General features: G+C 41.5%; 1 protein-coding gene across 1 annotated transcript; it reads left to right on the forward strand.

Moving 5' to 3' along the window:
- Positions 1–38,763: 38,763 nt before the first annotated feature.
- NPAS2 (neuronal PAS domain protein 2) lies at positions 38,764–211,236 on the forward strand. Its single transcript, XM_045204750.2, is given in 24 exon segments — positions 38,764–39,268; positions 93,315–93,517; positions 97,069–97,122; positions 127,019–127,054; positions 129,045–129,193; positions 146,426–146,517; positions 149,852–149,941; positions 164,637–164,757; positions 169,478–169,591; positions 180,080–180,198; positions 180,874–180,956; positions 181,660–181,766; positions 183,969–184,116; positions 186,177–186,261; positions 189,969–190,104; positions 190,638–190,753; positions 193,368–193,454; positions 196,325–196,471; positions 201,837–202,034; positions 203,412–203,602; positions 203,901–203,993; positions 208,988–209,165; positions 210,854–210,898; positions 210,901–211,236. Coding segments are annotated over 22 exon segments (2,499 nt in total). The 5' UTR covers positions 38,764–39,268; positions 93,315–93,517; positions 97,069–97,090; the 3' UTR covers positions 211,033–211,236.
- The last annotated feature ends 6,177 nt before the right edge of the window (positions 211,237–217,413 follow it).

Below are 217,413 nucleotides of genomic sequence, written 5' to 3' on the forward strand. Positions count from 1 at the left end.
AAAATATGGTATGATTAGGGTTAGGGTTAGAGTTAGGGTTAAAGTCAGGGTTAGTGTGAAAGTTAAGATAAGGCTTAAGGTGAGAATGAGTGTAAGGATGAGATTTAGTGTTAATTAGTGTTGGTATGAGGGTGAGTGATTGTGTTAGGATTAATGTTAAGATTAGGTAAGAGTTTATAGTTAGTTTTATAACTATAAATGTTTTATAGTTTTATAACTACATAAAGTTTTTTTTATAAAGTTTTATAACTATAGTTTTATAAGATGAGGTAAATGTTTATAGTTAGTTTTAAGGTCAGTGCTAGAGTTAAAGTTAGGTTTATTGTTAGAATTAAGGTTAGTCTTAGGATTTAGGAATGGGAAGGATGTTAGAATTAACGTCAGAATTAGAGATATGGTTTGATTAGGGTTAGGGATATATTTAGCTCAAGTTTAAGTTTAGGATAAAAATTAGATATATACTTAGAGTTAGGAATAGTTTTAGGGTTAAAGTTAAGATTTTGGTTAGGTTCAGGTTTCAGATAGGTTAAGTTTAGAGTTAGGACAAAGGCAAGATTTAAGGTTAGTGTTAGGGATAAAGTTAGTGTGAGACTTAGGAAGATGATAAGAGTAATGGTATTGGTGAGGGTTAGTGTTTGGATTAGGATTAACTTGTGGGTGAAGGCAAAAAACAGATTAAGCGTGATGTTTAGTGTTAGAGGTAGAATTAGGGTAAGGGGAAAAGTGAGGGTAAGGGTTAGAGTTAGGGTTAGAATTTGAGTTAGGGTTAGTGTTAGGTTTAGGTTTATGGTTAGGGTTTGAGTTTAACCTAAAGTTAGCATTAGGTTTTAATTTAAGATTAGGTTTAAAGTTACTGTTAGGGTTAGATATAGTGTAAATCTTAGGGTCAGGTTAAGTGTGAGTGTAATGATTAGGGTTAGATTTAGTGTTTGGGTTAGAGTAAGGGTTAGGGATAAGTTTAAGGATAGTGTGAGGGCTGGGTTAAGACTGAAGATGAAGGTGAAGGTTGTATTAGATGTAGGTTAGTGTAGTGTAAGTGTGAATGTGGAAGTGAAAGTTAAGTTTAGTGTTAGGATTAAAGATGGAATTAGAGGTATTAGAGGTAACACTATTAGGGATGGTGTTAAGGATTAGGGTTTAAATTGGGGTTAGTATGGTTAAGATGAGGTTGGGATTTTAATAGATTTTGAGTTATATTTCCAGTTGGTGTTGCTGTAGATTTAGGGTTTAAGTTAGGAAAAATACCTGTGCAAGGAGTAGAGTTAATTTTAGGTTTTAGAGTTAGGGTTAGGTTTATAGTTAGATTTGATTTAATGTTACTATTGGAGTTAGGGTTAGAGTTTTGGTTAAGTATTAGGGTTAGAGTTATGGTTAGTATTTGGGTGAGTGTGAGGATAAGGTTGTAAATAAAGTTTTATGTTCAGGTTAGGGTTGAGACTGTGTTAGATTTTAGGATAAGAATTTATGTAAGGCTTATAGTGAATTAATAAGTCAATGAGGGTGAGGTTGAGGGTTAGGGATTTGGTTAGAATTAGCCTGGGAGTTAGGGTTGGTTTTGGGATAATAGTTGGGGCTAGAATTTAGGTTAGGGTTTGGTTTACATTTTAGGTTAAGTTTAGGGTTGGATTTAGTGTGAGGTTTAAGATGATACTTTGGTTAATGGGGAGTGTTAGAATTTGGGTTAGGAAGAGTGTAGGTTAGCCTCAGAATTTAGGTTTGGTTTAGTGTTAGATTTAGGATTCACAGTGTTTAGAAAAAGTGAGAGTTAAACTTAGAATTTGGGTTAGGATTAAAGTTAGTGTTTATATCATGGGTAGGATAGTTAGGTTTTATGGTTAGATTTGGGTTTAGATTTAAAGTTAGTTTTAAAATTTAGATTATGATTTAAATTAAGGAAAGGTTTAGATTTAAGATTAGATTTAGGGTAATGTTAAGTGTCAATGTGATTTTTAGGTTTTGATTTAGAATTAGTGTTTGAGTTAACACAAGAGTTTGAGTTTGGGATTGTGTGAGGCTTAATTGTGTGAGAATAAAGTTGAGGGTTAGTATTAGGGTTTGGTTCATGTTGGTTAAGTATGAGGGTAAGGGTAAAAGTGGAGGGTTAAGTTTAAGATTAAAATTAAAATATAGTTTTGGGTAAGTTTAGGGTTAGGGTTCAGGTTGGAATTAGGGTTAGAGTTTTGGCTTGTGATTATGGTGAGTGTAAGAGTGCATGTGAGGTTTTGGTTGAAGTTTAGCATTATGGTTAGGGTTACAGTTAGGGTTGTGTAGGGTTAGCTTTAGGGTGAAGTTAAGGTGTGGGTGAGGTTGAGTTTTGAGGTGATTTACACTTTGGGTGTTAAAGTGAAGGTGTGGGTCAGGTTTAAACTTGGGTATAGGGTTAGAGGTTAGTTTAAAGTTAAAATTAGGGTTAAGGTTAGTATTAGATTTATGTTTAGGTGGAAGGCGAGTTTAAAAATAAATGTTAGGTAAAAGGTGAATGCTAAAGTTAAGGTTAATGTCAGACTTAAAGTTAGGATTAAGATGAAGATGAAAGCAAGTGTGAGAAAAAGTTGCATAAGTCAATGAATTTTCACATTGTGAACAGATGTGTATAATCAACATTCATATCAGTAAACAGAATATTAGCAGGATCCTAGAACCCACTTTGCAATATCTCTTTTCAATGACCAATATTCTGACTAGGGATTAAATTTGCCTGGTTTTGAAATGTGTATAATAATACAGTATATATTTTTTGTGTCTGGTTTCCATCATTATACATGATAAGATGTATCAATATTTGCTGTGTAGAAATGTAGTTCAAAATTCTCATTACTATATAGTATTCCATTTTATTAATATACTATAACTTCTTTTTTTGTCTTTCTGAAATGTTATTGTTACTATGTAGGAAAAATGTTTTTGTTTTAATTTTCTTCATTTTTTTTTCAAGTCAAGTCTCCATTTTCCCCTCACTACTCCTCTACACCACAGGTATCCCCATCTCCCACCTTCTATCTTACTCTCTTTGGCTTTGTCCATGTGTCCACGTGTCCTTTATACACGCGTACCTAGATGACCCTTCCCCTTTCTCCCTCCATTATCCTCTCCCACATCCCTTCTGGTTACTGTCAGTTTGTTCTTAACCTTAATGTTTCTGGTTATATTTTGCTTGCTTTTTTGTTTTGTTGATTAGTTTCCACTTATAGGTAATATTGTATGGCATTTGTCTTTCACTGCCTGGCTTATTTCACTTAGCATAATGCTCTCCAGATCCTTCTATGCTGTCACAAAGGGTAGGAGCTCCCTCTTTCTCTTGTGTAATATTCCATTGTGTAAATGTACCATATTTTTTTTGATTCATTCATTTACTGAAGGGCACTTTGGTTGCTTCCAGTATTTGGCTATTATAAATTGTGCTGCTATGAACATAGGCTCTTTTAAATTGGTGTTTCAGGATTCTTAGGGTATAATCTCAGCAGTGCTATTGCTGGATCAAAAGGGAGTTCCATTCTTAGTTTTCTAAGAAAATTCCATATTGTTTTGCACAGTGGCTACACCAGTCTGCATTCCCACCAACAGTCCAGTAGGGTTCCCTTTTCTCCACAAACTTGCCAGCATCTGTTGTTTGTTGATTTGATTATGATGACCATTCTGACTGGTATGAAGTGTTATTTCATTGTGGTTTTAATTTGAACCTCTCTGATGGCAAGAGGATTTAAAAAAAATATATATTCAGGTTCTCTTATATTGGGGGATTATATGTTTACCAAGATTATATCCTCTTGTTGTATTGATCCCTTTATCACTATGAAGAGAACTTCTTTGTCTCTCATTATGGCCTTTTTAAATCAATTTTGTCTGATTTAAGTATTGTTATTCCAGCTACCTTTTTGTTTTCATTTGCATAGAACACTTTTTTCACCCCTTCTCTTTCAGCCTGTGCATATCTTTTCTTCTAAGGTGGGTCTCTTATAGACATAATATATATGGATCATGTTTTCTTTTTTAATTGTTATCCAGTTACTGTTGTCCCAATTTTTCCTTCATTGCTCTCCCCTGTCCAGTCCACAGTCCACTCAAACAGTCAATCCCCACTCTGTTGTCCATGCCCATGGATCTTTTATACATGTCTCTTGACTAGACCCTTCCCTATGTCTTTTGACTGGAACATTTAGTATATTTACATTTTAAGGCTATTATTAATAGTTCCTTATTTTTTTCATTTTCTTAAACATTTTGTATTGTTGTTCAAGTACAGTCTTCTGCCCCCACCACCTGTCCCACCACCCCAGCCCTCCCCAACTTCCTCCCTTGTTTCCACACTCCCTTATTATTGTACAGGTGTCCTTTATAATTTTTCCTGCAAACCATTCACCCTTTTCCCCTGTAATCCCCTCCACTCTCCCTTTTGGTCACTGTGAGCCATTATCAATTTCAGTGTCTTTGGTTATACTTTGCCTGCTTGTTCATTTTGTTAATTAAGTTCGTGTTAATGGTGATATCATATGGTATTTGTCCCTCACCGCCTGGCTTATTTCACTTAGCATATGCTCTCCAGTTCCATCCATGCTCTTGCAAAGGATAGGAGCTCTTCTTTCTTTCTGCTGCATAGAATTCCATTGTGTAAATGTACCATAGTTTTTTGATCCACTCATTTACTGATGGGCACTTGGGTTGCTTCCAACACTTGGCTATTGTAAATCATGCCGCTATGAACATTGGGGTGCATAGGTTTTTTTGGACTGGTGCTTCTGTGTTCTTACGACATAATTCTAGCAGTAGAATTGTGGGGTCAAAAGGTAGTTCCAATTTAGTTTTGTGAAGAAATTCCATAGTATTTTCCATAGTGGTTGTACCAATCTACAATCCCACCAACAGTGGACTAGGGTTCCCTTTACTCCACAACCTCTCCAACACTTGTTGTTTGTTGTTTTATGTTGGCCATTCTCAATGGTGTGAGGTGGTATCTCATTGTGGTATTAATTTGCATCTCTTTGATAGCTAGAGATACTGAGCATCTTTTCATATGTCTCTAGATCCCCTGTATGTCCTCCTTGGAGAAGTGTCTATCTAGGTCCTTTGTCCATTTTTTAGTTGGGTTGCTTGTCCTCTAAGAAGGGAGTTGTGTGAATTCTTTATATATTTTGGAGATTAAACCCTTATCTGAGATATGATTGGCAAATATATTTTCCCATACACTTGGTTCTTTTTTCATTTTAATGCTGTTCTTTTAGTGGAGCAGAAGATTTTTATTTAATTTAATTTTATTTTTTATTTTTATTGTTATTCAATTACAGTTGTATGCCATTTCTCCCCATGCCTCCACCCCACCCCAGGTGAACCCACCTCCCTCTCCCACCTCCACCCTCCCCCTTGGTTTTGTCCATGTGTCCTTCATAGTAGTTCCTGTAATCCCCTCTTCCCACTGTCCCCGCCCACCCCGCTATTGTTAGATTGTTCTTAACTTCAATGTCTCTGCTTATATTTTGTTTCCTTTTTTCTTCTATTGATTATGTTCCAGTTAAAGGTGAGATCATATGGTATTTGTCCCTCACCACCTGGCTTATTTCACTTAGCATAATGCTCTCCAGTTTCATCCATGCTGTTGCAAAGGGTATAAGCTCCTTCTTTCTCTCTGCTGCATAGAATTCCATTGTGTAAATATACCATGGTTTTTGGATCCACTCGTTTGCTGATGGGCACTTCGGTTGCTTCCAGTACTTGGCTATTGTAAATTGTGCTGCTATGAACATTGGGGTGCACAGGTTCTTTAGGATTGGTGTTTCAGGGTTCTTAGGGTATAATCCCAGCAGCGGAATTGCTGGGTCAAAGGGCACTCACATTTTTAGTTTTCTGAGGAAATTCCATATTGTTTTCCACAGTGGCCGCACCAGTCTGCATTCCCACCAACAGTGCACTAGGGTTCCCTTTTCTCCGCATCCTCTCCAACATTTGTTTGTGGATTTGTTTATGTTGGCCACTCTGACTGGTGTGAGATGGTACCTCATTGTGGTTTTAATTTGCATCGCTCTGATGGCTAGTGATGCTGAGCATCTTTTCATATGTCTCTGGGCCCTCTGTATGTCTTCCTTGGAGAAGTGTCTGTTCAAGTCCTTTGCCCATTTTTTAATTGGGTTGTTTGTCTTCCTGGAGTGGAGTTGTGTGAGTTCTTTATATATTTTGGAGATCAGGCCCTTGTCTGAGGTATCATTGGCAAATATGTTTTCCCATACTGTTGGTTCTCTTTGTAATTTGGTGCTGTTTTCTTCAGCCATGCAGAAGCTTTTCATTTTGACGAGGTCCCATTTGTTTATTTTTTCCTTTATGTCCCTTGCTTTAGGGGATGTGTCTGTGAGGATGTTGCTGCGTGGAATGTCTGAGATTTTCCTGCCAATGTTTTCCTCAAGGACTTTTATGGTGTTACGACTCATATTTAACTCTTTTATCCACCTTGAGTTTATTTTCGTGTATGGCGTAAGTTGGTGATCGAGTTTCATTTTTTTGCACGTAGCTGTCCAGATCTCCCAACACCATCTGTTGAAGAGGCTGTTTGTGCTCCATTTTATTCTCCTGCCTCCTTTGTCAAATATTAATTGACTGTATACACTTGAGTTTATTTCTGGGCTCTCTGTTCTGTTCCATTGGTCTATGTGCCTGTTTTTATGCCAGTACCAGGCTGTTTTGATTACCGTGGCCTTGTAATACAGTTTGATATCAGGTATTGTGATCCCTCCTGCTTTGTTCTTCTTTCTCAAAATTGCTGCAGCTGTTCGGGGTCGTTTATGGTTCCATATGAATTTCTGAAATGTTTGTTCTATACCTGTGAATTATGTCATGGGTACTCTAATAGGGATTGCATTGAATCTACAAATCACTTTGGGTAGTATGGCGATTTTGATGATGTTAATTCTTCCAATCCATGAGCATGGTACATGCTTCCATTTGTTTGTGTCTTCCTTAATTTCTCTCTTCAGTGTTGTGTAGTTTTCTGAGTACAAGTCTTTTACCCCCTTGGTTAGGTTTATTCCTAGGTACTTTATTTTTCTTGTTGCTATATCAAATGGGATTTTTTTCCTGATTTCTGTTTCTGCAGTTTAGTTGTTGGTGTACAGGAATGCCTTTGATTTCTGAGTATTGACTTTGTATCCAGCTGTTTTGCCAAATTCATTTATTAGGTCGAGTAGTTTTTTGGTGGAGTCTATAGGGTTTTCCATGTACACTATCATGTCATCTGCAAACAGTGACAGTTTCATTTCCTCCTTTCCAATTTGGATGCCTTTTATTGCTTTTTCTTGTCTGATTGCTGTGGCTAGGACTTCCAATACTATATTGAATAGGAGTGGTGAGAGAGGGCATCCTTGTCTTGTTCCTGATCTTAGTGGGAAAGCTCTAAGTTTTTGTCCATTGAGTGTGATGTTGGCTGTAGGTCTCTCATATATGGCCTTTATTATGTTGAGGAATGCTCCCTCTATTCCCACTTTGCTGAGTGTTTTTATCAGAAATGGGTGCTGTATCTTATCGAATGCTTTTTCCGCATCTATTGATATGATCATGTGATTTTTGTCTTTGCTGTTGTTGATGTGATGTATTATGTTTATTGATTTGCGAATATTGTACCATCCTTGCATCCCTGGGATGAATCCCACTTGGTCGTGGTGTATGATATTTTAATGTATTGCTGGATGCGGTTTGCCAATATTTTGTTGAGAATTTTAGCGTCTATTTTCATCAGCGATATTGACCTGAAGTTTTCTTTCTTCGTTGTCTCTTTATCTGGTTTTGGGATTAGGATGATACTGGCTTCATGAAAACTGTTTGGGAGTCTTCCATCTTCTTGGTTTTTTTCGAATAATCTGTGAAGGATAGGGGTTAGCTCTTCCTTAAATGCTTTGTAGAAATCTCCTGTGAAACCTTCTGGTCCAGGGCTATGTGTGATGGGAGTTTTTTGATGACTGCTTCAATTTCATCTGCTGTTATTGGTCTGTTCAGGTTTTCTGCTTCTTTTTCATTCAGTTTTGGAAGATTATATTTTTTTACATATGTGTCCATTTCACCTAGGTTTTCAAATTTCTTAGCATACAGTTCTTCGTAGTAATTTCTTACAATCCTTTGTATTTCTGTGGTATCAGTTGTAATCTCTCCTCTTTCATTTCTAATTCTGTTTATTTGGATCCTCTCTCTTTTCTTCTTGATGAGCCTACTTAAAGGCTTGTTGATTTTGTTCATCTTTTCAAAGAACCAGCTCCTGGATTCATTGATCCTTACAATTGTGCTTTTAGTCTCTATGTCATTTAGTTCTGCTCTGATCTTGGTTATTTCCTTCCTTCTACTTGCTCTGGGCTGTCTTTGTTGTTGTTCCTCCAGTTCTTGTAGGCGTAGGGTTAGGTTGTTTGTTTGAAATGTTTCTATCTTCTTAAGGTAGGCCTGTATTGCTATGAACTTCCCTCTCAGGACTGCCTTTGCTGTGTCTCATAGGTTTTGGGTGGTTGTGAGTTCATTTTCATTTGTTTCCAGGAAGTTTTTGATTTCTTCCCTAATCTCATTCTTGACCTATTCATTGTTTAATAGCATGCTATTCAGTCTCCATGATTTTGAGTGTTTTGGGTTTTTTCCTTTCGGGTTGGTTTCTAGTTTCAGTCCCTTGTGGTCAGAGAAAATGCTTGATATGATTTCAATTTTCTTGAATTTGTTGAGGCTTGCTTTGTGTCCTATCATGTGGTCTATCTTTGAAAAAGTTCCATGGACACTTGAAAAGAATGTGTATTTTGCTTCTTTGGGATGAAAAGCTCCATATATATCAGTTAAGTCCATTTCCTCTAGGGTATTGTTAAGTGACACAACATCCTTGTTGATATTTTGTTCGGAAGACCTGTCCATTTTTGATAGTGGGGTGTTAAAGTCCCCTACTATAATTGTGTTGCTGTCAATATCTTTCTTGAAATCCTCCAAGATTTTCTTTATGTATTTGGGTGCTCCTATGTTGGGTGCATATATATTTACAATGTTTATGTCTTTTGGTGGATTCTGCCTTTGAGTATTATGAAGTGACCTTCTGGGTCTCTCTTTATGGCCCTTCTTTGGAAGTCTATCTTGTCTGATATGAGTATTGCTACCCCTGCTTTTTTTTTTCCTGTCCGTTTGCTTGGAAAATTTGTTTCCAGCCCTTCACTTTCAGTCTGTGTAAGTCTTTTGTCCTGAGATGGGTCTCTTGTAGGCAGCATATGTGTGGGTCATGCTTTCTTATCCATTCAGCTATTCTATGTCTTTTGATTGGAGCATTTAATCCATTTACGTTTAAGGTTATTATCGATAGGTAGTTATTCATTGCCATTTTTTCCTACCTGTGGTCCTCTCTCTTTCTCTTTTCCTTCCTTTCCTTAAAGCAGTCCCTTTAGCATCTCTTGCAGAGCTGCTTTGGTGGAGCTGTATTCTTTTAGACTTCTTTTGTCTGGGAAACTCTTTATTTGGCCTTCTATCTTGATGGAGAGCCTTGCTGGGTAAAGTAGTCTTGGTTGCAGGCCTCTGGTTCTCATTACTTGGAATATTTTTTGCCATTCTCTTCTGGCTTGGAGCGTTTCCATTGAGAAGTCAGTTGCTAACCTTATTGGGGCTCCCTTGTACGTTACTTCCTGTTTCTCCCTTGCTGCCTTTCAGATCCTCTCTTTGTCTTCGAAATTTGCCATTTTAATTATGATGTGTCTTGCAGTGGGTCTCTTTGGGTTCCTCTTGCTTGGGACTCTTTGTGATTCCTGGATTTGGGTGACTTTTTCTCTCCTCAGATTAGGGAAATTTTCCATCATTACTTTTTCAAACAGGTTTTCTATCCCTTGCTCTTCTTCTTCTCCTTGTGGTATTCCTATTATACGGATATTGTTACGTTTCATGTTGTCCTGCATTTCCCTTATTGCCTCTTCATTCTTTCTGAGCCTCTTTTCCTTTTCTTGCTCTTTCTGGGTGTTTTTTTCTACTTTGTCCTCCAGCTCGCTGATCCAATCCTCTGCTTCATCAAGTCTGCTTTTCATTCCTTCTACTGTGTTCTTCAATTCAGAAATTGTATTCTTCATTTCCTCTTGGCCCTTGTTGATAGTTTCTATTTCCTTTTTCATGTTGATATAGTTTGCAGTGAGTTCATTGTAGTTTCCCTGTAGTTTCTGGTAGTTCTCTTTGAGCTCAGAGAGCTCAGTGAGCTTCCTCATAACCATTGCTTTGAACTCAGCATCTGATAGTTGACTTGCCTCTTTTCAGTTAGCATTCTTTCTGAGACTTCCTCCTTTCCTTTCATTTGGGAATTGTTTCTTTGTCTTCCCATTGTTTGTGAGACTCTTCTTGTTAGCCTCTGCTTCTTAAATTGATCTATTCTGACTCCCTGGGTTTATGGTATGAACTTCTATGGTAGAATGCCAATGGGATTCAGTGGTGCTGTCTCCTTAATCTCCTGTGCTAACTGGTCTTGAGCTGACGTTTATGGGTGTAACACAGTCTTACTCTGGTCTTTTTAGCACTCCAGGTTTTCTTGTCTCACCGTCTGATCTTTTGATGTCCTCTATCTTTGCTCTCTGATCTTCATATATGCTGGAATACTGTTGGCTGTTTGCTCTGCTCCTGAGATCAGCTAGGTATTTCACTGGTGTTGAGGGGAAGTGGACTCTGCTCCCACCTATCTCGCCGCCATTTTCTCCTCTTCAGTATCTTGATTTTTCAAATACAGGCCTTTTACATCCTTGGTTACGTTTATTCCTAAGTTTGTTTTTTTTTTGAAGCAATTGTGAATGAGATTGTTTTCTTAATTCCCCTTTCTCTTAATTTGTTATTGTCATATATAAATACAGCTGATCTTGATATTAATTTTGTATCCTGCTATTTTTCTTAATTCACTTAGGAGTTCTAGTAGTTTCCTGTGGAATCTTTGGTGTTCTATATGTACAGTATCATGTCATGTGCAAATAAACAGAGTTTTAGTTCTTCTACCAACTTGGATGCCTTTTATTTCTTCTTGTCAGACTTTTAGGGCTAAATCTTGCAGTACTGTGCTGAATAGAAGGGGTGAATGTGGACATCCCTTTCTTGTTCCCAATCTTAAGGGGAATGCTTGTAGTTCTTCCTATTGTGTATGATATTGCCAGTGGATTTATCATATATATGGCCTTTATTAGGTTTACGTATATTCCCTCTATGCTGAAATTTTCTATCATAAATGGGTGTGGGATTTTATCAAAAGATTTTTCTACATCTATTGATATAATCATGTGATTGTTCTCCTCTATTCTTTTGTTACAGAAGAAACCCAGGGGGTTGTGAATGATCTACTATTACTGAATGGACCCACCGTTGTGCTCCAGGGGGTCCCCCCCCATACTAAGTTTGCCTTGCCTGCCACCAGGGAAAGACATCTCTCAATGCCAGAGATTGGTGAAAGGAATTATTTATTTAAAAGATATGACAGACTTAGAGTGATGACTTAATGTCTTCATTAAAAATGCTAAAGTCCTTTAGAATACCCACAGATGCACAGTCCTTCCTTCTTCTCTTTGCCCAGTCCAGGGTACTGTATCTCAGGAAAAGAAGTAGAAATCCATGGTTCAGGCAGCCCCTCGGTTCCAGCACCATCAGCTGTGTCGCCACCATGATCTCCAGTTAATCCAAAACCATGTGGCACCATCTCATGGCCCACCAGCAAGAATCCTTTCACACCTTTCCTTCCAGGCAAGGTCTCTCCTGCTTCCTAAGCTACGTGGCATAAAGGAAACCCTAAAGCTGCATGGTCCCAACTTTCACCAAAGCTGCGTAGTCCCAAAAGGCCTCAGCATGGCTGCTGCACCTGGGTTTAAATCCCAGAGCCAATCTTTCTCTGCAGCACTATTTCTGACTCCTCCTACAATCTGTTACACCTGCCAGCATTTCCATATTCTTTCAGCTTTACTGGGCTGCCATATTAAGTCTGGGCAGGCATGGCCCCATGGCGTGAAGCCAATCATCTGCAAGCTTTTACGCAGGTGCTGTTACCAGGGGGAGTTGCCTACCAGTTACATCATGGGTTGGAGTCACTCCCATCCCCCTGGCTCAAAGCATGGCCACAGCTATTTAACATATCTATGTAACCAGTTAAAGGTTATAGGTATGTTAAATGACCGTTTTAGAGGATATCTGCAAAACTGTTGTTATCCAAATCAACTTTCAATGGTCCTACTATATGCATGCCATCCCCAGCTCAAACTTGTGGGGCTGAGGACATCACATATATATTTCTAATACTTCCTGGACACTCTGAGTTCTGGGCCCCATTACAAATCCCCATTTGAGAGGCCTTCCTTGGCTACACCCTGTTACACTTTGATATGTAAAATATTTTATTATAGAACAATCACAACACAGAAAGATTTTTTCTATTGTTCAAATATAGTTGTTTTCATTTTCAGCCCACCACAGCTCCATGCCACACCTATACCCACCTCCCACCCTTGAACAGATGCCCTTTAGCTTTGTCCGTGTGTCCTTTACCAATGTTCCTTGATGGACCTTCCCCTATTTCCCCCCATTATCCCTTGCCCATCTCACTTTAGACAGAGTCAGTTTGTTCTTTATTCAATGTCTCTGGTTACATTTTGTTGCTTGTTTGTTTTGTTGATTAGATTCCACTTATATGTGAGATCATATGGTATTTGTTTTTTTACCACCTAGCTTATTTCACTTAACATAATGTTCTCCAGATCCATGTATGCTGTTGCAAAGGGTAGGATCTCCTTTCATTCTGCTGTGTAGTATTCCATGTGTAAATGTACCATAGAACTTTGATCCACTTATTTACTGATGGGCACTTAGGTTGCTTCCAGCACATGGCTATTGTAAATTATGCTGCTATGAACACTGGGGTGCAGAAGTTCTTTTAAATTGGTGTTTCAGGGTCCTTAGGGTATAATCCCAGCAGTGGTATTGCCAGGCAAAAGGTAGTTCCATTTTTAGTTTTCTGAGGAAGTTCCATACTATTTTCCACAGTGGCTTCAGTAGTCTGTATTTCCACCAACAATACACTAGGGTTCTCTTTTCTCCACAACGTAGTCAACACCTGTTGTTTGTTGATTTCTTTATGATGGCCATTCCAACCTCCTTAGTAGTGTTTATTCCTAGGTACTTCATATTTCTTGTTGCTATAGCAAATGTGATTATTTTCCTGATTTCTGATTGTAATATTTTGGTTTTGGTGTATAAAAGTGCCTTCAACATCTCAATACTGACTTTGAATCCTGCTATTTGGTAAAATTCATTTATTAGGTCAAATAGTTTTCTGGTGGAGTCTACAGGGTTTTCAATGTACATTATCATATCATCTGCAAACAATGACAGTTTTACTTCCTCCTTTCCAATTTGGATGCCTTTTATTTCTTTTTCTTGTCTGGTTGCTGTGGCTAGGGCTTCCAATATTTTGTTGAATAGAAGTTATGAAAGTGGACATTCTTGTATTGTCCCTGATCTTAGTGGGAAAACTTTTAGTTTTTGTCTATTGAGTATGATGTTGGCTGTAGGTCTCTTGTATATGGCCTTTATTATGTTGAGGTATACTCCCTTTTCTCCACTTGGCTGAGTTTTCTTATCATAAATACGTGCTATGCCTCATCAAGTGCTTTGTAGCATCTATTTATGTGATTATCTAATTTTGTCTTTCCTTTTGTTTATGTGATGTATTATGTTTATTGATTTGTGAATATAATACCATCGTTGCATCCCTGGGATGAATCCCACTTGATCATGTTGTATGATCTTTTCAATATACTGCTTTTTAAAAAATTTTTATTGTTATTCAATTACAGTTGTATGCCTTTTCTCCCCATGCCTCCACCCCACCCCAGGTGAACCCACCTCCCTCCCCCACCTCCACCCTCCCCCTTGGTTTTGTCCATGTGTCCTTCATAGTAGTTCCTGTAATCCCCTCTTCCCACTGTCCACGCCCCCCCCCCCCGGCTATTGTTAGATTGTTCTTAACTTCAATGTCTCTGCTTATATTTTGTTTCCTTTTTTCTTCTATTGATTATGTTCCAGTTAAAGGTGAGATCATATGGTATTTGTCCCTCACCACCTGGCTTATTTCACTTAGCATAATGCTCTCCAGTTTCATCCATGCTGTTGCAAAGGGTATAAGCTCCTTCTTTCTCTCTGCTGCATAGAATTCCATTGTGTAAATATACCATGGTTTTTGGATCCACTCGTTTGCTGATGGGCACTTCGGTTGCTTCCAGTACTTGGCTATTGTAAATTGTGCTGCTATGAACATTGGGGTGCACAGGTTCTTTTGGATTGGTGTTTCAGGGTTCTTAGGGTATAATCCCAGCAGCGGAATTGCTGGGTCAAAGGGCACTCACATTTTTAGTTTTCTGAGGAAATTCCATATTGTTTTCCACAGTGGCCGCACCAGTCTGCATTCCCACCAACAGTGCACTAGGGTTCCCTTTTCTCCGCATCCTCTCCAACATTTGTTTGTGGATTTGTTTATGTTGGCCACTCTGACTGGTGTGAGATGGTACCTCATTGTGGTTTTAATTTGCATCGCTCTGATGGCTAGTGATGCTGAGCATCTTTTCATATGTCTCTGGGCCCTCTGTATGTCTTCCTTGGAGAAGTGTCTGTTCAAGATCTTTGCCCATTTTTTAATTGGGTTGTTTGTCTTCCTGGAGTGGAGTCGTGTGAGTTCTTTATATATTTTGGAGATCAGGCCCTAGTCTGAGGTATCATTGGCAAATATGTTTTCCCATACTGTTGGTTCTCTTTGTAATTTGGTGCTGTTTTCTTTAGCCATGCAGAAGCTTTTTATTTTGACGAGGTCCCATTTGTTTATTCTTTCCTTTATGTCCCTTGCTTTAGGGGATGTGTCTGTGAGGATGTTGCTGCGTGGAATGTCTGAGATTTTCCTGCCAATGTTTTCCCCAAGGACTTTTATGGTGTTATGACTCATATTTAACTCTTTTATCCACCTTGAGTTTATTTTCGTGCATGGCGTAAGTTGGTGATCGAGTTTCATTTTTTTGCACGTAGCTGTCCAGATCTCCCAACACCATGTGTTGAAGAGGCTGTTTGTGCTCCATTTTATGCTTCTGCCTCCTTTGTCAAATATTAATTGACCGTATACACTTGAGTTCATTTCTGGGCTCTCTGTTCTGTTCCATTGGTCTATGTGCCTGTTTTTATGCCAGTACCAGGCTGTTTTGATTACAGTGGCCTTGTAATACAGTTTGATATCAGGTATTGTGATCCCTCCTGCTTTGTTCTTCTTTCTCAAATTGCTGCAGCTGTTCGGGGTCGTTTATGGTTCCATATGAATTTCTGAAATGTTTGTTCTATACCTGTGAATTATGTCATGGGTACTCTAATAGGGATTGCATTGAATCTATAAATTGCTTTGGGTAGTATGGCCATTTTGATGATGTTAATTCTTCCAATCCATGAGCATGGTACATGCTTCCATTTGTTTGTGTCTTCCTTAATTTCTCTCTTCAGTGTTGTGTAGTTTTCTGAGTACAAGTCTTTTACCCCCTTGGTTAGGTTTATTCCTAGGTACTTTATTTTTCATGTTGCTATATCAAATGGGATTTTTTTCCTGATTTCTGTTTCTGCAGTTTAGTTGTTGGTGTACCGGAATGCCTTTGATTTCTGAGTATTGACTTTGTATCCAGCTGTTTTGCCAAATTCATTTATTAGGTCGAGTAGTTTTTTGGTGGAGTCTATAGGGTTTTCCATGTACACTATCATGTCATCTGCAAACAGTGACAGTTTCATTTCCTCCTTTCCAATTTGGATGCCTTTTATTGCTTTTTCTTGTCTGATTGCTGTGGCTAGGACTTCCAATACTATATTGAATAGGAGTGGTGAGAGAGGGCATCCTTGTCTTGTTCCTGATCTTAGTGGGAAAGCTCTAAGTTTTTGTCCATTGAGTGTGATGTTGGCTGTAGGTCTCTCATATATGGCCTTTATTATGTTGAGGACTGCTCCCTCTATTCCCACTTTGCTGAGTGTTTTTATCAGAAATGGGTGCTGTATCTTATCGAATGCTTTTTCCGCATCTATTGATATGATCATGTGATTTTTGTCTTTGCTGTTGTTGATGTGATGTATTATGTTTATTGATTTGCGAATATTGTACCATCCTTGCATCCCTGGGATGAATCCCACTTGGTCGTGGTGTATGATATTTTAATGTATTGCTGGATGCGGTTTGCCAATATTTTGTTGAGAATTTTAGCGTCTATTTTCATCAGCGATATTGACCTGAAGTTTTCTTTCTTCGTTGTCTCTTTATCTGGTTTTGGGATTAGGATGATACTGGCTTCATGAAAACTGTTTGGGAGTCTTCCATCTTCTTGGGTTTTTTCGAATAATCTGTGAAGGATAGGGGTTAGCTCTTCCTTAAATGCTTTGTAGAAATCTCCTGTGAAACCTTCTGGTCCAGGGCTATGTGTGATGGGAGTTTTTTGATGACTGCTTCAATTTCATCTGCTGTTATTGGTCTGTTCAGGTTTTCTGCTTCTTTTTCATTCAGTTTTGGAAGATTATATTTTTTTACATATGTGTCCATTTCACCTAGGTTTTCAAATTTCTTAGCATACAGTTCTTCGTAGTAATTTCTTACAATCCTTTGTATTTCTGTGGTATCAGTTGTAATCTCTCCTCTTTCATTTCTAATTCTGTTTATTTGGATCCTCTCTCTTTTCTTCTTGATGAGCCTACTTAAAGGCTTGTTGATTTTGTTCATCTTTTCAAAGAACCAGCTCCTGGATTCATTGATCCTTACAATTGTGCTTTTAGTCTCTATGTCATTTAGTTCTGCTCTGATCTTGGTTATTTCCTTCCTTCTGCTTGCTCTGGGCTGTCTTTGTTGTTGTTCCTCCAGTTCTTGTAGGCGTAGGGTTAGGTTGTTTGTTTGAAATGTTTCTATCTTCTTAAGGTAGGCCTGTATTGCTATGAACTTCCCTCTCAGGACTGCCTTTGCTGTGTCCCATAGGTTTTGGGTGGTTGTGAGTTCATTTTCATTTGTTTCCAGGAAGTTTTTGATTTCTTCCCTAATCTCATTCTTGACCTATTCATTGTTTAATAGCATGCTATTCAGTCTCCATGATTTTGAGTGTTTTGGGTTTTTTCCTTTCGGGTTGGTTTCTAGTTTCAGTCCCTTGTGGTCAGAGAAAATGCTTGATATGATTTCAATTTTCTTGAATTTGTTGAGGCTTGCTTTGTGTCCTATCATGTGGTCTATCTTTGAAAAAGTTCCATGGACACTTGAAAAGAATGTGTATTTTGCTTCTTTGGGATGAAAAGCTCCATATATATCAGTTAAGTCCATTTCCTCTAGGGTATTGTTAAGTGACACAACATCCTTGTTGATATTTTGTTCGGAAGACCTGTCCATTTTTGATAGTGGGGTGTTAAAGTCCCCTACTATAATTGTGTTGCTGTCAATATCTTTCTTGAAATCCTCCAAGATTTTCTTTATGTATTTGGGTGCTCCTATGTTGGGTGCATATATATTTACAATGTTTATGTCTTTTGGTGGATTCTGCCTTTGAGTATTATGAAGTGACCTTCTGGGTCTCTCTTTATGGCCCTTCTTTGGAAGTCTATCTTGTCTGATATGAGTATTGCTACCCCTGCTTTTTTTTTTCCTGTCCGTTTGCTTGGAAAATTTGTTTCCAGCCCTTCACTTTCAGTCTGTGTAAGTCTTTTGTCCTGAGATGGGTCTCTTGTAGGCAGCATATGTGTGGGTCATGCTTTCTTATCCATTCAGCTATTCTATGTCTTTTGATTGGAGCATTTAATCCATTTACGTTTAAGGTTATTATCGATAGGTAGTTATTCACTGCCATTTTTTCCTACCTGTGGTCCTCTCTCTTTCTCTTTTCCTCCCTTTCCTTAAAGCAGTCCCTTTAGCATCTCTTGCAGAGCTGCTTTGGTGGAGCTGTATTCTTTTAGACTTCTTTTGTCTGGGAAACTCTTTATTTGGCCTTCTATCTTGATGGAGAGCCTTGCTGGGTAAAGTAGTCTTGGTTGCAGGCCTCTGGTTCTCATTACTTGGAATATTTTTTGCCATTCTCTTCTGGCTTGGAGCGTTTCCATTGAGAAGTCAGTTGCTAACCTTATTGGGGCTCCCTTGTACGTTACTTCCTGTTTCTCCCTTGCTGCCTTTCAGATCCTCTCTTTGTCTTCGAAATTTGCCATTTTAATTATGATGTGTCTTGCAGTGGGTCTCTTTGGGTTCCTCTTGCTTGGGACTCTTTGTGATTCCTGGATTTGGGTGACTTTTTCTCTCCTCAGATTAGGGAAATTTTCCATCATTACTTTTTCAAACAGGTTTTCTATCCCTTGCTCTTCTTCTTCTCCTTGTGGTATTCCTATTATACGGATATTGTTACGTTTCATGTTGTCCTGCATTTCCCTTATTGCCTCTTCATTCTTTCTGAGCCTCTTTTCCTTTTCTTGCTTTTTCTGGGTGTTTTTTTCTACTTTGTCCTCCAGCTCGCTGATCCAATCCTCTGCTTCATCAAGTCTGCTTTTCATTCCTTCTACTGTGTTCTTCAATTCAGAAATTGTATTCTTCATTTCCTCTTGGCCCTTGTTGATAGTTTCTATTTCCTTTTTCATGTTGATATAGTTTGCAGTGAGTTCATTGTAGTTTCCCTGTAGTTTCTGGTAGTTCTCTTTGAGCTCAGAGAGCTCAGTGAGCTTCCTCATAACCATTGCTTTGAACTCAGCATCTGATAGTTGACTTGCCTCTTTTTCAGTTAGCATTCTTTCTGAGACTTCCTCCTTTCCTTTCATTTGGGAATTGTTTCTTTGTCTTCCCATTGTTTGTGAGACTCTTCTTGTTAGCCTCTGCTTCTTAAATTGATCTATTCTTACTCCCTGGGTTTATGGTATGAACTTCTATGGTAGAATGCCAATGGGATTCAGTGGTGCTGTCTCCTTAATCTCCTGTGCTCACTGGTCTTGAGCTGACGTTCATGGGTTTAACACGGTCTAACTCTAGTCTTTTCAGCACTCCAGGTTTTGTTGTCTCACCTGTGGGAAAAAGAGAAAGGGGGGATGAAAGAAAAAAAAAAGAAAGAAAAAAAAAGAAATGACGGGAAGGAGGGAAAAAGGAAATAGAAAAGGAGGAAAGGAAGGAAGGAGGGAAGAAGGAATAAAGAAAGATCGGAGGCAAGATAAGAAGGAATTTTAACAAAAATTAAAACATAGAAATAGATAAAAGAAGGCAGGAAGAAGACATAAAAATGGTAAAGGATGGGAGGAAGAAGGAATGAAAAAAAAAGAGAGATGAAGAAGGAATTCAGGGCGAAAGGAGGAAAGGAAAAAAAAAAATCTTCTGCTGGCTTTAAACTGGTCAGGTTAGTTCTGCTGGTCGTCCTGTCTGTTCAACGGGAGGGGGTGGTTGGAAGGATTGGTTTCACTTTTCTCCCTTCCTGGGCCACACTCTTCGCTGTTGTTCAGCCTGCAGTCTCCCCTAGCCCTGCAGCTCCCCTCTGCTGGGTGTTCTGCCTTTGTCCTAGAGAGCTAGTAGGCCCTGCAGGGCTCCGTGCGCAGGTGTTAGATAGGCATTGTAGGTGTGGTCCCTGGCAGGCAATCAGGCCGTTGATCAGCCAATCCAGCAGCTTTGTTCTTGGGACGTGCAAGTGGCGGATCCAGCCGCTTTGGGTTTGGGAAGCTAGCAAGCGGCTTTGTGCTTGGAGCGAGCACAGAGGGCCGATCCAGCCGCGCTTGGCTTGAGTCTCTCAGGCTGGCGGGGCTGCCCTGGGACTGAATCACGTGGCACTCGGGTCCGAGGTTTTGGGCCTGTGGGTGGAGCAGTTAGCCTCTGCTCCAGATGCTCTCGGAGGTTTCAGGTGTGGGCGCCCCTCTGGGGTTTCATGTGTGTGCCCCCAGTTCGCTAATCTGCGTGTGTGCAACCGGTCCTCAGGTGAGCGCCGGGGCTCCGGGGCTGCTTATCCTGCGCTTGCAGTCCAGGGGCGGAGGGGGGAGGGGTGCCAGGGGCCGCAGCTGCTGCCGAGAGTTCTCTAACTAGCCCCTGAGTGTCTCTATTTTCTTTTTCTTTTTGAGAAATTCCTCCTATTCAAGCCCCCCTGGTCCAATCAAGCACCTGGCTGCTCACAGCTCAGCCTTGCCCTCTCCCAAGACTCCTGCAGCAGCCCCTGCCCCTGGGCTGGTGCTTCTGCCACCCTTGTACCACGCGGTCCAGGGTCCCGGGGACCTTATTGTCCTTAAGCACTCTTCTTACCATCAGACCTTTCAGTGTCCTCTATCTTTGGTCTCTGATCTTCATATATGCTGGAATACTGTTGGCTGTTCGCTCTGCTCCTCAGATCAGCTAGGTATTTCCCTGGCATTGAGGGGAAGTGGACTCCGCTCCCACCTATGTTGCCGCCATCTTGCGTCAGCCCATTTTATTTTGGCAGTGAAGACAAGTGATTCTCTGCAGGCCCATGATCTTTTCAATATATTGCTTGATGCATTTGGCAATATTTTGTGGGGGGTTTTAGCAACTATGTCAATCAGCAATAACAGCCTGTAGTTTTCTTTCTTTGTTGTGTCTTTATCTGGTTTTGTGATTAGGATGGTGCTGGCTCCATAAAATGAGTTTGGGAGCCTTCCCTCTTTGGGTGTTTTGGAATAGTCTGAAAAGGATAGGGGTTAGCTTTCCCTTAAATGTTTATTTTATTTTATTTTATTTTTTTATTTTAATTCTCTTGCTATAACATCTGCTCTAGGGCTTTTGTGTGCCAGGAGTTTTGTATTACTTGTTTAATTTCACTAGCTCTTATTGGACTATTCAGGCTTTCTTCTTCATTCGGTTTTGGGAGATTATGGCTTTCTAGAAATTTGTCTGTTTGACTCTGGTTTCCAAATTTCTTCACATATTGTTGTAGTAATTTCTTACAATCTTTTTTATCTCTGTGATGTCAGTGGTAATCTCTCCTCTTTCATTTCTGATTTTATTTACTTTGGTCCCCTCTCTTTTCTTGATGAGTCTTCTTAAAGGTTTGTCAATTTTATTTATCTTTTCAAAGAACCAGCTCTTGGATTTATTGCTTCTTTAGATTGTTGTTTTAGTCTCTATGTCTTTTAATTCTACTCTGATCTTGGTTATTTCCTTCCTTCTACTTGCTCTGGGCTTTGTTTGTTGTTGTTCCTCCTGTTCTTGTAGATTTAGGGTTCCATTGGTTATTTGAAATATTTCTCTCTTTTTTAGGTGGGCCTGTATCGCCATAAACTTCCATCTCAGGAAGTTTATTTCTTTTGCTGTGTCCTATAAGTTTTGGACTCTTGTGTGTTCATTTTCATTTGTTTCCAGGAACTTTTTTAAATTTCTTGTTTAATCTCATTATTAACCCATTCATTGTTTAATAACATGCTATTCAATTTCCATGAATTTGAGTGTTTTTGATTTTTTGTCCTTGAGTTTGATTTCTAATTTCTCAAACCTTGTGGTTTGAGAAAATGCTTGGTATGATTTCAATTTTCTTGAATTTGTTGAGACTGGTTTTGTGTCTTATTATGTGTTCTATATTTGAAAATGTTCCATGTCCATTTGAAAATAATGTATACTTTGAGCCATTGGAATGAATGTGTGTATGTGTGTGCATATACACACACATACACACATACATACATATATATGTTAAGTCAATTTGATCTAGGGCATTGTTCAATGCTACAATATCCTTGTTGCTATTTTGTTTGGAAGATCTTTACGTTTTCACAGTGGGATGTTAAAATCCTTTAGTATAACTGTGTTACAGTCTATAACCTTCTTGAAGTTCTCCAAGGTTTTCTTTATATATTTGGGTGCTCCTATGTTGGGTGCATATACATTTTCAATGTTTAAGTCTTCTTGATGGATTCTTCCCTTGAGTATTATGAACTGTCCTTCAGTGTCTCTTTTTATGGCTTTCATTTTGAAGTCTATTTTGTCTCATATAAGTATTGCTACACCAGCTTTTTTCCCCCTGTCCACATGCTTTCAATATTTTTTCCAACCATTTACTTTCAGGTTTTGTAGGTCTTTTTTTCTGAGGTGGGTCTCTTGTAGGCAGTGTATGTGTGGATCACGTTTTCTTATCCACTCAGCTACTATATATCTTTTGACTGGAGCATTTAATCTATTAACATTTAAGATTATTATTGATAGGTATTTGCTCATCCCCCTGCCTTTGTACCTGTGTTCCTCTCTCTCTCACTTTTTATCTTCCTCTTCTTATAGCAGCCCCTTTAGCATATATTTCAGCTCTGGTTGGTGGAGGTGTATTCTTTCAGCCTTCTTTTGTCTGGGAAACTCCTTTTTTGCCTCCCATTTTAACTGAGAGCCTCGCTGGGTAGAGTAGTCTTAGTTGTAGTCTTTTGCTTTTCATTGCTTGGAATATTTTTTGCCATTCTCTCCTGGCCTGTAGTGTTTATGTTGAGAAATCAGCTGGTACCCTTATTGTAGCTTCCATGATTGTTACTTCTTGTTTCTCCCTTGCTTCTTTTAAGATTCTCTCTTTGTCTTTGAAACATGGCATTTTGATTATGATATTGAAGCAGGGTGTAGCCAAGAGGAGGGCCCCAAGAAGGGATTTGTGATGGGGTCCAGGACTCGGGGTCTCCAGGAAATATTAGAAAAATGTATGTAGGATGTCCTCACCCCCACAGGCCTGAGCCAGGGGGGATGGGACACATGGAACAGGGCCATTCAGAGCTGTTTTGGGTAGCAAGAGCTTTGCAGCTAACCTCTGGCAGTCATTTAACATATCTATAACCTTTAACTGGTTTCATACATATGTTAAATAGCTGTGGCCATGCTTTGAGCCAGGGGGATGGGACCGAATTCCACCCAAGATGGGACTGGGAAGCAACTCCCCCTGGTTACAGGGCCTGTGGGAGAGCTTGGAGATGATTGGCTCCATGCCAGGGGGCCACACCTGCCCAGACTTACTGTGGCAGCCCAGTAAAGCTGGAAGAATACGGGGATGCTGGCAGGTGTAACTGACTGTAGGAGGAGTCGGAAATGGGGCTGCAAAAGAAGATGGGTGCTGGGATTTAAACCTAGGTGTGGCAGCAAGTAGAGAGGGAGGACCACAAGGTTTTGGGGGAGAAAGGAGAGGATCATGCAGCTTTGGCAAAGTAAATAGGGAGAACCACGAGGTTCTGAAGCAAGTAGATAGATAGAGATCCACGCAGTTCTGATGAATGGAAAGAGAGGACCACAAGGTTTTGGAGGAGAAGGGAGAGGATCAGGCAGCTTTGGTGAAGTGAAGAGAGGACCATTTGGTTCTGAAGGGAAAGGAAGAGGACCATGAGGTTTTGGAGTGCTTCTTTTTGCCACGTGGCTTAGGCAGCAGGAGAGACTTTGTGGGAAGGAAAGGGGAGGAAGGACTCTTGCTGGTGGGCCATGAGAAGGTGCTGCATGGCTTTGGATTAACTGGAGATCGCAGCAGCCACACAGCTGATGGTGCCAGGAGCCTGAATCACAGACTTCTACTTCTTTTCCTGAGACACAGTACCCCGGACTGGGCACAGGGAGAGGGAAGGACTGTGCATCTGTGGGTATTCTAAAGGACTTTAGTATCTTATTGAAGACATTAAGTCATTACTCTAAGTTTGTGTAAATTTTAAATAAACAATTCCTTTCCTTTTCACCCATCTCTGGCATTGAGAGACGTCTTTCCTCTGGCGGTGGGCATTGCAAACCTAGCAGGTGGGCGTGGGGGGGAGGAACCTCCAGAGACAGAAAGGGGGGATCCTTTCTGTAATAATTTATTGTGAACCACCACCCCCTCCTTGCTCTGTAACAATATGTCTTGCAGTAGGCCTCTTTGGGTTCGTCTTGATTGGGACCCTCTGTTCTTCTTGAACTTGTGTGGCTTTTCCCCTCTTCGTGAAAAACTTCAGGAAGTTTTCTGTCATTATTTTTTCAAACAGGGTTTCTATCCATTGCTCCTGCTCTTTTTGTTATGTATTCCTACCATTTGGATGTGTTTTATGTTATCTTCCAGTACCCTTAAGGTATCTTTATATTTTTTAGTGTTTTTTTGTGTGGCTGATCTACCTTGGTATTTCTTTCTACTTTGCCTTCCTGCTCACTAATCTGGTCCTCTGCTTCATCCAGCCTACTTGTAATTCCTTCTAGTATATATTTTTTTCAGGTACTGTATTTATTTTTTCCTGGTTCTTGTTTATAGTTTCTATTTCCTCTTTCATATTGTTGTCATTATCACTCAGTTCTTTGCATTTGTCTGTGAGTTCCTTGATCCTCCTTATAACCATTCTTTTGAATTCTACATCTGATAGTTCACATGCATGCACTTCATTTAGGTCTTTTACTGGGGAATCTTCCATTCTTTTTGATTGCAGGTTCTTTGTGTACCCATTTTAGGTGACTCTTTTTATTTGTTTCTGCTTTTCCAATTTTTCTGCTTTGCTAGCTGTTTTTGTAGGGTAAACTTCTATGGTAGAAGTTCTGAGACTCAGTAGTGTGGTGTTTTTGATCTTCTTGTCTGAATGTTCTATAATTGCCCTTTTTTTCCAATTGAGTGGGCTCTCTTGTTGTACTTTGGTTTTACCCATTTGTGTCTCCTTTGTTGGTGGGTTTTCTCCCCTAGTGGATTTACTGGTGTTCAGAACTCCCACTTTATCTTGTATTTGATCTGGGGCAGGGCAATGTGGAGTGAATTTTGACAGCAGGAGAGTATTCCATGGTATTTAAAGTATCAACAAGTATAGGATAGATAGTAGATCCTTTGGAGAAGTACAGCAATAACTATATATTTATCCTACCTAGCCACTTTTCTTAAAAGGTAAAAAAGAGATAAGACTTTTTTTTAGAGGGGAAAAAGAATGTGAGCTGACTCCCAAAAGAAGGGTGCTTATACTAGGTTAGAAAGTGAGATATATGAGAGTAAGAAATAGAAACAACAGAGTGTGTGTGAGAATGAAGTTAACCATAACAGTAATAAAGCTCAGGAAGATACTAAGATGTACCAAGACCAGGGAAGTGTGCTGTAGGGGAATGGGAACAATATGAAAAGAAGTATATGATCTAAATAAAAAGAATAAAAAGTAAAAGACCAAGCATAGCGTGTTATAGGAATACAAGTGAAGTGAAAGAAGAGAAATTAAAATACAATGTTAAGGGGAGAACAAAGAAAACCAGTCAAAAAATGAAATCAAACAAACAAAACAATGAAAACCACATGGGAGAAAAAGAAATAAAAAATATAATAATAATAAACAATTATAATAGTAACAACATAGAAATAAAAATAAAAAGTAAATAATAAAATACAAGTCCTGTAGGATAGTGACATGAAATTTGTCTCAGTTGTTGGCATTAGCCTTGTGATCTCTCTCTGGATTTGTCTTTGATCCTTTCACAGTTTCACATCTTATTTTCTTACACTTGGAAGAAAAAAAATTGAAAAAGATAAAGCAGCCTCCTTCTGACTTAAAACCCAACAAGCAGGTTCTGCTGAAAGCTCCAGGAAGAGGGAGATTGGATTCCATTTTTTGGTTTTGATTTTGTTTTTGGTTTTGTTTTATTCCATTCTGTGGTTCTGCAGTGGGGCCTCTGCTTGGGCTACAATATTCATAGCTGTCCAGCCTCCAGCCCAGCCCCTCAGAGTACGGCACTCTCCCCACTGTCCACATGTGCCAGGCTGGCTCTTTTAATCCACCTCATTGTGCCATTTGATTAGTCCATGAGGTGTACCAAGTGGGAATAACTGGTAGCCCTCCTCCATCTTTGCTGGTCTGGGCACTGTGCACATGCAAAGTCCCTTCAGGGCAATTTTGTTTCCCTCTTAAATTAAGTCTCTCTGGGGACTGCTACCTCTTTGAGCCCCTGTTGCCCTACTTTGATCAGTCTGTGAGGTGCCCTAATTTGCAGTTAATTGTGTCCTTCCTCCTCCCTCTTTGCTTGCCCAGCACATGAGACTTCCTTGAACAGTGATTGAGAGAGTTTTTTGTTTTTTTTTTTTAAATCTCCCTTGCTTGTGCCAGCTGTTCTTAACAAGTGCCTGGATTTTCACACAGCCCAACTTTCTGACTAGCCTGGAGACTATCTGGGTCAGAGCCTGTCATGGCCCAAATCTTCTCACAACTCCAAGTGTCACATGGCTCCCCAATTTCTCTGGTACTGTCCCAGCCTGTGACCTCCGTCCCAGCAGGGAAACACTGCCTCAGTGTGTCTCTCACTGAATCTTTATCCACCCAGCAACTTCAAGCACCCATGTCTCTCCTGGTGAGGGACTGGCTTCCTTGCTCTGGGAGGGGAGGGAGCTGTGAAGTTACAATTACTGATCCTGCTGTTCTCCTAAGCTCCTGTGACAGCCACCTTTCCTGGTGCCACGCTGGGAACCACAGCATCCAGGATCCTGTCACAGGTCCCAGGGACCTTACTGTCCCTACACAATCTCCTGTCTGTTTTTCAACATCCTGCACAATCTTTGGATTCCAAACTTCATATAAGCTTAGAGTCCATTGGCTGTTCACTGCATTCTTCAGAAGATTGGTTAGGTGTCCCTGTTGGGTGCAGGAGCAAGTGGATTCAGCTCCCACCTACTTCACCACCATCTTTCCTTCATTTTGTTTTTGTGATTAATCACATTTATTGACTTGCAAATGCTGTACCATCCTTGCATTCTGTGAATAAATTTCACTTTATTATGGTCTATGATCTGTTTGATGCATTGCTGTATTTGCTTTGTTAATATTTTGTTGAGGATTTTAGCATCTATGTTCATCAAGGATATTGGCCTATAATTTTCTTTCTTTGAATTATTTTTATCTGGTTATGGGATGTGGATAATGCTGGCCTCATAAAATGAGTTTGACAGCCTTTCCTTATCTTGAGTTTTATGAAATATTTTGTGAAGGAGAGGTATTATTTTTTTCTCAGACTGTTTGGTAAAATTCAACTGTGAAGCCATGTGGTCTTGGCCTTTTGTTTGTTGGAAGTTTTTTGATTACTGCTGCAATTTCACTAAGTGTAATCAGTCTATTCAGATTCTCTGATTTTTCCTGATTTATTTTTGGATGATTGTATGTTTCCAGCAATTTATCAATTTCTTCTATGTTTTTCAGGTCTTTTGGCATTAATTGTCCATAATACTCTTAAAATCCTTTGTATTTCTTTTGTGTCAGTTGTCATTTCTCCTCTTCCATTTCTGGTTTTATTGATTTGAGTCCATTTCTGGTTTTATTGATTTGAGTCCATTTCTTACTTTCTTGATCAGTCTGGTTAAGGTTTGTCAATTTTGTGTATCTTTTCAAAGAACAAGGTCTTTGACTCATTGATATTTTGTATCATTTTTTAGACTCTATTTCATTTATTCTTGCTCTCATTTATTTCCTTCCTTCACTCACTTTAGGGTTTGCTTTTGTTTCTTTTTCAAGTTCTTTTTAAGTGTGAAGTTACATTATTTATTTGAGCTTATTCATTTTTTTTTTTTGGTTGGTTGGTTTTTTTGAGATAGGCCTGTAATGCTATGAATTTCCCTCTTAGGATTGCTTTCCCAGTGTCCCACAGAGTTTGGATTGTTGAGTCCTCACTTTCATTTGTTTCAAGGTGTCTTTGATTTTTTTCTTGACCACATTGTTGACCCATTCATTGTTTAACAACATGTTATTTAGCTTCCATGTCTTTGTATGTTTTTCTGTGTTATTCTTGTAATTGATTTCTAGTCTCACAATATTTTGGTCAGAGAAGATCCTTGATATGATTTCAATCTTCTTAAATTCATTGAGACTTGGTTTGTGTCTTAACATGTGGTCTATTCTTGAAAACGTTCCATGTGCACTTTAAAAGTATGTATATTCTGCTTCTTTGTGGTGAAATGCTCTGAAGATATCAATTAAATCTATTTCATCTATTGTGCCATTTAAGGCTGCAGTATCCTTGTTGATTTTTCTGCCTGGAATATCTATCCATTTAAGTCAATGGGGTATTAAAATTCCCAACTATGATTGTATTTTTGTTGATCTCTTTTATGTCCATCAAGATTTGCTTTGCATATTTCGGTGCTCCTATGTTTGATATACAAATGTTTACTAGGGTTATATCATCTTTTTGGATTGTTCCCTTTATCATTATGTAGTGTCCTTCTTTGTCTCTTACGATAACCTTGGTTTTAAAGTGTATTTGCCAAATATAAGTACTATTACCCCAGCTTTTTTCCTTCACCTGATTAAGGACGTTTTTGGTTATTATTTCTTTCAGTTTTTGGTTATTATTTCTTCAGATAGGTTCTCAATCCCTTGCTCATTCTATTCTCCTTGAGTATTCCCATGATGCAGATGTTGTTATGCTTCATGTTGTCCAAGATGTTTCTTAAGCTCTCCTCATTTTTTAAATTCTTTTTTCTTTTTGCTGCTCTGCCTGATTATTTTTTCTACCTTGTCTTCCAAATCACAGATTTGATCCTGTGCATCATCTACCTACTGTTTATTCCTTCTAGTGTATTATTTATTTCAGATATTGCATTCTTATATTTCTGACTGATCCTTTTTTATGGTTTCTATATCATTTTTCATGTTGTTGAGTATCCTTATAATCATTACTCTAAACCCTCTATCTGAAAAATTGCTTACTTCAATTTCATCTAGCTCTTCTGGAAAATTCACTTATTCTTTAATTTTGGTTCTATTTCTTTGTCTTCCCATTTGTACTGATTTGCATTTCCCACCTTAGATGTTAAAATAATCAGCCATTAAACTGATCAATTGTTAATCTAATCAATCTAAAATCATAAATGAAAGAGCAGAGATTACACCTATACCACAGATATAAAAAGGATTGTAAGAAATTACTATGAACAGCTATATGCCAAGAAATTTGAAAACCTGGATGAAATGGACACATTTCTAGAAAAATATAATCTTCCAAAACTGAATCAAGAAGAAGCAGAAAGCCTGAACAGACCTATATCGACTAGTGAAATCAAAGCAGTAATCAAAAAACTCTTGGCACACAAAAGCCCTCAGCTGGATGGTTTCACAAAGGACTGTACAAAACATTTAAAGAGAGCTAACCAATATCTTTTTCAGAATATTACAAAAAAATCCAAGAAGAGGGAAGACTCCCAAACTCTTTTTATGAAGCCGGCATCATCCTAAACCCAAAACCAGATAAAAGCAAACAAGCTAGCAAAATACAACAAAGAAGCATTAAATAAAGAACAAACTGACAGTAACCAGAGAGGATGGGGGGAGAAGGATAGTAGGGGTTAACAGGGGAAAGCCATCAAGGAAAATGTATGAATGACATATGGACAAAGCCAGGGTAGGTGGGTTCGAGGGTGGGAGGCTGGGGTACAAGAGGTGGGGGGCAATGGTGGGGTGAAAATGGAGACAACTATACTTGAACAAAAACAAAATAAAATAAATTTAAATAATTATGAAAACATAACAAAGAAAACTATAGGTAATATTGCTGATTAACATATATGTGGAAATCCTCAACAAAATATTAGCAAACTACCTCTAGTAATATATTAAAAAGATCGTACATCATGATCAAGTGGGATTTATCCCAGGGATGCAAGAATATTCACAAATCAATACATGTAATACATCACATAAACAAAAGGAAAGACAAAAACCAGGCGATCATATCAATACATGCAGAAAAAATATTCATAAAGTACAGCACTCATTTGTGAAAAGAAGACACTCAGCAAAGTGGGATCAGAGAGAGCATACCTCAACATAATAGAGACCATTTATGAGAAAACTATAGCCAACATCATACTCAATGGGCAAAAACTACAACTTTCCCACTAAGATCAAGACCAAGACAAGGGTGTCCACTTTCACCATTTCTATTTAACATAGTAATGGAAGTACTAGCCACAGTGATCAGACAAGGAAAAGAAATAAAAAGAGTCCAAATTGAAAGGAGGAACTAAAACTCACTTTGTAGATGATCTGATAGTGTACATAGAAAATCCTATAGACTCCACATACAAAAAAATACTACAACTAATAAGTGACTTTGGCAAAACACCAGGATACAAAGTCAATATTCAGAAATCAAAGGCATTTTCATGCACCATCAATAAAATATTAGAAATGGAAATAAGAAAAAAAATCCCATTTGATATAGGAAGAAGAAAAATAAAATGCCTAGGAATAAACCTTACCACAGAGGAGAAAGACCTGTACTCAGAAAACTACACAACACTGAAGAAAGAAATTAAGGAAGACACAAACAAATGGAAGCATATACCTTGTGTATTGATTGGAAGAATTAACATAATCAAAATGTCTATACTACTTAAAGCAATTTATAGATTCAACACATCACTATCAAAATACCAATGACATATTTCACAGATATAGAACAAATGTTTCAAAATTTATATGGATCCATAAATGACCCTGACTAGCTGCAGCAATTTTGAGAAAGAACAAAGTAGGAGGGGTTACAATACCTGATACCAAATTATATTACAAGGTCATGGTATTCAGAACAGTCTGGTACTGGCATAGGAACAAACACATAGATCAATGAAACAGAATAGAGAGCCCAGAAATGAACCTAAGTCCCTATGGTCCATTAATATTTGACAAAGGGAGCAGAAGTACAAAAATGGAGTAAAAATAGCCCTTTCAACAAATGATGTTGGAAGATCTGGACAGCTACATTCAAAACAATGAAATTCAACCACCAACATTCACCATACACAAAAAAACCCTCAAGGTGTATAAAAGACTTAAATATAAGTCATGACACTATAAAAGTCCTAGAGGAGAACATAGGCAGGAAAATCTCAGATATTGCATGTAGCAATATTTTCACTGATACTTCCCCTAGAGCAAGGGACATAATGGAAGGAATGAACAACTGGCACTTCATCTAAATAAAAAGCTTGTACTCCACTAAAGAAAACACTAGCAAAATGAAAAAGGAACCAATCATATGGGAAAATGTATTTGCCAATGATATCTCAGACAAGGGTCTGATCTCCAAATATATAAAGAACTCACACAACTACACTCCAGAACAAAAACAACCCAATTAAAAAAATGGGCTGTGGGGGGCTCTGCCCACAGGGACCCCCCAGCCACCACTGATGAGAATAAGTCTACCAAGACATGATAAGCTTGGGGAGGAGAGGTGGCCAATCTCTCAAAGGAGAAGGTCCAAGGGCCTTTTCCTCAATGGGCTTTTATTGGGTTCATTTTGCACAGGAATATAGGTAAAGCTCATCAATCATTGTCAGGCAGTAAGGATCAAACAATAGATAATGTACAAAGAACTCTGAGGGCTTATTCTGAGTTAGGGTCAGTTAGCTAAAGGGCTGTGAGATTTTGGGAAACAATCTCATTTCAGGCTTGGACCCTTATCATTTAAACTGAGGGTATAAACAAAGCAGGTTTCACAGGGTTTTGTGCATTCTTTCTCAGGCCTGATCTCCCCGGGGAATCCACCCTTTCCAGCACAGGACTGCACCACCCTCTGTCATTGTTTCAGGCTTAAGTCAGGCAAGGGAAGTAAGGCAGCCAAGAGATTAGGAGACTTCTTGCAGACAGAATGAAGACTCAGGCTATGTCAAAGCCGAGGGGCGAGGGTCCATCACCCCCTTTTCCTATAGCCCCCCGAGTCCTTCCCTGTGGGCCTTTTTCATGACCATGACTGTCTTAGGTCATCCCTCCCTTGAGGAATCTTACCCATCATTGGCTAACTGGTTAAGCTCAGGGCCAAGCAGGGTAAAGTGGAGTTGGCAGAGATGGAACCCCTGGCAGGGAGATAAGCTTTGTCTCCTTAGTGGCTTATGGTCCCAAGGTCTCTGACTCAGCCTTAACCATGGGGGTTACAGCTTCTGAAACCAGGCAGGACAGTTCCCAACAGTGGGCAAAGGACAGGAGCAGATCTTCTCCAAGGAGGACATATAGAGGGTCCAGAGAGAGACATATGAAAGGATGCTCAGCATCACTAGGTATCAGAGAAGTGCAAATTAAAACTACAAGGAAATACCACTTCACACCAGTCAGAATGGCCATCATAAACAAATCAACAAGCAACAAGTGCTGGTAAGGTTGTGGAGAAAATGGAACCCTTGTACACTATTGGTGGTGATGCAGTCCAGGGCAGCCACTGTGGAAAACAGTATGGAATTTCCTCAGAAAACTAAAAATGGAACTGCCTTTTGACCCAGCAATTCCACTGCTGGTATTATACCCTGAGAATCCTGAAACACTAATTCAAAAGAACCTATGAACCCCAACGTTCACAGCAGCACAATTTACAATAGCCAGGTGGTTGAAGCAACCCAAGTGCCCATTAGTAAATTAATGGATAAAAAATTATAGTACATTTACACAATGGAATACTACGCAGAAGAAAGAAACAAGGAGCTCCTACCCTTCATGACAGCATGGATGGATCTGGAGAGCAGTTTGTTAAGTGTAATAAGACGGGTGGTGAAAGACAAATACCATATGATCTCTCTTATAAGTGGCACTTAATCAACAAACAAGCAAGCAAAATATAACCAGAGACACTGAAATAAATAACAAACTGACAGCAACCAGAGGATAAGGGGGAGAGGGACATTGGAGGAAAATAGGGGAAGGATCATCAAGGAAGATTTATAAGAGACACATGGACAAAGCCAGTGGGGGTAGGATCAAGGGTGGGAGGTGTGATGGGTGGGGTGGGGGGAGTGGAGAGAGCGAAATAGAGACAACTGTACTTGAACAAGAACAACAAAATGTATATATTTTAGGAAGAGAAAAATAAATCTGCCTTTGTTCACACATAAGAGAATATGATCATCTACATAAAAATGTCCACTTGTTTGCTGATGGGCACTTAGGTTGCTTCCAGTACTTGGCTATTTTAAATTGTGCTGCTATGAACATTGGGGTACACAGGTTCTTTTGGATTGGTGTTTCAGGGTTCTTAGGGTATAACCCCAGCAGCGGAGTGGATCCAAAAACTATGGTATATTTACACAATGGAATTCTACTCAGCAGAGAGAAAGAAGGAGCTTATACCCTTTGCAACAGCATGGATGGAACTAAAGAGCATTTTGGAAAGTGAAATAAGCCAGACGGTGAGGGACAAATACCATATGATCTCACCTTTAACTGGAACATAATCAATAGAAGAAAAAAGCAAACAAAATATAACCAGAGACATTGAAGTTAAGAACAATCTAACAATGGTCGGGGGGGGAGTGGGGAGGGGACAGTGAGGAGAGGGGATTACAGGAACTACTATAAAGGACACATGGACAAAATCAAGGGGGAGGATGCAGGTGGGGGAGGGAGGGGGGTTCAGCTGGGGTGGGGTAGAGGGATGGGGAGAAAAGGCACACAACTATAATTGAATAACAATAAATTTTTTTTTTTTAATGTCAAAGACTCTACAAAAACTCCTAAAGCTACTAAGAAAATATAGCAAGGTGTTATTATACAAGATTATTATGCTAAAGTTAACTGCTTTCTTCAATATAAGGAATGAGCAACTGGAATTTGAAATTAAAGGCACAACTCCATTTGCATTAATCAAAAATTAAATACCTAGGTATACTCATAAGTATTAGAAAATATGGATATCTATCTAAGAAACTTATGAAATACTCATGAAATAAACCAAAGAAGATATAAATGGATAAAGATATTTAATATTAGTTGATAAGAGAATTCAGTATTGTTAAGATATCAATTTTTCCTAACTTGGTGTGCCAGGCTGGCACCCAAAGCCTGCTTTTAAGTGTGGGCACCATGATACTATAAATCTAAGGGTCTGGGTGACCATCTCCCTCATGGTGGGCCACCAAGTCTACTCCTTCCATGGCTTCCTCAGTAACATGGGAGATGCTCATCAAATGGATGAGGTTGGCCCTGTAATTTAAGGGGGCTCCTTGTAAGAATTTTCTGGGTTTGAGGTCCACTGGAGCTTTCTCAGGATTGAAGATGAAATCCAGTAGTCTAGGATTGTATATTCAAAGAAGTGATAAATCCATTGGACAACACCAATCACAAAAAGAAGAAATTGGGTTTCATCTAATGTTTTCCATTGACTATGAGCCTTGGTGGTAACAACAATGATAGAAGTGTATAGGCTTGATGCCAAGCCATAAAAATCCAATGAAGCAGGTTAAACATTCTTCCTCTATATAGTTAGGTCTGTTGCATTCAGGTTTTGGACTTCCCTCATCACTAGAAATTTCAATTCTAGAATTAAGATTTATTCATGGCAGCAGTCTTTGTTTTAGTTCTCTGGCTGAATTAGTAGTCCTAGGGCAACCCCTCTTGGATAGGAGGGTCAGATTATCTCTGTCTGTTAAGAATTTGGCCTTCATCCCTGACCAGTGTGGATTAGTTAGTTGGGCACTGTCTTGGTCAGGGCACAAGCCTCAGTTATGAGTTCAGTCCCTGGTCAGGGAACAAATGAGAGGCAACTGTTTGATATTTTTCTCTTACAATGATGTTTCTCTCCCTCTCTTTCTCTCTTGCTACCCCTCTCTCTAAAAATAAATAAAATACTTAGAGTTATTTGGCCTTCAGTCTCTGGGTTATTTTTTTGTTTTTGTTTTTGTTTTTTAAAGAACAGGTAATACATCTGGAAGTTCTTGAAAATACAAACTAGTTGCCTCATCTTTGTGGCAGTGAATAATAGCTCAGAGCCAGTATTAAGCACTCTCAACAGCCAGTTCCAATTCGTTCAAAATTTTTTAATCTAAATACAAATAAGGTTTGGAATTTTAGTTTTTAATTTGCTATTAGCACTCACTAATTTGACCTTTTGAATTGCCACTGGAAAGATCTGTGGTAGCCATCCCCAGTGGTAAGACTTGCAGTTGGCCATTTCCCACTTCAGGGTGTCCCATACATTTTCATTGGAATTGGGTCAACTTTATTTTCAATATGGTGGTAAGACTCAAAGAGCACAGAACCAGGTATGTTTCATGTTGGTGTGCCACAGTGTTGAGAAATGCCCAGGCCACCTCTATTGGTAAATTACACTTAGTGAGGATATTCCTGGCTTCCTTTGAACATTTTAGGTTGCACAGGCACCAGAGGCATCAGGTGTTCAAGTCATTTGTATCAGGCCATTAGATTTTGTGTCAACATGCACCAGGGGTTGAACCACAACATCTCCCATAATGTTAGGAGACAGGATGTGACAGCATCAAAACATGCAATGACAAAAAGACTGCAGGCCTCAGACACTCCTGCTTTTGTCAGGAACCATGACTTCTCCAGCAAGGGTGTCTATACCACACCAGTTAGAACTTGGAGTCTTGGTGCTCTCCATAACACAGTAGTCATGAAAGAGGAATCTCCTCCTCAGTATAGGGTCACTGTTTGGCACCTTTATCCAGTGGCTACCACTTCAGAGAGGTTGCCACTCACATGTCCTGGATGTTAGGTAAAGCAATGAGACCTTGTGAAAATCTTAGCAAATACTCCTAAGGGTCAGTAGCTGGTTCTGTGTTGAGAGTAAGTAACACACTCAAAGTCTAACACTCACTGGGGGAATGTATACCCTGTGAAGAGGTAATAGGTAGAAATTGCATCTGTGGCACCTCAAACCACTCCCATGAGCAATGTCCCTGAATTTTTTATCACTGGTGATAAGAATGTGTCTTTACCAACTGGTGCTGGGAGGGTATCTTTCATATAAGAGATTTATTTACTGCTTTGAGAACAACAGAGAGGAGGATCAAAGTGTCCTTTTTTCATCAGCTTGTTCTTAGGTAACTTTTACTCAAAATAACCAATATGCAAAATGTCATATTTTGGAGCAACCTGCCCTTGAGCTAGGTTATGTGGTGAAATGGCTGTAACTGATAAGGGCTATAGAGATTACCAGTGAACTATAGTAAGACCAACTTCCAATGGATTTAAGGCTTCAAACTGGCAGAAGACCAGCTTGATCCAACATGGCAACTAATTTCACCTTATGGTAACCCCTAGCTTCATTATACTCTTACTGCAATACATTAGTATTTAAACAGCACTCCTGGCTACTATGATCTGAGTGGAAAGCCCATATAACGACATGAAATGGTACTCTTTCAATGGTAGGGCTCTTTCAAAAATCCCCACCCCTTTCACGGAGAATTATTTCTCTTACTTGTGGAATATCTCACTGTGGTAGGCAGTTAGACAGACATGAGCACAGCAAGGACAATAGGCAAGGTACAGAAGGTCATCAGGGTGGAAAGCCTCAGGTGACTAGCAATCAGAAAAACTGGGAAAACAAGGACATTGTCCCCAGAGTAATCTTCCCTTCCCTCACATATCACAGGTCATGTGCTTCAGACACTCTGCTGACCTTTCCTCCTCTGGCATGTTGCTAGTCATATAGGTTAGGCCCCCTTAGAAGGAAAACAAAAATGGGGGCCCAGAATAGCCCTTAAGCACTAAGCCTCCAGGACAATGACGTTCTGACCTGCATCACATACATCTAGGCCTCAATTGTGTTTTAGCTCCAGGCCCAGAAAAGCAGCAAAACCAGACTGAGCCTCAATTGTGTTTTAGCTCCAGGCCCAGTAAAGCAGCAAAGCCAGACTGAGTGATGCCATGGCTGACGTCAGGGCCAGCTGCATTAACTAATGACCCCTTGCCCTGGTGCTGACCAATCAGTGGAGACAATGACCCTGAAAGGACACACGTGTAAAGCTGATGAATATTCCATTGAATACTCCCCCTCATATCTCCCCTAAAACTCCTTCCCTTAAAAGCTCTTAGGACCTTAAGACAGAACACCCAGTATTCTCTCCTTCCCAGGAGCATGCCTGTGCCTTTCCCCTCCCTCTCTTCCTTCCTCCAAGTGTGTTACCTTTAACTTCCTCTCTTCTAAGCTCCAAGGACCCTTCTTTTGCCTCTGTAACTTGTTTCCTGAGTCCACTTTTTTTCTACCACTCACTTCTTCTACCTCTTTGACTTTCTAAATAAACTTTCTTTTAAAGTTTGAGTCTTGGCTCTGAATTATTTGCTAGCCAGAGCTCAAGTACCAAGGTTGCTGAACCAAGGTCCAGTCTGACCCCACTGGTCTATGAACTGGTGCTGTTCTCACTGCCACCAATATTATCCCTCAAATAAATGAGCCTCAAAAAAAGAGAAAAAGTAAACCCCACTAGGGATGAGATGCTCTGCATGTAGAGTAGCCTTTTCTCTGGCTCACTGCTTCACTAATACATTCTCTTTCACTTTAAACTCTATGTTGGCTGGCATTTGAATTCTTTCCTCAATAAAGCCAAGAACCCAAAGTGAGTTGGGTTCTGAAACCCCTGAAGTGCCTGCACCATCCTGAACCCCATCAGAGGGGAAGTGCAGGCAGCACCCTATATAGGAAATAGTCAGTAGCCCAAAGCAGTACAAAAAACAAGCAGGCTATAGATACATCCCAGATAGAATTATTCACTTGGGAGTCAGTCAGTCAGCCATCTGCAGCTGAAATGCATTCCCCATAGTCAATTGCAAGTGACTCTATCCATATGGTTTGTGAAGCCAGTTGCTGTGACTGTTAAATTAACATTTGTAAAATTGAGTCCTACAATTTTGGATGGTGATGTTCAGTTCAAAAACACCACAGGAAATTGAAATAGAAAATTTTAAAAGTAGAGGCATGCCTGAAGGGGCTACATGGGGAGGTCAAGGGAGAATGCACACAGAAAGTGCAGAAAGAACCTGAAGCACATGTCTTTATGGCATCCCTGGGGGAAATGCTTTAAAATCTCCAGCTACGGTCAGATTTCTCGATTCAAACCAAAGAGAGCCAGTTTTGGGTAAGACTTGAGTAGATCTTTTCATGGGGGTGTTAAAGGGCAAGGCCTTGGGAGATAAGAGAGATTGTTTATCACAAGGGCCCTTGGGGAGTCATATCAGAAGCTTACATTTGCTTATAACCTTGTGGGCTACTACCAAGGGCTGTGTGCTATAGGGAGGGCTAGTGTCAGTTTAAGGTCCCTGAAAGCTGCTTGGTTCCACAGAATGGATGATGTGGCAGCAATATTATGGAGTAATTCACTTAAATTTTCAACAGATAAAAATTCAACTATTTTTTTCCCAAAATGTTTCAGGTTATAGGTTTAACTATTAGTTCTCTCAGTGTAAGAACACTCAAGCCTGTAGAAAGTCATTTATGAGTTTATACGAGCCAAACTGATGGCAATTGTAGGGAAGCAAAATCTCAACAGACTGAGAAAATTCTTGGGAGAATGGCAGTTTTTCACTTTATTTTATAAATAGAATAAAAGAAAACGTAAGAAGGATTACATAAAATCAATGATAATAGATTAGAAAAGTGGAAGAAAGCAAAGCAGGGGAGCACATAGCCGGGTCCTTTCCATCCTTGACCCATTTTCTAGATCGGCTGTGTTCGCCTTGGAAGAAACACCGATCATGCCTCCCCAGTAGCTGTTGTGATCCTCCCAGAACAGTTATCACCAGCGTCACTGACTCCGACACCCCACCTGCCCCCTTTCCTTCCCGCCCCTGCTTAAGAGATCAGTGATCCTCGAGGCGACTCGCCCCGTGACCTACCTCAGGCCTCGTTCACAGACCTGCACGTGTGGAGGGGAGGACAGTCGTGTAATCTCCCCCAACGCACAAAACAGCAGATTGGCAGCGGGCCAGGCGAGGGTTTGCACTAGGCGGGGGAGGAAGATTCCTTGCTACTCCTAGCGCCAACGCGAACAGGACTTCGGCTGGCAGCCCCCCATCCCCTTGGCTCCCCCCTCAGCCAAGTTCATCTATAAGCACGGCCCCCCAACACCACCCCTCTGTCCCGCTCTCCAGGCCGGACCCTGCCGCGCATCCCGGCCAGCTGGAGGGCGGGGTCCGTCTACTCATTGGAGTGCAGGGAGTGTGTCCCCAGCTGGAGGGCGGACGCAGGAGCGGAGGGAAGGGGGAGGAGGAGCAGGAGGAGGAGAGGGAGGAGGCTACAGGGGAGGAGGAGGAGGGGGCAAGGGAGGAGGGAGAGGGAGGAGGCAGGGGAGAGGAGAGAGGGAGGGCGAGGTGGAAGAGGCCCTCCTGGCTCTCTGAGGGCTGTACTTGCGGAAGAGTTTGCTGCGACTGTCGCCTGCATCCCTCAGGAGCGGAGGGACCACCGCCGAGGGTGCGGGGTTCGCGGCTGCCTAGCTGGAGGCCTCTGCAGCGCGGTGGCGGCGGCGAGAGCCGGGCCTCCCAACGCAGCCGGAGAGTAGCTAGCCGCGCCTGCTCCCGCTCTGGCTCCCAGCAGCAGCGGTGGCAGCGGGAGGTGCCTCTCTGCCGCTTGGTAAGCGCCCGGCCTCACGGGGCCACCCCAGCCCGCTCCGAGGTAAGGGGCCGCGCCCAAGGCCTCGAGGGACCCCGGGCGGGAGGACGTGTGCGCGGGCTTGCGGACTCGGTCACCTGCTCGCCAGTGCAGTGGAGGCCTGGGTCCGAGAGGGACGCTGAGAAGTGGGCCCCTACCCCCGGGTCCCGCCGCCCGGACATTTAGTTATGCAGCAGCGGCGGGACTGGTAGGCTGCGTGTGCGAGTCACCGAAGGAGGCAGGGGACCAGGCACCCCGATCCTCAGGATTTGGAGGTGCTCAAAGGAGTGCTATCCGAATGGATGGAGGCCGTGCGCAGGGCGCAGCCTTAAGGGTGACTCACTGGCTTCCTGGGCCGCAACGTGCGCCCTTCCGGAGCGTGGGTAGCCGGGTACCCCCAGAGAGTGGAGGGTGCGCTTCCCGGGGCCCGCAGTTTCTCTAGGGCCCTCAGTCGGAATTGGTTCCGGGCCGGGCTGGATGCCGAGGCTCCTCCCTGGTCGCTTAGAAGGAGCGTAGCCTGGCTCCAGGCGTGGCCTTGCCACCCGGAGCTCCTGAGGTTCGATACCAGCGTGAGGTTTTGTTGGGAGGTGTGCTCCCTTCGGGAGCAAGTAAGGAGGCTCACCTATGACCTTTCCAAAGAGCAGAGCAGGTTGGGTAACCAGGCGTTAGGGACCGTACCAAGGGGCTAAGTGAAAAACTAACCCCGGTCCTCTACCACTCTTTAAAATGCTCAAGGTAAGAAAGTTTGTTTTCAGCTCTTTGATTTATAAATAATTAGTAACCAGTGTTGTTGATTAAGCAAGATGGAAAACTTAAAAATACACATGCTCTTCCAGAAAGTCTAAAAATTCCCAAAGTTGTATCCATGAGGCTTTTATTTCTCAAGTTGGAAGCCCTGGATTTCAACAGGTGTTAGAAGCGGGTCCCAGAGGCTAGAGTTCTGCGCATTTGGTCTTTAGTATAGGCGGCTTTGTTACCCGGCCGCAAATTCATTAAATTGGTTGGCCTGTATCTTTGCAGGTGACATGCTGTGTAGTTCTTAAATTAACTTAGAGAAGAACTGGTCATTCGTGATCATTTAGAACCCCAATCTTCTTTTTCTTAATAGGCGGTTTTGTTTGGGGGTTTGTTTGTTTGTTTTCCTGTTTGGACTTCCCAGACAATTAGCTCCAAAGAAGCTCCTGGCAAAGTTCACCATCCATCTCTGTCTGTCTCACTCTTAGTCCCTGAACAGCGAATTGACCTACTAATCCTGGCTTGCATTAAAATAGACTCCCTTCCTTGGGAGGCTCTATCTTTCTACCACTAAGATTTCCTTGCAGAAAAAGTTTGCCCCAAATAACCCCAAAGTGTATTTTAAAGTAACCTCAAAATAAATATAACGTTTAAAAGGCCATTCTGACTTGGCCTGCTGTTTTGCAAAAGAATACATACATACATACATACATACATAAATCACTGCTTCATTTTTCATAGATAAACCAAGACCCATAGAAGTATTGGCATGTCCCAGCAGTCTGCTTAAAGATTTAGTTAAAAATAAAGTGCACAACATAAAGACATTCAATAATTGTCTTCCATCTCACAGACAGATGTGGAGTGTGGCTTAGAAGAATTGTAAATGTGCTACTTTTAGCCATTTTATTCTTGGATATGGATACCTATATTTATTTGCTGATCTGTCCCTGTGTGCAGGGAATCAGTGTTATTCTCATTACTCCCCAGAGTGACTCCTGTGGAAGTGAAACAAGGGAACACATTCTGGAGGAAATATGTTATTGATACAATGTTAACCCCCAAAGAGTTAGAGAAGCCATGAAAAGAACCAAGTGAGGCTTTACTAATTAGTGTGATGAAAAAATTTCCTGATAGGAGAGTGTTCAGATGGTGACTAAAATTAATTCACCTTTTACAGAAAATAGCAATTGTTTTTAAGCTTATTTGTTTTTTGTAAGAGTTTGGGCTTTTTTTCCCCATTCCCAGCTGTTTTATAATGAAAATGATAAAAAAAATAATAAAATGGTCAAAAAAATGACCCACATCACCTAACAAGTAATTGTTATGAAGTTGAATTCGTCTTTTTTATTTTTATTTTTTGAACAATCTTTCATTTTTTTTCACAATTCAAGAATTCTGATTTTATTTCTCCGCTCCCACATAGCTGAAGTGTAGCCTTCAAATAAAACAAGATGCAGTTATATTGCACTAACATGACTTTCATTGATACAGATTATTTGCATTTTTTTGCTCAATGTTATCTTTTTTTAATTAATTAATTTATTTTTATTCAGTTACAATTGTCTGCATTTTCTCCCCTTCCCTCCACCCCACCCCAGCCAGTCCCACTTCCCTCCCCCACTTCTACCCTCCCCCTTGATTTTGTCCTTGTGTCCTTTATAGTAGCTCCTATAGACCCCTCTCCCCACTATCCCCTCCCCACTCCCATGTGGCTATTGTTACAATGTTCTTAATTTCAATGTCTCTGGTTATATTTTGTTTGCTTTTTCTTTTGTTGATTATGTTCCAGTTAAAGGTGAGATCATATGGTATTTGTCCCTCACCACCTGGCTTATTTCACTTAGCATAATGCTCTCCAGTTCCATCCATGCTCTTGCAAAGGGTATAAGCTCCTTCTTTCTCTCTGCTGAGTAGAATTCCATTGTGTAAATGTACCATAATTTTTTGATCCACTCATTTGCTGATGGGCACTTAGGTTGCTTCCAGTACTTGGCTATTGTAAATTGTGCTGCTATGAACATTGGGGTGCACAGGTTCCTTTGGAATGGTGTTTCAGGGTTCTTAGGGTATAATCCCAGCAGCGGAATTGCTGGGTCAAAGGGCACTTACATTTTTAGTTTTCTGAGGAAATTCCATATTGTTTTCCACAGTGGCCTCACCAGTCTGCATTCCCACCAACAGTGCACTAGGGTTCCCTTTTCTCCACATCCTCTCCAACATTTGTTTGTGGATTTGTTTATGTTGGCCACTCTGACTGGTGTGAGATGGTACCTCATTGTGGTTTTAATTTGCATCTCTCTGATGGCTAGTGATGCTGAGCATCTTTTCATATGTCTCTGGGCCCTCTGTATATCTTCCTTGGAGAAGTGTCTGTTCAAGTCCTTTGCCCATTTTTTAATTGGGTTGTTTGTCTTCCTGGAGTGGAGTCGTGTGAGTTCTTTATATATTTTGGAGATCAGGCCCTAGTCTGAGGTATCATTGGCAAATATGTTTTCCCATACTGTTGGGTCTCTTTTCATTTTAATGTTGTTTTCTTTAGCCCTGCAGAAGCTTTTTGTTTTGATGAGGTCCCATTTGTTTATTCTTTCCTTTATGTCCCTTGCTTTAGGGGATGTGTCTGTGAGGATGTTGCTGCGTGGAATATCTGAGATCTTCCTGCCAATATTTTCCCCTAGGACTTTTATGATGTTATGACTTATATTTCAGTCTTTTACCCACCTTGAATTTATTTTTGTGTATGGTGTAAGTTGGTGATCGAGTTTCATTTTTTTGCATGTAGCTGTCCAGATCTCCCAACACCATTTGTTGAAGAGACTATTTTTGCTCCATTTTATGCTCCTGCCTCCTTTGTCAAATATTAATTGACCATAAAGACTTGGGTTTATTTCTGGGCTCTCTGTTCTGTTCCATTGGTCTATGTGCCTGTTTTTATGCCACTAACAGCCTGTTTTGATTACAGTGGCCTTGTAGTACAGTTTGATATCAGGTATTGTGATCCCTCCTGCTTTGTTCTTTTTCCTCAAAATTGCTGCAGCTATTCAGGGTCGTTTATGGTTCCATATAAATTTCTGAAATGTTTTGAACAATCCTTCTTAATTCTTGGCAATCTTTGTGGCTCGCTCTTAATGCTGCCACTTGTTTATTGGTTTCAAATTCAAAATTAATATTTTTTTCAGATTAAAATAATGCATGTTTATACATTTTTATGTTGCCATATCTATGTTAATTTTTTCAAAAAGTCTTGGTTTTGCCTCTTAAGAGCTCAAAGAGCTAAGCCCTTTTTCTTAATTTTAAAATGAGTCTGTATTTTATTCTTTACATGAAGTCAGTTTTCCATTGTGATCCAGACACAAATTGTCCCATGCTGATCCCATGCACAGCTACATATTTCCCCAGGAGAGGTCAGATTGGGAGGTGTTGAAAATAGCCCAGTGACTCAGCATTGGCTGCTTTATGCCAATGGTTTAATTGGCTGCATCATAGAAGCATCTAATTGAGTTTTACATTTAAATAATAGAAATGATACTCGATGCATTATTTACTTACAGAAACATTCAATTAACATGTTTTCAACCTTTATTCTATTGTAGCAAAGATGGGAGGTCAAAGATTTCCACCTTCATACTCCCATAGCATCTCTCCCTGGGAGGCCTTGTTCATAATAGATGCTCAATAAATAGATGTAGGAAATGAGCTGAATTGTCACTAACAGTTATCCAAATGTTAATAGGGTACTTAACTATGAGCAATTCTAGTTTGACGATGATTAATAGTACCTGAGAGCACTAAATAAACTTATTAAATGTGAACATATGTTTAAAGGGGGGATTTTTCTAATGTAGTTTTTAGCTAAAGCACTACTTAGTGTTTCTTACCTGAGTTCTTTGAGATTAGGGATCTTAGAGAACGTTCTCCCCAGAGACACTTTGAACTTCTTTGAGTCCTAAAGCAGTGTGTGGTTTCCATTTTATGATTCAGAATAGAAACAAGAGAGTTTCTGTTCTACACTGAAAAAAAGTGTATTAAAGAAGCTGGAGGGTACCAACCACCATGTCTCTCACTGTACAGTACATATTGTTGCCTAGGGACCTGGTTAAATGCAAATGCTGACTCAGCAGGTCTGGGTTGGGACCCCAGATTCTGCATTTCTGACAAGATCTCAGGTGACTCTCATGTTTCAATGAAGTAGCAAGGTTCTGGAATACACTTAATTTAATCCACCATATGTTTCCTGAGCATTTATCTATGCAGTAGGCCTAGTTAATAGAATAATAAAGAGCAAAGGACCTCCCTGCCTTCAAGGAGCTGACAGATGAAGAAGGGAGGGAGAGATTCTTCCTAGACTGAAAATGACGTCCTGGGATGCCACCCTATAGGGCAGTGGCCAGGAAGGGGCCCAGGAAAGGGGACTTTATGGTCAGACTCCCACATTGCTGACTAAGACCTCTAGTTTTTTTTTTGAAAGGAAATCTTTGTGACTCAGCTACTGCGTGACTGCAGCAACTTATGTAACCTCTCTGAGCCTCAGTGTCCTCCTAAGAAAAATAGTGTGAATAATGCTTACCTTGCTGGTAGGCAAATAGGAAGAAAAGGTTCCTAAGATATTTTTCTGTGTAGTTCACCAGTTTATAGATTCGATATGGTTAACCAACAAAACTAAAGCCAGCGAGAGAGAACAGAGCTAGGGCTGGAGGGCCGGCAGCTGTGGAAGTTAATCAGATGCAAATTAGAATTATTCTCAAGAGCATACACATCCTCCACTCTTCTGCAGTGCCATGACTTCTGGTTAGCTTTGGTGAGACCCCTGCTGGCTGTATGTTTACCTTAGTCTGTTCCTGATACATACTCTGTAGGTTCTGTTGATCAAGACCAACTGGTGGTTGTGGCAATCAGGCACTCCTTAAAAGTATGATGCAGAGGGCAGAGTAGGCACCTCTCCTTTCTGAGGAGCATTGGTACATTCCCTGGAAGGGCACTTATAAGGATAAAGGCCACCAATTAGTCCTTTTCAGTTTAGCGTCAGTTACCTGAAATTAGTGTCAAGTGTGTTGGAACTCACCAGGGACATTTTGTACTTCATGCTCTGAGATGATTGTTTCCTTCTGACATCTGGGAAAGATGGATGTTGTAGGCAGTGGTCTTCCTCACCCTGATGTTAAGAAGGCTAATCTGAGTGGCCCTTAAAATAATTCAGTCGGACTGCGAAGATGGCGGCGAGATAGGTGGGAGCGGAGTCCACTTCCCCTCAACGCCAGGGAAATACCTAGCTGATCTGAGGAGCAGAGTGAACAGCCAACAGTATTCCAGCACATATGAAGATCGGAGACCAAAGATAGAGGACATCGAAAGATCAGACGGTAAGAAGAGTGCTTAAGGACAATAAGATCCCTGGGACCCGCGCGGGGCTCGGGCGCAGACTCTGCTGCAGGATTCTTGGGAGAGAGCCAGGCTGGGTTGTGTGAGCAGCCAGGTGCTTGTTTGGACCAGAGGGGCTTGAATAGGAAGAATTTCTCAAAAAGGAAAATAGAGGCGCGTAGTAGCTAGTTAGAGAACTCTCCTCAGCAGCCGAGGCCTCTGGCGCCCCTCCCCCCTCAGCCCCTGGACTGTGAACTCGGAAAAGCAGCCCCTGCACTCACCTGAAGCCCAGCTGGCGCGGACCCAGATTAGCGGACTAGGGGCCCACACCTGAAACCCCGGGTGGGCGGGCGCCCTGATAAGCGCCTGGCAGCCTGGGAGCACAGACAAAAAGCTCCTGGGTGAGCGTGCAACCAGATTAGTGGCTGGCTGGCTCCCAGCCCCTGCACAGACCTAAAGCAGGGGATCGGCAACCAACCGAAGTCCAAAGCAGAGATCAGCCACACACCCGATCAACGGCCTGGCTGCCTGCAGGCGACCACAACCAAAAAAAGCACTGGTTCTGAAAACTCCTACGTAGCCCCTGCGCACAGAACTCTGCAGGGCCTACTGGCTCTCTAGGAGGAAGACAGAACGTCCAGCAGAGGGAAGCTGCAGAGATAGGAGGGACTGCATTCCCCAGAAAGACTCGACCCACTAGGGGGCTGAACTACCCCATAGCAGTGCCAAGAGCCCCTAGCATCTAAGACAGCAAAGAGCAAGAAGGTGGAATGTGAGTTGCCCCTAATTGGTGCAACTCAAGGACAGCACAGCTGGTGAACTAAGGCCTAGTGGGGAGCAGAAGGACCCGGAGGAACTAGACTGAAGGCTGAACAACAGCGAAGAGTGTGGCTCAGGAAGGGAGAAAAGTAAAACTAATTCTTCCAACCTCCCCCTCCCGTTCCACAGACAGGACGACCAGCAGAACTAACCTGACCAGTTTAAAGCCAGCAGAAGACCTTTTTTTTTTTTCTTTTTCTTTTCTTTTTTCTTTTTTTTTCCTTTCCTTCTTTCCCCCTGAATTCCTTCTTCCTTTCTGTCCTTCTTTCTTTTTTTATTCCTTCTTCCTTCCATCCTTTACCATTTTTATTCCTTCTTCCTGCCTTCTTTTATTTATTCTGTTGTTTTAATTTCTGTTAAAAAATTCCTACTTATCTTGCCTCTGATCTTTCTTTATTCCTACTCCCTTCCTTCTTTTCCTTTTCTATTCACTTTTTCCCTCCTCCCATTCTTTTTTTTTTTTTTTTTGGCCCCCATTCCTCTGTTTCCCACAGGTGAGACAAGAAAACCTGGAGTGCTGAAAAGACCAGAGTAAGACCTTATTACACCCATAAACGTCAGCTCAAGACCAGTTAGCACAGGAGATTAAGGAGACAGCACCACTGAATCCCATTGGCATTCTACCATAGAAGTTCATACCATAACCCAGGGAGTCAGAATAGATCAATTTAAGAAGCAGAGGCTAACAAGAAGAGTCTCACAAACAATGGGAAGACAAAGAAACAATTCCCAAATGAAAGGAAAGGAGGAAGCCTCAGAAAGAATGCTAACTGAAAACAGTCAAGTCAACTACCAGATACTGAGTTCAAAGCAATGGTTATGAGGAAGCTCACTGAGCTCTCTGAGCTCAAAGAGAACTACCAGAAACTACAGGGAAACTACAATGAACTCACTGCAAACTATATCAACATGAAAAAGGAAATAGAAACTATCAACAAGGGCCGAGAGGAAATGAAGAATACAATTTCTGAATTGAACACAGTAGAAGGAATGAAAAGCAGACTTGATGAAGCAGAGGATTGGATCAGCGAGCTGGAGGACAAAGTAGAAAAAAACACCCAGAAAGAGCAAGAAAAGGAAAAGAGGCTCAGAAAGAATGAAGAGGCAATAAAGGGAAATGCAGGACAACATGAAACGTAACAATATCCGTATAATAGGAATACCACAAGGAGAAGAAGAAGAGCAAGGGATAGAAAACCTGTTTGAAAAAGTAATGATGGAAAATTTCCCTAATCTGAGGAGAGAAAAAGTCACCCAAATCCAGGAATCACAAAGAGTCCCAAGCAAGAGGAACCCAAAGAGACCCACTGCAAGACACATCATAATTAAAATGGCAAATTTCCAAGACAAAGAGAGGATCTTAAAGGCAGCAAGGGAGAAACAGGAAGTAACGTACAAGGGAGCCCCAATAAGGTTAGCAACTGACTTCTCAATGGAAACGCTCCAAGCCAGAAGAGAATGGCAAAAAATATTCCAAGTAATGAGAACCAGAGGCCTGCAACCAAGACTACTTTACCCAGCAAGGCTCTCCATCAAGATAGAAGGCCAAATAAAGTTTCCCAGACAAAAGAAGTCTAAAAGAATACAGCTCCACCAAAGCAGCTCTGCAAGAGATGCTAAAGGGACTGCTTTAAGGAAAGGGAGGAAAAGAGAAAGAGAGAGGACCACAGGTAGGAAAAAATGGCAGTGAATAACTACCTATCGATAATAACCTTAAACGTAAATGGATTAAATGCTCCAATCAAAAGACATAGAATAGCTGAATGGATAAGAAAACATGACCCACACATATGCTGCCTACAAGAGACCCATCTCAGGACAAAAGACTTACACAGACTGAAAGTGAAGGGCTGGAAACAAATTTTCCAAGCAAACGGACAGGAAAAAAAAAAGCAGGGGTAGCAATACTCATATCAGACAAAATAGACTTCCAAAGAAGGGCCATAAAGAGAGACCCAGAAGGTCACTTCATAATACTCAAAGGCAGAATCCACCAAAAGACATAAACATTGTAAATATATATGCACCCAACATAGGAGCACCCAAATACATAAAGAAAATCTTGGAGGATTTCAAGAAAGATATTGACAGCAACACAATTATAGTAGGGGACTTTAACACCCCACTATCAAAAATGGACAGGTCTTCCGAACAAAATATCAACAAGGATGTTGTGTCACTTAACAATACCCTAGAGGAAATGGACTTAACTGATATATATGGAGCTTTTCATCCCAAAGAAGCAAAATACACATTCTTTTCAAGTGTCCATGGAACTTTTTCAAAGATAGACCACATGATAGGACACAAAGCAAGCCTCAACAAATTCAAGAAAATTGAAATCACATCAAGCATTTTCTCTGACCACAAGGGACTGAAACTAGAAACCAACCCGAAAGGAAAAAACCCAAAACACTCAAAATCATGGAGACTGAATAGCATGCTATTAAACAATGAATAGGTCAAGAATGAGATTAGGGAAGAAATCAAAAACTTCCTGGAAACAAATGAAAATGAACTCACAACCACCCAAAACCTATGGGACACAGCAAAGGCAGTCCTGAGAGGGAAGTTCATAGCAATACAGGCCTACCTTAAGAAGATAGAAACAGTTCAAACAAACAACCTAACCCTACGCCTACAAGAACTGGAGGAACAACAACAAAGACAGCCCAGAGCAAGCAGAAGGAAGGAAATAACCAAGATCAGAGCAGAACTAAATGACATAGAGACTAAAAGCACAATTGTAAGGATCAATGAATCCAGGAGCTGGTTCTTTGAAAAGATGAACAAAATCGACAAGTCTTTAAGTAGGCTCATCAAGAAGAAAAGAGAGAGGATCCAAATAAACAGAATTAGAAATGAAAGAGGAGAGATTACAACTGATACCACAGAAATACAAAGGATTGTAAGAAATTACTACGAAGAACTGTATGCTAAGAAATTTGAAAACCTAGGTGAAATGGACACATATGTAAAAAAATATAATCTTCCAAAACTGAATGAAGAAGAAGCAGAAAACCTGAACAGACCAATAACAGCAGATGAAATTGAAGCAGTCATCAAAAAACTCCCAACACACAAAAGCCCTGGACCAGATGGTTTCACAGGAGAATTCTACAAAGCATTTAAGGAAGAGCTAACCCCTATCCTTCACAGACTATTCGAAAAAAACCCAAGAAGATGGAAGACTCCCAAACTCTTTTTTTTTTTAATATATTTATTGATTATGCTATTACAGTTGTCCTATTTCCCCCCCCCCACTCCACTCCATCCTGCCCACCCCCCTCCCTCCCACATTACCCACCCATAGTTCATGTCCATGGGTTATAAGTTTTTTGGCTTCTACATTTCCTACACTATTTTTACCCTCCCCCTGTCTATTTTCCACCTATCATCTATGCTACTTATTCTCTGTACCTTTACCCCCCTCTCCCCCTCCCACTCCCTTATTGACAACCCTCATGTTCTAGTTTTTTGCCTAGTTTGCTTTTGTTTTGTTTTATGTGTGGTCGTTAATAACTGTGAATTTGCTGTCATTTTTCTGTTCCTATTTTTGATCTTCTTTTTCTTAGGTAATTCCCTTTAACATTTCATATAATAAGGGCTTGGTGATGATGAGCTTCTTTAACTTGACCTTATCTGAGAAGCACTTTATCTTCCCTTCCATTCTAAATGATAGCTTTGCTGGATACAGTAATCTTGGATGTAGGTCCTTGTATTTAATCTTGGGTAATGTAATTATGATGTGTCTTGTTTTGTTCCTCCTTGGGTCCAGCTTCTTTGGGACTCTCTGAGCTTCCTGGACTTCCCGGAAGTCTATTTCCTTTGCCAGATTGGGAAAGTTCTCCATTACTTGTTCAAATAAGTTTTCAATTTTTTGTTCTTCCTCTTCTCCTTCTGGCACCCCTATAATTCGGATGTTGGAATGTTTCAAGGTGTCCTGGAGGTTCCTAAGCCTCTCCTCATTTTTCCAAGTTCTTGTTTCTTCATTCTTTTCTGGTTGGATGTTTGTTTCTTCCTTCTGGTCCATACCATTGATTTGAGTCCCAGTTTCCTTCTCATTACTATTGGTTCCCCGTACATTTTCCTTTGTATCTCTTAGCATAGGCTTCATTTTTTCATCTGTTTTTCGAACAGATTCAACCAAGTCTGTGAGCATATTGATAACCAGTGCTTTCAACTGTGCATCCGATAGGTTGGCTATCTCTTCGTTGCTTAGTTGTATTTTTTCTGGAGCTTTGAAGTGTTCTGTCATTTGGGCCATTTTTTTTTTGTTTTTTTTGTTTGTCTTGGTGCATCTGTTACTTTAAGGGGCGGAGCCTTAGGTGTTCACAGGGGCGGGGTAATGCTGGTCGCTATGCTGTGACGCTGTACATGGGGGAGGGGCCGAGTGGGAGCAATGGCTCCCGCCTCACTCTCCTCCGGATTTCAATCTTTCACTAGGATACCCACAATCAAACTGGGTCTCTCTGGTGCTGGTTCCCGAGTAAGTGGGCCTATGCACACTCTAGGCCCCTGTGGGTCTCTCCAACAACCTCTCCTGTGAGGCTGGGAGTCTCTCCTGCTGCCACCCCAACCCCCAGGGGTGCTTTCAAGCAGAGGTTTGAGGCTTTATTTTCCCGAGCTGGAGCCCTGGGTTGCACGGTCTGCTTCGCTGCCCGCCGTTCGTCAAGTTTATCTGTGGGCGAATGTGGTGCTGCAGGGTGCTACCCGCCACTCTGCCTGCCCCGTTCTCAGCCACTCTGAGTCCGGCCCTCTGGGTTTATCTGTGCAAATGTGGGGCCACAGTGTCTGCTAGTGCTCGGACTGCCTGCGCCATTTGTCCCACACTCCGCCAGTCTCAGTCCCGCCACAGCCACGAGAGTCCTCTCCACCCCGGTGCCCGTCTAAGCCCCACCTACCAGTCTGGATGTGTTTATTTTCTATTTCCTTGGTGTCGGTCCCCCTTGCTGTTCGATTCTCTGTCAGTTCTGGTTGTGCGAGGAGGCGCAGTGTGTCTACCTACGCCGCCATCTTGGTTCCCTCCCAAACTCTTTTTATGAAGCCAGCATCATCCTAATCCCAAAACCAGATAAAGACACAACGAAGAAAGAAAACTTCAGGCCAATATCGCTGATGAACATAGACGCAAAAATTCTCAACAAAATATTAGCAAACCGCATGCAGCAATACATTAAAAAGATCATCCACCATGACCAAGTGGGATTCATCCCAGGGATGCAAGGATGGTACAATATTCGCAAATCAATAATCATAATACATCACATCAATAACTGCAAAGACAAAAATCACATGATCATATCAATAGATGCGGAAAAAGCATTTGATAAGATACAGCACCCATTTCTGATAAAAACACTCAGAAAAGTGGGAATAGAGGGAGCATTCCTCACATTAATAAAGGCCATATATGAGAGACCTACAGCCAACATCACACTCAATGGACAAAACTTAGAGCTTTCCCACTAAGATCAGGAACGAGACAAGGATGTCCTCTCTCACCACTCCTATTCAACATAGTATTGGAAGTCCTAGCCACAGCAATCAGACAAGAAAAAGCAATAAAAGGCATCCAAATTGGAAAGGAGGAAATGAAATTGTCACTGTTTGCAGACGACATGATACTGTACATGGAAAACCCTATAGACTCCACCAAAAAACTACTCGACCTAATAAATGAATTTGGCAAAACAGCTGGATACAAAGTCAATACTCAGAAATCAAAGGCATTCCTGTACACCAACAACGAAACTGGAGAAACAGAAAACGGGAAAAAAAATCCCATTTGATATAGCAACAAGAAAAATAAAGTACCTAGGAATAAACCTAACCAAGGAGGTAAAAGACCTGTACTCAGAAAACTACACAACACTGAAGAAAGAAATTAAGGAAGATAGAAACAAATGGAAGCATGTACCATGTTCATGGATTGGAAGAATTAACATCATCAAAATGGCCATACTACCCAAAGCAATTTGTAGATTCAATGCAATCCCTATTAGAGTACCCATGACATATTTCACAGATATAGAACAAACATTTCAGAAATTCATATGGAACCATAAACGACCCCGAATAGCTGCAGCAATTTTGAGAAAGAAGAACAAAGCAGAAGGGATCACAATACCTGATATCAAACTGTATTACAAGGCCACTGTAATCAAAACAGCCTGGTACTGGCATAAAAACAGGCACATAGACCAATGGAACAGAACAGAGAGCCCAGAAATAAACTCAAGTGTATACGGTCAATTAATATTTGACAAAGGAGGCAGGAGCATAAAATGGAGCAAAAATAGCCTCTTCAACAGATGGTGTTGGGAGATCTGGACAGCTACATGCAAAAAAATGAAACTCGATCACCAACTTACGCCATAAATGAAAATAAACTCAAGATGGATAAAAGACTTAAATATAAGTCGTAACACCATAAAAGTCCTTGAGGAAAACATTGGCAGGAAAATCTCAGACATTCCACGCAGCAACATCCTCACAGACACATCCCCTAAAGCAAGGGACATAAAAGAAAGAATAAACAAATGGGACCTCGTCAAAATAAAAAGCTTCTGCATGGCTGAAGAAAACAGCATCAAATTACAAAGAGAACCAACAGTATGGGAAAACATATTTGCCAATGATACCTCAGACAAGGGCCTGATCTCCAAAATATATAAAGAACTCACACGACTCCACTCCAGGAAGACAAACAACCCAATTAAAAAATGGGCAAAGGACTTGAACAGACACTTCTCCAAGGAAGACATACAGAGGGTCCAGAGACATATGAAAAGATGCTCAGCATCACTAGCCATCAGAGAGATGCAAATTAAAACCACAATGAGGTACCATCTCACACCAGTCAGAGTGGCCAACATAAACAAATCCACAAACAAATGTTGGAGAGGATGTGGAGAAAAGGGAACCCTAGTGCACTGTTGGTGGGAATGCAGACTGGTGAGGCCACTGTGGAAAACATTATGAAATTTCCTCAGAAAACTGAAAATGGAACTACCCTTTGACCCAGCAATTCCGCTGCTGGGATTATACCCTAAGAACCCTGAAACACCAATCCAAAAGAACCTGTGCACCCCAATGTTCATAGCAGCACAATTTACAATAGCCAAGTACTGGAAGCAACCTAAGTGCCCATCAGCAAACGAGTGGATCCAAAAACCATGGTATATTTACACAATGGAATTCTACACAGCAGAGAGAAAGAAGGAGCTTATACCCTTTGCAACAGCATGGATGAAACTGGAGAGCATTATGCTAAGTGAAATAAGCCAGGCGGTGAAGGACAAATACCATATGATCTCACCTTTAACTGGAACATAATCAATAGAAGAAAAAAGGAAACAAAATATAAGCAGAGACATTGAAGTTAAGAACAATCTAACAATAGCCGTGGAGGGGGGGACAGTGGGAAGAGGGGATTACAGGAACTACTATGAAGGACACATGGACAAAACCAGGGGGTAGGGTGGAGGTGGGGGAGGGAGGTGGGTTCAGCCTGGGTGGGGTGGAGGGATGGGGAGAAAAGGCGTGCAACTGTAATTGAATAATAATAAAAATTAAAAAAATAATTCAGTCAACATTTCTCATATTAGACTTCCATTATATATATGTATGTATATACACACCCTGTATATATGTGTATATATATATACATATGTGTGTACATATATATGTATATATACATATGTGTGTGTGTATACATATATATGTATATATACATATATATGGAGTGAGAGAGAGAGTTTGTTTATTATTTGTAAAGTATATTTCCCTACTGCCACTTCTGCTACATGCATCCCAACCCCAAATAAACCTTGAAAGCCATGGCAATTGGGTGTGTTGCGAAAGGAAAAACAGAGGAAAGACTGGTGACAATGCACGCCTGGGAATGTGGTAACAAGGGACGGAAAACGGGCATGGAGCCTTGAGTCCCCAGTATGGATCTCAGACAGTAGCATGGCAAGAGGGTGGGAGCTGGGACCAGGGACACAACTGTGTGGCCTTTGCTGCATTGCTGAAGGCCTTTGGAGGATTATGTATGTTCCCAGGTCACTGAAAATCATTGTACTCTGGTAGACGCAAGCCAATAGAAACAAAGGCAGGTGACACAGCTGAGCAGTATGGTCCTTCCAGCCTCTTCTGAACCAAAAATGGCACTGAACAATTTCAGGAGGGTTATTTTTGCCTCTTGAAGGTCAAAATATTGAGAACTGGAGAACATTTTTTAAAAGATTTTATTTAATTTTAGACAGAAGGGAAGGGAGGGAGAAAGAGAGGTAGAGAAACATCAATGTGTGGTTCCCTCTTGCACAACCCCTACTGGGGAACTGGCCCACAATCAAGGCATGTGCCCCAACTGGGAATCAAACCAGTGATCTTTTGCTTCACAGGCCAGTGCTCAGTCCACTGAGCCACACCAGCCAGGGCTGAACAGGAGAACATTTTAAAAATTATTACTTTTCTGTTATAAAAGTAAAGTTATTTTTTGGAAAATATAGAAAAGAATGAGAAAAATGAAAATTTCACACAATCTCAAGGTTTAGTTCCCTTAAGTCCTTTTTCTATACATTCAAATGTTTTTTATGCCAGACTTTAAAAAATGAATATAATCTTGTAAAAATTTTAAATAATGCAGAACCATTTCTAATAAAAGGAAAAAGATCCCCTTTACCCTTTGTGGCCTCCCCAGTAGTCATCCTGCTGTTTCTGCCTGGTGGAAGCCTGATTTTGCTCAGGAATCCATTCTCCTCTACACGTGTCAAAGTAAATTCTGATTGGCCAAGCAACCCTTGTGGGCCTGCTGTCTCTGCCGTTGGACCTTGCCCTCTCCAATAAAACATGAGGGTAGATAATTGGGCCGATTCCCAGGCCCTTAAAAGGAGGCAAGGGCCCCAGGTTTTTTCTTCTCCTGGACACATCATGCCAGTAAGTGAGGAACCAGAGCAAGCTAGACCAGATCCCAGCTAAGCCGCCAAAATATGCAGAGGTGAAAACTGGAACCTCCACTGTACCCTTGACCATCTGAATTACCCAATGAAAAGTCTCTGCTTTGGCACATTGGTAACATCCCGAAAACTTCCTGGCTAGTTAAAGCAGATCAAGTTAGGTTTTCTGTTAATTTTAGCCAAAAGCATCCTGATGAACCCCATAGCTCTGCACCCTCGCCAGGAGGTAAATAACTGTTAACCATGGGGGTGCCTTCAGCTACTCATTTTTTGGTGCATTTGCATATAGACCCATATGTGTACATTTTCTTTTTAAACAAACTGAACTCATTCTATGCATGTTAGTTAGTGACTCTTTTTAAGGGCATGAGATTTGGGGGGAGGGGTCATTTCTTATATTTACTTCATCCTTGAGGTAATTTCACAGGCTTGAGGTAACATTGTTTGTAGTTTTTATTCTGGTGGTTTGCCTTAAACTGAACATAAGCATTTTTCCATGTCATTAAGTATTCCATGTAAACATAATTTTAATGACTATGTAATAGTTCATGATGATTGTTTTGGGGATATTTCTGTGGTTGTGAGGATGCAAGCAAGAATATTTGAAATGGAGGCTCTCTGAAAACTGAATAGCCTTGATCGGTCTTGCATAATCTCAAAAGAGCCCTGCAAATGGTGATAGGAGACACACACCCACATTGGTCTCTGTCCAAGAAAACTCTGAGGTTACAACCTTTCAGACCCTTCTCCATCCAGTCAGATGGCAGGTTGCTCCCAGCATTTCAGAGAAGCTTTGTTGCTCCTAGTGTCCATAGAGTTTATACTCTGACAGACATTTGTTCTCTGAAGATACAGAAGTCACTTAAGCAAATACTTTGTGCGTTGCATGTTATATAGCTGAAATGTGAAATGTTCCAGTTCTGCTAGTGAAGACAGGAAAGCAAACGGGATAGATGAAACTCACAAGAAATGTTAATTGCCATTTGGGAATGTGCACACTTGAAAATCACTGCTTACATGTCTGGATCTCCAGGTTATCCTTATGTTTCCCCACTCCTAAATATTAGTGCATGGCACAGAGACACTGGTCACAAGATGACCTCCCATATGAAAGGAAAAGGCCAAAGGACAAAAGAAAACAATCTTCTTAGAGAAAATGGAGACCACTCAAGGAAAAATACCTTAAAAACAAAATACTATCAGTATGCTTCTTGGAGACATTATGAGGGATATGATGAAACATAGCTTCTTGTTCTTTGTATGTGCACATAGCATCCTAGCATCCTAAATATTCTGACATGAGTAGAATTATTAATCACTAAATATACACAATAACATGACGTGTCACAGAGGACACTTTGAAATTACCAAGAAATAAGGAAGACCTCCATTTTTATAAACTTTTATGAATGCCTATATTATGGCATATAAACAGGAATATTTTTCTGTCCTTAATTGAGAGAAGAAAATCTTAAGTTTCAAAGAAGTTCTCAGGGATCAGTAATACCACTTCAAGGCTGGTACCTAACCATTGGTCCTCTTCAGGGGCCTACAGTCCTTTTGGGGAAGTTTTACTAATAGTCCAGAAGGATTCAGTGTTATATAGAAAGAGTTTAGTAGTATGTAGAAAAGTCCAGTATTTTCTCAGTTTCAGAAGTAAATGATTTTGATTTTCCACTGTTCTGTTTTGCCACAGCATGACAGGTGCACACATCACAGTATGAGCCACTAGCTGCCTGTTCACAGGGTGAGGGAGGGGTAGGCAGTGCCTTGTAGCCAGAGGAGATTTTTCAGGAGGTGGCTGGGTGAAGAGGTGGGTTAGGAAGGAACCCCTCATGCTGCTGCTACCTTGATCCAATATTTTTGCTTGAACAACATTTTCATTTGTGCTATCTGCGAAAGACATGGCCTACAGTGTTGTTCTCAGTTACTGCACAAGATGCTTGTTTCCCTGGTGATCTTGATCTAATAAATCTAAGAGGAAAACTTAAAAACCCAGTTTTGGTGTGTGTTTGTGGTGGGATGGAGGTAGATGGTTTTTATGGAGTGTGACCAACAATAGTTTCTCTGTAGGTCTGGAATATCAGTTCATCTAAAGACCCAAAGGAGATTACTCTTGACATTTGCAAGGCTTCCTTCATAGTCGGGGGTGGGGGGAGGGGGAGGGTTGTGTTTATGGTCTCTCTTCCCTTCCCCTTCATAGTGACTGTGAGAGAAATCTACTCATAGCAAATTTGTGTGGCAATGGTATAGAGGTTTTCTCTCTCAAAAGTAAGAGAATGTGTTTATATTTCTAATTATATGGAACCCTTGGCTGATGATAGCCTCCTAGATGGAGGCTCAGGACAGACTGATTTCATTGAGATAAGAGAGCTTTTTATTTTTGAGCTGCTTCTGGAACTTTACCCCAGCATTTCCACTTTTGGCCTCTGTTTCTCAGCTCCCTATTCAGAGAGAGGCAATGAGCCCTGTCCCACCTGGTCCCATGATCACAGAAACTCTTGTCACACTGTCATTTGCAGTCTTCAACTCACTCCCACACACCAGGTTTACCAACAAGGAGTGGCATCTCATTAAAAAAATCTCCACCCTTTGACTGTCTTCTTTACTTTCACTTGATACAGAAAAGGCTCCACTTTGGAGATTGTGTCCAGGGGAAATAAAGGACCCCTTGATTTAAAGTTAAAGGTGGCTTTGATGAAAACAGACACCTCCCCTGCATTACACATTTCATTCCTGACTTTTCCACCATCTCAGGTTTGTAATCTAACTCATTTTCACCTTCTTTGTCATCACTCATCTCCAGCAAGCTGACTCTTTACTCCCAGTGCCCCTACCCCTTGGCTTGCTCTCTAGGGAGAAATAGGGTGTTTCTGGCAGGGCTTCACTCTGACATTTTAGTCTGGGACTCAGATGCCAGAATCCTCACCCTGGTTAACACATGTGGGTGTTCCTTTCATGATGGAGTCTAGGCTCAGGATGGGAATGTGAGCCCAAGTACCCCTAGCACTTCATGCTGGGCAGGCACGTAGGTGCTCCAGGTGTTCTGTGGAAGGAATTAGAGAGGAACCTGTACTAGTTCCTGGCTGCCAAACAGCAGATAGGATCTACTCAACTGTGTCTAAGGAAACACAACAGCACCCTGCTTCTTCCACAGAGGCTCCTGAACAACTTGTGTCTGCTCCCACCTGGGCTCAGTGCCTCAGTCCTCCTTATCCCCTGATTTCTTTAAAAACCTGCTCCAAGCACTAACCTGGGAGGTTTTCATGACTATGTCCACCTTCCTCAGCCAGGGCCAGCTGCAGGGCATCACAACTCTGGGGTGCCACTCCCCCGTGCCCATGAAAACAACCATGTGTTGGCAATGAGGTGGTGGACGCCAGTTTATGCCAATTTATTGGGACTTGTCCTATTTGGTATATATAGATTTACACAGTGGAAGTATCTGTAACTCTTCTGACTCTACAGTGGGTTTCTCCTCTCTTCTATTTCTCGTGCTTGGACTAGTGGTATTCTCTAAACATACAGCAAGAAAGTCTCAGCTAATCAGCTTCAGAGACCTTTATTAACCCCTTTCTGGCAAAGACCTGGGGAATAGCAGGGGGTGCCTAATGAAGGAGATACCATGTTTAAGTTTAAAAAAAAAAAAGTTCATTTTGAGTTCCCAGTTTCTGTGAAGTGCTGAGTTTGCATGAGTTAACCGTTCACAGTGGTCAGCTGTCCAACCTCTACTTTAGTACAAAATCTCATTTCCATCTTACCATGTGTCAGTGGATCTCTGTTCAGTAGCTGAGTCTCATCCTCAGTTTACGCTGCTTAGGATGGTATTGTGAGGATGAACTTCTACAAAGCTGTGCTAGTGTTTCTAATAGCTTGCGTCTGGCAGCTCTTGTATATATTGTAACTTGTTGATGTGGGCTACCCATAAAAAATTCAGCCTTTTCCTTGAGTGTAGCAGCATTGACCTATGATCTGATTTTAAATCACAGCATTTGAGTGGCCATCACTATATGGGTCGGCAGCATTTTTAAATGGTTTTCTGAAAACAGCTTGTGACCTGTAACAGAAAGTGTTGGCACCCTAACACGGTCACTGTGACCAAGTGACTTTGGCAAGTTACATACACCCACCACTCAGTTTTTTCATCTATAAAAGAGATGTACTAATACTGAAGGGTGAAAATCAAGAAGAGAGAATATTGAAGAGTTTTATAAAAATGAAAAGTTGTAGTATTGTTTTTTATTACTCATTGCTATGACCAGCTCATCACTCAGACTCCTCCCCATTGCAGTAAATGCCAGCCTCAAGGTGATTTCTTTTTTTAATAAGTGTTCGTTTTTTGTTTTTTGTTTTTTTACAGACCAGGCACATGCTAGCAATTAAAATCAGTATATTCTAGTGCTCTTCTGAAAGCTAACATTATGGGAAAAGTGAAATACCAAAACTGTAGAAGCCAAACACTTAAAAGGTCCTGGCAGTGGCTTGGGGTTGCATAGTCTACTTTTGCCATTTATAAAACAAAGTAGCCTTTTTTGTCTGAAAATTCAATTCAGATCAAATGGAGTCCTTGTATTCCCATAGATTATAAAGTTTTATGGGATATATGGGGCATTTTGCCGTGATAAATGTGACTTGTGCTATTTCTTGTGACCTTTTGTTTTTTCTGAAGAGGGTTGGTCTGCAGGATGGTATCCCAGCTCTGACCACCCTGGGAGGATCTTGTTACTTTCCTCCTGTGTCAGAACAATGATTACCTGGTTTTCAGTAGAACTCAGGATTTAGTCTTTGGATTATACACACACACACACGTGCTCACACACAATCCATTCTGGTTAATAAGTGGATCTTGAGATGGAAGGAAAGGACCTGCAATGGACCAAATGTGTACCTCCCCATGGCAAATTCATATGTTGAAATCCTAATCCCAATGTGATGGCATTGGGAGGTGGAGCCTTTGGGTAGTTTTTAGGTTATGAGGGTAGAGTTCTCATGGATGGGATTAGCGCCCTTATAAGAAGAGGCCAGAGAGCTAGATTGCCTTCTTTCTGCCATGTGAGGGGACAGTGAGAAAGCCCCATCTACAACCAGGAAGAGGGCCCTCACTAAAACTGGGCCATGCTGGCACCCTGGGCAGCCTCCAGAACTGTGAGATGTAAAAGCTACTCAGTCTATGGTAATTTGTTATAGCAGCCTGAATGGACTAAGACAAGACCTTAGTGATCACCTGACATGGTACACCATGGCTCACATTTTCCAGATGAAAATTAGAGATTCAGGAAGTAAAGGGGCCTTTGTCTGCTCGCAGGTCCCTTTGACTCCTTCTAGGAGGGTCAGTGCTTTCCGTTCTCTGCTGGCACCTGAGGATGTTGCTTCTCAGGCTGAAATCCAGCCAGAACATAAAAATGAGGCTCTCCCAGGCGTCTGCCAGGCACTCACCACCCAGAAGTCCTGGGAGGGAATGCTGAAGCCTGAACATCCAGCTTTGCCCTGTATTGTCTTATCTGTGCTACTTGCTCTCCAACAGGAGTACAATAAGGACATCAGAACCCTGGGGTATCGAGAACAGGGAGAAATAAGCACAAGGCCGGACATAGGCTGTCCACTTTCACTTCTGAGAACCTACTCTCTCCAGTAGGCTCTGACATCTGACTTCCTTCCAGATAAACCTAATAAATGCACAGAGCTCACTGATGTCTGTGATGAAGAATATAATGCCTATTTATTTAAACAACTTCTAATATAATAGTGCTTCTTGGGAGGTAAGGTCAATGGTAGGGTTTTTCCACTGCCACTCCTTGAACTTCTCTTTATCATTTTTCTATAATACATTAGACAAGTGTCAGGTCTAGAGGTCAGAGCAGGGGCTGTTTCTGACTGTCACTGTCACACACATTAGCTTGTTTGAATGACAGCAATCTCTGGAAAGAAGCATTGTTTTATTCCCATTTTAAGTGCAAGGCACCAAGGCTCAGAGAAGTGAAGTGACTTGCATGATGACATTTAGAGCAGGAATTTGCCTGTAGCCCTTTATAAAAGGACCAAAAATGGAACAGCTGGTTTTTATTTACTTTTTCTTGAAATGCCACTTCCAAGAAGATAGGAGGTATATAAAACAAATTTAACATCTGAAACATAACTTCTTTAGCTTAAGCAATTTTCTTGAGTGTGAGGTTATTTTGCAGCTGCTGGGTTCATGCCTGGGTCAAAAACAACTCCAATTTGGTGTCCCCATACAAGCCAACCTCTATGAGGAAGAGGCTATGTGTGAAAGGACTTGTATTTAGGGTGGAAACATTATTTTGTTCCTTGCCATCTTTTACCAGCTAACCTGCTTTTCAAAATGGTTTCTTTTGCTGTAATAGGACTGTTAAATCAGGATACTCCTTCTGTCTCCCTTCATTTTCCCTGTAGTCAGGTATATCTTACTTCAGCTGAGCACAACAGAGAAGGCACACCAAAGGTGGCGCCACCTAGGACCACATTTTTGAGACACTATTTCCCCAAGTCTCATCATGCCTTGGGGCCTGGAAAACCAGCAGAGAATTCTTATGAGAAGCCTCCTAGAAGTCACCCAGGGTTCACCTGATTGTCACCTTCCATCTTTTTCCCTCCACACATAAGCACACCTCAGTGCTCAGTGTATGCAAAGGAGGTAAGGTATTTTAAGACTTTTGGCTGATGGGCTTCTCTAAGCTGTTGCTCCTTGATTTGACTCCTGAGGAGGTATCTACCAAGTGTTTCACTGGACTTAGGAGGGGCCATCCAGAAAACCCCAAACTCGCCTCCCCTCCCAGCTTTAGGCAACTGTGGGCAAAGGTGCTGGGCTTGTCTTGTGGGTAGAGCACTGAGGAACTGTCAGGTCAGTTTTGTCTTTGTCCATCTTCCTGCTCCCATTATTTATGAAAACAGAAGCAAAACCCCAAATAAACATCAGTAAGATAACTTGGTCTGTCCTGTGACTGACATACATAGGCACACACAAAGCCAAATGAGTTCTAGCCATTTGCTCATATGCACATCTAAGAGATAAGCTGAGTTACCCAGTGCCGGCTCAGAATGAGTGTGTTACACTGAACTAAGAAATTTCTATTTTTTTTTCCAGAATCCTTTAATGGTATCTATTTGAATTATTCTGATAACATTTTTCTGGATTGTTCTTGGCCATATATTGTCTCAGAGAATTTCTAAAACCTGAATTAGGAAAGTTTTCTTGGCAATGGCAAGTTCAACTCATGCAATGTTATGCCTGGACAATGATGACAGGGGATGGTGGGGCTGGGAATACCAACCATGAATTAATATGGCCTGGAGTTAATTAAAGGGCTATTGCATTCCAGTTGTCAAAGGAACAGGCTAGACCAAGTAAATTCTCTCTTTGTCATGTCCATACATACAAAATTTTTAAAAGATTTTATTTATTTATTTTTAGAGAGAGGGGAGGGAGGGAGAAAGAGGGGGAAGGAAACATCAATGTGTGGTTGCCTTTCCCACGCCCCCTACTGGGGACCTGGCTTGCAACCCAGGCATATACCCTGACTGGGAATCCAACCAGCAACACTTTGGTTCACAGGCCGGCACTCAGTCCACTGAGCCACACCAACCAGGGCCATAAAAAATTTTTAGCATCTTGGTTTCAACATTCCCCTGGTTCTTTGCTGTTGCATTTTACTCCTCCTATGAAGATAAGTCCCAGGCCACAGAGTAGTGTCAGGAGGAAGAGGTATACAGGGTTAGGAAGAATGGTTCTCCCCAATTTTTCCAGATAGGGAAAAGTTTGGTGGGAAATATGAAGACTTTGGAAAGAACATGAGATGAGGTCTGTAAATTGTGAAATGTGGTGCTTTTGTCAGTTCTGGGGCAGACTTTTCAGAATCCAGAATTAAAACCAAGAATACTGTTGAGCACTTTGGAGTGGCTTAACTGATGGTAGCACTTGCCTCACCATTTCCAGTAAATTATGATGCTTCCAGACCCTTGAGTCATTCAACATTGAGTCCCCATCCTTCCAGACTTTATTAATATTCTGAGAAAACCTAATATACCAAGGAGATTTTTCCAGCATGAGTAGAAGCCTGAATTTACTTGAATTCAGGCAGAGTAGGTAATTTATTCAGACAACTTGAGGCCTGATAGTGGAGATATAAAATGCTGTATTTATCCTAATGTCCTATTCTCTTTATTATACCTCACTACAGATTGCCATTTCTTAAGACATTTTACATTTTACTGTTGCATTTCCTCTTTCATTAACTATCAAGAAACTTATGGGAAATTTTTGGATTAGCTTCCAGTGATTAAAGTGAAACCAAATTTTCTTCAAAATTGTCTTTTTATCCTCTTCAAGCTGAAGTGGAGAAACATTGTTCGTGTAGAGGAGAGACAATTTGGAAGAAAGACACTTATCCTCAGCTTTGATCCCACAACTGAATTTCCTCCAAGAGTGTGTTCTCTAAAGAGAAGAATCAGGGGGCAGCAGAGACAAACATCAGGCCACCAAAACTGTCATTTTATAGAAGAAAAAAAAAAACTGAGACAGGGGCGTGGCAGTGGCAGAGCCCAGCATGGACACAGGTCTTCAGTCCCCCATCATGAGGTCATCATTTGACCCTTCTTCACCTCATCTCTACCCCCACTTTCTTGCCCTTTCTGTCTTTCAGTATAAGTGCTAATCATTTTATAAACAGAAATAGGACCTGTGAAATAAGACAAATACCGCCTATTTTAAGTCCCCAGATTGCCTCCATTGATTTAACTTATTTTTATGATCCCTATAAGTTGGATGAGAAACATTTTTAATTTGCTTTTCGTAATTGTATGTACTGTTTAATTTTTTTTCCTGGAAGATTACTGTGCATAATCAGTGAGTTGAGATGGAGACAGCAGTAGCACCAGGGCCAGGAGATCCCTGAGGGGAAGGACTTTACTTCTCTACATCCTCGGAGAATTTGAGATTCCAAGGCCCACCTTCCAAAAGGGATATTTATGATGATCAACTTGAGTGTCATATTTTGAAAATTGTTCATGTTTAAGAAGTATAAGGGGTACCTCCTTCCATTGCTTTGAGCAATTATTCTCTAATATGCAAAAACATCAAGATTAAATTTAGGGTTTTTTATGGACTAATACAGATGATTTTTGTGGTTCTACTGATGTTTTCTCTTCCATTTCATTTTCATTGAAAATTGACATGAGGCATGTCCAGCACTTTTGTTTCATATCAGTTGAGAATATTTGTGCTTGGTTTTTGAAGTTCATCTTCTACAGAAAGCCTTTGAACATAAGTTAAAACAGCTATTATATGTTTATTTAAATATATTTTATTGATTATGCTATTACAGTTGTCCCATTTCCCCCTCTGCCCTGCAGACCTCCTCCCACCCTCATTCCCCCCACCTTAGTTCATGTCCATGGGTCATACATGTAAGTTCTTTGGCTTCTACATTTCTTATACTATTCTTAACCTCTCCCTGTCTATTTTGTACCTACCATTTACGCTACTTATTCCCTGTACTTTTCCCCCCATTCTCTCCCCTACCCCTCCCCACTGATAACCTCCATGTGATCTCCATTTCTGTAATTCTGTTCTTGTTCTACTTGTTTGCTTAGTTTGTCCTTGTTCTTGTTTCTTTAGGTTTCGTTGTTGATAGTTGTGAATTTGCTGCCATTTTCCCATTCATAGTTTTGATCTTTTTCTTCGATAAGTCTCTTTAACATTTCATATAATAAGGGCTTGGTGATGATGAACTCCTTCAACTTGACCTTATCTGGGAAGCACTTTATCTGCCCTTCCATTCTAAATGATAGCTTTGCCAGATACAGTAATCTAAGTTGTAGCTCCTTGTCTTTCATGACTTTGAATACTTCTTTCCAGCCCCTTGTTGCCTGCGAGGTTTCTCTTGAGCAATCAGCTGATAGACGTTTGGGAACTGCTTTGTAGTTAACTCTCTCCTTTTCTCTTGCTGCTTTTAAGATTCTCTCCTTATCTTTAATCTTGGCTACTGTAATTATGATGTGCCTTGGTGTGTTCCTCCTTGGGTCCAAGTTCTTTGGGACTCTCTGAGGTACCTGGACTTCCTGGAAGTCTAATTCCTTTCCCAGACTAGGGAAGTTCTCCATTGTTTTTTCAAGTAAGTTTTCAATTTCTTTCTCTTCCTCTTCTCCTTCTGGTACCCCTATGATTTGGATGCTGGAACGTTTAAAGTTGTCTCAGAAGTTCCTAAGCCTCTCCTCATTTTTTTGAATTCTTGTTTCTTCATTCTGTTCTGGATGAATGTTTATTTCATCCTTCTGCTCCAAACCGTTGATTTGAGTCCCCATTTCCTTCCCATCACTCTTGGTTCCCTGTACATTTTCCTTTATTTCACTTTTCATAGCCTTTACCTTATCCTCTATTTTGCGACCATACCCAATCATTTCTGCGAGCATCCTAATTACCAATGTTTTAAAGTCTGCACCTGATAGGTTGACTATCTCTTCCTTTCTCATATAGTGGAATTTCTTCTGGAGCTTTTATCTGTTCTTTCATTCAGCCCTTTTTTTTTTTTTTGGTCTCAGTGTACCTATTATGTAGTAAGGGTCATAGCCTTAGGTATTTGCCAGGGTGGGGCAACTCATGTAGATGCTTTGTGGTGCAGTATGTGGGGGAGGGGTCCAAGTGGGAACAATGCCACTTGCTCGGATCTGGGCTGGCTTTCAGTCACTTCCCCCACTACCCACAAGCAAACTAAGGCCCTCTTGGTGCTTATTCCCAGGTAGGTGGGTTTGTATACATTCTAGGACCCTGTGTGTCTCTCCAATGAACTCTCTTGTGAGGGTGGGAGTTTCTCCCACCACCACAACACCTACAGGTTTTTCAGTCAGAAGTTTTGAGGCTTTATTTTCCCATGCTGTAACCCTGGGTTGCACGGTCTGCCTCGCTGCCCAGTTTTTCCTCCCATTTTATCTGAATGTAAATGTGGGACTGTCTGCTTCACCAGCTACTACCTCGCCCAGTTCGCCAGCCGCCTCACCTGCCCTGGTCCTCTAGCCACCACCTAGCTGAGTATCCTCACCACCCCAACTACCTGTCTCTGCCCCTGGTCTGGATGAATGTTCTTCTTTAACTCCTTGATTGTTGGACTTCCAAACAGTTCAATTTTCTGGCAGTTCTGATTGGTTTTTGTTTTTAAATTTGTTGTACTTCTTTTGGTTGTGTGAGGAGTCACAGTGTGTCTACCGCTGCCTCCATCTTGACTGGACGTCTATATGTTTAAATACCTTTTTTTTTTTTTTTTTGCTTTTTGACAGAATTTAGAATTGATTAAAAACAGTTCATGTTTAGTAGATGCAAACTGTATTTAACCAAACTCTTCTCATTATATCCAGGGAGCTTATATTTTGATATTTTACATGAAACACAAATGTTAATTAATTATTTCATTTGCCTCTCCAATCTTCGGACCTTTGTCCATGCTATTACATCTTCCTGGAACATCCTTCCCACCTTCATTACCTGCCAACTCCTATTCATTCTTTTTGGCTCAGCTCTGGCTTCTGAGAGTCTTCTGTGAGGAGACACGTGTGTCCTCAGGGGTCCTACAGAACCTCTTACATGTCTTTTTCATGGCAGTGCTTGGATTTTATAGTTTTGAAGTTACCAGCATCTGTGGCTCTCCCCAATAGACTAGAGGATCCCTGGAGTAGATAGAGATCAGATCTTTTTTCCCTTTGTCTTTTAGGAGTTGTAATGTGGTGTACATGCTCCATCAGTGTTTACTGAATTGAACCAAAGGACAAGAAGCCTCTGTTCACTTGAACTGGTACCCACTTTTAAAAGTTACATCATTCAGTGATTTTTGAGTCCTTGAGGGGTTCCACTATATTAGGTGCAATTCTCAGCCAAGGGCCCATCCCCTTGTGTTCATAGGCCCTGGTTCTTCAAACCCTGTAATGCTCCTTCCTGGTGGCCAGAAAACCCCAGACAACTTTCTCTCTTCTCTTCTTGTCTTAATCCTTTATAGCATGATATTCCTGAGGCTTTAGGGTTTTGAATCTGATATCTCAGAGAACATCATGTACCTGTGAAATCACATGTCCCATGATGGTGGGTCAGGAACATTGTGAACCACAGCCATCAAAAAACCTTATGTATACTAAGTAAAACATGATAATCTGATTCCCTTTTAGTTTAAAAATGGGGGAAAAAATGAAATAAATGACCTTTTTGTGAAACGTAAGCATGGGTAGGTGCTAGAACATAGTACTTATAAGTCGGGGCAGGAGTTGCTGCTTGGATCTAAATGCAGCTGCATTTCCCCCTCTGTAAAACAGAGATAATGGTAGTGCCCACATCACACTGTTGTTCTGAAGATTAACTGAGATACTATATGCAAAGCCCCTGGGATGGTGCTGGCATGCAGGAAGTAAACCATACCTGTTAGTTATCACTCTTCAGTTTTCTACAGTGAGTATACAAGTATATGCTCATGCCACTTACACCTGTGAAGATGTTGGAGAAACTATTAAAAATTGAAAGAAAGAAAGCAAAATTATGCCTGACTGTGTGGTTGGGACCTTGCTTAAGGCTGTGTAGGGACAAGGCCAGGACCAGTGATGGTTGCTATGGTTGGTGACTAAGGGCTGGAACATTCAGTAGCCACACTGATTCTGCAGAATTCCATCTACACACACACACCCCACTTTCACCTCCACACACGGTTCACCCCCCGGCGCCAGATAGACCACAGTGCTATCTCCCTAGGTGTTTATGTGTCTAAAGGGATGAAGCCCAGACCTTGGACACATCTTTAGGGCATAAAAGCCCAGACACATGGGACTCTCTCACCCCTGGAGATATTTGATTTATATTCCCAAGGGTCAAGGTAAGAACCCAGGGTGCTTTCCATTCTTTCTCCAAGGAACAAGGGTTTCTCCCTCTCCTTGCTAAACAGGGAGGGAGGCATCTACTTCTCTCCTGTCCGTAAACAGAGGTAACCCTTTGTTGTTTGTTCCTTATTTCTGAGCTGTCACCGCACCCACATAGAACATCTCCCCCTGCTCCCATCACCTTGCCTGTGGGTCAGAGGTGAGGAGCAGTGATGCTGCAGTGTCTCTCTAGCTGTTGGTCTGGTGTATCATTAGAGAGAACCACTAGGCTCACAGTAGCCTCACCACCATCCCTTCTTTTATCAAAGACACTGTGTACACAAACAAACAGCTACTTCTTACAAATTGTAGCTGGATTCTTTTACAGAAAAGTACAGTTTTAATGAAATGAATCTGTCCCAAGCTGTTACAGAAAGGAGTGGAAAATGCTGGTGTTTCCTAGTGTTTCCACTTTTGATCAGCCTTATCTGGGAATTTAATACATTTTATGATCAAAGTCCAAAGTCTCTGCTTTGCTTAAGCTTTAATCTTTGGCTATAAAGCCTCCTATGGTTGCACAAACACATTAAAATCAGGTTATAGCCAAAGAATGATTTAGTTTGGGGGGTTGGAGGGTTGGGTAGGAAATACATATCTAGATACAGAGATAATCAGTGCCTTCACTATAGGAAAGCATTTTGACAGTCACAGGTAAAAGGTAACAATGTTTTCAGTACATTTGAGATATTTAATTCTATAAAATGAATTTTGCTAATGGTTCAACTGTCCCATACCATGGTTTCAGTTATTTTGTAATACACTCACGTTGAAAAAAAGAAGAAAATAATTTAAATTTAAATGCTTGCCAAAACTCCATTATGAACTTTAACTTCTTTTTGATTAAAAAAAGTTTCCATTTCTTTTAAGGAAGTAGATGACATTCACAAAGATGACCAAAGGATCTCTTTATAAAGGGAAGTGGGTGAGGCTTATGAATGACTCCTGCATATAGCAACACCCTTTCAAACTTCCTTTTTCTCACCTATCAATGAATTGTTTAGCAAGTTTGAGAAATGGAAAGGTGGCCTGGCTAGTGTGGCTTGGTTGGTTGGAGTGTCATTCCAGTGTTCAGAAAAGTCCTTGGTTTGGTCCCCAGTAGAGACATATACAGGAGGCAACCAGTTGATGTTTCTCTCTCATATCGATGTCTCTGTCTCTTTCTCTGTCTCTTTCTTTCTCTTTCCCTCTCCTTCCCTCTCTTCCTCCCTCACTTCCTCTGTCTCTAAAAATCATTAAATGTAATCTTGGGTGAGGATTTTTAAAAAAAGAAAATGGGAAAAATGTTGTCCTGCTACAAGAACTAAGGAATTTCAGCCCCAACATCCTACCTTCCACAGAGGGAGACAGAAGAGAAAGGTTCAGGTGATGAGATACTCCAGCGCAAAAAAGTGCCTGGTCTGAATGGGCCTAATACAGGAAACAATACTCAGCTAAACAGGTCATGTCAGCTTTCACTTTCTGCAGGCTCAGGGCTTTGCCCACTGATTTTGTCTTCACTACTGACCTGATCAACGTATGGTTTGTGTCATTAGGTCCATATACAGTAATGTCCTTTTAACTACTCCACATTTGCCCAATGGGTTCTCAATACACTTTGCTGGTGTTGGGATGTCATTGAGGGGTGGACAGGAAGATAAAGGAGCTTAATGCTTAATGCCTAGGGCCCTTTTATGTAGAATATTTGGAGACTCAAGGGCTTAGCTCAGCAGGTATTTTGATAATTCTCCCTAACCATGTATTTCATATTTGAAACAACAATTTTCAGAGAATTAGAAGAAATAAGTATATATAAAATCTAGTGAAAAGTCACCTTTCTTTGCTCATTTGATCTCCAGTGGTACTAAGGAGCCAACAATTATGAACAGTTTTCTACATGCTTCTCCTCTGGCTCTGCAGGGTTAGAAGCTATAGGTACGACACTGATGTGCCAGGATCCAAGGGTGCATTGTGAAATAAACCCTTAGTATTCATCTATAATATTTCCTTGTCCTTTAGCTCTTCTATTAGATAAGTATGGAGAAGCTTTCAGTTGTTCCAATTCTAGATCAGTGAGTGTTCACTATTGATAGTGTCCAGACCAGTCATCTTTATCACCTGAAAGTAAGAAGAGTGGGTTTTGTGGCTGTACATATTGGTCCTGGGTAGGTTTATCTTTGTCCAGAGCAGTGGTTGACCCTTTCGTTAAAATTAATTAATTTTTCTTATACCACTTTGGTTAAGGAAGGAGATAGAGGCAGAGATGAGGAGGCACAAGAGACACTGGACTGTGAAAATAAATGAAGAACATCCAGATGAGTACCAGCACTGGTTATTTTATTCAGCAAGGCAGTCAGCTACCATCACTTGGTTTGGGCAGAGATTCAAAGGCAGGCAGAAATGTGGGAAAGACTTATAATTTTAAAAAGGGAAAATTCCCTGTGCCCTGATGGAAGGCTGTTGGCCTGGGAAAGCTGGAGTGGGGCTGAATAAGAAGCCAGGCATCCTGTGTGATTGGTTAGGGTGGCATATTTGATTTTTCTCTAGTAGTTCCTAAGTTGGAAGTAGGGGGCCAGAAATCAGGGAAGCTTTCAGTTGTTAATCAATTCATAGCTATTTGGAGCTGATTGTTACAGGGGTTATTGTATTAATCCCTGGACTGACACTAGAGATGGTGGTCTGACTGCCTGCAAGTCTGACTTAGATACAGGCTGGCTTCTCAGACTGGTTACTGTAGATAGCAGTTTGGTCTTGTGGGGAGGTTGCTGCAGGTGGTGGGTCAGAGTTGTGTTTTCACATATTTTTTGGCCATTATTTATTTGTACACTTAGTATCTCAGAGCCAACATAGAGCTGGTAAGAGTAAATAGCAGGCCTAGCACACCTGTTGGAACTGGGGGCTACTCAGGCTGTTTAGCTCCTGGTCAGGTAGCATGCATCTAGATTCCCTGGTGGTTGCGAGGCAGGGCCCACCTGTGATCCTGTGATGTCAGACCTGGTGGGCAGCTCAGTGCTTGGTCATGAGACTATAGACACTGAAGCATTTGCATGCTATGAACTCCTAACTGCCTTCCTTGAACTTGGAAGTCACATTAGCGAACTGCTTTTCTGAGGGGGCATGCTGTTTTATTGTGCAGGGATAGCACCATCCAGGTTTTTATCTATTTGTGGTAGTGACTGGCTGGGTTCATCACCTAAGGACTCCTCTGACAATACAAGATTCTTTTTTTTTTTTTTTTAATATATTTATTGATTATGCTATTACAGTTGTCCCATTTCCCCCCCCACTCCACTCCATCCTGCCCACCCCCCTCCCTCCCACATTCCCCCCGCATAGTTCATGTCCATGGGTCATACTTATAAGTTCTTTGGCTTCTACATTTCCCACACTATTTTTACCCTCCCCCTGTCTATTTTCCACCTATCATCTATGCTACTTATTCTCTGAACCTTTCCCCCCCTCTCCCCCTCCCACTCCCCTATTGACAACCCTCCATGTGATCTCCATCTCTATGGTTCTGTTCCTGTTCTAGTTGTTTGCCTAGTTTGCTCTTGTTTTTGTTTTAGTCATTAATAACTGTGAGTTTGCTGTCATTTTTACTGTTCCTATTTTTGATCTTCTTTTTCTCAGGTAACTCCCTTTAACATTTCATATAATAAGGGCTTGGTGATGATGAGCTTCTTTAACTTGACCTTATCTGAGAAGCACTTTATCTTCCCTTCCATTCTAAATGATAGCTTTGCTGGATACAGTAATCTTGGATGTAGGTCCTTGCGTTTAATCTTGGGTATGGACCAGAAGGAAGAAACAAACATCCAACCAGAAAAGAATGAAGAAACAAGAACTTGGAAAAATGAAGAGAGGCTTAGAAACCTCCAGGACACCTTGAAAGGTTCCAACATCCGAATTATAGGGGTGCCAGAAGGAGAAGAGGAAGAACAAAAAATTGAAAACTTATTTGAACAAATAATGGAGAACTTCCCCGATCTGGCAAAGGAAATAGACTTCCAGAAAGTCCAGGAAGCTCAGAGAGTCCCAAAGAAGCTGGATCCAAGGAGGAACACAACAAGGCACATCATCATTACATTACCCAAGAATACAAGATTCTTTTTATGGTCATTTTATCTGTGCTGTCAGCCTTGACATAGCACAGGGTTTTCTGAATAAGAATGGGGTATTCCAAGCAGCTCTGCAATTTCTGTAGTAATCTGCCCCTTCTTCACTCAATTTTTTAACCACCCTGAGAAGTTGACTGCATGGCTTCAACTGCCCTGGGCACTGCATATGGCCTGATGGGGTGGGTGGCTTGGCAGTGTCTGTGCCAACCCTCAGTGCTCCTTACCTCAGTCCTGGCAGGCCCACATGAGTCATCTGAAGGTGGTTCCCCTGCACCCTCAGTTTCTTGTTTGTATGTTTGTTGTATGTTTTGGTCTAACTTTTAGGGAAAACTCCTAGGTAGTAACAATGTCATTGATAGTCAAAGTAGACAATGGAATCCTTTACTTTTTTAGAATTTAAGACAAAACGTTTTCAGTTTCAGACATTACATTTTATATAAAATGTGTATAGAGTATTTAAATTTAAAAATAAACTCTAAAAATATTATGTAGGGTTTTGAAAGACATCTGCAAGTTTTGAAGAGGCGCTGGTTTTGAAAAGGCGTTTCTTTTCATGCCTTTGCATGTATTTGCACTTTTAAATTAAATGACTTCCTCTGAATGTAGCAGTTAATTCAAAGCTGTCAAGATTTTTCTCTCTCCTAATAACAACTCTTGTGCCATTGACTGCCAAGAATAACAATGTCTTTTTTTAAAGTTAAAAATTAGTATTTATTTTTGTGATCAAAAGAACAATTACTTATGTCCTTGAGTTATTTAAAGCATTTTAATGAATTCTAAGAATAAGTCATTTTGAAGTTCAGCCACACAAAATAAAAATGCTTTATTAGGAAGTCCTCCACCTGAAATATTTTGGTTGGTGTGTCTTGGACTTTTAATAATAGTAGCTAACATTTAGTGAGGACTTTAAGGGCCATACACTGTTGGAAATGCTTTAAGTACATTAACTCATTTACTTCTTACATTATCCTTACTTTATACCTTGTAAACTGAGGCCCAGAAAGGTTTGACCACTTGTGCAAGATTATAATTTGGACCTCCTCCATCAGACACCCACCTTAAGATTGCATTAAACCTAGAAGTTTCTTTTTTCTTGTTCTTTTTTTTTTTGTAGTTCAAGTACAGATTTCTGCCTTTCCCCCCTCAGCCCTACCAACCACCCCAACCCTCCCCACCTCCCTCCCCTGTTTCCACCCCCACATAGTTACTGTCCTTCTGTCCATTATAATTGTTTCTGCAAACCATTCACCCTTTTCCCCTCATTATCCCCTCCCCTTTCCCCTCTGGTCACTGTCAGCCTGTTCTCAACTTCAAAGTCTTTGGTTATATTTTGCTTGCTTGTTCATTTTGTTGATTAGGTTTCAGTTAAAGGTGAGATCATATGGTATTTCTCTTTCACCACAAGGCTTACTTCACTTAGCATAATGCTCTCCAGTTCCATCCATGCTGTCGCAAAGCGTAGGAGCTCCATCTTTCTTCCTGCCATGTAGTATTCCATTGTGTAAATGTACCATAGTTTTTGGATCCACTCATTTACTGATGGGCACTTAGGTTGCTTCCAGCACTTGGCTATTGTAAATTGTGCTGCTATGAACATTGGGGTACACAGGTTCTTTTGGATTGGTGTTTCAGGGTTCTTAGGATATAATCCTAGCAGTGGAATTGCTGGGTCAAAAGGCAGTTCCATTTTTACTTTTCTAAGGAAATTCCATTCTGTTTTCCATAGTGGTTGCACCAGTCTGCATCCCACCAATAGTGCACTAGGGTTCCCTTTTCTCCACAACCTCCCCAACACTTGTTTGTTGCTTTGTTTATGGTGGCCATTCTGACTGGCATGAGGTGGTATCTCACTGTGGTTTTAATTTGCATCTCTCTGATTGCTAGCGATATTGAGCATCTTTTCATATGTCTCTGGAACCTCTGTATGCCCTCCTTAGAGAAGTGCTTGTTCAAGTCCTTTGCCCATTTTTTAATTGGGTTGCTAGTCTTCTCAGAGTGGAGTTGTGTGAGTTCTTTCTATATTTTGGAGATCAAACCCTTGTCTGAGGTATCATTGGCAAATATGTTTTCCCATACTGTTGGTTGTCTTTTCATTTTAATACTTTTTTTTCTATAGCTGTGCAGAAGCTTTTTATTTTGATGAGATCCCATTTGTTTATTCTTTACTTTATGTCCCTTGCTCTACGGGACATATCAGTGAAAATATTGCTACATGGAGTGTCTGAGGTTTTCCTGTCTATGTTCTCCTCTAGGACTTTAGTGATGTCACCAGTTATATTTAAATCTTTTATTCACCTTGAATTTATTTTTGTGTATGGCGTAAGTTGGTGATCGAGTTCCATTTATTTGGATGTAGCTGTCCAGATCTCCTAACACCATTTGTAGAAGAGGCTATTTTTACTCCATTTTATGCTGCTGCTTCACCTTTGTCGAATATTAATTGACTGTAGAGCCTTGGGTTTATTTCTGTTCTCTATTTTGTTCCATTGGTCTATGTGTTTGTTATGCCAGTATGAGGCTGTTTTAATTACAGTGGCCTTGTAAAACAGTTTGATATCAGGTATTGTGATCCCACCTACTTTGTTCTTTCTCAAAATTGCTGCATCTGTTTGGGGTCATTTATGGTTTCGTATAAATTTCTGAAATGTTTGTACCCCAATGTTCATAGCAGCACAATTTTCAATAGCCAAGTACTGGAAGCAACCTAAGTGCCCAACAGCAAATGAGTGGATCCAAAAACTATGGTACATTTACACAATGGAATTCTATGCAGCAGAGAGAAAGAAGGAGCTTATACCCTTTGCAACAGCATGGATGGAACTGGAGAGCATTATGCTAAGTGAAATAAGCCAGGTGGTGAGGGACAAATACGGTATGATCTCACCTTTAACTGGAACATAATCAACAAAAGAAAAAAGCAAACAAAATATAACCAGAGACATTGAAGTTAAGAACAATCTACCAATAGCCAGAGGGGAGAGTGGATGGAATAGTGGGAAGAGGGGTTTTCAGGAACTACTATAAAGGACACATGGACAAAACCAAGGGGGAGGGTGGAGGTGGGGAAGGGAGGTGGTTTTGGCTTGGGTGGGGTGGAACAGTGGGGAGAAAATGCAGACAACTCTAATTGAACAACAGTAAGAGAAAAAACTAAACAAAAAATGGCTCTTTTCAGCCTGAAGATGCTACCAGAAGGTAATTAAGGCCCCCTGCAGCTTGCCTGGTAGAGTTAAGACTTGACTGGCATTTGTGCCTTTTAGATCATGTGGTTGGCAAACTAAAGAATGAAATAAGATTTCCTTACAAAGCTGATGAGGCAGGTCCCAGGGAGAAAATCTGGGGTGGAGGATCCTGGAAGTGACAAAGCCCCAAAGCCTCAGCTAATCCCCACTAGTAATTGCATTGCTTCTGAGGACCACAGTAGGAAATGGTACATACATGTACACATGCTTGCAAATACACAGTACACATACACACATCGGAAAAATAGGTGGTAAGACTATTGACAACATGGACCCTTGAGAATCTTTCCTTATAGTTAAGCCCCTTGTGGAGGGCCATTTATATACATTTTCTGAAATAATAAAGTTTGATTTTAGGTCCCATTTATTATTTAAACAAATAGTCTTTATTTTTTGGTGGAGTTTTTTGGTGGAGTCTGTGGGATTTTCTATGTACACTATCATGTCATCTGAAAACAATGACAGTTTTGTTTTCTCCTTTCCACTTTGGATTCCTTTTATTTCCCTTTCTTGTCTGATTGCTGTGTCTAGGACTTCCAATACTACATTGAATAGAAGTGGTGAAAGTGGACAACCTTGTCTTGTTCCTGATCTTAGTGGGAAAGCTTTTACTTTTTCCCCATTGAGTATGATATTGTCTGTCAGTCTTTCATATATGGCCTTTATTATGTTGAGGAATGCTCCCTCTATTCCCACTTTGCTGAGTGTTTTTATCATCAATGGGTGCTGTACCTTATCAAATCCATTTACTGCATCTATTGATATGATCATATAATATTTGTCTTTGCTTTGTTTATGTGATGTATTCCATTTATTGATTTGTGAATATTGTATCATCCTTGCATTCCTGGGATGAATCCCACTTGGTCATGGTGGATGATCTCTTTACTATATTGGTGGATGCCATTTGCCCATATTTTGTTGAGGATTTAAGTACCTATGTTCATCAGCAATATTGTCCTGAAGTTTTCTTTCATTGTTGTATCTTTATCTGTTTTTGGGATTCAGATGATGCTGGCTTCATAAACGGAGTTTGGGAGTCTTCCATCTGCTGGGATTTTTTGGAATAGTCTGTGAAAGATAGGGGTTAGCTCTTCCTAAAATGTTTTGTAAAATTCTCCTGTGAAACCATTTGGTCCAGGGCTTTTGTGTTGGGAGTTTTTGATTCCTGCTCAATTTCATCAGGTGTTATTGGTCTGTTCAGGCTTTTTGCTTCTTCTTCATTCAGTTTTGGAAGATTACATTTTTCTAGAAATGTGTCCATTTCATCTAGGTTTTCAAATTTCTTGGTATATAGTTTTTTTGTAGTAATTTCTTACAATCCTTTGTATTTCTGTGGTATCAGTTGTAGTCTCCCCTCTTTCATTTCTGATTGTGTTTATTTGGGTCCTCTCTCTTTTTTTCTTGATGAGCCTGCTTCAGGCCTGTCGATTTTATCTTTTCAAAGTAGCAGCTCCTGGATTCGTTGTTCCTTACAATTGTGCTTTTATTCTCTATGTCATTTAATTCTGCTCCTGTTGGTTATTTCTTTCCTTGTACTTGCTCTGGACTTTGTTTGTTGTTCCTCGTGTTCTTGTTGGCAAAGGGTTAGGTTGTTTATTAGAAATGTTTCTATCTTTTTTAAGTAGGCCTGTATTGCTATGAACTTCCCTCTCAGGACTGCCTTTGTTGTGTCCCATAAGTTTTGGATTGTTGGAGATCATTTTCATTTGTTTCCAGATGTTTTTGATTTCTTCCCTAATCTCGTTCTTGACCCATTCATTGTTTAATAGCATGCTATTCAATCTCCATGAGTCTGAGTGTTTTGGAGCATTTTCCTTTGGGGTTGGTTTCTAGTTTCAGTCCCTTGTGGTCAGAGATTTTGCTTGATATGATTTCAATTTTCTTGAACTTGTTGAGGCTTGTTTTGTGTCTTATCATGTGGTCCATCTTTGAAAATCTTCCATGTACATTTGAAAAGAATGCGTATTTAGCTTCTTTGGGATGAAAGCTGTATCAGTTAAGTTCATTTGTTCTAGGACATTGTTCAATGCCTCAATATTTTTGTTGATATTTTGTTTGAAAGACATATCCATCTTTGACAGTGCAGTGTTGAAATCGCCTAGTATAACTGCGTTGCTGTCAATGTCTTTCTTGAACTCCTCCAAGATTTTCTTTATGTGTTTTGTTGCTCCGATTTTGGATGCATGTATGTTTACAATGTTTATGTCTTCTTGGTGGATTCTTCCTTTGAGTATTATGGAGTGACCATCTGGGTCTCTCTTTATGGCCCTTCTTTTGAAGTCTATTTTGTCTGATATGAGTATTGCTACCCTGGCTTTTTTTCCCTGTCTGTTTGCTTGAAATATTTGTTTCCATCCCTTCACTTTCATTCTGTGTAGGTCTTTTTTTCTGAGGTGGGTCTCTTGTAGGCAGCATATGTTGGGTCATGCTTTCTTATCCATTCAGCTATTCTGTGTATTTTGATTGGGGCATTGAATACATTTACGTTTAAGGTTATTATTGATAGGTACTTACTCATTGCCCTTTTTTTGTACCTGTGTTCCTCTCTCTCTCACTCTTTTCCTTCGTTTCCTTACAGTAGCCCCTTTAGCATTTCTTGCAGATTTGGTTTGGAGGAGGTATATTCTTTGAGTCTTCTTTTGTTCAGGAAGCTCCTTATTTGGCCTTCCATCTTAGTTGAGAGCCTTGTTGGGTAAAGTAGCCTTTGTTGCAGGCCTCTGGTTCTCATTACTGGAATATTTCTTGCCATTCTCATCTGGCTTGGGGCTTTTCCATTGAGAAGTCAGCTGCTAGTCTTATCGGGGCTCCCTTGTATGTTACTTTCTGTTTCTCTCTTGCTGCCTTTAAGATTCTCTCTTTGTCTTGGAATTTTTCCATTTTAATTATGATGTTTCTTGAAGTGGACCTCTTTGGGGTCCTTTTGGGACTCTGTGTTTCCTGGATTTGTGTGAGTTTTTCTCTCATCAAATTAGGGAAGTTTTCCATCATTATTTTTTCAAACAGGTTTTCTATCCCTTGCTCTTCTTCTTTTCCTTCTGTTATTCCTACTATATGGATCTTACTACATTTCCCTTAGTCCCTCCTCATTCTTTCTGAGCCTCTTTTTCTTTTCTTGTTCTTCATGGGTATTTTTTTCTACCTTGTCTTCCAGCCTTCTGATTTGATCCTTTGCTTCATCTAGCCTGCTTTTGATTCCTTCTACTGTGTTCTTCAGTTCAGAAATTGTATTTTTCATTTTCTCTTGGCCCTTGTTGATAGTTTCTATTTCCTTTCTCGTGTTCATATAGTTTACAGTGAGATCATTGTAGTTTCCCTGTAGTTTTTTTGGTAATTCTCTGTGAGCTCATTGAGCTTCCTGATAACCACTGCTTTGAACTCAATATCTGATAGTTTACTTGACTGTATTTCATTTAGCATTCTTTCTGAGGCTTCCTTCTTTGCTCTCATTTGAAGATTGTTTCTGTCTTCCCATTTTCTCTGAGACTGTTCTTGTTAGCTTCTGCTTCTTAAATTGATCTGTTCTGACTCCCTGGGTTTCTTGTGTGAACATCTATGGTAGCAGACCTGTGAGATTCAGTGGTGTAATCTCCTTGATCTCCTGAGATTGCTGATCTTGGGCTGTCATTTATGTTGGCTCTCTGTATGTGTTTGGGTTTTGATTGTTGTTGGGTCTTTCTTTGGTGGGTCCATCCCTCTAGCTTTTTAACTGAGGGTCACTCTGTCCACCATGTCTTATATTCTGTTGTGCAGGTGTGGACAGGTTGTGTTGAAGCTGATTCTTCTGTGTGTACAAGGTTTTGAGGCTTCTCTCTTGCTTTTGTTTAGTTGTTGGTTCTGGGTACTTTCTCCACCATTTAGTTGTATTTCCAGATGAGTCCTGGATTGAGGTTAGTGTGGCTTCCACTCCCTCCTTCACCTTCTTCCATTGTTTTCTGTTGGCAGTTCCTTTGTTGGTGGGTTTCCTCTTCCAGCAGGTGTACTGGTGTTCACAGCTCCCACCTACTCTTCTGATTTTTCAATGCCTTCTATAATTTTTGGTCTCTAGTATTCATATATGCTAGGATACTGCTGGCTGTTCACTCTGTTTCTCAGAAGATTAGCTAGTTGTTTCACTCATGTGTGGGGGGATGTGGACTCTGCTACCACCTATCTCGCCACCATCTTCTCCAATCCCAACCCTAGAAGTTTCCATTTGCCTGTTGTTGAGACATTTAGTTTCCCTCATCTTCCCCACCCCATCCCCAATATAAACTTGGAAAGGAAAATAATCATTTACTATACATGATTGTAGCTCAGAATGCTCAAAGCTTTTAGAGTGTAAGCAATAATAATCATCAGACTTTCCCGGAATATGACTTGAACATTTGCCAATATGATTGCTGTTGCTGATTCGCTAACTTAGAGCTAAACTTGAGGGGGAAAAACAAGTCAAAAATCAAGGAGATTGATTGTAGCAAATCATTATGGTTATCTTCCTATCTTATAATTCCTTTTCTTAAAAAATAGGTTTGGGGTAGTCTTAATTTTTTATCATGGTAAAATACTTAATGCCATTGAACTATGCACTCTAAATGGTTAAAATGGCCTACATTATGTTGTATATATTTTGCCACAATAAATAAATAAATATTTTAAAAGTAGAAAAGTTCTTTTTAATCCAAGGAGCTCATGGATGACTCTTTAGTGGGTGTGATGTCTGTAGGACTTGCAGGTTGTGCTGGCAGAAGTCAGATTTTTCCCCAACATGTTAGCATTCTACATTGATCTTACAGGAAATCAGAAAGCCTTAGTAGAATATGAAGACTTTTAGAAAAAAACCAAGAATAGTGTAAAAGTGCCTTTTGTTGCAAGAAGTGACTGGTTTAGTGGCTTCAGTTTCTACCATGTTTGGGGCACTATATGTAATGATGAAGATACATGTCCTCTTAAGCTTAGAAGAAAACAGACAAAAGAAATGACAAAGAGGGGCACCCCTGGGTCATATTTCTCATTTTGATAGATCTAATCTCTTCAGAAGAAAACGTCTTCAAGGACTTTCCTCTACAAGGAAGAGCTGAGCTCAGGGAAGAGACTGCTTTGAGGTGGACCACAGTGACTCCGGAGCATCTGGACCTGGGAAGATTCAGTTGAGCTCATACTTTAGGAGGATTGGTAGCGACTTTGCAAGATCCTGGCTACAAAGTCTGATGGGTATTCAGTCTGCCTCAACCCTATTTTTTTCATAAGCCCTGTTTTTTGTATGGGTTTTTTTTACGGTGAAAATTTTCAGGATCAGGTACATAATGTTCTAGAAAAAACACTTGCATCGTGCTTGGGAGGATAATGCCATGAAAATAGCCATCACAGAAACAGAGAAAGTATAAGATCTAAGTCAGAACTTGAGCGTTTGCCTTTCTGGTTTCAAAGGGAACTCAGTGGATGGTGAAAAGTGAATTGGCAGAGCCTCAAATCCCCCACAGTTTGGTAAACAGCTAACCCAGGCCACCATAAGATAGTCATTTCACATTAGAGCATACACTTTTTCTCAAAGACATCATACTGAATGACAAGAATACACACACATGCCATTTTAGGTTGAAAAAGTGATTGTTTGCTTAATTAAATAGGTGGCTGTTTGAAAGAGTTACTTGCATAATGTGAAAACTGTAGAACTGAAGATACCTAAGGAAGACATTTCCCTCTAATTAGTAAATACATAGATGTAGAGGTATAAATTATTTTAGTTTAATATTCATGTAGTCAAGAAATGTCCTCATGTCCAAGACTTAAGACTTTCTCTACTTAAGTTTAAATGTATCTTGGCAAAAAGTAATTCTATTTGGGGAAAAGCTTTTTTGTCCTATTGTTGTCTCTGCCTTGAGTTGCTTTGCCACAAGTTCCCTTTCTGTGGTTGTAGCCCATGCAGTGCCAGGAACTTTGGCGGGTCATCTCACAGCATTTTCCAGGCCTTTGTCTCAGGAATATGGTTTCCTATATATGTTAACCTAGGTGTAACCTGAGTTTTGAGACTTGCCAGGAATAAGATAGTCAGTTTCCCCCCCGCCCCTGGCAATGGTTGTTCCATGAGCAAAATCCATTTCTGTACGGATTCTTCTAGAAGCATTTATTCTAGGCCAATGGGGTGCATCAGTGTAAAGCCAGCTCTCTTTCCTCTGGTTTGGATGGTAATTGGGTGTCTTGATATTTGGTGGCTAAGAGTGTGAATAGTTGTCACCTAGCTGCTTGATTGTGACCACTAGTAACCCTGGAAAGGAGAGGAAGAGGGCAGCAGGTCACAGTGACAAGGACACAGCTGTGAGCTGACTGGCTGTGACTTCCAGCCCTGTCACCCATTAGCTGCAGGAATTTGGGCAGTTGGTTTCATGTCTCTAGGCTTTAGTTTCCTCACACAGAGATGTTTCCTAGGATCCCTTCAGCTTTAAAATCTCTTCCTTAACAATATTCAAATCACAAACATTATTATAAAGTGATGGGCATATTTACAAAAAGCTATAATACATCTTCTAATCATTTGTAGGAAGAAATTAAAATTGTTTCATTCTGAACTTTGCTCTGAGCAAGGTTCCAGAAAGTTTCAATTACCAGGAATTTTCTCAAGTCTAAAGTTTGTGACAAAGAGATTTTGAAAAACTAGAGAGTGGTAGGAGAGAAAACAGTAAACTGGCATGGTTCTGCTCCTTCACAGGCCCCATTGCCTATAAGAATTTGATGTAAATAGCAACACATATTACAATAGCCAAGTGTTGGGAGCAACCTAAGTGCCCATCAGTAAATGGGCAAATGATCAAAAAACTATGGTACATTTACACAATGGAATACTACCCAGAAGAAAGAAAGAAGGAGCTCCTACCCTTTGTGACAGCATGGACGGATCTGGAGAGCATTATACTAAGTGAAATAAGCCAGGCGGTGAAATACAAATACCATATGATCTCCCAAATAAGTGGAACCTAATCAACAAAACAAACAAGCAAGCAAAATATAACCAGAGACATTGAAATTAAGAACAAACTGACAGTAACCGGGGGGGGGGGGGAGATGGGAGGGGTTATGGGGGGGAAGGAGAAGGGTTTTCAGGAACATGTATGATGGACACATGGACAAAACCAAAGTGGGGTAGGATCAAGCGTGGGAAGTGGGGATGGCTGGGGTGGGGGGGGAGTGGTGGGAGGAAAATGAAGACAACTATACTTGAACAATAAAGTAATGTGAATAAAAAAGAATTTTATGTAGGATAATTGAGGCATCAGACTCATTGAGGGAGGGAGAAATTATTCTGTAAGGATCGGGGAAAGTGGGCAGACTTTTTAAAAAGGAAAAAAAGAAATTTTATATCTTCACTTTACCCTGAGTAGCCAACTTAAATTCCAGATAAACAATGATTTTTTTTTTTTGTAAAGCAAGAGAAAATAGGAAAAGGAACAGTTGCAAAACTCTGAGAGTAAAGATCAAAGAAAATCACCAAAGAAGATATGAACAGATTTGACTTAAACTCTTGTGCTTTATGAAAAAGTAATTAAAATGTTAATGCAGTTAACCTAGAAAGGATATTTGAAGGAAAGAAAAGAGTGACATATTTAGTATAAGGAAAGTTCTAAAAACATATTTGAAAGCAAAGAGCCTAATCCAGAATTTCTCCAATTCTGGCCTAAGTATCACTTGCATCAGAATCAGTTAAAGAGCTAAAGGCAAAGATAGATACACCATACTTCCTCACACAACCAAAATGACAACAACAAATTTAAAAACAAAAATCAAGCAGAACTGACAGAATATCGAACTGTATGGAAGTCCAACAACCAAGGACTTAAGAAACATTCATCCAGACAAGTAGGAGGGGCAGAGACAGGCAGCCATGTGGAAAGGACTCCCAGCAAGGCAGCAGCTGGAAGACTGCTGTGGGCAAGATGGACCAGATGAGGCAGTAGCTTGCAGACTGGGCAGTCCCATATTCTCATGCAGATAAACCAGAGGAACATCTAGGGAGCAAGATAGACCACGCAACCCAGGGTTCCAGTATAAGGAAATAAAGCTTCAAAGCTTCTAACTGAAAACATCTGTGGGTATTGAGGCAGCAGTGGAAGAAACTCCCAGCCTCACAGGAGAGTTCATTGGAGAGACAAGGTCCTAGAATGTACACAAACCCACCCACCTGGGAATCAGCACCAGAGGGCCCAATTTGATTGTGGGTAGCGGGATAAGTGACTGAAAAACAGGAAAGAGCAGAGCAAGTGGCACTGTTCCCTCTTGGACCCCTCCCCCACATACAGTGCCACAACACAGTGACCTGGGTTGCTCTGCCCTGGTGGACACCTAAGGCTCCACCCCTTTTATGGAACAGGTGCACCAAGACAATAAAACACGGCCCAAATGAAAGAACAGATCAAAGCTCCAGAAAAAACACAGCTAAGCAACAAAGAGATAGCCTACCTATGAGATGCACAGTTCAAAACACTGGTAATCAGGATGCTCACAGAATTGGTTGAATATGGTTGCAAATTAGGGAAAAAAAAAAATGAAGGCTATGAAAAATGAAATAAAGGAAAATGTTCAGGGAACCAAGAGTGAAGGGAAGGAATCCAGGGCTCAAATCAATGGTTTGGAGGACAAGGAAGAAACAAACATTCTTTCAACCAAAACAAAATGAAGAAACAAGGATTCAAAAAAATAAGAAGAGGCTTAGGAACCTCCTAGGAACCTCCAGGACATCTCTAAACATTCCAACATCTGAATCATAGGGGTGCCAGAAGGAGAAGAGGAAGAGAAAGAAATTGAAAACTTATTTGAAAAAACAATGGAAAACTTCCCCAATCTGGCAAAGGAAATAGACTTCCAGGAAGTCCAGGAACCTCAGAGAGTCCCAAAGAACTTGGACCCAAGGAGGAACACACCAAGGTACATCATTATTACATTAGCCAAGATTAAAGAAAAGGAATCTTAAAAGCAGCAAGAGAAAAGGAGAGAGTTAACTACAAAGGAGTTCCCATTAGACTATCAGCTGATTTCTCAAAAGAAGCCTTGCAGGCAACAAGGGGTGGAAAGAAGTATTTGAAGCCATGAAAGACAAGGACCTACATCCAAGATTACTGTATCCACCAAAGCTATCATTTAGAATGGAAGGGCAGATAAGGTGCTTCCCAGATAAGGTCAAGTTGAAGGAGTTCATCATCACCAAGTCCTTATTATATGAAATGTTAAAGGGACTTATCTAAGAAAAAGAAATTGATCAAAAATATGAACAGTAAAATGACAACAAACTCACAGCTATTAACAACCAAACCTTAAAAAAAAAAAAATTAACTAAGCAAACAAGTAGAACAGGAACAGAATTACAGAAATGGAGATCACATGGAGGGATGTCAGTGGGGGAGTGGAAGAGGGAGAGAGGGGGAAAAGGTACAGAGAATAAGTAGCATAAATGGTAGGTAGAAAATAGACAGGGAGAGGTTAAGAATAGTGTAGGAAATGCAGAAGCCAAAGAACTTATATGTATGACCCATAGACACCTTAGTGGGGGGGAATTAGGGGGAGAGGAGGTGTGCAGGGCAGAGGGGAAGAAAGGGGAGGAAATTGGAAAACTGTAATAGCATAATCAATGAAATGCATTTAAAAAGTTTGTTGAACCAGAAAAAAAGTAAATAAAAATATTGCTTTTTGATAGCAAAAAAGAATCAGTTTAAAATATAGATTTCCAGCAAATCTTCATACATGAAAGGTTGGGACCCATTGCTCTCCTCTGGCAGAGGGCATTCCTTCATTTGAGGGTACAAAAGAGGAATGACCTGTGGGTATCAGGAAATGGTCCTTCTCTTGAGAAGTCAAGGAAGTGCAAATAAAAACAATAAGATCATTTTTCATCAATCAAGTTATCTACAAAATATTAAAAGGCAATTCCTAGGAAAGTGGAAAGGGTTGTCCATAACACTGCATATCAGGAAAGTCATCTGCAGTAGGTGTCAGGAGACCTTGACATTGTCATACCCTGAGCCCCACAATTCTTCTGGGACCTGTCCTAAGGGGATAAGCCTAACTGTAGAAAAAGACATGCTAACCGCAGTGCCATTTATGTTAGCAAAAAGTTGGAAATCAAGATGTCTGGCAAGCTTGGTGTTGTTGAGTAAACATTGAGCAACTACTAGATGGAATGATATGCAGCTATTGAAAGTATTTCTGAGGATTACAGAGTAACATGGGAAAACGCATATATGTTCAGTAATAAAAAGGATTGTGCAAGATTCTATCTACATTAGGATCTCAACTATATAAAATGCATACATGCCTAGGAAATAAACACAAAATGTTAATAGTAGTTTTCATGGGTCTTAAGTCCATGGAAGAGTTTAAATTTTTATATTTTTACTCTTCTGAGTCCCCAAGTGTTTGAATGAGTTGTTATTCTTATTTATTGGGGCGGGGGGGAAACACACTTAAAAATGATCTTTAGGGAAGAGAAAGAAAATTCACCTGCTGCAGATCAACTTCAGTGGAAAAGGTGATTCAGGGAGTCTCAGGGTAGTTCTTGTGGTAACTGAACCAGGCAGGTATGGTTGTACACCCATTTTGAAGACCAGAAAGTGAGGCTCAGTCCAGGCAGATAACTTACGTTGGGTCTCTTAGCCAAGTAAGAGTTTTTGGAACTCCTGGGAATAGGTGCCCTGGCCATGCTGAGGCACAAATTTTCCCCTGGGGACTCTACCCACCAGTATGAGAACTGACACTAACTTGACAGATATTTGAATCTTCAGAGCTCTCAGGGTAATGAAAGGAGACACCTTCAGATCTGCAAACCTGCTCTACACTAAAGTAGGGAAGAAGGGAACTTGTAATGGGACCATGTGAGGAGAGCATTTATGTCCCCAAACTAGAGTTGCTATAGAAAGCTGGGGGAGTGGTCCCTGCCTGTGTTCACCCACCCTTTGCATCTGAAGGAGGACACTGAGCAAGCCAGAAAAAGAGAACCTCCTGGAGAAGCCTCGGACCAAGCAAATTGACACTAGCTCCTGGCAAAAGACTTCATTGGTGAAATAAATCACTAATGGCTTGATATGAATTTCACTCATTATTTTTTCCATGACACTTAAAACATTAAGCACACTTTGTTGTGCATGTAGCTGTGCAAAAAACCAAAGGGGGATAAGATCAAGGGTGGGAAATGGGGATGACTAGGGTGGGCAGATAGTGGGGGTGGGGAAATGGAGACAACCGTACTTGAACAAAAATAAAATAATGTGAAAAAAACATTAAGCACACTGAAGTATTAATTAATATACTACACTCCTGAGAGGAGCAAGAACAACTTGCACTGTGAATTTTAATTACCTATCGCATAAACTCTTTCTGTTGTGTGACATAGAGTGAAGAGGCCCTCTCTGCTTCCGTGTGGACTTTCAACTTTCAAGGGGGCTCAGTCAGATTTAGAAGACTATCCAGTGTAACTGAGAGTGAACTGTTGTTGTGGAAATACATTGATCAGGCCCCCTGAGGGGGATACTCTCAGAATCTGTCCAAACCTTGCTCAGAAGAGGACAAGACCAAAACTGGAGGGAGAGTTAATAATTGTTGACCTTAATAATGAATCTTCAATTTGTTTCTTAAAAAGTAGCATCATATGTAATTTTAAATTTACATTTATTAGAATTCTATCAGCAAATGATCCTCCTTTACCAATGAGGTAAAGGTCAGAATTGGACTTTATCTCCTGGGTGCACATATTTGCTGTCATGCTGGGAATATCTTTGCATATCTCATGCATATGTGGAGGGTTATAATAGTCTCCTTTTGTGCTCAGTTGGTTCTAAAAGGTCAATGCTTCAAAATAAGCCTTTCATACAGTTCACAAGGAGGCCAGTGAAATCCTGCAGTGGAAAAGCAAATGTGTGGTCCCATCTGCTCCACAGGGCAAGATGCACGGGGAAGAAATAAAATAGATATGTAGAGGAGAACAAAGGGGATCCCCAGGCTTCAGTAGTAAGGTGAAACATTTCAGGATCCTGGCACTCAATGGAGTTGTGTTGTGAAAATGAAAATCAGAAAACCAAGTGGTAACTTGGGGAGGGAATAAGAGCTACAAAGCATTGATGAAACTTAAGAGATGGAATTCCTGCCTTTTGAGTCTGGCCAGCAGGCCCTCTGTGCCCCAGTATGCTGTCTCAGAGGCAGGCCCCAAGATATGTAGTGGGAAAATGTAACAATAGGCCAGGTATCTGGTTTGGGGCGTGAATCATGACTGTCTAATGAGAGTGGCTGAAACCCAACTCAAATTAGCCTAAGAAAAGGAGAGAAAGTACTGGGAGGATCTGTGTAAGAGAGGCCTAAACCAGGGCCTCCAGGTTTGGAACTAGGGTTTTCCTTTGACTCTTCATGGCCTCATTGTGCAATAGGCTTTCCCTGGGTCAGGGTAAGCAACAAAATCATACCCTAGGGGAAAAAAAAATACATTTTCTTCTGGCTTCTATATATCAGTTCTAGGGAAGGATTCTGATTGACCTTGCTTTGTCACTGTACCTCCTCTTGGACTACTATAGTAATTGTGATTGGAAGGCCAGGGTCACATTTTTACCCTAGGAGTCAGGTCACAGGTACTATGAGTGACAGAAATCCAAAAGAAGTAAGAATAAATGTAGCCCCATAAAGGGGTACACTCAGACCCTCTCTTTCCTTTGATGATGCTCATTGTAGGTATGTTCCTTCATCTATCTTTCTCGACCTGTGCTGACAGTGTGTGGCCACTGAGCACGTGCAGTGTGGTGAGTCCAAACAGATGTGTTATAAGTGTGTAATACTGGATTTCAAAGATTTAGTAGGAAAAAAAAGAAGGTATGATATTTCTATGAATAATTTTTAAAAATTTACTACAATTTGAAATCATAATATTTTGTATATGTTGGGTAAACAAAATATATTATCAAAATTAACTCAATCACTTTACCTTTTTAATTGGCTACTGTACATTTTAAATTACAGATGTGACTCACATTATATTTCTCTTGACAGCACTCTTCTAAGCTATTCATATTTCTATCTTGGGGGTATTTATATAGCAAGATACACATTAATCCTTATATTTGATACCCACTGTGTTACGTACTTTTACTTTTCTCAAAATTACCTCCTGAAAATTTAGTGCATAATCCCTGTTTGGATGCCTGGGGGTCTTAGTGAATAAGTCATTATTTGCTCTTTATGATTCATCTCAGCTAACCAGATGTCTCCTAATTGTTTAGTCCATCCCACCAAAGACTGTGGGTGAAGCTGGAACCACAATGGATTCAAGGGGGCAACAGTGACTGACAGATGTCACAACTTAATTGCAGAAATCATTCTTGGATACTCTCAGTGAAGGTTTGCATATCTCCATTAAAAGAACTAGCATTCTGAGTGGTTTTGTTTTAGCTCCTATGGATTATGTTTGTTTACTTGTTTGCTTTTACCTCCTTTGTTGACTCATCATACATTTAGTCTGCAATCCAGATGTGACAGAATGTTTCAGCATTTAGTCAAAATGGGAGCTGTCTGCCACTTGTAGCTCTCACCCTTGCCTCCCCCCATCCTTCCGTGCATCCATTCTTTCATTCACCAGTGCTTCCATCCTCTGGTATATGCAAGGCACTGACTGGGTGTGGAGATCCGGCAGCAAGCCAAGCCTTCCCTGAATGTTGTGCCTGGAAGCTTGGAGCACTGGCAGCTGCTCTCCTCCACAGCTTTTGGATCAATGTCTCTAAACCAATTTTTCCCAAAACTCTTGTAGGTAAAGTATAATGCCCAGTATGGAGGTTCTCAGAATAGCTCAGCTTGAATGAAAAAGGTTGAGGACAGGGACAGGTGTCCATGTTGTCCCCTCCTAAAGGGCTCATCTGAAAACCTCTCTCCTAACATGTTTGAGTTATTATGTCTTCCACTAATATATTTTAATTAGAAGGATTAGTTCTAAGACTCCTACTTAATCAAGCAAAATTAAGGAGATTTTCATGAAATTGAAATATTGAGAAAAACACATTCCAAAACACAAAACAAAACAATGAATCCAGGTCTATCAATCTGAATGTTTCTGTAGGACACAATAGCTTTCAGGTAATTCTCTCTATGATATGTATCTGGTAAAAATCAAGTGAGACTATAAATTAGGATTTCTTTTAGATGTCACATATTTATTTTGCTTGGTAATTACTAATCTTCCTTCTCTTGAGTTAAACACATAAATCATTCAGTTGGGGGATGAGAACTGTTTCGTTAAGCAATTATCCACTTTCCTAAGCACAGACATTAAGTGCTGTCTGCTTTTAGTCTCTTGCTCATGAGCCTCTGTCAGCCATGCAGAGCCAGTTAGAGGGCACCCATTTCAGTTGCTGGTTGGATCTTGCAAGTAGCATTCTTTGATGAGCATTTAAATTCATCTCATTTAGACCTTAATGGAACTAAATTAGTGAAGACTTGGGGTGAAGTAAAAAAATAAAAAAGAAAACATTTTCCCCTTCTCCTTCAAGACTATCAGAAATTGGTTTTTAAAAATTTGATGTTTTTATTCCTCAAGTGTTGATTCAATACTCTCAACACCTTCACTGCACAAACCATTCTGTCCCCACTTGTGCTTTCTAAAGTTAAAAAGTAATTCAGTTGCTTAAAAATCTGCCTTGTGTTCTATAAAAACATGCTGATCTAAATATTTAAGAATCTTTCTATGACTGGAGTAAAAATGCAAGCTTTGTGTCAAAAAAAATTGATGTTTTTAAAGAAAAATTAGAATTATAATGTTAAGCAGAATTAAAACCACTTAGCATGCTCTGAGCACAACTCAGGTTGTTACTCCTGTTTAATGACTAGGAAGTGAGAAGCAACAGAGAAGGAGTGCAGTTGTAATTAACGTGGATGGGAAGTAAGCCTCCATGTGGTCAGTGGAGGACTGAAAAATAAGCAGAGAAAAACATGTTTATTCTGCTTGACTGTTGGACTATTGCACCCTACCCTTTTTGGCTTAGTTATGAATTATTAAAAATTTTCAGAGTGGGTAGTAAGGAGATGCCTGAGTGACTAGGCAGAGAGATGAATGGAGAGTGGTGAAGTACACTTTTGCTGGAATTAGAAGGGCATAGGGTAGAAAGAACAGGATGTCCAAGCACAAGCTTAAGGAACTGTCATTCCCTGAGATCCCCATGTACTTCCATTCACTGAGATTTGCTAAGCCCTTCTATGTACTAAGTGGTAGAGACAGAAAAATAAAAAGCTCAGCCCCTCTTCTCAAGGAACTGGCCAATGGGAGCAGCAGCCAGTGGACCATCAGTGTAACAGCTACCCTTGGATATGGCCACAGGCTTCCTGGGGTCTGTGCTCATCAAGGGGAGACAGCCCAAGCAGGCCACTGTCGTGCCTTGGTAACCCGCAGGTGGGTATCAGTAGGCTTTAGTTTCAGGAAGCATTCTAATATTGAAAGACCACTGCCTCCAGGGGTGGAAGCTGGCCACATGGGCATAAGCATGTGCTTTTGTATGCCTGGTTTGGAGGTCACATGATGTCCCTGTGCCCCCAGTGTCTGCTACAGGCAGGCCATACTGCACTGTGATTTGACTTTCTATCTTTGTCTCATCAGGGGACTCTGCTTTGGATCACTGAAACAACCACTCATGCATATTTTATTATCTATAATACATGGTCTCCTTTACATGTTTTTTGAGAACTCAAGCTTCCTCCTTCCCTGTGTCAAAGAACAAACATGCTTCCCTAACATAGTATATTTAGCCATTGTCTGTTACAGGTGAATTGGAAAGCTGGTTCTGAAATGTCCTTTACTTTAGAAATCTGAAAGAAAAAGTTGGTACTCAAGAGGAAGAAATGATGCAGCTTTTCAAAACACATGATTTGTTCACCATTAACCAGTCTGTTTATATGATGGGCCTAGATGAAGAGGCAGCGGCTGTCATGGGGGAAGGGAACTTGCTTGGTTTTTTGTTTTTTGTTTTTTGTTTTTCCTTTGCTTCCTATCAAGGCTATTGCTACAACTGACAGAACTTCTTACCATAAAAGCCAGAGGTCATCTGACTTGGCCACTGCTTCCAGGGCTCAGGGTGATTTCCATCTTTAAAAACTGACCTAGGGAGAGTGAGACCTAGAGAAAGAACATGATTTGTGGGACTACTAGGTATCAGTAGTGGTTAGACTTGAACTTGGATTTCTTGCCCTTCTCTTTATTGAACATTGTCTCTGTCCCTTTTGTCCTCTGCTTTATACTTTTAAAAACTTCAGAGAAACACACATTACTTTCAAAATCCACTCTTACTTGTATTTCCTCTGTGAGCAAAGAAGGCATGATCACACCAGAGTTTTGTGGCGTGGGTATCTATTTCCAGTTCTCTCTGTTTTCCCTTTCTTTATAGGAAGTCTGGTCTGACTGATATAGGTGGGGCCAGAGAGTCAAGTGTGCTGATCAAGGAGCAATTAGAAGAAATGGGGATTCCCAGTACTGCATATAAAATCAATTGCAGAAAAATACACCATTAACATCAGATATTAGAGTGTGACTGTTTTGTGAAATTAATTAGTCCTTACTTAGCTTTTTAAAATAACCTTCTTGGTGCTATAAAAATAGTCCTAATTACCAATATGAATTAAGTCATTAAGGGTCATTACTTTGCATGTGAGTGTTCTTATTCAGTCCTGTTTATCTGGATTTTAATACAACAGCCCTTTCACCTCCATGGTCTGTTTTCCTGTGTGGTAACGTATTAGGTCAAACTAAGTAAAGTTAGCAAAATCAAGGTCTCAAGAGGATAAGATGTAAAATAATAAAAATCCATTCATTTGTTATTAAGTAGATACTTTTTTCCAGGAACTTTGCTAGTAGAACTCAGAACTTATAGAGAAGTGGGGGAGATTGGCATTGAATGGATGATCACCTAAATGATCATAAAATATCACATCATGACAACAAATTTGATCCAATATAAGGGACTGGGATGGCCTCTCTGAGGAAGTGGCATCTAAACCAAGACCTGGAGTTACTGAGGGAGTTCAGGATGGTGGTGGACTAGGTGGAAGTTATATTCATCTCCTCCCAGAGTAACAGCTAAAGTACAGAACAATCAACCTGAATAACCATCTGAAGACTAGCTGAATGGAAGTCTTAATAACTACAGATTTACAGAGGAACCAGGATAGAGACCAATAAGAAGGGCAGAGATGTAAACGGGGCTGGCCCTGCATCCTTGTGTGGCAGGAGAGAATTGAGAGGGATATCTTAGCTGAGGTGGTTCTCCCTGGAGAAGTGAGGAGCCTCAGCCCCAAGCCAGGCTACCTAGACCAGAGCACTGAGCCAGGAAGTAGAGCCCACACAATATCTGGCTGGGAAAATCAGCAGGGATTCCACCTGCCCTGGTGAGAAGGAGATGGCTCTCTTGAAGGGCCAGCACACAGAATCTCAGTCACAGCATTCACCCTGGGCTCTAGCAGAGGGACAGCAACTTGAAGTGGACCAGAGTCATAAAGGTAGAAATTGAGTGGCATTGCTGCAGCAAGAGGACTAGAGTTACAGCAGCAAGTGTCCATGTGCTGGGTACCTCTCCCATACCTTCTATGGACTTCATCTTCCCTGGGTCATTCATCCCCCTCCATACAACATCAGCCTAGGGAGTGGCAATAGCCCCTTCCTGCTGACTCCTAAAGGTCCCACCCTACAGAGATTGCTTCCAGTGGACAGATTTCTGGCAAACTCCAGCCGCCCTGAGGTGCAGCCCATATTAAAGAGCCCTAAGGGAGGTTCTGGCAGGCTCGAATAGTGCCAGAATCACAGGGGAAGGGACTGACTTGTGGAGTTGGAGGGGAGGGCCATTTTCTACCATAAACCTCAGTGTCTCTGTGTTTGTGGAGGTCTCCCTTCACATAGCCAAGTATTGGTCTGTTTTAGTCAGGTGAACTCTGCTGGTCTCATCCTAACAACTTTCTGAAACTCTGCCCCACCTAATAGGCCTGCAGATACCGGGCAGGTGATGACTGGCCTTAGTGTATCCTGGGACTTTTGCTGAATGGACTCAGACCCAGCATTGCCAGCAAGTTTGAATCTGTATCAACCTGGTGAACACCACTTGCCCCTACCTGGTGATTAACTGAGAACCTAACTCATGCAACCAGTCAACTACCAGAGGCTCTTCTAGTGACTGAGATTAACAGGTCAGTAGCAGGTGGAGGCAGATCCTGGGGAAGCTTGGGCCTTTTTCTAACCTTCCCTGTGGACTCAGAGCTGGTGAAAGTTGGCATTGGTATACAGCCTGGTCTCTCCCACATGCACTCAGGTGCAGCAGAAGCAACCACAAACTTCAGATTGCTTGGTAGCTCCAAACAGGTAGCCCAAGGCAAGTTAGAGGCAGATTCTGACATTGATCTGCCCCAGAGTTCCTCCCAAGAGGCCCCAGAACCAACACATCAAGTGGCACTCTTCAGACCACACCAGTGCATGACCCAGTTAGCTCCACAGTGGCACACCCAAAGGGAGATTGCAGCAGGCACTAGAGCCTGCTGAGGCCAATTTTGCTTTGTGGGGTCAGCCTTCACTCAGAAGCTCATACACTATAGTTGGGATTGACCCTCATAGTCAGCATGAGGGTCAACCCCAGAGATAGATAGGCCAAAAGCCACCAAGACCCAACTACAACAGAAGGGCTCACATAACCCACAAAAGGGACATTCTTCATGCACATAGCTCAGATGATCAGGGAGATTGCACCACTGAGCCTCATAGGACACCTACTACATAAGGCCACCATACAAAGACTGGGAGGCATAGAAGATGCATCTAATACACAAAAAACAAATACAGAGAGGCAGCCAAAATGAGGAGACAAAGAAACACACTGCAAAAGAAAGGACAGGAGAAATCCCAGGAAAAGAATGAAATGAAATGGAGGAAACCAAGCCACCAGACACAGAGTTCAAAACAATGATTGTAAGGATGGTCAAGGAATAGGGACAAAATGGATGAACTCAATGAGAACTTAAAGAGCTAGTCAGTTAAAAGGACATAGAAACAATAAAAAAGAGTCAGAAATGAAGGTTGCGATATCTATAATAAAAAATACACTAGATGGAATGAACAGATTGGATGAAGCAGAGGAATGAATCAGCAATTTGGAGGACAAAATAGCAGAAAACACACAAGCAGAGCAGCAAAAAGAAAAATTAATAAAAAAAAAAAACAGAGGAAAGTGTAAGGGACCTCTGGGACAGCATGATATGTAACAACATCTGCATTATAGAACTACCAGGAGAAGAGAGAGAGAAAGGAATTGAGAATCTATTTGAAGAAATAATGACTAAAAACTTCCCCTAACCTGGGGGAGGAAAAAGACATGACACACAGTCCAGGAAGGACAGAGATTCCCAAACAAGATAAACCCCAACAGACCCACACCAAGACACATCACAATTAAAATGGCAAAGGTTAAAGACAAAGACAGTCTTAAAAGCAGCAAGTGAAAGACAACTAGTTACCTACAAGGGTACTTCCCTAAGATGGTCTGCTAATTTCTCAATAGAAACATTTCTACATCTGTGAAATATGCAGCAGAGAGAAAGAAGGAGCTTATACCCTTTGCAATGGCATGGATGAAACTGGAGAGCATTATGCTAAGTGAAATAAGCCAGACGGTGAGGGACAAATACCATATGATCTCACCTTTAACTGAAACATAGTCAACAGAAGAAAAAAACAAACAAAATATAACCAGAGACATTGAAGTTAAGAACAATCTAACAATAGCCAGGGGGGAGTGGGGAGGGGACAGTGGGAAGAGGGGATTACAGGAACTACTATAAAGCACACATGGACAAAACCAAGGGGGAGGGTGGAGGTGGGGGAGGGAGGTGGGTTCAGCTGGGGTGGGGTGGAGGGATGGGGAGAAAAGGCATACAACTGTAATTGAATAACAATAAAAATTTTTTAAAAAAAGAAAATCCAAAAAAAATTATTGTTATTTAATTACAGTTGTGTGCCTTTTCTCCCCATCCCTCCACCCCACCCCAGCTGAACCCACCTCCCTCCCCCACCTCCACCCTCCCCCTTGATTTTGTCCATGTGTCCTTTATAGTAGTTCCTGTAATCCTCTCTCCTCACTGTCCCCTCCCCACTCCCCCCTGCCCATTGTTAGATTGTTCTTGACTTCAATGTCTCTGGTTATATTTTGTTTCCTTTTTTCTTGTTTATTATATTTGAGTTAAAGGTGAGATCATATGGTATTCTTTATATAATTGAGAAGAGCAGTTTTCACCCCTTAACCTTCTGTATTATTTCTTTACCCTGGCTTCCTAGGACTGACTTTTTTCCCTCTCACCCTCTTCCTTGTGTACCATTGGGCCCCTCCAGCTTCTCCACATTATGAGGTACAAGAGTGACTCAAAAATATAAGGGGGAGGTACACCCATGTTCATAGGAGCAACACTCACAGTAGTCAAAGGTGGAAGCATCTCAGTGTCCATTGATGTACAACTGGATAAACAAAAGGTGATATACATTATTTAGCCTTTAAAAGGAAGGAAACTCTGACAGATGCTATAACATAATGAACCTTGAAGGTATTATGCTAAATGAAAGTAGGCCTGTCACAGAAGGACAATTACTGTGTGGTTCCACTTAAAGAGGTCCCTGGAGCAGTCAAATTCATAGACGGAAAGTAGAATGGTGGTTGCCAGGGGCTAGGGGGTGGGGTGGGAATGGAGAGCTAGCCTCTAGTGGGCAGAGCTTCATTTTTCTAAGATGGAGAGTTCTGGCTATGGGTGGTGGTGATGCTTGTACAACAATATGAATGTACTTAATGCCAGTGAACTGTAGATTTAAAAATAATAAACTTTATGTTATGTGTACTTCACCACAATTTTTATGTTAAAAAAAAACAAAAAACAAAAAACATAGTAAAGGCATGGGCTACAGTAGATATGTCAAAACAGTACATACATGGAGCTTCTGTTGCAGGTGCTACTGGGAAACTTGGCTTACGTGCCTTCTCTCCACACAGATCAGTTGAGCACCATGCCCTGTGAGACTAAAGTTGCAGGTGGTAGGGTAGCCTTTGATGACTTTGGGCTTCAAGAAAAGGCATAAAACTGTAATTGAATAACAATAAATTTTTTTTAAAAAGAACATTCCTTGGTTGTTGCTTAATTTTCATAACTATGTGCCTTGACTATCTAGGGAACTATGAGTGCCTTAAAAGAAGAACTGTGGACTATACTCCTCTGGGGCTCCCATTCCTCCAGGCTGCACTATAAGAGAAGTTTGTTTATTTAAAAGAAGAGATAAACAAATCAGTGCTCACCTATAGAATGTCATGGGAAATCTGCAGATTTAAGGCTGAGGTAACAAGTACTTCATTCAGCTGAGTCAAGATAGCAGATCTCAAAGTGTGATCTGGGGTCCCCTGGGAGGCCCGCAATGTCAAAACAGTTTTCCTAATATTAACACATTACCTGTCTGACATCTGACGAATTCATCACTCTGATAGCTAATGGAATAAGTGCTGTATATTTGAGATCTCAGTTTTTACCCACATAAACAAAAGCTCTTTCAATTCCTCAATAATTTGTGAGTATGCAAAGGGTTGCTCGGACCAAAAGGTTTGAGAACCTCTGGACTAAGGCACATGGCTTAGATAAGACCAAAATGTGGTCAACCAGAAAGACCTGTAAGAAAGTGCTAGAAGCAGATAGTAATCATTTGTTCTCTTTTGCAGGAAAAACTGCATAGAAAATCTAATGGATGAAGATGAGAAAGACAAGGCAAAGAGGTAAGAGGAACCATTGTCTTGCCTCAACAGTGTTGGTGTGGCTGGCCAGTCTGAACCTGGCTTGTCTGCACTCAGCAGACTAGATGGAAGCACCAGCAAGAAGAGCGACAGGGACAGGCCTTCGGCACCCATTCTCCTTGAGACATTGCAATGCTTTGTTAAAAAATTCAGACATGCTCTCTCATTTTTGCTCCTTACCCTGAAATTACTCCTTGTCTGGGACTTGCCAAGTGGTTTACATTTATTTTTAATGTGTTCTTTTTTTTAAAATTTTTATTGTTATTCAATTACAGTTGTATGCCTTTTCTCCCCATCCCTCCACCCCACCCCAGCTGAACCCACCTCCCTCCCCCACCTCCACCCTCCCCCTTGGTTTTGTCCATGTGTCCTTTATAGTAGTTCCTGTAATCCCCTCTTCCCACTGTCCCCATCCCCACCTCCCGCCCTGGTTATTGTTAGATTGTTCTTAACTTCAATGTCTCTGGTTATATTTTGTTTGCTTTTTTCTTCTATTGATTATGTTCCAGTTACAGGTGAGATCATATGGTATTTGTCCCTCACCGCCTGGCTTATTTCACTTAGCATAATGCTCTCCAGTTTCATCCATGCTGTTGCAAAGGGTATAAGCTCCTTCTTTCTCTCTGCTGCGTAGAATTCCATTGTGTAAATATACCATAGTTTTTGGATCCACTCATTTGCTGATGGGCACTTCGGTTGCTTCCAGTACTTGGCTATTGTAAATTGACACTTCTCCAAGGAAGACATACAGAGGGCCCAGAAACATATGAAAAGATGCTCAGCATCACTAGCCATCAGAGAGATGCAAATTAAAACCACAATGAGGTATCATCTCACACCAGTCAGAGTGGCCAACATAAACAAATCCACAAAGAAATGTTGGAGAGGATGCGGAGAAAAGGGAACCCTAGTGCACTGCTGGTGTGAATGCAGACTGGCGAGGCCACTGTGGAAAACAGTATGGAATTTCCTCAGAAAACTAAAAATGGAACTGCCCTTTGACCCAGCAATTCCGCTGCTGGGATTATACCCTAAGAACCCTGAAACACCAATCCAAAAGAACCTGTGCACCCCAATGTTCATAGCAGCACAATTTAATGTGTTCTTGTACAAACCCATTATATATAATGTGGTCTTGTTGACTTGGGTCTAATTTGAAAGGCCTCTGGTTACTGCTTTTCCAAGACAGACACTGCCTGGCAAGGCAGCCAGATTGGAGGCAGGCAAGCCTGGGTTCAAATCATGACCCTGGTGTCAGGAATCAGTCTGGCTTTGAGCAATAACAATAATAATTCCCACACACTGAACATGCAGTAATCACCATCACTGTGTTAAACATGCCCAGATACATTATGTCAGTTTCCTCATCTGTAAATGGGGATATAGCAACCTTGTGCTGTTGTTGGGTTAACCAGAAATACTAGCTTGGTAGCTGATATATCAGAGCTGTTCTAACCCTGTCCATACTTATTGCTTCACTAGACATTTATTGAATAACCACTGTATATGAGGTGGAGCCACAAAGTTGATATTTTGAATGTAAAGTGTCCAGGTAACATCCAATTTAATGTTACCAATTTCACATGATTCACCTGAGTTGGCAGTTACTGTGCTAGGCTCTGAGGAATAAAGATGAGTCAGAGGCCTCCTGCCCATGAGGAGGGCACAGGTGAATGGAGGCAATTGGTAGGTAATGCAAATCATTTGGCTTCAGGGTGACAGACCTAGAATAGAGTGTTGTGGCAGCCCCCAAGGACTAGCCTTGTTCCTTCAATCTCATTCCTTTCTGCTCCTGCTACTGTATGTGTAGAGGGCCTTCTGTCCTGTGGCAGTCTCGCGTGTACCTACATACCTGAAGGGTTTGCCCCTTCCCTTCACATAACCCACAGCCTCAATCTCACCGAATCCTACACTTGCAGATGGTGGGCGGGCCCTCAAGGGGGCCCACCCAGTTCTTTGGCACCAGGGGTATCTGTCCTTCCCCATAACCTGGGATGTGGGGATAAGAACAAAACATCCAGCCATATTAGACCTGCTAGACTTGAGTCTTGGGAGTCTGTATTGATTATTAATTTCCCAAGTATTTTCATTATACAAAATAATACAGCAGGGAAAATGGCCAGAAGTGTAGATGAAATGGAGTTGTAGAAGCTGGGAGGTCAGCGCTGATAAATCATCACACTCCTATCACTCCTTATGCATTTTTTGAAATTTTTCTATAACAAAAAATTTTTTCAATATATTTTTTAATTATTTTTTTATTTTTAATTTTTATTGATATTCAATTACACTTGTCTGCATTTTCTCCCCAACCCTTGACCCCACTCCAGCAAATCCCACCTCCCACCCCAACTCTACCCTCCCCCTTGAATTTGTCCATGGGTCCTTTATAGTAGCTCCTCTAAACCCCTCTCCCCATGGTCCCCTCCCCACTCCCCTCTGGCTATTGTTACATTGTTCTTAACTTCAATGTCTCTGGTTATATTTTGTTTGCTTTTTTCTTTTGTTGATTATCTTCCAGTTAAAGGTGAGATCATATGGTATTTGTCCCTCACCTCCTTATCCCTGGCTTATTTCACTTAGCATAATGCTCTCCAGTTCCATCCATGCTCTTGCAAAGGGTATAAGCTCCTTCTTTCTCTCTGCTGCATAGAATTCCACTGTGTAAATGTACCATGGTTTTTGGATCCACTCATTTGCTGATGGGCACTTAGGTTGATTCCAGTACTTGGCTATTGTCAATTATGCTGCTATGAACATTGGGGTCATAGGTTCTTTTGGATTGGTGTTTCAGGGGTCTTAGGGTGTAATCCCAGCAGCAGAATTGCTGGGTCAAAGGGCAGTTCATTTCTTAGTTTTCTGAGGAAATTCCACACTGTTTTCCACAGTGGCCTCTACAGTCTGCATTCCCACCAAAAATGTACTATGGTTCCCTTTTCTCCACAACCTCTCCAACATTTGTTTGTGGATTTGTTTATGTTGGCCACTCTGACTGGTGTGAGATGGTACCTCCTTGTGGTTTTAATTTGCATCTCTCTGATGGCTAGTGATGCTGAGCATCTTTTCATACGCCTCTGAGCCCTCTGTATGTCTTCCTTAGAGAAGTGTCTGTTCAAGTCCTTTGCCCATTTTTTACTTCGGTTGTTTGTCTACCTGGAGTGCAGTCGTGTGAGTTCTTTATATATTTTGGAGATCAGGCTCTTGTCGGAGGTATCATTGGCAAATATGTTTTCCGTAACTGTTGGTTGTCTTTTCATTTTAATGCTGTTTTCTTTAGCCATGCAGAAGCTTTTTATTTTGATGAGGTCCCATTTGTTTATTCTTTCCTTTAAGTCCCTTGCTTTAGGGGATGTGTCTGTGAGGACGTTGCTGCGTGGAATGTCTGAGATTTCCCTGCCAATGCTTTCCTCTAGGACTTTTATGGTGTTACGACTTATATTTAAGTCTTTTACCCACCTCGAATTTATTTTTCTGTATGGTGTAAGTTGGTGATCGAGTTTCATGTTTTTGCACGTAGCTGTCCAGATCTCCCAACACCATTTGTTGAAGAGGCTATTTTTGCTCCATTTTATGCTCCTGCCTCCTTTGTCAAATATTAATTGACCGTAAAGACTTGGGTTTATTCCTGGGCTCTCTGCTCTGCTCCATTGGTCTATGTGCCTGTTTTTATGCCAGTACCAGGCTGTTTTGATTACAGTGGCCTTGTAATACAGTTTGATATCAGGTATTGTGATCCCTCCTGCTTTCTTCTTCTTTCTCAAAACTGCTGCAGCTATTTGGGGTCGTTTATGGTTCCATATGAATTTCTGAAATGTTTGTTCTATATCTGTGAAATATGCCATGGGTACTCTAATAGGGATTGCATTGAATCTATAAATTGCTTTGGGTAATATGGCCATTTTGATGACGTCAATTCTTCCAATCCATGAGCATGGTACATGCTTCCATTTGTTTGTGTCTTCCTTCTTTTCTTTATTCAGTGTTGTGTAGTTTTCTGAGTACAGGTCTTTTACCTCCTTGGTTAGGTTTATTCCTAGGTACTTTATTTTTCTTGTTGCTATATCAAATGGGATTTTTTTCCCTGATTTCTGTTTCTGATGTTTCATTGTTGGTATACAGGAATGCCTTTGACTTCTGAGTATTGACTTTGGATCCAGCTGTTTTGGCAAATTCACTTATTAGGTCGAGTCGTTTTTTGGTGGAGTCTATAGGATTTTTTATGTGCACTATCATATCATCTGCAAACAACGACAGTATCTTTTCCTCCTTTCCCATTTGGATGCCTTTTATTTCTTTTGCTTGTCTGATTGTTGTGGCTAGGACTTCCAATACTATGTTGAATAGAAGTGGTGAGAGAGGGCATCCTTGTCTTGTTCCTGATCTCAGTGGGAAAGCTCTAAGGTTCTGTCCATTGAGAATGATGTTGGCTGCAGGTCTCTCATATATGACCTTTATTATGTTGAGGTATGCTCCCTCTATTCCCACTTTGCTGAGTGTTTTTCTCAGAAATGGGTGCTGTATCTTATCAAATGCTTTTTCTACATCTGTTGATATGATCATGTAATTTCTTTCTTTGCTGTTATTTATGTGATATATTGTGTTTATTGATTTGGGAATATTGTACCATCCTTGCATCCCTGGGATGAATCCCACTTGGTCATGGTGGATGATCTTCTCAATGTATTGCTGGATGTGGTTTGCCAATATTTTGTTGAGAATTTTAGCATCTATTTTCATCAGCGATATTACCTTGAAGTTTTCTTTCTTCATTGTGTCTTTATCTGGTTTGGGGATTACGATGATGTTGGCTTCATGAAAAGAGTTTAGGAGTCTTCCATCATTTTGGATTTTTTCGAATAGTCTGTGAAGGATAGGAGTTAGCTCTTCCTTAAAGGCTTTGTAGAATTCTCCTGTAAAACCATCTGGTCCAGGGCTCTTGTGTGTTGGGAGTTTTTGATGACTGCTTCAATTTCATCTGCTGTTATTGGTCTGTTCAGGTTTTCTGCTTCTTCATTCAGTTTCCGGAAGAATATATTTTTCTAGAAATGTGTCCATTTCACTTAGGTTTTCAAATTTCTTGGCATACAGTTCTTCATAGTAATTTCTTACAATCCTTTGTATTTCTGTGGTATCAGTTGTAACCTCTCCTCTTTCATTTGTAATTGTGTTTATTTGGATCCTCTCTCTTTTTCTTGATGAGACGACTTAAGGGATTGTCCATTTTGTTTATCTTTTCAAAGAACCAGCTCCTGGATTCATTGATCCTTACAATTGTGCTTTTAGTCTCTTTGTCATTTAACTCTGCTCTGATCATGGTTATTTCCTTCCTTCTACTTGCTCTGCGCTGTCTTTGTTGTTGTTCCTCGAGTTCTTGTAGGCGTAGGGTTACGTTGTTTGTTTGAAATGTTTCTATCTTTTTAAGGTAGGCCTGTATTGCTATGAACTTCCCTCTCAGGACTGCCTTTGCTGTATCCCATAGGTTTTGGGTTGTTGTGAGTTTATTTTCATTTTTTTCCAGAAAGTTTTTGATTTCTTCCCTAATCTCACTTTCAACTAATTTATTGTTTAATAGCATGCTATTCAGTGTGACTGATTTTGAGTGTTTTGGGTTTGTTCCTTTGGGGTTGGTTTCTAGTTTCAGCTCCTTGTGGTCAGAGAAAATTCTTGATATGATTACAATTTTCTTGAATTTGTTGAGGCTTGTTTTGTGTCCTATCATGTGGTCTATCTTTGAAAATGTTCCATGAGCATTTAAAAATAATGTGTATTTTGCTTCTTCAGGATTAAAATCTCTACATATATCAGTTAATTCCATTTCATCTAGGGTATTGTTAAGTAATACAATATCTTTGTTGATATTTTGTTTGGAAGATCTGTCCATTTTTGACAGTGGGGTGTTAAAGTCTCCTACTATAATTGTGTTGCTGTCAATATCTTTCTTGAAGTCCTCCAAGATTTTCTTAATGTATTTGGGTGCTCCTATGTTGGGTGCATATATATTTACAATGTTTATGTCTTCTTGGTGGATTCTTCCTTTGAGTATTATGAAGCGACCTTCTGGGTCTCTCTTTATGGCCCTTCTTTGGAAGTCTATTTTGTCTGATATGAGTATTGCTACACCTGGGTTTGTTTTTTTTTTTTTTCCCTGTCCATTTGCTTGGAATATTTGTTTCCAGCCCTTCACTTTCAGTCTGTGTAGGTCTTTTGTCCTGACGTGGGTCTCTTGTAGGCAGCATGTGTGTGGGTCATGCTTTCTTATCCATTCAGCTATTCTTTGTCTTTTGATTGGAGCATTTAATCCATTTACATTTAAGGTTATTGTTGATAGGTAATTATTCAGTAGTATTTTTTTCATACCTGTAGTCCTATCTTTTCCTTAAAGCGGTCCATTTAGCATCTCTTGCAGACCTGGTTTGGTGGAAGTGTATTCTTTTAGAATTCTTTTGTCTGGGAAACTCTTTATTTGGCCTTCTGTCTGATGGAGACCCATGCTGGGTAAAGTAGTCTTGGTTGCAGGCCTCTGGTTCTCATTACTTGGAATATTTTTTGCCGTTCTCTTCTGGCTTGGAGTGTTTCCATTTCGAAGTCAGTTGCTAGCTTTATCGGGGCTCTCTTTTATGGTACTTCCTGTTTCTCCCTTGCTGCCTTTAAGACCCTCTCTTTGTCTTGGAATTTTCCCATTTTAATTATGATGTGTCTTGCAGTGGTCCTTTTTGGGTTCTTCTTGCTTGGTACTCTCTGTGTTTCCTGGATTTGTGTGACTTTTTCTCTCATCAAATTAGGGAAATTTTCCATCACTACTTTTTCAAACAGGTTTTCTATCCCTTTCTCCTCTTCTTCTCCTTCTGGTATCCCTATTATACGGATATTATTACATTACATGTTGTCCTGCATTTCCCTTATTACCTCTTCATGCTTTCTGAGCCTGTTTTCCTTTTCTTGCTCATTCTGGGTGTTTTTTTCTACTTTGTCCTCTTGCTCGCTGAGCTGATCCTCTGCTTCATCAAGTGTGTTTTTTATTCCTTTTACTGTGTTCTTCAGTTCAGAAATTGTATTCTTCATTTCCTCTTGACCCATGTTGATAGTTTCTATTTCCTTTTTCATGTTGATGTAGTTTGCAGTGAGTTCTTTGTAGTTTCCCTGTACTTTCTGGTAGCTCTCTGTGAGCTCAGTGAGCTTCCTGATAACCATTGCTTTGAACTCAGTATCTGATATTGACTTGTCTTTTTTTCATTTAGCATTCTTTCTGAGGCTTCCTCCTTTCCTTTCACTTGGGGATTGTTTCTTTGTCTTCCCATTGTTTGTTAGACTCTTCTTGTTAGCCCCTGTTTCTTGAATTGATCTGTTCTGACTCCCTAGGTTTATGGTATGTACTTCTATGGCAGAATGCTAGTGGCATTCAGTCGTGCCGTCTCCTTAATCTCCTGAGCTCACTGGTCTTGAGCTGATGTTTATTGGTCTAACTGGGTCTAACTCTGGTGTTTTCAGAGCTCTAGGTTTTATTGTCTCACCTGTGGGAATAGGAGAAAGAAGAAAAAATAGAAAAGGAGAAGGGAAGGAAGGAAAAAGGAGTAGAAAAGGAAAGGATGGAAGGATGGGAGGAAGGAGCAATAAAAAACGATCAGAGGAAAGATAAGAAGAAGGAATTTTAATGAAAATTAAAATAAAGAAAATAAAGGAAGGCAGGAAGAAGGAATAAAAAAGTAAAGGAAGGAAGGAAGAAGGAATAAAAAAAGAAACAAGGTCAGAAAGGAATAGGAATTTAGGGGGAAAGAAAAAAAAAATGTGTTCTGCTGGTTTCCAACCGGTCAGGTCATTTCTGCTGGTCTTCCTGTCTGTGAAATGGGTGTGGGTGGGTGGAGGGATTGGTTTCATTTTTCTCCCTTCCTGAGCCACACTCTTCGCTGTTGTACAGCCTCCAGTCCAGTTCCTCAGGGTCCTTCTGCTCCCCACTAGGCCTTTAGTTCACCAGTTGTGCTGTCCTTGAGGTGCACCAATTAGGGGCAACTCATACTCCACCTTCTTGCTCTTTGCTGTCCTAGATGCTAGGTGCTATCGGTGCTCCTTTGGGGTATTTTAGCCCCCTACTGGGTCAAGTCTTTCCGGGCAGTGCAGTCTCCCCTAGCCCTGCAGCTCCCCTCTGCTGGTAGTTCTGCCTTCTTCCCAGAGAGCCAGTAGGCCCTGCAGAACTCTGTGCGCAGAGGCTGGGTGGGAGACATTCAGTCCTGGTGCTTCATGTGTGGTCGCACAGGGGCAGCCAAGCTGTTGATTGGGTTGGGCACCGATCCCAGGCTTTGCAGACAGGCCGCTGATCAGGGTGCATACCCACCCAAGGTTTCAGGTGTGGGCACCCAGTCCACTGGTCTGGATGCATGCCAACCTGGCTCAGGTGTGTGCTGGCGCTGCTTATCAGGCACTCACAGTCCAGGGGCTGAGGGGATAGGGATGCAAGAGTCCACAGCTGCTGCGAGAGTTCTCTAAACAGCCGCTGAGTGCCTCTATTTCCTCTTTTTGTTTTTGAGAAATTCCTCGTATTCAAGCCCCCCTGGTCGAAACAAGCACCTGGTCTCTCACACAGCCCAGCCTCTCTCTTTCCCAAGAATCCTGCAGCAGACCCTGCACCCCGGGAGGGGGCTTCAGCTGCCCTGGTCCCTGTGCTGGTCCCAGTGACCTTATTGTCCTTAAGCACTCTTATTACCGTCTGATCTTTCAATGTCCTCTATTTTGGTCTCCTATCTTCATATATGCTGGAATACCATTGTCTGTTCACTCTGTTCCTCAGACCAGCTAGGCGTCTCACTGGTGCTGAGGGGAAGTGGACTCTGCTCCCACCTATCTCGCTGCCATCTTAATTCTTCCTAAAGTAATTCTTTATTATTATTTTTTAATTATTTTTCCTTTATTCTAAGACCTTCTTCCTCTCGTTCCTACTTTCTTGTTCTACTTCTTTCTCTCCCTTTATATCTCTTCTTCCTTCTGTCTTTTGTTTTAACCCCCACGACTGAGACAATAAAACCTGGAACTGTGAAAAGACCAAAGTTGGATCCAAAGAGGGGGCATCCCAACAGCTGAGACAGTGAAACAAATTTCACTTTGCTATTCCAGAGAACTTGCAAGTTATTGTATATTTGTATTATATTTTTCATTATTCTTACATCACTCATTTTTTTAGTATTTTTGTATTTCTCTTCTTTCTGTTTAGTCTTCTTCGCTTCACTGGTTAATTTGCATTGTTTGACTGGTTTCCCCTTGTTCTCTCTTTCATAGGGTATTGTTAATGAACTGTCTTTCACTTCACTTGTGTTCCATTAGAACACTACTTTAGGACCTATACTCCCTATTCTAGTTATGCATATCACATAGATTCTACATATGACTGTTGCTCCATTACTATTGTAAATAATAGCTGTTCCATACATTTGTAAATACTACACAGAACCCCTCCCAGATCTCAGACCACTTCACTGTTTCCTGAACTTTATTACTGGTGTGGATAACTCTATTCTCTCACATATTACACCTATTTTCTACCCTTTACTCTCACTTTACCTAATAATCTGACCTCCCACAAGCTCACACCTTTCTAGATCCAAATCAAACTCCTCCCCCCCCATATACAACAAGAGTCTTATCTTGTCTCCACCCTTTCTAAAAACTGGCTAGACGGATGAATTATCACAGTTAACACTATACATATCCAAAGGATCTCCTATCTCTTCTCTAAGGGCTGTTACTTTAAATATCATAAAATACACTCCTGCTTTCTTAGACTATTTCGCCTTCCACCTACAACCAATGACAAAAAAGAGTAGGTAGAAGCCGTGAACACCTGGATACCTCCTGGAAGAGGAAACCCACCAACAAAGGTAACACCAACAACTAAGAACAGGAGAAGGTGAAGGACAGAGTGAAAGTCACACTAACTCAACCCAGGACCTATCTGGAAATGAACTAAATAGTGAAGAAATTACTCAGAACAAACAACTGAACAAGAACAAGAGAAAATCCTCAAAACATTGTACACACGGAAGAACCAGCTCCGACACACCTGCCCACACGTGCACAACAGAAAACAAGAGGTGGGGGACAGACTGACCCTCAGATAAACAGCTAGTGGGAATGACCAACCAAAGAAAGACCCAACAACAACGAAAAACAAAAGATAGAACCAACACAAACTGTAGCCCAAGACCAGTAAGATTGGGAGATCAAGGAGACTGTACCACGGAATCTCACAGGTATTCTACCACAGAATACACAGAAGTTTACACCATAAACGCAGGGGGTCACAACAGAGCAACATAAGAAGCAAAGGCTAACAGAACGAGTCTCAGAAACAACGGGAAGACAAAGAAACAATCCCCAAATGAAAGGAAAGGTGGAAGTTTCAGAAACAATGCTAAATGAAAGAGAGACAAGTCAACTATCAGATAATGAGTTCAAAGAATTGGTTATAAGGAAACGTAATCAGCTCACAAAGAACTACCAAAAACTGCAGGGAAACTATAATGAACTCGCTGCAAACTATATCAACATGAAAAAGGAAATAGAAACTATCAACAAGGGCCAAGAGAGAATGAAGAATACAATTTCTAAACTGAAGAACACAGTAGAAGGAATGAAAAGCAGACTTGATGAAGCAGGGGATCGGATCAGCGAGCTGGAGGACAAAGTAGAAAAAAACACCCAAAATGAGCAAGAAAAGGAAAACAGGCTCAGGAAGAATGAAGAGGGGTTAAGGGAAATGCAGGACAACATGAAACGTAATAATATCCACATAATAGGGATACCAGAAGGAGAAGAGGAAGAAAGAGCAAGGGATAGAAAACCTGCTTGAAAAAGTAGTGATGGAAAATTTCCCTAATTTGATGAGAGAAAAAGTCACACAAATCCAGGAATCACCGAGAGTCCCAAACAAGAGGAACCCAAAGAGACCCACTTCAAGACACATCATAATTAAAATGGCAAAATTCCAAGACAAAGAGAGGATCTTAAAGGCAACAAGGGAGAAAGAGGAAGTACTATACAAGGGAGCCCGGATAAGACTAGCAGCTGACTTCTCAATGGAAACGCTCCAAGCCAGAAGAGAACAGCAAAAAATATTCCAAGTAATGAGAACCAGAGGCCTGCAACCAAGACTCCTTTTCCCAGCAAAGCTCACAATCAAGACAGAAGGCCAAAAAAGGAGTTTCCCAGACAAAGAAATCTAAAAGAATATACCTCCACCAAATCAGCTCTGCAAGAGATGCTAAATGGACCGCTTTAAGGAAAGGAAGGAAAAGAGAGAGAGGGGAACACAAGTACAACAAAGCGGTAATGAATAAGTACCTATCAACAATAACCTTAAATGTAAATGGATTAAATACTCCAATCGAAAGACAAAGAATAGCTGAATGGATAAGAAAGCATGACCCACACCTATGCTGCCCACAAGAGACCCACGTCAGGACAAAAGACCTACACAGACTGAAAGTGAAGGGCTGGAAACAAATATTCCAAGCAAATGGACAGGGGAAAAAAAAAACCCAGGTGTAGCAATACTCATATCAGACAAAATAGACTTCAAAAGAAGGGCCATAAAGAGAGACCCAGAAGGTCACTTCATAATACTCAAAGGAAGAATCCACCAAGAAGACATAAACATTGAAAATATATATGCACCTAACATAGGAGCACCCATATAAATACAAACAGAAAATCTTGGAGGACTTCAAGAAAGATATTGACAGCAACACAATTATACTCGGGGATTTCCACTCCCCACTGTCAAAGATGGACAACAAAGATCTTCCAAACAAAATATCAACAAGGATATTGTGTTACTTAACAATACCCTAGATGAAATGGACTTAACTGATATATGTAGACATTTTCATCCCAAAGAAGCAAAATACACATTCTTTTTAAATGCACATGGAACATTTTCAAAAATAGACAACATGATAGGACACAAAACAAGCCTCAACAAATTCAAGAAAATTGAAATCATATCAGGCATTTTCTCTGACCACGAGAGACTGAAACTAGAAACCAACCTCAAGAAAAAAAAACCCAAACACTCAAATACATGGAGACTGAATAGCATGCTATTAAACAATAAATGGGTCAAGAATGAGATTAGGGAAGAAATCAAAAAGTTTCTGGAAACAAACGAAAATGAACTCACAATAACCCAAAACTTATGAGACACAGCAAAGGCAGTCCTGAGAGGGAAGTTCATAGCAATACAGGCCTACCTTAAAAAGATAGAAACAATTCAAACAAACAACCTAACCCTACACCTACAAGAACTCGAGGAACAACAACAGAGACAACCCAGAGCAACTACAAGGAAGGAAATAGCCAAGTTCAGAACAGAATTAAAGGACATAGTGTAAAAGCACAATTCTAAGGATCAATGAATCCAGGAGCTGGTTCTTTGAAACGATAAACAAAATTGACAAGCCCTTACGGCAGGCTCATCAAGAAAAAGAGAGGGAACCCAAATAAACACCATCAGAAATGAAAGACAAGAGACCACAAATGATACCACCAAAGAATTGTAAGAAATTACTACAAAGAACTATATCCCGAGAAATGTGAAAACCTAGATGAAATGGGCAAATTTCTAGAAAAATATAACCTTCCAAAATTCAATGAAGAAGAAGCAGAAAGCCTGAACAGACCAATAACACCTGATGAAATTGAAACAGTAATCAAAAAGCTTCCAACACAAAAAAGCCCTGGACCAGATAGTTTCACAGGAGAATTCTACAGAGCATTTAGGGGAGAGCTAATCACCACCCTCCAAATATTATTTCAAAAAATTCAAGAAGATGGAAGACTCCCAACTCGTTTTATGAAGCCAACTTCATCCTAATCCCCAAACCAGACAAAGACACAATGAAGAAAGAACACTTCAGGGCAATATCGCTGATGAACATAGATGCTAAATCCTCAACAAAATATTGACAATCCACATCCAGCAATACCTTAAAGAGGTCATACACCATGATCAAGTGGGATTCATCCCAGGGATGCAAGGATGGTACAATATTCCCAAATCAATAAACACAATATATCACATAAATAACAGCAAAGAAAGACAAATATCACATGATCATATCAATAGATGCAGAAAAAGCATTTGATAAGATACATCACCCATTTCTGAGAAAAACACTCAGCAAAGTGGGAATAGAGGGAGCATACCTCAACATAATAAAGGTCATATATGAGAGACCTGCAGCCAACATCATACTCAATGGACAGAACCTTAGAGCTTTCCCACTGAGATCAGGAACAAGACAAGGATGCCCTCTCTCACCACTTCTATTCAACATAGTATTGGAAGTCCTAGCCACAACAATCAGACAAGCAAAAGAAATAAAAGGCATCCAAATGGGAAAGGAGGAAAAGATACTGTCGTTGTTTGCAGATGATATGATAGTGCACATAAAAAATCCTATAGACTCCACCAAAAAACGACTCGACCTAATAAGTGAATTTGCCAAAACAGCTGGATCCAAAGTCAATACTCAGAAGTCAAAGGCATTCCTGTATACCAACAATGAAACATCAGAAACAGAAATCAGGGAAAAAAATCCCATTTGATATAGCAACAAGAAAAATAAAGTACCTAGGAATAAACCTAACCAAGGAGGTAAAAGACCTGTACTCAGAAAACTACACAACACTGAATAAAGAAAAGAAGGAAGACACAAACAAATGGAAGCATGTACCATGCTCATGGATTGGAAGAATTGACGTCATCAAAATGGCCATATTACCCAAAGCAATTTATAGATTCAATGCAATCCCTATTAGAGTACCCATGGCATATTTCACAGATATAGAACAAACATTTCAGAAATTCATATGGAACCATAAACGACCCCAAATAGCTGCAGCAGTTTTGAGAAAGAAGAAGAAAGCAGGAGGGATCACAATACCTGATATCAAACTGTATTACAAGGCCACTGTAATCAAAACAGCCTGGTACTGGCATAAAAACAGGCACATAGACCAATGGAGCAGAGCAGAGAGCCCAGGAATAAACCCAAGTCTTTACGGTCAATTAATATTTGACAAAGGAGGCAGGAGCATAAAATGGAGCAAAAATAGCCTCTTCAACAAATGGTGTTGGGAGATCTGGACAGCTACGTGCAAAAACATGAAACTCGATCACCAACTTACACCATACAGAAAAATAAATTCGAGGTGGGTAAAAGACTTAAATATAAGTCGTAACACCATAAAAGTCCTAGAGGAAAGCATTGGCAGGGAAATCTCAGACATTCCACGCAGCAACGTCCTCACAGACACATCCCCTAAAGCAAGGGACTTAAAGGAAAGAATAAACAAATGGGACCTCATCAAAATAAAAAGCTTCTGCATGGCTAAAGAAAACAAAGAATTGTAAGCCTTTAAAGCATTGAAATGAAAGGACAACCAACAGTATGGGAAAACATATTTGCCAATGATACCTCAGACAAGGGCCTGATCTCCAAAATATATAAAGAACTCACACAACTCACACAACCCAATTAAAAAATGGGCAAAGGACTTGAACAGACACTTCCCCAAGGAAGACATACAGAGGGCCCAGAAACATATGAAAAGATGCTCAGCATCACTAGCCATCAGAGAGATGCAAATTAAAACCACAAGGAGGTACCATCTCACACCAGTCAGAGTGGCCAACATAAACAAATCCACAAACAAATGTTGGAGAGGTTGTGGAGAAAAGGGAACCATAGTACATTGTTGGTGGGAATGTAGATTGGTGAGGCCACTGTGGAAAACAATATGGAATTTCCTCAGAAAACTAAAAATGGAACTGCCCTTTGACCCAGCAATTCCGCTGCTGGGATTATACCCTAAGAAACCTGAAACACCAATCCAAAGGAACCTATGCACCCCAAGTTCACAGCAGCACAATTGACAATAGCCAAGTACTGGAAGCAACCTAAGTGCCCATCAGCAAATGAGTGGATCCAAAAACCATGGTACATTTACACAATGGAACTCTACACAGCTGAGAGAAAGAAGGAGCTTATACCCTTTGCAAGAGCATGGATGGAATTGGAGAGCATTATGCTATATGAAATAAGCCAAGCAGTGAGGGACAAATACCATATGATCTCACCTTTAACTGGAACATAGTCAACAGAAGAAAAAAACGAAACAAAATATAACCAGAGACATTGAAGTTAAGGACAATCTAACTATAGCCAGGGTGGAAGTGGGGCCGGTCGGTGGGATTGGCTGGGATGGGGTGGAGGGAGAGGGAGAAAAGGCATACAACTGTAATTGAATAACAATAAAAATGAAAAAAAAAAAACCATGCCTGCTAGCTAGAAACTCCCCAAGCCAGTTTTGCTGGTCTTTTTGGCTGCAGCCAACTCGGGGGCCTAGCCCAGCTCTTCTCCATTCTCCACCAGTATTTGCACAGCCTCTGGCCCAGCTCTCCAGTGGCCCCAGGACCCACAGGTTCAGGCACTCACCCTCCTCTAGTCTATGGGTGTGCTCGCGGGGCCTTCCATGATTCTCACTCTCCTTGGTGCCTGTGGTCTCAGGTCCCTCTGAGTTGCACCTTCCCCATGCTTCGGAAGTGGGCTGATGCCTGCCATGCCCCTATGGGACCGCCAGACACTGGATGGAGAGGTGACTGGAGCTTCTACGTCTGTTTTCAGTGTCCTCTATACTTTTTGGTCTCTTATCTTCATAAATGCTGGGGTACTGTTGGCTGTTCACTTTGTTCCCCAGTATATCGTCTAGGTGTTTCACCCATGTGCAGGGAGAAGTGGACCCTGCTCCCACCAATCTCACCGCCATCTTAAGTCTCTGACCTGTTATAAAAATTTAAACAAACAACTAATCAAATGAATGTTCCCAGCTGGTTCTGAAGTAACAGGCCTTTGACTTGGCCTTGGAGAGCATGATTCCTGCTCAGTGCTTTAGAAACCTCAGACCACAACCGAGGAGGTTGCAAAATCTGCATGGTCCCAAGCAATACACGAATGAACAGACTAGACCAGACCAGACAAGAACAGAACCGTCCTGATCTCTCTCATGTGCAGGTGTCACCCACTTCTTTCCCCTGGGGTACTTCACCTTTTAGTTCTTCCCAAGGAGCTATAGCCAGAGGGCTAGAGGAAGAGACCTGAGCCATACTCCCCACCTGCCCTGTCCTAGATGATAAATTCTAGCAAACCCCTTTTTCTTTCTAAGCCTGTACTTTCTTAACTGAAACACCAGGGTAATCATTCTGTCCTGCCTTCCTCTTGTATTATTTTGGGAATCAACAACAAAATATACCAAGAGGCTCTATTTTGGAAGTATTAATTGCTACATATGTGTGGAAATGAAGGACATTTTACAATAACACACTTACAAGGTATTCTCATTAGCAATAATGGAAAGATCAGCATTTGGTGGTCTGCATTCATTGAGTGCTTCCTGGGTGCCTAACCCATTAGGGCATAGAGTAATGGGCTAAGTACTTTTATTTTCATGATCTCATAATCTCTTCAACATGTCTTTGAAGTGTGTATCATTGTTATTCTCATTTTATAGATGAGGAAACTAAGCCTCAACAAGCTTGAGTAAATCCTCAAACATCCTAAAACTCTAAGTGGCACAAGGGGAAGTTACACACAGGCTTCCTAAACCTTAGAATCTATTCTTCTTTCCCCGACCACAAGCAAATCTGCTCACCTCAGAATTGGTTCAGTCTATCTGACATGCCGAAACTGAATGTTGTGGCCTGAGGTGACTTTGGAGTTCACAGGAGTTTTGCTTTTGACATCATCTTTATTTTTTTAATTATATTTTATTGATTATGCTATTACACCTGTTCCAATTTTTTCCCCTTTGCTCCACTCAGCTCGGTATGCCCCTTCCCTCCAGCAATACTCCCCTCCTTGGTTCATTTCCATGGGTCATGCCTGTAAGTTCTTTGGCTACTCCATTTCTTATACTATTCTTAATATCCCCTTGTCTATTACGTACCTAGCAAGTATGGTTCTTAATCCCTGTACCTTTTCCCCCATTCTCCCCTCCCCCTCCCTAATGATAACCCTCCATGTGACCTCAATTTCTATGATTCTGTTCCTATTTTAGGTGTTTGCCTAGTTTGTTTTTGTTTTTTTAGATTCAGTTGTTGAGTTTTGAGTTTGTTGTCATTTTACTGTTCATAGCTTTGATCTTCTTTTTCTTAAATAAGTCCCTTTAACACTTTATATAATAAAGGTTGTTAGGGAGCTTTGTCCAGCAGAGCATTCCTGGTCATCGCAGATGAGAATAAGTCTACAAAGACATGATCTGCTTGGGGAGGAAAGGTGGCCAATCTCTCAAAGAAGAAGGGCCTTGAGCCTGTTCCTCCATGAGCTTTTATTGGGTTCAGTTTGCACATGAACACAGGTAAAGCCCATCAGTCATTGTCAGGCAGTAATGATCAAACAATAAATAATATTCAAAGAACTATCAGGGCCTATTTTGAGTCAGGGTCAGATAGATAAAGGGCCAGAATGTTTGGGAAATAAACTCATTTTATGCTTGGGCCCTAATCAGAAAATGGAGGGCATTCTTAGCAAATCAGGTTTCAGGGTTTTATGTATTCTTTCTTAGGCCTGACCACCTTGGGGAATCCGCCCTTTCCAGCACAGGGCTGCACCCTCCTCTGTCATTGTTTCAGGCTTACGTCAGGCAGGGGAAGTAAGGCAGCCAAGAGATTAGGAGACTTCTTGCAGACAGAATGAGGACTCAGGCTACATCAAAGCCAAGGGGTGAGAGTCCATCACCGCCTTTTTCTATAGTCCCCCAAGTCTTTCCCTGATGGCCCCATCATGACCGTGCCTGTCTTAGGTCATCCATCCCTTGAGGAATCTTACCCACTATTGGCTAACCAGTCATCTGCCCAGGGCCAAGCAGGGTGAAGTAAAGGGAGCAAAGGTGGCACCCCAAGTGAGAAGATAAGCTTTGTCTCCTTAGTAGCTTATGGTCCCAAGATCTTTTACTCAATCTTAGCCATGGGAGGTTACAGCTTCTGAAACCAGGCAGGGAGGTTCCCAACAAAGGGCTTTGTGATGATGAACTCCTTTAACTTGACCTTATCTGAGAAGCACTTTATCAGCCCTTCCATTCTAAACGAAAGCTTTGCTGAGTAGAATAATCTTGGTTGTAGGTCCTTGCTTTTCAGCACTTTGAATACTTTTTGCCAGTCCTTTCTTGCCTGAAAGTTTCTTTTGAGAAATCAGTTGATAGTCTTATGGGAACTCCTTTGTAAGTAACTCTCTTCTTTTCTCTTGTTACTTTTTAGATTCTCTTTATCTTTAACCTTTGGCACTTTAATTGTGATGTGTCTTGGTGTGGCCCTCTTTGGGTCCAACTTGTTTGGGGCTCTCTGTGATTCCTTGACTTGTATGTCTATTTCCTTTGCCAAACTGGGGAAGATTTCCTTCATTATTTTTCCAAATAAGTTTTCAATTTCTTGCTATTCCTCCTCTCCTTCTGGCATCCCTATGATTTGGATTTTGGCATGCTTGGAGATGTCCCAGAGTCTTCCTATTCTCTCCTCATTTTCTTGAATTTTTGTTTCTTCATTCTATTCTGGTTAGTAGCTTATTTCTTCCTTATGTTCCAAATCATTGATTTGAACCCTGACTTTCTTCTCTTCACTGTTGGCTACCTGTGGATTTTTCTTTATTTCCCTTAGTGTAGCCTTCATTTCTTCCCGTATGCATTTGCTGTACTTAGTGAGATCCCTAAGCATCCTATCACCAGTATTTTGAACTCTGCATCTGATAGGCTGGCTATCTCCATTTCACTTCGTTCTTTTTCGGAGTTTTGATCTGTTCTTTCATTTGTGCCATATCTTTGTCTCCTCAATTTGGCAGCCTCCTTTTGTTTGTTTCTGTGGAAATTCTTTGACTCTGTCTAGGTGCATCTGTTGCATTGTAAGAGGTGGTGCCTCAGGTATTTGCCAGGGTGGGGCAATCCACTTTACCACTTTGTGGTACTGTGTGAGGGGAGGGGTTGGAGTGGCAACAATGCCTCTTGGTCAGCTCTTACCCCATTTCCAGGCACTTCCCCCACTTCTGTATGCAACTGTGCCCTTCTAGCTGCTGCCCTGGTGCTGAATCCCAGAATGGGTGGCTTTATGTATAATCAAAGGCTGTGCAGGTCCTGTCGATGGACTCTCCTGAGAGACCAGCAGTTTCAGCTACTGCCCCAACTCACACTGGTCATTATAGCCAGAAGTTATGAGGCTTTATTTTCAGTGGTGGAACCCTAGACTGTATGGTCTGGCCTGGGGCCAGGATGGCTCATTTCCCAGGTGTCCCTCTCAGTTTTTATCCACCACACGTGAATGTGGGAACTCCCATTCTACCAGCTGCCCCCACTGATGCATCACCACCACCACACTGCATCCTCTTATCCCTGGCTCCCCATCTGCACCCCTCCTACTGGTCTGGATGAATATTTCTTCTTTAAATTCTTGGTTGTCAAGACTTCCATACAGTTCTATTTTCTGGAAGTTCTTGTATTTTGTTTTGAGGTTAGTTGTGAACCTTCTTATGGTTGTGTAAAGAGACAAAGCATGTCTACCTAAGCCTCCATCTTGGCTGGAAATCTGACATTATCTTTAATTTCACCCTCAACCCCTGGCCTCAGCCTTCCTCTCTACTGCACTGCTTACCTGTAAATCAAGCAGATTGAATGCAATTTCTTTCCATTCATTACCATTCCTATTTGCTTTGAGTCCAGGGAATCCACACTGCTGATCTGGAAGCCTCCTTCACAGATAATGGGGTAGTGAGGACACTGGTCTTCTCTCCCCCTCTCTTCCTCAGATGAGGAAACAGGTTTAGAATGTTTGGTAATACCCAACTCTCCACCAGAATAACAACAATAATGAAGTATCCTTCATAACTCTTCAGAAACACAAGAGAAAAAACAGACATGATTATAATACTATTTCAGTTTCAAAGCCTCTCGTTTTGCAGGAGTTTGTAGGGGGAACATGGGAGGCCCTTCAGCTGATTCCACCTGGAGGCCTGATAGGAATTGTTTTCATTCACAGGATATTTTTGATGCAATCAGAAATGTTTAACTGCAGATGAAAATGCTCGTTTTTTTGCAGGAAACATACTGTGTTAGGCAAAGTTTTCAAAGATTTAGGGAATTTATAGTTTACTTAGATTTATGATCAAATTTTCTGAACCAGGACACAGTTGTACTTTCTTCTGCAAACTTCCATGTAAACCCAATAGTGATTGAATGCCTATTGTGTATTCAGATCTATGGGCGGTTTTCTTCAGTGAAGAGACAAAAACATGGTCCTTGAACTCAAAAAGGAAACAGTTTGAGATACTGAAGTTCACATTTTTCCATTCTGTATTTAAGTCCCATGCATGTCTTTCTGGTCTGGATGTCACATAGTTCTCCATGTGCATGTGGTCACCCAGTAAGTGGTGTGGTTTAGCAGGAAGTGCACAGCTTAGGATCAAACAGGCCTGGCTTTCATTCTTGCAACTTTTATGTTCTTATCCCTAGACAAGTCACTAAACTCTCTTAGCCTCAGTTTCTTCTTCTGTGAGAAAGGGGTGGGAATAGTAGCAACTTCTTCCTAGAGTTACTGCAGGAACTAAATGTAGCTGTGTATAAGACCCTGGCATGGTGCACTGGACACTGCTAATGAGAAAAGATAAACTGTAAGGAGCACTGCAGCAGGGAGTCATTAACTCCCTAATCCTCACCACACACGCTAGACGTAGGTTCTTACTAGCTCCATTTAACAGTTGAGAAAACTGAGGCTTAGGGCTCATGCATTCAGTCAGTGGCAGGCAAGGACTCAACTTAGACATCATTTACTGAAGTCTGGACCATAACAGCTTCTCATGACAGCCCTAAAAGCTGCTTCTTTGAATCTGCCACATACCCAAAGGGCAGGGACAGAAAGTGCTGATAGGAGTCCCCTGTTCTCAAAGACATCAAGTTTTTCTAACTTTGTAGTATTATAAAACACAGCTTTCTCCATCTTTAAATAGAACTGAACTCCAAGAAGAAACTGTTTCATGTGAACCTATTTATTTGATCCAATATTAAATGAGTAGCTCATCAGCATTAATCAAAATTGCATTATCGCCTATCATCTGGGAAATGCTGTTTCTATAATGCCACGTATTTTGCTGAGGGAGGGAGGATGGGTGGTGAGTTTAGAGCTACACTGCTTTTTGTTCCTATGAAACAAAAAGAGTACCTGATCTGGGGTTCTCAACAGAGTGAATACTGGTTCTGATACACAAGCTAAGCAAGTTCATTATTCTTTGACCCTAATTCTTAGTCCCAACACTGATAAAATGGTTCAGGGAAGAGGGAGGAGTTTACAACACAACAATTACGAAGCCCATATAGGCACTTTGCAGAAGCAGCTGTTGCAGAAGGAAAAGCTTTAGCCTTTGGGAGGCAAGCTATTTCTTGTGGTTCCCCCAGGGGTAGTTTGTTGATGTGAACCAATGACTGAGGCCATTCTGTCACTCTCCCATCAGTATTTGTTAACTAAGTAATGTGGTGAGCAAGTGGAAGATAAAGAAGTGATACACGGCATCACCCTGCCATCAGAGATCTTTTAGGCAAACTAGAGAGACATTCTTGAAACAAGCATGAAGAGGGAACAGCGTGTTCTGCGGGATCTGTGCTGGGCAAAGCCAGGATGGTGATCAGAATTGGTAAGCTCTACTTTCTCAGTGCTTTTTTGTGGAGAGTAATATGGTTAAGAGGAGAGACTGATCTCGTTTTACCGTTTCATTTCTCTAAATGTATATTCTGCAGTCTTAAAGGAAAGGCTAGCCCAGTGTGGGGGAGCTTTACACAGAGCCCCTCGTCCGCCACGGGTGAGAATAAGTCTACAAAGACATGATCTGCTTGGGGAGGAGAGGTGGCCGATCTCTCAAAGGAGAAGGGCCAAGAGCCTTTTCCTCCATGGGCTTTTATTAGGTTCATTTGCACAGGAATACAGATAAAGCTCATCAATCATTGTCAGGCAGTAAGGGTCAAACAATACATAACATATAAAAAACTTTGAGGGCTTATTCTGAGTTAGGGTCAGTTAGTTAAAGGGCTATAAAACTTTGGGAAACAAACTCATTTCAAGCCTGGACCCTTATCATTTAAGCTGAGGGTATAAACAAAGCAGGTTTCAAAGGATTGTATGCATTCTTTCTTAGGCCTGATTCCCCTGGGAATCTGCCCTTTCCTGCACAGGACTGCACCGCCCTCTGTCATTGTTTCAGGCTTAAGTTAGGCAGGGCAAGTAAGGCAGCCAAGAGATTAGGAGACTTCTTGCATACAGAATGAGGACTCAGGCTATGTCAAAGCCGAGGGGCGAGGGTCCATCACCCCCTTTTTCTATAGCCCCCTGAGTCCTTCCTTGTGGGCCTTTTTCATGACCATGCCTGTCTTAGGTTGTTCCTCTCTTGAGGAATCTTACCCTTCATTGGCTAACTGGTCAAACATAGGGCCAAGCAGGGTAAAAGTAAAGTGGGCGGAGATGGCACCCCTGCCAGGGAGATAAGCTTTGTCTCCTTAATGGCTTATGGTCCCAACTCTGACTCAGACTTAACCATGGGGGGTTACAACTTCTGAAACCAGGCAGGGAGGTTCCCAACAGCCCAGTCCATTGAGGTTTTAGCCAACTTGTACACACTTGATGCCCCTGTGTGCTGACTTGCTGCAGAGTGGAAACACCTGGCCCTGTGAGATGTATGTTGATGTTCCCAACCAGAGCCTACGCTGCTGATTTTGCTGTGATTTTCTTTCATAGGCTCTTGACTGGGTGTTATGTACATCATCCTAGACCCAACACATGAAAAAAAAATGGCAGTAAAAAATTATAGAGGCTTCCTTTCTCTTTATTTCATTTGGTGATTAAGGCAACAGTAGGCATTGCAAGAATATGAGTGTATCAGGACACACAGTTCATGTACATTACTCTGAAATTTCCAGATGAGTGATTCTGGATTCAAAGCAAAGGGAAAAGTAGAGCCTTCCTTCCAAGTAGAATGCTAATTCTGACTGTAGCCCAGTAAATAGCAGAATGGAAAATAGACCTCCCTCTATTGGGGACTTTTGTTTCTCACACTGGTGGGGTCCTTTGGTTGGCTACAAAGAATTGTCAGAAGGAGAAATGTGTGCCTGGTAGCCTTAAAAACTTGAGAATGTCTTAGCTCAGGGACACCCAGAACCAATCAGTGGGCATCTGAGGCAATGGGCAATACATCAAAAGCCTCTTCAATAATTCCAATTAATTTTCAACTGAAAGAAGATAGTCAGAAGTCCCCCATATTAAAAAGGCTGCCTTTCTTCAGAAGAGGCTAAGCATTCCTTATAGAATTTCAGCAGCAGGTTCCTAAGAATTGTGCTCTGGTGAAATCCTTACTGTGTAACTGTCAAGAAAGAATCACTAGGAACTTAAGCCAGCTTCCCATTTGGGTCCTGACACTTTCTCATAACTCTGGTTAAGAGTGAAAATGTTTCTGTTACATCTCAGGAGGAAAGAATATCCTCAGCTGAGCTCAGTCATCCCTACACACTTCACCAAGTCTCTGCAATAGAAAACATACTGAGTTTCTACAGCTCCCTATGAGATGAGGGTGGCACTAGCCTGTCCCATCTTGCTCCACATGGGGTTACTTTTCTCCCCCCCACACACACAGATGAACCCAGCTGCTGAAGGCTCCTGAGCATGGTGATACCCCCAAACCTCAGTACCTTGGTGTGCAAGGAAATGAGGAGGTGTGCATTTGTCACAAAGACCCAGGCTTGGATATGGAGGGGACTGCAGTGACATTAGAAACCTTGCTTTATGCCAAAGTTTCCCAAAATGTATTCTGGGAAACACTATCCCAGGAAATGCTCCTAAAAAAAGTTTGAACCAGGCTGTTTACTGTTTCTTCCTTTTGGAGAGCTTCTGGGCTCTTTAGCACATTAAAGGTGCTAAAACTCATAGCAAATAAACAAAACCTGTTCCATTTTATGTCATCATACATACTTTTTAATTATCTGCAAAAAATAGTAACAACAAAATAACTTTCTCTGGTCATGGTCCTTACTCTTTCTTCAAGTAATTCTTCATGATTTTTAATGGAAGACCCTTTGCTCAAAACTGTTTTATGAAATAGGTATCTCAACTTTATTTTCATAGTTCTTATATATTTTCTTATATATAAAAAATAATAATAAATAAATATTTAAAATAAACAAGGGATAGCCACTGTTAGTATTTTGTCCTATTTCTTACCACATTTTTCTACATTCCTATCAAATTTGAACAGGAATACTTATAAGCACTTTGTTTATGTGATTGATCAAACTCTAATTTATTGTTCTTGAAAGTTCCCATTTCATGGACAGGATTGTCTTAACGTAGAGGTTACTTATAATGTGTATTATGCCTATGAGCACTGCACATTCACAGGTGCCTCTTGGGACACTGATAGTGAGTGTGTATTTGGTACATGTCAATTCTACAAGAAAATGTGAGTTCCTTCTACAACCTTTCACTCTGTCTCAGGTATTTCAAAAGACATTAGTGGAGAGGGCAAAAGAAGCATGAGATCTTCTCCTTATAAGCCTTCTCAGACAGGTTCATGTTGGACAGTTTATAATACTCATATTTGGGAGGCCAAGTTGCAAGACCAGTGTCTTTATCATCCTGTAATGTGGAACTAGTCAGCCCAGTTAAGATATTCCAGAATTCCCAATCTGGAAGGAACCTTGGATATCAGTCTTTATTCTAGTCATTAACAATCCTGGGTGTCTGTGTAACAAACTACTCCAAAATTTATAAGACTAACACAAAAGCATTTACTTTGCTCAAGGATCTTCAACTTGGGAAGGGCTTGGCAGGGAATGCTTGTCTATGTGGTCTCAGTGAAAGTGATTCAAAGATGGTGGACATCCTCATTCTCGTGGCTAGTAAGTAGTTCATGTTGACTCTCAGCTGGGATGTCTGCTGGGACCACGACTCTCCCCATAGAAGTGTGGCTTCCACACAACATGTGACTGAGTTCAAGGACAAGCACCAGGGGAGAGAGACCCAGTGGGGGAGACATGTGTCTTCTTACTACCTGGCCTTGGAATCAAGCAGTGTCACTTCTGCTGCATTCTGCTTACTAGAACGAAGTCCCTGAGGCCAGCCAACTCATACTCATAGGGAGGGGAATTAAAACTCATGTTTCCATAAGTGGGGAGAGGAAAGTTTTAGATAATTTTAAATGCTCTGGTTTATAATCCCCATACCAATGGTGTCACTATTTTATAAGAGGAAACTGAGACCTGTGGAGGTGCGAGTGCCTTGGCCACTCTCTCCCGGAGTAGGTGGCAGAACCAGAATGAGATGATTCTCCTGGTATCTAACTACTCTTTCACTTCCAGTGGAGATTGTAAATGTGAATATAATGCGCCTCATAAAATACCTTTAGCTCCTCACCATGGAGAACCTTTATGGATAAAAACTGTCTCTCCATGGGACTAAATATTTCAGAATTGCATCTCTAATATTAAAAAACCTAGCTGTTCTTGGCAGCCAGGGGAGCCCACTAGTGATTACATCACTAGTGCTGGCCATTGCTTTCCAACTTTATTTGATTTTCTCAACATTTGATTTTATCAACTTTTACTCCATTTGACCAACTATATGTGATTCAGAGAACATCTTTCATTTCCCCAATCTCCCTGTTCTATTTACTTAGTTAACCGAATAAGACTCTTTAGGGCCAATTTAAAAGATGGTAGCCTTAGGTTAAACATCATGGAAAGATTCTAGTACAGAATTTCTTAGGTGTTCCTGGTAGTTTCCCCTGCATGCTGGAGAGGCTCGAGCTAAAAACTTTGCCAGCCTCACTGGTCTGCACATGAAATAGAGCCCACTCGTGATGATAGTTATTTTTTCCTCTTTTTACTGATTTTATCCTCATTCCTGATCTGGCTCAGAGATCAGGAATTCTTATACAATGGTTTCTAATTTCTGCCCCTTATGGAAACACAGGATTTTTGGTGATATATAAAATGTATTTGCACCACTGTCATGTGTCCTTGTGAATTACATAAAGAGAGGGCCAAGGACACAAATCTGCAGGCACATGTTTACATTCATGTAAATACTCAGATTCCCCATTCTTGCCACGGTGTGTCTCCTAGGAAACATAGATCCATAGGTTAATGGGATAGAATAGGGAATACAGAACCTAGAAATCAACCCACATAAATATGACCAATTGGCTTTTTACAAAGGTGCAAAGATAATTCAATACAGAAATGTTTTCTTAAAAATGGAGTTGGAACAACTGGACAGCCATATGCAAACAAACTTAAACCTAAACTGATGGGGATCCTGGCCAGCAGGATCCTGTGTTGTGGTGGCAATAGACAAATTCACACAGACTACAGAAATCCTGTGGAGAAAAAGGGACAGCATGACCACTCTCTAAGTGAGAGAAGGTGAGAGGGCTAGAGAGAGCCGAAGAGAGAGAGCCGACCCCTGCTTTTATTGCTTTTCTGGGCACATTACATCGAGGATGGTCCTCATTTACTATGCACAGGTTCACTGTAGGTGATTACCTTTTACAGACAACCAAGGACAGAATGCTGCTAATTACTTCAAAGAGAAGGATGTTTCAGCTCAAGGGGGAAAGTGGTGGAACTGGATAAACTCCATACTTGGGTGGTTTAGCAGACTTTAGGAAGTTAAAGATACTCAGTAAACATTTCCAGCCTCAGTTCAGGGTGAGGGAGTTTTAATGAAAACAAGTCTCATGGCAGCCTAGGTACAATGCAGGCCCGATTCCCCACAGGAGAACCTGTCCTTGGGTGTGGGTCCTGCCTGCCAAACCTCACACCCACTGGCTTTTCCAAGTGGGAGCTGGGCTACATTTCCCACGTGTGGAACAGTTCCCTATACTAAACATTACACATTATAAAAATAACTAACTCAAAATAGATCATAAATATAAATATAAAATATGTAAAACTATTAGAAGAAAACACAGGATAAAATCTTTGTGGCCGGGGGTAAGAAAATGGTCCCCAGACCTGACACCAGAATTGCAAGTCATAAAAGAAAAAATTAACTTGGACTTCTTCAAAATTAAAAACTTTTCATTTGTGAAAGACACTTAAGAGAATGAAAAGGCAAGCTGGGAGAAAATAATGACAAATCACATGTCTGACAAAGGATTTGTGTCAGAAAACATAAACTCTCAAAACTCAACAGCAAGAAAATGCAAGTTAAAAGTGAGCAACAAGGCACAAACAGATGCTTCACCAACAAGGATATAGAGATGGAAAAATAAGAGCATGAAAATATATTCAACATCATTAGCCATTACAAAAATGCAAATTAGAAGATGGCGGCGAGATAGGTGGGAGCAGAGTCCACTTCACCTTGGCACCAGTGAAACACCTAGCTGATCTGAGGAACAAAGTGAACAGCCAAAGGTATTCCAGAATATATGAAGATCAGAGACCAAAGATAGAGGACATTGAAAGATCTGACGGTAAGAAGAGTGCTTAAGAACAGTAAGGATCCTGGGACCAGCACAGGGACCAGGGCGGCTGAAGCCCCGGGCCCAGAGCAGGGTCTGCTGCAGGATTCTTAGGAGAGAGCCAGGCTGGGCTGTGTGAGCAGCCAGGTGCTTGTTTGGACCAGGGAGGCTTGAATAGGAAGACTTTCTCAAAAAGAAAAAGAAAATAGAGGCACTCAGCGGCTAGTTAGAGAACTCTCCGCAGCAGCCTCGGCCTCTGGCGCCCCTCCCTCCTCAGCCCCTGGACAGTGAACACGGGATAACCATCCCCAGCGCTCACCTGAAGCCCGGTTGCATGCACCCCGATTAGCGGACTAGGGGTCCACAACTGAAACCCCAGCTGGCCACCCACACCTGAGACCCCGGCAGGGCACCCACACCTGAAACCTCCGGTGAGTGCGCACCTGGAGCAGAGGCTAGCTGCCCCAAGCACAGGCCCAAGGCAGCAGGCCAGCCAGCCGCGGGACTCAGTCCCAAAGCTGCAGATTGGCTGATCAAGGGCCTGGCTGCTGCCAGGGACCACACCTAAAAGCACCAGTTCTGAACAACTCCTACCTAGCCCCTGCGCATAGATCCCTGCAGGCTCTACTGGCTCTCTAGGACTAAGGCAGAACACCCAGCAGAGGGGAGCTACAGGATTAGGGAAGACTGCATTCCCCAGAAAGACTCCACCCAGTAGGGGGCTGAACTACCCCATAGCAGCACCCAGAGCCCCTAGCATCTAAGACAGCAAAGAAGGGGGAGTGTGAGTTGCCCATAATTGGTGCAACTCAAGGACAGCACAACTGGTGAACTAAAGGCCTAGTGGGGAGCAGAAGGACCCAGAGGAACTGGACTGGAGGCTGAACAACAGCGAAGAGTGTGGCTCAGGAAGGGAGAAAAGTGAAACCAGTCCTTCCAATCCTTCCCACAGGTTCCCGGTTTCCTGTCAAACTCAACCACTCAGCATTCTTAGGGCTGTCCTCCCTGCTCAGTGCTGGCCACCTGTCAAGGCCAGCTTGAATGCAGCCCCTCCCTGCAGGCATCCCTGACCACCTTACATTGTTGATCTTTATGAAATCCTTTGGCAATTTGTTTAAGATTCTTGCCTAACTTGTGTTAGCACCTTATGTAATAGTTCTTGAGGTAGTGGGTGTTTTTGTTGATTTTCTGCAGTATTCTTCCCTGAGCACAAATATTATTGTCTTGTTAACATGCCTGCCATTTTTCTGCAGTGTACTTAACTTCTGTGCTATAAACTTAAGCAGCCAGAATTCATCACTCTTAGTTCAATAGTCACATAACAGTGGTTTTAAAGGGAGCTGCAAAAGGAGGGGAGAGAAAGCAATGCTTCACAGCATGAGCACTCTAGCCGGCCTGCTCCATCACTTCCTAGTCATGTGATGTCAGCAAACTGCACACCCCTCAGTGCCTCAGCTTTATCTGTGAAATGGGAATGACAACATACGTACTTAAATGGTACATAACATACCCCAAACTGGAAACATCCCAGTGGGATCTAGTTGGCATTTAAAAATAATGGAATATTAGTATATATAACAACATGGATAAATCTCAAAAGCTTTATGCTAAATGAAAGTCAATGGACTTTCTGCTTCCATTTATATGAAATTCTAAAAAAAGGCAAAACTGAAGTGACAGCAGATCAGTGGTTTTCCGTGGCTGTCATCAAAGAGAGGTCACCAACAAGAAGTAGGAGAAAACATTTTAAGGGTAAAGGAACTGCTTTATATGTGGGTTTTGGTCGTGGTTTCACAGTTACCAAAATTCATCAACCTCTACTCTTAAAATGGATAAATTTTATTGAATATAAATAATGCCTTAAAGGAATAAACAAACACAAAGGCTGATTGCTTAAGTGTCTTTCAACTTGTCATCCCAGTGTTGGGGCCTACTCAGCAGACTTCACTAGAAATAAGGTCCCTCGAGGTTTGTTTTCTTTTTCCTGCCTCAGAGCTGTGGATCCAGCTGATAGTAACCAGTTTCCAGTGGCACCATCATGTGTCCTAGGCAGAAGCTGATGGAAGCAAGCTTGTGTTCCTGTCATTATGACATGAGCCATGTTCATTGTCATTACAGCCATTGAAGAAGAATACAGAATAATAATGAACTGGATGTTGTCAGCTCACAAATAATTTATAATGGACAAAGTAGGACAGGAACAGTGCTTTTTTTGGCTAAGGAGTTGCATGACATTCTTTAAAATCTAGGCCAAAAATTATTTATAATGCATAGACAACCACTCAGAAAGTTAAAAGGTTTCTTTCTTCTCTCCCATGTGCTTGAACACTATGCTTTTTACCCTGGACCAGTGAAAGGATGAACAGCATCTTACTTCTGCATCTCCAGTAAGTGTGTTACTGAGAAGGCATACATGAAGACAGTACTCAGGTAGTAATGAGGCCTTTGTACAAACCCCTTAAGAATTTCAGGTCCTCCCCAAAACACAAGGACAATAATGAGAGGAAAGTAAGGAAAAGGAAGAAACCTGTAGGTATGGGTGGCCACTTCAGGTGAGCTTTGAAGAATTGCCTCAAATATCAGAAAACAGCACAAACTGAACTATAAGCATAAGATGGCTTATAAGTGAGTGTGTCGACATAAAGACAGGCTGTGTGTTATTAGTCACAGGCAAACAGAGTCGTTATGGCCACCATGCCATCAAGGAAAGGGCATTTGTGATGTGTCCCTATATTTCCAAGGGTTGTTTGGGGAAGCAGAATCTTCACCTGATACTGACACCTGTTGATGTTGACACCTACCCCAAGCAAGGTGAATCCCTCTGATGAGAACAAAAAGTGATCAGCTCCCCCAGACACCTTGATCCCAGGCCCCAGGGAGTCAGAGCAGCAGGTTGACCATGTTTGATAGGACTTGCAGCATGGTCCCTGCTCTCCCAGTGAGTTGACTTTCAAAACATTCAGTCTTGGGTGAATTTGGGAGAGGTAGGTCAGCTTTCCCAGACCTATGTCACCTTTGAAGGTAAACCTTGATGAAGGACCTGTCCTGTGGAGCTGAGAGCCAGCCCCTGGCCTGTGATGTATAATTAAGTGTTGAGGCCTCTAGAGTGGCCCTGCTTCCCAGACTTCTCCGGTGAGGGCAGGCTTCCTGCATTGTGTGTCCCTTTAGCCATGACTTCTTCCATAAGTTTCCAGGAATCCTACTATTTCTTAGAGAGTTCCCCTCCCCTCACCTGAACAGCTGCAGGATCTCTGTGTAGGTGTGCAGTGTTATCTGTTAATTTTTTAATAAACCTTATTTTTAGAGCAATTTTAGGCTCACAGAAATATCTCAGAGATTTCCAATATACCCCCTGTCCCTACAGACTCCCCATTATCAACACCGACCACCAAAGTGGTACATTTGCTATAATTGATAAACCTACAGTGGATGACACATCATAATCAGCCAAAGTCCATGGTTTATATGAAAGTTCGCTTTGGTGTTTTACATTCTATGGGCTTGGACATATGTGTAATGACAGTTTGCCATCATTATAGTGACACAGCATGTAGTTTCACTACCCTAAAGAATCCTCTGTGCTCTGCCTATTCATCCATCACTACCTCAACTCCTGACAGCCACTGATCTTTTTACTGTCTCAACAGTTCTTTTCCAGAATGTCATACAGTTGGAATCATGCACTATGTAGCCTTACCCAATTGGCTTCTTCCACTTGGTAATATGCATTTAAGGTTCTTCTGTGTCATTGTTTAAGCCACTCTTTATCAGCATGACAGCCATGAGCAGCACCTGTCATACATACATTGGCCCTGGGTTGGGCATGACTTGCAGATGGTTTCATGTGGGGTATGCTTCATCTCCTGGACAGGATAACGAATTCTGGGACAGTGACCAGGATATATGCCCTGGGTGGCACTGGTTCTCTGCTGAACACTCAGGACCCTGGCTAACCTCCATAACTTGGTGCCAAAGGCTAGGTGCTCTGAGTTGGGGAACATTGTTTGAGGCTAAGGAAGGACTATCTGAGAGAAAGCCTCTGGACAGCAGCTTTTAAATAGCATGTTGCTTGTTCTCTGAAGGTCAAAGCTCTGTGAAGTCAGAGTGAGCAACACCTGGCAACAACTAATCTATACGATTTTTGCATCTGAGTCAGAACTTACTTATTAAGCCTGTCTCTCTTTATAGCTAAGAGTTTAGCAAAACATTTTTCTGTCTCCTTTTTCAGCTCTGAATTATGGCAAATGTTACTTTCCCTGAAAGAGTCTTGATCAGATGATCACAACAAAACATGCACTGATAGAAAGTACCTCTATTTCATAAGAGAATCTTTATGAAGCAGAATTTTCCAGTAATATGTGTGTTTTGTGTTTGCAGAGCTTCTCGGAACAAGTCTGAGAAGAAGCGTCGAGACCAGTTCAATGTTCTCATCAAAGAGCTTAGCTCCATGCTCCCTGGAAACACACGGAAAATGGACAAAACCACCGTGCTGGGAAAGGTCATCAGTTTTCTGCAGAAACACAATGGTAAAAGCTATGCCTCTCTTTGTTTTTTTCTCATTCCTGCCCTTTCATTTGTGGTGACTTCATCATGCTGGGCTTTCTGCTCAGTTCTCTCTGCCCAGCAAAGCCCAATCTCATCAGTCATAGGCTCCCTCTGTCCAAAGCACAATGCCCTCTATAAGAGCCCATCTCCAGCAGGTTTGGGAGAAGACACTCACCTCCCAATTACTTTATTAGCTGGAGGAGAGAATCCAGAACAACCTCACAGGTTGTACCTAGCCCAGTGGAATGGTATTCACAGTGGAAGCATCTTGATTAACAAACATTTTTGAGCTAGCCCTACAGAAATGCAGTACCTATATTCATTACCCACTGGATCATACTGTGCCAATTCTCCGACCACCTCTGTCACCCTTCCTAAACAATCTGACCTTCAATGCTCAACTATGAAAAAATTGAAAATCATTAATTCACTTATCAAATTCATTTTGATTGACATAACTCACATACCATAAAATTTACCATGTTGAAGTTTATAATTGAGTGATTTTTAGTATATTCACAGGATTGTACAACCATCAATACTATCCAATTTTATTATCCCAAAAAGAAACCCCATGCTTATTAATATATACTTCCCATGTTCCCTCCCTCCAAATCCTGAAAATAATTGATCTACTTTCTGTCTCTATAGGTTTGCCTATTCTGGGCACTTCATAAATAATGGAATCATACAGTATGCAGTGTTTTGTTTCTGGCTTATTTTACTTAGCATCCATATTTTGGCAAATTTCTGTATTTCATTCTATTTTATAGCCAAAAATATCTGTTGTATTGATATACTAAATTTCTCTTATCCACTTATCAGTTGATGGATATTTGGGTTGTTTCCACTTTCTGGCTGTTATTAATAATGTTGCAATGAACATGCACATATAAGTTTTTGTTTGGATATATGTTTTCAGTTCTTTTGGATATATACTTAGGAGTGCAATTGCTGGGTAAAATTGCAACTCAATGTTTAACTTTTTGAGAACTAAGAAGCTGTTTTTCCACCCACATCCCCCCCCCTTTAGTTCATGTCCATGGGTCATACAGATAAATTCTTTGGCTTCTACATTTCCTATACTATTCTTAACCTCCCCCTGTCTATTTTCTACCTACCATTTATGCTACTTATTCTCTGTACCTTTCCCCCCTCTCTCCCCCTCCCACTCCCCTGCTGATAACCCTCCATGTGATCTCCATTTCTGTGCTTCTTTCCTGTTCTAGTTGTTTCCTTAGTTTGCTTTTGTTTTTGTTTTAGGTGTGGGTGGGAGGGGGTGTGCAGGGTGGAGGGGAATAGAGGGGGGAAAATGGGACAACTAATAGCATAATAAAATATATTATTAAAAAAAAAAGAAGCTGTTTTTCAAAGTGGCTGCCCAGTTTTACATTCCCAGTGGTAATGTATGAGTGTTATAATTTGTTCATATCCTCACCAACACTGGTTATTGTCTGGTCATCCGTGGATATGCATGTGTGTGTTTATTGTAATCTTCCTAGTTGATATGAAGTGATATCTCATTGTGGCTTTGATTTGCATCTCCCTAATGATTAATAATGTGGAGCTTTTCCTGTGATCATTGGCTATTTATATATCTTGTTTACAGAAATGCCTGTTGAAATTTGTTGCCATTTTTAAATTGAATTGTTTATCTTTCTGTTGTTGGGTTGTAAGAGTTTTTCTCTTATTTTTTTTGTATTTTTTAAATTTTGTATTGTTATTCAATAACACTTGTATGCCCTTTCTCCCCATCCCTCCACCCCACCCCAGCTGAACCCACCTCCCTCCCCCACCTCCACCCTCCCCCTTGATTTTGTCCATGTGTCCTTTATAGTAGTTCCTGTAATCGCCTCTCCTCAATGTCCCCTCCCCACTCCCCTCTGGCTATTGTTAGATTGTTCTTAACTTCAATGTCTCTGGTTATATTTTGTTTGCTTTTTCTATTGTTGATTATGTTCCAGTTAAAGGTGAGATCATAGGGTATTTATCCCTCACCGTCTAGCTTATTTCACTTAGCATAATGCTCTCCATATATTCTAAATACTAGATGCTTATTAGATATGTGATTTACAAATATTTTCCCCCATTCTGTGGGTTGTATTCTTACTTTCTTACTTGTGTCCTCAGACATACGAACTTTTCTCTCTGTTTTTTTTAATTTTTATTGTTATTCAATTACAGTTGTATGCCTTTTCTCCCCATCCCTCCACCCCTCCCCAGCTGAACCCACCTCCCTCCCCCACCTCCACCCTCCCCCTTGGTTTTGTCCATGTGTCCTTCATAGTAGTTCCTGTAATCCCCTCTTCCCACTGCCCCCCCCCGCTATTGTTTGATTGTTCTTAACTTCAATGTCTCTGGTTATATTTTGCTTGCTTTTTTCTTTTGTTGATTATGTTCCAGTTAAAGGTGAGATCATATGGTATTTGTCCCTCACCATCTGGCTTATTTCACTTAACATAATGCTCTCCAGTTCCATCCATGCTGTTGCAAAGGGCATAAGCTCCTTCTTTCTCTCTGCTGTGTAGAATTCCATTGTGTAAATGTACCATAGTTTTTGGATCCACTCATTTGCTGATGGGCACTTAAGTTGCTTCCAGTACTTGGCTATTGTCAATTGTGCTGCTAGGAACATTGGGGTGCACAGGTTCTTTTGGATTGGTGTTTCAGGGTTCTTAGGGTATAATCCCAGCAGCGGAATTGCTGGGTCAAAGGGCAGTTCCATTTTTAGTTTTCTGAGGAAATTCCATATTGCTTTCCACAGTGGCCTCACCAGTCTGCATTCCCACCAACAGGGAACTAGGGTTCCCTTTTCTCCGCATCCTCTCCAACATTTGTTTGTGGATTTGTTTATGTTGGCCACTCTGACTGGTGTGAGATGGTACCTCCTTGTGGTTTTAATTTGCATCTCTCTGATGGCTAGTGATGCTGAGCATCTTTTCATATGTCTCTGGGCCCTCTGGACATACGAACTTTTCAAATCTGGTTAGTCCACTTTATCTTTTTGCTGTTGGTTGTTACCTGTGCCTTAGAAATCACAGCTAATTTAAGGTCATGGAGATTTACATTTATGTTCCCTTCTAAGAGTTTTACAGTTTTAAGCTAAAGATTAAGTGTTTCGATACAAGCTATAGGTTGAGAATTTAGATATTTGATCCATTTTGAGTTAATTTTTATATATGGAATGAGATAGGGTATCAAAATTCAGTTTTTTGCATGGGGCTATTCAGTTTTCCCAGAGAGCTATTTTTTAAAAAAAAACTTCTTAACACTTTATTTATGTACAGAGAGTACACATATCATAACTGTACAGTTGAATGAGTTATCACAAAGAGAACACAACTGGGAAGCCAACACGCAGGTCAAGAAAAAGAAGCTTTCCCAATAGATACCCCTTTTTACCTTCTATCTCTGTTTTCCCTTAAAGGTCATATCTATTTTGATTTCTAATACCAGAGATTGGCTTTGCCTGTTGGGATTTCATTCAGGTGGAATTATATGTATAAACTTGATGTTTGTGAGATTAATATGTGTTCTTCTGGTGCTATAGGTAGTTCATTTCCATTGGTAAGTATATAATAGAGTATTCCATTAAATAAATTTACTGCTTGAATCCACCCTTGAATTTATGACATTCCCAACTCATCCTCTCTCCCTTTTACTCTACTTTAAACTCTTCTCCCTGGTAGCACTGATGGCCCATGCATTTACCTATATACAGTACAAAATATTTGAGAATAGTTAAGAGGGTTCAGTAGATATTAAATATCAAGAGCAGAATTATTTTTTCTTTAACCATGAAGCCATACATAATCAAATCAGAAATGGAAGATTATTGAGGAGATAACTACAATTCTTCTGTGCTTATGATGATGTTTCTCTTCCAGTGAGCATATTCCTAGACAAGATGATATCGTGAAGGAGGGCATACCTGGGACATTATAAAGTTTCATTACATGGGTCTTTGGGCCAAGATGGAGGCATAGGTAAATACATTTTGCCTCCTCACACAACCTAAAGAAGGACAGCAGCAAATTTAAAAACAAAATATAACCAGAACTGCCAGAAAATCAAACTGTATGGAAGTCCAACAACCAAGAAGTTAAAGAAGAAACATTCATCCAGACTGGAAGGAGGGGGGAGATGGGCAGCCGGGGTGGAGGGGCATAGGCAAAGGCAGTGCCTGCTGGAGTGGGTGGTCCCACACCTGCCTGCAGAAAAACCAGGAGGAACAACTGGGGAGCAAGACAGACCACACAACCCAGGCTTCCAGTGTGGGGAAACAAAGCCTAAAAATCTCTGACTGAAAATATCTGTGGGGGTTGAGGAGGCAGGAGAAACTCCCAGCCTCACAGGAGAGTTCATTGGAGAGACCCACAGGGTCCTAGAATGTACACAAAACCACTCACCCAGGGATGAGCACCAGAAGGGCCCAATTTGCTTATGGGCAGAGGAGGAAGTGACTGAAAGCTGGCAGAGAGCTGAGCAAGAGGCATTGTTCCCTCTCAGACCCCTGCCCCACATACAGTGCCACAACACAGTGACCTGGGTTGCCCTTCCCTGGCGAATACCTAAGGCTCTGCTCCTTACTACATAACAGGCATGCCAAGAAAAAAAAAAAAATACAGCCCAAATGAAAGAACAGATGAAAGCTCCAGAAAAAAAATTCAACTAAGGGACGAAGAGATAGCCAACCTATCAGATGCAGAGTTCAAAACACTGGTAATCAGGATGCTCACAGAAATGGTTGACTATGGTCACAAAATAGAGGAAAAAGTGAAGGCTATGAAAAGTGAAATAGAGGAAAATATACAGGGAACCAACAGTGAAGGGACGGAAACTGGGACTCAAAATCAACAGTTTGGAGCAGAAGGAAGAAATAAACATTCAACCAGAACAGAATGAAGAAACAAGAATTCAAAAAAATGAGGTGAGGTTTAGGGACCCCCCAGACAACTTTAAACGTTCCAACATCTGAATCATAGGGGTGCCAGAAGGAGAGGAGGAAGACCAAGAAATCGAAATCCTATTTGAAAACATAATGAAGGAGAACTTCCCTAGCCTGGGAAAGGAAATGGACTTCCAGAAAGTCCAGGAAGCTCAGAGAGTCCCCAAAAAAGGTCGACCCAAGGAAGCACACAACAAGGCACATCATAATTACATTAGCTAAGATTAAAGATAAGGAGAGAATCTTTAAAGCAGCAAGAGTTTTCTCTTGGACACAGTTACCTACAAAGGAGTTCCCATAAGACTATCAGCTGATTTCTCAAAAGAACAATACAGGCAAGAAGGGGCTAGAAAGAAGTATTTGAAGCCGGTGAAAGGCAAGGACCTACATCCAAGATTACTCTATCCTGCAAAGCTATCATTTAGAATGGAAGGGAAGATAAAGTGCTTCCCAGATAAGGTCAAGTTAAAGGAGTTCATCATCACCAAGCCCTTATTCTATGAAATGTTAAAGGGACTTATCTAAGGAAAAGAAGATAAAAAATTCAAACAGTAAAATGACAACAAACTCACAACTATCAACAACGGAACCTAAAAAAACAAACTGAGCAAACAACTGGAACAGGAACAGATTCACACAAGTAGAGATCACATGAAGGGTTATCAGTGGGGAGAGTGAGTGGGGAGAATGGGGGACAAAGTACAGGGAATAAGAAGGATAAATGGTAGGTACAAAATAGACAGGGGAAGGTTAAGAATAGTATGGGAAATGGAGAAGCCAAATAACTTATATGTATGATCCATGGACATGAACTAAGTTGCGGGAATGATGGTGGGAGGGGGAGAACAGGGCAAAGAGGGATAAAGGGGAGAAAAAATGGAACAACTGTAATACAATAATCAATAAAATATATTTCTAAAAAGTTTCATTATATTTGTTATTCTTATTATTTCTTTAATAATTGTATATACCTATTATGACAATAATGATGTGTGTGTGTGTGAGTGTGTATCCCTCCTCCTTATATTTTCCAAAACCTCCCAGGGAAAGTAAAGAATATGTTCACTGCTTTTTGTTAAAAGTCAAGGAAGAGCAGTCAGGCAGTATTGGAACATGGTGTCACAGCAGTATTAGATGGCCCCAATAATTTAATCAGAATGGTTATATTTCCAAATTAATGATTTAGCCAAGTGAAATATCAGGTGAGTTTGATTACCAAGATATTTTCTACAAATTACTCAAACTAGGTCAGTGCCACTGAAAAGCAGAACAGCTATTAAATAGGACAGCTAAGATCAAGTTCATTAGTGTGACATTTATTCTGGGCTCTGTTGGATGTGGAATTACAGAATTGTTACATCTAGGACCTAGAAAGGATCAGTCAGCAGAAATGCAGCCTCCTAACACCAGGAGTTCCTGTCTCTGTCTTGCCTTTTTGCTAAGACTGAGGCCTACTCTGTACAGTCCTGTGCACCCCAGCATCTCACTCATCCTCTGTGATTTCATATTCAAAAGAAATCAGAAACCCTATGGCAGATTTTATGGAGAAATACAGTGATTGGACCAAAATTTAGATTAAAGCAAAAAACAAAACAGACTGTAACTTTACTGATGACCCAAATGGACATGAACTCCACAGGCCTATGCAACAAGGTATAGAATCCTAGGGTCAGCTCTCATGAGCCAGGCAGACATCATACTAAGGTACATCCATCTGAGATTCACACTCTCTTTGAGTTAGTGTCATTTCACAGATGAGGCAACAAAGGCACGGAGATGGTGCAGACAACTGGAAAAGGACCAGGCAGTCTATACCAGAGCCCATGTTTTGAACACTATACCATACTACTTCTCCTCATGAGGTGATTTATGGGGATCTTACAGATATTTGTATCATAGCTACTCTATAGCTGTTCATTCGGGTGGCCATTTAGATTACTGGTTCTCAAGCTTGCTGCCCAGCAGACTTACATGAGGATCTTTTTAAAGTATAGCTGGGTAAAAAATCACAGGTCAATAATCAGACTTTTTAGGGGTGTAACCACAGTGGTGGGAGCCAACTCAAACCAGCTTGTAAAAGATGATCATTAAATTTCCAGGAGTTTTGAAAGCCAGTTGACAGCATGAAATCAGCCACTGTGGGATTATTTACACTACAAAATGGGCAAACACTTCGAATCAGGGCTTTCTGTTCCAGACATGGGAAGCCTTTACCAGTGCACCCCTGGATAAGGCCCAAGCATTTATATTTTTAAAGATCCCTGGGTGATTCAAGGATGGAGCAAGGGTTAAGAACTGTGGATTTAGATATGCTTTCTGCCCTCATGCTGAAGGGAAGCTACATGATAAGTAAGGAAAGATGATTGGGTCCAGGCATTTGTTATAATTATTTAACCCCTTTCTTACTAATTTTTTAAGCATCCCAATTTTCTCAGCTCAGGAGATAAATCTTGATCCTGTAATGCATGCTCATTCCCTTTGAAGTAATTCAAATCAAAATGAGAATTTGACCATGTTTGTCTGTAGAAAAATGTTGTGTCATCATTATCTATATGAGAGAAATCCCTAAATTATGTAAATAGGAATATTGGACATCCTTATCCATGTCCATCTAATGTTACTTCTTACAAGGCCAGGCTGACCTGCACATTCCCCTTTTTCTGTGTGAATCACAAGCTGATTTAATGTCATTTTCTCCCAGCATCATCTACCAATCCTCATTTATGCCACTTCAGTATGTTCACCTCAGTGGATGGCAGTGTGGTGGAGAAAGCTACAAAGGGGTAATATCTCTGTTGGCAGGGTAATATTCACCCAGAACAGAAGATTGTTTTTGCACCATTTCCCAGACTTTTCTTTGACCACATACAGCCCAAAGATACTGCTCCTTGTTGGTGCATACCAGGATCAGTCAGGAGGTGAGTACACTAGGGCACAGCTATAACTTAACACTTTATAGAATTTTGGGGTTCAACTGTTAATTGCATTGTTTTCCTGAATAATAGCTCCCAGGTGGTTTTTTTTCCCTTGTTAGAACCCAGTGTGACCACACCTCTTTGGTAAACCTGCCCTGTCACCTACAGCCTATGATATTGGTCACACCAAATGCCAGTGGAGACATGATGGTACTGAATTTTATTTCCTATTTAATATTTTTCTTCCCTTTAAAACACTTTACATGCTTGCTTTGAGACATATTATGCTATGTACTGAGCCTTAACTTGTAAGGATTATAATCAAATTGTTCAAATAAAAAGTGAATGAAATATCTGCTTTTACATTGTGATGCTGTTGTTTAGAAAGTATCCGACCACACTGAATGATCTAAAAGTTACCTGTGTAAAAGAAATAGTCTTTCATTTTCCTTTTCCATTAAGTTGAATGAACCTCCACCTAAATCAAATTTACACTTCCAGAAAGATTCCTCTCTTTGACAGTTAATCTACAGTTTGATCTTAATGGTCAAAACAATTTTACAAGGGGATGAGAGAGGTGAGGTAGGTGGGAGCTGAACCCACTTGCTCATGAACCCAACTGGGACATGTAGCTGATCTTCCAAAGAACAGTGTGAACAGTCAACAGAATCCAAGCTGATATGAAGTTCAGAAGCCAAAGGTGGCTGGCAGAGAATGCATAAAAACAGATGCATATAAGACAAGGTGGGAGTTGTGAATACCAGTAATCCTGCGGGAGGGGAAATCCCACAGACAAAGGAGCCACCAACAGGTAAAGCCCAAGTACAACAAGAGAGCCCACACAACCAGAAGAAAGAGTAACCCTAGAGCATCCAGACAAGGAGATGAAAGAGACCGCACCACTGAGTCCCACAGAAGTTCACCCTACAAAGACAGCTGGCAAAGCAGAGCATCAGGAATCACAGAAACAAACAAAAAGAGTCACCTAAAATGGGGAGACAAAAAAAGAACTGACAATCAAAAGGAATGGAAGACTCCCCAGTAAAAGGACTAAATGAAATGGAGGCAAGCAAACTATCCAATACAGAATTCAAAGGAATAGTTATAAAGATGCTCAGGGAACTCTGTGACAACCACTAGGAACTGAGTGGGAACTACAACGGTAAGAAAAAGGAAATAGAAAGTACAAACAAAAATGAGGAGGAAATGGAGAATACAATATCTGAAATAAAAAATACACTAGAAGGAATTACAACCAGGCTGAATGAAAGAGAGGACTGAATCAGTGAGCTGGAAGACAAAGTAGAAAGAAATACCCAGGTAGAGCAGCTACACAAAAAAGGACTCAAAAAATATGAAAATAGCTTCAGGGAACTGCAAGACAACATGAAACAAAAATAACATTCGAATCATAGGAACACCAGGAGGAGAAAAAAAGGAGCAAGGGATAGAAACCATGTTTGAAAAAAATAATGACAGAAAACTTCCCAAATCTGGAGATGGGGAAAGCCATGCAAGACGGAAAAGCACAGAGGGTCCCACTCAAGATGAACCCAAAGAGGCCTACTCCAAGACACATCATAATTAAAATGCCAAGTTCTAAAGACAAAGAGAGAATCCTTTTTTTTTAAATTGTTGGTGTCTTTATTTTTAATTTTTATTGCTATTCAATTACAGTTGTCTGCATTTTCTCCACACCCCTCCACCCCACCCCAACCAAACCCACCTCCGCCCCCACCTCCACCCTGCCCCTTGATTTTGTCCATGTGTCCTTTATAGTAGCTCCTCTAAACCCCTCTCCCCACTGTCCCCTCCCCACTCCACTCTGGCTATTATTACATTGTTCTTAATTTCAATGTCTCTGGTTATATTTTGTTTGCTTTTTTCTTTTGTTGATTAGGTTCCAGTTAAAGGTGAGATCATATGGTATTTGTCCCTCACCGTCTGGCTTATTTCACTTAGCATAATGCTCTCCAGTTCCATCCATGCTATCTCAAAGAGTATAAGCTCCTTCTTTCTCAAAGAGAGAATCTTAAAAGCAGCAAGGGAGAAACAGGAAGTAACATATCAGGGAATGCTGATGGGGCTAGCAGCTGATCTCTCAACAGAAACACTACAAGCCAGAAGGGAATGGCAAGAAATATTCCAAGTAATGAAGAGTGAAGGCCTGCAACCAAGACTACTCTACCCAACAAGGCTCTCAATTAAAATGACAGTTGATATAAGGCCTTTCTCAGACGAATGTAGGCTGAAAGAATACACCTCCACAAAATCAGCACTACAAGAAATGCTAAAGGGACTGCTTTAAGAAGAGGAACAAAAAGAGCAAGAGAGAGAGGAATACAGGAACAAAGGAGAGGAAATTAATAATTACCTATTAATAATAACCTAAAATGTAAATGGATTAAGTGTTCCAATCAAAAGACATAGGGTACCTGAGTAGATATCAAAACATGACCCACATATATGCTGCCTACAAGAAACCCACCTCAAAACAAAAGACCTACACAGGCTGAAAGTGAAGAATTGGAAGAAAATATTCCAAGTAAAGGGAAAGGAAAACAAACAGGGGTGGCAATATTTATATCAGACAAAATAGACTTCAAAAACAGTCCATAAAAACAGACACAGAAGGATACTTCATAATACTCAAGGAAAGATTCCATCAAGAAGACATAAACATTATAAACATATGTGCACCCAACATAGGAGCACACAAATACATAAGGAAAATCTTGCATGACTTCAAGGGAGATATAGACAATAATACACTTACTAAGGGATTTTAACACACCACTGTCAAAAATGGATAGATCTTAAAGACCTCTACTCAGAAAACTACACAACACTGAAGAAAAAAATTAATGAAGACACAAACAAATGGAAGCATGTACCATGCTCATGGATTCGAAGAATTAACATCATCAAAATGGCCATACTACCCAAAGCAATTTATAGATTCAAAGCAATCCCTATTAAAGTACCCATGACATATTTCACAGATATAGAACAAACATTTCAGAAATTCATATGGAACCATAAACGACCCCAAATAGCTGCAGCAGTTTTGAGAAAGAAGAAGAAAGCAGGAGGGATCACAATACCTGATATCAAACTGTATTACAAGGCCACTGTAATCAAAACAGCCTGGTACTGGCATAAAAACAGGCACATAGACCAATGGAACAGAACAAAGAGCCCAGAAATAAACCCAAGTCTTTATGGTCAATTAATATTTGACAAAGGGGGCAGGAGCATAAAATGGAGCAAAAACAGCCTCTTCAACAGATGGGGTTGGGAGATCTGGACACCAATGTGCAAAAAAATGAAACTTATCACCAACTTACACCATACACAAAAATAAACTCAAGATGGGTAAGAGACTTAAATATAAGTTGTAACACCATAAAAGCCCTAGAGGAAAACATTGGCAGGAAAATCTCATACATTCCACGCAGCAACATCCTCACAGACACATGCCCTAAAGCAAGGGACATAAAGGAAAGAAAAAACAAATGGGACCTCATCAAAATAAAAAGCTTCTGCATGGCTAAAGAAAATAGCATTAAAATGAAAGGACAACCAACAGTATGGGAAAACATATTTGCCAATGATACCTCAGACAAGGGCCTGATCTCCAAAATATATAAAGAACTCACATGGAACTTCCTGCACACCAGGAAGACAAACAACCCAATTAAAAAATGGGCAAAGGACTTGAACAGACACTTCTCCAAGGAAGACATACAGAGCTCCCAGAGACACATGAAAAGATCCTCAGCATCACTAGCCATCAGAGAGATGCAAATTAAAACCACAAGGAGGCACCATCTCACACCAGTCAGAGTGGACAACATAAACAAATCCACAAACAAATGTTGGAGAGGATGTGGAGAAAAGGGAACCATAGTACATTGTTGGTGGGAATGTAGACTGGAGAGGCCACTGTGGAAAACAGTATGGAATTTCCTTAGAAAACTAAAAATGGAACTGCCCTTTGACCCAGCAATTCCGCTGCTGGGATTATACCCTAAGAACCCTGAAACACCAATCCAAAAGAACCTGTGCACCCCAATGTTCATAGCAGCACAATTTACAATAGCCAAGTACTGGAAGCAACCTAAGTGCCCATCAGCAAATGAGTGGATCAAAAAACTATGGTATATTTACACAATGGAATTCTATGCAGCAGTGAGAAAGAAGGAGCTTATACCCTTTGCAACAGCATGGATGGAACTGGAGACCATTATGCTAAGTGAAATAAGCCAGACAGTGAGGGACAAATACCATATGATCTCACCTTTAACTGGAACATAATAAATAGAAGAAAAAAGGAAACAAAATATAACCAGAGACATTGAAGTTAAGAACAATCTAACAGTGGTCAGGGTGGAATGGGGAGGGGATAGTGAGGAGAGGCGTTTAGAGGAGCTACTATAAAGGACACATGGACAAAATCAAGGGGGAGGGTAGAGATGGGGGAGGGAGGTGGGTTCAGCTGGGGTGGGGTGGAGGGATGGGGAGAAAAGGCACACAACTGGAAATGAATAACAATAAAACATTAAAATTGAAAAAAATGGACAGATCGTGCAAAAAATATCATCAAGGATATCAAATGGATTTAACTGATATATAAACTTTCATCCCAAAGAAGAAAAATACACATTCTTTTCAAATGCACATGGCACATTTTCAAAGATAGACCACATGGTGGGACATAAAACAAGACTCAACAAATTCAAGAAAATTGAAATAATATCAAGCATTTTCTCTGACCACAAGGGACTGAAACTAGAAAATAACCTCAAGGAAAAAAATAAAAAACATTCAAAGTCACGGAGATTGAATAGCATGCTATTAAACAATGATTGGGTTAAGAATGAGATCAAGGAAGAATCACAAAGTTTCTGGAAACAAATAAAAATGCACACACAACAGTCCAAAATATATGGGACAAAGCAAAGGCACTCGTGAGAGGGAAGTTCATAGTGATACAGACCTAACTAAAATGATAGGAACATTTCAAAGAAACAACCTAGCCCTACATCTACAAGAATGTAGGAACAACAACAAACAAAGCCCAGAGAAAGTAGAAGGAAGCAAATAACCAAGATCAGGGCAGAATTAAATGACATAGAGACTAAAAGAACAATATGAAGGATCAATAAATCCAGGAGCTGATGCTTTGAAAAGATAAACAAAATCAATAAGCCTTTAAGCAGACTCATCAAGACAAAAAGAGAAGACCCAAATAAATAAAATCAGAAATGAAAGAGGAGAGATTACAACTGATACCACAGATATACACAGGATTGTAAGAAATCACTATGAACAACTACATGTGAAAATTTGAAAATCTGGGTAAAATGAGCAAATTTCTAGAAAAATATAATCTTCCAAAACTGAATGAAGAAGCAGAAAACCTGAACAGACAAATGACAGATGACAAAATCAAAGCAGTAAAATAAACTCTTGGCACACAAAAGACCTGGACTGGGTGGTTTCACAGGAGAATTTTACAAAACATTTAAGGAGGAGCTAACCCATATTTTTCAGAGATTATTCAAAAAAATCCAAGAAAAGGGAAGACTCCCAAACTCTTTTTATGAAGCCAGCATCATCCTAATTCCAAAACCAGATAAAGACACAACAAAAAAAAGAAAACTACAGGCCAATATCACTGAAGAACATGCATGCTAAAATACTCAACAAAATATTGGAAAACCACATACAGCAGTACATTAAAAAGATCATACACCATGATCAAGTGGGATTCATTCCAGGGATGCAAGGATGATACAATATTTGCAAATCAATAAATGTAATATATCACATAAACAAAAGGAAAAACAAAAATCACATGACCATATCAATAGATGCAAAAAAAAGCATATGATAAGGTACAGCACCCATTTATGATAAAACACTCAGCAAAGTGGGAGTAGAGGGAGTATATCTCAACATCATAAAGGCCATATTCAAGAAACCTACAGCCAACATCATAATGAACAGGAAAACTTAAAAGCTTTCCTACTAAGATCAGGAACAAGACAAGTGGGTCTGCTCTCACCACTTCTATTCATTGTAGTATTGGAAGTCCTATCCACAGTGATTAGGCAAGAAAAAGAAATAAAGGGCATCCAAATTGGAAAGGAGGAAGCAAAATTGTTATTGTTTGCAGATGACATTATAGTGCACATAGAAAACCCTACAGACTCCACCAAAAAAAGACTTAACCTAATAAATGAATCTGGCAAAATGGTGGGATACAAAGTCAACATTCAGAAATTAAAGACTTTTTTGTACCCCAACAATGAAATATCAGAAATAGAAATCAGGGGGGAAATCCCATTACCTATACCAACAAGAAAAATAAAGTACTTAGGAATAAACCTAACTAAAGAGGTAAAAGACCTATGCTCAGAAAACTACACAACACTGAAGAAAGAAATTAAGGAAGACAAAATAAATGGAAGCATATACCATGTTCATGAATTGGAAGAATTAACATCATCAAAATGTCCACACTACCCAAAGCAATTTAAAGATTCAACTCAATCTCTATTAAAGTACCAATGACATATTTCACAGATATAGAACAAACATTTCAATAATTTTATGAAACCATAAATGACCCCAAATAGCTGCAGCAATTTTGAGAAAGAAGAACAAAGCAGGAGGGATCACAATACCTGATATCAAACTGTATTACAATGCCACTGTCATCAAAACACCCTGGTACTGGCATAAAAAAAGGCACATAGACCAATGGAACAGAACAGAGAGCCCAGAAATAAACTCAAGTCTTTATTGTCAATTAATATTTGACAAAGGACGCAGAAGCATAAAATGGAGCAAAAACAGCCTCTTCAACAGAGGCTTGGGAGATCTGGACAGCTACGTGCAAAAAAATGAAACTTGATCACCAACTTACACCATACACAAAAATAAATTCAAGATGGATAAAAGACTTAAATATAAATCATGACACCATAAAAGTCCTAGAGGAAAACATTGGCAGGAAAATCTCAGACATTCCACGCAGCAACAGCCTCACAGACACGTCCCCTAAAGCAAGGGACATAAAGGAAAGAATAAACAAATGGGACCTCATCAAAATAAAAAGCTTCTGCATGGCTAAAGAAAACAGCATTAAAATGAAAAGACAACCAACAGTATGGGAAAACATATTTGCCAATGATACCTCAGACAAGGGCCTGATCTCCAAAATATATAAAGAACTCACATGGAACTTCCTGCACACCAGGAAGACAAACAACCCAATTAAAAAATGGGCAAAGGACTTAAACAGACACTTCTCCAAGGAAGACATACAGAGGGCCCAGAGACATATGAAAAGATGCTCAGCATCACTAGCCATCAGAGAGATGCAAATTAAAACCACAATGAGGTACCATCTCACACCAGGCAAAGAGTGGCCAACATAAACAAATCAACAAATAAATGTTGGAGAGGATACGGAGAAAAGGGAACTGCCTTTTGACCTATCAATTCCACTGCTGGGAATATATCCTAAGAACCCTGAAGCACCACCAAAAGAACCTATGCACCCCACAGCTCATAGCAGCACAATTTACAATAGCCAAATTCTGGAAGCAATCTAAGTGCCCATCACTAAATGAATGGATCAAAAAAATTATGGTACATTTACACAATGGAATACTATGCAGCAGAAAGAAAGATGGATCTCCTACTGTTTTCGACAGCATGGATGGAACCTGAGAGCATTATGCTAAGTGAAGTAAGCCAGGCAGTGATTGACAAATACCCTATGATCTCATCTATAAGTGGAACCTAATCCACAAAACAAACAAGCAAGCAAAAAATATCCAGAGGCACTGAAATTAAGAACAAACTAACAGTAACCAGAGGGAAGGTGGGAGGGGGTAATGGGGGGGAAATGGGGAAGGGTTTTAAGGAACATGTATAAAGGACACATGGACAAAACCAAAGGAGAGGTAGGATCAAGGGTGGGAAGTGGGAATGGTTGGTGTGTGGGGAATTGGAGACAACTGTACTTGAACAGCAACTTAAAAAATGTGAGAAAGGACACATGGACAAAATCAAGGGGGAGGGTGGAGGTGGGGGAGGGAGGGGGATTTGGTTGGGGTGGGGTGGAGGGATGGGAAGAAAAGGCACACAACTATAATTGAATAACAATAAAAAATTAAAATTTAAAAAAAAGAAAATATAGGTAGTAGTGGGGAGGAAAGACAGACAACTGTACTTGAACAACAATAAAATAAAAAATAAAAATAAAATACAAGAAGGAATATTTTAAAATTTTAGTTAAATTTTAGTTAAATATATTAGCAATTTTTAGTAAAATTATGGATAATTTTGTTTTGCTTCTTGTTGTATATTACAAACTTATTGTGGTAATCTTATTATTTCTTATCAAAAAAATGTTAACTCAAAAACCTCAAAAAAATAAAATAAATAAAAAATGTGAGAAAAAAATTTTAAAAATGTACAATAAACCGAGGGAAAAGCAAGTATATCTGATATAGCATATGAGTTATCTCTAATAATCTTATCAGAGATATTTCAGTAATAAAACTAAACACTTTCAAAAATGCTACAAAAATAGAGTATTTAAAGGAGGCCTGTGTAGACAAATGACTATTGAATTTACTAACAGGAATCATATCATCAGTACACGGTAGTTACAGAAACACCCTAGAGTAACCAAGTAAAGTTTTGAGAAGAGTAAATCCTGGCTTTAAAAGCAATTAAGTAACATATATTTGTAGAGCACATTATACTTCAGTACCAGGAAATGCTAAACAAACCAAAAAATTACATTCTGCATAGACACTGTACATAATATACCACAAGCCTAAAATATTTCTAAAATTTTGAAACAAAGTGCTTTGCTTTACTTTGACAACAAAAAGCGGCTTAAGAATGTACCCCTATGCCAGTCTTTGTTCCTGGTGCCTTGATAATTCCAACTACTAACTTCAACTGCTGGTGATGTGCTTTGTCATATAGAAATCCAAGGATACTGTGCCTTCTGCTAGCTGCAGGCACTACACCCATGAAGAGGGTGTGGTACTTTCCTCCCAGAAAGCTCGTTAAAGGGGTGTGAAAACATTAAGAGGTGTTTTTAAGCCCATTACATTCAAAGTTTCCAGTCCTTGGAAATCAGGGTAACTTATTTCCTTATATTGGCTTCTTTACTTAAACTAAACAGAGGTTTATACAGAATTATATAGATAGATCATTTGCTTCATTCGTTAATTCCATTGCCTAGGTGCCTTTGAATATAAAAACTTATATTTGTGTGTTGTGTGTATGTGTGTGTGTTGCTGTTGTTGTTTTCCCAGAAGTCTCAGCACAAATGAAAATCTCTGATATTCAGCAGGACTGGAAACCTTCCTTCCTCACTAATGAAGAATTCACCCAGCTGATGTTAGAGGTAAAGTGCACTTTCAAATTAACTTAACTTGTTGCAAATTAAAAATGTATCTGCTTATTCCAGATAAGATCCTGTGCCCAAACAAACAACTGTTCTTGACCCTGGAAGGAGGTCTTGAAACAGATGCTCTCCTGAAGCTCTCATGCTACTGCTTATATTTTGGGTACAGAGTTGGAGCTATAAGCAAGAGTCCCAAAACTGAAGGTGCAAATGTACTGTTGCCATAGTGACCACAGAGCAGCCCCTCTCATGGTCTCCCAACCAGAGGACACCTAGTGTGGGGGGAGGGGCTAGAGCTGGAGATAGGTTAGAGAGAAGGGAATGAGAGAGGAAAGTTCCATCTTTGCACTGTCTTCAGCTCAGAGAGTCTCCACTGGAGAATGCAATAATTCATTTTTCCCTAAGTAGAACACATTTTGAAAACAAATGTCTTCTTTTAAAGTTATACTTTTAACTTGAGTTCATATTACATCAACATGGTATGTAGGTGTCAACCATTAGTGACCCTGTGCCTCCCCACCCAGCACATGCCCTTTCTGTGCCAAAAAAGACACTCACACTTCTTCCTCTAGAAAATGAAGTGCCCATGCCCATCTGCAGGTCTGCATTATGGAAATCTGGCTAACCTGAACTAGTGGATTCCTTAATGTCATATATTTGTATATGGGTGAAACCCCTCCATAACAGATGACAATAACTCTACAAAAACATCTGGCTGGGTGCTCTGACATCTAAACTGGGAATAAGACTGGGAGTTTATGAACATGACAGTGGAGGGAGAGAGAGCCCCAGATGTAGCATGTCTGGGCCTTTAAGTGAGAAGAAAAGTGGGACAGATGAGTTCAGCAAAAGGATGTAAGACTCCATTTCAGTAAGACATCAAGTTACAGATGTGTCTTATGACAGCATCATGAGCATCCAATCAGGAATCTAAGTTTGGCTGGGGTTGGGGGGATTGGTAGGGGGGAAATGCAGACAAGTGTAATTGAACAACAATAAAGTAATTAAAAATGTGTGAATATATAGTAATGGGAAAAATGTAATAATTGGATTCTATGATATTTCAGTCTGAAGAGGAAAAAGTAAGGGTTCAATCAAAACATATACATGAAACCATTATGTTATACTTCAAAAATATTCATTAAAGATCCAACACATGTCTAACACTAAAAAAATAAAATAAAAACAAAAAACAGCAAGTGTCTGTGAGAAAACACTGCTGCCTAAATCTTTTCTATCATAAGCACCTAGAGCAGTGGGCCTGACATACAGTTGGTGCTCAGTAAAAACACTGTAAATGAATAAATTTTCAGTCTTTCTAAAATACTTTTGGACCTAGGTGAGTTATACACCGCTCCCCCCTCAGCCCTTGTTTACTTCTGTGGAATAACGTAAATGTTCTTTACAAACAGTTCCTTTGGAGGAACGTGATCTACAGGCAAACTATCTCTTTTAATACCTCTATAAGTACTGGAAGCAACCTAAGTGCCCATCAGCAAACGAGTGGATCCAAAAACTATGGTATATTTATACAATGGAATTCTACACAGCAGAGAGAAGGAGCTTATACCCTTTGCAACAGCATGGATGAAACTGGAGAGCATTATGCTAAGTGAAATAAGCCAGGCGGTGAGGGACAAATACCATATGATCTCACCTTTAACTGGAACATAATCAACAAAAGAAAAAAGCAAACAAAATACCACCAGAGACATTGAGGGGGGGAACTGTCTAGCAGTGGCCAGGGGGGAGTGAGGTGGGGACAGTGAGAAGAGGGGATTGCAGGAACTATTATAAAGGACACATGGACAAAATCGCGGGGGATGGTGGGGGTGGGGGAGGGAGGTGGGTTCATCTGGGGTGGGGGGAGGGAAGGGGAAAAAAGGCATACAACTGTAATTGAATAACAATAAAAAATAAATTAAAAAAATACCTCTATTAGGTCTGATGTCTTTCAGTAAATGTTTACTACTAAACTCAAAGTGATATTGAGGGTGGGGGAGCAGGAACCATAAAATATCACTGACATCTTTTAATGATAATGGTGATGTTTCTAATTCAGCCCAATAGTATGCTTATCATTAAAACTCCTTGGGTAATTTTCATACTAAATTTTGATGCATGATACCAGGAGGTCAGATGTTTCACTAAGCCTTTTAGTGCTTTCACAAGCACTTTAAGAACCTACCCTGTGTGATAGGCAGAGGAGTTCTGTGAGGTTATTTGTAGAAATATTCTGAGGCTTACAAAACAAAGTCAGCATCATATTGTTGCCAGTAGAAGTAGAGTTCTTGTGGTGTCACAAGGAAAGCATTCCAGGGATCCACAAGGGAGGATGAGGTGTGGCAAGATTTATTCGGGTAGAAATAGAAGGCTGCCTTTGGGTTCCCAATGTTCTGTCTCCATCCATTCTACCAGGGGAAAAATTCAACTGTGTCTTTAGCAAAGCCAAAGCAAAAGCCAGTGTCCAGAGCTTCTATTTTATATTAAATCTTCGTCCTTTGGAACCCTCAGGCAGTTGCTAAGTGTTCTCAGTCCCCATGCAAGTAGCTTAGCACTGTTCCCAGCTGCACTGTTGTACACAGGCTCTCACCTGGAGCTTGCCTTTGGAGTCCCCACTGCTGCTGGACCTGCGTGGTCACCATGGAGAGAATGTGCAAGTGAATGGGGTGAGTGCATGTCCCAGAGAGAAAGGCAGAAAGAAAAAGAGGGAGGGAGGGAGAGAGAGGGAAAGAGAGAGAGGGAAAGAGACAGAGAGGGAGGGGGGGCAGGAAGAAAGAGAGGGACAGGAGGAGAGAGAGAGCAAGAGCTGCTTTGTTAAACTGGATTATATTATCTCAGTCTTGGAAAGGACCAGGTGCTTTTTCAAAATAACCAATCAACTTCCAAAGCTTTCACAGGCTTTTGATGAGTCTACTCCCTGACCAATTTATCCCCCTCCCAGACTAGACTGATAGGCCTCTGTGGTCACTATTTTGGCTTTGATTGCACACGTGCCTACCTCCCCTTTTATTGTTTTATTCCTTTCCTCCATAGTCTGGGCAAGTGGACCAGGGAAATTGAAAAGCCAGTCCTTCCTCCCTGCTTGGTAATGAAGGGTTGTTTATCCCCTTTGCAGACAATGCTGAGATCCCCTGGAGTGTGTGAAGCTGTAGCTTCCTGGCTAAGCAAGCAGGCTATGTTCCCTCAACAATGTCTGATTCCCTTTGCTTCCTTTCTTTATTAATAACTAGCTAATTACCTGTGGTAATAATAATCTGGGGTTTTATACTTCAGTAGCATCCTCCCCCATAAAAGCATGTCTAAGGGGTCTTCACTGTTGTGTTTTCTGTAGGCATTAGATGGCTTTATCATCACTGTGACAACAGATGGCAGCATCCTCTATGTTTCTGACAGTATCACACCTCTCCTCGGGCACTTGCCGGTGAGTTTCCACTTCTCTGGGGGCCTTTCCAGCACACATTTTCATTTTTCCTTGGGAACCATCCAGAACTACAGTCAGAGTGGTACAGGTATGTGGTGGTCTGTGTGTGAGAAGGATTCAGGAGTGTCCTTGACAAGATCCAGGCCAAGGTCCCAGGGGCCTTCCTCTGGGACCTTGGCAGGTCCCAGATGTGTCATCCTGGAACAAGAAAGGCACTGTGGTCTTGGCATGGGCTGACCTGGAATGGTGGACATGGTATAGATCCTTACCCTCTGTGCCCAAGAATCCACCAAGGAGCTGTGGCCTGAGGAGAGTGTCACAGCACAGTTAGCAGATCTCAGAGCCCCTGCAGAGGCTAACAGATGTCCTCCTGCAAAGGGAAACTCCAACACCTTGGTCTAGGAATGTGAACCAGAGAGCTTCAGATGGGACATGGCTTGGAGATCACTAGGGACATAACAGATTGCAAGTAGGTAGTGACACTAGTGGTGAGGGTCCAGCAACAGAGCTGATCCTGGGGGGATTGAAATACTCTGGAAAGATGATGTTGGCCCCGGAAGGTTTTGGGGAACAAGGAGGGTTTGGGTAGCCAAGAGGACAAGGCAAGCTCTGCTCTCCCCATAGGAGCTAGGCTGAAACTAGGAGGCAGATGTGTGCAACATATTCAAAGGCCCTCAGAGATGTTCCTCCCTCCCCTTTTTCCTAGCTCCTCTCCCTGTCTGTGTTTCTCCATTTCTTCTTTCCTCCCTTCTTCCCTAATGCTTCCTCCTCTCAAATGAGCCTTGCGTTAGGTAACCCCCCATCACCCACCCTCCATCAGGATGAGAATCTGGTTCATTAGGCTCCACTTTGAGGGTCCCTCATAGGCACCTGGCTAGCCTTCCATTTCCTTCCATACCATTATTTATTCCTACAGAGTCTGACCTTGAACACAGCTCTACCAGGAGTATTCTGTGGGACTTAGGATAAACTTTCCTCTCTTCTCTCTCCTCCCAACAAGCCCTGATAAACTGATTACCCTCCACCACTCCCCATCCCCAACATACCTGAAGGAAGGCTGCTAGTGTATGTGATGGGGAGGGTGAAGCTTTGCCCTGGGTTCCTGTACCTAGGGACTCCCAGCAAGCAAAGTGCTATAGGACTGTGGTTGTCTCTCCTTAGCCACAGAACTCAGGGCCTTACCTGTGAGCAGCTTGCCTCCCCTGGGGTCATGACTCAGTGTGCTGATTGTCCAGTGCTCCACATTATCCTGGGTCATATTCTTCCTCAGAAGGCACCCCCCCCATAATTTTCACACATGATGCTGTGTGGAGAGCAAAACCACCATCCACACTTTCCTTTGCCAGTCACTGTATTGTAGCCCAGCAAAGCATTTGTTATTCTGCTAGGCACATGCCTTTACATTTAGCCATAATCTATCTGACCTCTGTGTTTCAGCTCACTGCCTGCACCATTTTCAGGGTGCATTAGGCTGGGGCGGAGGGGGCCTCTCTCCTTTGTCAGAGAAGCTGGTTCTCACTTTGCCCTAAGGAGTTAAGAGCACAGTTTCATCTTGATTCTAATGTCAGGATAGAAGAACAATGTTGAGACCAATCGAGGTGAGGAATACAGAAGTGACCCATTCAATCCACCAGCTTCTTTGGGCCGATCTGACAGTGGCTGAAGAAGAAGAGGAAATGGGTGCTCCTGTGAAGATGGTTTGCGTTTTGTGGGTGGTGGACAGGATTAGATGATGATGGTCACAGATTGAAAGTAATGACATGTCACCTCCTCAGTGAGCAGGGAGTGGGTACAGGAGCACAGAGCCATTAGGTGAACAGGATTTGCACTGTTCTGCTTTCTGCTCTTGTAATTATCTGATGACACAATTGCTGTACGTGGCAGAGGGGACTTATAAAAAAATAAGTAAGGAATTCTTCTGATTTGAGCCAAATTATGGAGCGATTTAGGACCACCTTTGTACATTATTTTCTCTAACTCTGGAAGGGCCAGAAATGACCCTGAATCTAATTTGTTAATGCTTAGTAAATGTCTATGCATAGACCCACACCCGGAAACACACTGAATCAGCCCTCAAGCTCCCCAGTGGAGGTGAGCCTAGGCTGGACAATCCCAAATTTAACTTTTTGTTTACTTGTAGCTTACCCAGTTTTCACAAAGATTGGATTTTCTTTCTCCTTTTTGCTTAGGATTCACTTGCATCCTTTGCTAGTGGGTGGACTAGGGTGATTAAGGATGGAAACATCCCTGGTGCCAATCAGCCTATAGCCAGTTGAGCAAGGGAGCTGGCCTGGAATACCTCTATTACCTCCACTTTACAGGGAGAAAACCCAATGTGGCCCTGTTGGTGAGGATCATAGATGGGCCTAAAATAAGCTCCTCATCATCTGCTCTGGTGTCTTTCTGATGCGAAGGACTTGGGTTGCCATTTAGAAATTCTGCTTTTGGTTTAGGTCACTTTTATTGACACTTATTTATTACTCAGCATGAGCTCAGAACACCCAGGACATATCCACAGATGACTAGTGATTCAAAAGACCCATATGAAAAAAAAAATAAATAAGACACATATGAGATTATTCTTTCTTAAGAGTTTGCAATTTTGTGGTGAGATTTCACCTTAAGATTTCACCTTAAGCCATTAGAGGCTAATAGAAAAATAGCTAACATCTATTGAGCACTTACTATGTACCAGGCACCATTAAGTGTCCCTTGCATGTGTTAGGATGAGTAAAGCACTTGAAACAGTGGCTGGCACAGAGCTAGAGCTATGTCACAATTGCTTTCCTTAATCTATTGATCTTTACAATGACCCTATGAAGCAGATACTTACCCCACTACACAGATGAGGAAATTGAGGCACAGAGAGGTTAAGGTCCCACAGCCAGAAAGTGATGGGCCTGGGATTTGAACTCAAGCACTTTGACTCTAGAACTTGGTGCTTAACCACTACTCACAATTCTGTATAAAACAGAGGAAAATTGAATGTTTTTGGGTGAGGTCGGTGGTTAGGAATGGAGAGAATGAGGACTTGAAAGGCAGTGGTCAGTCTTCATGGGAGAGCTGGCTGTAGAGGGGAGGCAGAGACACAGGGTGATCAGGAAGACAGGAAGCTGTAGGCCCCACAGCAGTGCACCCTGTTAGTATCATAGGCTGGCATGCCACAGGTTGGGACCCACTGTCCCTTTTGTGGCCTGGGATTGGAGAGACATCGGTGATTGGGGTGGGGAGGGTGGTAAAGAGAAGGAAGAATTCCTTCCTCTTTTTTTCAGATGGCCAGGCTTAAAGTCTGTTTCCTTCCTACTATTAGAAACTCAGACATAGCAAAAGGTCACATGATAGATTTTTTAAATATATTTATTGATTATGCTATTACAGTTGTCCCACTTCCACCCCTTCACTCAACTCCATCCTTCCCACCCCCTCCCTCCCACATTCCCCCACTATAGTTTATGTCCATGGGTCATACTTATAAGTTCTTTGGCTTCTACATTTCCTATACTATTCTAACCCTCTCCCTGTCTATTTTCCACCTATCATTTATGCTATTTATTCTCTGTACCTTTCCCCCCTCTCTTCCCCTCCCAATCCCCTATAGATAACCCTCCATGTGATCTCCATTTCTGTGGTTCTGTTTCTGTTCTAGTTGTTTCCTTAGTTTTCTTTTGTTTTGGTTTTAGGTGTGTTTGTTAAAAACTGTGAGTTTGCTGTCATTTTTACTGTTCATATTTTTTATCTTCTTTTTCTTAGATAAGTCCCTTTAACATTTCATAGAATAAGGGCTTGGTGGTGATGAACTCCTTTAACTTGACCTTATCTGAGAAGCACTTTATCTGCCCTTTCATTCTAAAAGACAGCTTTGCTGGATAGAGCAATCTTGGATGTAGGCCCTTGCCTTTCATGACTTGGAATACTTCTTGCCAGCCCCTTCTTGCCTGTAAGGTCTCTTTGGAGAAATCAGCTGACAGTCTTATGGGAACCCCTTTGTAGGTAACTGTGTCCTTTCCTCTTGCTGCTTCTAAGATTCTCTCCTTCTGTGTAATCTTGGGTAATGTAATTATGATGTGCCTTGGTGTGTTCCTCCTTGGGTCCAGCTTCTTTGGGACTCTCTGAGCTTCCTGGACTTCCTGGAAGTCTATTTCCTTTGCCAGACTGGGGAAGTTCTCCTTCATTATTTGTTCAAATAAGTTTTCAATTTTTTGTTCTTCCTCTTCTCCTTCTGGCACCCCTATAATTTGGATGTTGGAACATTTCAAGATGCCCTGGAGGGGTTCCTAAGCCTCTCCTCATTTTTCCGAATTCTTGTTTCTTCATTCTTTTCTGGTTGGATGTTTCTTTCTTCCTTCTGGTCCACACCATTGATTTGAGTCCCAGTTTCTTTCGCATCAGTATTGGTTCCCTGTACATTTTCCTTTGTTTCTCTTAGCATAGCCTTCATTTTTGCATCTAGTTTTTGAACAAATTCAACCAATTCTGTGAGCGTCTTAATAACCAGTGTTTTGAACTGTGCATCCGATAGGTTGGCTATCTCTTCCTCGCTTAGTTGTATTTTTTCTGGAGCTTTGAGGTGTTCTGTTATTTGGGCCTTTTTTTTTTTTTTTTTTTTGTCTTGGCGCCTTTGTTACTTAAAGGGGCGGAGCCTTAGGTGTTCCCCGGGGCAGGGTAATGCTGGTTGCTGCTCTGTGATGCTGTATGGGGGCGATGGGCCAAGAGGGAGCAATGGCACCCGCTCCACTCTCCAAGGGACCTCAGTCACTCCCTCTGCTACCCACAATCAAACCGGGCCCCTCTGGTGCTGGCTCCCGAGCGGGCAGGCCTGCGCACACTCTAGGCCCCCATGGGTCTCTCCAACGACCTCTCCTGTGAGGCTGGGAGTCTCTCCTGCTGCCACCCCATCCCCCACAGCTGTTTTCAATCAGAGGTTTGAGGCTTTATTTCCCCCGCGCTGGAGCCCTGGGTTGCGTGGTCTGCTTCACTCCCTGCCGTTCCTCCCGGTTTATCTGTGCACAAGTGTGGGGCCTCGGGGTACGCTACCCGTGCTCTGCCTGCACCGTTCTCTGCCACTCTGAGTCCGGCCCTCTCGGTTTATCTGTGCGCGAATGTGGGGCCGCAGGGTCTGCTAGTGGTCAGACTGCCTGCCCCTTTCGTCCCACACTCCGGCAGTCTGGGTCCCGCCACGGCCATGCGAGTCCTCTCCGCCCCGGTGCCCGTCTCCGCCCCTCCTACCAGTCTGGATGTGTGTTTCTTTTTTATCTACTTGGTGTCGGACTTCCTTGCCATTCGATTTTCTGTCAGTTCTGGTTGTTCGAGGAGGCACAGTGTGTCTACCTACGCCACCATCTTGATTCTCCCACATGATAGACTTTTGTAGAGCAATTTCCTGATGAAATATCCTAGACCTTTCTTTTCCATTTTGACAGAAAAAACAAAACAGCTCAAAGCAGAAAATGATTTTAAGATAAGCTCAAAATTTTTCCCTGGTATAACACCAGTCCTTTTTGGCATCTAGAATTAACATCAGGCAGTCAGAGGAGAAACTCAGGCATGGCAAGGAGCATGCTGGTGGGATACCAAGGGCTAAAGGGAACTTTGGGTGTGATAACTGTCAGGAAAGACCAAGGGTGTGAGTCAGGGCCTTGGACAGAACTGGGAAAGAATAGGGCTGAAGCAGAACAAAATGAGTCCCAGGGTAGTCATCATCTGCATTTCCTGTTGGACTTTTGTTGTTGTTTTTTTTTTACTTAATTTCTCTGGTTGCTTTTCTGTTAATGAAAATGATGCTTGCTTAATGAACTGGACCGTGATAAGCTCATAGGGCTGAGCTCATCCTGTCCTCAGCTCTGAGCACAGTACCCATGTACCTAAATGGTCATTGAACAAGGGACTGAGTTCACTATTGGGACTTCTAGAACAAGAACAATATTGGCTTGTTTGAATAATTTTGTGAGCTGGCATAGGACTAAACCTGCCACTCAAGGATAAGCTGGAACCATGCTTGGTCCCTTTGAAAAGAGGGTTGTTAAGCTGGGGACTATCCCCAGGTATGGAATGCAGAAAGGAGCTTCCTTTTAGGACAGTCAAGGCCCTCCCTATTTGCCAGATGATAAGGAAGCATACAACATTGAACATTAGTTTCAGACCTTACACTACAGGTATATCCATCCTAAATATCTTTACTCATTTTGTGGCTTTCTGTTGACCTTCTTTTTAGGTTCTTTTAATGAACAAAGATTCTTGATAGTTGGTATTTTTCATATCTTAATTAATTCAACACTATTTCACAATCAAAGCTATTCTCTATACAGTCATCTGAAAGGTTTACTGTTTGGCCATCAGTTTTATTCTGAATCTAAATGGAAAGAGAGCATATCAAATACACCTTCCTGGTCCCTGAGGGAGACCAAGGCACTGCTTGATTCCCTGAGCCCATTCCTGCCTCTTCTCACTAGGAGGCTTCTGCAGGACTTCTCCATCATCACCCCCTCTGACGGTAGCCAGCACACATCTCCAGACAGAACTGCTGGAGCCTTTAGGGTCATTCCTGAACTAAATGTTTGCCCAGGCCACTCCCACCTCAGCCATCCAGCTTCCTATGCTGCCTACACAGGCTCACTTAATCCTACTGGATGCAATGGAACTGATGCTGCTGGGTTACAGGGAGAAAGGAATCTGCTTCCTGTCTCCCAGCACTTTCTTATGGGCCCCAAACTCTCGAGGAGCCTCAAGAAAAAACATAGAAGATGTGCGATTTGCAATTTAGGACAGGAATTTTAGCCACGGACATATCAGTAAGTTGGGTTAGAGACCCTCCCTTCTCCAACAGGTAAATGACATTTCTGACAATGTAATCCAGCTATGAAGATGGCCACAGATGGTTCATTCCCTCCCTTGTCTTCAAAATTGCTATTATTTTAATAAATAGAGCTCAGCTTATTCAAGGGAGAATTCAGTTGCAGGTATAATATACTCTTCTGTAAAAACTAGGGTTTAAATTTTCAAATTATCATAATGTGTTGGTTTTCAGCACATGGAAATGGCATAATAGTAACATAATAACAAATACACATAGAGCTTGCTGTGAGCCCTTTCCATGTATTAACACAAGCCCCTAAAGCCCCCACCCCTATAGCCCAACTTCCCCCACCTCCATTTAGTGTCTTTTCATTCTGTGCAGAACGTGTAGCCTGAGGTCCCCCACAGTCCTCTGACCTTCCCAGGAGCCCACAACTCTGCTCTCTGCCACAGCCACTACCAGGAGACTCTAACTAACTGGCCATTGAAGAAAAGACTGTGGGGTGACTTACTTACTATGTTCAAGTATCTGAATTGTCTTTAAAAAGAAAGACTACTGTTATCTCTGAGCATTAGTCATCTTCTTAAAAACTAAATGAAATGGGCTTAACAAAATCCAGAACATCAGTACTTCTAGCCAAGATGGAGGTGTAGGTAGATACACTCTTCCTCCTCACACAACCAAACAAAGAACAACAAATTTAAAAAGAAAACACAACCAGAACTGCAAGAAAATCAAACTGTATGGAAGTCCAATAACCAAGGAGCTAAAGGAGAAATATTCATCCAGACTGGTAGGAGGAGTGGAGATGGGCAGCTGGGACAAAAAGGACAATGACAAAGGAGCAGCTGTTGAATGGGTGGTCCCACATTTGCATGAGGATAAACCAGGAGAAACAACTGGGGAGCAAGACAGATTGCACAACCCAGGGTTCCAGTGTGGGGAAATAAAGCCTCAAACCTCTGATTGAAAAAACCTGTGGGGTTGAGGCAGCAGGAGAAACTCCCAGCCTCACAGGAGAGTTCCTTGGAGAAACCCGCAGTGTCCTAGAACATTCACAAAACCACCCACCAGGGAATCAGCACCAGAACAGCCCAATTTGTTTGTGGGTAGTTGGAAGTGACTGAAAGCCAGCCAAGAGCTGAGCAAGAGGCATTGTTACCTCTCGGGCCCCTGCCCCACGTACAGTGCCACAACACAGTGACCTGGGTTGCCCTTCCCTGGTGAATACCTAAGGCTCTGCTCCTTACTACATGACAGGTGCGCTGAGACAATATATATATGGCCCAAGTGAAAGAACAGATGAAAGCTCCAGAAAAAAAAAAAATACAACTAAGCGATGAAGAGATAGCCAACCTATCAGATGCAGAGTTCAAAACACTGGTAATCAGGATGCTCACAGAAATGGTTGACTATGGTCACAAAATAGTGGAAAAAGTGAAGGCTATGACCAGTGAAATAAAGGAAAACGTACAGGGAACCAACAGTGAAGGGATGGAAACTGGGACTCACAATCAACAGTTTGGAGCAGAAGGAAGAAATATACATTCAACCAGAACAGAATGAAGAAACAAGAGTTCAAAAAAATGGAGAGGCTAAGGAGCCTCCTGGACAACTTTAAACGTTCCAACATCTGAATCATAGGGGTGCCAGAAGGAGAGGAGGAAGACCAAGAAATCGAAATCCTATTTGAAAACATAATGGAGAACTTCCCTAATCTGGCAAGGGAAATAGACTTTCAGGAAGTCCAGGAAGCTCAGAGAGTCCCCAAAAGAGATCAATTCAAGGAAGCACACACCAAGGCACATCATAATTACATTAGCCAAGATTAAAGATAAGGAGAGAATCTTTAAAGCAGCAAGAGTTTTCTCTTGGACACAGTTACCTACAAGGGAATTCCCATAAGACCATCAGCTGATTTCTCAAAAGAAACAATACAGGCAAGAAGGGGCTAGAAAGAACTATTTGAAGCCATGAAAGGCAAGGATCTACATCCAAGATTACTCTATTCTGCAAAGCTATCATTTAGAATGGAAGGGCAGATAAAGTGCTTCCCAGATAAGGTCAACTTAAAGGAGTTCATCATCATCAAGCCCTTATTCTATGAAATGTTAAAGGGACTTTCTAAGTAAAAGAAGATAAAAAATATGAACAGTAAAATGACAACAAACTCACAACTATCAGCAACTGAACCTAAAAAAAAAAAAAAGAAAACAAAAACAAACTAAGCAAACTAGAATGGGAACAGATTCACACAAATAGAGATCACATGGAGGGTTATCAGCAAGGAGGGAGAGATGGGAGAATGGGGGACAGGGTACAGGGAATAAGAAGCATAAATGGTAGGTACAAAATAGACAGGGGAAGGTAGAGACTAGTACGGGAAATAGAGAAGCCAAATAACTTGTATGTATGACCCATGGACATGAACTAAGTTGGGGGAATGATGGTGGGAGGGAGGGTACAGGGTGAAGGAGAATAAAGGGGAGAAAAAATGGGACAATTGTAATAGCATAATCATTAAAACATTTTAAAATGCTTTTAAATTTTATTGTTCTTCAAGTACAGTTATCTGCCTTTTACCCAACCTTCCCCCTCTATCCCAGCCATCCCCACCTCCCTCCCTTGATTCCACCCGCCCTTTGTTTTGTCTATGTGTTCTTTATAGTTGTTCCTGCAAACCCTTCACTTTTTTTCCCCATTATCCCCTCCCTCTCCCCTGTGATCACTCTCAACCTATTCTCAATTTCAATGTCTTTGGCTATACTTTGCTTGCTTGTTCATTTTGTTGATTAAGTTCCTGTTAATGGTGAGATCCTGTGTTATTTGTCTTTCACCTCCTGGCTTATTTCACTTAGCATAATGCTCTCCAGTTCCATCCATGCTGTTGCAAAGGGTAGGATCTCCTTCTTTCTTTCTGCTGCGTAGAATACCATTATGTAAATGTACCATAGTTTTTTTATCCATTCATTTACTGATGGGCACTTCTGTTGCTTCCAGCACTTGGCTATTGTAAATTGTGCTGCTATGAGCAGTGGGGTGCATAGGTTCTTTTGGTGGTGCTTCAGGGTTCTTAGGATATAATCCCAGCAGTGGAATTGATGGGTCAAAAGGCAGTTCCATTTTTAGTTTTCTGAGGAAATTCCATACTGTTTTCCATGGTGGCTTCACCAGTCAGCAATCCCACCAACAGTGAATTAGGGTTCTCTTTTCTCCTTAACCTCTCCAATACTTGTTGTTTGTTGCTTTGTTTATGATGCTCATTCTCAACGGTGTGAAGTGGTATCTCATTGCGGTTTTAATTTGCATCTTTCTGAGGGCTAGTGATGATGAGCATCTTTTCATATGTCTCTGGACCCTCTGTATGTCCTCCTTGGAGAAGTGTCTGCCCAAGTCCTTTGCCCATTGTATAATTGTGTTGTTTGTCTTCCTGGAGTGGAGTTGTGTGAGTTCTTTATATATTTTGGAAATCAAACCCTTGTCTGAGATATCATTGGCCCATATGTTTTCCCAGATGGTTGGTTCTCTTTTCATTTTAATGCTGTTTTCTTTAGCCAAGCAGAAGCTTTTAATTTTGATGAGATCCTATTTGTTTATTCTTCCCTTTATTTCCCTCGTTGTAGGGGACATATCAGTGAGAATATTGCTGCATGGGATATCTGAGATTTTCCTGCCTAAGTTCTCCTGAAGGACTTTAGTGGTGTCACGACTTATATTTAAGTCTTTTATCCACCTTGAATTTATTTTGGGTATGGTGTAAGTTGGTGATGAAGTTTCATTTCTTCTGCATGTAGCTGTCCAGATCTCCTAACACCATTTGTAAGATTGCTATTTTTATTCCATTTTATGCTTCTGTCCCCGTTGTCAAATATTAACTGACCATAGAGACTTGGGTTTGTTTCTGATCTCTCTGTTCTGTTCCATTTATCTATGTGTCTATTCTTATGCCAGTACAAGACTGTTTTGGTTACCGTGCCATTGTAATGTAGTTTAAAATCAGGCATTGTGATTCCCTCCTACTTTTTGTTCTTTCTCAGAATAGCTGCAGGTATTTAGGGTCATTTATGGTTCCATATAAGTTTCTGAAATGTTTGCTCTATATCTGTGAAATATGCCATGGGTACTTTAATAGGGATTGCATTGGATCTATAAATTGCTTTGTGTAGTATTGACATTTTGATGATGTTAATTCTTACTATCCATGAACACATTATATGCTTCCATTTATTTGTGTCTTCCTTATTTTCTTTCTTCAGTGTTGTGTAGTTTTCTGAGTACAGGTCTTTTACCTCCTTGGTTAGGTTTACTCCTAGGTACTTTATTTTTCTTGTGGCTGTAGCAAATGGGTTTTTTTTCCTAATTTATGTTTTTGATATTTCATTGTTGGTGCACAAAAATGCCTTTGATTTCTGAATGTTGACTGTGTATCCCATCATTTTGCCAGATTCATTTATTAGGTGGAGCCTTTTTTTGATGGAGTCCATAGGGTTTTCTATGTGCACTATCATGTCATCTGCAAACGATAACAGTTTTGCTTTCTCCTTTCCAATTTGGTTGCCTTTTCTTTCTTTTTCTCATCTGATCACTGTGGCTAGGAATTCTATTACTATGTTGAATAGAAGTGGTAAAAGCAGACACCCTTGTCTTGTTCCTGATCTTAGTGGGAAACCTTTTAAGTTTTCCTGTTCATTTTGATGTTGGCTGTAGGTTTCTTGTCTACAGCCCTTATTATGTTGAGATATACTCCCTCTACTCCCACTTTGCTGAGTGTTTTATCATAAATGGATGCTGTACCTTATCAAATGTTTTTTTCTGAATCTATTGATATGACCATGTGATTTTTCTCTTTCTTTTTTTTATGTGATGTATTATATTTATTGATTTGTGAATATTGTACCATCCTTGCATCCCTGGGATGAATCCCACTTGATCATGGTGTCTGATCTTTTCAATGTATTGCTGTATGTGGTTTTCCAATATTTTTTTTGAGGATTTTAGCATCTATGTTCATCAGTGATATTGGCCTGTAGTTTTCTTTCTTTGTTGTGTCATGATCTGGTTTTGGGATTTTGGTGAACTGGCCTCAGAAAAAGAGTTTGGGAGTCTCCCATCTTCTTGGATTTTTTGGAATAGTCTGTGAAGGATATGGGCTAACTGTTCCTTAAATGTTTTGTAAAATTCTCTCGTGAATCGTCCAGTCCAGGGCTTTTGTGTGCTGGGAGCTTTTTGATTACTGCTTCAGTTTCACTGGCTGTTATTGGTCTGTTCAACCTTTCTGCTTCTTCTTCATTCAGTTTTGGAAAATTATATTTTCTAGATATTTGTCCATTTCACCTAGGTTTTCCAACTTCTTGGCATATTGTTGTTTATCGTAATTCTTTACAATCCTTTGTATTTCTGTGGTATCAGTTGTAATTTCTTGTCTTTCTTTTCTGGTTTTATTTATCTGGGTTCTCTCTCTCTCTCTCTCTCTCTCTTTCTCTCTCTCTCTTTTGATGAGTCTGGTTAAAGGTTTGTCAATTTTGTTTCTTCTTTCAAAGAACCAACTCTTGTATATAATGATCCTTAGGATTGTTCTTTTATCTCTATATCATTGAATTCTTCTCTGATTTTTATTATTTGCTTCCTCTTACTCACTCTGGGCTTTGTTTGTTGTTGTTCCTCCAGTTCTTAAAGATCAGTGATGTCAAACTCATTTTCACCAGGGCCATATCAGCCTCGCAGTTGCCTTGAAAGGGCCCATGTAATTTTAGGACTATATAAATGTAAGTACTGTGTTTTCAGACTATAAGATGCAATTTTTCCCCAAAATTTGGGAGGAAAATGGGGATGCATCTTATAGTCCGAATGTAGCTTACCTGGCTCACTGGAGGGGGGGAGGGGCGGTGGAGCAGAGGGAGGTTCCTATTTTGCTCCCCTAAACCCTAGGTATGTCTTATGGTCTAGTGCATCTTATAGTCTGAAAAATAGGGTACTCATTAACTATAGGCAAAGAGCTCTACATTTGGCCCTTTGAAGGCAACCTTGAGGCTGATATGGCCCCTGGTGAAAATGAGTTTTACACCCCTGTTATAGATGTTCAAGTCAACCCATTTCACTTCAGCTTCCTCATCTTCTAGTTGAGCAAAGTGTAGCTTGGAGGGGGCAGAGCCATTCTTCAAACCCAACCTCTCAGCTGTCACCTTCATTGCCACAATGAGGGCCAGTCCCTCACAGGCCTTCCCCTTTAGATGAAGACATGCTGGCAATTGCAGAATGACCTAGCAAGTGTAGCAGAAGGTGCAAAGCTCAGGAAGCCAGGGTGAGGGCACCATTCCGGATGAGGAGCTGTCATGAGTAGCTTCTCAGGGAACATGACTTCAAAGCAGGTGCCTGAAGAGTTAGCTAAACAAGAGGAGAGGGTGCAGAATATTCCAGCCAGAGGGCAGAGCCTGGAGGAAGGCCCTGACAGAAAAACAAACCTGAGAAACTGCAGAAAAGGAAGATGTGGCAGGCAGAAGTGCCAGAGTAGAGCAGGTAGATGGCAGGTGTGGGAGCCCTACAGTGAATTGAGATGGTTAGGCTTCATACCAGGAACAATTGGAAGCCCATAGATGGTTTTAAGCAAGTTGGTAACTTGGTCTGCTACAGGCTCCTTTTGGAAAACAAATTGGACAAAGACAGAAGTTGGAATAGGAAGACCAGCTTGGCCAGTTCTTTCCCCAGACAAAAGATGCTGGTGGTCTGGATTAGCATAGAGGCCATATGTATGGAAAAGTGAGTAGATCTGAGAAAATTGGTGTGAAGAAAATCTCACAGGACTTGAACACTGTTTGGATGTGAAGATGAGGTTGGGAGAGAAGCAAAGGGTGCCACCTGGGTGTGTGGTATGACTGAGTGACTGGATGGAAATACCTCATATAAGACCAGACTAGACAAGGAAAGGAGAAATATGGGTGCAAAAGGATGTTGGCGTTAGGGATCTATGTGAATCTTTAGTCACTAGGGGGCATCTAAGGGGAAGTTGGGAGATTAAGACAAGGCACACGAGAGAGTTGCCTAAATACACACATTTACGAATGTATATAGGTAGTGTTTCAAGCTGCAAGAGGGGGTAAGTTTACTGAGAGAGTCCAAGGAAGTGATATAGACATACCTATCCTCTGTCTCCACTGGGAGTTTCCACCTACACTATCCAATCTGGGAGCCATAGCCATGTGTGGCTATTAATATTCCCATTCAAATAATTAAAATTAAAAACAATTAAATATTCAGCCTTCGGTCATACCAGCCACATTTCAAGAGCTCAGTAGCCATGTGGCTAGTGGCTTCCATAATGGGCTCACAGATTATGGACCATTTCCTTCATCACAAACAGTTCTGTTGGTCAGTGCTATCTAGACTTGATGTTGTATTTATTTTGTACCTACAATGCTCAGGTACTTAGAAGAAAAAGTGCAATTATTTCAACTATAGATATTTAAGAAGTAAACAGGCAGCCACCTGCAGGCATAAAGGTCAGAAAAGGAACTCAACTTAGCTCCTCAGAACACTTCAAATGAGTGACTGGCCTTGCACTGGGTCTCCACCCTACCCACACTGCCCATGCTCCACTGACCAGAAGGGAGAACATGAGCGGATGGGGCTCCTCAAGCATGAAGAGGACTCTCATGTTTGTCTGCTTAACTCTTACTTCTTGCTGGGCCCACAGGCAATAGCACATGTGCATTTGAGCAAGTAAAACCTTTAGGTTACAATTCAAAATTACAGAGTGAGAGATTAAAGGTCTTCACCAAAAATCAGATATTGAATTTTTCATTTCTGAAAATACTTCTGAATTATCATGAATGTTTAGTTTTTGTTTTTGCTCTTGTTTTCCATATTCATTGTGTGTATACCTTTGTTCTTTATTTTATTTTTCAGTCAGATGTCATGGATCAGAATTTATTAAATTTCATTCCAGAACAAGAACATTCAGAAGTTTATAAGATGCTCTCTTCCCATGTGCTTGTGACAGATTCCCCCTCCCCAGGATACTTAAAATGTAAGTTTAACCTCACCAGTTTTACCATATATAAAGATAAAAATTTTAGTTTTGAAAGATTAGATAAATTAAGAAGGGATGACTAATTTTAAGAATGATCTTCCTTGTGACTCAAAACATAGCCAAGATCCTCAGAGGTATATTTTAAGATTAGAGCTACAACTGGAGTTTGCAATATGTAAGACATTTAACTTTTATATAGAAAATTGACACTTCCGGCCAAGATGGAGGCATAGGTAGATATACTTTGCAGCAGCTGGCAGAATGGGCCATCCCACATTTGCATGAGGATAAACCAGGAGAAACAACTGGGGAGCAAGACAGATTGCACAACCCAGGGTTCCAGTGTGGGGAAATAAAGCCTCAAACCTCTGATTGAAAAAACCTGTGGGGTTGAGGCAGCAGGAGAAACTCCCAGCCTCACAGGAGAGTTCCTTGGAGAAACCCGCAGTGTCCTAGAACATTCACAAAACCACCCACCAGGGAATCAGCACCAGAACAGCCCAATTTGTTTGTGGGTAGTTGGAAGTGACTGAAAGCCAGCCAAGAGCTGAGCAAGAGGCATTGTTACCTCTCGGGCCCCTGCCCCACGTACAGTGCCACAACACAGTGACCTGGGTTGCCCTTCCCTGGTGAATACCTAAGGCTCTGCTCCTTACTACATGACAGGTGCGCTGAGACAATATATATATGGCCCAAGTGAAAGAACAGATGAAAGCTCCAGAAAAAAAAAAAATACAACTAAGCGATGAAGAGATAGCCAACCTATCAGATGCAGAGTTCAAAACACTGGTAATCAGGATGCTCACAGAAATGGTTGACTATGGTCACAAAATAGTGGAAAAAGTGAAGGCTATGACCAGTGAAATAAAGGAAAACGTACAGGGAACCAACAGTGAAGGGATGGAAACTGGGACTCACAATCAACAGTTTGGAGCAGAAGGAAGAAATATACATTCAACCAGAACAGAATGAAGAAACAAGAGTTCAAAAAAATGGAGAGGCTAAGGAGCCTCCTGGACAACTTTAAACGTTCCAACATCTGAATCATAGGGGTGCCAGAAGGAGAGGAGGAAGACCAAGAAATCGAAATCCTATTTGAAAACATAATGGACGAGAACCAAGATGGCGGCGTCGGTAGACACACTGCGCCTCCTCGCACAACCAGAAGTGACAGAAAATCGAACAGCAAGGAAGTCTGACACCAAGGCGATAAAATTATAAACATTCATCCAGACCAGTAGAAGGGGCGGAGAGGACTCGCATTGCCGTGGCGGGACCAAGACTGGTGGAGTGTGGGATGAACGGAGCAGGCAGTCTGACCACTAGCAGACCCTGTGGCCCACATTCTCGCACAGATAAACCTAGAGGGTCGGACTCAGAGTGGCAGAGAACGGGGCAGGCAGAGAGGCATGTAGCACCCCGCGGCCCCACATTCACTCATAGATAAAATTGGACGAAAGGCGGGGAGCGAAGCAGACCTCGTAACCCAGAGCTCCAGCACGGCGAAATAAAGCCTCAAATCTCTGATTGAAAACACCCGTGGGAGTTGGGGCGGCAGCAGGAGAAACTCCCAGTCTCACAGGAGAGGTCGTTGGAGAGACCCATGGGGGCCTAGAGTGTGCGCAGGCCCACCCACTTGGGAACTAGCACCAGAGGGGCCCAATTTGATTGTGGGTAGCAGAGAGAGTGACTGAAATCCGGCAGACAGTGGAGCAGGTGCCATTACTCCCTCTCGGCTCCTCCCCCACATACAGCGTCACAGCACAGCGACCAGCGTTACCTTGCCCTGGGGAACACCTAAAGCTCCGCCCCTTTAAGTAACAGGCGCACCAAGACAAAAAAAAAATGGCCCAAATGACAGAACACTTCAAAGCTCCAGAAATAATTCAACTAAGCAGCGAACAGATAGCCAGCCTATCAGATGCACAGTTCAAAACACTGGTAATCAAGAAGCTCACAGAATTGGTTGAATTTGGTCGAAAACTAGATGAGGAAATGAAGGCTATGCTAAGAGAGACAATGGAAAATGTACAGGGAACCAATACTGATGCGAAGGAAACTGGGACTCAAATTAACGGTGTGGTCCAGAAGGAAGAAAGAAATATCCAACCACAAAAGAATGAAGAAACAAGAATTTGGAAAAATGAGGAGAGGATTAGGAACCTCCAGGACATCTTGAAACGTTCCAACATCCAAATTATAGGGAGGAGAAGAGGAAGAACAAAAAATTGAAAACTTATTTGAACAAACAATGAAGGAGAACTTCCCTAATCTGGCAAAGATAATAGAGTTCCAGGAAGTCCAGGAAGCTCAGAGAGTCCCAGAGAAGCTGGACCCAAGGAGGAACACTCCAAGGCACATCATAATTACATTAGCCAAGATTACACGGAAGGAGAGAATCTTGGAAGCAGCAAGAGAAAAGGAAACAGTTACCTACAAAGGAGTTCCCATAGGACCATCAGCTGGTTTCTCCAAAGAGACCTTACAGGCAAGAAGGGGCTGAAAAGAAGTATTCCAAGTCATGAAAGGCAAGGGCCTACATCCAAGATTGCTCTATCCAGCAAAGCTATCATTTAGAATGGAAGGGAAGATAAAGTGCTTCTCAGATAAGGTCAAGTTAAAGGAGTTCATCATCACCAAGCCCTTATTCTATGAAATGTTAAAGGGACTTATCTAAGAAAAAGAAGATCAAAAATAGGGACAGTAAGAATGACAGCACTCTCACAGTTATTAACAACCACACCTAAAACCAAAACAAAAATGAACTAAGCAAACAACTAGAACAGGAACGGAACCACAGAAATGGAGCTCACATGGAGGGTTATCAACAGGGGAGTGGGAGGGGGAGAGAGGGGGGAAAGGTACAGAGAATAAGTAGCATAAATGATAGGTGGAAAATAGACAGGGGGAGGGTAAGAATAGTGTAGGAAATGTAGAAGCCAAAGAACTTATAAGTATGACCCATGGACATGAACTATAAGGGGGGAATGTGGGAGGGAGGGAGTGGGCAGGATGGAGTGGAGTGAGGGGTTTGGAATTGGGACAACTGTAATAGCATAATCAATAAATATATTTTTTTTAAAGAAAACATAATGGAGAACTTCCCTAATCTGACAAGGGAAATAGACTTCCAGGAAGTCCAGGAAGCTCAGAGAGTCCCCAAAAGAGATCAATTCAAGGAAGCACACACCAAGGCACATCATAATTACATTAGCCAAGATTAAAGATAAGGAGAGAATCTTTAAAGCAGCAAGAGTTTTCTCTTGGACACAGTTACCTACAAGGGAATTCCCATAAGACCATCAGCTGATTTCTCAAAAGAAACAATACAGGCAAGAAGGGGCTAGAAAGAACTATTTGAAGCCATGAAAGGCAAGGATCTACATCCAAGATTACTCTATTCTGCAAAGCTATCATTTAGAATGGAAGGGCAGATAAAGTGCTTCCCAGATAAGGTCAACTTAAAGGAGTTCATCATCATCAAGCCCTTATTCTATGAAATGTTAAAGGGACTTTCTAAGTAAAAGAAGATAAAAAATATGAACAGTAAAATGACAACAAACTCACAACTATCAGCAACTGAACCTAAAAAAAAAAAAAAGAAAACAAAAACAAACTAAGCAAACTAGAATGGGAACAGATTCACACAAATAGAGATCACATGGAGGGTTATCAGCAAGGAGGGAGAGATGGGAGAATGGGGGACAGGGTACAGGGAATAAGAAGCATAAATGGTAGGTACAAAATAGACAGGGGAAGGTAGAGACTAGTACGGGAAATAGAGAAGCCAAATAACTTGTATGTATGACCCATGGACATGAACTAAGTTGGGGGAATGATGGTGGGAGGGAGGGTACAGGGTGAAGGAGAATAAAGGGGAGAAAAAATGGGACAACTGTAATAGCATAATCTATAAAATATATTAAAAATAAAAAAGAAATAATAAAGAAATTTGAAAGCATAGAGCTTTAGAACAATAATTTGTTTTACATATAATGGAAGAGATTTCTTTTTTCAGATGAGGGTCTTTTAGTAATGAACAATGCAAAATCAGCAATCTGCTTATTTTGGATGACAGTATAATGCTAGATTTGTATGATACCAAATAACCAACCTAAAACTGAATAATAGGTCAAAAATCCAAATTTTCTTCTCCCTAGACTGTAATTGGATAATTTATACACATTTGCAGTTTTTATGGCGTTTCTAAGTTTTTTAACTGGCACCTGTCTAAAAGTCTGTCCTTGGTGCCTGCTGAACCATTTGTCACTTAATGAAGCAGATACATTGATGGAGGTACCAAAGCCACCTTGAGCTTGTTCAAGCCTTGGTCCATTTTCCATGAAGAATTTATCCTATTGTTCATCTGACTTTATTTCAAAGAAAAGCAAAAAATTAAATTTAATGCAACAGTTCTATATGAGCTGCATTATCTTAATATACCCCATGAAAACAACTGGCACTAATCAATGCCAGCATAACCAACCACAGACACCTGTGAGCAAATGAAGATTAATTGGGTCCAAGTATGTAATGCAATATATCTGTAAATTATCGGGGGGAACCTATGGTGCAAATGTTACAAAACCACATCCAAAAGTCAATCACAATGAAAGAAATATTCTCACCATGTGAGTTTCACAAGGATGTGACTTGTTTAGTCTGCAGTAGATAATGCTCTTGTTCTCTTTCTCTCCCTGTTCCCTTAATGACACAGCTGACAATGATTTAGAGTTTTATTGCCATCTTCTCAGAGGCTGCTTGAATCCAAAGGGATTTCCAACTTATGAATACATAAAATTTGTAGGAAATTTTCACTCCTACAACAATGGTAAGCTTTACTTGTCATGTAATCACGCCAATGTCTTTTATCATGCAAACATGCACATGAGGACATAAGAATTCCACAGAGGAAGGAAGCAGGAGAATCTGTCCTTTACTTGTTTGCATTTGGATTTTTTGTTCCCAAGTCGCATTTTTTGTGCTTGTAAATGTTAGCTCCCATTTGAGAGGAACACACTTCCACACCTGTTTATGTCAGTGTGCAAAGTCCCACTGAAATATACATTATTCATTTATTTACTTGTGGGCTGATGGAATAGTTCTACTATAAGAAATAATTTACAGTTAATATAGAAGAGGCTTGGCTGACACACAGCCAAACAGGGCTTCATCGTGCCATGATGATCCATAACCTTGCTTTCTTCAATTTTATCACCCTTCCTACAGTATTGCTGTGAGCATATTTTAATAACTCTGGTCCATAGGCCTTGTGCTCATCTACATTGGGTGAATTGCCAAGCAGGATAGGTTAAGTGGTAAAGCTGTCCTTTCTGAAAGTACCCAAGCAAATGATTGTGTAAACTCTAGGTGCATCTCTAAACCAGACTTAAACATTCAGTTTTACTTTTGACCCCTGCAAAATGGGAATGCAGCCCTGATGCCAGAAAGCCAGAGACACATGTCCTGCTGTGGAGCCTAGCACAGGCTGACCTGCCTTTTGTTTGTCTCATACCCTGAAACTCAAAACAAATAACTGAAAGATCTATCATTTCATAAAACAGCAGAGATGGGAAAAACCAGAAGGAAGTGTTGATAGAGAATGGTAGAAAGATAGAAGAAAGGAGGAAAAATATCAAATGAATACATACAGAAAGATGAGCCTCAGAAATGAGAGGGTGGGTGGGCAGGTGGAAGGCATGAGGGAGTTGATGGCAGTGCTCACTTGTGCTCCTTGATTACTGTTGTTTAACTCTGGGTCCACTGTCAAGTTCCATTATCCCAGTCAAATTAGTTCCAAAGTTTCCATGAAAACCCTCCAAAGTAATGGCACCAAGTCCTAATGCTGAGGCAATCTGAGGTTTTTCCTCCAGCTTTGGAGGCTCCTTTGTTATATATTATTTGCATAAAATATACTTGCTTTGTTTAAAAAGCTCTAACTAGATGCTAAGCAGCACTATCCTGCCAAAGTGATTTCCAGGCCCAGTGTTCAGCGTTTATGCCTGGATGATAGGCTCCATGGTCGACTTGGGGCCCTTTTATATGAGTGGTTGGAAGTGTTGGAAGGTCATCTTCCCAAAGCGGGTCCCTAAATCTGAGCAAAACAGATGAAGCCAAGGCCTGACCATGCTAAACTGACTCATCTAAAGGCTCTTCCAAACCTTCTTAGATGATTGTTCAGTGAACCACACCAGTAAAGTAAATGGTAGCTCATTTGGCTACCAGATAAAGAAGGTGACCTCATAGAAAACCCAACATGATGCCAGCCCTGGTATAGTAGGTAATGGGGTGAGGCAGCTGTGAAAATGCATGTTGTTAGGTGATGTCAAATGACTCCAGTTCAGAAGACCTGAGGGTGAGACTGGGATTTCATGGTTGGAAAAGAACCATGGGGTCATGGACTTGGAGAAATACTGCTCTATTGTAATACTAAATGCCACTCCATAGGAATTTCTGTGACACTCCTCTTGCTTATGGTACCCTTTCCAGACAACTTTGTCCTTGAGTTAAAATAAGCAGTGATTTGGAATTTGCTTGAAGCATGTGCTGTGGCCACAAATAATGTCAGCTGCTGGGAGAGCAGTGTATCCCAAGTAGCCTAATGCACAGAAGGGAGAGAATGCTGCTCCCACATGTCCCCATGACAACTGTGCACACTCTTAATTAAAGGAACCAAACCATGATTTGCTGGTGAGCAGCAGTTGCGTCCTTTGTAAATTTCCATTCCCACAACTCTCTCTAAGATGCTGCTGAATATCACTTTGAACCTTCCTGTCATTGATCACATTTCAGAGGTTTCAAGGAAATAGGCAGGCTTCATTGTGAATACCTGGTTGTTTTTTTTTTATTATTATTAACTAACAAGGCTTTATTTCCACTTTAAGTTAAGATGATGTTTGTTTGCCTGAAAGAATGTGTGGAAATTATGTGTGATTTTATTTTTGGAGACCGTTACTGCTATAAACACACAACATTGGACGTGGAAAATTTAAAATCAAGAGTGGAAAGTAACTTTCCAGAGCCTATTGAACAAACAAAAGTTAGCAGGGGTTTTGTTGAGACAAGAATCTCCCAATGTAATTCTGGAAAACATGAAATTTAATTCTGACTTGGATTACAACAGATAGGAAAAAGCATCAGAGAAATGAATGAATTGCTAACATGGAGCCCTATAAATCACCAAAAATCAACCATTTTTAACATATAAAATATGGTTTACTATAATAGAAAAAATAATTCAAATTTAATTGTGTAGGCTTACTTCTCAATAAACATTGAACGATTGGTTTAAAAAATAGCTCATCAGGGGGATTTCTTTAGTACCAGGCCCTGGGCTCAGTCTTTGCCTTGATCCTCTCATTGAATCCTCACAAGAACCTTATGAGATGATACTATTGGCATTGTCTCATCTTAACAGTAGAGGAAATTGATGCATAAGAAAGTGAAGTCAAGAGGTGCATAGGTGGGAAGGGGGACCCACATTTATACCGATTCTAACCTTGAACTCATGCTTATGCCCAGTGCTTTGCTGCCTTCCACAAATCTATGTTGAAATTAAGTATCCAGATGCACAGCACAGGCCTGTCCCTTCCCTGGAATTGGTATATAATGTCTATACCTGTGTACAACAGATACCCTGTACCCACATATCAAGCTGCTTTGAGGATATCAAATATAATAAGGCATGCAGACATGGCAATGGTTGTCATGAAGGAAGAGGTTTATGTGCACAGATCCGGCAGGAATAGCATATCATGCAGGGTCACATAGGGAAGCAACAGCATAGGTTAGAGGGAGGGGGAGCAGGATCAGGAGAAATACAAAGAGCCTCTATTGTAGTTTCTGCTGGAAAACACAGGCAAGGCTGGTCAGCAGGTTTAGAACCGTCTCATGTGCCTAATTTCAGGGCTTTGTGCTGTAGAGGCTGCCCCTAGTTGTCTGGTCCTGGCCCTGGAGTAATCACTTTAGGGCAGGGGGATAGTATGACAGGGGATGGCAGGGAGGTTAGGATCTGCATTGGTTGGTTTCCATATGAAAGGTACACTGGAAGGTGAGTTATTTACTATCCCTAGGAATTGACCGACTCTGAGAGGAGCAGTCTCTCCAGGGTCAGCAAGGCCCCAAATGTCAAAGCACCAAATACAGAACTAAAAATTGTAGTCATTACACAAGCAACCCCATGTAACTTCCCTGAATTCCCAGGCATGGCACAAGTTTAAAAACAATATGCAAAGTGTGGAAGAAAAATGACCATGAACACTAGTTTTATTTAAATAGAATACCTGCTCACATATCAAATAACTATGTAGGAATCCCTAATTTGGCCCATTACCATGAAAAATCTTTCATTTCTGTAGAAGTGTTTAGTTTATGCATTATTACCTGGTGTATTCTTACTTGGTGCCTGTCAAGATATTAGGCTCTTATTTTTATTAAAAATGGCATGGCAATGACAGCAGACTTTAATCTGTTCATTGCACCCCTTCCTGGGGCCATGCAGTCCTTGCCTGGCACACAAATAAGCACTCAACACAATAGGTTGACCTAGACAGAGACTTGGAGAACTTGGCCCTGACACACAGGTGGTGGGGGCAGAGCCACAATTCAGACCAAGAACTTTCAACTCAGGGAAATCATTGTCTTCCTTGGGAGGTGATAACAGAGCCATCCTTGACTGACCCCAAAGCACACTCCAGGAACTTAGTGGTGGCTTCCAGGAGTGCTCCTGCTACTTCTTTGGCCTTAAATGCGAAGTAAAGATTAAATTCACATTGGTAAGTGCTAGGTAAACTGAAGCCTGTCTAAACTAAATTCCTGTGCCTTGTGAATAGTCTACACTGGAAGACCTCCTGATCACCAGTGTGTGGTCAGGAAAGTTTCACCCTTAGCCTCCATTCACTCCCTATTCTATGCCCCCACCCTCCTCTGGGTGCTCCCTAATATCCTTACCCAGGTCCTTCACCCAGGCCCCTGTAGAACAGTTCCTGACACTCTCTTCCCAGCCTAGAAGTTCCTCTGATCAAACAATTTGGCCCAAGGCCAATAGAGGCCCTTGCTGCTACTAAAATTCATTTATAGGAATTCTCAGGCCTTAAAACAAAGGGGCCAAAGTGGAATGTAGAGGTTTTGGGGTAGGGAAGAGAGGACAAGACTGAGCCAGAGAAGGTGTTTGGTGACACGTAAATCACATAGATGAAGACCCCAAGTGCTTGCCTGCTGACCCAGGTAACTAACTGCTCAGGTCTCAGCTGGCTCTGTGACCAATGTGAGTAGGCCAACTCTGGAGTCTAGGGGGAGGGGAAGGACACAAGCCCCTTTGCCCTCATTAACATTATTAGACTCTCTAATTGGACATTTCCTGATTCACTGCCACTTATACCACCTACCTCTTTACCTTCCCTCATGTCCCCTCACCCCACCCCGTCCATTCTTGTTGTGCAGACACAGAAACCATTGTCCAAATACTTGAGCAAAATGGAATTTTCCCTGAGGTCATGGCCACTTCTTAGGACTTCGTCATTTGCCACAGATGTTTGGCAGGGGGTGGTAGGGAGGGAGTGCGGGGATAACAAGACTTCACATCTTTCACCTACACTTGTAATAAATGCGAAAAAATGTGTATCAGCAAACGGGACAAGAATGTAGCTTTTTTAAAAGTGTTTCACTTTAGGACAATCTCTAAGGCAGCCTATGAGAAGATTCCTGAAGATATCAGCTGGGATAAAGACATGCACATCTCCTCCTCTTCTCATAAAAAGCCCACTCTGACCCTAGCCGATTGGTGAGGGCCCCTGCCAGAGCAGCCCTGGTGCACCTGTGCTCTGCATGGTGTTTCCAGAATACAGTTAAAATGAAATTACTTTATCCGGGGCTATGTTTGTCACATGACACATTTTTAATGCTTTTGAATAAATACCATTTCATCTTTTTACTTCTCCAGTTAAACAGACAGGGAGTCTATGGACATTTCCCCAGCCCCACACTCCCAAGTCCTGAAGCCCCACCCCCACCACTCTTGCCAGGAAGAAGGCCACCCTCTATTTGAGCTCCTGCCCCTCCCCCTGCCTTGGATTTAAACATGCGTCTGACTGAAATCCAGAGAGCAGTGATTCACAGGTTGCTGGTGTGGTTCCAAATGGGTAACCCTCAGCAAACATTCCACTCTGGGCTTTCCAGAAACCACACAGCAGAACATAAAAGTTTCCCTGCCCTCATTTTACCTGCCCACCTCTAACCACACACCCAGATTGAAGTTCTTGCAGAGGGGAAGCCTTTCAGCTCAGTTCACAGCACTTGACTCTGTATGTTCCATGGGATTGCTGTTTGTTGCCTCATTTTCTGGCTTTGGAGGTCTTGTTTTGGTGGGGGTTTTTCCTAAGCTCAGTTCATTGATGTGTCTCGGTTAAGAAACAAATTGCAGGCTGGCCAGGCCTCACTGGAAATGGGCCTGGGAGTCTAGTGTAGGAAGGCCAGGTTCATCTAGTCTCTCTGTCACAGGCCCCAAGGATCAGGATCAGAGTGTTCCTGCCACCCTGACAATGAAACTCATATCCTTCCCCAGCAGTGCGCATTGCTGCAGAGTGGATCGCAGAGGAATTAAGATCAGAAAAAAAAACAAATTTTTACCTAAGACTATCATCCTGTCTGAGCATATCCAGTCTGTATTAAAATGGAACAGTAAGGAATGGTCATACATTTATTAACCATCTTTATGCTTGTTTCAGCCTGGTATGAGGAACTTTGGTATAGGTTGTCCAATAATTGTGATTAAAATGGGCACAAGATATCCAACTGTGGCTCAGGGCCCAGTAGCCTACAGAAAGTTCACTTTCCTGAGCACACAATAACTTGGCTCTGTCCACACCCACCATCTGGTGAGTATTTTGTCAATGCCATTACATCTCCTGGTCCCCAAAATGACTAATTTTCATTAATGAATGCCAGGGGAAAGAAGAAATTTAAAGTATATTTTTCCCATTAGAGTATGATTTTCAATCTAACAATTTGCTACCCTCCAGCTTTCTGGTGTGGTTTCTGTCCAACATTGTTCTTCCCTGTGCCAAGTAGAAGTGGCAGAAAGGAAAGAATATTACACATTAGCCCCACAAGTTAGGCGGGACCCCAGGACAAACACTGGTCAGGATTATGGTGCTGCTGCTCTCCTAAGAACCCAATAACCTGGTTTTTCAAAACACCTTGAGGAACGCACACTGGGAAGAGAAAAAATCTGAGTCTGGGAATCATGTTTAATACGAGGGAGATGATTCTCATGAATGTGCAGGACATTATTTCCCCTCAACATTCCAACAATCTTGCCCAAATCTTTCAGACACAACACAAATGAGATTTACGAACTTCATTGTTCCTTTAGCAAACCTCCTTATAATGGTTTCATGTCTCCCCACACACCGGCCTGCTTTGTTTTTCATTTATTCCAAGAAGTACTGAGAAAGCTATTCGTCATCTTGTGGACTGTTAGTGTATCTTCCTACAGCTGTTGCAAGTCATTTTTCATAGCAGACCATCTCTGATCAGAATGCTTAATTGTTTAGGCCTAATGACTGAACCAATACTGAGCAGAAGAGTATTGGTACATCTTTCTCCATTTCCTTCTACTCCTTGCTGTCAAAGGTTCACTGTCACCATCCCTGCTCCTTCCTTTCTCTCCCATTCCCCTTTGGGAACAAGTTCTCACACCATCTGCACTCTCCTTGCCCCTACAGTCATCCATATTTCCTTGTTATGACTTATTTGGAGCTCACCTTTGTCATCAGGCAGACTTAGAAGTCAATGAATGCAGGGCACGAGTGAGTCATTTTGATTCTCTGGACAACCTTGGACTATCTTATTTCTGGAATCCTAAGAATGCCAGCCCAAGGCAAATTTCCTTCAGGGTCTCTGAATTTTGAGACTGTGCTAAAAGATTCAGGAACAAAGAGGGGTCCTTGTGGTTCCATGGGCCCTTTTATTAGGAAGACCAAAAACAGAGCCCCATCCTGCATATCTCCAAGCATGAGATTCATGATGGGCATTCACACATTTTCCATGGACTGATTGAAAAAAGGCTGATTTGCAGCAGATGTTGCCCAGGCATTCTTTTGACCAGTGTCAGTGCATGAGTAGGGCAGTGAGCTAACCTGAGCACCAGGGGAATTCTCCCATGGTAAGCCTGCCACCACCAGCACCAGGCTGGGCTATAGAGGGAAAAATCACCCTGGGATCTCAAAGTCTATGCATTAGTTGTTGACAAGGATCAGAAGGTGTCTTCCCAAACTGGGCTTTGATCTGTGGCCTGGATGTGAGATGGAGAGTCATCTTGTTTAAAAGTCTTTCCATAAACACTTGTTGACACCTGCTGTTTGCAAGATGCCTGCTCAGAGCTGGAGAGAGAGAATTAGATCCAGTATGATCAATTTTAAGGAAGATGACTTCAGGGGGGGATGCAGCAAGAAATAATCACTTTTATCTCTATCATGTGTGTGTGTGTGTGTGTGTGTATGAGAGAGAGAGAGAGAGAGGCTGAGAAAGTCAGAGATCCGATAAAACAGGTAAAACGGGGCTGGGCCTGCATTGAGTGGTTTATCCTTCTGAAAGGCTCAGGAAGCCAGTTGTAATTAGATATAATTTTCTATTGCTTAAACTGAAACAGCTAATTAAATTTTTAATTATTGTTTCTAAACTACCTGGGAATAAGATAGCTAAATATTACTGTGAAGTCCCAGGGAGCAGTTTGCCCACATGGTGACTACCCAGAAAATGCAGGAAGGCTCACGCTGAGTGTGAAAGTCATTTCAAACACCATTGGCAAAATGTTTAAAGTAACTTCTTCCCCTTGTTTCTCCTCAAGGTTTTCCCCTTGGCCTGTGTTATAATTTTGATCCTTGACTTACTATCACATTTGATCAAGCTCTCAACTGCTTCAGGTTTGGGGGGAAAGGTTTGTTTAGAAGATGCATTTACTGGTTCTGGGCTCCTCTCTAAAATATCTAGCTTATCACCGCAGGGTACAAGCAATTATAGGATGTCCTTTGAGAGATGCATTTTCATCTTCAAAGCTTTAGACGTTATAAAAGAGTTGATAAAACTATATTGGGAGGCAGCCAGGCTAACAGGAAGCTCTATAGAACATCCGTTTAATTGCCATGAACCACATCCTTGCCCCTTGAAGTCCTTAGGGGCTGGTGTTGCCTATTTCACACTCCATCTGTCCCTGTCTTTCTCACAGTAAATCACCAAGGAAGGCACTTACTGAAAGGACACATGAATTTAGTAGCAGAAAGGATCCCTCAAACAAGGCACATGGTTCAAGTCAGATTAAAAACTTTCTCTTAAATTCCTGGGAAATCCTTAGAAGTTTGCTTGGAAGGTCTTGATATTCTGAAAGAGTAGGGATTATTTTATTATGTGTTTATCTGGCTGGTGATGTCTCTTAGATTCCAATAGAGAGGATATTTCACATCTGGGAAATTTTTCAATGTCTTTCTTTTTTTCATCACACAGATGTTCACATCTGGCAACCCTTCCCTTACGTGGAATTGTTTTCTTTTCCCTTGATAAGTTCCTTGGCCTACCCTACACATTAATCTGCAATGATCAAAGCCAACTAATGACAGATGCAAACTCTCTTGGGACCAGTGTTTATTTTACCCACTTTATAGTTATGTTTGGAAACATTTTTTCAGTTATAGGATACATTCAGAGAATATGTTTGGTAAAATGAATTTATTCATGTCTGTAGATAAAACACCACATTATTGAATCACTTAGAAACCCATAAACATATAAAGTAAGAAATTATTGGAAAGCTAAAATCCAAAGTCTTGTAGACATCATTTTAGAATGCATTTTGTTTTCTGATGTTTATATGTTCTCAAATTGGAAAACATACCTTTTTAAAAGATTTTATTTATTTATTTATTTATTTTTAGAGAGGGGAAGGGAGGGAGAAAGAGACGGAGACATCAATGTGTGGCTCCCTCTCATACACCCCCTATTGGGGACCTGGCCTGCAACCCGGGCATGTACCCTGACTGGGAATCCAACCAGTGACCCTTTGATTTGCAGGCCAGCAGCCAATCCACTGAGCCACACCAGCCAGGGCTAGAAAACATAACTTTTAATTTATAAGTTCAGAATTGTACAGGATATAATCAACTACATTTTAAAAGGAAAGAGGTCATATAGATTATCTATGACAGTGGTCCTCAATCCTGGGGACACATTAGTAAATCTGGGAGGTTTTAAAATGCTGATGCCTGGGCTTCACCCCAAGTTTCTGAATTAACTGCTCTGGGTAGGGCCTGGGCAGCCATGTGAAAGATCCCAGGAAACTGGTGAGAATTTGTGTACATGGTAAGATGACTTTTCTCATATTTAACAGGATCCTTTCACCCACCCAGCAAACTCCAGCTAAACTGGCAGAATTGTTCTCTGGCATGGAAGGTAGAGAGAGCAGTTGTGCACAGTCAACCTGAGTAACCAGTTGAAAATCTGTAGTAACCAGGGAAAACTGCTGCTAGTGCCAAGGGCACCTCCTCAGGAGGCCTGTGGGGCCTTATCTCAGCATCATGGTGGGATGAACCTAGAACCATCCTTGTTAGAGCCCTGGACTTGGAGTCCCTAAGACCTGGGTACAGTTCCTTCTCCATTATTTCTACTCTGAGTGACCTTGGTTAATATGAGGAAAGTCATACCTTCCCAAACTTGTGAGAAAAAATAAGGCAGTAAACAGATTTTCTTACCTATGTACTATATCTTTGGAGATCACCCTAAGTCCTGAGGCTATCTCTTTAGTAGTCCTGACTGAGCCCCTGCCTCATACAGGGCCCTAAAGAGGTTTTTCTGGGCAGAAGCCCTTGACTTCCAGCTGCGCCACACCAGGGGCAGGGGTTCATGTACCAAGACAAAGTTATTTTCCTGGGTCCATCAGTATCAGAAACACTGACAGACTATGGAATTGACCCTTAAAACACTGCATGGAGTGAGTATTTGGACCCTAACTGCAGAATGAGGCTGTCTTCTCATCTTGCAGAATATTTTTACCAGCACAGTCATCTAAGTGGCTATAGGATAATGCCAGTGAGAGGCAAGTAGTATACTAGTGACTCAAATTCTGGTTCTGTGTGGCCTTGTGCAGTTGCTTCACCCATCTGTGCCTCAGTTTCTATGCAATGGGGTAACAACAGCACCTACTCCCCAAGTTGTTATAAGAATGAGTTGAGTTAATGTTCACAAAGCCCCGAGTGCAGTGCTGGTTCACAGGAATATAGGCAGGCTGGCTGCTGCACAGATGAGCTAACCTATGTCCCTCCCTCCCCAGTGCCTAGCCTCTCCTGTCGTGGCTTTAACAGCGCCCTTGTAAGGCCTTGCCAGGTACCTCTAGGAAAGAAGGTCTGCTTCATCGCTACTGTTCGCCTAGCAACACCACAATTCTTAAAGGTAAGTACCTGGAAGAGAATTTATCCTGTGGAAATATTACAGTTGAGTCCCACTTACTTATATTTGATTGTCTTTATGGGAAAAATAAAATTACAAGGATATTGTCACTAAGAATGTGAAATGTCTGGTTTCCTTACCTCTGACCGCCCCACGTGCTGTCTCTCATAACTGCATTTCCTAGGAGATATTTTGTTTGAAGGCATCAATCACTCTTGAGCCTGTGGAGATGCTTCTTTAGAGCTCTGTAAACCTTCCTACATTTCATACTAACATTAATACTACTCAGGGCAGGCAGAGGTGAGAACCAAATGTCAAATTGAGGGTTTGTCTGAAATATCTTGTCTATGATTGCTTTAGTGTCTGTGGCAGGAATGTTGAGTTAAATTAGTAATTCAAATGCGGGTGAAAAGCCATTTTCCACATGTTTACCACACTTTGAGATAATGGGAAGGAAGGGGTATGACATTTTAGCTCCTTAGTTATTTTTCCCTGGCTTGTGAAATAAATTTTGTATCAGCTAATAACCAGATTAGCTACAGATGACAAGCTTCAATCCAACACAACTTGAAGACTTGCTCTGAAGAGTTGTAACTTCTGTTGCCCACCAGGCATCCTGAGCAGCTCTAGCATGAGCATCTGTCACCTCAGGCAACACTTTCTTCCCTTCTAATATAGGAAATCTGTGTAGTTGACGAACCTCTAGAGGAATTCACTTCAAGGCACAGCTTGGAATGGAAGTTTTTATTTCTGGATCACAGGTGTGTGAAAAGAAAAGCATATCTGGGTTGGGGTGAAAAAGGTCGGGTCTGGCAGAAGGAAAAGTGGTTCCCAGCCAAGGATTAGGCAGTTTGCCTTCTATTGTATCTATCCACATCTGTGGATGCATTCTGTGTTTGGGTCAGACCATTTCAGAAGAGCCAGACACTGCAGCCCCGGGGACATCTTTGGGATACAACCCCATCCCCCACCTCCACCAATGGGAACCTTCTCCAGCTCCCAGAAAGGCAGGAGCAGAATTGAGATAAAATTCTCATCTTATTTCTTTCAACTCCTTTTTCTCTTTAGCCTAATCTTCTTTCTTTTTGCCATTTTTCACAGTTTAAGAACTAGCAATCTCCCCTCCCCATCCTCTAATTTCTTATTACACTTTGGAGTTAGGCAGACCCAATCTATAGCTGTTTTTAATTATTCAGTTGTGATAAATTTTGTTATTATTTAGGCCAGGTTATGCCAAGCAAACTGAGTACCTACATGCAAAAAAAACCCCCAAAAAACAAAAAAACGAGTACTTCGGAATACACAGCCTCTTGGGCTTTAACCAATGCAAACTTATTCTTCTCCTCCTGTTCTTGAGAAACAAAGCCTCCATGTATCATTAAATATGCAAACTATACCCTCAGTATTGAGGTGCAGCCACCATAGTGAGTCCTCTCTGATGAATTATCCCATCGTTCTTGGCAGAGCCCCTCCAATAATAGGATACCTTCCTTTTGAAGTTTTGGGAACCTCAGGTTATGACTACTACCACATTGATGATCTGGAGCTCCTCACTAGGTGTCACCAGCACCGTGAGTACTGCTTTCTCACCCTGGCACCCAGGACTTCTAGCTCTGTCCACAGAGCCCTGACAGTGGGATTCCTAGCCTGGAAGTCTACTTGTTACTTGGGTTCTTTCTGAGGTGGAAGATTTTGTCTTCTCTGAGATGACCCAGTCATATGATGGAGGTTGTTATCTGGATGACTTTGTGTGTGTTTTCACCTAGAATTGACTTTGTTCTGTCAAACCACACCCCAGCATCTTCCCAGTGTCCCTCACATACACAAGCTGTTTAATCTTAAAGAGATGGAAAGGATACTGGCCATTTTTAAAAGTTATGTAATATAGTATTCCAAACACAAAATACTGAATTTACATAACTTTCTTCAGCCAGCAGACAAGTATTAGTCTAAGCCACAGGCCAGATGATCAGAGAGGCCCAGGACATAAAGAGGATTACTCTTCTTGCTGCCCTGTAGGAACAAAGGCTGATAAAAAATTCAGAAATAGGTGACTTTATAGGATGTTGCTGGTGCAGCAAAGGAGAGGTACACAGGATATTTGGGGATTCAGAGGACCCCCCCTCATGAAGCTAAGTCAGGAGCATCAGGAAGGCTTTCTGCACAGAGAAGAACACTTGGCAAAGGTATGGGAGGCAGGACTCCTGGTGTGGGGTAAGGGAAAACTACAACCATGTCTGCATTCTCACTTAACAAGAGAATTTAAGAATTAAACATTTAAAGTCATATTTTTGGTTCCAAGTCCTTATTTTGCACAGGAAGATTTGTAGTAACATTGACCTATGGATCCTGATCTATGGATTGACCACCAACACTGCATTTCTTTTACTCCTCACCCAAGGATATTTTTATTGATATTAGAGAGAGAGGAAGGGGGAGAGAGACTAACAGAGAAACATCGATTGGTTGCCTCCTGTACACGCCTGACCAGGGATCAAACTGGCAATCTAGGTATGTGCCCTGACAAGGAATCAAACCTGCAACCTTTTGGTGCATGGGACAATGCTCCAACTAGCTGAGCCACTCGGCCAGGGCCCAACACTACATTTTCATAGATGCCTTGTCTGTAGTGCCCATTATAATAACTTTCTCTTCCCTGCTGTCTTTGATCAAGGAAGAACAGACTTGAGTTTCATCAGGACCCACTGTTAGAATTTTAGGCTGATCTTCAAAACTTTAACTCCTTGGTCCTCAGAAGTGGTCCTTGAGCAGCCACGTTGCATCACAAGGAGTTTGCTAGACTTGCTAACTCTCAGGTTCTCCCCACCAGCTGATGGAATCAGAATCTCCATTTTAACAAGACCCCCAAGTGACTGGTGGACACCTGAAAAGTTGAGAAGCATGACTCCTTCAAGCCTCTGGCTACTTCTACCTCTCTCACGGAGAAAGGACACATGAAAGGCTGTGGCTATAGAATCCCCTTCAGTGTCTGGGGCTCAGGCAAGGCATGCTTGCACCATCCATCCCACTCCCCTAATAGGCTGGGCCTCCCTTCTCTTCAGATATCACATTCTCCAAGTCAGAAGCTCCTTTTATAGCTTTAGCTTCCTAGTTAGGGTTTCTCTTAACCATAAAAAGGTGCTAAAGTCCAGGCACTGAAGCCATAAAATCCAAATGGTTCTTCTTCCTGGGACCCACAGTTCAACTCTCTGCCCTCCAAGGCTAATAATTCAACAGCCTTTATTCTGCCCCAGGGAACCTCCAGAGAAGCCCCCAACAACCTCACAGTGCCACACAGCCCTGCAGCAGTGGACTTGGGATAGATGGCATCTGTAGCGACTGTCTTAGAACCATGTAGACTAAGGTTGAACTACTGATTGATGGTGGCCAACTCTGACCAGAGGACCCTGGCCAGTAGGTCTGCTCTGGGCCCCATTCTCCCAGTGCCTGGCCCCTCTATCCTGCAGCTCCAAAGACAGCACTACCTGCAGCAGGAAGGTGTGCACCAGGAAAACCTGGGTCTCTTTCTAATTAAAAACCCAGTTTGAAACTGTCTACATCTACCAATATTTGGGTATTTGGGAAAGCATATGGATCAGTCCTCCATTGTTTAAGAATTCATTATCATTTACCATTATCCTGATAGTCACTTAAATAAAGCACTAATTGGGGAAGTAAACAATGTCTGATACTGTCTTTTGGAAAGCTTATTTTCAAAAAGATTATTTTTGTATTAACGTTCATTATATTCAGACTCCATTTTCTACCAACAGTGATGCAGTTTGGTAAAGGGAAGTCATGTTGCTACCGGTTTCTAACCAAAGGCCAGCAATGGATTTGGCTGCAGACCCACTACTACATCACCTACCATCAGTGGAACTCCAAGCCTGAGTTCATCGTCTGCACACATTCAGTGGTCAGGTGAGTGGGGATGTGGCCCCTAACAGCTCCGTCAGAGCCCTGGCCACCTCAGGTAGTCCCAGCTTCTGAGGGCCAAGCTCCAGGCTGGACTTCTTCCACCGGCCAGGGCTACACTCTGAAGCTGACAGAGTGATCACCAGAGCTCAACCCTTCCAAGCATAGACCCCATTCTGACCCCCAGCTCAGGCTTCATTCAAGTGTTTAGTCAGGTTTCTCTGAAGCCTCATGAGCTCTTTCCAGCAGCCCAGAACATCACTTAGTAAGTTACTGCTTCACTGACCTACTTACATATTTTCCCCTCATCTCTGTCCATCCCCCATCCTTCCCTCATCACTGCTTTGAGAAGAAAATTAAAATTTTGCCTCTAAATAGCTCAAACACATAGTCCCTTTATTTTCAATGTTTAAAAAACCCCTGCTGGCAACTGAGGCTGTGTTGGGAAAAGAACCAGGAGGCCAGTGGACACAGGTTCTTGGCAGTTCTTAGGAGCTGTGGGGAACCCCAGCCCAGTGTGGGAGACTAGGACTTCCAATGGAGGCAGCACATCTAGCACTTCATAGTTGCTGCCTATGTCAGGTCACAATTCCCAAAGGTACAGGACAAATGTCATTTTTCCCCCCTGACTACAAAAATTATAAGAATATCAATTAGTTTTAAACTGATCTAGAGAAGAGCACTTGAAGAGAGCAAAAAAAGAATAAATGGTTAGCTTGATAGGCATATACATGCATGCTGCATTTTATACATATATGTATTGGGTGATACATATAGATAGATAAATACATACACAGACAAGTAATTGCACATGCATGCTGCATTTTATACATATATATAATAAATAGGTAATAGACAATAATGATAAATACATACACACAATAGATACTACACATATGTGCTATATTTTATATATATATACATAATATATGATAGGTAGACAGATGATAGATACATATATGCAGATGCTATTCATACATACTACATTATATATATATAACATACTTGATAAGTATATATTGATACTTATAGTGATAGTTGATAAGTATTTATGTTCATGTGTAATAGTCAGATGGCTGCATACTATACATACACATGGATATAAATAAACAAGTAAATACTCTTCTTTAGTAAGTTGGGGAGAGAACAGAGAGGAGAAGTGCTGGTTTTCTTCACCAGTGTGCCTGTTCATCATATCACTTGCCCACTCTCAGACACTTGATCTTGGCTTTCCTAGCCCACCCTTGGGTACTTCAGCAGCCAGTCCCACCCACTGCTACCAGCCTGTACCTTTGCCAGAGGGTCCTTGTGCCCCAGAGAAGGTTGGTCATCATTAACACCTTGTTCTTCAGACCCTTTCCTTGACCCTGCTCTTCCTCTCCATCCTCCACCTTGCAAATCTTAAAAAGAAACTCTCGGAGAAAGTAAAGTGTGAAGTGAGTGAATAAATAAGGTAAGAAGCATACTGAAGACTCTAGAGCTACTGTCTCATTCCAAGGTCCTTTCCCAGCCTGCCTCTCCACACAAGCCATAACTGGGTCACCACACTGAATTGATTTACCCACAGTATTTAAAAAGTGGGTACATACACGAATCAGCAGTCTGGGTCTGGCTAGAGTTCTGGGTTTGTTTGAGAGAAACTTTCTGAAGGTTGTAATTACTAAAAAAGTTACATCACTTCTTCATAGGCACACTCTCAGAGACTTGAACTTGGCTTTCTTAAAATCTAGACTCAGTAGATTTTAAGAAAGTTTTCTAATTATTTGAAGACTGAGATTTACCCTGTAAATGAAAATATGTTTGGACAATTATGGTCCAAAGAAGAGAATAAAATATTCTGAAAAGGAAGATATTCTGGCCATCAAATCAGAAGTCACTGCACTGGAATTTAGGCACAAATTGAAACTTTCTTCTCAGACAAGGAAGGGGACACCAGAGCTAGTCCCTTTGTGGTGATAATTCTGGGAAGGTATCATGTAGAGACCTCCATACATCACGCAGCCCTCTTTGCCGTGTCATCCTGGACTGTCCCATGTCCAGCTGTGGTCTCTTGATTTCTTGATTAGTTACTCGGATGTCCAGGTAGAAAGGAGGCAGGAGCTGGCTTTGGAAGACCCACCATCTGAGGCCATCCACCCTTCAGCACTAAAGGTATGCTGATCCCTGTCAGATGGGTTATCATAAAAATAAAATAATAAAAACAGCAGGTCTTGCCTTATGAGCTCTTGCTGTGTTCCAGTACTCTTCAATGTGGTTTCAAGGTATTCATTTATCCACCCCCCCCATGGTGTTCCTGTGAGGTGGGCACTGTTACTGTCGTCAGTCCTCGCTCTTCAGATGAGGCACAGAGCACACAAGGACCAGCTAACATCCTGAAGACACCAAGGGTTACAACTCACAGAGCTAAAAACAGCCTCTAGGCTGAAAACATGGCTTAGCAACTTTCTGGCCTTCCAAGAATGGTTATAAGAATTCCACTTTGTATGTCTCCCACAGGAAAAAAAAAAAAAAAAAAAAAAAACCTGGGAGCTATTCCATCATCCCATTGAGCATGAAATAATTCAGGGACCCTTGTGCCTCCTCTAGACTCAGTGTTGCTACACTGCCTCCAGGGCTCACCCACCTCTCCTGGGCACTTTCCACATCTGTGTCTGGATCTAGTTAACAGCCAGAGCTGAAGTATTTTCCTTAATGAAACTGGACCTCCTTCCTGCCCCAGGCTAAGTTCTCAGGTTCCCTCTGGCCAGGCTTCCCCCATCTCTGCAACTTGCAAGTACACAAGAGCCCTGTTCCTCAAAGGCCATTCTTCAAGTAGACACAAATGTTGGGAGAAAAAAGAGAAAGCAAGAAAGGGAGGGAGTGTTGTGTTTCATCAAAACTAAGAAGCTATCAACTATAAGTTCTACCATTATTTTATCCTCCACTAAGAAAAAAATTCTGCCAGTCAATCTGTGAAATAAGGATTTCTTTCATGAGTTGAAGAATATATCTCAATTTCAGATATGTCAACATATCTTAGAATTGTTGAAATATGGTTCAAGTTCCAGGCTGCCCATTGACTTAGAATCCAGAGGTTTTGGCCAAGTCTAACACAGTAATAGTCCATACAAAGGCATCTGTAGTCCATACAAAGGCATCTGTAGTCCATCCAGGACCAAGTTGGGAGGAAGGAAAAATCTCCTTTAAAGGACAAACAGCAGCCAGCATCTTTGCAGAGTGTCCCTTGCTGGCTGCTATATTATAGGGTGATTCATCACCAGCATCCTCATATAACCACCTGTCATTGTTTATAGGAATGTTTATTAGCCAGCTATGTCACATAATGCATCATGTACCATGTCCAAGAATGGAATTAAGCTGTTCATAGGCAGATGTTAGACACACCATACATCACAGCTGAAGAACAGGATTAATGTATGTCATCCAGCCAGAGATTCATTATTGAATTTCTGAGCCTTTAGGAATCTCAGAGTCCAGTGGAACTTCTTCCTATAAAAATGCACATATGTATAAATACACAAACACAATCTCAGATACCAGGTTATGAGGTACTTTTGAAGTAAAAGCTCCAGGACAATGTTTTTCAAACTATCAGTGGTAATGAACTAGTTGGGTTTTTTTATGTCAAATATGTCACTGACTGCTGCTTGTGTAAATGGCAGATTCCTGTGAAGTGTGGTGATATCAAATGGCTATAAAAGTTTCTCAGTATTGAATCTCACTTCCTGTACTTATTTCTCTTTGGACCAGGAACACACAATTTGTAAATGGTCATGGGCCAGGGAGGGCCCAAGGCCACCCCCCTAAAAGTCTCATCTAAGGGAGACTCTGTGACTAACCAGCAGAGTCTCAAAACTGGCATGTAGCACAGCCAAGCACATCCTGTAATTATTCTGTTTTATACAAAGGGCTATAGGTCACACATTAATCATTTCAGACCTACATGAGCACATACACAGCATTGACCCTCACTGGAGCCATGACTAAGAGACAGAATGGCCATGTGGATCCACAGAGATTAAGAGACCAAATTTTCAGGTCTTTTAATCCCTGAGACCATTGGGTATGACCAACCTGCCTGCATAGACCATTGGAAGCCAAGAGTTTCAGCATCCTTCTAAGACTAAGTAAGAACATGGTTCAGGAGAGTCATTATCATATTTATTCTTTAGCTCAAAAATTATTATACCTACTTTCTTATACCTAAGACACTTAATGCCTCGCAGGATGGAAAGTCACAGCTGCTTTCTCATCACACTGTATTTGAAACAGAGAAATGCAAGGAAGCAGCATCAGTTACAATCCAGGGGTCCAAGGATAGGGCACAATTGGCCCTTTGCCCCTTCTGCTCTTGGGAGCCCAAAGGCTGCAGAGGAGGAGAGAGTACTGGGGGAGAGCATAGGAAGTGTCCAAGAGTCCAGAGGTACTTATTTCATTCAGAGTGTTCACAATATAGTACCACCAGCAACCTTATATCTAGAACCTGCTTCTTTCCTCATTCTGGGGAAGTCAAAATTCTGGGCATTAAGATGACAACTTTAAGGAAAAAATAAAATGCAAAGTCACAAAAATCTAAGAAATTAAGATACAAGGTGAGAAAGTGTAATAACTGCTGCTCATAAGCTGCAATTCTCTTAAAGATTATATATAGAGAGGTGTATAAATATTCCACCCAAGTGGGTTTGCTATTATCACCAAACAGCTACAGGAGTTCTCTCAGCAACCTTTACATTTTCCTACATATTTAGTGGAGAACTAAAGTTACGTGATTCATTACAGTGGCCTTCTAATACAGTTTGATATCAGGTATTGTGATCCCTCCTACTTTGCTCTTCTTTCTTAAAATTGCTGCAGCTATTCAGGGTTGTTTATGGTCCCATATAAATTTTTGAAGTGTTTGTTCTCTGTCTGTGAAATATGCCATTGGTACTTTAATAAGTATTGCATGGAATTTATAAACTTCTTTGGGTAATATGGACATTTTGATGATGTTAATTCTTCCAATTCATGAACACAGTATATGTTTCCATTTGTTTGTATCTTCCTTAATTTCTTTCTTCAGTGTAGTGTAGTTTTGTGAGTATAGGTCTTTTACCTCCTTGGCTAGGTTTCTTCCTAGGTACTTTATGTTTCTTGTTGCTATATTAAATGGGATATTTTTCATGATTTCTGTTTCTGATGTTTCATTGTTGGTGTACAAAATGCCTTTGATTTCTGAATATTGACTTTGTATCCCACTGTTTTGCCAAATTCATTTATTAAGTCAAGCAGTTTTTTGGTGGAGTCTATAGGATTTTCTATGTACACTATCATGTCTGCAAACAATGACAGTTTTGCTGCCTCTTTTCCAATCTGGATGTCTTTTTTTTTTTTCGTGTCTGATTGCTGTGACTAGGACTTCTAATACTATGTTGAATAGCATGGATGGAACTGGAGAGCATTGTGCTAAGTGAAATAAGCCACCCAGTGAAAGACAAATACCATATGATCTCACCTTTAACAGGATCCTAATCAATAAAATGAACAAGCAAGCAAAATATAACCAAAGACATTGAAATTGAGAACAGGCTGACAGTGACCAGAGGGGAGAGGGGAGGGGATTATAGGGGAAAAGTGTGAAGGGTTTACAGGAACAATTATAAAGGACACATGGACAATAACAAACGGGGGGTGGAAACAGGGGAGGGAGGTGGGAAGGGCTGGGGTGGTAGGGAGGGATGAGGGAAAAGGCAGAAAACTGTACTTAAACAACATAAATAAATAAATAAATAAATAAGGTTATGTGATTCACTTTCATCATCTTGATGCTGAAATATGGATTGTGTGTGTGTGTGTGTGTGTGTTTGTTTCTGGACTAGGGCTCAAGCCTGGAGCCTCAGCAGCACTTTAAGGCACTTGACATAGACACTTCAGGCCTTAACACAAGTCACTCGCCATCAGCGTCCTCAAGAAGTTCCCATAAATCCTCGCACACAACCATGTCAGAATCCATCTGTGAGTACAATGCTGTGGATGGGGAGAGGGGTGGGCGCCCTGTTGGGGTTGAGGGAAACAGAGCTCCAGGAAGGGCCTCAGGCCTGAGCAGAATCAGGCCTGTGTGTTCCTATGGAGCAGAAGTGCACACTCTATTCACACTCCTGCTTCCTTTCCCATGGGCTTCCTGCCTTCTACCTCTCCAGGACCTGGTTACTTCACTGTGCGAAGCAGACATAACACAGGTGATACACAGATTCGATAAACTGGCTAGGTTTTAGTAGCTCTGGTAAGATGAATGGTCAGGCAGGTGGCTGAAGCAAGCAGTGAAGATGAAGTATGGAGATGGTCTGCTGTCATGTGTTGGCTGCGGGGCCAGGGTGGAAGCTAGAAGAACGTTGTGGCTCTGAACCCACTTCTGTTTCTGCTGGACTTCCTTTATCAGAGATTGCAGTGAAGCCCTTTTTTCATATATGCAGGGTCATTGTCCCTTCTTGATAAGAAAGCAGTTAAGTATGTGTAAGTCAGGAAGGTGATCTGTTGCTTTCTTCCAGCCATTCCAAGCAAGCTGATAACGGAGGCCAGCACCACGGCTGTGCCAAGATTGGTTGTCCAGCCCCGAGAGTTCCCTGTGCAAGGGCTCAGCCAGGCAGCCACCATACCGGTATGTGTGTGACCCCAGACTTCTTAACCAAGGGATGCAATACTGTACCAGGCCTGCAGAGCCACAGATGCTGTGCCACATCTGCCCAGAGAGCCAGTTCTACTTAGAGACTGAGAGTGTTGGGTGGCAGGTGGGGGTGGGAATCTAGATGATTTTACTGGCAACTAATTTTAAATTTTCATACCAAAATTAACATGGATGTATATTCCTAAAATGCAAAATCCATGTGAGTTTTAAAGATAAAGCTCAAAACTTCAAACCTGGGGTCATACCCCCAGATGCAATGGGAGGCATGATTAGGATCCTCCCATTTTGGATCTAATTTTCCTCCAGTGAAAATGTGGTAGAAGTTTAGTTGTCAACCAAAATGTACTTCTACATATATCAGGCAGTGTCCTTGATACACGCCAGACCTCTCCAAAAGTCAGGCCATGAGCAGCCTCTTAGAAAGTGCACTGCTGTCTGCAGAATCACTGATGTGTGGCACTCCAACGATCTACTGCCATGTACAAACATGTCATACTTAGAGACACAAAGGAACAGCCACTTTTCACATTCATGGACTCTGGGTCAAGAATACAGAAAGTGCCTGCTGCATGGTGTCAGAGGCCTCCCTGGCCAGGACTGGGAACCTCATCCCAGGTGTGTCTGCACTCATGTGTACAGCATTTGGGCTGGGCTGGGCTGTGGGAAGGCTGGGCCCAGTTGAGACTGTCCACAATTGATTTGCACAGGCCTCTCTATGTTCCAGGATTCTTCTGGCTCAGTGCCTGGGTTCCAAAAGGCAATGTCTAGAGAGGAAGCTGCATGCCCTTCGCTGACCTAGCCTTGAAAGGTCCACAGCATCATAACCTCTACCATTCCTCTTGACATCTGGGCTCAAAGCAGCCACACACTCACTCAAAGAGAGAGACATAGATCTCCACCTCTAGAAAGAAGTGTCAAGAATTTTAAGGGCCACATCTAGACAGTTGCCAAATACCTCATACCCATCTCTCATTGACATTTTGAAAGTGGGAGTAAATTTGCCACCTTTCTGCTTGCCATCACCACAAAGATTATGTACACATTTCTTGAAAAATATGGGCGACACATTTTCTTTTCAAATAGAGTTTAACAAAAACAACTTTCTCTCCCATCTCGCTTAGACAAGCTTGTAAGCTGTGATTGTTCTTTCACTTACACGTGGCTTCCCAGGAGAACTCTTCCTGCCACTGGTGTCCATACAGTTGGGAGAATCAAAACCACTCTTTGGTTTAGCCACATGCCTGGGACTTCTCACTCAAAACAAAGTCTCCTGTTGTCATTTCCTCCCATGTCTTTTTTTAAAATTATTTTATTGTTGTTCAATTACAGTTGTCTGCATTTACCCTCCACCACTCCCAGCCATCCCCACCTCCCTCCCCTGATTCCACCCGCCCTCGGTTTTGTCCATGTGTCCTTTATAGTTGTTCCTGAAATCCCTTCTCCACTTTCCCCCCATTATCCCCTCCCACCTCCCCTCTGGTTACTGTCAGATTGTTCTTAATTTCAGTGTCTCTGGTTATATTTTGCTTGCTTATTTGTTTTGTTGACTAGGTTACAGTTAAAGGTGAGATCATATGGTATTTGTCCCTCACTGCCTGGCTTATTTCACTTAGTATAATGCTCTCTAGTTCCATCCATGCTACTGCAAAGGGTAGGAGCTCCTTCTTTCTTTCTGCTGCATAGTAAAGAACCCTGAAACACCAATCCAAAAGAACCTATGCACCCCATTGTTCATAGCAGCACAATTTACAATAGCCAAGTGCTGGAAGCAACCTAATTGCCCATCAGTAAATGAGTGGATCAAAAAACTATGGTACGTTTACTCAATGGAATCCTCCCATGTTGTCTTGATGGCACTTTCCATTTGGGCTGCTTTTCACAGTTCCTAGGGAATAGTTTGGAATAACTTCAGAAGAACCCTTTTACTTTTCTTTTAAAACTCAGCCTGTGATGCTGAAGGTTTCATTTGTTTTTTTATGCATTGTTTCTACACCCACCCAAGTGATCAGAAAACAAGGTCTGTCACTCACCTGACTTCCCATGAGTCTCTAACAGATTCCAGGCAGATTCTGGCAAATTGCACCACTATTCACTGCCTGGATGAGTTCATGGACATAGATATACATGGCATGTCTGTCTACCTGCATTAGTATTGAGCAAAAAGGGTAAGGCTTGCACACAAAGCCACCACTGCTTATCAGTACAACCTCATTCACACTGCTCAGTGACACTGCTAAGAATTATTAGTTAGGGAGAACAATAAAATCCACCAAGAACAAAGTCTGAAGAGGAAGCAAAGGAGGGGAATTGGCACAAAACTGTAAAGGTCCAGCAGGTAGCAGCAGCTTTGCAAAGCACACTCTGGTGGGAGGCACCACCCACCTTGAGTGACCTCGGGAGCTTGCTGAAGTACCACCTGATCCCTGCACCAGCCTGCTATCCCACCATTTAACAGGAAACGCACACCTACACATTTCAGAAGTGAGTTCTCTCTAGTACAGAAGGGCCTCCTTTAAGCTAGGAAATCCAGCTGGCTGAGAGACAGCATCCCTGTACCTCTGTAATGACCCAGAAGCAGTGTCTGTTAACAAAGCCTCTCTTTTCCTCATCGTCCTGTGACCTCACACAGCAGCTCCTGCCTCAGACCATCTTTCAGAACTCACCTGCTGCCCTGGCACAGGTGCGTCTGGGATTGGGCAAAAGGGAATCTGGCAGTGGAATTTCCCCAAGACAGGACATATGGCGTTCTCTTGAGTATATGGATGCATTGGTGTCAATGAGTAGCATGTGCTTAGGTACCAAAATAGGGAATATTTATCCCAACATGCAGGAGGGGCATGTTGAGCTACGAACTTTGTTTCTACACCTGTCTTGTTCACCATTCTCATCTTCTCCAGAGACACTCTGTTCTTTTCCCCAGTGTCTGTTTCTCAGTCTTTTAAATAATCTTATTCATCTCTCTGTCACCTTTCCATGTTCCTCTCATTTTTTACCACTCTACATTGGCCCTGATATTTTAGGAAAGGTCTGAATTAGGCCAAAAGTCACAGAAAAGACTCTAAAAGGCTTTAAAAGCTGTGAGTTCGATACTATAGATATCACATTTGTTTAAAAAAGGAGGGGCGGTGGTCATGACTTTGCTGAGTAACTCCTTCCTTGTTTCAACAACATTCACGTGTTCCTGTTTGGGTCTGTCTCTGAGCTAGAGTGATTGCTGCAGAGATGCTGTAACACAGCCCTTGTTTGTGTTTTAAGTGAAGTTGGGCATATAAAGAGAGCAACCACCATGGCAGGGCATGTAATTTTATAGAACCAGTAAGAAAATATTCTGCCTAGGAAAATCCTATGTGGCTTCTCAGAGGAGGTGACACCTGAGCTGGGCCTGGAAGGATGAGTGGGAGGTTGCCTGATGAAGAGGGAGAGGGTCAGGGACAGCAGGGAAGAGGGACCCAGGTATGTGCTTCAACAGGGAAGTTTGGAAATGTCTGACATGCCTGAGGCCTAGGCCCCATCAGTAGTGGTCTGGAATGTTCCTAAAAGAAGAAAAACACAAGCTAGCACATGCCTCTTCCCAGAGTCAGGTTTGAATAAAGATGTAAAAGCTATTCATTCAGCGTCAACTAATTAAATTAGTCTGTATTCATCCTCATTAGGGAAAAAAATAAAGAATTTTTTTATGTTCAAATTTCCAGGCCCAATCTGGTAATGAAATTAGTAACTTTTTCAATCCAAAGACACAGGAAATGAGAATTAATTTCACTCTGGGTCTTGCATAGTCAAGAATTTCTTTGTTTTATAATAAATATATAATGAGTGGTTAAGGCCCTTTCTTACATTTAACAAACTTCATTTTGTAAAAGATTTTATTTATTTAAATATTCATTTATTTGAGAGAGAGGGGAAGGGAAGGAGAAAGAGAGGGAGAGAAACATCAATATGTGGTTGCCTCACCGGGGCCCACTAGGGACCTGGCCCACAACCCAGGCATGTGTCCTGACTGGGAATCGAACTGGCACCCTTTTGGTTCGCAGCCTGCACTCAATCTACTGAGCTTACACCAGCCAGGGAAACAAACCTCATTTTAATTAATAAAACAGTTCTTAATCTATTAGGCATATTATGTTCAATAACTATATTCCTTAAGATATTTTTGCATAATGCTGACCTTTCAAGTCAAACAGTCAGTTTTTCTCATACCTACCCCACATGCAACAATGAATTCTACAGTTTTCCCTCTTGCCCTCACTGAGGTTATTACTGTAGCAGTTTGTCAGGAAAGGGGGAAAAAACAAAATCCAAAATCTGGGAAACTAGTGGTTTTGCTTCATACTATGTTTCTAAAAGTCTCTAAATTAGAGTAGATCTCTTTATGATAAAGGCCAAGATCATGACCATAATGCTTGAGTGTCCTGAACGCCTTGAGAAAATATGAATCATACTAGAAGTACCTCTTATGAAACCCAGTACTGTCCCTAGAGGACTGCCCAGTCCCTCAACCCAGGGAGTCTGCACTGCATGCAGCAGAAGCACCCCTGAGTATGTCCTGGCTTTCAAGCACTTACCACAGAAGCTTTCTGTTTTGTTTTTTAAATTATCTGACCTAGCTTGCATTCTTTCTCAGTTGAATTGTTTCAAAACCCCAGCTGAGTGCTTTGATTACTTACATTCTGATGAAGATTTTTGTAATAATAGCATAGGTACTTTTAAACGCACCTTCCATCCCAGAATCCCCCCTCTCCATTGGCCTTGTGTCTGGGTAAATAGGTGGTGACAGGGAGCAGAGATCACCTGCAAGACTTTCCTATATCCAACCTCTGTCCCAGAAAAGGATTGAGAGGTGTAAGCAAGGGGAGACAGTGCTCTTGGAAAAACAGGTATCAGTGTTCCTCCTACAAGGTCACCTCAGGACAAATGTTATGTGATTGTACTATTCTTCTCCTTAGTTCTTTTATGCACAGATTTCTAAGAAATCCCCACCCACAAGTAAGCCTGGGTAAGGGGAGGGAGGGTAACAAGTCCTCCCTGGCCCCAGACTGGCTGGTTGGACAGCAGGACTCTGGTGAAAGTTAACATCAAATTCAAGCTCACTGGGGAGTGGTTACAGAAGAGCCCTGCTCTCCAGGATCAGATTTAGGATGACGAATGATAGGACCCAAAAGTGCCTGTGAAGCCATCACATGCAAATCTTCTTGCCCTAGATGAGAGAAAAAAAGAGTGGGAGGAGCTGTCTTATGCTTTTGGAATTCATCTCCAAAACCATTTGTCTATCTGACAAGATTGGAAATATCAGTCTGTACACATTGCTTACAAAAACATGTCGCAATCCAGTGGCCCTTCCAGACTACAGTGTAATAAAGTAAGCCTGCAGATTCTGTGGGTCTGGAAAAAGCTCACCCTTACTCTGGCCATGGGTCACTCAGTTGGGACTCTGAAAAGAGTGGAGAAGGGACAGAAATGAAAGTGGACAGGGCCACTAAGAACAGCAGCAACATCTGTCTGTGAGGCAGAAATAACTCTTTTATCTGGTGTGTTTCTGACTCTACCTTGAAGTTTCCAGCACCGTTCAGCATGTTCCAGACCATCAAAGATCAGCTAGAGCAGCGCACACGGGCCCTGCAAACCAACATCCAGTGGCAGCAGGAGGAGCTCCACAGGATCCAGGAGCAGCTGTGCCTGGTCCAGCACTCCAGCATCCAGGTGATGCCCCTGCTGGGCCAGTGGTCCAGTGGTTCAGTGTGGCCTGTCTTCCCTGCTCCCTGATGTATCCTGATCCACCTTCGCAGGAAAGGCAGAGCATCCTCCCCAATCCCCCTGTATGGCCTGTACGCACCCTGCTTACAAGCCATGTTGAAACCTCCATGGAAGGAGTGCAGGAATAAACACCACCTCCTCTGCCCCAGTTCCAGGCCAAACATAAAGTTTTCACTCATCCTTTTCACTCTCCCCTATCTCTGTTGGGTACATATTTGCTGCCTCACCTGCATTTCCACTCACGGGTTGGGAGGTGGATCACCCTGGGCTTATGCCAGTCCATCCTATGAGTTATAAACTCCAGCTCCTCTATAACCCTGCATCCCCAGCACCTAGTCCAGGCTGCTGACAGAGACATGGGGGCAGCTCTGCTTCTGCTTCCCCTCAGTTAAAGCAGAGGTAGGAGGTGTGGGAAGTGATGACATCTGCACCCTGATGGGGACAGCAAAGGGGCTGGGAACTGAAGGTCAGCACCCTGCCAAATTGGAGTGCTCTGCAGGCGCTGATGGCAGCAGCTTCTGTGACCCCAGTTGTCACTTCTTGAATCCTTTTGAGAGTTTCATCTCAGAGGAAAACTATACAGGGTCTGGCAGAAGTAACACCATTGAGTGTGGTTGGAAGAGTACATAAAGGTCTCAAATGAGATGGACAGTAATTTTAACATTTCACCTAAAATGTCATATGGTATGTTTGAGTGTGATATTGTTATGTTACAGAATCACGTGCTTATGATTTTATAATAAAAGATTTGGTATAGATTACTAGCTCATAAGAAGAGGGGGTTATTTGTGCTGGACCCTGATATTGGGCCTGTTTCAAGGATAAATTATTTTTACCAAGTGTCCAGGACTGTTTTTCTTCCAAAGTGCATTTTTTGACCCAACCCTTAATTGTAAATGTAATTTAGCTATTTGGGAGTTTTTCCTGAGAGCTCTAAACCTTTGCACCTCATTAGGAGAGACATAAAGTAGAAGAGACCCCTAGGGAAAATGGCTGGAGCATGGTCCCTGCCCCACCCCCTCACTGTCCACACAGCTCCTAAAGTGCAGTGAAATCCCAATGAATAGGCCATGTGCAGGCATCATCCAATGGTGTGGAGTTACTAGGCAACGGGAGATACCTGGACTCCCCAAAGATGCCCTGCGCAGCACTCTGAGCCCAACGCTGGCTCCTCAAAGAGATCAGAGCTCAGCAAGACTGACAGCTTCTGCCCACTGTCACCCAGGCCCGCTTGTATATGTGTGCCCGAGCTTTTCTGAGAAAGCCACAGCCACCCTCAGAGCCCTGCTGCTTTGCCCCAGCCAACCCTCTCCAGGGACACCCCTGACATTGATGAGGGTAAAGACCAAACCATTTACATGAAAAGAAATGGAATCACTGAGGCGTCGAAGACCCTTTTCACTCATTCTTCCCCAGCTGTACTCTTTTCTCACTGATCAGGGTCCAACTGGTAAAACTTGCCTGACTCCAGTTAATTGAATGGCATTTTTACACTAACACAGGAGGGGGGAAACTGAGCCAGAAATTGCTGAAAGCAAGGTAGGTAGACATATGAACATCCTCCTTGAAGCCCAGACTTTTCTATTTTCCACCTTTTCAACATAAAGTCTAGACTCTAAAATATCAGGCAACACAAGTTATATCTTTCCCAGCACCCAGCTCAGGCTTATTACAAAGACTTATTACAAAGAATTATTCTATTTGTTCCTCATGACCAGTGCATTTTTTAAGCCCCAAATCCAATATGCCAGTGAGCACCTGGGTCTGTGGGGAATAATGTGAAAACAAAGCCTTCAGCTCCATCCTGATGTGTCCCTTCTCGCTTCATTCCTATGACATTATTTTTGCTGTGGGCTTTGTTGTGGGATTACACAGAGAACATGAAAATCCACAGATAATCAACCAGAGAATATTTCCTCCAACAATAGGCCTTCCTGTATTTTTTTCAAGTTTAGAGATTTAAAGAAATACCTTCCAAAATATTTAACCAAACTGTGATATTTGTCTAGAAAAAAATAAACTATATGATTCAATCATAAGAAAAACAAGTAAAAATTACTCCTCCCCCCAACAAATGGGAGTAGATTAAATAACAATGGCAAAACGTTTATAATTGTAGAAGCCTGATGAATGATACATGGAGTTTCACTGTACACTATCTCCATTTTGTGTATGTCTGAAATATTCTGGAATCATTAATATTCATAGATGTACGCAGATAAAAATAATGAAAAACCACATATGAGTGTAGGATTGGTTTGTTCTTGAAAATTAGAAGTATATTTTTTCTCTGATAACTTGTCCTTGAATTAGGGAGCTGTTTTTCTCTTTCTGCCTGTACAGTTGACCATGGAGCCCTTTCACAAGTCATGGCTGGCTGTGCGCAGCCATACATCAGGGCTGCCCCTGCTCATCCTTTGTCCTCCTGCAGTAGGCTTTCCTACTCTGCTCATGGGCTTGGAGCTCCCACTGAGACTCTGTGTGCTGGTGTTGTTTGCTAAGTATAATTTTTAACAAGACTGGGTTGTGAGGGAGTGGTCATCTTGTGTGTTACTGTTTGCACCTAAATGTAGTCCCAGGGAAGAGGCCACCTGAGGGGAGCCGCTGAACAGAGGTGCTCCATCACCCCCTGCAGTCCTGGGAAGGCAGCCTCGCTCCTTCCTTTTGAGAGCATGTGCGCCCTCTGCTGGCTATTAAAAGAAATGCCTGGAAGGACACATAACAAGGGCTATTGATTTTCTCCCTCCACCCTTTTTTTCTTTTTAAAGATTTTATTTATTTATTTTTAGACAGAGGGGAAGGGAGGGAGAAAGAGAGGGAGAGAAACATCAATGTGTGGTTGCCTCTCGCATACCCCCTACTGGGGACCTGGCCCACAACCCAGGCATGTGCCCTGACTGGGAATTAAACTGGCAATCCTTTGGTTCGCAGTCAGGCACTGAGCCACACCAGCTAGGGCTCCTTTCTTTCTTCCATTCATCTCTCTTTCCATTCATTCCTCCCCTGCATCCATCCACCCACCCAGCCAGCCAGCAGATGCCCAGGCACTTGGTTAGGCACTTTGGGGATACAGACATAAATAGAAAAAAACATACATTAATAGGACACAGTAGCAAACCAAGTATATGTGCTGTTATGAGATGTTTGCTGTTAGTGTCACTGTTTTATTAATGAGAAAACTAAGGCTTTGAAAAGTAGCCCTGGCTGGTGTGGCTCAGTGGATTGAGCGCTGGCCTGCACTCTGTCATTTTTCCCCTCTGTCATTTTTCTTTAAAAAAGAAAAGTTATGAAAATCACCCAAGATTGGTGGGGTTGGAATTTGAGCTAAGGTGTGTTTGACTTAAGCTAGAGTATAGCCTGTCATAAATGAAATTGCATTTATCTGAGCTGTAATCAGAAGGTAAATTGTATCCTACCAGAAAAAAAGTATGTTATTTGGTTTGGTTTGAGTATGAAGTGAAGTCTAAGTCACCCTATGTGCTATAAAGAAGCCATGTTATAATGGGTAACAGAAATTACAAAAGCACTAATCTAATCCTCAGACTGAATCTGTACTGAATGGGTAATAAATCTGAAATGAGGTAGTAAATCTGAAATGATGGATACCCCCCAAAATATTTTTAACCTCTAAAGTAAGAAGGAGCCCTCATTTCACACTGCAAACTCCTCTGTTGGGGCTGGATCTGTGCCAGGAAAGTGGGGAACAGGTGGCGTGGTGGAAAGCACACTACTTGGGAAAACTAGTAGAGCTAGGTGACCTTGGGCCCCTGGAAGATGCTGACCCCAGCTCTGAACTAGACACTTGAACTGCCTGACCTTCAAGTGCTCCTCCAAGCATCTGCCTGGCATGGTTCTATATCCACCATCCCAAAACCACTCAGCAAATGTTGCTTGTTGGTTCTGTACTGGATATGAGGCTACCTCCCTGATTACAGGAATTGGGGTTCAAACTCCAGATGCTGGGAGAAAGAGAGCCTTCTCTGAAGAATTCAAAGGTAAAGTCCTAAAATGGAGCGGAACAGTTTGTCAAGAATCAGAATATATAAGTAATATTACTCTTTGCGCTGCCTAAGTAATCACTAGTTGTTTTGAATGCCCAAGAGAAGCTGTTGTAAAAGAACTAGTTACAGGTCTTAAGTTTGAATTATTATTAAAACTATTAAAGTTGTTTTTCCTAAGCCTCTAGAGTCAACTTACAGATTATCTTGTATTTACAAATCTACTGATTTGGTCTAGAAGAAGCAATGTTTTTACTTTTTTTATTTACATTTAACTAGTTTATAAATTTAAGATTGTAAAAATCAACATTACCGACGAAGGCCATTACTTTCCAAATTTAATATACCTAAATCTTTCAAACATTTCACATAACTAACAAGACAGACTTGTAAGTCTAAGAAGTAAAATCTTTGTAAGCACCTAAGCAATTCTTTTTAATCAAATACACCAAACTTGTAAATGAGGTAGATCAAAGTTCTCACAAACACTTCAACACTCTTCACAAACTTGATCAAAATCTCCTAAACCTTTCAAATTAAAATCACCAGGCTAATGTATCACAACCTCTTAAATTATTTCGGAGACATCTTAGATAATATAGTGTATTGAGAGTATCACAGAGACTATAAAGCTTATTCTTACATGATTTTAAAGTACATGAACTTGATATGACATCATCATCTCCATACCCCTTTGCCTTCCTGGAGTACAGTCACCTTATCAATGAGAGCAAATTTGCCATCCTGGCTGGGAGCACTGGGTTGAAGGTGCCCATCTACAATATGGGTACAAACCCTGGTCATTGATCAGTGATTCAAGGCTGGGCACAGGGCCTGATCCATGCCACAAGTTAGCCAACTCTCTGCCCCCATTATCAGGTTATTCATCCATTGACAAGATAATCCTCCCTTCTAACAGTAAACTAATAAGCCAGCCTAGACTCTATGCAAGTACATCAATTTATTTTTAAATTTTATTTTTCAATTACAGTTTGCATTCAATATTATTTTGTATTAGTTTCAGGTTTACATATGTCAATTTATTGATAGACCATCTGGGTGTAAGCATCTTGAACTGTTAGACTCCCATCACTAGTCTATAACCTTCTTGAAGTCAGGGTCAGTGTCTCTATCTTGTCCAGTGCTTTGTTTCAGGGACCTTGCCCTGTGCTGTGGTATCTGGGCACTTCATGCCTCCATGTTCAGTGAGAGAGAGTGAAAAAGCAAACTTCTTCCCATGGACAGAAGATACAAGTGCAGAACTGTAGAGGCCCTGTGACTCCACCTTAAAGACATTCCTGTTGTGCTTCCAGATGTTTCTGCAGCAACCAGCTGTATCCCTGAGCTTTAGCAGTGCCCAGCGGTGTGATGCTCAACAGCAGCTCCCTCAGAGGTCAGCCCCAGGGGCCCAGTCCCCACTCACCACAAACCTTCAGCTTCCAGGGCAGATGACCTCCACCCAGGTCACAGACCAGCACCTGCTCAGAGAATCAAGTGTGACATCAACCCAGGTAAACATCCTCACACATGTGTCCCACAAGTCTTTATCATCCACTCCTGGTTTTAGCCACTATCAGTGTGAGAACACATGTCATCCACTTCTGTTTGTTGTTCTTTTCCCCAGGACCACCATGCTCCTCATCCCCCAGATTCCCTTCCAAGCCTTTCCCTCATGCCATTACCACTAACTAAAAGCCACCAGTGGCCTTGTTACCTGACAGTGAATAGCACTAGAATTCAATGGAATTGAGAGGTCCTGAGCACCTACTTCTGGAGGATCAACAGGACTTAGCTTCCCCTCAAGTCTCCTGTATTCACACATACAGCCATGGATCTAGTGAGCCTCTGCAGAGCTCCTGCTATTCATAGTCCCTAGAGGAATAAGAGTTGTCCTTGACCTGAAAGAGCTTGTAGTCTAGTGGAACCTCTAGGAATGTAAACAGATACTGTACAATAAAATGTGGAGAAGTATATGTAGCAGAGAGTTTAGTCCATCTTCACCCAAACTTAAGAGTTCTACTTCAAAATACAGCCTTTTTGTTCTAAAGGTCAACAGAAAAATCAATGGCTGAGTATAGCCAGGAAATTTTTGGAAAAGAAAAACTGAGGCAGGATTGACACTATTGATATTGAAATATTTTGGAGACACTCTGAGAATTAAAACACTGTGGTACCATCATGTGAGTAGACAATTAGTGAAACAGAGTAAAGAAACCAAAAGCAAACCCAAACTCATCCCCTCATTCGCTGATTATTTCACTCAACAAATCTTTATTGAGCACTCACTGCATGCTAGACACTAAGTTCTAGGTACCAAGGGACAGCAGTGAACCAAAAGGAATCTCTGATCCAGTGGGAAGAGAGAGAGAAATAAGTAAAAGTCATAGCATGTCAACAGCAACACAGGAACACTGGTGAAGGAGGGGATGGGTGGGAGTTTTAACCAGGTGGCCAGAGAAGGCCTCACTGAGAAGATGGCACTGAAGCTAAGACTTGCAGGATGAGGGAATGGGCATGTTGGTATCAGGGGAAGAGCCTTGCACATGCAGGAATCAGCAAGTACAAAGAACCTGATGCAGGAGGAGGCCAAGGATCCTGTGTCTGCAGGGGAACTAGTTAAGCAGAAAGTTGTTCAATTCGACACATATCAAGTGGCTTTTCTACTGAGGGCCTGGCACTGTCCTAGGCCCCAGGATGCAAAGAATTCTTAAGGTGCTTATAATCGAATGGGGAAGATAGTCACAAGATCAAAATAATAAATATTCAGTAGGTCCTAAGGTAGACAAGAGACCTAGGAGTGTGGAGGAGGGAGGTTCTGGGAGGGTTCCTGGGTAGATGACAGCTGAACAAAGTCTAAGTTTTGCCTTTCTCATTAACTTGAGGTTCAGGGTCCCAAGTCAACCAGAAGAATGCAGATGATATCAGCAGGTCGCCACCCTGTGGGCAGCCTGACAACCTCGTTCAGCAGCCCTACAGCTGTGCTCTCACCAACTCTGAGCCTGACCACACTGGCCTCTAACACCCAGGACACCAACCAGTGCCAGCCCAACCCGGACTTCAGCCATGATAGGCAGCTCAGGTAGGGAGACTGTCTTTATGTATAAGATAACTGAGGCTGAGCTTGAGACTCGTCATTTCAGCAAAGTTCAGATTCCCAGGCTTCCGTAGTTGATCTCTGCTAATGTAGAGACAAGAGACAGTGGGGTCTTGATGGCCAGAGGACATGGTCTGCTGTGTTCCTCATCCTCTGAGAAGAGCAGGCAAAGGGATTCCTGTAGACAGAAAGGACCCAGGCAGGCTGGACACGTGCTGTGATCCAGCAGGTCTACAGTTTGGGTGCTAATCAATTTCCCTTTTGTCTCTTCCTCTGCTCCAAGGCTATTGCTGAGCCAGCCAATCCAGCCCATAATGCCTGGGTCCTGTGATGCAAGGCAGACCTCTGAGGTTGGCAGGACTGGACAGCACATCAAGTAGGTGGCCAAGTGGAGGGGGGAGGCTGAGAGTTGCACTGGGTGGTCCCAGGCTGGCAGGCTCTCACCTGCCCATACCCACAGCTCCACCATGAATCCCACATCCTTTGAAAGACTCTTCCCTCAGCTTTTCTTCCACCATTTTCCATTTGAGTAGATAAAACTTTGTGTCAGTGTTCCATGCTTAGAACAGGACCCAAATGAAACAATTAATTATATCCCTAGCTTTTCATCATCCTCTGATGTCTTTACATGTCTAAATGCCTTCAACCTCAGCAGTATCCCAGGTAAGTGTAGCCCTTGGCTCCAGCTGACCAGCACATGCTGGTAGATTCCACAGGCACACATAGCCTGCTTTGTGATTCTAGAACTATGCTGCAGGACTGTGAGACCTTGCAATGCAGACCCTCTGTCCCTCCCAGACACACAACCATCTCTCTCCTTTCCCCAGGAGAAACCCCAGGAGCAGAAGCAGCTTTGCTTGACTGCTTCATTCTAGAGACAAAGTTTACTGGAGACATTGGGGTTGGCTGGGGTGGGGTGGAGGGATGGGGAGAAAATGCAGACAACTGTAATTGAATAACAATAAAAATTTTTTTTTAAAGTTTACTGGAGACATAGGAGCAAATACTTGAACAGCTACTGGAAAACAGTGTCTGGCCCTATGAAATGAAGCATAAAAAGAACTATCTCACATCTTTTTTTATATAAACATCTTTCTTATATAAATGATGATTTAATTTGTGATAGAAGTTCACTGGGACGGTGCTAGCTAATTAGGCCCATCGTGCCCTCACACAGAGGACTTACAGCCATCCCCTAGGCCCTTCCCCAGAAGCCCTTTCTCCTGTGTCCTCCTTCAGCCACTTACACTAGTAACAGCTGATGGTTGCCGAGTATTTCTGACAGTCAGCAGTCTGAACCTAAACCATTTCATTTTGTTCTATAAAAACCCAGTGTGGGGGCAGAGAGAGTGTACAGTGCAGAAGCTGCCTCTAATTCTTTGATGATGCTCTCAATCAGGCGGTGGTGGTGGGGTTGGTTTTGGATTTTCACTGTTCTTCCTAAGGTCCAAATGAATGGGAACAAAGAATCTTGTTATATCACTTTGCAGAGACACTTACAATGCACTGAACTAGGCAAAAGTGGAATTTAAAAATGGAATTTTCAGTCAGCCTAATAATTTATACCCTCCCTGTATCCCTCTACCATCTTTTCCAGACACAACCTAACATTCCATCTTCTAGGATGTGTTCACTTGTGCCTCCTCCACACACAGAAGCCTCTTCAGGGGAAGTTTGGAACCCTCAAATACTGTTTAAATGACCCCCAAGTATAAAAATGACATTTCTAAAAAATATACTGCAAACTGGACTTCTCTCTAGTGTCTTTAAGCACCTGTTCCTCATCTCTGCTCCTCCAGGGCCTTCCTAATGGTCTTCCCGTACCCACTGTTAGTGACTCATTAATATCTACACCTGTTCCTTTATTTTTAATTTTTATTGTGGTACCATATATATAACATAAAATTTACCATTGTAACAATTTTTAAGTATACAGTTCTGTGGCATTAAATACATTCATATTGTTCAATCATCACCATCATCCATCTCCCAAAATTTTTCATCTTCCCAAACTAAAACTCTGTACCCATTAAACATGAATTCTCCATCCTCCCAGCCCCTGGCAGCCATCATCCTACTTTCTGTCTCTAGGAATTTGACTACCCCAGGCACCTCATATACTTGGAATCATACAATATTTGTCCTACAGTGATTGGCTTATTTCAATCAGTATAATGGCCTCAGGGTTCATCCATGCTATAGTATGTGTCAGAATTCCTCCCTTTTTAAGGATAAATAATATTCTGTTGTATGTATAGACTGCATTTTGTTTATCCATTCGTTTATCAGTGTGAATGGATATTGTGTTGGCTACTGTGAATAATACTGCTATGGACATGGATATATAAATATCTGTTTGAGTCCATACTTTCACTCCTTTTGGGCATATACCCAGAAGTGGAGTGGCTGGATCATATGGCAGTTTTATGTTTCGTGTTTTTTTTTAATGTAAAATTTCATAGAATTAGGTTTCTAGAAGAGAGTATAGGTACATATATTTATGGGGTTTTTTTTCTGTTTCATCCTCTTTTTCTTTCATTTTTTAATTGTTGTTCAAGTACAGTTGTTCCATTCTTGCCCCACCACCACCCCCAGCCCCACCCTTGGTCCTAATCCTTTAGCTTTGTCCTTGTGTCCTTTATAAATGCTCCTTGATTACCCTTCCCCTACCCCCCCTTACCCCTCCCCGCTCTCTGGTTACTGTCAATTTGTTCTTTATTTCAGTGTCTCTGTTTCTATTTTGCTTGCTTGTTTGTTTTGTTGAGTAGGTGACAGCATGGATGGATCTGGAGAGTATTGTGTTTCACTTTTTAAGGAGTCACTAGGCTGTTTTCCACAGTGGCTGCACCATTTTAAGTTCCCACCAACAGGGCACACGGGTTCCAATTTCTCTACATACTCATCAACACTTGCTATTTTCTGGGTTTTTTTTTTCCATAATAGCTAATATGATGGATCTGAGTGATATCTCATTTTGATTTTGATTTGCATTTCCCTAGTGATTAGTGACATGGAGACTTTGTTTATGTGTTTATTCACCATTTGTATCTTTTCTTCAGAGAAATGTCCATTCGAGATCTTTGTCTATGTTTTAAACAGATTTGTTGTTGTTAAGTTATAGGAGCTGTTTTTCATATTTTGGATATCAATCCCTTTATAGATATATGATTTGCAAATATTTTTGCTGGCTGGCCTTTCCATTACATGGACAACATCCTTTGATGAACAAACGTTTTTCTTTTTCTTTTTTTTGATATATTTATTGATTATGCTATTACACTTGTCCCATTTCCACCCCTTCACTCAACTCCATCCTGCCCACCCCCTCCCTCCCACATTCCCCCCCTATAATTCATGTCCATGGGTCATACTTATAAGTTCTTTGGCGTCTACATTTCCTACACTATTCTTACCCTCCCCCTGTCTATTTTCCACCTATCATTTATGCTATTTATTCTCTGTACCTTTCCCCCCTCTCTCCCCCTCCCAATCCCCTATTGATAACCCTCCATGTGATCTCCATTTCTGTGGTTCTGTTTCTGTTCTAGTTGTTTCCTTAGTTTTCTTTTGTTTTGGTTTTAGGTATGGTTGTTAATAACTGTCAGTTTGCTGTCATTTTTACTGTTCATATTTTTTATCTTCTTTTTCTTAGGTAAGTCCCTTTAACATTTCATGTAATAATGGCTTGGTGATGATGAACTCCTTTAACTTGACCTTATCTGAGAAGCACTTTATCTTCCCTTCCATTCTAAATGATAGCTTTGCTGGATAGAGCAATCTTGGATGTAGGCCCTTGCCTTTCATGACTTGGAATACTTCTTGCCAGCCCCTTCTTGCCTGTAAGGTCTCTTTGGAGAAATCAGCTGACAGTCTTATGGGAACCCCTTTGTAGGTAACTGTGTCCTTTCCTCTTGCTGCTTCTAAGATTCTCTCCTTCTGTGTAATCTTGGGTAATGTAATTATGATGTGCCTTGGTGTGTTCCTCCTTGGGTCCAGCTTCTTTGGGACTCTCTGAGCTTCCTGGACTTCCTGGAAGTCTATTTCCTTTGCCAGACTGGGGAAGTTCTCCTTCATTATTTGTTCAAATTAGTTTTCAATTTTTTGTTCTTCCTCTTCTCCTTCTGGCACCCCTATAATTTGGATGTTGGAACGTTTCAAGATGCCCTGGAGGGGTTCCTAAGCCTCTCCTCATTTTTCCGAATTCTTGTTTCTTCATTCTTTTCTGGTTGGATGTTTCTTTCTTTCTTCTGGTCCACACCATTGATTTGAGTCCCAGTTTCCTTCGCATCAGTATTGGTTCCCTGTACATTTTCCTTTGTTTCTCTTAGCATAGGCTTCATTTTTTCATCTACTTTTTGAACAGATTCAACCAATTCTGTGAGTATATTGATAACCAGTGCTTTGAACTGTGCATCCGATAGGTTGGCTATCTCTTCGTCGCTTAGTTGTATTTTTTCTGAAGCTTTGAAGTGTTCTGTCATTTGGGCCTTTTTTTTTTTTTGGTCTTGGCGCTTCTGTTACTTTAAGAGGCGGAGCCTTAGGTGTTCCCCGGGGCGGGGTAACTCTGGTCGCAGTGCTGTGACGCTGTACGTGGGGGAGGGGCCGAGAGGGAGCACTGGTGCCCGCTCCACTCTCCACCGGATTTCAGCCACTCCCTCTGCTACCCAGAATCAAATTGGGCCCCTCTGGTGCTGGCTCCCGAGTGGGTGGGCTTGTGCACACTCTAGGCCCCTGTGGGTCTCTCCAACCACCTCTCCTGTGAGGCTGGGAGTCTCTCCTGCTGCTGCCCCAACACCCACAGGCGTTTTCAATCAGAGGTTTGAGGCTTTATTTCCCCGCCCTGGAGCCCTGGGTTATGCGGTATGCTTCGCTCCCCACCCTTCCTCCGGGTTTATCTGTGTGCGAGTGTGGGGCCGCGGGATGCTACCCGTGCTCTGCCTGCCCCCTTCTCCACCACTCTGAGTCCGGCCCTCTTGGTTTATCTGTGCGTGAATGTGGGGCCACAGGGTCTGCTAGTGGTCAGACTGCCTGTCCCTTTCGTCCCACACTCCACCAGTGTCGGTCCACCATGGCCACGCGAGTCCTCTCCTCCCTGGTGCCCGTCTTCGCCCCTCCTACCGGTCTGGATGTATGTTTCTTTTTTATCTACTTGGTGTTGGACTTCCTTGCTGTTCAATTTTCTGTCAATTCTGGTTGTGCAAGGAGGCGCAGTGTGTCTACCTATGCCACCATCTTGGTTCTAAAATCATCACAAACGTTTTTCAATTTGATGAGATCCAGTTTTCTTTTCCACTGTTGCCTGTGCTGTCGGTGTCCTATCAACACCTCTTTTTTAAGTATGTTTTTTTCTTCCCATATGAAACCAAACAGGTATCCACAGAGCCAGGCTGTTTTTCCAAATGCAGACGTGCACAGCTCTAGCAGCAGCGCCTCTACCCCCATCCTGATGATGGGACAGGCAGTGCTGCATCCCAGCTTCCCCAGCTCCCAGCCAGCACCCCTGCAGCCCACACAGGCCCAGCAGCAGCCTCAGCAGCACTTCCCGCAGGTGGGCGCCAGGTGATCTTGGGGCCAGGGAGACAGGGCCCAGCTCCAAACCCACACCTTTCCCCACCTTGCTTTAGAGGTGGCTTTAGTCCTTAGGACTGAAATATACCCCTACAGATTTGTATTTGAATCTTTATAGTTTCTAAAGTTCACAATTCTCAAAGGTTATAAATGTACACAGTATAAGAAATTTAGCATCAGCTATTATGCCTCATATGGTTATGTACTAAAAGGGTCCATTTTTAAAAAGTAGTTTTTATTAGTGTCTGTATTTTTAAAGCAAGAATAAGACCCTGATAACTATGTTTGTTGGACTTGCTAGTGTACTTATATCAAAGCCTTTTACAAATATAAAATTAAATCACATTTAAGGACTTATCAGAATTCCTTAATAAATACGATAATGTTGCCTGAAGTTGGGCTTTCCCAGGAAACATGCAGCATGTTGCCATGTGGTCACCAGTTACTTCTAGCAAGTACCAAAGACACTGGCTTTCTCCTCACCCCTCTGCCCTGCTGGCACATTCAATGTCATACAAAATTGTGCAGTGGCAGACACTTTGAGAGCAGAGGGCTAGAAATGAAAAGAATCATCCTTGAAGGTCTAAAATCTATATAATTTAATTCCAAAACTACTAAACTATCTGTGGTATGCTTTTCAAATCTCCCTGATCCCAGGCATAGTGGGAATCAACTCAAGACTCAATTTTGCATATCTTGTCAACTTATAGAACACAGACGTGATTTGGGAAGGGAACTGATGCTGTGAGAGGGAGGCAGAGCCTGAGGGAGAGTTAGAGGCCTCCCAGATATTTTTTCAGTGGTAGCAACGAAAATGCAAGGCTCAGGCTGCACAGAGTGCTCAGGCCTCCTTGGTACCCTCAGGGCCTATGGTGCAGTGTGCAAAGAGCTTGTTACAGAGCAACCAGGCTCTGGGTTAGTGCCGAGTGAGAGCACTGTGGCTGGGAGGCCTCTGTGAAGAAAGTATTCAGTGTTCTGCTGTAGAGCTGGACACTTGGGAAATGCTTGAAGTGCAGGTTAAGGTGTGGAGGTGAAGGACCAATATTGTAGCAAGAGAGACAGCCTTAGCCAAATTAGATGGGCAGGCATGCGCCAGCAGCTTCAAAACCAGAGTGAATGGGAATAGTGGGAGGTGAGTTTGAAGGGTCCAAGTTTCCAAAGTTGGGCTTTGGCCAGTTGGAGTTTCTGACATGCAAATGAGGATGTTTTCTAATAGGTGCTACAAATGGCAGTATTTGGAAGGAGTTACAGGATCTGGAACCACTAGTGAAAGTGTGCTGGCTACATGCATGTTTGCATTCTGCCATATTAATTATCTGCATGTGGGTGAGCTTCCAACATCCAAAAACATACACGCTACATATGGACATGTACATGTGGGCCACATGTACATGTGGACCATGTGTACATGTTCAGTCCCCACAGGCTCACTGGGCCAGAAGGAACCTTTGTGCTGGCTTGAAGCTTGCCTTCACAATTCACCCTGTCTGGTAGAGCATGGGGTTCTTTTCTACCCCATGTACTCTCCTTCCACAGTCCCACCAAAGCCCTCATCACAAGACCCCCGGCCATGGAGAAGAGTCCTATGGTCTGTCCATATCTGCATTTCAGCTGAGGAGTTGTGGAATCACAGAAGCACCTCTGGAGCCCTTTTCCTTTCCTTTCTAGATACAGGTGCCAACCTCTTTGCACAGTGAGCAACAGGACTCACTGTGCAGCCACTTCTCTCCACCTACTTGCAGCAGCCAGGGACCCTGGGCTTTGCCCTGCAGCCCCAGCCCCCTCGACCTCCCCGAAGGGTCAGCAGTCTGTCTGAGTCCTCAGTCCTCCAGCAGCTTCCCCAGTAGTACCCTGGCACCTCAGTCAGGTCCCAATCAGCTTTAACTAATGGACGGATAAGGGGGCGGAGGAGAATTTGAACTAAACCATTGGCCTTTGCACACATGGCATATATTTCAGATGTTCTCGATGGTAACCATCTCTGGAGAACCATGGATGGCATCTGGGAATGATCAGGAATTCTGGCCGAGTTTCCATCACTTCTGCACTCCTCGGGCACACTCTACAGCCATAGTTGGATGTCATGATTCAGTCTACCTTAACAGATAGCTGGTCTCGCTGCACCTTCCTGACAGCACACTGGTCACTCTAGCCAGTAGTGGCCCATCCACACGTACTAGCTGGCCTTCACTCTATTAATCATGTTTTCTTTGAATTCCAGAAGCACCGTTAGAAATCTATTCAAGAGAGAATTAAGAGATTATTTTTCATTATTTTTAAATGGTTGTTTTTGTCTCAATTTGCACAGCTGCATAGAGGAGGTAACTTAGGCACTTTCATTTTAAAAAATAATAAGATCTTATGACTTCATTTGGAGACCACAGTAACAAAATAGCTAACCAGTCAGAGAGCAAAGCTGGTCATCACTCACCAGGCAGCAGCCCACACCCTCCAGCCTGAGCCCCACACTATGCTGGTGATTACTTTTATAACACTGGACTGTTTCCTGTTTACTTTGTTGATTGCAACTACTAGATAACTCAGAGCAAAGCACAATCATGCAGCTGACAATCCAGAACCTTGTGAACTGAAGGGTTATGAAGGGAGAGGTTTTACAAGCCGGATAGGTCTGTGGAGTGCCCGGCCCCCAAAACCCCCCTGCGTGTGCTGAGCCTGTGTGTGAGAACACTGTCCCTTGCTACACATCTTCTGCAATAAGACCCAGGACTGGATTTCCTTTTCAAAATGCACTTTGCTTTATTTTTTGTATGTTTTCTTACATTGAGATGTTTCTAAAGAAAAGATTTTATGTAATTACAATTACAAGATGCAGTGTAGTACAGCTATTGTAATAATGACCTATTTCTATACAAAATAAAATTGTATGGATTATATATAAATTATTTTGTACCTGAGACACAGTTCCTTTCCCAAATATAAAAGTATAAAAGTTTTCTTGTGTTTTTCCATGAGTGGACATTTTGTAATAAATTAACAGATTTGTGTGTAATTTCCTCTGGAAGCAGTTTCTGTCCCTTGTCGTATGTGCATGCTCATATCTTTTCATCCATAAACATATATGTTTTTTAAATTTCAACATGTTTCTAAGGATAATCAAATACGTGGAAAAGGTGGAAGTAAGCAAAAAATAAGTCAGGTGACAGTGTTATGTTTTTTCAGCTGTAACATGTGCATCAGCCTTTCAGGTCCCTGATTTTTATAGCAAATGTTGTGCCAGGAAAAAACAATGGTTCAATGAGCAATGATAGCAAAACAGACAAACCAAAACAGGAAAAGTTCCTGGAAACATATCAACCTTATGGACATAGGTAATCTGTGGAGAAGAACAAGACATTTGCCACCAAAGGATTCATCCTCTATAATTCAACTCACCTGGGCTGGTCTCCATGGGCTCTGACCAACAGCACTCAGACATCAGTGATGCACAGGGTGTGTGTGTGTGTGTGTGTGTGTGTGTGTGTGTGTGAGAGAGAGAAACAGGCACACATATCATACTGATGAGGGCTGATAGAGCAGCAGCATCTTGGAGATTTCTGCCAACTACAGACATCAATCATTCTTCCCCATGAAGCTTCATCATGCTGACACAGGGTGTCCTGCACACTGTGACTAGGAACCAATGAGGTGGTGATGCTCAGCACAGCCCTTTCCAAAGCCGCTGGCCCAGGAGAACTGAATTCCTTTCCTTCCTCCATCACTGTAGCTCTGTGCTGCTACCTGCATCCCTGTAAAACACAGATCACTCCTCAGCTCTATGACTGGGATCAGGTTTAATGGCCTAAGATGCTGCCATATAAATACATCAAAAAGGAGTTTTATTCATCATGCAATTGTTGTATTCCTGGAAAAAGGTAAGTCTGAAATTTTACATGCATTAGGATCATTTACTGTTTAAACTAAAAGAACCAGAAAAGAACTGGATTAATTACTTTGTAGTTTAACTCTTTTGTAAAGTGGAAGATCTGATTTTTCTGTAAAAGTTTGTATTTTAATGGGCTGTCAGAATTCTTATTTCTAAGTTAAGCGAGATTTTTAATGGAAACAGCATTTAATTGCCCTATGATTTTCTAGTTGGAAGCCATTAAGAGAGGGTGGGATATGCCATGCTACTAATTTAATTTAGTGTTGCTTAAATCTTACACGTGTTCAGAATCTGGATAAACTCAGAAAACTCTTACTGTGTAATGTTTCTGTATACCCACATGATATCAGGGGAAGCTTAATCCCTAAGCTTTTCTTTTTCCCCTGCTTTTCTTTTAATCCCTAAGCTTTTGGTTGTTTTAATTTTCTTCATTAAAAGGCTGCTTTGCAACCCTGTCCTGCTTACAGAAAAACCATGAGCTTTCTATTTGGGAAACTATAAAATCTTGCTTGGCTCATGAGAAGTGACTGAAATGTGAACCCTGGAATATACAGCCTTTTTTAATATCTTAAACTAACACTGAAATGTACCATCTTCTGTCTCTAATGGCAACCAAAATTCACTAACTTAAAATTTTTGTTTATACAGGAAACATGGTGAACTGGTCAACTATTAGATCATTTTAAACCATGACATTTTGCACTCTCTCCTAAATTATCTGGTAAAATTTGAGTGTTTGGTACAAAATTGCTTCAATTTCTCTTTACTTTGTGAGGCCTAAAGGTTTTAGAGTTAGCCATTGATAACCTAGAGAAAAAACTGATTAGGTTCCTCCAGAGAAATGCCCTGTGTGGCTTATGGACAGACACATACAAACTACGCACTACACACGTGCAATGCAAACAGTAGCAGACTTCTATACACAGAACAAGGCTGATTACAAAGCTGAAATACCTAGCCTTCTGGTATCTGTGAAAGAACTTTATTTTTCTGAGGGGAAAAAAATGCTCATTAGGAAAAAAGAAAATCTCCTTTAGGATTTTTTCCTAACCAGCCAATGTCCAGCTATGGGGAAAGAGGGTAACCCTTTAGCACATTCAGTAAATTAACACATGCCTTAAAATAGATATTCCAATATTGAGTTACTGCTTGTAAGAATTTAATTAAAATCTCAAGTCTGATATAAAAGATCCCTTAAAAGTTTTAAATTATCTTAAAAGCAAAAAGGACCCACTTAATGTAATAACAAAACTAAATATATTTATATCAAACTGGTTACAAGTATGTGAATACCATGGATTTAATTTTTTGTATTTTAATCTCTAGTCATTCTTACACTTTTTCTGTGTTCCAGTTTTTATATCCCATTATAGGATTTCAGTAACTCACCAAATAAAAATTTTATACCACTCTAGGATTAAGGATCTTACCATACCTGTCCTCCAAAAAAAGGACAGCCATTTCTGACCAGCAGAGCCTGAAAGTCCAGAGTCAGCAACTTGAGAGTTTGGCCTAGAGACCAGGGACTTGGTTATTTAGTCTGTCAATTCACCCAGATCTGCTGGCATGAAATTCTTCCCTTTCTATTTCAAAATCATATGTCTTACATCAGGAAGCTTTCATTGTTCTTACATAGATTTTTATTTTTGAGACTTGGTGAAGATTTCTTCACATTTTCTCAGGCTAGATGTATCTAACTTACTGTATGACATATTGAGTCTGGTGTTCTGGCCTATTTGGAAACTCATGTATGTCTTAATTACAGCATTTCACTGTAATTAACACAGTTGTAGCATGTAGCTATCAGGATGAATAAACTGCTGGACCCCTTTCTACCTTCACAGTGCAGCACCCACTTTTCCCGGGAGCATCTGGCTCCCTTGCAAGTGTCACCTCACTTCTCTCAGATAGAAGCTCATATGTGTCTGTACCTTATTAACAGACACAGCTTTACAAAGAAACAGGATACCCATACATATCAATACCTTCTGACTTATTAAAAATATTTTGCATATCTATTATATTGACTCCTCTGTTAATTACAACTACCTTTTTTAATATTCCATGGTTTACTGTAAGCACAAAGTCATTGACTCATGGCCTTTTTATAAACTCAGCTTTTCTAATTAACCATTGTTGTTATTATTATTATTTTATTTCAAGCTCAAATCAGTGCAGCTTGGGAAACTCCCTTCATTGGTCTCTTTATCTTTTTAACACTACCTATCAGAAATCAGATTCTGGATTTCTTTATGGAAACAAGCAAATCAAGGTCCAGCCTTATTTTTTTTTTTCTACTACAAAGCATGGAATTAACCCCAAGGAGACCTGTTTCCTTTTTATTTAAAAAAAAGTATTGGAGATTAAAATCTGGGTGACTAGAGTGAGAATGAGAGTTGGTGTTGGGTAAAAACACTGCTTCTCTTGCTACTATTGAGCCATTTTGTGGTGATAGAGGCAAACACGTATTTCTTTGAGGTGGTGATTTGTTGGGAACCGCCCTGCCTGGTTTCAGAGGCTGTAACCCCCCATGATTAAGGCTGAGTCAGAGTTGGGACCATAAGCCACTAAGGAGACAAAGCTTATCTCCCTGGCAGGTGTGCCACCTCTGCCCACTTCACCCTGCTTGGCCCTGAGCTTGGCCAGTTAGCCAATGACGGGTAAGAATCCTCAAGGGAGGATCAACCTAAGACAGGCATGGTCACGGAAGAGGCCCGCAGGGAAGGACTCAGGGGACTGTGGAAAAAGGGGGTGATGGACCCTCGCCCCTCGGCTTTGAAATGGCCTGAGTCCTCATTCTGTCTGCAAGAAGTCTCCTAATCTCTTAGCTGCCTTACTTGCCTTGCCTAACTTAAGCCGGAAGCAATAACAGAGGGCAGGGCAGTCCTGTGCTGGGAGGGGCGGATTCCCTGGGGAATCAGGCCTAACAAAAATACATACATTCCTGTGAAACCTACTTAATTTGTACCCTCAGTTTAAAAGATAAGGGTCCAGACCTGAGATGAGTCTGGTGCCTAAAGTTTTATGGCCCTCTAACTAATTGGCTGTAACTCAGAATAAACCCTCAAAGTTCTCTGTAAATCATGTATTGTTTAACCCTTACTGCCTGACAATGATTGATGAGCTTTATCTGCATTAAAGCCTCCCAACATCGATTTCTTCAACATAATATATTTTACATGGTATTTTACTATACCTTTCTAATGTGATTTCATCAACACTAAGATTCTCACCAAAATTGATGTTTCATATAAAGTCAGTTATAAACTGTCAATTTTAATTTCAAAGTACTTCTTGTGCCAGTCGTCTCCTCTCTGTCCCCACTACTCACTCCCTAACCCAGGCCCTCATTTCAGCTGGATCACAGCCCCTTCATTGACACCCCCCGCCCTGCCCCGCAAGCTCCAGTTCGTATGCACAATAAAAATAGAGTTCCAAAGCACACAAAGTTCATCCTAATGGTTTTGGTCTCTGGAGGCCATCCGTGACTGACCTGACTCCTGAGACGTAGAGGAGAAGACATGGGGGAAGAGCCTGTAGGCTAATGATTTTCAGTACTTCAGACCAGTGTTTATTATATGTCTGTTCAGCCTTTACTTACAGCAGCAGAGTTGACATCTGAGAGGGCCATATTATATATTTCCACTGGAGGGGTCTATTTGCTTTGACAAGAAGTAGGATCTATTCATTCTATCAGTTATCTGAAAACTTGAGGCAGCTGGCACCAATTTCTTATTTATTAAATTGACACTTCAGTACCCTGACACATAGTGCACATGAGGAATCTCTAGGTGTTTAGTTCCCCTCTAGATGCTGGAAGCCAGTTAGAAAGGGGAGGATCATATCTGCAGGTGGAGGTATAAGGAGTCAGGGTCATACAAGTGATCCCAAAGGGCCATTATGATATAAAAGGCCTCGGGCACACCCTGGCTGGTGTAGCTCAGTGGATTGGGTGCCAGCCTGTGAATTGAAAGGCCACTGGTTTGATTCCCAGTCAGGGTACATGCATGGGTTTTGGGCCAGGTCCCTTGCTGGGGGGGTGCATGGGAGGCAACCAATGGATGTATTTCTTGCACATTGATGTTTCTCTCCCTCTCTTTCTCCCTCCCTTCCCCTCTCTCTAAAAACAAATAAATAAAATCTCTTTAAAAAGAAAAAGAAAGGCCTCAGGCAGGTTTTAGGTGCCTTATCCTGAGGAAGAGGAAAATAGGCAAGATGAGGGGAGGAGGGAAGGAGAGGAGAGCAATGGAGAATGCCTTCAAAGTGCTGGGGATAAATTATTTTCAACCTAGAATTCCATAGGAGCCAAAACATTAATAAATTGGGGGGGTTAAATAAATATCTT

This window comes from Desmodus rotundus, chromosome 5 (genome assembly GCF_022682495.2).
Source record: "Desmodus rotundus isolate HL8 chromosome 5, HLdesRot8A.1, whole genome shotgun sequence".
Lineage (NCBI taxonomy): Eukaryota > Metazoa > Chordata > Mammalia > Chiroptera > Phyllostomidae > Desmodus > Desmodus rotundus.